Below are 263101 nucleotides of genomic sequence, written 5' to 3' on the forward strand. Positions count from 1 at the left end.
GAGCTTCCTGGTACCTACTCATCTGTATGTGCACCCACCTACTCCACCATCCATCATCCTGTCCAGAATTTACTCCCTTGTTTAACATCCCTCTAATTCATACTCAATCATCAGGCCAATTTCACAGCACTCCCAGCTCATGAATACTCCTCTGTCTCTTTCTGCACCCACACCTAGTCCGACCTGTTAGCTCCCTAATTGTTCTAAGCCTGTTTTTTCAGCATGATCTCTTTACCATGTATGCATTTTATGTGTAGTCTGTTTACACTGTGCCTGTTTTACACTGCTCCTCCTTCAGTACTTTCTTGCTTTTTGCCATGTCCACTTTTCTCTCATCTGCGTGTTTTATCTGTGTGTGTGTGTGTTTGTGTGGGCTCAATGCTTCCTTCACTCATCTGTCTCCTGCATCTTCTTTTTTTCCCTCTCTGTCTACAAGGCTTCACAGGCAGTCTGACTGACCAGCTACCCTCTCTATGGGAATTACTCATCTGTTTCTCCATTAACTACTCATCTATTAACTCAGTTATTGCTCTCCTACTATCCATCTTCCCTCTGCCCACATTCCCCACAACCGATGCCCTATTCACCCTATCAGTCCATGTTTTCTGCCTGTATTAGTCACACATTTATTCCATCATTCCAGCTACCTTTCCATCTCTCTGCCCAAACAATTCTGTCTGCTGTAAACCTGCCTGTCTCAATCTAATCTCTTTCTCTTTTGGCCTTTAATTTATTAATCTGCTCTCTGCGTGTTTATCTGGTCAATCTTTCTGGCCCATGAAAGCTCAGTTAGTAATCTCTTTATTCTTTACCCATCTATCCATCCTTCCATCCAATTTTTTTGCAGCTGACCTAGCCTCAGACTGTTCTCAGTATTTAAAGGGGATCATCTTTTTGCCCACAATTCAGTTCCCGCGTTACATCTATTTGGGTCTCTGCTGCTCATGTCACTTTTATTTAATTTAGCCGAGAACATCTTTACATCTCTTTACCTTAACATATTAATTGATACATCTATCAGTTCATGCCTCCATTTCTTCCACGTCCCCACTCAGTTTTCTATTCTATCCCTGCTTATCTTCCTGCTGCCTATTATAGCTGTGTACACGTAACACCTACCTACTTGCAGAAGCGCATGTTCCTTTATTTATTCTGTCCACATTGCTCCTGCTTTGCCTAACTTCCCAGCCATCCACTAGTTACCTACCCAGCCTAGCTTTGTCTCTTCCACATTTATCTAGCTCACGCCTGTTGAACAAGCTGATATGAAGTATACAGACACCTATTTGCTCATTTTAACACAGCAATCAGGCTTTAGTATACTGCAATCCATCCCATGCATGTTTATCTGTCTAGCTAACTTCTGCCTTCTTCTAAGCCATACTGTGTTTAATCTATGCTATATAAGTGGTCTTTTTTTCTCTGTTTTTTCCCTCTACAGTTCTCCCACACCGAACTCTACATTTTAAAATATTTTTACGACAGATACATCCAGTGCCTCTTCTGGCTGCATGTCCAGCCCAGAGATGTGCAAAGCAGCCCGTCAGCCCTCTCTGACCTCACTTCTCTATCTAGCTATCCACCCAGCTCCTATCCAAACTTTCCACCCACCCACATGGGACTTGCTTTAACACAACCTATCCTGCATCCAGATACTCTGTTATTCAGTGATGCAGAGTCACCAGACCAAACCCCTGGCTAGGCTGTCTGCTCCGTGCCAAATACACTCATTTTCTTTCCATCATTGCTTTATTTGCATTAATATGAAATTGTCCACCCTCTGCATAGACACTATGTGTCTATACAACTATGTCCTTTACTGTAGCTCATCCATCCTCCACATACTCTTCTGTATACCTTTACCCATTTATTCCCATACTGTTATTTGATTTGTCCATCAGTTACATCATAGCATCCAGAAGCCAACCCAAGTGGCCACTCAGCCCATGCGCCCAACACGTTTTTCCCTCGTTATACAAGAGGCAATTCTGCTCAAAGTAACCCTTAGCAGTAACGTTCTTATCACTCTCAGTGACCCAGCCTTGCATCAGACAGATACGAACAGGGGTCTGGAGAGCAAGGACAGGTATTATTTGAGTAAAACATCATGCAGCTCCATACACCTCCTAGCAGAAATGCACCAGCTGCACGCAAGTAGAAGTAAGTTTGCTCCTTGCAGAGTGTGGGGGGTCAAGAATGCTACGCCGATAAGCTGGAGAAAAGTGGATGTTAGAAAAGACAAAATAATCCTCTCTGTGAAATCCACATCTGTGGATATATGTGATTTCCGTGACATGGGACTCACTTTGCCTGTTTTACGTGCTCACACGGTGTGGGAGCTGCATGGGTGTTCTGTAGGTGCATCGTCTGTCATCGTATCTATCAGGATGAGAAAAGGGATATCAAAGATTTTCACGTGTGCCTTTCATTCTCTCCTTACAAATTCGATTTCCTAGTTTCTACTGCTGCTCCAAATCTTCTCCTGACCTTGTGAATCTACACCTGTTCCACGTGGAGTTCTGCACTGCGAAATAGACACCACCACCCCCTTCTAACCATCGATTCCCTCCTGCTAAACCCTGGATCCCTACCTGGGTCCAAACGAGAGCCTCCCAGGGTGAACCTTTGTGCATAAGGGGGTGAAAACCTTTGAACCTCTGCGTTTGGAAGTGTTCAGACCCAGGAATTTGAGTTATCAGGATGCTGAGCCACGCAATTTGGCTTTGAGTGCATTGCTGTTAATTTATCTATTCTAAATTACCCTCCAAAATGCAAACTGTATCACTTTGTGCCAAAAAACGTTGGGATCAGGGAACCACCAGGCAGCAAAGGGAGACAGAGTGAGTGCCGAAGTGCACCCAGGTGCTGCGGAGAGCCTGGCTGTGTTTGCTGCACCCTTGCAAGGCACACACGGAGGGCAGGAGTCGGGAAACTCTTAGGAAAGTGTCATAAATACCTCCCGATATTCCTCGAGATAGCAGAGCCCGAACAGGCACTGTCGGCCGCAATCACAGCCCGGGTAAGAAATTGTTTGTCTTGGTCTTTGTATCGGTAAATGCCCAACCCGAACGCACTGATAAAAGCAGACACTAGGAAAAAAAAAAAAAGAAAAAAAGAAAAAGAAAAAACAATCCAGAGACAAGGTCTCCTCGGGCCCCCAATCAACAACAAAAAGGCAGCAACCAGACAGCCATTTAGTGAGCATCTCAAAGCTATCTCCCGTCTGCTGGAGGGGCTTTAAAGACATCAGATTTGTGTGTTTGGCTCAAGCCAAGCGAATTGTAGTCTAAAGCTTTTCCTTGAATTCAAGGCTGTGTTTACAGCAGTCAGGGCGAGGGAAGGAGGCAACCCCAAAGCCCTCCCTCCTCCTCTTCCCCCACCCTGCAAGCCCCAGGCTTGAAACTTGATTTAAAAAAAAAAATACAAGATTGAATTTCAGTTTGCAGGATTAGGGAGACGACTTTTAGGGGCTGCTTGTTGGAAAAAAAGCAAAGCAAAGCAGCTGGGAGGGATTAGGCTGAGCTGGCGTCTGCACTTTCAACTGATTCAATTTTGCTCCACAAGACATTGTATCTGAGCCTTTCTGGAGACTATTCAAAGCAAATCATTTTCATTTTACCATTTGGTAAGTGATCAGAGTCTATTTTTAGTGTCTTGGAAGCATCGGGATTTTTCTCTCTTTTTCTTTTCTTCCTTTCTTTCTGTATTTTTTTTTCCTCTCTCCCTTTTCTTCCACAAGTGAATATCTGCATTTGGGGTATCAAGAACAGGCATGCTTCGAGGGAATGTATACCCTAGCCAGCAGCAACTTCCATTTATCCAGAAAAAATGGCACCAGAGAGAGCTGGGGGCTGGCAGGTCTCTCTTTCCACTGTCAGACAACCCAGGCTCTGCAGCAGTTGGGGTTTTCCAGGTGATTCCTTGCAGTTTCAGCAGACAGAGCCCATTGCACTCAGGTCCCACAGAGCAGAGGTCCGGGTCACTGTGGGATGTGGGCTGCAAGCACAGGGGGTCCCTGCTGCCACTTGTCCAGCTGATCTTCCCCCCCACAGAGGTTCATCTGCTGACCCTGTAAGGGTTTGTACAATCTTTGTTGCCTTTGCCATGTTTGTCCTTGGGAAAAAAAACAAAACAAAGAAGAAACCAGAGAATCTTAAATATAAGGAATGGAAGGGGGGGGGGGGAAGGGGGGTGCGAGGAATGGAAGAAAAATATCTGTTAAATGCTTGGAGGAATGGGGGAGAGGAAATGCTTTTCCTTCCAGTTTAAGTGTGCGTTCCCACATTTTCCTTTTTTTACATTTCACTTCACTGAACACTGAATGTTTGCACAGTGCATTTTTTAATCATTTTTTCCTTCTTTTCCTTCTTGGACCCGATGTTTTGGTACGTTGCTCCACAAAGCAGAGGGGTACACAATGAGGGTCCTGCAGCATCATCCTCCTGTCCTCACTTTGGGTGTCACCAAGATTACTGCCTGGCAAAGGCTCTGGTAAGCAATATTTGGATGCAGTTCTCTTGCTTCTCTTGCCACGGATTCACTGTGCATCTTTAGGGCAAGTTATTTACTCTCTTTGCATCCCTTCTATAAAATGCCTATAGCACGGAACAGAAGATTAAAAAACATTGGGCGTTTTCCTCCTTAGATTGGAAAATTTGCACTGAGAGAACCGAGTGCTTCCGCTGCTCCCTCACAGAGAGACAACTGGATGCAGTATCACTGCATCTCCACATCAAAACACCAACCTCTGGATAGAGTCCTCTAGGATGGATGATTTTCCTATTTGTCTTTTATTCCTCAGGAGGTGCTTTTCCTACTAGTGATGTCTATAAAGCACTGGATTTGTGCAGCAGCCAACAGACTGCATCCCAAGCAGAGCAGGTGAGTTTATTCAGTTTAATCTGTCTGCAAAATGGAATAAGCATTGTCCATCCTGATGAGCAGCAGGGTGGAAAGCACCAAATCACTGCATCTGTGCTGGGAGAGGGCAATGCAGCAAGTCCTGAAGGCACAGGATCCAAGGCTGTAGCAAGGGGTGCAGCTCTGCTGTAAGAAGGAGCCTTAGGTAAAATGGCAGAATGCACTTTTATTTAAAAATAGCAAAAAAAAAAAAGCCCTGTCCTGGCTGTGCTGGACTGAGTGTGCAGCCTGGCCAAAGCAGAGCCAGGCAGCAAGAGCTGCTAGGTATTGTAATAGCAACTATTATTTATTCACAAGCTGGAGCAAAGAGGAATCTGCAAGCAGGGGGAGAGAAGGGGGAGTAAAACACAACCTGATCTTGTAAAAAAGCGCCTTAAAAAGTACCACGCATGAAGGTCCTTGCACAAGCCTTTCATTTATCAGTCTGCAGTTGGAAGAGGAGAATGCAATAAGTGCATGGCACATGGGGTAGGAGGGTCTCGTAATAAAAAAGAATAGGTCTGAACAAAGAAAAAGGTTCTGCTAAACTGATGGTGGCAGATGGCATTGGTCCCACCATGTTCCCCTTCAGTTGCGGGAAAATATAGTAAAGCAATTTAATGAAAACGCTTAAATAAGCAAACAGTGCAGTTAATTGAACCCATATGCATTAGGAAGGAAATCTAAAGTATACTGATTCATTAAGTTTTATATAACTGTAAACCCCCAGAACCTAAGAAAGAGCAAGAAGCCATGATGAAGTGCCAACTAGAAGGAGACCTTCCACCAAACTCCGCTCCAATCTGTTTTGTTATGACAAGAACAAGTGGTTTTAACAAGTACGCCATAAATCAGGGGCGCGCGCTCCAGCCCGGAGTCTTCCAGGTACAAACTCACATTCCTTTTCTTCTGGTGGGGTTTTTAAGATTTATTTATTTTATTTTCCAAGACGGAAATAACTGGAATTTGGATGCTTCAAATAGGTAGCGGAGGGCTGATCCTTGAGGTCAGCATTAATAGTTTTGTTCAAGAAAACTCACAGCAGAATGCAGACCATGCTCTCTGAGTCATGTCTGAGTGAAGGCCCAGGGCACATCATATCTGGCTTTGCTCTGTAAGACAAAACCCTCCTTATCTGCATTGGCCGTGCCCCTCTAGCCATGACTTTTTGGGTTGCTGCAGATGGAAGGCCGGGGCTGGGAAAGGCAGGGCTGTTCTGTTCCAGAGTTTCTGCTGCACCCTCCATCTAATAGCTGTCCAGAAGTGCCTTGGGGAGAAAGAAAGGCTGGCACCACTGGAGTTGTTGGTATCAAAGGCTAAATTTCACCTACAGATATGTTCACCTACAGAAATTTCACTTTGGATATATTTGGTTCCGGGTTCTCTTCTTGTGGTTTGGGTCTGCAGGTGCCAGTGATGTTTCCCTCTCTTGCTGAGCTCTCATTGCCCCACAGAAACAGATTTGTTCAGTTTTCATGGCACCATCACTTGCTGCTAACAAAAACCTCCAAGCAGCTGTCAAAGATTTGCTCCCAAAGCACAGGGAGGAGGCAAGCTGGGAGTCAGGGCTTGCAGGGGTGCTGGTCTGCAGAGGCAGTGACCAGAAGGGGAAGCTCTCAGCCTCAGCTCACTGCAGCTGGAGGTGAAGGCGCCCTGCAGTGAAGCAGAGTCCCTTAGAGCACCCAGGCTGGTTCAGAAGGTCACCAGCACACCTTGAAGACATGAAGGCCTTTTCCATTCCTACCTGACTGCCCTTATGCACTAGTCAGTGAACAGGGGTTGTACCGAGAGCAAAAACTACGAAAGCAAAAACTGAAAACGTAAGTTTTCATGCAGTAGGGTCGGCTAAGGAGCCTAAATCATTGCACAGTGCAGCTCTTCGTGCCTAGGATTCAAACAAGCGACCTAATCATAAAGCACAAAGAGAACAAGCATCTTTAACAGACATATTTCTGAAAAATAGCTTGATTTAAAAATATATACGTTAAAAATAAAGGTAGGAACGTGTTCTTACAAGGGTGACGGTTTCTCCACATGGGCACTGCGGGACTCCAAGGGGAAAAGAAACACCAGTAGGTAAATACAGCAATCCCTGTTCGAATTTCCTGGATGTCAGGCACGGTTAATGTTAGGGAGACAGAGGGAGAGTTGAAGTATTGGCCCCAGTTCAACAAAGCACTTAAGCATGAGCTTAACTCTAAGTACGTACTTAAGTTCCTCCTTATATAGCAGAACATATGTTAACGCCCCACTGAAGCCCTCGGTAAGTGCATGCTTAAAGTTAAGTGTCTGCTTAAGAGCTTTGTTGAATCAAGGCTGGTGTTTACTTCTAACAATTGATGTCTCCTGGAATATCCACATTTCTGGTTGCAAACCTGACACATCTGTTTTCTCTTAGCGTTATTAATAGAGTCATTCTTTAAAAAAAAAAAACAACCCAACAACGCTACCCTTAAAAATCTGCCATCACTGCCCTAAGGAGAGCAAGTGGCCCACGAGTCCCAGGCGCTTCTGTGGGCATTCCTATGGGCTGCATTTCCTTTTTGTTTCAAGGAATTTAAGGAGAAGGAACGAGCTGCAAAATGATGTGAAGTCATCGAATGATCTGAAATTAGCTTGATCAGGAGAAACGTGATGAACAGTCAAAGATTGCTGGTGTGTGAACTCATGTTGTGGCTTGGGTTCGGGTTAGCTAAGGCTTGCCCCAGCTGAAGCTAAGACAAGTTGTAAACTGATGTTTGATTCGTAACATAAGCGAGTGTCAAATTAATGCATGCACGTAATATCATATATCTAAAATACTTCTCTTAAGTAGAATAGGTACCTCAGGAAATCCTGAGTAATGATAGATTCTTGGAATTTGGCTTAACACCACCACCAGGCTGTGGAAGAGGCATCATACAGACACGGAGATAATTCACAGCTTGGGTTCTTTTCAAAGCCATGTGCCCGCTGCCAAGAGGATCAGCCCCATGAAATCCCACTTGTTCAGTCCCGCTGCTGCGTGCCTACCGGGGCTGCTGAGCCAGGTAAGGCACAGAGCAGTGTTTTGTGGCTCTGCTCATCCATCATTTTATTTTTTCGTTCATTTTTTGAGTGGTTCTGGGTCATCTTTCCTGCATCCCGCTGCCCTTGGGAAGCAAGGCTCCATCCCTCCTTTGGTTGTGGATCCAAACCAGCCTTCCCAGCCCTGCCAGGCGGTTTCCCAGCGATGCTGGAGACTTAGACCACAATAGAAGGAAATCACTAAAGCTGAATTGCTCCAAGTAAGTCCTCAGCAGGGTTTGACTGGTAAATATTTAACAAGGAGAACTCCCTATCCTCTCCTGGTACGTATTAAACTAATACATTTATTTTAACAAGGGAAATGGTTTCCCCAAGCTCCTGCTCAATTTGAGCCCTTGACTTGTACAAAAGCCCAAGTAAGGTAGGCTTCCTGGGGCTCGGTAATTCACTGGGACTAAATGAGAGATGGCTCTGAGCCACGAACCAGGAACACGGAGGTGACAGGTCCTCCCCAGGGCTGAGAAGAGCTTGGTGCTGGGCTCCCATCCCACCCGTCTCCAGTCAGATCCCATCCCCACCTCGAGACATCCCTGCTGCCACCACCTTCCCACCACTTCAGCCATCCCATGGAGCAGGTTGGTCATGACCCACATGCAATCTCTTTGTGCTGGAAACGGTCCCACATCTGCAGGTGGGTTTGGGGGCTGATTTAGGGAGTGAGGCTGGGGGCAGGGATGTGATGCTGCCACGGCACGGAGCCAAGTACAGCAGCAGCCACGAGGACCCAAGGCTGCAGGAAGTTCTCGCTCGTCTTTTTCAGCCTTGCCCGCAAGGAAACAAAAAGCTCAGAAAAGCACCTCCCAGCTTTGCATCTATCTTTGCTCAGAGCCATCTCGTGGCTCCAGCACTTTCACTCTGACTCACGGGCAGGAGGGCAGGTTCCAACAGCTGTGGTCGCTTCTGCCAAAGCAATTACAGCTCCTGGCGTCACGGCACAAAACTCTATGGGAAACTTTCCCCATTTCAGCATGCCCTGCTTGCCATGCATGCATTCCCAGGATGGCAGCAGGCACTTGGTAGGTGGAGATGGCAAAGGCAAGTCCTTGCTGCTGCAGAAAGAGCAACCTGGTATCACCAAGCACCTTCTGCTGCAGACTGCAGAATATGGAAGTTGTCCCTGCATCCCCCTGTGTGCTTGTGTGCAAATGATGCCTTGAGCATAGAAACATCCAGCTTTGGTCTGATGCTTTTCTGCTGCTGTCATGGGCCAACATCATGTCCACCTTTCGTCGTCGCCAGAAACACATGAGGTGTGTCTCTTCCCCAGGTGTTGCAGTCTGCCTTCAGTCCTTCACAACATTTAATAAAGGTCTCCCTTGGACATGGAGCATCTTGCACGCATCTCCTCACCCTCCCAAGCGTGCTGAACCCCTGTTCCTGTCCCCAGCCCATCCCAGTTTGTAGGAGGTAGATGGGTCTCTCCTACTACCACCAATATCAGTAAGAAAATCCTTTCTGCTCTTTCTATTTTCCTGGGGCTGATTCAAACAAGTCTCTTAGCAGCTTGGCAGTACAGAAAATAAGAAACAGATTTCCAGTGTTTTGTTTTACCATTTTTTTCCTCGTAGCATCCAAGCACAGATTCTGAGGACGCATAAAGTTCTCTCTCTGTGTTGCAGAGCGGTGCCCACAGTTACTGTGAATGGACACAGTTTTCCAGGCAGCATCAGAGGAGAGCATGCTGCTTGGACCAGCAGCATACCAAATCAACACAACTGGGTGGACAAGCCTTCATCTGTGACCGATTTCTATGCAAGGTGGAAAACCAGATAGAAAACAAGGCCCCACGGATGGTAAACTATGAAATGTCCAACACAAGCACATGCCAAGGGCCAGGGCTGCAGCCAGTTTCTGTGCTGGACCGAGCATTTATATTGCTTCCCATTGCAATTGTTCCCAGTTATACTGCTCCCATGTGCTCTCAATACTTCTGAACAGTGATTTTGGGTCTCAGAACTCTGGGACTAACTCCTCTCATGCCGACATCAGTCCAGAACAACTCAACCAATTGGAATTATCCCTGGTGCACTGGCAGGTGAGAGAAACATGAACCAAATGATTCATATTTTTGGTAGGCAGTTATCTCTGTTATGACAGGACCCAATCCTCAGGCCTTTTCTTAGTCTCCATCTAGCCAGACTCCTCAGTCGCTGACTTTGGGGAGGCCCCACTGAGATCAGAACCCCCTGGGATGTTCTTACAGTGTGGGGAGGTGGTGGGGATGGTTCTTGGTCTCGTGACACTCATGTGCCAGGGAAGGATGCTAGCTGTGAGCTTGTATCAAATGCAGCATCCACCTGGAGACTGCCTCTTGTGCAGGACTCCACACAGCAGAGCACTTTTGGAAACAAGTTTGGAGACTTTCAAGGAAAATCCCTCTGGGATAGGGCCATATTGCCAACAAAAGGCTGATTCACAGATGAGATGACTAAGTACACAAAGCATTCCTCGGCCCCTGTGTTACTCACAGGTCTTTTATCTGACGCCACATCCCAGTGCAGCCAAAAGCCATGGTGCAGCAGTGACTGCGGAGGGGAGTGAAGGTGGGGGAGGCCCGGGGTCCTTCCCCTGCCACCCCATCACCCACAAATACTGAGGTCCCTTTCCTACTCACTGAGGCCCCTTCCATGCCCGCATCTCTCCAGCTTTGGAGACAGACCTGCCCTGAGACCTGGAGGCAGCCAACAGCAGTCTCTGGTATGTATGCAAAAGCCTCCAAATGTCTTTATCCTCATAAATGGATTTTTTTTTTCCTTTAAACGCAACATTTCACACATTGCAGATTAGTTTTTAGAATACATCAGAGTCGGTTAATGAGGCAGATTAATCTTACACTTGTTTCAGCTAGAGCCAGAAGTGGCAATAACAGCAGATCCAGCCTGTAACAGCAGCATGCCTCCAGGCACCCCTGGAATCTCTTGTGTAAGGCTGACTTGCAAAGTAGGCAGCTAAACCGTGTGCTTATGTGTTCTGTAATATTGGCACAAGGCTGTGTACTACACCACATGGTAATCCCTGAGGATCACAGAGGCAACACAGAGGCTGTATTTGGACGGGAGAGCTTCAAAGTAGAGACTTGAGGCTGCAGGAACTGGTGCTGGCATGGTCTTAGTTCCCAGATATTGCTTTCTCCTCTATTCCTGATGCTATTACAGCCATTAATTAACATTATATGTTAAATAGACAAAATCCTATTGGGTTATAATACAAAATCAACATCACCCTGCTTAGTAATTTAGGAAGTAATTAAGAGTTGTTTTATGGGTACAAGTTCCCACTGTGCAGTAGACCAGTAAAACTCTGTCTGAGACTTCTGATGGATCCGTGCAAGGATGTGTGTAACACGTGACCCATACCTGCTCATCCCGGTCAGAAAATGATTGGAGTGCTTCATACAGGACTGAAATCCCTGCTCATGCCCACACATGGCTCAGTCGAGGCTTTGCTGGGTAGGCTGGAGGCTTGTGTGCAGGGAGCAGTGCTCTGAGCACGGGGAAGCAAGAGTTATGCACTGGATTTTAACAGCTCAGTGTTATCATAATGGATGAGAGGTAACGGCCTTAAATTGCATCAGGAGAGGCTCAGGTTGGATAACTGCTGCCACGTAAACACGAGTGAATCAGAATCGTTTCTCCCATCCCTGTTTAAAATGGGCAATGTTTTCTCAAAATGGCCCCATGAGCACAAGGCAGAGGGCCCTCCTGCAGCCCAGCCAGCTCCCAGCAGCTCATGGTGTTTCACCTCGTCTCGGTCCGGGCAGAGGTTTCAGAGGCTCCGAACACAGACAGCTCTAGGTTAGCTGAGCCATGCTCTGACCAGCACTGAGCGTTGGAGACATAAACAGACCTCATTTGAACTGGGCTTAATGTAACTGGGTTTACAGATTCGCAGCCGAAGTCGACATACATCAGAGGTGTTGTGTATTTAGTGAGGCAGCGTGGTCCGGCGGTGCTTCGGACCCACGTCCCAGCCCCACTGCTGACCCCCTGCACCCCTCGGCAATCCCGGCCCGTCCTTTATCTGCAACGTGGGAAGAGCTGACCTACTTCACAGAGCCAACCTGGAATCAATTAATGTCTAGCCTGCATTTAGGAGAGGCAAAACGCTATATAAACATTATGTATCATTTAGCTTCTGACGAAAAGCCATTGCCTGACCAAAGGGGCCTCTCTTCTATATTACGGAGTCCAGTTCACACCGGTACAACCCTCCTGACTTCTTTGGCTTGCTCCCAATTTACACCAGGAGAAGCGTGCCCACATACACATCGTTTTCCCTCACTAATACAGAGGACCTCTTTGCTGAGCAACCCCGTTTCGTATTCTGCAGCTTGGAGGGCAGCACCACGCCGTGGGGTGGGCACCAGTGAGCCTCAGCCCTGGGCTCTGCTTTCTGATCAGCTCAGCAGAGAACCTGGGTCAGTCCTGGAAAGGAAGAGCTGTTTGCCCATCTCGGGGGGTTCATCCCCTCACCATACAGCACAGAGGAAGGGGAAACAGAGCTACAAGTCCCTCAAACTGCATCACGTCCCCAGCACTGGGTGCTGTCCTGCAATCTACATCTCTTCTACATTGTTCCCTTGGCCCATCTGAGCCCTTCCTATAACCACAGGGAGGCTAAGGCTTGATCTACGCATTACACAGAAGTTTTATCTTGCCATTAAAATAATGAGAACTGGGATTACCACCAGCCTGCATTCCAAGCTAGGGCTGCCACAGGTGACACCACAGCACTGTGACCCCAGCAGAGCCAGTGACACTGCTTTGCTGATGCCTCAGACTTACCCACCTTATAGGGATTTGGTAATTGAGATAAGTAAAGTTCCTTTAACCTTGGCATTATCAGCTCACAGGGCCCATCTCTAGGATGAGTGTTTGCTTCCCTGGTTTTCCCCTGTCCTTGAAGAGAGCACAGGAGCAAACCTACACATAGATGAAGTCCCGAGTGATGCACAGGGACGTGTACAGGCACAGACCTGGGTTACCCCTAGAGAAAGGGAGGAGAGCCATTTTTATGAGCAAGAGAATCCACCTGGATGCAAAGATGCACACGCAGTATTTCAGGAGGAGTGGATGGTGCAGGAAATCTGTAACTGCACTCCTCCATTTGTCCAGTCCCATGCAACAAATCCCATATAACTGTCAGAGGGAAGCAGGTTCTGATCTAGTCTCTCCCCCAAAATGGCCACATCGTGTACTACAGCACCACATGTGTTTCCATCATGCTGGGGAAGTTTTAGGAAGTATCCCTCATAAAACACAACATTATTACAAACGAGAACATGAAAAACAAATTGAGGAGGATCTGATGTCGGGGGTTTCTCTCCAGCCCTTTTACGAGGAGGTCCCATTGCAGCTCCAAGCTCCCAGCACCGTGCTACCAGCAGACAGTGCTTTGGCCAAGCAGAGCCGTGCAAGCTCAACCTCACTGCTGACCCTGGCTGCAGGGCACAGTGCCTCCCTCTCTGCCACCTTTGGAGTTCAGTCCCACCATCACAGTCACCATGCCCGGGCATGTGCTGAGGAGCTGTACCACAACCTGTACACCCTGTGCTGCATGGAGGTCTCCTCCTTCCTTCTCTGATTACGGAGTGAGTGGGTGTGCACTGAAAGAGCTGTGTGGGTTCCTCGAGGACACCAGTTGCTATCCGGCACAGAAAGGAGCTGCTTCACTCAGAGCCATTACGATCTGCTGCTGCAGCACAGCTCAGTCCCCTCTGACTCAGAGCAGCCCAGGGAAAGAGGATCTCCTCTGAATTGTCTGAATCGTAGATGTGAGTTAAATGAATGCTTGGAGGGATGGCTCCAGGTGGAGACACACCGAGCTTCATGTCCCCTTAGCAGAGATCTTCACTTTCCATCTCCAACTCATCCAGCAAATCTCTCTCTCAATACGTCAGAAAGTTAATGATAGAGGAGTTGCAACCTGCAGTGAGAGAAGGGCATGACAAAAACATCCTGACAGCAGCTGGATCTCTTCCAAACATCACGCAGAATGCCAGAGGATAAGGCAGATGGAGAACAGCACCCTCCTGTAAGCCCGTGGCAAGGAGGAATGACAAGATCCCACATATTCCACCTGAGTCCCTTTGCTCTGCAGATTTTCTCTTGCATCCTTCCTCCCACAGATCAAGATGCAAATAGCAGAAGTGCAGCCTGGGTCTGGGTCAGCAACACATGCACGTGCACAGCATGAGATCTTCACAAGTGCAGTTCATTGGGGTGAGGAGGCACTAAAGCTCCGGACAGGAACCTGAGTCGAGTGGGGAATGGGACGAAAGGGAATTTGGGCAGGAGCAGCCCTCTGAGCCCAGGGAAGCTGCACAGAGGCAGCTTCTCTCTCTTCCAGACCAGTCCTCGCTGTGAAAAGGCTGCAGGACTTCAGGCCAGACAGTGGCATTCTTAAACAATAGGTAGCAAGCTGTGACCATAGGCTTGCATTGCATTAAGGTGAACCCAAGACATGTAAAATCCAGCCGTCTCCATTTGGGGGATTTGTGGGAGGTTTTTCTGGTTCCATGGTTTAAGCTCACTGCTCGGGGTGAATCATTTCCCTCAACGGGATCCAGAGAAGTCCAGTGCTGAGGCCAAGCCCCAGCCAGACCTGGCTACTGCTGCTCCCCTCCCTCCTCCTGGAGCTGAGCAATGAGCAGGGACTTTACCAGCAGCACTCTGGTGACGGACCCAAGTCCTGCCCACTTACACCCCCAGTCCCTCCCTGGCATGTCTCTGCAGGCACTGGGAGGTGATGTCAGCCCTTCTGATGGACAAACCCCATCTCCAGTGCATGCTGTACAATGGGACCTTCCCAGGCTTTCAGCACTGCTCGCGAAGCGTTGTCCCTGGGGACTACAGCCTCAAAACCTCTCCCAGAGAAACAACACCGTGCGTCAATGGGGCATTGTTTTTGTAACTCTCCTACTCAGCAGCTCCACCATTACTGACCTCTTAAATTCGCGATCCTGTGTGTCCAAGGCCATCACACAGCTCAGCAAAGTGGATGCTGAAACAAAATTCCTCTGTAATGATGAATGAATCAGAGAGGCACGTCATCTTTTTGACATCTTCCACCAGCTCAAGGAACTCTTCCGACTGAGGGATTTTATGGTGTGAAAAAGAACAAGACCAGGATAAATAAATAAATAAATAAAGGCTGTTAGTAAGGAGGAGGTGACACCAGGGATTGGTGTCAGCACCCATTGTGGCTTTGCACCAGGACTGGGGCCACCTGCACCCCATTCCTGGATGCTGAGGGGAGCAGGCTGGCAGTCCTACAGCCCTGCAGCCATCCCAGCCTGCGGGGCAGCCGTCCATCCAGGCCCGGACCCAGCAGTTCTCTGGCCCAAAGAATGGCCCAGCCATCCTGAACTGATTATTTTCCAATTATATTTGCTAAAAGCAACAAAGAGCAGAAGAGTTGGGGGAAAGAGGGAGGCACGTCGCTCCAATCATTTACATTTCAGTGACAGCTTTATGCACTTCTTTCAAGCTGGCTTTGCAGAAGCCCTTTATCAAGCGGTGCAAAGCTCTCCTGTAGGCTCTGCTGCATGGATTTTGAGCCCGTGGTAATGTCTTGGATGCTGTGCTGTGCGACCTCCCTCGAGCAGAAAGCGAGTCCAAGCCACTCCTGGACAGAGCCCTTGGCTGGACGTGACCTGAAAGCATTCCTCCTTAACATCTCTTTGAAGCTAAACAAACTCAGACAATACACACTGAAATCGACTGGGAGTTCTCTGAGACCTTTGTGGAGCTTTAGCCCCCGATGTAGTGCGATGTAGTGCGTTCAGCTGCACATGCCATGAGCCGACCAAACAGGCACTGATCCTGCAGCCTACATGGGTGTAAAAAACTGGAGGGAGGGAAGAAAAAGGACTTATTCCTCCACAGAAAAGGGCTCATCCGCATCTCTCCCTATTACATCACTCCAAATATTTGCAACTGGGCCCAGAGAGCAGCCCACCTGCTGGCCTGTGTCTGTGCTCCCGTCCTTTCTCTGCTCTTTCTGGACCTCTTGTTTTCTGGCCCGGACAGCGACCGCCTGTGCTGCTCTGCAGCAGCTTTCGTCCTCGTGAGTGAAGCCCTGCCAATGCAAACCACGGGGGTGGATGAGCTTCTCCCACCCCCACCCCACTCCCATGTGCTTCCCTGACCTCGCTGAAGCTCAGGGTGAGTGCCATGAACGTACTGAAGAAGATGAAGCAGCCCAGAAGGATGGCTGTGACGTTGCACAGGGGGCTGTGCTTAAACCCACAGCCATCCATCTCCTCCTGTAACTGCATCCAACCACCGACCTGCAAATGCAGTTAAGCAGAGGATCACTTCCAAACCACAGCATAACTCACGAGTCATATGAAATATTTCTCTCCTTTTTCTGTCTTTTTGAAAATTGAACAGTTTCTCTGTTCCTCAGAGGCCTGGGTTGAAAGCAGCCAGCACAGACTTCGTTGCTGTCTGCTTGAGAGATTTTCCCCCTCTGAATTTGTAGGACTGGGTAGGGAAGCTTGTCTGTCAAAGCAAATTTTCCCAGGGATCAGGAATATGAAGAGTGGCTCATGCTGTCCCTGCTGCAGTCAATCATTGGTTACTGGGCTTCTCCAAAACCCAGAATTTGTAATTTGGCAGATACAGAATGGAAAATGCTGCAGCACTTATGGTCATTAAAGTGAAGGCTGGGAAGAAGGCAGAGGAAAACTGGAACAGGTCTGTAGCATCTCCAGATTTGGGATCTCCATACAAACCGTGTCCCAGCATGGCAAAAAAGGCATCAGAAAGAAGAGCAAGAATAGAGCATGCATCACTCTATGCAGCATCTGGATAAGGGACTTGATGAAAGACTGCGAGAGAACAAGGGGATGCTCTGTAGGCAAGGAAGGGGACGCACAGGTAGGGCAAGCAGGGATAAGGGCAGAGCAGCTGGGCTGGGGATGCAGGAGGTGACATGAGGGCTCCCATGTCCACCTCTGAACCAGATGAGTGCCAGCTTTGTGCAGAACCCACACGAACACCCCATTTCTCCTGCTGGTGTCCTCAGCAGCTGCTTCGCCCCTGTGCTTTGTCAGTCAAGAGCATGCAGCTTCCAAAACAGCGCTGCTGGACCCAGGAAGAGTGCCCGGCAGCTCTCAGCATCCCCATCATAGGTCTCTGTATGGTTTTTAACCCAATTTTGTGGCAGTGCTGGGGAACACCGGCACCAGTGATGCTCAACCAGAGGAGCCCCTGCCCACAGATGGGTGTTGGTGCTGCACCCTGAGAGCACAAAGCTCAGAGAGACGACGTGCCAGCAGCCCCAAGCACAGAGGAGGCGATGCTGGGCGCAACCAAGAGTCAACGTGGGCAGCACCCACCACGAAAATAACACACCCAACCAGGCTGCCCGAAGAAGCATCTCCAAAGCAAACCCACCACGCTGGCACAAGCTCCTGGCGGATGGCAGAGGGCTCCCAGCCCGGGGCAGCCCCCCTGGAGGGAGCTCGAGGGGAACAAAAGCCACTCAGCACCGCGAGCAGGCGACATTTTTGCCACGTTATGTCATAGCATCGGGCGGATCGGGGCTGGGGCACGTGGTCTGAAAGAAAAACAGCCACCCAGGGCCGAGGTGACGAGAGGGCCATAAAACGCTGTGCGGGACCGTCCCGACGTTCCCATCGCCAGGAGCCGCCCCCAACTCCTCTGAGCTTTTATTAATAAGGAGCTTTGTGGTTCACAGCCTGCACAGGTAGTAAAGCACCTCGGAATTAATCCCAAATATATTTTTTGAAAAAGCAGAAGAAGTCGATTTTTATTTTTATTTTTATTTTCTTTTTTTTTTTCTTTTTCTTTTTTCAAGAACAACTCGGCGTTTTTAAAAGTTTATTTTGAGATTGAAAGAAAGATGAATGGGGCCTACACTGGAAGAGGGATCGCAGCTAACAGAACGTCTCTGTATGGAATACAACAAGGAAATTATTTCCTCAAGGTGGAAATTTATTGCTCCGAGGTGGAAGGCAGAGTGTTTTAAAGAGGATTTTAATTAATAAAGGGAAACGTGCCAAGAATGTGTTGCATGTTTGAGCTCTCCGCATTAAATACTGCTAACCTGTTGAGGGCTAATTTAGACTTCAATTAATAAATTACTATACACACAGAGTATAAACAACCTCCCACACCTTCAGCAAAACGCATGGAGGCAGCCCTATTGCATTCTAAAACAAATTTCAAGCCAAGAGGTGTTGTCTCTTGGGATGCCAAATGCCCAGGGCTCTCCTCTCCAGGTCAGGACAGGGAGGCAGCGCCCAGTGCCCCCGGGTGGGACAGCACAGGGCATGCATAGTGCCTCTGGAACAGGAAGGGATTGGGAGAGCCCAAAGGATTTTCCCCTTTTTGCATTTTTTCCCCGAATGCTGCCACTGTAGGCATTCTCACCCATAGCAGGGGGTGATTTCCCAGTGGCCCGTGTCCCTCGGGTGCTAAGTCCCATCATCATCCATCAGAACTCGGATTTCCATGGGCCAGATCTTCAAAGGTGTTCAGGCCCTTAAACCCGGAGATTTGTGCCAAGTGGGATTTTTTTTTTTTTTCAAAGCATCTCAACATTTTAAGCATCTCAGGGGAGAACGGTGCCAAATCTCACCCTACAGATCTTACCCCTGGTCTCTCGATGCAGCATCTCAGGGTGGTGATAACCTCACATGAATGCGTGCCCCAGAGCTCACACACCTCCCCCCAGCACAAATATCTCCCATTCTGCCACTCACCCACACGTTCCCCTACAGTCTGGCAGCCCCAATAGGAACATCTGATCCACCACGCCAAACCTTTCCTTATTTTGTGCACTCCAGCACGCTGTCCCCTCTCCCAGCGACACAGAATAATTAACATATAAAAGCCTGGTGATAAGTGAAGTTTACGATCCAAACTAGAGGAATGAGGGCTCAGAAGTGAACGTTATAAGAGCCCTGTGCCCATAAACATCCCACTTCTGGTGGGCTACCCAGCCAATTAATCACACGCAGAAATGCTGGCCGAGCATTCATTGCCCACATAAGCTCCTTGCTGAAAAACAAACCTCCGGAGCTGTCAGGAGAACAGTAAGGAGGAGATGGCGTGCTGGAGAGAAAAATACACACAGAGCAAGAATAGGACGTGACCTGTGTTTTACAGGGCTTTTTTTGTGTGTCTGCTCTGCTGTAGTAAAAAAGAAAAATCCGTCTCCTCAATGGGGGAAGGAGAAACAGGGAAAATAAATGCTGGCTGAGTTACAGGCTTCTGAGAAACCCAGGAATTAGTCGTCCTTCATTTTAATTTCCGAGCTGCTGCAAACATCAGCCCCTCTCAGGGCAGCAGACTGCAGGGGAGCACCCAGTTGGTGGTACCAGATACAGCTCTGGGTTTTGTGGGGTCGACTTATGTAAGGAGACCCCAAAAGGAGGAGAAGGACCACAGTTTAACCAGTGAGCAGTGCTTTACCTTCATCCCCTTGCTGTACTTGAGGACCTTGAAGATGCCAACACTCCGGGCAGCCTTGGTCACCTCCTCCAGGTTGGAGCCCGTGTGGTGGGTGTATGGGTAGAAGGCAATGACGAGGATGGCAGCACCCAAAACACCATCTCCACTCTTCCTATAGCTTTATGGGGCCCACGTACAGTTCCATCAAGTGCTCGGTGGTACCAACAGAGAACACATCTGCCAGCTGCAGAGGGGATCTCCCAGCTTCACATTAAATATCACCTGCCTTCAAGGACCTCTTCAAACCCAGCCGAGTTCACTCCAGCACAGGGTCCTGGCCACATCCCCATGGGTTCCCCTCAACCCCTGCCCTGGGGATGTGCCCTGTGCTCCTACACTGGCAGCTGCTGGAGCTCTTGGAAACCTCCAGTGCTTATGACAGGGATTCCTGACGCTAGCCAGGCCTGGCTATATATTATGGGGATATATAATTAAGGCACGGAGGCTTGCACACAGTAGCTGGCTCGTGTGAGACAAGGAAATCAGGGTGTGTGACCAAGAGGGATTTTCATTGTGAACACTGAGTATTAAAAGGGTGCTTAAAACTGACTGTGCCAAACATGCGAGGGGGGAAGGGCTGCCACGGGGAGGACTGAACAATTGCATTGCAAGAACAATCATTATCGAATTAGCAAAGAGGTTTGAAGCTTCCCCCTGAAATGCATTCCCTGGCACAGTCCCATCATAGTGAGGCCTTGGGTTTCCACAAGCTTTGGGTGTGCCACTGCTGTGTGGCCGATGGGACTGGGCCCAGCTGGTGGCACATGAAACTCTGCAAAGGGGAAATCCTGGGGCAAGGTCCTGGACGAGCAGCTCCCACGGAAACAACATCTGGAGGATGAACCCAATCATTGCACTCACATGAGCTCCAGCCTACAAGGAGCTTTGCTCCGTGTGTATCCGAACTGGAAGATGTGAGTGGATATTTTAGCTGCATCATAGAGAGAATAGAAGGATTTCGTAAGAAAATTGGAGGTGGTTCGTCCTCCCTGTGAAAAGCCTGAGTGCTCCATGGCACCTCGTGACACAGCGGGTGCTGGAAGCTGTTGCTTGATGTCATTGCTCTGTGAGGTCACCTCCAGCTGAGGAAACCACGCTGCTCCAGGACAAACAAAAATCCTGCGCTACAACAACAGACACTGATGATTCTTAATTAATTGAGTTTGCATTGCTGAGCAGTTTAGGCAAACATCGCCTGTTTTGGCTGAAGATTTATGGAAATTATTGGCAAAACTGCTTTTAACTCAGCCCTGCACTGGGGGACCGATCCCAGAGGTACTGACAGCCCTCCCACGGGCTCTGCCTCCACTGCCCATGGCTGTACAAGTGCTTGAGCACTTCTCAGTGCCATCACATCTGCCTGAGCCCAAAGCAGGGCTGGTGTCAGCTCAATAGAGAGCACCATCGTGGCACGGAGCTTCCCCTTGCACGCTGCAGCCCCGTGTCCTGCAGCCCAGCCTGGCTCCAGCACAGCACTGCTGGCAGCCGTGCCTGGACTGCCTCCAAAGTCCGTTTGCAAGTGAGTTGTCAGTTCCTCACCGAAGGGTCCAACTCTGCAACAGATCTTCGGCACGAGCAGTGCTTACATAAACACGGCCTTTGATGTCAGCGGGGGAACTCGCGTCCATGCTTTGTGTTCTGCTTCATTTTCTTGGGGGATGAACAATTGCCAATTCATTTCAGTTTGTCAGCATCGCTGTGCCTGCTAGCCTGGCTGCTCTGCGAGAGCTCCTTCCAGGACACACATGTGTTTGGCTTATCCTGAGGTGCAGCTTTGCTCAAGCCACAAATATTTGTTGCTTGGTGCAAACAATGGTGAGAAACTGAACCTAGGATCTCATTAGCTTCTGTTAATCAGCAATTGGCTCATTAAGCTGAGGCTGAAAAGGCCAGAGGACGTGCACACACCTACCAGCAGCTGCAGAAAGCTCAGAGCTTTCTAAACTCTACGTTGCAGGCACATGAAGCAGGCTGGGAACAAGGAGGAGCCCTCGTGCAGGGGTGGGAGGCTGCATCCCTGCTGCACCCAGTGTGCATCCTGCAGCTCAGTGGGGAAAGGAAGGGAGAACGGGCTGGTCCTGTTCCTGAGCAGTCCTCAGGGCTGTCAGGATCCAAGCAGCAATCCCCAGCAAGGGGTGCACCGCAGGCATCCCTCATGCTCTGCTCTCCCAGCCCCGTGTGCTTGGTTTTTAATTTCCTGTGGCTGCAGAGCAGTGTTGTGGGGACTGTGCTTCCCAGCAGCTGCAGGATGGGTCGGTGGGGGACACAGCGAGGTGGGCTCAGCTGAGATGCACCGAAGTAGCTCTCAAGGAGAAAGCTGTTTCATGACAAATTATCCAAATACTTCAAGCCACAACAACCTTAAAGCAGAAAAAACCTCAAAGATTCCAGGGAATATTTAACCTGGTGGCTGCTGGCCACGGTCTGAGCCTCACAGGAAGCAGGGAAACGCAATTAGCAAGAGCAGAGGGTGTGATGCTGCTGCCATCAAACCTGCCTGAAGAAAAGCTGGATCAGTGGGGGAAGCTCTAGGCTGGGGGGAAGCTGTGGTTTGGGCAGTTGGTGGAGCCCACCTGCTGCAAGGCAACGGAGCAGAGCAGCTCCTGAGATGCCACCACCTGGAGAAGCCCCATGCTCACAGTCTGGCTGCTTTTGTTCAGAGCAGAGCCAGTGATGCTCTTTGCAGTGCAGCCTCAGGCTGCTTCCTGGCTGGGATCCCGTACCTGTCGTTGAACCCACACTATAAATTACCACAAAATTCCAGCTTGGTCAGGGAGAAGGTGCCCTGACCGGTGCCCCAGCATCCTGCACTCATCACCTTCACACGGGTGAAGGACAGCTGAGGGGATGTAGGATAAAGGAACAGGGTTGGGTGGCTCCACGTGGCTCCCAGTTCAGGGAGCCACAGGATGAAGGGGAGAGATGCAGCAGGGACAAGGAGCTCACTGGGGGTTCCCCACGCTATTGGGTTACAGTTCAGAAATGCCCCAGTAATTAACAGCTGAACAAGCACTGACCTGGAGACCACACTGCTGTGAGTGTTTCAAAGCCATGCTCCTCCTCTTGGGCTGGTTTTGCTCCTTCCCCAGGCTGGGAGCTGCAACGTACGGTGGCTGCACAGCTCTGTGCCATACGGACCGTGGTGCTCAAGAAGAAATCAGTTGGTGGGGATTTTTTCTTCTGAGTATGTAAATAAATATCAATACTCTAAACCAAAGACCACCCAGCGACTAAATATTATTTATCTTAAAACTAAACAGCTTTGTCACATATGTATAATAATAAAGAAACAAATTACAAAGGAGGAATTTGATTTTATTGGCTTGATGCAAGGCATTGGCATTCTGCATCAGTTTCTAACAGCAGAGTTTTCACTGTTCATTGCAGACACGGTCCAAACGTCGGGTGAGACTCCATTCACTCCCCCACAGTAACAGGAGACATCACAGCCCGACTGTTTTGTATTCATCCTTCATGACTGTGATCTGTTTGAAGCTGTCCCGGGGAAATCCACCACTTCAGTGGGGAGAGAACATTGGAGCACGTTGCTCAAATCTGGGTCTTTTTTAGGTTTTAATATCAATATCCCCAGTACAGTCAGCGCCAGTAAAGGCCAGCATCTCACATCTTGCTTCCTGCCACCAATTAGCACGTGACAGAGCACTTGCTAAGCATTAACAAAAATACCATTCCTATTTTACCGACAGGAGTATCCGTGTGTCAGCTACTGGCATTTTGCATCCCGAATATCTGAGAGACCACACACTCTGCACACGCACCCAGAATAGATTCTGGCAGCTGCTGCCCCTTGATGTGTGTCTCAGTCCTCAGCCGTGCCCTCGGCGGCCCCAAAGCCACAGCTGCAGGCATTTCAGTGGGGTCACTCTGCTGGTGCTGCACCCCAGGGGCTCAGAGGGCACACAGGGACTGTCAGCTACAAGGAGGGTGAGCATAGCTCTGGCTGAGCCCAGCTTAGCAAGAATCCTGCTAATACTGCTTCCCCTGCTGCCAGCACCCAGCCAGGCTCCCCCTCCCCTCCTGCAGGTGTGAGCAGAGCTAACTGTCCTGCAGTGTGCTGGGCACTGCCTGACCCAGCACCGCACCCAGACACACCGTGATTCATGACCTGCTCCAGGAGCTGGGCTTTAAAGGCAAACAAAGCTACGCCACTCATTACAGAATACCTTGTCCTTTTTTTTCTGGGGTGGGGTGGGGGGATGTGAAATCGGAGTTACAGTGAATGAGGGACATCATTCAGAATCAGAGAGATGGGCAGACAGTGCCTTATAGAAGGCCACGCAGCCACGTTACACGGAGGCAGCAGCTTTGTCAATGAACTGAGCCAGCTTCACGTCCCTCTTGGTCAGCCCGCCGCAGTCGTGGGAAATGAGGGTGATCTGAACCTGCCAGGAAGGAGCAGCAAGGTGTTACAAGGGCAGCGCTGAGTGCTGCAGCCAGGCTGGCTGGTGTCCCGTGGAGGAGCCGTGCCTGCCTACCAACAGCTCCTCCAGGTGTATCTATGGGACAGGCATGGATTTGCCAAATACTGCAACACAACACAGAAGTGCCAGCGAATCAAAATGATGGGAGAGCAGCAGTTTGCCCCCTAACACAGCACCTTTATTCCATGGGTTGCAGAATGCACTGTAACCTCTGTAACTGCAAGACCAGCAGCAGCCAGGCAATACTATAAACAAGTTTTATAAGCTGCTATGCTGAGACACAGAGGCCTAAGATGTTTAAGAAACCCAATCTAAGTTTAGGCTGCCAGGCTGCCATCCAGGTAACTGCATGCTGCACAGACAGAAACGAGAGCTGGTGAGTGCTCAGAGCTTCCAGCACAGCCACTCATGCAGGCTGCCTAGGGAAGAGGTTTAAAAGCTTCTGATCTGCAATCAGATCTCAGCCAGTGAGGCCAAGTGCCAGCCCCGAGCCACGCTGCTGACAGCCACAAACAGCTGGATGCCTGGTGCCAGTCACAGCATCTCCTTAAAGTCTCAGATCTCTAGAGAAAGACACATCATCTCTCCATTCCCTCTGCTCATCCACTGCACATAAAGCACAGGAAGGGCACAGAGGGTGCTCTGGTGCTTTGGTGTGTGTGTGTAATTCGGGCTGGTGGGCACGTTACCTTGCTGTAGACGTTGAACCATTCTGGGTGGTGATTCATCTTCTCTGCCTGTAGAGCAACTCGTGTCATAAATCCAAACGCCTAGGGGAGAAAGAACAGAGAGGAAAGCCTTCCTCCATCTGCCAGGACATAAGCAAGATTCACTCTGAAATCTCAGAACCTGCTGGAGAAGTTTTTGGTCCTTGAGCCACCCACGTGCTCCCTGACCTCACCAAAATCCTCTCCCTCAGGTCCTGGTGGATGACTGCTCAATGGTACTACTTCCAAGATTCAAAGCTGTTGCAAGGGAGCAATGATTTTACCCTTGGCACCTGAAAATGGTTTTAATCATCCATCTCAGCAGCCCTCACCCCTCACTACGCCTTTGCCAATGTGCTGTTTCTAACTAGGGCCCATGCCACAGTATTCCCACACTGGATAGGTACCATTTCCAGAAACACATCCTCTCACGTAACTACTTTGCTATTTATTTTACTTGGGGGGAGAAAGGAGGCAGGTGGCTTTGCCTCTCTGCTTTATGAGAAAATATTTTACCATAAGTAAGTTAAAATGGGTTTCCCAATCCTCTGCCCCTATATTCTGCGCAGCACTTTCCCCCAGGATGCAGGTTTTATCACGGGCTCAAGAAGAAAATAATAGCATGCCCTTGCCAAGATGCTTAAGAACAAATCACTGCGTTATAAAGAAAATGAGAACGTCCATGTAAATCAAGAATGCAATTATGCATTGGGGTCCAAAGGGCCTCAGTGCGTGTGCAGAACGCCTCCAAGTCAATGGGCTTTATTCAAGCTGTGCTCCATCCATCAGGGCTGGGACCTAAATTAACATGCAAAGCAGAAGTAACATCCACGTTATAGTCTGGTTCGTATTAGAATGCAACGATCTCAACAAAGACCTATCTGATCTAGGTAAGTTCCTAGCACTAATTTATGGAAGAGAATGCACACAGCCCACATTCCACCAAGCGATGGCCGCTTCAAACAAACATGTGGTCAATGAATAACATATAATGGCTGATAATAGTTTCAGCCTTTTTTCCTCTCACAAATTACAAAAACCTTTAAGGAAAAAAAAAAATGGCATCGGTGCCTGGATGAAGTATGACTTTGTTAGTCGCTCTGCCAGTCCAATGAATGCAAACGTTATAATCAGAGAAAATCATTCCAATGAGGCTTGTCATTTGGAAATCACCAAACTGTCAGCAATTAAAAAGATTTTTTCCTTGACCCAAGAGCATTCCAAAATTCGGGGAATCCAACTTCCCTTGAAGCTCTCGTTTGGTTTCATTTTCCTCGGAGCGAACAATTACGTTTAAGAGATGTGCCATGTTTCAGCAGCACGCTTTGAAGCGGAGAGCAGCACGACGTGCACCAGCGACAATTCGAGACACAGTGCACTGATAGTTCTGAAACACTTCACTCAGGCTCATAACAGGAATCCAATACGATTCCATCAGGATTGATGTCTTAAGGAACCCATTAGCGACCTATTCATTTCCACATCATGCAGAGAAAATTAAAGGCAGCACTGCAACTGCCAATACGCTGCCTTTGTACAAAGAGCAGCAGAAGAAAATCCAGATTAGACCTATGGAAAGCTCCACCAGGTCTGTGCGTCCCCCACCAGGGTCTGTGTGAGCATCCGAGCAGCTCTGATGAACAAACACGCCTGGGTTACTGGGAATGGGGCTGCCCAAATCCCACGAGGGATTCCCAAGCACACAGTGCACCCGTGCTCGCGTGCGTGCCTCGCTGTGAAAGCGAGGGGCTTCAGCTCATACACAAAATATAAGTATCTCCTGCTAAGAAAATGAGCTACAGTTTCACTGAGCAATTTCAGCAGCGCAATCTCCATTACGGTCCCAAATACTTCCTCTGCTAATTAAAGGAATTGGAATGCTATTGTTTGGGAATCGCCTTTATATTTGTAGAGCCGTAACCTCTCTTTGAGAAAATACAATTGGGTCTGCAAGGAAAAGATATTTAGGCTTGATTAGATATGAAAACACAAAATCAGTTCGGACATTTCTTCACGTCTTGAAACTCGATCGGTAATTTGGTGTAATTGGTGATCAAGGAAACTATCTTGTGATCAATTAAAGTAATTACCACATTCCGGCAACACAACCAACCTTAATTTGAGCAGGAGTCTGCACTTCTTCAACTTTAATTAAAAATAATGAAAATTATTAAGCAGTCTGCAGTGCAAGATCATTGTCAAGAGTGCAGCGGCAGGCGGGACCGATCAGACCTACACGCACTGCTCGGTGAGCTGGGACAGCGCTCAGCTTACAGCAACACAACGCCATCAGGACCTTCACGTAACAACAACAGCTCTGCAGCCCCTCCATCAGTGACATTTTCCAATCTTTCTTTGAAAAACAAAGAGGGGGGCAGGAAAGGATGCCTGCTTTTTCGGACTTCTTCATGGCTTCTAGAAAAGAGACTCTGCTGCGTTATGAACTATGAAGCATTCCGGTTTTTGGGAATGAGAGGAAGATATGTTTGATGTAAACCTTTTAGGACGTTTTGTCTGAAGTAACACCCGGACATGCAGGTTACTCTAAGCTAGATGCATCGCCCGAGTCCTGGAAGATCACAGAGCCCTGCATGAGTCAGGAACAGCACCAGGAAAGTGATGAGCGAAGCAACCCCGAGCAGACAGGGAGATCCTTGGGTGTGCCAGCACCCTCATGTCTTTTAAGATCATGAAAGAGCTAAAAACTAAGGGTGTCTCGGTTGCAATATCACTTCTAAAATGGTTTTTAAACTCCACCATGCCATAGCATGCCTCCACGAGATAAAAATCAGAGCTACTCTCAGAAGAACGCATTAACCTAATAAAGTTATTAAACAACAACAGAAAAAAAGTCAAGTCAGAAAGCTCTGAGAAGCGACAAAACACAAAACAAAACACAATGCTATCACCAAACAAAACCGAATGCGACTTCTGTTGCCAGAGAATGGGAAAAGCAGGGCCGGGTGCCGCTCACAAGCGGGAGGAAAGCTGAAATACCATCCACCGCTCAACAGCTTCGGGAGAACCGTGGGATCCCTGGGCTATTATCTGCTATTATTCTTCCTTTCACACTTGTTAAGCGAGGAATCCATTCATCTTAACGCTTTTTAAACACGCCGCTTTTTGCGGCGCTTGCCAACGTTATCTCGAGTTCCACATCAAAGCGGCGCGGGTCGAGATGTCGCGCTCATACATCACCGCATCCCGGTGATACATCACCGCAGCGCATCCCCTGAGCACGGCAGCTGACTCAGGAATGGAGAGACTCAAGAAAAACAGCCCAAAGGCCCAGCAACGTGACTATTTATTTGTTTTACAGCGCAAAAGTGAGTTAACAAAGGGAGTACTGAGGCTTCCTAACGCTCAGCCAAGGAAACCATATGCTAATCGCAAGTACACTAAGGGCTCTGCCTCCCATCTGTCATTATAATGCTGGAGGTAGCATTAACCTTGGCCCTGTGCAGTGCGAGGGCTACCTGTCTTCCCTTCCACACCCACCCGTGCTGCATCAGTACCATTTATCAGTGGGAAACGAAGCAGATCACGTTACAGTGAGGCTGTCACACACGGCACGAGATGATCGTGCTCAGCACGTTTGCTTTCCACCCACCCAAGGATGAACCCTCCCTGTGCACAGCATGGAACACGCGCTCTCCTTTGCAGTTTGGCACTGCTAACAGTGAACTCAAATCACTGCAGCCCGTGTCCAAACTGCAGCACCCAGCCTACATCACCAGCTTCCAGTGAGTGCCAGGCCAGCAGAGCAAAGGAGCAGCTCTCTGATGCTGAGCTATACCAAGCTGTGTGCAGCCAGTCATGAGGGTTTAACTCAATCTTGTGATATCTGGCGTTGTGCTCCCATGAAAAACCCACGGGCTTGTGTTATCATCATTCCTCTCATCCCACTAGGAAATACTCCCACCGTATATATATGCAAAAATAACCTCACAACGAAGAACGCAACTGATGTTTAAGAAGGTGAAAGGCAGCCCGTGAGGTCTGGCATTCATTCTGAAAGACACTTCCCCATGTCTGGGCTGCCCAAACTACCTCCAGGGAACCTGGGAAGCAGTGTGCCAAGGCCACGTGTCCCATCCCTCCATCCTCTAGTGGAAGTGTGGCTGTGGAGCACTACAGGCACGCTGGCATACACTGGGACACCACTGCTGTCTCCATAAAGAAATGCAAAGCTGTATAAAACAAAGCAAAACAGCTGAAAAAGCCTTCATTCAAAACTTCACTATGCTCCTCTTCATTTGTAGCTCCCATCCCATGTACTGAGCCGCACACATCCCTTGCACAAAGGTGAAACACTGCTTTGCTCCCTCACAAAAGTGCCCTCTTCATATGCAAACGCTGCCCTCTATTCCACACCCCCTGTGTGAAAACCTTTACACTGTGCTCCACAAAGAACGCCGTTTCTGTCTCCCAACACTTGTTTACAATTATGTCGGTGAAGAAACCAGCTAGCCAGCTCTATATCAAACATTTCTGACAGCAAAAGCACAAACACTGATCTATTCTAAGTAGTTTGCCACTCTATGTAATCTTGGAAAAGGCATTCCGGCCTTTGATTCTAAAAATGTTTATACTTCATACATTATGCAAATAGTTTTTATATATTAAGAAATAATGCAAGCAAAGCTCAAGTTAAATTAAATTCTTCAACAATAACCTTGCCAAAGCACTGATTTTCCTATAAAAAAAATTATTCCAATTTGTTGATCTTACATTGGATGAAACATACTGTAACAATCTTCATAATTTATGTCCTGTTGGGACACTATGATTTAAAGTAACATAATACAGACCAGCATCACTGCTAATCTAAACCACCTGACCAGATAAACAACAGTTTCCCCTTCTCTCTTCATTGAGGGTATTTCTGTTTATTGTCATATGATTTACCAATTTGAAGAACATGAAGAATAAATGGAGGCAATCAGAGCTGGAGCTCTGAGGCATGGCCTTTCTTCCAGGGGGCGTTTGCTCGTGCAGGTACCGTACAATGTCAAGCACTGCAGGAGATGACAGACAGTGATTCCAGGAATTCTGTCCACAGCAAGGCTGCTGGCTGCACAGGGAGGCTCACGTCCCCACGGTGTGACCCAGGTCAGGTGCTGCTGCAGGGGGATGTGATGCCACGTGGAGCCTTGACACGCCATGCCTTGCCATGCCATTGCACCAAGGCTGCATCCTCCATGCACGGCAGCCACCTCTGCGAGGACACAAAGCAGGAGCAGGCACAACCTGCCCCACCTGAGACCCAATGGGTCCAAAAAATACCACTTTTCTGTGGAGAGAAGGGGCTGGCAGGAAGGTGGAGCAGCACTGGCTTGCTCCTCCTGCTCCGGACTGACTCTTGCATCGCATCCACCACATGCACGAGACCTGCAACTCACTCCACAAATCCCAACCATATCTTTCCCAAGCTTGCTTATGTCAGCATTTCCATAACTGCTGAACTTGTTTTTCTCATATTGGTGATAATGTGATACAAAATGTTACATCTATTACCCTCTTCCCCATCGCATTTTTACTTTTCCAGCAGCACCAAAGATCATTTTTCCTATTCCCGTTTTTGTTACAGTAAGTGATTGCACCTGGGCTTCGTAACAGAAAGTGGATAATACTCACAGTGATTCAATGACCAGATTTCACGCTCAAATCAATCACCTAATCCACCAAAAAGATTTATAAGCCCCAACAGAGTTGAAGCGAGGTGCCCTAAAGCAGCATCCCAACTTCTCCCCAAAGTTGTTCTTTCTTAAACAAAAGGTTCAAAGCTATTTAAGACTTTGGGGATTCAACACGACTGTATCGCAAAGAGCACTCATTTGCCTGCAGGCACATAAAATTAACTGCAGTTGTCCACAATGTCTATTGCAAAACACACAGAAGCCCTACATTTCAAACCCCCTAGACAACGCAGTGACAAGGTCCCATCCCCACATGGCCAGGCTGCTCCCATCGCTCGCTCCCACGGCGCTGGGGACTCAGAGTCATCAAAATGAAGCAACAGAAGTGAACAAAGGCAAAGATTTAGTGGTGTGTTCCCAATTCACCAGTCACCAACAAACCCAAGTCAGCTAAAATCAGATGCCACCACAAGGGTTTTCCAACACGGCGTTTGCAGCCTGTCACTTTCTATAGAAGCATTCGCAATGAACGCTTTTTGTGTTCTTCTTTTTGTGCTCTTCTTTTTGTTTCTACAGTTCTGGTTCCTTCAGCACGCCATTACTTACTCAAAAATGAGACTGCAGAGGTCCTATGCAGCTCATCACTCGTCCTTTCCCTCACGCCGCTCCTTCTTGCTCAGGGACAGAAAGTAACCAGAAGTTTCACGACGGAATGAGAACGTGGAAGAAATCCTCCAGCTCCACCAAGGAACGTAAAGGTTGCACTTAGGAGGTTTACAGCAAATAAAAGGGCAATTTCACCAAACGTGACTTCTTAAAATGAGCTTTTTGCACCCAACCTCCAACCCTTAAACAGCACCACGAAGCCCCCCATTAACTGAGCACCTGCTAAAGCCATCAGGCACTTCAAATAGTATCTCTCCTAGCAGCGCGATTGAGAGAACAATGATAACTGTATTTCATGAAAGAAATGGTTGGCCCAGCATGAGGATGTGAGGAGCCAGCAGAATGGCCGCATAGTGCCCAACCTCAGCACCGTGCCCACCTCTGCAGAGCAAAGGGAAATCTGTCCTGCAATGTCTCAACTGTGCTGATGTGCCCAGATCTTCTTCTATGGAGCTTAGGTGCTTCATTACATGGAAAGCTTGTCCAAATTAGTGCAGAAGAAGAGGGGAGCTCATCATCCCATTGCTTCACGCTTTGGACGGAACACACCTGGCCACAGCAGAACTAAAATTTCCTTTTTTTCCTCCAAATGCTCCTAACTTGCACGCGAGGGAATGATTTCACTCTGCAGACACGGAGTTCTCATACCTACAGCTGATAACGTAAGGAGCACTCAGGCAAAGTTTCCCTTGGTCTTTCGGCCAAGATTACACACATTTCCAGTTTAATATACAAAATACCCTCTGCTGAATATCCAAGGGTAAGCATACCCCACCTCTGCTAATCCTCTAAATCTCTGCCCTTTATGATCCTGAGAAGACATCAAAGAGCGATAAGAAAGGCATTGCTTTGTGATGGATTAAGAGAAGCATCAGCCCATTTCGTGACTTTGTCATCCTTCCCCATTCTCTTACCACTGCACCGCAGCCTTTTTTAGAGTCCTGGACAACAACTGACATGTGCACCTTTTTGGTAGGACAGAGATTTCAGGTGAGCACACCAAACTCAGCGTGAGGCTGAACAAGAGTACTGCAGTCTACTCTCGTGTATGGCACCATAATATTCAACCATTATTTTGCATATAGGCATTTCAAGCCCAGAAGCGACAAAAGCCTTTGGAAGAAGAGCAGGAGCAGACATCTTCCCACGTTTCTCTTAGGGAATTCTCCCATCTTTTGAGAGGGGGGAGTTTTGAGATGGTCCGTGGGTTCGTGCTGGTTGCCTTGTTCTCAAGTGGTCCTTTCCAATATCAGTCATCCTTCATTCTGTAAGGGTTCCCACAGGCAACCCAACACATCTCCTGCTTTGCTGGGAACAGGCAGACATGTGCACGACAGCAGGCAGATACCACTTCCCAGTCCTCCACTGAACATCACACTTCCTTTAGGAGTTCACAAGAGCACACCATGAAGGGAAACACATTGTACAGCTCTATCTCCATATCAGACTGGGTGTTAAAAGATGCGTGCAGCAACACGACAACCTCAGCACACATCACACACCGTGGAACAAAGCCTCTCCCACCTTGGCCATCCAGAAATACGCATCGGAATGCCCACTGCTATTCTCATCCCAGCACATGGAAAAATCACACCTGCAGTGAATGAAGGCTCTGAACCTGAAAGAAAATCCCATTTTCCTACAGGGCAGTGACAGCGGGCGGTGTCCAGTCTGTGGTCCTCAATGCTTCAACCCAACGAAACTAAAGGAAGAGAACAGAGAGAGAAGAGGAGAGAGGGGAAGGAGGATGGGAAGCTCTCCCCCAAACCCATGTGAAGCTGGTTTACAGCTTCACGAAAGACGAATGAAAAATTACACACGCACCACACTGATAAACCGCGGGTCTGCCAGTGGCTTTTCAGAGCAGATGTAACGTTTTAGCAAACGTGATTGTTTGTGAAAGAAATAATTCTGATCAAAAACGAAATGGCAGCCAGGGCGAGCGCTGGGCTTCATCACCCTAATCCGCCCTGACAGGAAGCGGCGAGTGGAGATTCCTACTGTGAGAGCTGCAGATGTGAAAGGTCAGCGCCGGCCCGCGCCTTCCAACCCGTTAACGTGTCAAGCAGGGCCGTGAAAGGCCGAGTGGGACTGATGGGTTTTTGGCAAGCAATAGGTTAATTTTTAAGCAGGAGCGCTGCGGTTTTCTTGCAGTTGATTCTGCCAGGCAGAGTCCATTTTTAATTGCAATTGCAGAGGGTCACATCCCAAAGCGTGGCTTTGCTTCGTGCTCCTTTTTGGAGAAAGTGAGAAAAGCGCAGAGGGCGATTTGCAGCTTGGAAACGCAGCCAGGCACGAGCCCGAAAGCACGGGGATGCGAAAGGTTAAACAAGCAATGTGCAGAGATGTGCTTTTTGCACTTAATCAGCATCTTCTCAGCGCCCCCCATTAAATAAATCTTATTGTAATGAGGAATTACGAGACACGAGGATTCGTTAACTGACAGTAACCCAATGAGCAGCTTTGCCTTCCTTGCCTTCCCCCTGCAGAGGTGTGCAGTCGGACCCAGGGAGGTCTGCAGGGAGCAAGCACAACCTGCTCATGTCTGCTGCCTTTCCGTGCAACATTCGTTCCCTGTAATCCACACAGAGCGAGCAACCATGGCTGAGAAAAAACAGGGAAGCATTTCTTCTGCTCCCAGCCTATAGGAAGGCTTGTGGAGCCCAAAGGGCGTTTTGACACGTTATTTCTTCTCGCACTTTCAGCTTAATACCTGAAACAATGCTGCAATAATTCCTATTAAAGAGATAAGGAATTCATCTTCTTAAGGGAAGCACTTGTGCTGGAGGCAGCTGGAGAGCAGCCCAAAGGTCAGCTGGGCAGGTGGCAGCAGCATCCTGCTTACATCGAGACACGACACGCTCAGCACTGCAAACACAGTGATGGGAAACACAACAGACAGTTACAGACATCAAACCAAGGGTTCATTCTCTGGAGAACCACGACTCAGCTCATGCAGAACACGAGCATCTCTAATTGCACTTAGCTCCTGAGGACAGGGGACAGCATCAGGCAGCAACCTGCAGCTGCCATTGGGGCCAACACACAGCAGGCTCTACAGCAACACGGTTATCCCAGTGTGGAGGGAAAGGCTGAGCTGGGAAGGACTCTAAAAGACATAAGGCACATCAGTTGCCACTTAGGTAACTTTATTTAAAACATTGCCAAGAGCAAAACATGAGTCTGAAAATGTCCCAGAGCACAGGCTGAGAGTGCATATGTTTTTGTACCCTGCTAGCCTTGAGAAAAGAAATCCAGTACTTCCCAGCTTCCAGCACTGAGGATTTCCATTTCTGCCTAGATGCATACTTCCACCTGCTTTGCAGTACTGCTCATCTGGAGAAAACATGCTCACTGCTGGGTAGGTGGAAAGGTTACTGGCAGCAGGATGTGCTGACCATCACCACCTCTAATGCCGGGCATGGAGGATGTTAAGGTTGTAAATGACCTGGCTGCAGAGTGGGTAGATGGAGGAGTGGGTGGATGGAGTGGAAAGTGCATGGATGGATGGGTGGATGGAGGAGTGGATGGAGAAATGGAGGAGTGGATGGGGTACCAGAACCCCAGCTGGAGCCTGACCCTCCATCCTGAGGCACAGGTGCTGTGCACCAAGTCAGTGAGGAGCACAAAGCCCAGGAAGCTGTGTTATTGCAATAACACATGCTTACTTCACTCCGTTCCGACACTCACAGCACCTCACTCACACTACTTTAGCCCATACGTTAACCTTTGCCAGTCCCAAGAATTTCACTATCAGTTTCTAATAAAGGAGAATGTCAGCAGGCAGACATGCCAGAAAGTCATTATTTTCAGATACAAAGATTTTCTCAACTCTGTAAAGTCGCTTGTAAATAATCCTGATTTATTGCAAATCAGTTATTATGCTCATAAACGCAAGGAAGTTAGTGAACAACATAACTACCAAAAGAAATACTTTCATAACTTTGCAGGTGCACAAATCACGGCATATGGGAGAGGACTCAAAGGATAATGGAAAATGAAGCGGGTTAGGAAAGAGTATATGAAAAACAGCACCTATGTAGATGGATAACAAACAAGAAAACATTAAGTCTGCTCATTCAACAGGCAGCCTAGCACAAAACACTAGCACAGGGGGCAAGTGGACAATGTGACACTAAAAAAAAGCAAATTCTGCCCAACCAAATGGAAAGGAGCTCGTCTTTGGATTCCCAGTGCTGCCAAGGAGGGGCTGGGGCTCCTCCAGGCTAAGCAGGGCCGACACGAGCAGCACCTGAAACCAATCAGTGCCCGGGCTCCACGAAGATTCACACGCGAGGGCTGAATCTGTGGCAAATGGGGTTGGTTTCCGATCCTAATGCAGCCAACTTGCTTTATTCTGACCTCCATTTAACAAATCAACTTAATGGGCACTGGGAGTGCTATAAAACTTAACAATGGAGTGATTTTAACTTTTAAAATACAGTTATGAAGCAAAATGTTGGAGAGCTCCTTCAATACTGGAAATCAAATTAAATCTAGACATTTTTTAACAGTCTTGACAGATATAATCCTAGTTACCATGTAAATTTATGGTAAGCTGCTGTGATATTAGCCACAGGTGCTACTTTTAATATATGGCCCGCATCTGGCTGGGAATAACATTTCTCAGAGGACTGAAAATGACCTCACTATCAGACAATGGAGAAGGGGAAAAAAAAAGAAACAACACAAGACCACTGTGGCATATAAAAAGCTGGAGATGTGGCCCACAACCGAATATCTTACATAAAACTCATTTTAACTCTGCAGATTGTAGGTTAAAGGCTATTATGTTTTCAATACGCAGAAGGCGTGGACGTATTTCAGACAAACAGCCAAAAGATTATGTCCATAAAGCAGCAATGAAACCCACTGCCTAAATGCAAACGTTCCATCTTTGATCCACACAGAGGATGGAGCAATGTGCTGGAGGAGATGAGGGCAGGGCTGGCACGGACTGCAGCCAGAGCAGCAGCAGCAAGCTGCTATGCAGCTAGCACCAGGCATGCAAAATGAGGATATGTGCTACAGAACAGCTCTAGATTTCTTGCACATCTCTACGTAAGCTCTTACAAAAGAAGACTCCCCCAGTGCAGCGAACCACGCGTGCTTCCATTCCCCCCACACACTGCCCTCCACCTCAGGCTCATCCCTCACCTGTGTCTCACATCTCCAAAACAGAAAGCACATTTGAAAGTGCCTTCGAGTGTTTGATTTCCTGTCAGTTTACAAAATGACATTAGAGGTCTTACGGAGACTTCTGATGTGAGGTTCGAAGAAATAAACCCAACACACTTCATTGAAAGCTTACTCTGTCGAAGAGAGCAGCTGTAAATACTGAACCTGGCCAGCAGCAAGCACACCCACCTGTGGCATCTCCCAGTGGCATTTGCATCCTTGGTGTGATGACAAAGGAAGGCCACCACGCTGCCTGCTTCCCCCCCAGCCCCATCAGAGGAGACAGGTCTGGCAGAATGAACACGGCCCCAAGGAGCAGCAGAGAGGGAGCCAGGGGATGCTGAGGGAGTTGGGAGCAGGTTGCCCAGCCCTCAGGTTTCCCCAGATGCACCATGGCAGCAGAACCAGGCGTGCTCAGCACGACGCAGCGCTGTGTGGTCGGTGCCCGCAGGGCAGAGCCATCACAGAGCTCCCAGCCAGGGCTGCAGGCTGCTTTCCAGCTTCCCTTCAGAGAGCTGCATCTCCAAAGCCCATTTCCATGAAGATGTATCTTCAGACTAACAAACAGCATCAACAGTTTCAAGTTCCATGTCACAAAGTAATTCCCTAAGCCAGAAGTGTCATTAGCTTGTCAGCTGCTAAAAAGGCAGCTTGGCTCTGATGGCTTTTAACCAAGCTAATCTCGGCCTGAAAGCTTCAGGAATCCAAATAACTCTCGTTTCACAGAAGTTTCATTTCATCCTCATGCTGAAAATAATATACATAAACCAAGTTCATGTCTACACATTTGCACGACTTTATAATAAAAGTTGTGTTTATATTCTTAACATCTGTTGACATATACAGACTTTGTAAACCTGGCATCGATTTTAAAGCCACAGAACTTTCCATGCATCACGAACATTATCTGTAAGAAGTAATAAAAGAGGCAACGAAGCCATTAACCACACCAATATCATCTGCAAAACGTAAATCTGGAATACCTTTCACGTCAGCCCTGCTGCCCACAGACACACCTGACTCTGTGCCACGTGCTGAGGGCAGAGGGAAGGCTGCTGTGGAAATGGCACTTCTCAGTGCTCTGACTTCCACTGGACACTCACACTGTCAGGACTGCAAACAGAAAATGCCTTAACTGAAATAAAAGAATTTGTACCTAGAAGTTCTTTGTTCCTGAAGTCGTGACAAACACGGCATTTCTCAGCAGCTGTCAGAAACATGGGCACCAAGAACAGAGGTGCACCAGTTTGTTTCACTGAGTTATGGCAAACACTCCCCCTGCACCAGCAGGGCACGCCATGCCCCCACCAGTAACACAGACACCCTCTGCAGTCACAAATGGGGATATGTCACCCATCTTCCAGGACCTGAAGGGGACCTTCTGCCCTCAGACGTCCACGTCATCCCTCTCCCATGGACTGCCCCTGTGCTGTCTGCTGCAGCTCTGCTTGTCCCACATAACTCAGGACTGAGAGCAGGCAAGGAGAGCAGCGCCCAGGGCTTGGCATTCTCCATCCCCTCCACGTGCTTTGCTGTTTTCTGATGCTGTAAGAAAACTATCCCATCCCTAAAAAAGGAATGTTAACACGTTGTAACTCTCTGTGACTTTGCTCAGAAGCAGCAGTTGCTGGGATGCACAAAAGCAGTGATGAGGATTCAACTGAAGAACAAATCAGGTGCTGGTTTCCTGCTGGGAAGGTGAAAGCCATCCTGCTTTCCTCACCTTACCTCCCAAAAGTTTGTGTTCTTAAATTTACCCACATTTCTCATTGCCCCCCCACCCCAAAACAAATCCCGCTATCCAACAGTTGCAATTTTCTAGCACTAACTGAGGAGCATTAGTAATGAGAAAAAAAATAAATAGGATCCAGTATTATTTGTCTAATCCCATAAAACCGACCCTGACCTTGACTCTATTGTTATCATCAAGAAATCATAATATTAGAATAAATCTACTTAACAACTACAAAATGGATTTACTTTACCCCACCTAATGAGCTCAGAATCAGAGAACGATTCACTGAGGCAAAACCCCACAGGGTTTGGCCCTCCAAGGATACTCCCAAAGTTCCACCTACAAATGTTTTCCCATCGGGGCTGCATGGAAATGAGAGCAATTACATTTCCTCTGCGTTAAAAACAGGCTGCAGCGATAGTTACCTGATTGAAATTGTTGAAGTTGAACTCTTTGTAGATGGCATCTCTTTCGCCTGCCTCAGACCAGCCCGAAGCTTTGAGATCCAGTAAAACTTGGTTCCTTTCCTCTGCCGTCAGCCAGTGGGACTGGGAAGACTGTTGAGGGAAAAGCAGAGAGTGTCACCCCGAGATCAGCTGAACTCTTGTGACTGAGATCAGCCAGGAGTGCTGTTCTGTCGGGTCACTGAAGCTGGGATAGATGGCTCTGTGCAGAACGATGCACTGCTCCGTGGGATGGGCATGGAGAGCAGCACACCTGCACCCAACACGCCCACCTGAGCCGTCCAGATCACCTGGGTGAACTTCCAGCTATTCTGCTCTGCCGTGTGAGTAACAGATTATTTACATGGTACACTATTTACAGGCTGAAGGGGACAGCGGGGGAATAGCTGCTTTGGGAAAGGCAGACAGCAGCAGCAGATGGCATTGTGCATGGCTCGTGTCCTGCCACTCCTAGGGAAGAGGGGATGGATTTAAAAATAGCAAGCACGTGTCACCCCAGGAGCAACAGAGAGCTTCTCCACCTGCAGTGAAAAGGAACTTAAAATGACACCATGGTTACAAGGCACTGCTATAAAGCACCAGATCCTGCAAAGCACCTGCACTGAGATATGTCTTATTTCAATCAAAAAGTGTCTTCCCCTGAAGCCACCAGGGGCACAGACCCGGGAGAGAAGAAGCAACCAACGTGTGCTCGGGAACGGCCTAAGAACACCTACAAAGCGTGCGGGCGATGGATGTGACTCTACATCTGAACAGCCCGGTCTCAAACACGCGCTACGAACTCAATGCTTCGAGGGGAAGCCCTGTCCCACTCGGATCCTTTCACACACGCGCTCATCTCGCCGAGGAGCGGGGGGGGGTCCGCCCGCAGCCCGCGTCCCTCCCCGCCGCCGCCGCCAGGTGGCGCTCTCCGGCCGAGCAGCGGACGGCCCCGCCCGCTCCTCCCCGGCGCACGCAGACACCGCCGCCGTTAAAAGAGAACCGTACGATCAGTCAGGCTGGGAGAGGAGAGCCCTCAGCACAGCCCACCGTGCCCGCAATCGCACCCGCAGCACCCCCACCCCCCGCTCACCATGGCGGCGCGGCTCCCCCCGCACCGCCCCGCTCCCAGCAGCGCCCGGCGCAGCGCGGCCCCTCCGCCCGGCATGGCCCCGGCACGGCCCCGCCTCGGGAGGAGCGGGGGAGGGACCGGGGGCGGGGTACGGAGGGATCCCGGGCCGGAGCTGCGGGGGTATGAGGTTCTCGTCTCCGGTCCGCTCGGGTGGGTTTGGCTGCGCCCTCTCCGGGCAGCTCGTGCCCGGCTCTGCCACCTTCACAGCGGACGGGTTAGTTCTGCTCGTGGCAGCACGCCCTGTGCTCCAGTCAGCGCCCGCTGCCCCTTGCTGTGTCTCCTGGGCCCCTCAGATAGACCAACACCGATCGGATGAAGACGTTTCTATTTGTCGATAAGCAAGGAGGTGATTAGCAGGGAGGGCGCGGCCCTCTGCCTGCCCAGCAGACAGAAGAGCTCTCCACCTCATTGCTCTCATCCATCCTTATTAGCTACATACTGACTCCCTCAATCTTCATAGATTTACAGATACGTAAGGTTGGAAAGGACCTACAAGATCATCTAGTCCAACCATCCTCCTGTCACCATCCCTACCCACTAAACTACTAAATCAAATCCCTCAGCAGCAGTTTTACCCGTGCAGCTTTCTCTTAACACAGGAATACAGGATCTGACCTTCCCCAAGAGGTGAGGAATTTCTTCCCAGCTCAATTTGCACTCTACATCTCCCTCCAGTGAGTCAAAATTCATCGAGCACAGCGAGCAAGACAACCCATATCTAACCTCAGCACCAAAGGTGGAAAACAGTCACCCTGCAGAGAGCTGTACAACAAATGCCTGCATTTTTATAACTGCTGGGATTACACTGCCCCAAAGCATAAAGCCAACACTTAACACAAAAACCTCTCCACATAACAGAATAATTGAAATGGACTGAGCTGGTTTTCAAAGCATACTTTCCTTGTCCATAGTTCATTTCACTGACAAACTGGTTTAGTCCCACCACCATTCCCTGGAAAACTTCATTATTTCAGGGATCCATCAGCCAAAAACACATCCATGTTGACCACATCGTCTGTGTAGAAGCACCACCTCATACATCTGTAGGTTTGTCCAAGATTCCCAGATCTCCCCAGGACAGAAGCAGCCCTGCTCTCCAGCCAAGCACTGCCACGAACGTGCTGCAGAGATCTCACCAGATCTACAGTGCTCAGAGATCTCTTCAGAAAAGCGAAGCAGAATGGTACCACATATTTACATTAAGGTCAGAGCACTTTAATAAATACTTTTTAGTTCATGTTTCTCCACATTAGTTTACTCACCGCTCCATTTACCTCAGTTTGTTTTGTAAAGACTCAGTAGGTGGTAAACAAAGCTGATTTCCCATCAACAATCTAAATGACAACCAACAAATTCAACAGTTCATCCTTAAGTAGTTCCAGTCCACGCAAATCCTGCGTCGCACATGGGAAATCGTGTCCCTGCTTCAGCACCTTCAATCACTCTTGGTGTTCATGCTCTTGCCCTGGGATGAGCCACCGAATGCTCTCAGTCCTCACGGTAGCATACAGGATGAAGCTAGCCAGAAAGAGCACAGAGAACAGGAGCAGCCAGTCCACTCCTTTTGTCAGAACACTGGGCAGAGGCCCCTTCCAGTCTTCCTCTGTCACAGTCACATCATTTTTAGCTTCTATACCTGGAAAAGAATGTCCTCGATCAACACCAGTAATGATCATTAAATGCAGAGAAGTTCTCTGTATTTGCAGCTCTGTTCCTCTCCTCAAAGTAAGGCACACGTGTGGACAGAGCTAAATGTTTGTTGAGACAGTGCTTAGACTTCAGCACGTCTCCCTGCATGGCACTGGCAATGTTCTCAAGGTTCCCTTACTCCCAAATGAAAGATCTGGGCATGAAGATGTGCCTGATCCTTCTAACTTAAGCCCCACTGTTTCCCTCCACGTTGCAAAAGCAGCCCTGTCAGTTTGTGGTTTCACCATGCTCAAACCCCAGTTCACTACAGCCACTTCTGCCAGATCCTAGCAGGGATTTCATCAAATTCACATTAAATAAGAATATAAGAGGAATAAATAACAACAATAAGAGGAAAGCTGCATTTGGAGCTAAAAGCCGACTTGTTCTCCCTATTGACACTTCAGTGCTGATTTACACACCTGTTTGATTAAAAATGAAGTCTTTCAACGTTTCCAGGGTCCTGTCTGTATGATTGAATCTAGCCATAGGTTTAGCACCTTGGAAGAGGAGGATGTTGGGTACAGCTACGGTTCCAAACCGAGTCGACAAGCTGGAGAACACAAAGCACATAACAAGGCATGAAGGGACAGAAACAAAGGCAGCCACAATGCAGTGTCAGCTCCATTAATGAGGCACTTTATAAGAAAATAATAAGCAGCCTCTTCTTGCAGTACTGGGGATGTTTACTAATGCTTTATCAGTTACGTTTATAATACACTGTTCAGCAGTGGACGTTGCCTCTCTATACACATATCAAACAGCTTTGTTATCCAAGGATATGTATAAGGTGAATCAATATTCAGCACTGCTCAGAATTATGAAACCCAAAAGCCAGCTAGCAGAACATGCTTTCCAGGCCAAGGAAGCTACCACCAGAGAAGTATTTCCTTCCTATAAAGTTGTCAAGGGGAAGAAAACATGGAAAAAGGAAAAGGACACATAACTAGTTATAATAAATGGTTATAAAAGCACTGCTGTTTTTTAAAACACAGAACTTGCTATTGTAAATACACTGAGACCAGAGCATAGGAAGTGTAAATTACCTGCTATGCTGTGATGCATCCAGTGCCAGGAAATGAAGAGTGGGAAATGCTCGAGGTAAAGAGTTGAAGTGAGGTGCCAGGCTCACAGAAAAGCGGCACCACGGTGTATAGAACAGGACCAACGTGCAGTCACTGCTGTTTGGGTTTAAGAACTCCATCAGATCCTTACAGGAAGCATAACAGACAGACAAATATTTAATACGGTTGCTCTATGTAGGAACGCATCACTCCAGCAATGAATTGGACAGCTGACAATATTGATCAAATAGCCACATTTTTGCTTTACCTTTTTCAAAGAAATGGCAGTGTGCTTAACCCCCCCAAAAAACACCACCTCCATTACAAGAGACATTCCAGATACAGTAACTGGTATTGGCTGTAAGTGCCACGAAAAACCCCAGAGATATGGATCTACACAGCATTAAGGCTGACACCTCGCTGCAGGTGCACACGAAACACACGTTATTCGTGGGCTGAGCTGTCCCTCCATTTTTTCCAGCTCAGAACGATGCAAAGAGCATCCTTGCTCAAGCTTTCTCCGTTACACAAGGAAACCCACCAAGCCAAGCACTAAAGGACACAAATACACACACTGACCCAACACCTCCCATCCCTATACGCTCAGGGCTGCACGATGCCACGGGCCGCTCACCTGGGACACGTTGAGGATCTGCAGCGTGAAGTTGTTGATACCGGTAACGTTCCTCTCCTCGCAGCTCACCTTGGGGGTCTTCGCGCTCTCAGCAGTGCCGTTGGGCTCCTCGCCGGCGGGCAGCACGGTCTCCAGCGCTACAGCCGCGCTGGACGAAGCGGGAAGAGCCGCGGGGCCGCTGCCAGCGCCGCACCCCCCTCCGCCGGCCGCCGCCTCGCAAGTCTCCGCCGTCAACCCTTCCCTCCCCTCTCCCGGCACCGCCGAGAGCACCACGGGCGGCGGCTGGCCCGGCGGCTCGCTGCCCAGCACGGCGTCAGCCATCTCCGCCGTCCGGTACCGCACCGCTTCGCCGCTGATCGGCGCGGAACCGCCGGCGCTCGGCTCCGTTTCCGCCCCTGCGCCAGGAAGAAAAGGTCAGACGGAGGCCCCGCACCCAACTCCCGGTCCGGTCCTGTCCAGCCCCATCCTCACCGTCCGGGAGGGCCCGGCCGAGCCCGGCCAGCGCCAGCAGCACCCACCACCACATCCCCACACGGCGCTGCGTCTCCCCGGACAACGGCCACTTCCGCCGGAACTTCTCAGGCGCTTCCGCTTCCGGTGCAGTGCTTGCTTCCGTAGCGATGGGTGGGGCGGCGTGCCGCCATGTTGGCGTCGTCAGGCGAGGGGGAACGGCCCCGAGCTGCGGCTGCGTGCCCACGGGGCAGGGCGGGGCGGCCGGTGGAGCTCGGAGCCCGGGGAGACGTCCCGATAATAGTCCACCCCGAGCCCAGCCGCTGCCGAGTGCCACCTCCGACATCCCAGGCGCTGCTCGGACGTGTGACGCTCCTCGTACCGCAGCGCCGCTGCTAAGGAGTGTTGCTGTGACGCGAATTGACTGGCGGGAATTAACGGTGGGGCTTTGTACCTCAGTCACAACGACTGTACCGCCAGGTGCGCTGCACAGCTTACATTTCGCTGGTTTTAAATGCCAAGTGCTTTGTTTGCAGGAGAAAACATCTAGGGAAAAAAAAAAAAAACAACAATATAAGCACTAACATGAAAATCAGACTCCTGAGTTGGAAGGGATCCATGAGTCCTCGCCCCAAGCGTTGCTGACTGCCTGCTCAAACACCATGGAGACGTTGGAACAGCTGTTGGTTAAGGAAAGAGGAGGACTTGTGTGCAACAAAGGCTCATTTTACACACGGATAAACAGCAAAATGCCATTTGTGCACCGCGTGCTCTGGCAGCTGGATTTCACACATTGCCACAGCTTAGAGAGCAAGATCCTTCCCTGGCAACATAACGAGTGAAAGATGTCCCTGTTCCACTTCGTTCACACCAAGGTCTTCAGTTTTTGTGTATAATCCTCACACATCCACGCAGCTATGATTTTCTGTGTGTTCAGTAGCACAACGAGAAGAAAAAATAAGCATTCATGGCAGAACACAGGCTGAGGTTCCACCCTACCTTACACCCAATTTGGGATGCGTGGCTTTGATTCTGCTTTCTCTGAATATTTTAAAAAGATGACCCCTTAAAGCAGCAAAACCACTTTTTAGTATTACGCATAACTCAGAGGCCTGCTGTAAACAATCAAACTCACACTAATTGCTGCTGTGATATTTTTTTTTCACTATTAGAAACGAGTTCTGTGGTATGAAAAACACAACATGAAAGGCAGGAAGGTTTATCTGCCTCAGCTCATTTAAATACCACCTGACAATTCCACACCGCATTTCAGCTTCCAAGTAGTTCAAAGTTGTTTATGCTAATGACTCCTTCCAACAACCCTGCAAGATAAGCAGATATTTTTGCCACGTTTTCACTGTTGGGAAAAAGTGACATTGCTGTCCCTAGGCCATGCAGGGAACCTGGGTGCAAGCCAGCTGCAGAGCTCTGTAGTTTTGGGCTGCCAGTCCTGTATGGTCAGGCCACACCTCTCATAGAATCACAGAATCACCAAGGCTGGAAAATACCTACAAGATCATCCAGTCCAACCCTTAATATGCAATACACAGATCCACGGGCACAAACAGCATGCAGTGCCAGTCAGCAAGGCAGCCCCTTATGTTTAGGAGTTACAGCTTTACATGACTGTTAAGAACAGTTTTCATTTCTCTTGGTCCAAGAAGACACTTTGTTGAGCCATCACATGGAACAGTTGGTAGAAATGATATTGCTAATTCACACTGCTGAAAGAGATGCCACTGAGACAGGTACTCCACAGGAGCATTAGGATGCCAGTCCAGCTCCGAAGCACACCCTGGTGTCAAATCATACGCATAAATGGAATTATCAGAGATAAAGCCACCTTAGAGCTTCCTTTAGGAAGTCCCAACTTGCATAGCTGGCAAACAAACACTGCCAGTCTGTCCACGTGAACAAACTGTAAGCTGTGATAAATGCGAGCAGTAAAGCAACCTCCAAGGCTGCTGAAAACCCAAACAGTGTAATTTATGAATGTGCTCCAACTCTCACAAATTCTTCGTATGTTTTTAAGTCCACAGGAGCATGAACACACTCAGTCTGTGGCAGTCAGATTCACCCACACTTCAGGAGGCAAGGGACAAAACCCATCAACTGATCTGAAGCAAAATCTGTCCAAGTTGCACCACATTTTACCCTTACCTACAACTGAGACACTGGGAACACAATTCCCATCCACAACAGAGGCAGGTTAAAGCCATCAGTCTGATATGCTGGGAACAGCAATCTTAAGCCACAATCAAATATATATATATTAAAATACAGAGCACACAGGAAATAGTTGTTAGGTTTTAAAGTATTAACTTTATTAATAAATATACATCCATATGATGATGTAAATACAGATCATGAACACTACTCCATTCCCATACACATAATTGCACACGAGTAGCTCAAGTTCATGGACATAAAAACATACACAGTATCTAATCAGGCTTTTTACAGCAGAGGACAGGGTGCTGATACTAGATATTTAACAGATTACTGTTTCCCCAAAGTAAACCTGTGGAAAAGCAAACGATGAAAGGTTAAAGTATCAGAAAGTGGTTCAAACTTCAGAATACAGATTTTATCTATATGAAAAAAAAATCATAAAGAGAAAAGTCTAGTCTCTACTAAAGTCATAAATATATTTAAACAGTGTTAAAATATATGCATTAAAATAGAGAAGAATAAACTTCTTTTGTGGTCAGAAATTAAGTCTGCAGTTCAAAGTATTTATGATTGTTATCAATTGTTTTAACTGTCAACTCTAGGGATAGCGTGAAATGTTATCATACATAAGAAAGAACAGCAGAGTCTCAGCTAACGAAGCCAGCAGACAAATGACTTCATTTTGCTCTGCCTTTTAAAGCTCTTCAAAAAGGGGGAAGGGAGTTCAGTTCACGTCTGAATTGCTCTGTGTACTGTAGTTGCAAGTAATTCTTTTCATAGACACATCGCTTTTCACTGACAAGGCTTGGTTCTGCCCCGACCAAACTCTCAGATCTTTCAGATGAAATGAAAATATATTCCTTCAAAACAGAGATCCTCTCACCACACAGTTATTTTGATTAAACTAAATCCAGGATGTAAAGAAGGCTGCTTTAGCAGCAAGGCTAACAGCTGGTGTTAAAATTACTGCTTTCAGTTGCACAGCTAGCTTCTCCCGAGAGGATCTGGAGTTATCTGCCAAAACATGGTTCTAGCATCTCGAATGTGTCCAGTGCAAGACTTCATAGTAGCAAAACTATTTGGTTTTAAAGTTTAAGTAAAGTTAATCGGAAACTGAATAGTCGTTACTCTATGTATATCAAACAGTGAACTCGTATAGCATCATCAAGGAGTAATAGCAAGTGATTACATTTCATTCATGTATAAATAAGACGTTAGAAACTTGATAATTAAAAGAAATCATTAAGAATAATCAAACTTGACATGTAGATCTTCTGAACAGTGTTAACACACAACGGTGATCCTAGCTTATGAATAGCGGAATTATGATATAGGATATAAAATAAGCAGTTTACCTTACGAGTTATGTTCTCATACTATGGGGGGAAAAGTCCAGTTTTCCCACTGGTACTAGTGAAGTTTAGGCATTAACTAACATGCTGCTTCAGTGTTTATGTGGAAAGAAAAGTGTTGTTTGGTTGTTTGGTTTTTTTTAAAGCACAACGTCTTCTGTAGATTATACATAGGCAAAGCAGAAGTATGTGAAAAATCCATTCTCATTTCACTTTGAATGTCTTACTTCCTTTTTCTTCCCTTCGCAGCATGGCAGATCTAAATAAAGCAGGATGAGGAAATGCCCAGAAGGACACTTCTGGTCTCCGTGCTACCTCCCAGGTGCCACGCAGCCCTTTACAGACACTCTGAACACTTTCCTACTTTATGCTCCTCGTTTCACAACTGACAACGTTAATTGTCTGTTTTTACTGGGCTTACATTTCATTGGATGTAATTAGCGAACACTGCAATGAACAGAAATTGCTTAGATGATTTCATTATTTCATCAGCATACTCGATTAAAATTCATTATACTAGCAGAACAATAATACAGCTGCATTATCTCCTGACACAGCACAGCACCATCGAGTAGATGCACGAGTGGGAAATGGAGCAGGAGCAAACTGGATAAACAGAAGGAGGTAAGTGGAGCTTCTCCAAGGTACAGTGGTGACATGCAACACGTTCCTTGCCAGCGAGGTGTGACGCTCCTGCAGGTACTACATTCAGCTGAAGAGGACTGCTTTCCCAGCTGAGTTCAGGAAAGAACTTAAAGCAGTCTTTTGTTGAAAAATCATCTGATTAAAAACAGCCAATACAACACAGATCCTGAGGGTGAATTAACTCACGTTAGCGTTCTGCATGTGTCAGAAGTTACATCGCTCTGAGAGAGACCGCTAAGTTTCAGACTTGTGAGTTTGCTGAGGAACACAACGTATCACTGGATCTCATAGCTTCAGCATGAAGGAACTATTTCTAGTAGCAGTTTAGCTGCCGTTAATTCATATATCGACTAAGGAGCCATCCAGTACAGTTGAGGTTCATTGTCTTAGTTGCCAGTGCATACACAGTTCCCCAAAAACAATTCAACACACCTATCGTAAAGTACAGCATAAAGTCCAGCTCATTATGTGTTAGGCATCACTGGAACACCTGAAGGCTTGCTGCTTTTTTCCTGATAAAAAAGGTATGAAACATGACATCTGTTTCTTAAGTTGTCATCACTGAAATCAAGAGCTCTCATCAAAACGTCAGCAGGCCAGAACAGCATTTATGTTAACAAAAGTTATCAGTTCAGCATAAGCTCTAATTAACCCAATTTCTTTTGCTCCCCAGATTGCCAAGCTTTATATATCCACCCCCTCCCTGGATGCACGGACCTACAAATGTATGAGAAAGTCACATTCTGCTTCAAACGACTTAAATAGAAATTTTCTTCCAGGTGGGAAAAAATAAAAAGAGCTTGGATCCCAGTAAAAGTAAATTCAGGGCAAACAATGCAACATTGAGGACTGATTTTTTTTTTTTTTTTTGAAGTCTAGATTAAAGTATGTGCACACTGCACACACACACACACACACACTCTCACACACTTAAACACACCCAGTTGAAAAATGGAACATTTCTTTTGGAAAGAGGGAAGGCTTAACTTCAAGTCAAGAAAGGTATTTATAGTCAACCAACAACTCTTTTTTTCAGCTTGCATGCATAGATGAATTCCTGTGCATTACTTCATATCTGGGGTCTAGCAGTGCAGTAAACTGCATCCTGTTTGCATCAGCTATACAGTTTGCTTTTATAAATCATGAAAATGGTGTCCTTTGGTAGATAGAGAACTTAAATATAGCATAAGTGTCCAACAATGAAATAACTGTATTTCCAGGAATATCTGGCAAAACGAAGCCTGAAAACTTGGCAACAGCGTCTATTTAAAAAGTTTAATTTGTAAACATTATAGATTAATACTTTAAAAGCTATTAAACTGTCGCCACCTAAGCAGAGATTTTTAAAGGCAAAAACCAGTGTAAATAGCTATTTACAGATTAAGGACGTACTGTCAGACATTAACCAAGTGCGTTACCAGGATGAACAGTACTTAACTTCTTATAAAATATCTCAAAATGTAAAGAACTATTTGTGGTTTGGTAAATATACTAGGAGGCATTTCTAAATCACAGAGCAGAATCCTGTACCAGTGTAACACAAAGAACAGCTATCAGCTGAAGGCAGATCAGCTCGTGTTAGTCTGGCGCCGTGACGCTGCGGGAGCGCTCGGCTTTCGGGTGTGCTTTCAAAAATATTTTAGGAACATGAGCTGAAACTGAGTTAATGCTGCAACTCTGGAAACAAAAGCCCCCCCCCAGAATCAACACTGGGAAAAAAAAAAAAAAAAGGTTGGGTGTTTTTGTTTGGGTTTTTTTTGGTTTGTTTGTTAAGTTTCTAAGTATCTGTCTGAGGTCTGTAGAAGCTCCCGCAGAAGTGAAGAACGTAGCTTGCTCTCTATTCCTTTTAAGAAACACACAGGAACTCCGAATTTTGCTGTTTCTACTAGTTAAACAGTCCCAAATAGTTTCTTTATCGAGTAGGAACTCAACTGCTGCAGTTCCCTACGGTGCGACAGGCCACATCGTGAGCCAACAGCCAGCTAATTCTATCCTTCTTTCAATTACTTAATGCATAACCACAAAACTAGATTCACCTGAAACTGAATGTAAAACTAGGACCGTGGGTATTACTCAAGCGTAGACACCGTGGCATATGCTTCAGTTCAGATTTTCTTTTAAATTATGATTTAAGAAAAAACAACAAAAAAACCTTCTACCAGTGCCTTCTCGACACTGCTTTAAAAGTTACTGAACTGCACCCGTAGACTATGGCATTAACTGAGTAAAAATAAAATCTAGAAACTCAAAGCTATGCAAATGCAAGAAACATGCCAAAATCCAGAGGAAAGCAGGTTAGTAAGCAGTTACTAATTCCTTCCTTTCATTCATTAGGCTGCTTGAGTTTGCTGCTAGTCTCAGCAGCAGCATGTACTCCTCTGTTATGCACCATAGGATAAGGAAAAGCTGCACTGCCACAAGTATAACTTAGATTTGCAAACCGTGATTGAGCTTTAATGCTACCTGGAGGTCTGCCTGGGCTGACTTTGTATCCTGCTGCTTTAGTTGTGCCCAAGGGTCTGCCTGGACTTGTCTTAAATCCAGCTGCTTTGGTGGTCCCCAGGGGTCGACCCGTGCTGGTTCGGTACCCTGCTGATTTTGTGGTCCCTGACGGCCTCCCACGTTTACCGGATCGGTTGAGGTTTTTCTTTTTCTTCAGTTCATCTTTTGTTTCTATATTCCTGCCGCTCGTGGTCTGCAGGTGTGACTCATTCAGCGCATCTTGTCTCTGGCATGCCATCGGTTTGTGGCTGACTGCATGGCTGTATTTGGTTTGCTGCGTGGCATACAAGTCAAACTGGTCAGCAGCTCTCACGTTGTCTTCGTTAAGGCAAGAGCTCTTGCCGGTCCCACAGAAAGCTGCAGTACCGCTGGCAACAGGGTGCATCATTTTCTGTCGAAAATAAGAGAGACAAATCTGTATCAATAAAAAATACCGCACCATTCCACAAGAAAATCTTTCAAGATTTACCTCTACTTCCTAACACGAGCAATTTCCATTTTTACTGAACGCCACCAGTGCCTGTAAATTACCTTTTAACTGAAATTTCTTAATAAGTCTTCACTAGAAGGTTTGCATGGTAACCTTAAAAGCAACTATGAAAAGGACACACTACTGAGCAGCGTGTAATTGTGGAAGAGGAACATTGAGGAACAGCATGAGAGTGTTTCAGCAACAAGATGCAACATCTACTCCCCCCCCACGATTTCAAAACCCTTTTAACTGAATCTTATCCACCTTCCAGCTGTTCTAGCTGCAAGATCAGCCTGCATCTGTGAGCAAGGATCTCCTGATTCAACAGATACAGGCTCACGGAGATCGTGCCGTCCTTTCAACCACAGCAAATTAATACAACACTAATTGGTTTTGCTGCCTCTGTTTACAATTATGTAAGAAACACAGAAGTGGGTAAGACACACAGCAAAGACAACAGTGCCACAGTCGGGAATGCAGAGCTGCACGAGGAATCTGTTACAAAGCAGAAACTTCAGGATGCTACAAAAGACGACTCCTATGCATGCTGCCCCACTCCAGCAGACAGAAACATCCAGCAGGGAGGGACAGAAGCAGCCAACCAGGAGCTCAAAACCTAACAGGATGACATCTGCACCCACTGGGCCTGTGTAACATTTAACCATGCTGAAGACAAGATTAACACAACCAGTATCTGGTCCTTCCATGCAGTTCTGTGCCCTACAGTCACACGTGGAAGACAACTCCTAGGTAAGGTCCTGAACATTGATGTTATTTTGCCTGCAGTAGATAATACAGAGTATCACTGATGGCAAACAAATCTACACTGAACCACTGATTACTGAATGTATCCCTCAACTGCCAGGGCTTCCTCCCAGCCAGAATGCCAGAAGCAGTCTGTTTACCCAGGAGAAAACTCCCCTGCATGTCCTTTTCTTCTGATTACTCCCTGCTCAAACTCCCATTTACCTTGGCTCCACAAATGCATCTTACAGTGTATACATTACTCTTGTGCAAATATATGAACGTGGTTTTGTGACCAATAGTTGAACTGTGATAGCAGTACAGTTCAAATAGTAGATGGTTCTAGCAAGGTTATCCACATGCTACAATTCCGAATGCAGAAACGGTGGAACAAACCACTGTTACTGCAGATGTTGAGTGGCAAGTGAAAAAGAATAATTAGCAAGCCTGCCTTCAGCTGAGAACAAAAGGTAAGCTACAGGTCGAGAGAACAGCCCCTTCTTGTGCATTACATAAAAACAAAGCTCAATGCTTTTTATGGTTAGCAGTCAAAAAATGTTACCTTCCTCTAACCCCGCAACAGCCCACAGAATCATGGCAAATACCTGAGATTTTTCATGATGCATAATTGCAAACATATGGGCACTGAGAGAACGGGGTTCTTGCTGAGCACTGAGCAGAGGACATTCACCTGTTGGGTGACCACTGGGAGCAGAGAGCAGTGCTTCAGCCCAAAGAGCTGCTGCACAACAGTGGGGTGGGGTCAGCACACAGCACCCAGGGCAATAGCCCTCTGCAAACACTACCTTCAGGTGGAAAACATGCCTGATGCTACTTCTGCACGTGCTCACAGCCTGTGTCACTGCTTATTATTAAATGCATTAAGTGTTTATTATTTGTTACAAGAGCAGGAAGCTTAAAAACATAAAATAAGAAAGCAATCTTGGTGAAAACCAGGAAACCAGGATTCGTTTTAATGCTTCTTTTTCTGTGTTGTTTTCCATTAAATCATGAAAATGTCAAGTAGTACCCAAAGCTCATTTTCTATTTTTTTTTCTTTTTTCTATTTTCTCAATTTGAGACATTTTAATGAAAAGTTTTCTTTTGAAAAGAACTCTCCAGTCTACCGTAGCTGCTCAGGCACAGACAGCCTCATTTCCAGCCTCATTTTTCTGTACTCACATTTCAGTAGGGAATGAAAGAATGAAGTAGGCACAGTGCATGAGTCATGTGCAGAGTGGAAGCAGTTTACTGGAGGGGGATATGTGGTATAAATTGAGGAAAGAATGGTATAAAATCCAAAGCAATGCCAGCTTCAAAATCCCACCCCAGCTAAACTGTACGAGCAAAAGCACACAACTTTGTGCCCAAGCACTCTCAAGCAAAACCAGCCTGGAAAGCTCCCACTGAAACAGAACAGGCTTGTTTCAAACCTGTATGTAAATATGTAAATAGAAATGTGAAACCTTGTTTGAATCAGTCTTAAGTCTTGCTGAGTGTCTCAACGTTAACAGTTCACACCAGGCACCGTAGTAAACTCATTTAGTGGCATTTTGAGAAAATTTTTCCTGGAGGCTGAACAGTTTTCTGTTTGGATCCTTCTCTATCTAGTCACCTATTTTCATTCAGATGCTTTTCACCTATTTTCATTCAGATTCCTTTCAGAGGAAAGGATGAGACAGCTGGATCAACCAGCTCTGGAAAGAGGCAGCACAAGAGCTCCCCACACAACGAAGCACAGAAGATGCACTGCTGCTAGAAACGAGGACAGGAACAGGACCACTTATGTGGGACCTGCAAGTTTTGTTGCTGGGGGCTGAGACTATCAGCATACTGCTGCCTTACCATGCTTCTGAGTGCCCACAGAGCTGACCTGGCTCAGCACTACTGAGGTGAGCATGAGGTCTGGTTTGGCTCATGGCACTGATCTGTCAATGAGGCTGCCACTAAGCATCTTGTATTCCACCATCAAGCTTGACATTCTTTGCTCTTTTCTGCTGGGAGATAAATAGAAATCTTATTAAAGGCAATAAAGACACAGTAGAAACTTAAGAAGTTTCACCTAATTCCTGTGATATTATGACTCTTTTGTTAGGTAGAAACTGTGCCTCCCCTTACCCCAAATGCAGCACTTCCCTAGCTTAAAGCTGCTGAAACATGCCTGGAATCAGAGCCTTTGAACATCAGAAGCTCAAGAACAGCTTTTCAAACTACACCAGGAAAGGTAAATTCCTACTGCCAGCAGGGAGAATTCTGCTTAATGATGATATATAAAACCCACTCGTTTTCCCTGCAATGGCTTCAACAGTACACACAGTACTGTAGGAGACTATCGTACATCTTCACCACCACCCAATCCCACTCAGAGCAAACATACAAAGTCTATGACAGCACTTAGAAACACAAGCATTATTTCTGCGCTAGTACCCAGAACGTCACTTCTCTCAATTAGAATAGCTGGAATGAAGCACAGGAGCAACTCTGTTCAAGCTCCCTGCATAAAGAAGGCTCTATGCCATGTCCAGCAGCACAGGGGCTGCAGGCTCTGGGAACACCAAAGGGCTCCATTCGTTGCAGAGGGCAGTGTGAGAAGCAGGAACATGGGTATTTTGCCTTTAAAGAGTGCTGAAGTGATACAGTACTGGCTTTGCTCTTCTTTCTTAGGACAGCAGGTAGGAGAAATACTTCCATCAATAATTCAGGGATCCATTATACATTTTTCAAGTGCCTCTTTTCGTGCCAGCTCCTTTTCTAACCCTTGGTAAACAAGAGCATGTTAACTCTTACTGATTGCTTGTTTTGAAAACGTTGTACCTTGAGAATTCCAATTAAAAAAGTCAGTGGCACAACATCCACAACACTTTGAGTCTACATCTGACACATAACCTACCCTGAAAACAGTCATCCAGTGATGAAAGGTGAAAGCTGCTTTTGCTTGCTGTAATACAAACTCAAAATTCACAGTATCTAACAAGGGAACGAGACTTAGACACTCGGGGAGAAACCATTCCCTGTGGAGCCTGAACACCGTCTGCTTTTGTATCCGCACCCAGCAGAGCACGATGTGACTGCACAGCCCAGCAAACAGGGAACTGCCAGGCTCTCCACCCCAACACAGGTCCATCCCACCCAAGGACAGAGTTTCAGCAGATAGCAGCACCAGCAAGAATGTCAGCTGGCTTTTTCTCACAGAAATGAAGATCATATAACCACAAAGGGATGATGAGAAAGAGGACGCTTAAACATTAGGACAGCTTGATGAAATTGAGGACCATGTCAGTGATCTAATTAACCACACCTCCAATTACACGGACACAACAGTTTGGCTTCACCATCAGCAGAAACCACTCCAAACCCACATTTTTTCTGAGCAGGTCGATCTTGCTGCTTCCTCTTCTCATACACTCCCAATCCTTGTACCAGTGCTAACTGTTGTGCAAGGGCAGGGCAAGCCAACATCCAGGAGAAAACTGATGCAATGAGAAAACACAGCAGTTGGTTGGCACTGGGGCAAGAGAAGCACAGGAACATGCTTTCCTCAGCACAGATGGACCGAAGCTCTTGGTTAGCCAACACCACGTCACCTCACTGCCACCAACCACTCTCACTCCTCCATGACCCCACTTAAGCACAACACCTCACAAAGATGACTTTTTGGCCACTCAGTGAACCCAGGAGACCTGCACAGAAGGGTCTGACAGATCCCGAATGCAGCACGGAGAGCAGAGGATGGGGAAAAAGCAAAGATGGTTGGGGGCTGGGCAGCACAGGACCGTGGCAGCCACTGGGCCAGGCTGTGCCTGAGAAAGTGTGGTTGTGAAACTGCGCCCTGATCATTCTGCGGTTCTGTAATTACCAAATTTCAAAGCAAGCCAAATATGCATATGAATGACAGAGCAGGTGGAGGTGCATGTTTATAAAGAAAGTATCATTAGTGCTTGTAAAGCTGTCTCCTCCTCTGAAGGAGCTGTTCCCAAGTAAAAGGGAGGAGATCTCAGCCTAGAGATGGTTATTCATCTCCGCGGGTGTTCTCGCCCACCTCTCCTCTCCCCAGGGAACAGCTGAGAGGCACGAGGTGCTCATTCATCTCCGTGGGTGTTCTCACCTTCCCCAGCCTCCTCCTACACAAGGACTCTAAAGCTTAAGGAGGGATCAAGCACCCCCTTGTCCCACCACTGAGCTCTCCAGGTATGCTTCCGTGAGGTTTCTCTGCAGTAGGATTAGCACAGGAGGCTCTGACAGCTACCAACAGACCCAGACCCAGCGTGCTGAGCCAACATCCATCCACCTGCTGGAGCTGTGCCACAGTGGGCAAAGGCGCAGCACCGCTCTGGGTGAGGTGCGTGTAACAATGAAGGGTAACGACACAGACAAAAAAGAAAAGCGGCATAAGAAAAAGTCCGGTACTTAAATACTGCCACGGGAATAAACCGCTAATTAAATAACGTACTGACCAAGTGTTCCTCGTATCTTGATCAAAACAACAACAAGAACGTGGATCAAATAACTGCTGCTTTCTGAGTGACGCCCAGAGAGAAAAACAAACAAACCAAAGGGGCAACCACCTATTGATGAATTACCCTGGAAGAAATAAGGCGGCGCCGGGCTATTTACGTGAACGCAGCAGGCACACGCGTTAGTGTCCCAACACCCGGGGCGGGGGGGAAGCGACAGAGCGCTCGGAAGCCCCGAAGCGGACGCGGGCAGGACGCGCACCGCCCGCACACCTCGACGAAACGCACGTCCGTCCCAGCTGCAATCCCACCCGGCAGCGGGAACGCCAAACCCCAGCGCCTCCAGCACCATCCGCGGCCCCGCAGCCGGGCTGGGGCGAGACGCGAAGGCCGCAGGACGGGCCGCTGCCCGCCGCCTCAGGGCCCTCCCCGCCCCAGGGCCCGGCCGGCCCGCGCCGAGGGAGGCCCCGCGGGAAGAGGGCGGCCGACGCCGAGCGGGCCCCTCCGCCCGGCCCCGAGCGGCGGGAGGACCTCGGGGCCGGCTGCGCACCGCTCCCCTCCCCCGCCGTCTCCATCTTGCCCTCCCGCCGCGAGAAGGGCCCCGGCTCGCACCTACCTGCGGGGATCGGCGCGGCCTGCGGCGCTTTGCGAGCCTGGGGAGCGGCGCGGGGCGGCGGGCGGGAGCGAGCGGCCGCCTCCCCACACCCCGCCGGGCGGCTGCAGGGAGCGGCGCTGCGGCGGCGGGCGGGCGCGGGCGGGAGGGCGGCGGGAGCGCGCTCCCGAGCGGGGCCGCGCCGCGAGACTGCGCGGGGCGGGGCGGGGCGGGGCGGGAGGGAGGAGGCGGCCTCGGGGGCGCCCGGAGGCGCCGCCGCCATTTTCTCCGTGAGAGGGCAGGGTATTGCTCTTGGTGAGGGGATTAGGCAGTCACACTGCACGTCGCCAGCCCTCAGACACCGTGCACATCCTCCAGCCCCGCGATACTCCACTCTTACACAGTGCAGAAGGCGATGGCCGCTCTGCGCTCTGCCCTGGGCAAACCAATTCCAACTGAGTCACCTCCAGAGCCCACAGTGCTCTAATATTAATCTGCTAGCAGTGCGGTCCGGTTTCCTCATCTGCACGCCGCTAATTAGAACAGCAAGCAAAAGACAAACGTGTCTTTTGTCTTCTCCTCCTCTGGGTCTCTCTGACCGATCCACATTTTCAAGTTGAGCACAAGTTGCTCCTGTTGCCAGCACAGGCTGACAGGAGCTCAGCGCTGTCCTCAGCTCCACGGAATGCTGAGCAAGCTGTGAGAACTTAGCGTTGCCCATGGCAGTTACAGCCCTCAACAAGTTACTGGAGCTAAAAATTCATTTGTTTGCTAACATACACGGGCAGAGGAAATGTATATTTTAGTTTTAAGGATTTTCCTGAAGTGTTACGTTTCCCTTGCTAAGCAGTTAGTTTCAGAGCAATTGCTCAGAGCTATCTGTTCTGAGAAACGTTTTTGTGACAATGAACATCGTACTTAGAATGGTCCAAGTATAAAATAATTTAATAATCATACATTCACCCCAGAGTAGGTTATTAATAATTGTTTAGCTCACCACAACTACTAATTTCTGAGAATTAATTTACCTCTGCCCATGCTGATTAGCTGAACAATTTTCTCTCTCTGTTTGGATAAAGAAAACTATTTAAATCTGTTTCAGATGAGAAGTCTCAAGAGCAGCAATGTTTGGGTGGCGATCACTCAGCAATAGTCATTTATTTAAAAAACAATTGTTTCCACTGTTGCTAAAGATATTAAAACAAATCTTCCTGTACACCATCGTATAAACATAGTACAAAATGTACATTTTGGGACAAACAGGAGTCCAGCTGGGCACCTTTTATCTTTACATTTTTAGGTTGCTCTCCGCCTCCACTCCCCCCATGCTGCCACGGTTAGCTGGGAGCCAGAATTTCTTCTGCAAACGCCCAGGCTCTAAGAATACAAACTTGTTTAAGCTGAGACCATATTTGGAAGTGATCTGGGTCAAGAAAAATAATCAAAAGGAAAGTGCATTCCTCGGGCATCACGTGAGGTCAGCGTGCGCGCACACACGTCCTGCTCCTGTTCCCCTTCCTGAAGGGACCGTGCACGACGCTCACGAGTAACTCACTGCAATTACACTTGTGGCAAGGGCTGGTTTTACACCAGCACTGACATGCTGAGCTCCTCCATTCATCCCCAGTCTACTTGCAGGGCATTCAGGCCAACTCAGAAAATGCTTCAGTAAACTGTACAGCAACACAGCGCTGAGAGTGTGTGCCCACGACAGGTAATTAAAAATGAATTCTGGCGACCTCCACAGGCTCCATTCTTACAAATAAACATATTTGTGTCTTTAACCACGGCAGTAGTTCTGAAATAACAGCAGTTTCTCATGAATGTAAGCAAAAACTTGTCCATGACCCAGAACCAAATATTTCTTTACTTACCCGCCCAAAATACCACTCCCTGTTTACTCAAGCACTGCAAGCACTAGGGTGACTTAGAAAGCTGGGAACATTTCACCTTGGGTAGGTAACTAAACACATAAGCAGAGCTTGTTCTAACAAACAAATACCAGTACAGCACTCCTGTGCTCTTCCAGCAGCTGGGGACAGGAATCCGCCCAGCTCAGGTTCCCTGGAGAGCAGTGAAACAGAGATGTTTACAAAGCTCGGGTCTACATCCCTGTACACATATGGAAATAACTAAGTGCACCCTTTTTCCATACTTAATTCTCAATTCTCCCAGTTTTTATTCTCACCTCCGCTATTATTGTTTTTTTTTACCTTGAATGCTTGGTAATTTGAGAGCTTCCTTCTTCTGGCTTATATGCATTTGGTTCCTGTTTCCACGTTTTCAGACACCTTTCCTGCAACTTTCCTCCCAGCAGCAGCACCAATAACCGAGTCTGATCAGCATCTCACTGCATTCCCAGCAGAAAATAACAACTGATAGTTACTACACGTATTTTCCTACTCCAAACAGTGTAAGACTAACTCAGGGGGAATGGAGAAGTAAGGTAAGTGCATAGAATAGTTATTCAAAAAGACTGTTTCTGAGAAATATACATGGAAATTATTTTTTATTTTTGCTGGAATTTAAAAAACATAGGAATATTGACATTGCATTTAAAAACCCCAGGAAGTTTAAGGATTAGACACTGAAATCCAACAGAGCAACGCTGGAGATCACAAGAATGGTTCCATCATGCCTCTCTGTTTGTTTGTTTTTAGGAGATACCTGTATATATACGAACATTTTCAAACAAGATTTTTAAAGAAATGTCCAACTGCCCAAACTTGAAAGTGCTCTTCATTAAACACATCAAAATCTGTTACTCTTCTTGGGGGACAGCGTCAGAAAGTGAAACAGTTCCACAAAGAAGTTGTATTCATCAACACCCAAATTATAACAGAAAGAAACCCAATGTGTTTAAAGGGAACCATCATTTTTTTTAGCTTGGGATTTCTGTTGTTAATTTTGAAATGCATTATTGTGTGCTTCTCTTTGTTCTTTACTGGATTAACACTGACAAGGATTGCATTACGGGTGTTTTTATAGTGAATGTATGCTGGGAATATGATCATAGCTTCCCTTTCCTGCTCTGAAAGATACGGATGTGAAAATAAGACAATTGTAAGCAAACAGAAATGGCCATTTAAATTACCTGAAAATTGGAAACCGAAGTTGTACAGCTATACAGCCATGATGCAGATGGTACGATTTGTCTTCAGAGTCAAAGCAGTATATACACAGCTACTTTAAAATGACACATTTCTTCTCAATGTGTCAGGTAAGAAAAGCTTTCTACAAAAGTCCTTTTGAAAGTCATCATCTCAAAAGTCTTGCAGCTGCTAGAACAAGGCGGGTCAACTGGGGCTGTTCATGCTGCAGATAAGTAGAGTCAGGAAAGCTAAACGATTGGACTAAGGAGTCCCATCACAAATACTAATGATTATGTGAATGGGACCTCAAAAACAAAGAAAGGTCTTGCCTGTCCCAGCAATGTGATAGCTTACTGACTGCAATGACAGTCAACATCTGTGGATCCCATTCATAAATATAGTTACCAATTTTGACTTAAAGCCATGTCTTAACAGTAATAAAGACAACAACCCCGAGTACAATCACATTAAATGTATATATAAGAACACTGTAAAAAATGTGACAGTCATATATTCATTACAAAAGAGGCTTCTCTCTTTTTTCTCTCTGAGCATTCCTTTTTAAATGAATCAGGCTTTCATTCTTATGTCAGAGAATGAGAAAAAAAATCAAATCCTAAAATTATGATTAGAAAAAAAAACCCATGGAAACTATTTTCATACTACAAAACATTTCACTTTACAAAAAAAAAAAAAAAAAAGAAGAAGAAGAAAGAAAAAAAAGAGCACTAAAGAGTTCTTCTGTTACCTGGATCACAAAGACAAAATGGGAGACAAACAGGATGAGAAGATTTTAAAACTAGAGCTCTGGATAAAATTCTCTCTGACATTAGAGGGACATTTGTACAGGGAATTTATGTGTGGAACCAGTCAGAGAGATGCTATGGATCAATCAGGAGAAAATCCTGCCTTTATTTTGGTGTTTTATCATGATTCCAGTATAAACTGATACGGTGTGAATCCTCCCACAGAATGAAGCAGGTGCACTCTAACAATTTCCAACACAAATCCCAACACTGTTCCATTCACTTAACAGTATACTCTGTCATGAAAATTAAAATCATTTTATTTTATATTCTTTATGGTGTAAAGTATATAAACTGCACTTTTAAATTAAGTCATGCTTTGCCAAACCTGGTCTGCTTTAGGACTGCTAACCTTAGTGGAAAGAATTCAGATGTCTCAGCAAGGATCAATTTTCTGTTAAAAAATGTCCGCGAAACAAAATTAAAAAAAAATTATCTTAATTTACAATAAGCAATGTAAACAGCAAAAACAACAGAAGCCACAAAGTCTCACACACCAGCCACCAGCACAGATTGCTCCAAGTACTCATAGAACTTTGTATCTTCCTTTGTTGGTTGGTTGGTATGAATTTTGCTGCAAGTAAAGGAGAGAATAAATCACAGTTAAAAGCAAAAATGGAGAAATCAATTGCAATAAAAGCTCACTCACAGCAAACCCAGGTTACTTGTAAATAAGCAGCCCATTAGCCATCTCCTGCCTCTGGAAAACATCTGTATGCAGATGTCAACGATTTTAAGAAAAAAGTCAATCTATAAAGGCTCCCCCAAAAGGAAAATACCAAAGGCACTAATGTAACACAGTCACACTCGGGTTATTTCAGAGGAAGCCATTGTTTCCTCAGCCACAGAACTCATGCAACTATTTGTCAAGACAGTATCTTACTGGAGAAAAAAAAGATGAACACAGCTGATTATCAGCTGGGTATGCTGTAATGCTAAGGCAAGCAAATCTCTCAGGACACAGAAAGGATTAAATAGGGGAAGAATTCTCCTCCCCACTGCTTGATGGTGCCGAAATTAGGAAAATAATTAGGAGTTGAATATATAAGGAGTGTTTAGTCAAATAGCTCTGTTAAGACATTAACTCCATCTGGTGGCTGGATAGCAGCCATATGTCCATAGCAGATAGAACAAAGTAATGTATTTTCTGGGCTGGTCATTGATTATTTCTTTTAAACACCAACAGGTTCCAGTCCCTGCTATTAATATAAATGTATGCCGGAGTACCAACATTTGTAGAGATCAATTTGATAAAGCATAAGTGGAAGCACTTTTTCTCTGCATCCTGAACATTTCACTCACCAATCTAATAAGCTCCTCTTTTATAAGTCGTGTGATTTCTGCCTTTGCTTTCTGTACAGCCAGTTCATTGGCACCTGAAGACAAAGAAATAAACAATGTTGGCTCTTTTCACAAACACTGTAAAGCCAAATATCCTCAACTATTTGTTGAGAAACACATTGGTATTGTATAGACTGCCACAGCTACTGGCAGTCTGTTTTAAGGAAAATACTTCAACAGACCGTTGTAAATTACAATATTCATAAAGAAATGCAGTATTTCTTTAAGAAAGATTCTACTCCACCACCACTAAGTTTGCAAAGTTTCTGTTGTAGTAGCTGATGTAATTTCTTATTCTTTCAACAGTCAAAACCCATAAATTCAATTTTTCTCGTTATTTCAGATGGGCACAAACAACATCTTTGTGCTTACTTCTCCCACAAACTGATCCCATAAATGTTTGCTACTGTCTTAGCAGGTCAGCCTTCTCAGGAGTAGCATCTCTGTGCTCCCCATGGATCATCTGACAAAGGGTACTGAGACAAACGAATGTTTTCTTAGTTGGCAGATGAATGTAATTACTAACGACAGCAAGTCTGTAACTGAGCACCCAAACACTTTGACTATTATAGAGTTTCCATGACTAATAACAAAACTAGAATAGAATATTTACTTGAAATATTTAAAGAAAGAACGCTTACTCTCTATAGCCAAATAAATCTTTCGCTCTCCTTCCTTGGGTTCTTTGCCTGGAGGGAAATAAGTTCCTCTGATTGTAATAGCAGCTTCAGAGTATTCACTGATTCTCTGTAGTGCTTCTTTGGAGGTAACTTTCCATCTGGCAGTCTGCAAGGGAAAGGATACTGGAGAATCAACAAGCAGCAAAGGACCATCACTACAGTATTTCAAAGCTTAGTTGACCTTTTAGACAAACAACAAGAACATCACACTGTGAGAACTGATCACAGCACTCAAAAACAACTGGCAAACATTTCAACCAACATTTTATTGGATTATATTTAAGCAGTTATTTTCATGCCAGCAAAATGAGGCTATGGTAGGAACAGAAGAGAATGGATGCACAGTACTACAGAAGCAAGGCCCCCTAAAAACCTTCCATTTAACTACAAGTTCAAAACCTGTAATTTTTGTTTTACAATTTTCTGGTACAGCACTGAAGTATTTCATTTGATACTTTTTGCAGGAAGAACAGACCTCAAGGGCAAATATTCTGTGTACTTCCATTTAACGAAAAGGAGCAGTGCTGGAGTCACAGATAGTGGTATGGCCTTTCAAATATAATGCTATAATGTGTCACAGGTTTGGATATGAGATAAGTCAGCAGCAGAGGGTAAAAACATTTTTGTACATTAAGGAACGCTTGTTTTGTGGATATTCTCTGTAATACATCCACAGCATTCACTGTCTATAAGCTGAAAAGTAACCAGAGATGTAGTGATTTCAACCAGAATAAGAAATAGAAACAAAACGTTATTGGAATAACCACTGTCCAAGCTCTATTTGTTAAATGGTCATTAGCAAAATGTTTACTTGCCTGTGGGAAGTCGTTGATCTCTAATTCTTCTTCATATCTCTTAAAGGATTCGTTTTGTCCTCCATCCTGTTTCTCTTCCTCCTGCTTCTCTATAGGTACGTAATTCAGCTTAGCATTGATTTTTTCTGCCAATTGCTCTGCAATGGTCTTAGCAGACACTGTAGGAGCTTGAATTGTGCCTCCTCTAAGGATAGCATTCGTAGCCTGCTGCATCACGTCCTGTAAAAACCAATCAAAAAAGAAACAGGTCTGTGTTGAAAACAATGTAGTCAAAAGGAGTTCTACACAAGCCAACATGGATTTAATTAAAGCTTCCTCCATTTTATAAATGCCCACAAAACAAATACATCCTCAGAACGTTCCTGAGTACAGAAGATCTTAATTGTTCTTTGTACCTTCAGCTTACAATACCTTTGGACATTCTAGTCCACATTAACCTAAGTCAAACTGTGCTTTAGGTGCCTCAGCAGATACTCTGCAACTCTGCTAAAGCTGACAAAACCAAATTCATTTATCATTACTGATAAAATTACACAATTTGCTATTAAAAAAAAACAACACAAAAGAGCTTTTGTGTTTGTAAAGAGCTTACCTTAAAATGGAAGGGGACAAACACTTGTGCCTCTGCTCCGAGATTCTTCTGGGCATTGATTCTCAGTGCCAATCTTTTAGCAATTTCCAGCTTTTCTGCATTACCAGCTGACGGCGTAGGAGCGTTGGATGATCCTGGTGTTCCCATGTCCTTCACTCTTTTCTTTGAATTGAACATGCTTTCAATTTGTTCGTCAATCTGAACAAAAGAAAAATTATTAAAGCACTGCACTGACCATGAAAAATCATCTTAAAGCAGAAAACACTAAGGACCATTTAGTTCACATGGTGTACATGTAAATCTTGCATAAATGACAGAAGCACGCTCAGAACTACAGAACAAACTGAACAGATCTACTAACCAGGAAGAAGTCTGAACATAGCATTTAGTTGCAAGTCCACAAAAAGGATCCAATATTTGGAAAGAGATCTAGTAAGGCTTTATAAACAGAAAAAGGCTACTGTGGATTTCTTTAAGACACTACAAGTAAAAAAAGCATTTGTAATTGAGGGCAATTGTTCCATTTCATCTACATAAGACTAATATCAGAAGGAAAATAAACTCTGTGACATTTACATCACTATATATTTTATGTACAAAAGACCAGTTGGTCAGGAACAGATTTTCAAGATCTTAACAGGAGAGCTATGCACCTTTTCTATCTAAGAATACATATGCATCTACCCATGGAATTTAATTCATTAAATCAGCAGTACAGGACTTGTAATAACAAAAACGCATGCACTCTGCAACATGCTCTGTAACCTACTGGGAAAAACAAAAAAAAACAAAAACCACACATTGGAAATCCTTAGAAATCAGGCACTCACATCAACAGCTGTATCTTCATCATCTGAATCTTGCAAGCCAAGAGCTGCTTTCTGTAGCTTCTTTCTTTCATTAGCCAAGGCCTGTTCTGTTTCATCGAATTTAAAGCCTTTGCCAGAGAATCCGCTGCTTTTTTTAATCAGCTTTCCCTCCTAAAATAAAAACAGTATGTTTTTATGTGTAAACGTTAGTTTTAAAATCTATTTCCGAAAGAAATAAGGTAACTATGGAAATAATAAAACTTATTTATTTAAAGAAGCAAACCCTAGCATGCTTAGAAAGCTCTTCAAATTTTAAATACTGTATTTTACAATAAAGTACAAGAAAAACAGCTGTGAGAATCCAGCAGACAGAAGCTATACACTATGACATTTTAAATGCTTTTCAGATGCCAAAGAAAAACAAAAGAAAAAAACAAAACAAAACCAAGCAGCAACAACAACAAAACCCCTTGAAACCTCAGCACACACGTGTGCTCTCAGTGCACTCAGTGATGTCTCACAACTGCATACAGTGTACAACTGGAGCCACACGAATACGCAGTAAACGCAGAGCAAAGCACACTCTGGAGTGAAGGATTACTCACAGCCTTCTGCTGTTCTTTGAAGTCAGCCCAGAGCTTCTCCAAATCAGCAGGAATTGGATTCCCAGATAATTCCAAAGCCTTAATGATATCACCAGCATACCGTGCCTGATCCTCGGTAATGAATGTATATGCAAATCCCTAGTCAAAATTAATTTAAAAGATGGTAAAGAACAATCTCTATGGAAACTTTATCTCTAACTTCACTGCCATGCCCTTGCACTGATGCTGTGGTTCTCGTCAATAAAAGTAACTGTGATATTCAGACTTCTTTTTTTTACTGGGATTGTAGAATGAATAATGTGATTTCCCAGGAAGTTAATACAGAGGTAATCAACCACAGATGGTGGAAATTGAACTCTTCCCTTTCAATCTTATCATGTTTGTAAGCTCAGAAAAGAAGACCTTAGAAACTTAGTGGGGCACACTTCCAGTGGTGAAAAACACCAAAGTTTAGGCCACAAATTTAGAAAGGCATCCATATGGCAGAAGAAAATACAAATTCCAACCTCCACAGCGCTAAAAGTCAGAATGCATTTTATGTATCTCTTCTCAAAAACCTTGAAGGCGTTCTAAAAGAAAACTTTCTTCACATCAATAACAAAACACTCCCTCTGCAGCTGCCCCTTGAGAACACCTTTATCAAGCAGTAAGGAAGGCCATTTTGTCAGTATTAACAGGCAAGTGATGACACTGACCTTATTACCAGCTCGGCCAGTTCGGCCTGCTCGGTGCACATAATCTTCATAATGGTTGGGACAGCTGTAATTGACCACTAGCATCAACTGCTTCACGTCCAAGCCCCTTGCTGCTACAGATGTGGCCACCAGAAGTTTGCAAGTTCCATTCTTGAAATCATTAATTATACTGTCCCTGTCATACTGATCAATGCCTGCAAGAAACCACACACGTTATGAGGCTCAGCCTTTATTCATTTTTATTAACTATTTCTGATTCTGACTCACAAGAATTTGTACATCACTCAAAATACTCTCCAACTTCCAGCAACCCAAACTCTATGGAAATGACATCTGTACACACTGAACACTCACAGGCAATAGGAATTCTCCAGAATAATATACCTCTTAGTCTATACTCTACAATAATGAAACCTTTAGTATTTTCACAACAAAATCCTAAATGTTTTGAAATGAGAAATTTATACTTTACTTCCTATTTCAACTCAGATCTCATCTGGAGGCTTTGTCTGTTCACTAAAGCAATGGAACACTCAATAAAAAATGAGCATGTTTTTTCCACTGCTGCATTACACAAACAGTGATTTTGTACTTATTGGTGTCTGTACCTTCAAGAGCACTATATATAAATACTCTGTGATGGACAATATAACTACAGAGATTTCCCCTTCTAATTGCTAAATTATTTCCATTATAATACTTCTTGATGGCAGAAAAGTGAGGCTATTATTGTGGGTTTTCAAACAAATGTCACATAATACTCCCTCAGCTGGTGTTCAGTGATCTTCAGTGATCCCTAAGAGGTGTTAACAGTTCACAACCCCATTGTACTGAGACACGATTTAGTATGTGATGACATCTCACAGGGAACAACAGAAAACCATCATTTCAAAATTAAGAACAAATATTTTTCCCCGATTATAAAGCAAAAGCTCCTTTAATTTGGTACTACCCAGGAACTGGGCAAGATGCTTTTCTTCCTAAGTATGAACATACTAGGTTGGTGATCTTGATGTGAGACCCTAAAATTGCAGATTACCTCCATGAAGAGACAGGCAGGGATAAGAAGCTCTCATTAAATCTTTCAGCAACCCATCAGCATGTTCCTGTTTATCCACAAATATGATAACTGATCCTTTCTCCTGATAGTGTCCCAGCAGCTCTAGTAGCTTTAAGAACTTATTCTCCTCTTCTATCACAATCTGGAAAAAAAAAAAAAGGATAAAGAAAAAAAGAAGAAAGTGAAAAGAATACGAATTACCACCATCAGTCATTAAACACAATCAGGATGAAAGGCATAAAAATAAAAATAAAAAAATCAGGAACAGGAGATTGCTTTTCCACGCTGCTTCCAATGCCAGTGACAGAACTACTGCTCGCCTTAGTGGTGTAGAAACAAGTTAAAAAAGAGCGATCACGCTGCATTTGCAAATTAAGTTGTGCTGCTTTTTGAGTCCGTGTGTAACAAACTCACTGAGCATGTACAAATAAAGCCTTTTCTAAACTGCTGAAAACCTGAAAGCAAAGCAGAAGATAAGCAAGGTAGACGTGTGGTACTTACAACATGCTGCTCCACATCAGAACAAACAACACTTCTGCCTCCAACCTGCACTTCTATAGGTTTACTTAGGATTCTCCGTGCTAACGCCTCCATAGCTCTGGGAAAAGTAGCAGAGAACATGACAGTCTGACGGTCAGGCCTGACGTTGTCTACAATGCGCATGACCTGGTTTAAGAGAACGTTTCCTGTTAGCACCCAAGTACTGCAGCTGAAATACATACACATACAGAGCTGTCTCAGTTAAAGTTAGGTAATACATGGATTACACCGAATACAAAATATTTCCTTACAGATCTCCTCTTGGGACCTAGGTGAGAGCACTGCAAGGGAGTGGAGTAACAGGAAGTTGAGTGGTAACGTGCTACCCCCCTCCCTCCAGCAGACCAAAGGAAAACCTAAGACACAGCAAAAACTCTATAGCTCAGGATACAAAGGAATGTTTTTAGTTTTGGAGAATAGTGAAGGAACCTGAAAGAGCCCTGGCTGCCCAAAGCTGCCAACAACTGTCTAACAAACGCACCTATATATAGACCAGAAAGAAATGATGTCCTAATTAAGAAATTATCAAACTAAAAAGGGAGGGTAATACAAAAATGAAAACATTAAATTGTCATCCATATACATGCTGTAATTGGTAATCTAATAATTGCATAGCATGGGATACTTCAAAACCCTTTAAGTGAAATGTAGCAGTTCGTGGCCATTTTCAGGCACGTCAAACATTACCTGAGGCTCAAAACCCATGTCAAACATTCTGTCTGCTTCATCAAGGACAACGTACGTGACTCTGCGGAGATTTGTCACCCGACCTGAGAAAGGAGAGGAAAAAGCACATGGGAAACAAAATCAAATGGAAATTTAGTTTCCCTCAGGAATTTATAAATATATATATATTTAAATGTTATGTATATTCTCACTATCTTCCAAGAAATGCATTAATTACTTTTAAAAAAAATTCACTAAAAGTGAATTTTAATGTTCTCGTTTTAATCTCAAACATTCTGGGAAACATGTAAAGTATGCACTAGGCCCTTTATTTTGTCAAACTCTTCTCTTGCATACCATCATAGGGCCAGAAGAACCTGTAAAATTCAGAAAACTGCCCTCGCCAAAACACATCATAAAACTAAGACTGAGATGAAGCAAGGAGCCACATCAGCCATAATCTGACAGCGCCACCTAGAAAAAAACATATTAGAGATTACAGCGCATGTGTGGAAGGCAAAGTCCAGTGCTAACTGCTGCAGCCTCAGAAAAGCTCTTTTCATACACATTATCTGTAACGCTTCCTTGGAGCTCGAAATAACTATTTGAGGATAATCAGTACTTCTAGTTAACTGCTAATAATAGGCATAAAACAGAGCAAGCAGTCTTTTCCAAATTAATATATATAAAGATTAAAACCTACCCAGTATCACTACCAGATTTAAAAACAAGAACCACCCCAAACTCTGGGACAGCTGGAAACAAAATAAGCAAGTTGTACATCTGTGAGCATTTGGAAGTGAGGATGAACAGGATAATTAACACCCTTCCCAAACAACTACCTAAGAGGTTCCCTTTCATCAAAAGGATTTAACTGAAGGATTTAAGAGTCATATTCTCAGTGTGGACATATTTACTTCTGAACAAGTGGCACTGTCGAGTGCTCTCAAAATGAAATATATTTTTCATATTGTCTACGACCAAGACTCAGGCTTCTGCCTATCAACTACAGCAGAATTTGGTCCTTTCAGCTTCAGCAAATTGTAGCTGAAGCTTCCAATTAATTTGTGGGGGTGATCTGGCGCTGCATTTTTTCAAAGGAATTCACACTTAAGTAACAAAACAAATATTTATTAAAATCTACATATCTATTTAACACTCTAACACTTTCATCCCCAAATAATAACTTCGTAAATTTACTTGGGAACAGCATTAATGTACCTACCTTTGACGATTTAAGTCTTGGAAGCCCAGTTCTATATCTCTTGAAGGTACTTTTTCCACAGAAGTTAAATAATGTCAACAGTTTAGTAGAGGTTTTGATGTGGAATAATTTAATCATAAAACTTTATCTAGCAAGCATGCAATGGTTACACTAGGACAAAACCTCTTAAAGCTGCAGTGTCTCAGTTTAAATCAACTTGAATACTTGATGCAAGGTCAGTTCTTTCACAGTTATGTAGGGAGGGCTCTTTTGTCTGGTGGTTTGGTTGTGTCCTTTTTTCCAACACATAAAAGCAGTCAGACACTCTTCAAGTAAAAGTAACTGCTGAGCTACACTACCAGCAGTGTCAGACCAATGGGCAGACACAGTAACTGTCAGATAACCTCTTCTCAAAACAGCATGAAGGTAAATTTGGAACACAATGTTTTACGTTTAACACACATTCTCAGAAACTCTTCAAGAATGCTACACTTCCTGTCCTCCCCCAGAAAAGTCAAGCCAATATATGACTACACCTATTATTAGTGCTGTACACTGTCAGCAGCTAGATAGTGCAGCCTGAAGAGATATAAGAGAATTCCATAAAACCATTATCAAAATACATCATCTTTTGAATTCGTTAGAATTACACAACAAATAGAAAAAATTCTCCGTAGGAAAAGGTTTTCTACTCACCATTGTTAGCTGCTAACATGTCAATCATACGTCCAGGTGTGCAAACAATAATTTCAGCACCTCTTTTGAGTTCAGCTATCTGATTTTAAAAGACAGTAAACTCAATTTAACAAACTATTTGTGTTGGTTTTTTAAAAAATACGTATGATTTCACAAAAAAGCTACATAAATTTTTAATTACTTTCATATAATTAAAGTAAATTGCTTATTTAAAAGATTTTACTTGGCAGTTCCCTTAAATCTTTGAATTTCTTTAAAGGTTTAAACCTGGCAAACCTAGTTACCTTCACGTGAGGAAGTTACAGTGGGGATAAGACTTTCACTACTCTGCAAAGCCTGTATGAAATACTGTGTTCATACAAGTACAAATGATGAATTCACATTTTTAAAAGCCATGTTCCAATACACACAGGCACCAAAAGATCACATTTTCAGAAATGTGGAGTAGAAAAATACTCTGGAAATTAAACTCCAAATTACTCCGACACTGCAATATTTGATAATGCAACAAACCAAAGCCAGCATTTCTGGCTCTTGTTTGACACAACTTCTGAGGGGAATACTCATGGGAATACAGCTTCTCACTCATTTTCTAACTACCACATCTCAAAAATAGTTCAATTACTGTTGTGCTCAACACATATATAAAAAGAAACAGCCTTAAATTTTAAAGACCGTGCTTAAGAATTTCCAAAAATCCCAGTATGTTTAAGTTATGTGCAAACATTTAAGCTTTTACATTACTGCTGTTCATACAGAGGAAGTTCAGAATCAATGTTGCAAACATACCAGATTCTATGGAAAAGAATTAACCATATTCACTTCAAAAGTAACATTATCCAATACAGTCCAAGAGTTATTTGACAAGTAAGGTATGTCTTTTGCACACCTGTTCACTTATTCCTGTTCCTCCATAAACACAGACAACTCGAAGTCCAAGGGTCTTAGAGAATTTCTTGCACTCCTTGGTAATCTGCAAGGCCAGCTCTCGAGTAGGTGTCATAATGACAGCTGAAATGCAGAGCATTTTCATCACACGTTGTAATATAAGAAATACTGTTACTTAAGCAATAAAAAATAAGCTTTTGTAATGAAGTTCAAAGCGTTTGTGTGAAGCATATGCAGCTTATTCCCAACTTACTAACATGCAGTATTTTAAAGATGTCATGTCAAGAAAGAGAACTATGAAGGATGAAAACCTTCTGAAGTGTATGACTGTGTTTTTGTTAACTTAAATAGCAATGCTGAAAATAAAAGCTTTGTACCTATGGGACCTTCTCCTTCTTCTAAAGCTCTCTGATCCATAATGTGTCTGAACATGGGCAACAGAAATGCGATAGTTTTTCCACTTCCTGTTTTAGCAATTCCAATCAAGTCACGACCATTCATGATTGCTGGGATAGCTTGGCTTTGAATGGGTGTGGGTTTCTCATAGCCGTGTCTTAAAGAGAGGGGAAAAATCATTAAAAAAAGATTATAAGAACAAAATATGATTGGACAGACACATACCACAGTCATGCTAGAAGAAGTGTGCATATTCGTATTTACATCTACGTATCCGTGTCATTCTAAAAACAACTTAAACATGAGCAGTAACATGATACAAGTGGCAGGACTGCAAAACATACTGATCCAATACACATACCATCTACAGACATGAACATGTTGCTTTATGCGATGTTTTTCTCACAGATATATGTACGATAGAACACAAAACAAAATCAAGCATAGCATGGCTTGTAAATTACTTGCTTACTTTTTAAGAGCAGTCAGAATCTTCATGGAAATACCACACTGTACCCAGGTCTTTATTGGCTTGGGGCAGCCTTTTCCCTTGACTGTTATTCCCTCCATCTCCAGTCGATACACGTTCACCTCTGAAACAGAGTGTGCATTAGAACAGAATCAAACCTGACATGTATTTGCTACCCTGAAGTGGTATATGAGGTTATTGCTAATAGGGATCTGATTCATTTTCATTCTGTTGCTCAAAAAGAATTCCTTCTCCCATCCAAATTCTCTTCAAAGTTACTCCGAAGTCTTCAACATTTTTTTGCTCCTTTCTTCAAGGACACTCCACACCGAAACAGAATTTGCTGTTTTCCTGCACATCAAAATGTGTTCTGCCCATGCTTGCACTTACCTTCTTGTGTCATTTTAGCTAGTTCAGGAACTTCAACATAGAAGTTTTTCCTAAAGGGTTCATATTCGATTTTTCCATGATCCACTGGTTCTAGCAGCTTCCTCTGCTTGGTCTGATAGCCAGTTAGGGCAGTCTGAAGGTCAACCTCCTCTTCTTCTGAGGAGTACTGTATAGATTATAACGAGTGTGTAAATTACTATGAGTGACACTCTGAGATGCTGATTTTTGTTTATACAGAAACTTGACTCAGAAGCAAGAGCTATTCCTTAGCCCATTAAAACCCCTCAGTTTCACTACTCACAGGTGAAATTAACACACGCTGCATGCGACATACACCAACCCCATCATAGTAAGAACTATTACAAAGTGGTGCACTCCTTCAGTTCTCATCTGTATAACACCACCTCTGAACAATCAAGTTGTGTAGAGGAAAAAAAAATAGTAGAAGTAACAAAAAACTGTGCAAGTTCAATATTCTTCTGATCGTGGCTCTTTGAATTAAGTAGGCCTATCTCACAGCAGATGAACAAAGTCCCAGGACAATCCTCATTCTCATGCCTCTATAAGAAGCACAGTGGCTTTTCATAGTAGAAATTTAAGACATCTCAGTTACCTCCATTGCATCTTGGTCATTCTCCATGAGCTCCCCTTTCTTCTTTTCTGTCTCTACCACTGCCTTTTTGGTTGTCACCACGGTTACTACTTTGGTAACAGTTGGTCCAGACTTCTGCAAAAAACAAAAGTTAATAGAAATTTTTGCATTATCACATAAAAGAAAATATATGCTGTATAAAATATACAGAACATCTGTACTTCTAAATGCATTACACTATTTTCATATGCTTCTTGCTATTAAATTTTATGAGGACAATGCTAGCAGCTTATGAAAAACATCAGAAAATTCAAGATAAGGCAAACAACCACGGAACAGATCTAAACTATTTCTTGCTTTTCTTTTTCCAAATCCATTTCCACATGGAAACACAAAGCCACTTTCAATCGACAAAAAGTTAAGTAATTTTACCTTTTCACTCCCACCTCCACCCTTCACACTTCTCATATTGAACTTCTTGACCTCTTCTTTTACTTCTTCCATATAAGCATCCAATGGATCTAACTCTTCATCTTCAACCTCACTGCCTTCTTTCTCTCCTTCTGCAGTTTCCTCATCATCATCTAATATGATCAAGAAAGATGGGAATAAAACAGAGAGGAAAAAGAGTTTATATGTGTTAAATTGTTAGCCTGCCCAAATAATTACAGTTCATTTTTATTACTGTATCATTTTTCTTCATAAAAAATCTCTCCAGTTAACCACAATAGTACCTTAAAATGTTTGAAACCATGACAAGATTTAGACTTTGCTATTTTATAGTTCACATTTTGAAAAGACATTACATGCTTTAAAGATAATAAAAAATATTATTAGGAACAAAGGTGTTTTAAATGTTACATATAAAAGTGAAATTACCATCATCATCTTCCAAACTCCATTTTTTCCCCTGTTTCATCTCCTCAATTTCTTTCTTCAGTTCTCCAATGTTTTCCATAGCCTTCTTGCGTTGTTCTTCCCTCCACTTCTCCACTCTTTCTTTCCGTTTTCTCATTTCTTCTTCAAGTTTGTTCTGATCAAAATTCTATGACAAGAAACAACCCAACAGTGAAAATTATTGGCCACTGGTACTTGTCTATACTCAGTCAAAATACCTTTCAAAACAAATGTAACTGAGCATGAAGATGATCAAATGGCAAACACAGACTTATCACTACAAGAGTAAGCAAAAAACACTAAAAGCAGCTATAATGCTTTAAAGTATGAAATTCAGCCATTTTATTTTTCACAATATCAGCACGTATACAGTTCTTAAAATAATAATGAATTAAAAAATTCCTTTATGAATAAAACTTTCCCCTTTTTTACTATAACAGGATATTGTATATCAGTGAGTTTCAACTCATTTTAGCCACAGACCTATAAAAGACTGAAGACCTATCTTGTTGCTCTCTACTTCCACAAGTCCTTCAGGAACAAAAATAAATGACTGATCTATGCCTAGGGAGCCCCAGCTGACAGCACATTAGAAACAGAACATTTCTAATGGCAAGAACTAAAAGCACACTGTGACAGGAGTCTGTACTCCAGAAGAGGGTGGTACTCTTTCACTCTGCAGAGATTCTGGCCAATCCTCTGAACAGTTTTTCTTTTGTTAATGCAGTAACCTGTGGCTGTCTTAACTCCTGGTTTACACATTTAAAAGATGAAAAATTATCCTAAAAGCTCCTACCTCTGTGGCCACAGTAGATGCACTAGCATCTTTGTCCTTCTCCTCTTCTTTGTCATCTTTCTCTTTTTTCTTTTCTTTGGAAACTTCCACACCTTCTGTCCTTTCTTTAGATCTTGATCTGAAAAGTAACAGCAAAGATTTCTTAAATCATTTGTTTTTTGTTTTTTTTTTCAGGGGAGGGAATAAATGTGTTGGATAGAAACAAAACTACGAACACCATAAACAGGGCTATGTTTTCAACTACCACATGAAGTGCACTTTGTCTCCTAGAGAATTTGCCTCTGTTTCATGGAAATATGCCCTACAATTGCCAGAAATGCACAACCTATTGCAATTCACCTCTGCTTCTGTTCTTATTTCTTTTCATGGCCAAGCTGCAGCACTCACTTCCAGAACACTTAGTACAGTCACCCCAGGGGTTCTGTGTTTATTCTACATCTCCTTGAAGAAATCAGTTTGAAAAGAGGTACCAAAAAGAAATGTCCTGTTCGTTCTATTTCTAGGAGAAGGTAAAGTGATCTGGCTCCTTGCCGTGGAAATTTGAAGGTCCCTCTGTGAATACATTACTGCCTGAAGGACATTACAACACCTCTCTCTTGGAAAGGCTACTTACAGAACTCAAACACAACGTGCAGACTTGGTTTAAAACAAAATCTATTTATCACAGATTTCATTATCATAACGTGCTTCCTATTAAAAAGACACAGCTTTATCAAATCAAATGTTTGCTAGCTCAGAAAAATGTAAAATTCACTTTAACCAATTAAATCCCCTCAAGATTACTTCACAGCCCACTGAATAACTCTAATGCCAACCACATGATTATCCTCAAAGACTCATTCCAGTCTTTTTCTCATGTCATGCTCATAACTTCTGGATCATTGTCACCCTGCTTGCTCTTTACACAGTCTGCTGTTAAAACTTAGGAACCTACCCACATTTTACAAAGATATTCTCACAACAAGCAGCATTAGAAATAATACGTGCACAGAGCAGCATTTACACACCTTCAAGTAAGGCATATTAAAATACTTAGTCCATCAAGGAACATTAAGTGATGGGAAAAGATCTTTACAGTACACTGCATACAAAAGCTTTGGTTGGTTTCGCCCAATGACTTTCCAATATATCAGTAAGGTTACAACAGTTAGTTACTGTCATATGGATGGCAGCTAGGGAACACAAATACCTGTTTTCTGTCTTCCTGTTCTTGCTTGGACTGGGGGATCGAGACCGTCTGCCTCTACTTCTGCTCCTGGAGCGCCTCCTCTCTCGGCTCCGTGATCTTCTTCTCTCCCGACTCCGTTCCCTTTCTCTACTTCTTGAACGCCTGCCCCAGAACAAAGCATACTTCCTTAGTGTGTGATAATGGTATAATTTTAGCCTGCTGCTAAGGAACAGGTTTAAAAGGAATCCAATAATCATCAAGACCACTCAGAGCATACCAACACCAGCATCCACAACAAGACAATAAGCAAAAGTATTAAGCACAGTAAGTTCTATCACGAACCACGACGAAGTCAGCAACTGCAACTGAGGAGCACCACTATTGGGACAACAAGCAGTGCCACAGAACTGTACCTCTGGCGCTTCCTGTCACGGGAACGAGACCTCCTCTTGTCCCTGCTGCGCGACCGCTCCCGTCTGCGGTCTCGATCTCTGCTCCTCGAGCGTCTCTCTTCACGTTTTCTTTTGTCAGATGGAGAACGACTTCTAGAACGGCTCCCAGAGCGTCCCCGCGACGCAGAGCGCTTCCGATAATGCCTGCGTGGTGCGTTCACAGAATAAACACGAGCACAACTCACGTGAGACCTCAAGACCTCAAGTCCCCCGTGTCCCCTCCCTTTTGTCACTGACATACAGAGCTGTATCACAGCAGCACTGACACTAAAAATAATAGTTTATTTCAGCACGTCGGTATATTTAGTTATCGTGTACATTTGGAAGCAGTGTGACGCCTGTATCCTGCCTACCAGCAGTACGACTGAACACGGAGAACATCTGTCACTGTCAGATATCTTTTATTTCTTCCAACCTCAGCCACAAAATGCCAGGAGAACTGCTCCCTATTCCCCCAAGATTTCTTTTTGTATTTTCCTCTACAACATGCAATAAATCTGGCTGTCTCATTCCAGCCTGATGAGCATTTCCCTACAGCAAGTCCAACAACTATCCTGTCCTCCTCCACCCACCACTCTCTCTCACATCTCCATTTCTTCTACTAAAGCGTTTTGAATGCTGTAAACCACATTAGACAATTAGGTTTTAAACCCTATTTTACTTTATTTTTATTAGTAAAACCCAGTTCACCGCACAGTTGTCACAAACAGAAAAACTTGTAGAAAGGGATGGGGCTTCTGAGAGGCCAAGGGACACAAGTGGGACCAGCAGGGGCTGCCTGTACAAGAATTATTCCCCAGAGAGCCATGGCCTGGTTTAACAACACATTCTGTGTGTGCCTTCTGCAAACTCTTCTGTTCAGTCCAATCCTGGAGCCCAATTAAAACCAAACGTTATCAGAATGGAAGCTGTGCAGCGATAAGTAAGGGAGCCCTGAGAGATCCAGAGCCAGCACCCGGAGCTGAGCTAACAGGAGATCTGTACGCTGCAGATTGTTACCAAGCTTTAAGTGTTAACACTGTTTCAGTGTTAAAATCTGATGTTAAACTAACCTAGTCGGTATAGATGCAACAAAAGCATCAGCAAGCAACAGAGCTGCTCTAAAGCCTGAAAGCTGTGAGCAGCTCCACGGCACCTGGCAGCACAGCCTGACTGAGACACAAAGAGTACATGATCACATTACTGCTGAATTAGTTAAAACACTGAACAAAGTGTTCGCATCAACAGTGCGAGGACAAAAGGTACATGATTACGGAGGAACTTTAAAGGGTTCATGCCACAAACACCTCATCCATAGGAAACAAGAAAAGCACAGCAGGCTGATGATAGCGTTGCTATTACTTCACACCAAGCCTGAAGAGACCACACGAGGCCCAGGTCCGGTGCCTAAGCCCCAGGAGCCGGCCCAGGCCCCCTACGGACCGCCACTCCCTGGGGGCCCCACGCCGGACAAAGCTCTCTCGGCCCCGGGCTGACACACCCCGACCACGCCGGCCCGGGGAGCCCCGAGTGCAGCCCCAAAACCCGGTCTCAAAGCCCGAGCCCAGCCCCGCGCCGGCCCTCAGCCGCTCGGGACGACGTTGGGCCGCGGGAGGGCCCACGCAGTGCCCGCAGGCCACCGCGGCCCTTTGTTCCCGCACGCAGTCATCCTCCAGCGCCTCCGGGCCTCTACCCGCGGCACCTGAGGGCCCCGGAGCGGGCCGGGCCGCCCCTGACCGCGGCCGTTCCCCCGCTGCCCTCACCTGGACTCCCGGCCCATGGCGGCGGTGCGGACCCTGCGCTAGGAGACGGCGGCCATTCGGCGCCCGCAGCACCCGGAACGACGAGGCGAGGCAGCAGCGCGGCAGGAAGCGGCCCCCGCCACTTCCTGTCCGCGGCGGGGCGGCAGCGCCCCCTGGCGGCCGGAGGGCACAGCGCCGCGTCACGATCCCAACCTTCTGCGACCAAACTGAACGGCGTCACCGCAGGGCTGCTAGGCACCGAGGTGCCGATGTGAAACGAAAACAAGGATTATAGCTATATATATATAGAGAGAGAGATACCAAAATGCCGACGCGCTCCTCTCAGCGCTAACGCGGCACTCATTTAACACACCACGACTCCTGGGCTGACAGACGACATCTGACCACGAAGGAAGGGGTAACAAATTTAATAGAAAACAATCGGTTCCGCAATATACATGAAACAGCGTAGACGAACAAAGATAAGTTAAAACGGAATGAAGGAGATTCATTTCTTGGCCTAAGATGATGAGTCCTCAGTGGAAGCCCCCCAGGCAACATCACACCCCACAAAAAGCCCTTGCCTTTTGCAGATGGCACCTCTGCCACTTATTTCTCTTACACTTGGGCACGTAGAGGCTGAGAACAACGGTAACTTTTAAGCAAACTCATTATAACATCATTTATTTTTCACATCAACTGATTTAATTTGGTGAAATTCCTGGCCACTTCAGAAGCTTTATTTATATCTGTGCTAACAGGCCTAAATCAGAAGCTTTTACAGCCCAGTCCTGGACACCTGTAATATAACATCCCCTGTAAAACAATCAGTAAAAAAAAAAACCCACAACCAACCAAACCATCAAAGCAATACACAAGCTGTCATGCCACAAATATATACAACTCAGAGTCTGAAGTTCAGTGCTGAAATCATCGCAGGAACCTTTAACAGGAAGGACTACACAGAAAGCAGGGCCACGTGCGTTAAATAAGGATAACAAAGCACTTCTGCTCCCTAAAAAAGCTCAGCAAACAGCAAGGTGCTTCCCCAAACTAAAAGAGACCATTAGCTCGGGTTACCCCAGTGTCTAGATTCTAATCAGGAAACTACAGAGCAAAAGTAATAGCAAGTTTACCTTCACTGTAAATTTTCACAATCACCAGCACCTAAGGTGATGTGGAATGACACCACCTTGCACTCACCAGAATCCTTATAATGGAAAACAAGAACATTCACTAGTCTGCTACTTCAGCCAGGATCTGCTTGTGTTTCTTCTCTTCAGCTACTTGGGCATCCACAGAAAAAATATGCTCTCTTTATACATAGATCTGTATGTGGGAGTCAATTAAAAGCAGCAGCTTATTTCTTATGTCACTGTCACGTGTAGTACATAGGATTTAAAATGGGACTAGCTAATACAATCTCACTGGGGCAACTTCCAAAACACTGAAGGGAACAGTGAGCGACTCAGTTGATACCCACAGATGTGCTGAATCAAAGCCCACGTACAGCACTGGGCTGTAGTAGTGTTGCACAGCAGAACTCCCAGGCAGTTATAACTGTTTACATGCAACTGGCTGAAAGCAAACGGTATCGAGACAATGAAGGAAACCAACTGTCCTAGGCAGCAATTTTCCCATGTAACAGCCCCAAATTTGCCATTGGTGGCTAGCCCATACAGCCTTCCCCTCCTGAGCTGCACTGGTTTCTGTTCATTTATTTAGAAAAAAGCACGGACCACTGAGCTATGTGAGCATGAGGCTGCTGGAAACTCACAAACAGATGAGATCAACGACTGCCAACAATTCCTTTTCTTCCTACTTTTTGCTGAATGACACCTGTAAACAACAGAAGGTTGGCTGATTTATTTATTTTTTGCTCAGCTGTTTTGCCCTATAACCATCGAATTAAATTCAACACAATCACAACCATGTACGTAAGGCAAGGTCTAGGACAACTGTGGCACGTTTTGCCAACGTTCTCCAGAAGCAGCTACTCAGTTTGACAATCTGAACTGGAACAACAGAACACAGGGATTTCTTTCATTAAGAGCTTTCTTTAAAAACAGAAGCAACATAAAAGGAGCAGTTCTGGTTAGCTATATTTGTACTATATATATATATATGGTTCTGCTGAAAGGAATTCTCTTTGCCCTCACCAGAAGGAACAAAGGCAGCTTTGCACATTTTTATCAAGAAGGTGAGAAGGACATCATCTCACAAAACAAGCCATCCAGCAACACCTGCATTCTTCACGTTTTTAGTGGGCAGACACAGTATTTAAATAAACCAAACTAATACAGCTGGCAGCCTGGGAGCTTGCTGTTCCATCTCCATAATGACTGGATTTAAGGCTCCTCTCAAGCATTCAGAAACAGGAAAGAACTCAAACTAAGGTTTAAACCTGTCAGATGTTAAAGGCATACAGACCAGAAAGCTTTAGTGTTAAGTACTGCCTGGAACAGCCATCATGGTACTTCAGAGCCGAAGAACAGAGTAAGTTCGTGGCAAAAGATAAAAGTAAAGAAATAGACACAGAGGTCTGTGAACACATCTCCCATTTTGCTGTAGGTGTCCATAGAGCGACTGATCACTTCGGCAGGGATTCCAGACAGTAAAAGAGCAGCAGTTAGCACTGTCGTTTTCACCTTCTTTTCACACTAAAAGGAGAAACAACAGTATGTTAGTTCTGCTACAGTCCATTTCTACTTAACATCCCAGTTGCACACACAGCTGGTTAAGAACTCTCCAGGATTCACAATGGCTCACTTATTCTAGCTGCAAATTGAAGCTGTGAAGGATCTGAGGAGCTGAACCAGAAGCTAGTTAACAGCAGAAGAACAGCATCATGGACATTATGCCCACTTCACACTGGCAATCCAATCAAGCTGTAAAATAGAGCTCTGGATTGAAGATGAGGACAAAGCTTCACTCTGTTTCATTTCTTTCTGTCACTCAAAGTGACACCACAAATGCAACACAGAGCCCTTAAAGCCAAAACACCATCTCAGTCTTTAATGACCACCCCTACAAATTCTGCCCAGGGACCACATCTGCCCAATGGCTGTTGACAGAGCTAACAGTAACCACAGAAGCACAGAACAGCAGAAGCTTCCCACAGATGTGAAAGATAAACTGGAATTTCCCAATCGGATTCTTTTAATTAGCTTACACGTAAATATGCTGCTAGCCCACATTTTCACAGCAACTTTAAAAAGGATTTGAACTAAATCTGAGCATACTAACAGCTAGCATTAGCTGTGAGCATTTGATAATTCTCCGTTCTACAGCTCAAAACAAAATAAAGAGTGCTTCCCATGTGACACCACAATCTAAGCACAAGTTTAAAACCTTCAAAATTAATCTGATTTTTTGAGAAATCGTTTTACCTTTGGAAAGTACTTGGAAAGTCCCATGTAAGCAAGTTGTAGAGTAAGAAACGGTGCAAATATTGACTGAAGGAACAGAAAAGAATATGTTAAAATACAGAAATAATAGATAAGAAAACAGAAACGTAATTAACACCACTATTTTTGAATACTACAAACGTAAGCAGATGAGCTGTGTCAGTACTGCTCTACCTTACTCACTTTCAGACTTAAAACCTGAAATTGCACAGCAGTGCAGTGTGTAAAAAGCAGCTCAGTGCTCCAGAAGGTGGCAGGCTGTGCCAGCCAGGCACTGCTGCAAGATGCACCCGCAGACACCTGCACTACAGCAGGTTGACAACTGAGTAGGCCCTGGGTATCCCAGTACAAATGTTGTAGTTTTCACTCCATTATTCTTTAGTAAAGGAAAACAGTTGTCTCAAAGTTGCATAGGACTTAGTAATAATTATTCCAACGTTGCTTCTCCTCAAAACACTATGGACCAAAAGCATGCAACTCTCAGCTGTAACTTAGGGGCTGTGATATATAATATAGATTCTGACATAGTTTTCATCTCAAGGAATGTCAGACTGTTTTGGTTGGTTTTTTTTTCTTGTTTTTTTTTTTAGCTTTTATACAGTTGTTGGAAACGTGAAGAGTGCCTGAAGTTCCCAACTCACTCAGCTCTAGATAAACAGCCTTCAACCCCGCACAAACAGTCCTTTACTGAGTCTTAAGTCTGCAGTTAAGTAGCAAAACAGAACAGGACCGCTCCCCTGAACTCACCAAGTACTTGCACACAAACGCCCTTACTGCAACAGCAAGCAGAGCACATCCCACTAGTCTAAAAACGCGGAAAGAATCAAACTCCTCCACCGCGTTCCCATTCTCTTGGCTTGGCTTCTCACTCATCAGCTGGTTCCTCAGCTTCAGAGCTTCATCAAATCTGGGTAAGTAGTGTTCTAATCCATGCCTGGGTGGCCGTGGCATGGCTTCGGATGGCAGTTCCCCTCTGTTTCGGTGACGGAGCTCGCTTGTGCCCTCACTGACAAGCTGTGGGGTTTTACTGAACAAGTCCTTATCCCCCCTGAGGTCTCCCACGCTGCCTGCATGGTCAGCTGTTCTGGACACGTTAGAGACAGAATCACCCAGCACGATTCGCTTAGAAGGAAGAGGAAGGGAATTTGATTTGTCTTGCTCATGCTGAAGTTTTGATTCTACGTGACTTGATTCATCATCTAAAGAAGAGAAACAAAAACACACAGTTACACGCACTGAGTACTCAGAACATTTCAGCTATACTGGACTGAGGTCCAGTGCTGATATCTCCGCTTCTACAGCAAAAATACACATTCATGATTAATAAATCATTGATTATAAAGCCACGTGAAATAGTTGAAGATGAGTAAGCCCGTTTTACAAAGAAACCGACTTGGAAGTCGAGCTGTTCAGGCAAGGTTTACAGCTGGGGGCTTAGGTTACAACACAGACCACGACGAAAGAGGAAGAGCACTGCACGAGCCCGACTGAAAGCACACGAGCTTCACCAAAAGGATGCTGCTGCGCGCTGCGGGGCACGTTTAGGAAACGGGGCCCGCGCCGGACAGGGCCACGCAGCACAGCTCAGAAGCTGAACCCGACAGCAGCAAAAAGCTCACCCTTGCCCGCCGCGGGCCGGTGGAAGCCCATGATGCGGTTGATCCGCTCCTCCGAGTTCATCAGCAGCTTCCTCCGCCGCAGCTCCGCCCGCCGCTGGGACGCCGAGAGCCCCGCGGGGGTCCCCGGGGCCGCCGCTCCCGCCCCGCCGCCGTCCTCCATCCCCGCCACGAGAGGCCGCGCCGCAGCCTCAGCGCCGCACAAAAAGGGGCTGCGCCGCCTCAACGCGCAGGCGCCAACGCCGCGCTCTTCCGGGGGCCGAAGCCCGCGCCGCCACCTTGTGTAAGGGCAAAGAGAACGGGGGGAGCCCGCCTCTCGGCTCGCCGTGACGGGAACGCGCCGAGCGCTCTGCCCTCAACAAAGATGGCCGCACCAGAATCGGAAGTGACGTCACGGGGGAAGGAAAGATGAGGGTGGAGGGGTGAGGCGGGAGCTTAACGCGCCTCGCCTTCCGAGGGGAGCGTCTGCTTAACGCTGCAGCGCGAAAACTTACACGAGGGTAACGCATTCCGTGTGGTAAAAACACGTAACGACGCCACAGTGCGTACGGACCGCCTCTAACCGAGGAAGCGCTTCCCTGACCCGGGAACAGGAAACGAAACACAGCCCAGCTGCGGCACGGCTCCTTGCCAAGGTCACTCAGGAGCACGGTGCCCGGCTTCGGGCCCGCCCGGCACTTCCATTTTGCAGGGAAAACTGACCTTTCAACCCCCCCCTCCCCATCTCTGCAGGCTGAGGGCACAGCTCTGCTGCTTTCTGAGATGTCCCTGCTGGGAACGCCTCGAGTAGTGCCACGTACCTGAATTTACAAAGGAGCTGTGCTGCCCTGGGGCTGCGTCACCTTACAGTAAGCAAGGAAAGCGTATGCTCTCTGTTGGAGCACCGGGAAACAAGTGTTGATGCTTACATGAAAGGAATACACCGTAGGAAAACCCCACGTGGAGAGTGCCAGGCAGCATCCCTCATCTGCAACACTGGGCAAAGCTGTGTAGTACCACTGCACTGTGGTGAACACTGTAGAAGCTGAAAGGATTCAATGCACACAATAGCACGCACACAGAACCACAGAGCTCCCTGGTGTTACAGAATTACTGTAAGATTATAAAGCACAGAGCAAGAGCACAGAGCATCCTCAGTTCCTCCTGTAAGATTTTAGAGCACAGAGCATCCTCAGTTCTCCCCAGCCAGGCACAATTGGTATCATATTCCCATTTAGGTATGGAAGTACATCACAACTCTGCTTTGTGTGACAAACAGTGGTAAAAGTGGGTGACAGTACCTTCCCTGAGCTGAATGTGCAGCGTTGTGACAGTACCTGAGAGCCAAACCAGATAAAGGTAGCGGCATGGATTCTTCTCATCAACACAACCCTCTGCACTGCAGGACTTACACTCCCTAAGTCAGAGCACAGTGCAGGCACTTCCACCAGAAGCAGGACTTGGCCTTGAGATAAGGCATGTGTACTCCCCAGGGGCAGCACTGGGAGGGCTGCACAGCTGGAGCACTGAATTCAGCAGCAAATTGCTACAAGCAGAGAGAAAACATAGTGCTGACAAGTCCAATCAGTAATATTTCTAAGGTGATTTAGAGAATAATGGGGTTCTGTAAGCCAAACCTGTGAAATACAGAGTACCACGCTCACACATAACTCATATATGATGGAACCAGAAGCAGCAATGAGAGCCCATAAAAAAAACTGGCAAGCCTAAGATGGAATGCATTTTACAATAAAAAAAAAAAAAGAGGCATTGAAAGAGTAGATTGTTACACAAAGATATAGAATTACCTACAGTAAAATTGATCACTATCCTGGGAGCACTGCTGGTGAAGGGAGGCTACATTCCACCTGTCAGCATCCCTGGCTTAAAACCAATTTTAGACAGCAGGGTACCACATGGTGCAGTACAGCACCAGCGTGGGCTTATGAGAGCAACAAACCCCAAGCTAGGGCTAAATAGTAATGCTGAATGACAAGGGCCAAAAATATGCCACTGACAAATTCCAAATCAACTGGAACTGCCTTTCCTCAAAGTCCCCTCTCCTTTTGAATCACTAATAGGAAACTTCTAGCTAAAAGTTGAATTTATCACTTCCTACTACATGCTATTTATCTTCACTGATCAAATATGGTAGCTTACTTTCATTAATAAGAAAGGAGTGACGGACTTGCATGAATTCTTTCAATTAATTTTATTGAGTAGCCAAATCTGATAAATTAGCACAGATAAAATAAGCATTTGCATGTGTTACAAATGACTTTTTACAGGAATAAAAGAGTGAAAATTACAAACTGTAAAAAGGAGGACAAGTAAATCCTGTCTCAAATTCAGAAGGGGGAAGATTTGTAAGTTCATACTGATGATCAAATGTCCAAGTTCAGAAATGAAAGATTTAATAATACAATATTATACACTACTTTACAAAATTAAATTTACTATAAGGATGACATCAATAATAGTAACAGAAGCTTAAAATCACATTTAATGGTCCCTTATTTAACAGCCATTTTGTATCTTTTATTAAATACTGTTAAGAAATTAAATCTAAATAAAAGTGATTCACTCTAGTTATTGCAAAACAATCTATGTGGACTTAGACTCAAATATATTAAATTAAAAACAATGAAAGCAAAGTAAAATGGATGGTAACAACGTTGGCTGAACACTAACGTGTCAAATACAGAAATAAGTTTAAAAAAATTCCTCAACTAGAAAAATAGAGTACATCTGCAGGGATAGAGTTGTGATGAGATCTAAGTACCAGAGCCACTCTTGCCTGTTTTTACAGTTCATCATCAGAGTCCTCGTTTTGCAGTGGGAGGTGAAAGTGATGCATCATGGACAGCTGCATTCACGTGTCCTCTGCTGACCTCACAGCACAGCACAGCTCAGCACAGCAGGCTTTTCCCACTGTGAGGGAATAAACTTGCAAGTTCAATACAAAATTTCATCCAAGGTGAAAATCCAAGGTGGAAAAAGGCATGTTCTGCTCCGAGAGGGTCTGTCTGAGTCTTGCCTGTATGTTTAGTCTTGTAAAACTTAGGAGACTCTAAAAGTTAATTGCCACATAGACTGACATCCTTAGCTGTTAGTCTGGTGTACACTGAACAACAAATTAATCTGCAAAGTTTATTAAAAAAAGGGGGGGCTAAAATACAGTCATTGTTAAGAAGCAGATTTGGGGTGGGCTGTTAGATGCAATGACAGCTTTCAGCATCTGAGTGATAATATACCCAAAATACAAGTTTTAAGTGATAACCTGTGCAAGTGCATAGCTTCCTTTAAATGGAGAGTCTCCTTTCTCTGGGAAAACAATATCTGACTGTCCAAACTTAACAAACCTTATGCACTCTGACTAGAAACTGTGCCATTTTCTAAAAAGCTGTTCAAGTAAATATACTCCTGTTTGCCACAGAGACAGCAGACAGGGAAGCTTAAATAGGTTATATTATAAGTCTTTTCATTCTATTTCAGACATTGCTCTAACTTTACCTTCTTGTGCTCAAGCAAAAAGACAATTTCTCCAAAGAAACTCCTCCCCTGAAGTAAGGCAACTCCTCCTGACAATCAAGTGTAGCTACAGCCTGCAATGGTAGCAAATGATTCCCCTATGATGTCCTCTCACATTTGTATCACGAGGTGGCAGCCTACTAGTCTAGTCACAGTACGTGCTTGACCACTTATTCATAAATATTTAAACTGTTCATGTTACTTGCTCCAGAAAGTAGATTTTGCAAGACCTCTACGTTTACCATCATTTAACACACACACAAAAGGTTTTTCCATAAGAATGTCTTCCATTTGTCACATCCCACCCTTGACACCATAGGTGTACAGACAGTAACTTAAATATTCTTTATGTTGCTAGCTATCACTGATCTCTAAAAGAGATTAATAATGCTTTTATAAAATGTTTTTTTTTTTTTTTACATAAATGTTCACTTCAAGTCCAAAGTCAACTTCCATCTGTAGCTCTGGCAGGGATCTGAGAGTACATTTAAAGCTTTCATTTGGTGTGTGCTGGCTTTGGATCTAGGCTCATTAAGCAGCTGCAGTAAAGAAACTGTGGAAACTTCAAGTGCGTCTCAAGCCATAAACAGATCTTAAAATACAGTTTTGTCTTTGGAAAAAAAAATTCTTTTCCAATTTTAGTGTCAGAATATTGAACGTGACATCAAAACATTATGTTCCAAGTGCCACGATACAAACATTTCAGAAGCACGCTAACTTTGAGGGGCCTCACATTCAGTTCATGTAAACAGGAGCACAAAGCATACTAAATGAAAAATCTGAGATAGCCTTACTTGCCCTTCCTCTCCCACACCATTCACAAACTGAAAGTAAAACTGTTCGTTTTACTCAAGAAAAACAAAGCTACATAAGTCTACTTTTGGTGCTCAGTCAAGTCAGACTTGAACGCATCTCATATTAGGAGAGTTTGCTCCTCCACACTTTTCTTTCTTAATTTGAATACTGACTTACTAAAAGCTTCCTTAAGTTAAGCCATCTTGGCCAGGTTAAGCTTACCTTGAGTCCTATCAGCCATAATCCATTCCAAACACTGCATTCTAAGTTTCATAAAGTATTTGTTCGTTTCACAATGAACAGCTGCTTCATTGCTACTTTAAGCATTTCTAAGCTGAACACGGAGACACTCTGTGATCACTGGATGCACTCAAAGAATTTCCCTGCAAATCATGATCAGTATTGTGAGGTTCTATATCTAGCAGCAAAAAAAAAAAAAAAAAAAAAGAAAAGAGTTACAGAAATATACATTTTGAACAACAAAGAACTCTTTATTTTACAAAATGTATTTCACCTTTCAGTATTGCCTTTGTGGATGTACTTCATGCTGCAACTACTTACAGTAAAAACATGATTTGCAGCAAATTAAAGGTGCTCAACCAGTTCCAATAGTTTGATTTTTGATTTTTTTTAAGGTACAATATGTAGTTGCACATTTGATTTTCAGATGTGGTCCTTTATTTGCTTTAGTTCGTTGAAATCACAGTGAGAACCTCTCATTGACTGCCTCAGGCCACAGATCTCATGAAGATATTACAAGCACAAGTGTCCTTCACTGCAAAATCTTTCCTTAAAGTGAGCCAAAGGCTAGTGTTTCATTTATTCACTTGCTGCTGTATGTGAAGGAGGAACTCATAGTACGATAAGGCTGATTCAGTTCTGTCTTCAATCATATTTTGCAGAAAACTTGATTTCAATGGGCTGTCATCCCTTCAAAATAAAAATAAGTGTTTGGGTGAAATAAATATCATCAAAATCTTCAGTGCAATACATTCCTAATGTTACAGATCAAGTGCAAGGTATTTCCAGAGCTCAAGAACATATGAAAGAGGATCAAGTAGCCCTTGTGATTAACCCCAACAAGTACACTTATCAGAATTCACTTTGTTCATCTGACAAACTCAAGATTTTTTCAATGACATTTAGTATTTCTTAATCTGTGGAAATTCTAAATCAAGGACAATTCATACCAAGTCACATCTGCTGTCAAGACTGTTAGGCACAGCACTTAACACTGATAAAACTTGCATTAAGAAAGTGCAGTATATGCAACATCCAACTATGTATAGCAAAAGGTCCCAAAGACTCTTAAGAATACTTACTTTATTACATATAATATAGGAAAGAAAGGTCTCTGTTCCCGCAGCCAAGAAATAAAAGCTGTTGTTCTGATGGACTCTGCAGTTTCAAGCTCTGGGAGGTGAGTCTAAGATACAAAGAGTATCGTTAAAACTTAATCATTGCCAATCTGTACTTAATGCTGTTTCCTGGAGAGATCTAGATTGAAGTTCTTGTCTGGAGAAACTCCAAGAGGTAACAAATTATTATGTTTTTTTCCGGATCTGATTTATAGCAACTACTAACTAGAGGGCTAATATTTAAATACAGCATTCTTATGCTTGTGCAGACAGTATTCTGGCTGCACAGTGCAGTTAGCATATAACACAACTAGCACGTACCATGTTCTGTGGTATTGAGCCGTAATTCGGAACTCCGAGGACTTGGCTGATAAAGCTCTGCCCACAGCTCTTCCCAATCCACAGAAACATCACCTGAAAGCAGTAACAGTCACCTAATGTGAAACTACACCCCAGCACGTTTTGAGTTCTCAGCAGGAACATCACATCAGTATAAATCAGAACACTTCTTAAAATCACCACCAGCATGCAACTTACAGAGCCAGCATCCATAAGGTAGGCACCCTCCCTGCTCAATTTCTCCACTGAAAGCTGGAGAATGGGTGGCTGAGGTATCGTTCTGTCATTTATGTTGAGAGCTCCCTAAAGAAAAAAACAGTTCACACCTTGGTGCATCAAAACAGGCACAAGAACAGGTTAAATAAGAAAAGGATATACTATACTGAATATTGAAGTTAGACTGTACAGTTCCAATTACACTTCAAGTACCTAACTTAGTACTAAACTTAACATTTAGAGAGGCGCACTTCCTGCTTATCTTCATCATGCAACAACTAGGAAAATGTGAAACAACAAATTTAAGCTGCTTAGCTTAAATGGGGAAGGCTTGTGCGAATAGAATTTTCTTTCAACTTCACATAATTCAAAAGCCTACGGGACCAGACACAAACAGGCTACGTAACAGTGCAAGTGCTCACCTCATCTGTGAGGTTATCAACTCTGTACAAACTGGGGTGAGTCATAAGCATGAGGTAAACAAGAGGCTGGTTTTTCACTTGACACATGCTGAAGATGCGTTCATCCAGACGTGCATTCGTCCCAGTTTGAAATGCTTTCTGCAAACAACCAGACATTTAATTTGACCACTGAAGACCATAACAGACTCCAAGGGAAAGATACCATCTGTCAGAGTATATGTTATCTACTCCAGCAGGCTTTGTTCTGCACTGATCATTCTAGTCACCAAGTTCTGGGGAGCAAAGTGAAAAATTGAACTGTTTCTTGAGAGAATTTCATTCGTACAAGAATATTCACAAATCTCTAAAGGTATCTCAATATTCTAACAGAAATATCAAAAAGACTGGTGTTATTAAGCAATCAAAATCAAAAAACTTCTCGATTTTGAGTCCTATGAAAATGCTGGAAGCAGATACATGCTATTCTGTGCATCAAGGACATGCTCTTTCACCTCAGGTTGACACGCCGAGCATAGAGCATTATCCTCCTCTGGGACAGCCTCCTTTTAAATCTTACCTGTTTTAAGAGTGCCAGTACATAAAGTGGGAAGAGCCGTAGTGAACTGGGGGCCATGAGACCAGGCTGCTGAATGCTCAGCACTGATGATCGGTAAGCAGATAAAGAATCAATCACTGCATTGACCAAGGCATCTCGAGCATCACTCAAGGTAGCAGAAACTGATCGATCCACAGCTAAAAAAAAAAATAAAATTTTTGTTTGTTCTGTTTGTTTTAAAGACTTCCCACCGTGACCATAATACACCAGACTACATCCAGGTGATTACATTCAACTGTCCTGATACCTTACTTAAGCCAAGCATTAAAAACAGAGAGAATCACTCCTGTTAACGTTACCATCCAGAGGATTACAGATTATTATCCTTTAAGGATATCATCCATGTATATCCAAACAAGCTCTTATCGTGCTTACCCATATTGGCTAACAGCCCAGTGATAGCCTGTACATCTGCCCCCAGGTAGACATCACTCAGCGCTGTTACAACAGGTAAGCACATGGTGTGGACACGAATTCTCCTCTCACCTGTAAGGAAAGAAAAAAAAAAACCTATAGGGTCCAAATACAACTTCTGTTTATTGAACTAAAGAAATGCTACTCTTTACTCAGGGACTCTCACTGCACTTACATACTTGAATTACTTGGATAATTTCCCCATCAGCACTACTAGCTGATATGTGTTTGACCAAACAGGCAAAAAAAAAATTAATTCAATCCTATTTACCATGCAAACAGTGAAACAGATTGTTTTCAGTAGCTTTTATAAAGTGTTAGTTGTCAGTTTCCAGGATTAAGCCTACCTATACACAAACCAGGGTAAGTTTCTCAGGAGAATATTTGGTTTGGAAGAATCAACATGCAAGAACACATCACAACTGTGATCTTAACATAGATTAAACAACTTGTGTTACTGCAAATGAATTACAGCTTATGACTAATCAAGATGACTTAACTGAATATTGTATCTGAATACAACTAGTTTCAGCTAACATCTTACCTTTGCTAGATGTGTACAGGAGAGCTGACTGAAAAGACACAACCTGCATATCAGTAAGACTTTCTTCTACTGACATTTGCACAGCATATCCTGCATCTGGGTTTACATTGGGTAAGGACAACAAGTCCGTAGATCGTACAAAGAAGTTCCCGTGGAAGGTATGAATGGAAAGACCTACAAGGTAAGTGTTAGGTTGAACCAATGTTATTCACAGTCGGATGTAAAATACAGACAACATTCACAAATCCAACACTGTTAGATGGCTCTGTATCAGAACGTTACGATTCTTTTTGGTAAAATAAAGTGGAAAGTATCCCACACAGATGATTAATCCACAAAATCCACAATGCTTAGCAGGAGCCAGGAATTCAGAAATCAAATCCATGCAGAAAAACAACAAGTCTTCACACTATAAAAGCAGTCCCTTGTTGAAATAGCAACCTGCCAAAACGTCCAGTATTAACCATCATAACATGCAATATCTTCAACTGCTAAGTTACAAATAGTGTCTTCAAAATGGTTCAGTTCCTGGTACTGGAGTTTACTTTTCTACCTAATAGCAATTTAAGTTTATATTAGGTCAAAACACCAATCAATCATTCCCAAACAACAGCCTGCTCCTCCCCCCTGCCATTTGATCCTGCCCCCAAAAAACCACATTCAAACCTTTGGTGCATCTTATCCTCATGACAGCCTCAAATCCAATCTTCCGAGTTAAATATCGTTTCAGCTCCTTTTGCAATTTCTCCACCTGGACAGGGTTATGTTTATGATGATAAGATTGGTAGTAATAGACACTACCTGCAGAATATCTTGATATACAACCTGAAACAAAAAAGAGACCGTGTCAGAGCATCTACAGCTGCTGCTATGTTGTTGGTTTTTTTTTTTAATAGACCAGAGGAATGGGATATTCCCTCTCATTACTACATTGTTCATGTCTGAAAAAAAACCTGTTAGTCAGAGACATCACACAGAGATTCAACAACCATATAGTCAATGACATATTATAGGTCTGAAATTACAGACACCCTGTCACTTCAAAGTTTGGTTAAATGGAGAAGAAAAGTTGTTAAAACCCTACACTAACAGTAGTCTTAAACCAGAGGCAGAGTGCAGAAAAGGGACATTCTAACCAGCATCACAAAAATCAATCAGGGACAATGTGAGAACAGACACTAAATCAGGAAGACTGAAATACTGCAGTCTGCTCATCAAGGATGAATTTGCATCTTGACACACAAGGCTTCTTCAGATCAGGTTTAAATGCTAAATGCTAATCGTTTGGTCAAATACACAGAATTTTTATTACGTCACAAAAAACCTTCATACAACTTACCTAGAGAAGCCAAGTCAGAATACTGTCCACTAAGAAGAAACAAATCCACTGCAACCTGTTGCCCAGAGCAGTCCAAGGCTAACTTCTTGTAAAAATCAGTTGATGGTGTCAGGTGTATGTCCTATTAACACAAGGGAGCATTACAATATTCAAAGGAAATATAAGATTCACATATTTACTGCTTATTTTCAGGGGCACTAATAATCGATTCTTCATCACTGATTTCAATAACATATTTAAAAACAGGCAATTCAAGAGCCACACGTAGGTACAGAACAGGGCTGTCACTTCTCTTAACCTTTTTTGCTTTCCTAACCTTTGCAGTTGATCTTTGGTTTGGCTCTTCTCGTGACTTCAGTGCTCCCATTCCCACAGATGGAAGCTGTGTCTGGAAGACAGAGATTCTACCTCCAGTAGGGGACATCAGTTTAAAAGCAGCCTGTAATGCAGGCCCAAGAGCACTGTGAGTTTCCAGGGACTTGGTAAACATCTGCGGCAAGCTCTTCAATAGATCTTGAATTAACTGCAAATTAGAAAATAAAATTAAGACTGAAGTCTAAGGAGTTTTGTTCTTTATAGTGCTTATTACCAACGATACATCAGTATGTATTAAAACTTCCAACATTACAGCAGTAAATAAATCCCAGCAAAAGTAAAGTATTGTCTTGTTTTAGGTTGCTAAATGTTTAAAGTCAAGCAGAAGTTAAAAGACTTTTCCCACTTCAAACTTGACATTTAAACTGCAGATATGAAAAAGCACTAAGTAAAACTGTACACTATCAAGTATATATCTCATTAAATAAATGTTGTTTGTCACCTAATGTAGTTCTTACCTCTTTATTTTCATTTAAATTTACTAATAAGTTCTCTGGCATTGGTATAAATACATCTGGAAGAAAAAAAAAGGTGTTAATTTTTGTTTTTTAATGAAACAGAACAAGCTTTCCCAAATTCTATTTCCCAACTCAAAAAAAAAAGAAAACAAGAAACCCTGTATCACTGCATACATTGATTCAAACACTGACCTTTCTCCCCTGATAAGCATACCTGTGGCTAGACTGCCACTTTAGAATAACAGCCAGAAGTGCTAAGGGTAGCAAAATCTCCTCAATAAAAATGCACAGGAAGATTTTCAAGAATATATTCTACTCCACTTTTTAGCCTAAGTGAAAAGCGTCTTGAAAATCTCAGCAGATCATCACTAAATATCAATCTAACAATTTATAACAACTTACCAAGCATCATTATTTCAATTTTGATCATAACAGAAATTTAGGCAGCTATACAGACAAAACTAGATGTTAGGAAGGCTGTGTTCATGTTTTAAGTCATGAACAGCCACAACTTGCTCTGACATTCAGAGCTTCATAAAGGAACCTACTTCCACAGCTGTTACTAGAGAGGATAATGATCTCATCTACCAACTCCCACCATATATATGCTTTTTTAGGAGGGCTATCAAAAGCAACAGTCATTACTACATACTAAAGAGAAGCTATTACTGCATACCTTCAATATCTGAAACTATAAGCATCTGGGGCTGAGAGAGACCTTCCTGAAGACTGTAGAAATGGATTGTGCTGTCAAATGTTATGAAGCCTATTTTTGTTCTAGTGTTCCCAGGGAGCCTAAAAAAGTCAGACATACAGTGTTCAGCAAGATGAAATTTCATTTCTGCAAGCTTTTTTTTTTTTTTAAATACATTTACTGCACCTGTCTAAGGGTGCTAGCAAAAAGCCAGCTTAACTGCTGCACTGCAAACACTTAAGCCATTTTGGAGAAAAAAGAGGAGCTCATGGCAGAATCACCTAGTAGACATTCAAGAATTTTTTTTTTAAGAGTAATAAAAACAGATTAATGACATTTAGAAGAAGTAAAGGTCTCCAGACACAGCAATAAGTGCTTGTATTTTCTTTTATTAAAACCTTATCCTAGAATCTAGCATTTTAGAAGAGAAGCAGCAAGAGCACACTGTACTATGACAACAATAGTCTGACTTAGCATTGGACATCAAAGACTTAAACTGTAGCTCCCTTTAGAAGTTCAATATGGCAATCCTTGCAGAAAAGAATGACACCTGAGTTGTTTGGAGTTAGCTTCCAGTATTTTCCAGTGCTAGTCAAGTAGAAAGATGGATACCTACCCACATCTCAGCTTTTACAAAATACAGTTCAAAAGACACTATTACTATGTGTACTCCTTTTTAGGACTGACAAAGCAGATAGGAAAGGGTCAGACTAAGAAATGAACTCCAAAGTTGCTTTATATACTGATGCAGCTGTGAGAGGAACAAAACAACTGCTTTTCACTATACTCCCATACTGCACTGCCCATTGTTGGTCAATTGTAGGAAGCTGCTAGGCAGAAAGCAGTGTCATGTTAATGTCTGTCAAGTTCCACGAGGAAAAGAGGGCATGAAGGACAAAAATACTTACAAGTCAAGATTGTCTAACAAGGTCTTGCAGACTGTATTCAAGTATCCTGTCTCTATTGCATTATGAGAGACATCAAATACAAAGAGGTACACAGGTGGCTGAGGTGGACGAAGCTGAATAAGGAAAAGATTACCTTCAATTTTCAAGGTGACATTATTAGATTGTGATAATTGCAATGCAAGTACAAATGATGCCAAAGCTTCGAAATACATTTCACTTATATGTTAACTCTGTAATTGTGGTTTCCTCTCAAAAAGCCCACAAACACCTACATATTCTAAAAAGAGAACACTGAGATCATAAATGCTTATAAATGACAACTTATTTGAAGTAATACCCAAGGCTTCTCAAATGTTACTGCTTCAAGGGATGCTACTGTGCTAGAATGGAAAGCAGACTTCCCTGTGGAAGTAAAACAAAGGGAGAGAATAAGTAAAAGTAAAACCTCACCATGTATTCAGATGGAGCCATAAATTCAATGGTAGCATTCTGGACTTCAGGTCTTTTGTGAGGCTCTCCATAAACTCTTGTCACAGGATTATACATGAATTCTTCAGGAACTGTGCAGATAAATTAATATATTACTACTCCACAACAGTATTAGTTGTGCAACCTTTTAAAATGTCAACACTGTTGGGCAATGCTTCTAGTAGAACTATTATTGTAGAACTATATTAGGTGTAGCAGCAACTTTGTCAGCTGCAAAGGTACCATACAAGACCATGTCAGACTGCGTGTCATCAGCAACACTGCTGCCTCTGCTCATGGAGAACACTTCTCATGTCCACAGAGCACAACAGATGCTGATTTGGCCAAAAACAGGACCATATCAAAGGATGAGGTGTGAAAGGTTAAACACAGCAGTATAAAACAGTACATTTAAAACCTACCATCATTCACTCTATAGCACAAGTTGCATTTCCATCTCCTTTGGTCTAGAAAGCTGACAAAGGGATTAATGTATGTCCGGCAGGAGCGACATCTCACAATAGTACTTGAAGTAACCACTGGCAATTGCTGGAAAAGAAAAGCTTCCTATTTTAAAACATCAACACTACAGCCATTCACCCCTGATAATAACCTACACTGTGGCTCCTGGCTACTCAAAGCCCATTTCTGCATCCACATAGCACCCTTATAAGACTCCTTAATAATAATACTGGTCAGGACCTAGCTCTAATATTTTTGGCTGCATACTCTCTCCCTTCAAGCCTCTACAGTCTTGGGTTCTATGTTGATGGTGTAAGATCATGATCTATGGCAAATACAGAGCACATATAAGAAAAAACAACCATATTAGGAAAAATCCCTTCAGTTGTGGAAAACAACATTTAAACGATGCATTCAAAGTCTTCAGAGCATCTGAGGACAGTCAAACCCCTTTAACTGTGTTAATGCTTAACTACAGAAAATCAATTAACCACAACTTTTACCTGACAAAATACAGCCAACTAGGAGTGACATTTACATATATTGTTATGTATTTACAAGTGTTTTCTTCTGTCACAGACTGCCTGGAATGCTGCCTCTAAGCTTTTGTTTTTCTCTTGAGGTTTGAGATTTTTGTTGTTTTTGTTACAAAGTGAGGCTTGAAGGTTTAAAAATTGTAGGGAGAAAAGTCTCAGATAAATGACAGTTTTCTATGCCAAGATTAGCCAACACTGTTGCCCTTCTTTTGCAATTTGTTCTCCAACTATAATGATATTTCAGCACTTGAAGTTTTAAATATTTGTCATACCGATAAGTCTTTGAAAGGATGAAGCAGGAGTCCCAGAGGAAGTTTGGCTTTGTTCAGTAAGGCCTGAGTTTGAGGAATGTTAGTCAGGGTACAGCGGAACAACCTACACAGAGGACAGAGTTATTTGCAACGACCTTCAGATAATAAAATGATTATTTCAGTAGAACATAATGTCCTTCATACTTTCTAGAGCTGGTGATGGTGAACATCCACTTCCAGATAAATCACGTTCTCCAACTCTGTCATGTTTGGTTTTAGTCCAAGCTTGACCCACAGCACATATTTTGAGTTCTTACTTTACATTGTGTGCACACTCTTCACGCAGCACTGGTGCCCCTTCAGTGGTTCGAATCGAAGGTTAACCCAGCAATGCTCAAAGCTGCATCTGATCTTTACACACAAAGCAGAACGTTGAACACCTTTCTGAAGTGGTCTTATATACTGATCTGAACCAGCCAAGTTTAAAACAACCACACAGCTGAAACTTCAGAGCTTGGTGGTTTTCACAAAGTGCAGGTGTGCACAAATGGTTTGTGCGAGCCACTTCTCAAAGCTGCTACTTCCTTTACCTCTCAGAGAAGGCTTGCAAATCAGGAGTGCCTGGTTGCACGTGGTTTGCTCAGTGAGATTACTCAGACTACCAACCAACAGTCTCTTGTTTGACATTCCATTTACTCCATTGTTTCAAATGGTTACTTTCACTACAGACAATCTGTTTCTGCATTCGCAAACTTCTTGATACACTCACTTCAGAACTTCACCCACTCACCGCCTTTATTTTAACACACTGAAGCCCATTTTCAATGTTTTCTACTCACAAAGTTAAAAATATTCTATGAAGCTGTATTTGCAACTAGTAATTTATTTCTTTTGACGAATTACAGTAAATGGATAATCTTACTCTGGGTTACAATTGAGCTTCTGGATGTCTTCATGCAAGTTTGGGACAGGAGCCTGGAGGAGGGTTGTAGGAAGAATATTTCTCTCTTGAAGAAGATTCACAGGTCTTAAACCTTCTTGTTGTAAGCTCAGGCTACCCATAGACGCATTTAAGTGATTAGTGCCTAGGGGAGGCTGAAGTCAAAATTACACAAATTAACACTGATCATTTGGATGAAACAGTTCCCCTAAAAAGCAAACATTTATCTTACATATTTTGTGTTTATTGTCACTGTATTATGTTTAGAAATGCTACTTAAGTTTATAACACAATGAGGTTAAAATTAGCATACGCTTGCCACTAAACTCTTGAAATACAGAGGCCTGGCTGGCAAAAATAGTGGTCACTTTGGTTTGAAAGTACAGGAAAAAACATTTCAGCTAACAACACTGATGTGAGGGATGAAAAACATGCCTGAAGGATGTTTGAGAAAACTAATGATTTTTAAAAACTGATGTTCTAAGCAGATTTAAGAATAAGACACTTCAGAAAGAGCTGGCACAGTTTTTCCAGACTGCTATCAATGTGACAAAAAAAGCGTAAGTTTCTGGCTACATCTGTCATCTTGAGCAAACTACACACCAAACAGTGAACCATAACCCCACAGATACACAGCACAGATTGCTACACTCTTCTTTATTCAAGTGAATTGGCTTAGTAATACGAAACAAATAAAACAAAAATGTCACCTGGTGGAAATGTTTTGATCCATCTGGATACTGCAAAGCAGATGCCTGCATTCCTGGTGCTCCAGGTGAAGTATTTTGGTAGCCAGGTGGCAACGCAGGATAAGAATAGCCAACATTTCTATTCATCTTAAGATTTGCAGGTGTAGAAGGATGTGGGGTTGCTAGAAGCAGAAAAGACATACCTAACATGAATTGTTGAACTGCAGCTTGGTCAACTCATCACAGAAATTAAACAATAAAAAATCCTTCTAAGTGTAAACAACTGACAAGTGCCATCAATTTTGCATGATAGTAACTGCATTACCATTCTTACAATAAGACAGGCTATCAACGCCTGAAATAATCATACTGAGTTTCAAGTCAGACATTAGTTTAAGTATGTGCCTGTTCCTAAATACCTAAACTTCCATCTTTTCTAAACTCTTAAAAAAATTACTCAATGGCAAATATTTTTAATTACCCATGAGGCCACCTCCTTCTATTGCATCATAGCTGTTTTGGACCACAGATCCATCGCCAGCAGCAGATGTAGCATCACCTATTAAGAAAGACAGCCCAAGGAAAAATTTTAACAAGTTACTAACAAGTTGAAACAAGCTAAATGAGAGGCAATTCTCTTCACTGAAACTACATGTAGATTAGCATAGTTTTGATCTACCTTCAACTTGGGGCAAAATTTGATTAAGTATACATCTTGTCCTACTTCTCACATGCACTTCCCCTGCTGACATGACCTCAAAGGACATGTGAAAGTCTACATTCCTGGCTGAATAATCTGCTAAGATTACCTTTAATTAGGTATTCTTCATAAATTCCAAGCTAATAGACAACAAAACATCAGGGCACTTCTCATTCTCATTGAAGGAAGGCTCATACTCCAGTATGTTGGCTACAGTTTTCAAATACTCTTTGAATTTAGGTACCAAGTTCCCCAAACTACTTTTTCCACTGATAGTGCACGGAAACCTCAAATTCCCTTCACTTTTTTACACTTAGTCCAGTACTGTTTACAAAACATCAACAGTTCTGATATGGTCACACATATTCCACTTGAGATAAAAACCTTCAAACTGAGAGAGTGCTCTCAAAGGAGAACAGGGCTGGTTGTCACCAATTAACTAAACCAGGCTGTCCTGGGCTCCACACAACCTGGTCTTGAACACCCACAGGGATGGGGCACATCTGCCAAGTCCAAATTCAACAAAAATGAGCCCAAAAGAGCAAATTGTTTCTTACCTTCTTGATTTGTAGCTGAATGCAGCAAAGGCTGTGTATTAGATGGTCCTGCTGTCATTGTAGATGGCCTAATTAGAGGTGGACCACCAACTGGAGGAGGTCCTAAGGGTGGCCTCGAGGGAGGGTGCAGAGGCGTTAAAGGCTGAGTCACTGGTGGAGGTACAGATCCTGTAAAGAGGTTAATTTGTAGTTTTAACCCAACTGAAGAAGACAGAAGACTTAAGAAAACACACAGACTGAACTCAAGATACTTCTCTTATTTACATGATAAACAGCACAAGATACATAAATCTTAACATGCAGGTAGAAAGTTTTACAACTTCAGATCATTCCCTGTCATACTCCTGACATACTGTGTTCTTCTAGCAGTTAACTATGATCCTTTCTGGTTCTATTTTGTCCTTTGTTTTTTTTTTTTACAATTCTTATTAAGAATTTTAAGAGGTACAGAAAGCATCCCAATTTCAATTACTAAGTCTGAACATCGTAAAGTTTAGTACAGCCCCAAATTAGACAGAATATAACAAACTAGAAGAGAATAAAGCAGATTGCTTCTGACAGGAAGCTCACCTTCCACTTCAATAATCTGATGCAAAACAGCAACGTACAGACTCTTGTGTCTGTAAGAGGCTGCCAAAGGCTGGGCATGCAGGCAGGCAGCTGGCAGACCTTTGTTCTAAGGATAAGCTTGATCAGCAGAACAAGCTTAATTCATTTTAAAAATGATTACCATTCCACAGAACCACTACCAGGGAAATTGCTCAGAAAGATCCACCATTCAATGGAGATAGGATTCTCATCTCACAAGCCATTTTCCAAGATCTCTCATAACTTAACCATTTTCATCACTAACTCTGAAATACTGTTTAGTGCAATAAACTGTCAGAGAATTAGCTAGGCACGTATCAAGAAATCAGCATCAAGAAAAACACTTAATGAAGCTAAAAAGCATTTCATAACATTCACTTTAGCATTTAAAATATTTCTATGCTTAGTTACTGTTATCATGCCCAAAAAGTTGATTAAAAATACTCTGTAATAGCAAACAACAGTTTGGCAAAGTGAAACTTGAGTTTTAAGGTCGATTTCCCACAGTAATTACAAGTTATATTAAGTTAGTATTAGCAAAACTTTATGCTCCTGCACACAAGAGGCTAAAACAGAAGGCAGGCTGCAAATTGACCAACTTTTGGCATCTTGCACTTCCACAACTATTTCTAAAGACTGACAATTCTTATTCAATTGTAAAAATCCAAAGTTGGGATGAAGGAAATTTCTCTTTCAACTGGCCTCCATTTCAACAATACAGAATACTTCCCAGTTTTCTTTCTAGGCTGTGTCCAAGTTGTTTGTCTCATCCTTACTGAAGCCATTGTGAAATACCAGAATCAGTCCATGAACAGAAAAGATAGCTAGATTTTAAACTGCGGAAGACCTCACTTACTAAATGCAATCACAGTTTTCATCTGGGAAGTCCAGAAGCCCTCACCTGACTGAAGCATGTAAGTACTCCAACTCTCCAAAGGAAAAACAAAGGCAACAGAAACAGCCTTACCCACACACAGCTTCCCAAAACAGAAATTATCTGCTTTAGACACTCAAGCAAAATGAAATTTGGCACACAGAAATTCAATTTCTCATCTATAGAAGCCACCCCAACACTTAAGATATGCATTTCTTCAAGAGTTTTGAATACCCAGTTCCACAAGCAAAAGGCCACAAAGAGTATTTTATTAAAAAAAAAAAAAGATACAGAAGTGGGCACTGGCAGTCAGTTACAGAACAGTATCAAGAAGTTATGTTACCTGGCTTCATATAGCTGTTCTGAAGTGAAGGACCTCCTAGAGGAGCTGCATACTGATAACTTCCCGGAGGATTTGTATTTCCTGCTAACAGTGGTGGTGGCTGAGCGGGCCCTGTCCCTGCCACATGTGCTGGATGGCTTGGTTGCACTGCAGCTGGATGGCTTACAGGAGCCTGGCTGTACTGCCAGTTGGGAAGCATTGGTGGGCTAGCTCCAGGAGGAAAGCCACCAGCAGATGATACAGCAGCTGAGTTTTGCAATGCAGGTGGCAGCACCTGTGGTACAGAACCTGCCTGTTGTACTGGTGACCCGGATGGAGGTGCTGCCGGTGGTCTATTGAGAGTCTGCCCAGGTCCTTGATAACTATTGAACTGAGAAACATTCTGAGAGCCACTGTAGTTATACTGTCCAGAAGATGGATGTGGAGGAACCTTTGACGGCGTCTGATGTGAGTACGGTCCTGGAACTGATGGGCTATATCCCTGGGCATCTGATGAATGCATCATTTGATTTTGAACAGGACCTAGAAAGAAAAAACCTTTAAAAGTCACTGCAGCACATCACTTCTGAAAATAAGACCCCCCTTGGAGTTTTTTTAGTCTCCAGATCATTAAAGAGACACAAGTACTACCACAGGATTTTGATAGCATTTTGCTATCAACACTTAGATCTTTTAATCTCCTATCATTATTTATTTATTTTTACAGTAACTTCACAACCGTGCAGCTCACAGAACAAGCAGCTGAGCAAAATCCATGCTCTTTGCAATCCACACACAGGGCTATTTCCATCTCCAGAAGCACCCAGAAGGCCGCCAGCCCTGGAGGTGCACGCCTGCACACAGCTGGCAGGGGCAAGAGGGAGCAGTGGCAGCAGGACCTGTCCTCACATCCCAGCTTGAGGGCTGACACCGACTTAAACCTCAGCTAATGGCAAAGATGCAAACAGCCAAGTTGAGCTCAAGTCCCCATGCTGTTTCTCAAGTGACAGGGCTAATCCACAAAAGGTTCTGCAGCTATTTTTAGTAAGAGAACTCCTCATACACATACAGCTCACATAACCAGCTGGTCAGGAACACGGAGTGAAGGATAATTTATCATAGAATAATTCACCCATCGAGAAAATAAAACTTGAGAGGCTAACAGTGCTTCTTATCTACTGCGTGGTACAGCTGAACCAAGCTGTAATCACTTCAAGAAAAAAATGGAAAGGATTAAGTCAAAACAGCAAACAGCACTGGCAGAGCATCACCAGATCTTTTAACACAGGAACAAACAGCACTGTGAGCTTTCACAGAATCACAGAACTGTGGGGGTTGGAAGTAAGATCTCCATCAAGAAGGATGCTAGTCCAGGCTGTTCATACTGTTGCCACAAAAAGAGTACCCCGAGGGGAGACGATTCCAAGTGAAATCCTTCCAGGAAAACACACCAGATAATCCACGGCACAGCTCAACACAACGTACACAGAGCATTAAGGCACCTTCCAAGGCCATGTCATTTATGTCAGCCAGTCACACTGGTGTGCTCCACCCCTAAGCACAGTCTGAATGTTGGAGACATTCCACATACACAGCTACGTGCCTGAAATCTAAAGAGATCCTCATCGTGATTTTGGTGTGCAATTCTCTTCTTTGCAGCCTTGTACTGCTTCCATAATTACTTTTTGGGGAAAAAAAAGAGCCTAGAAAACGTAAGTATTTGGTTTCCAGACCAGAAACCACTGCAAAATTCAGCACATTTTCGAAAGCATGCTACAAAGATAAGCATGTGTGTTTGTATTTTGCATACAGGTACTGGAAACAGCTGCCACCCGAATGACATCAGAGTTCCATTTAATGCCAGAATATCATCACAGTGGTTTCTTAGCCATCTTTGCATACTGGAACATTCCAGTTACATTTCAAGATGGGAAGAAGTTCACATTCCCAAATTAAAATAACTATGAACTTGGGCACACATGACAGTAAAATAAGCTCAGCACAGAACACATGGAAATATCTGAGTTAGGAGAAATACTGTGACTGCCACGCAGCTCATCATTCCCTGTACAGCCTTAGGATACAGTTCAGACAGCAGTCACTTCCCTGAACACTGTACCTCTGTGCTAACTGCACAGCCAAGGTTCTACTACAGTGCTGGTGACCTCATCCTCACTCTGCCTGTTACTTGTGCATAAGCAGCACATACATATTATTCTCTAGCCATTAATCTCAATACGCTATCTGCCATTCAGTTGGGAAATCCAGTTATAGCTCACTGTCCTTATAACACTGCTCATAAATCTTATTAATTACTAATGCTCTAAAATCAATGGTGTCTAAACAGAAAGCTTGCAAACATAAGAATTCCCACAGTTATGACTCACCTTAGAAAATTACCCTGCAGCATATCAGATGGATTTTCAAAAACCGATTTACAAAATGAATTGTAAATTTAACTTGCTAGCTGTAAAAACGATTAAGGTTTCTTATGTAATGCCAGGTCCCCGACCATACTATTTATACTGATATAATTCTGCAGTATAAAAGATAAAATGAAATAGTATTTGTTCTATATAAGTTGATTATTCACCTTAGGGCACAACTCTGTAGCCTGGTCAGGAATCACGGTATTTTGCTCTGTTTTTTTTTTCTGTTTGAGGGATAAGACTGAGGATAAAGCAGTGACAGTGAGGTGAAACCCAAAAACAGATGACCTGATGTTTCTGTGGCACTTTGTGATTAGACTTTGAAACTTTTCCTTTTTGAAGACAGAAGCACATCAATAACTCACACCAGTAGAACTCCCCTTAGGCTGCTTCGAGGTGAACCACGAGTAGGCCAAAACCAAAAGCTTCTGAAGCTTCACATGACCTCAAAGCACTGTGCCAGGATATCAAACTAAGCATTAAATCCTGAACGAATTTCTCCATCTTGCTTACATTTCAGACCTATTAGCTGCAGACTGCTAATCTGCTTTTCAGTTAAGTGAAGGCAGAATACTGATCCAACAGAAAAAACAAGTGAAGTGGAGGAAGTCTGTTACTAAGCAACCTGATGCTCACTGCTAAACAATTTCCAGGTCAGCACAGGGCACTGCTGCTACAGCCATTCACTGCTGGGCCCAGCGCAAGAGCTCACGGAGTTACCTGCAAACAGGAAGGTGAGCAACAGGTTGAGAGGAAGAGCTGACACCCATGTTCCAGTTTGTCATTCTGCTGGCATCCTTCTTTCCTCACACACCATTGTGAATAGTGTAACAGCACTCTCAGCACAGCCTAGGTTGTTTTTACAGAACGTTACTTTTTCCCGAGGTAGCCTAGGATCACAGCACCTTCAACATATTTTAAACAATGATAAAAACAAGCCATGGTTGAAAATTCTAATTTATTCAGCAACCCAAACCCTATCTGTATAATGTAACTGCTGATTAACTTTATTACCTTGTGCTTGCACAACGTTAGATTTCAGCTCTTTAGTTTACATACACCTGTAGCCAGAAATTTCTTTTCCTACTGCTACTACTTTGCAAGATCTTCCACTGTGTGCTGGGCCCGACTACATATCAAATATAAAACGATGCCAACATATAAATCATCCCACTTGTTTACTCCATTAGCTAACATTCTTTCTGTACGTTCTCTGCTTAGACCATGAACTCTCCAGAACAGAGGCTCTCTTTTCAGATTTATGTATCCACTTCCCACACTGCTGACCCTCTGAGCAGCTATACAGTTGTTTGTAAGATGCTATTTTGTGGATGACTTTTAGAAGTTATAAGCAGGGGGGTGACAAGTCAAACCATTTAATTACTCAGCCATAAAGCGGAAAAATCAAAATACCTTGTTATAACTTAATTGTCTTCATGCAGCATAACCACTGAAACATATAACTACCTAATTAAGGAATGAAGTAGAGAAGATGCTGTAAGTTAATATGAAATCAGAAAACACTTTCCAACAACACAGATTTCCACACATGCAAAGCAAACATGATAGAGACAAGGCTGGCTTTGTGCTTCCTTCTAACTAGCTATTTGGTTTCACCTTCAGCATCTGGCTTCAAAAAGAAGTATATTTTGAGTAGAAGAAAGCAGTCAAGGCTTTACTGGATCACAGTGTACAGAACAAGATAATATTGGCTTTACATGACAGACAAGATAAAACACAGTGAGCGAGCAGCTGCCTGAGCTCAGCAGGGTCCTCCTCTGGGCAATAACCAGTGCCACATGTACAGCTCGGTTCCAAAGGGCCACACTCGCTCGGCCATCGCAGTGTTATCACAACTGGGGACATGGCCTAAAGTAACGACTAATGCAAACCATTTAGACCAGAACATTTCGAGCTAGAAGAGACCCAAAAGAATCACTAAACCCAACCCCTGTCCCCATACAGGACCACCAAATAATTCAAACCCTATGGCTGTAAGTGGCATCCAAATGCTTCTTGAATTCCAGCAGCTCAGGGCTGTGCCCACTTTCCCGGGCAGGCAGCCGGATCTGTGCCCAGCGTCTCCGGTGCAGGACCTGTCCCTATCCCCAGCTGACCCTCCCCTGCCACAGCTCCATGCCGTACCCCCGGGCGCTGTCGCCGTCCCCATACAGCAGAGCTCAGCGCTGCCCCTTTACTCCCAGTGAGGAGCTACAGACAGGCAACACGCAGCAGTTTCACCTCGCTAACACACAGATTTTTCCGAAGGGCGCTCCCGTCAGTTCACCAGGATGTGAAGAGGATCACTTTGCCCAAAGAACAACCCGTAGGGACACCTGAAGCAGCGCACGCCGCAACATTCCGCCCCGTGCCCCCCGACCCGAGGCCGCTGCGCGATGTGCCGGGCAGGGGGCGGCCCCTTCCTTCCCCACTTCCCTCCGGGGCACAACGGGGCCCGGGCCGCCCCCCACCAGCGCCCCCGGGGACGTGGCAGCGCGAAGGGAGGCGCCGGGAGCCCGAAGGCCTCGAGGCGGAAGCCGCACCCCCCCACCCCCCGCCTCAGCTTCTCGGCCCCCTCCCAAGCCCCACGTCCCGCCTCACCGTTGCTATAGGGCTGCTGGCCTGCGCCGTTCTGGCTACGATAAGCGGCGGGGGACCGGGCTGGCTGAGCCATGGCGCCGCTGAGCTGTGCTGAGCCAGGCCGGGCCGGGCCAAGCGGGGTTGGGCTGAGGCTCAGCGAAGCCGCCCGAGTGGCGGCGCCCGGCCCAGCGCTGCGAGAAGGGGCGGGACTCCTCCACAGCGGAACTACCGGGCTGCGCGCGCATGCGCACTACGTACACGTGGCACTTCCGGAAGCGGCGGCTCTGCGGCAAGTGGGCGGGGCGAGGAGTCTTAAAGGGACAGGGGCGGGGTGGAGCAGGTCGGGCCGTGGGAGGGATTCGTTCGGGTGGGGCTGCAGTGTAGGAACGCCCAGCGCCCACGGTCCGTGGGGTGCGTGGCGTGTCCGGGCAGTCCGTCACCTGTGAGGGCAGGGAGCGAGCTTGCGTGTGTAATACAGTGTCACTGGTGCAGCAGCGTGCGAGAAATGGCTTAAATGTCCGCGCTGTGAGGGCGCTATTGGTGGGGCGGCGGTGTTCGGTGAGAGCCGGCGGTCACTGCGCGGCGCCGCGGCGTGGGAGCCCAGAGTCACCCACGGAGGGAATTCTCCACGCTGCCGGGCGCTGTCTGCGTGCTGGGGCGTGGTGCGGTGTCACGGCACCGCTGGAGCTGCCGCGAGGCTGAGCGGGGCGCTGCGTGGGTGAGCCCTGCCCGCGCGATCGCGGATTTCCCACTGTGCTCTGTCCCAGTCCAACGCAGCAGCTGCGGAGAAAAGGTGCAAAACGCGAGGACGGCCCGCGGACCTTCCGCCCAACGCGGTGGAGCCGCGTCCGCCGATGGCGGTGGGGGGGAGCGGCGGGCGGAGCTCCGCGCTGTGCGTGGTGCCACACGGCCGGGCCGGGCCCGGAAGGCGCCGCGTGGGGGCGGAGCGGGGCTCGGCGGCGGGGTCGGGGTCGGTGCCGGCGGAGCGCCCGGAGCTGCGGCTCGGCGGCGGTGAGCGGGAGGACGGGGAGCGGGTGAGGCCTCAGTGCCGGCTGCCCCACGGCGCGATGCGGGCGGTGGCGAGGCCGCGGCCTGCCCCGGGCCCCCGCTGCTCGGCTCCGGCCTACATCGGCTGCGGGGCGGCCGGGCCCGGGGCCTCGGGCTCCGCGGGGACGGCCCTTCGGCGCGGCCGCGGTAGAGCCGGTGGGAGCGGAGCTTGGAGCCCCTCCCGTCAGCTCGGTGTCTCCTTCCTCGCTATAAAAACGCTCCTTGCTGTTCTCGCGTGGGAAAACCGTCGAGTTTCGCGTTTCTGCTCGGTGCTGCTGTTAGTTTTCTCCTCGCGCTCCTCGCAAAAGGGAGATCTATTGTTCTCTGGTCAGTGATGCTGAGGGCTAGCAGCTGTGAAGGCTGCGGTGTGTTGCGGTATGTTTTCTTCGGGCAGCCGCGGCTGTGTCAGGCTGCTTTGGGTGCGTTTACCACTGAGTTTTCATCTGGATTTGTGTGCTGAAGGGAGAGCAGCCCACAGCCCTCCCGCTTGTAGATTGAATTTGAATTGGTTTCCACGCCATGTGAAACAGCCTATTGCTTCTGAACACTGAATCAAAACCCCTTATCTTCCCTCACCTGCCTGACTGCATGCACTTGTTTCAGTTTCTTTATTTCTTTCCTGTTTAATTTCTTCCTATTTTTGCTCATTCTGTGCAGAGCCCCTATGGGAGCTTCCCCCCCCCCCGTGGAGGGCTCTGCAGACTCTGATCTCTGGTTGCTGAGATAACCAGCCCCTGTGCCTGCTGTCTGCTGCATGAATCTTTGATGATTATTTGGCAGTTTCTTTTTAGTCTCATCTCAGATTTCCCTTTGGTGTTTGTGATTTCAAAAAGTGTATTGTAATACGATGTACTCATCCACAAATGCCTTACAACTTCATCATCTGGTTGTTGGGCATGTTGTAATGATCTGTCAAGGTTTGTTCTGAGCATCATTGCTTCAAAAGCAGATCAAGACAGATCACCTGTAAGATCAAAAATAATTTTATATTCATGCTCCAATATGTTTTTTTGATGGTTTGTTTTTAAAGTAAGTGTAGGAACTGCTGCAGTGGGCCCTACTTTGAGACTGTAATCTGGGAGCAAGTTCTGTGAGCTGGACTGCAACTGAAGCACTTACTCAGCTGCTTTTAGGGCCTCATGTGCCTGTTGTGGGGCTGTCTTGACAGATAAACTGTTTACTTTGCAGTTTCAGATGTGCTTAGGATCAGTGCTAACTTCAGATATGTTGTCTCAAAATAAAAGATGCATTAGAGCTAAGCGTATGTCATGCAGTACATAATCTTTGTTTTTCAGCCTATTTAGTAGCAGCACCCCGTGATCGCTCCTTCTGAAATCTCAGAGATGACTTGCTATCAAAAAACTGATTAAAATATCCAAAGAAAATCTGTGCTGTTGGCTTGTTTTCAAACTGTGCTGCTTTCCTCAAGCATAAATTAGATTGAGACAGCAAGTTGTCATTCTACTCACTGGATTTATTACGGATTTTGATTTTTGTTGCGTGCAGTAATAATTTAGACTAAGGTGATCTTACTTAAAATGGTGATACTTCTTTTATTGCTATTTAAGTAAACGTGCCCATTATCGTGGATTTTAAGCACTGGTCTGCAAATTGTTCTCAGTAGAGTGTGTTCTCAGAGCGTGGCTTGGGGAGCAGATTGGGGTTCCTTTGGTAGCTCTTGGTGCCAGTGCAGTGCAGTGACTTCCAGCTACTGCACGAGGTGTGACTGGGTGTGATTGGCTGCTGCCTCTTAATTATTCTGTGCAGGGATTGAAAGCCGTCCTTACAAGGCTGCTGTCCTTCCTCTCTTATCCAGAGGTTTGCAGGTCTTAGAAGCGTTAATTCTGTTTCTGCAGTGTAGTAATTAACTTTTAGCTGGGAAAATTCGTAACCAGGGTAGGGTGAAAAATCCCTGCTTTTCATAGATGGAAAAAAAAAAAAGCCACGGAACAACTGTGAGCAAGTTTGCTGGCTGGTCTTCCCTCAGCAGTGGATGGGCTGGAGGTGCTTCCTGCTTGCAGGGCTCCCCAGGAGGCATAAGTGACACTTTGCTTGTGCAATAACGTTAGCCAGGGTTGTTAGATGTGTTTGGAGTTGGTAACCATCTGTTGTTGATGCTAGGAAATGGTTCTTGTATTTCTGAGGATCCACGAATGGGTAAGCTGGTGTCTGAACAGTCGGTACCCGCAGGTTCTTAGGTGTCCATTCCAGTTTCTCCTTAAGCCTGGGTGTTCCCAACACATTACTTTCAAGGGAAACCTTTAAATAGCCCTACAAAAAGGTTTCCACTGCTCTGCATCACCAGGGGCTGAAATGTTGGAGTCGCTGTGTGTGGCCCAGCCATGCTGCAGGTTATCATGCCTCAGGGTGACAGTGTCCTGAGCACTGTGTATTTTTTCTGTGTGATAAGAGTAGATTGAATATCTCTGTTCAAATAGCTCTAGTTTGCCTTTACAATTTGCTGTCAATTTTTTTCCCATTTGAAAGTAGCATTTCCCTTTAAGGGCTGCTGGCTGATATCGAGGTGGGTTCTGGTGTGGTTGGGATCTTGCCTTGTTAGAGGTTTTCAGCAGCGGGTGAAGATTTCCTTCTTTCATCCATAAGCTTCATAGAAGGAAGTGGTTAATACAACTGAACTCTGTGAAGTTATTCTCACCTCAGTAATCTGAGCACTGCTCTTACATCACGCTGTTTGCACTGATTTGCAAGTTATTTGAGCAGATCATTTTTCTAAGCCTCACAGAGGCTTTTCTCGGTGGGTGTTTTGTTCAAGCAATAAATAAATCTGCTGACGTGTCCGTCCTGCCATATTTGCTTATTCCTGACCTTTGCTTTTTAGACATGTAAGTGACAGTTTCAGGCATGACGTTGTGTAACTGGGTGTTTATGCATTGACATGCTTATTTGTTTCTTAAAATTTGCAACTGTTCCAGTTGGTCAGCTGTGGGAGGTAGGGAAGGGTTTCAGGGTTAGTCACAGAGAAGCCTAATGCTTTGTCATCTTCAGTCAGGGAAGGCAAGTATGGGCTGAACAGATTTTGTTCCTTCGTGAGCAGATGTAAATGATATCTCACCCCCATTCGATGTTGCTGTCACGTTCCTCTTGCTGCGTGGTGGAAAACCTCTGTGTGTTCTCATGAGTGCGATCATTAGGACACATAGATGGATTTGGGTCTGGTGCTGACCTGTGGTTTGTCTGCTTTGTGTTAATCTGCAGGTTCACACCTGTCCTAAAGCCATCCTGCAAGCCCCAGGACATGAATGCTGTGCTGGCACGCAGGGCATGCTGCCCTCTGCTCAAAGACCTGGTCGCAGAGTTCCCTGTCAGTTAGCAGGAATTAAGTGCTGCAGCAGGGTTAGCTGGCTAATGCTCCTAAGGAAGCTGCCCTTTGGTCTTTGAGAAGATTTTTCTGCTAGGTGCTAATGTACTGTGTCAAACTGGTGCTCTCAGTGTGACTATCCTCACTTCAGATAATGAGGAAATGAAGATGGAGGTTAAGAAATCACTGCAGCCGTGAGCAGTTAAACCTAGTGACAGCATTGTCACAGCTGAAGGCATAGCTTCAGAAGAGGTGCACTTGATAGTGTTGTTGATGGCTGGATTTGGTGATCCTAAGGGTCTTCTCCAACTGAATGACTCTGTGAGATCCTGGTCCTTCTCCATCCGTGCTGTGTGTGTTCTTAAACTTCTGAGAGGTGTGATGTCCCTCAGAGGCTGCTGCTGTGGCTGGCTGTGTGCTGCAGGTCCAGCTGGCCACTTGCTGCCCTCGGGGACTGGAATAGTGTTACTTTTACCATCCTAGAAAGATCAGGATCTTGCAAAGTCGCGGGGTACATTCTGCTGTCAGAGGGCATCTGCCCGCAGCTGGTGGCACTCTGACCCTCCTTACCTCTACCCTCTGTTCCTGAGCCTCATCCAAAAGAAACTGGTGAGGAACATGGTGTTCCAGAGTTCTGCTTTGAGATAAGCTTAAGGTGTAGGTGGTAGAAGTCTGTACGAGGCAGTGCTGGGGGGTCGCAGCCCTAAGCAGTGGATCTGGTGCTGAGGGCCCTTTGCAAAGCAAGCAGACAGGAGGTGTGCAGCAGCAGTGACTTAGCTGTCATAGAACCTCCCAGGGCTCAACGTGAGTAGGCACCTTACGATGTCTGATGTGCTGTTCTAACAGAGCATCCTATTTTCTGTTTATTTCAGACTAAAAGATTCAGATATGTCCTTCATATTCGATTGGATTTACAGTGGTTTCAGTAGTGTATTACAGTTTTTAGGTAAGTTTGTGTTTACTTTTGCCTGCTGTTTTTGTATAGCATATCTATTAAAATATTCTGTATTCAAACAGAGAGACTGGTTAAATAACAACATTTGTTTTAGTGTATATTCAGTATTACTTAAAAAACATTTCACTTCTCAACACTGAGTATTTCCATAATGTGTTCTCCACTCAATCTTACATTAATCCTTTAACCTCTTGAAAATTAGTTTTTCTTTCATGAGCATAATAGGCTTGATTTTTTTTTTTTAATTACTACATTTAGTCTGGTTCAGTTTGTTTTTATAGAGCTTCCCCTGATTTTTCTTTTCTTGCTTTAAAGAACCAGACTTAATTAATTACTTTAATTGAATTCTACTGAACGTAGGATCCAGGGTGAAATATTGGCTTTTATAAAACAGAAGAAAAATGGCACAAGAGGAAAGGGAATGTTGCAGGACTTAGAAGAGGAACAGAAGTTGCAGATAACATAGATAAAAAGGGCAGTTTACAAGTTACAGGGATTCAATTAAAGTAAACAAAAAGCATTTGAGATTAATTGGTCATAGCAGTCTGGGCCACCTGTATTTTATCAGTTGAAAGTTTAAACTTAATGTTAGACCCTTGGCCTGCTGTTGAAATATTAGCCAGTAAAACTTTAACTGAGTTAACTAATCTTTCTTATCTCTTATAGCCAAGCAGTGATTGCTGCACGCTAGCTCACTTTCCTATACCTGCTCATACAAAGTCTAATTCTAGTGAGAGATACTGAAGTCTGCAGTAGAAGAGAGAATTGCCCTTTACATGTCCCTCTTATTCTAAAAAAGCCACTTTTCATTCTCATGTCCAGTATAAGAGTGGCAAAAGTGCTGCTGTTTTACTGTAGTTTAGTAGTGTTTCATTTAACCTGTAAGGTAAGTGTAAATGAGTTTCTTCTGTGCTGTAAGTTATGCTTGTTCACTTTTCTCCGTGTAAACATCAGTACTTTCACCTCTGTCCACCTCTGTAGTTTAATAGTTAATGATATTTGGGAATATGAGAAGGTGGGCTGGGAAATAAGAGCTGTACTTGTGAAAGAACTGTGAAAACGCTCTGCATTCTTGTAGTAAAAAATGTTATTAATGAAATAAGCTGAGGAATATGAAAGAATATTCTTCTGTGCAGGTTGTAAAACATGCCATGGTGGAATGCAATTCCAGAGATCAGCTCATTTGTGGGGGGGGGAAAGGTGAGCAAACAGCAGTAGTGTAAAGGTCAGGCAGATAGAGGCACATGTGATTGTGGATTGCTGCAGTGTCCACGGGGGTGGCTGAGGAGCTCCCTGTGTAACAGTGCTATTTAAAATCTGACAAAAATAAAATATGTGCAGGGATAGCAGATTTGATAAGAAGTCACCGCCACTTTTGCCCTCATCAGACTTAAACTGCAAAGGACCTTTCTCATCAGAAGTTTTCCTCACTAGGCTAAGTGCAGCATTTGTACTTTTTAATCAATACTGTAAACAGTACAGAAACTGGACTCGTGGCTCTTTAGCAGTTCAGATTTGGCTGCCAAACAGACAAGGCTGTGTGACTGTGGGGAGATGCAGTGGAGCAGAGGTCTCAGGGTGATCTGCTCCTCTGGAAAGGAATAAGGGCTCCAGAAACACTGCTGCTGGGTCATCAGGTACAGAGCAGGACACTGCTCGTGATGTGACCTTCAAATGGCTCCAGGGCTCTTGTTCCTGTGGCACTTGGCACAGTGGTGGCATTGGCCAGGATTCTGGCATCTAGTTTGCAGGTCAGAGGAGTTCATGGGTCTTGAGGGAAAACGTGTGGTTAACTTCCGTGGTAAAGTAGACCTCACAAAGTATTTCTGTGTTATCACAACAGCTGTAAAATAAGGCTTTCTTCAGTGTATGCCGCAATACTTTGACATTATCTAGGATTTATTTATTTATATGTCAAAACAGGGGGGGAATTGAACAAAACATGCTCTTTTCCAGATCCAGGACTGTTGATACTGTTAACACTGTATCTTAGAAGGACTCAGACTGGAGGGGACCTTCTTTTGGTCGCTTGTCATTTGGTAGGGCAGAGCAAGCTACCCTGGCAAGATTTAGTTGAGTTTTCTTTTAGCTTTGTTCAGATAAGGTAAATGCAATTATGTGTGACACGTTTACATCAGTCATGTGCCTCTCTCCCCAGATGCCACTCAGCATCACATAAGCTGTGTGTAACAAGTACAGCTGTGATAAGCACATGAGCCAGTATGAATGTGGCTTGTACAAGTAGGAGAGCACTTGCTGATAGAGTCGATAAAGTGCACTGTGGAGCTTGACAGGTCTGTATTTTGTGCCATGACTGTACAACTTTTCTCCTGGGAGAAAAGTCATCTCTAGTGTCAGAAACAGTGACTGCACGTGGCCACTTTAATTAGTGATCAGACACTCTTCCTTTCTCTAGTGACTGTCAGAGCTGTGCCAACAGAAATCTGTAGGACATACGTGTAGGAAGGTGTCTTGGTCCTGCTGATTAGCAGACCACACAGGATTTGAGAGAAGCTTATGCTGAAATATGCCATTGCTGTCACTCTGAATGTTCGTGTCTTATATATATGTACATGATGTGAGCTCCTGATGGTCAGTGCTCCTTGGATAATACTTCCACTCATAGAACTGATTATTAAGTATGTTATTCTTTGTTACAGGACTGTACAAGAAATCAGGCAAACTAGTTTTTCTTGGACTGGACAATGCTGGAAAAACTACACTGCTCCACATGCTCAAAGATGACAGACTGGGACAGCATGTCCCCACACTACACCCCAGTAAGTTGACATTCCTAGTTCCTTGCTAGAAAGTATTGTGAGAAAAGCAGTATGCCTGATTATACATCACAAGTAATTGGGGAGAGACAAAGGAATTTCTGGGATCACAGTCCATAGTTATTCAAGTACTTAAAAATGCTTCAGGATAGTTCAGTGTCATTTATTTAAAATTAAGGAGCCAGTTAGAAGCAGAGTAGTGGAATTGGGAAATTCTGAATTAGATACTCTGGGAGAGTTTGAATCTGGAAATATTTGAGAGCAGCTTCTCTGGATTGTTGGAAGGTTAGCATTTACGTACGCTGTTTTGGTGCTCTCTGGTTGTGGCAGCCTTGCAGGAGGAAGAGTTCAACAGAGTTTAAAAATATGGACTGGTGAAGTCCAAGGAGGAAGTGAGCAATTAAACAAGGACATGACAAGGAGAGACCTCTGACTGTATTGCATGTGAAGTTCCATCTGTGTGGCAAACCAGCTGCCAGAGCCACCTGTTGTCTTTATAATGGGTAGGGATAAGTCATGTGCAGTCAGACATGCTCTGCTATTCTCTTAACACTTGCTGAGATTTGTTTTAATCACATCTTGTTACACAAATGTTACTGATTTTGAAAGAAATTGTATTGCTCTGCTATGTTTCTTGAGAAACAAAATACTGAAAGTAATGAGAGAAAGCAAAATGTGTGTCCTGGATAGTCAGGCTATTACGTGTAGTAGATTACTGCATAGTATGTATATAATGATAATATAACCTTCACAGAGAAAATAATTCTGTGTACTTGTAGCTTCAGAAGAGCTGACAATTGCTGGTATGACTTTCACTACTTTTGATCTGGGCGGACATGCTCAAGGTAAGAGAATGTGTTGACTCATTAAACTGCAGTGAATTTAGAGTTGTTTACAGTCAGTTTGTCTAGGATCAGAAATACGACCATACTGCAGAGATCAGCTTCCCACACTCTCTTTGATAGTGTTAAAAACATTCACTGCTCTGTTCCTGTCTCTGCCACGTACTGTGCTCCCAAATGCAATTTGGCAAGAGCTGCAGTAGAGCAGGATTTGCTGAATGGTGGCAAGTATTTTGAGGGGGATTAGATAGTTTTTGTTTCAGTACATTGAATTTCTTATATATACCTTTCACCTCTGTGCTTCCAACTAACATTTGTTGATGTAATTCTTGGGGAAACGCAAAAAGGTTCAGTACATCAGGGTGTGCATGTCACATAGAGTGGTGATAACAGTAGAGGAAATTATGCATTAGCTCCATTATCTCCAGCTTTATAAAACATGAGATTGCATCCCGAAGACTTGACAATATAAGCGAAGACTTAAAAAATACATGTGGCTTTTTAACTACTGAGGTGCATGGCTCTAAGCTGAGGGACCATTTCCATTGGTTTTAATTCACATCTTCCTTGTAGCTCGCAGAGTATGGAAAAACTATCTGCCTGCTATTAATGGCATCGTGTTCTTGGTGGACTGTGCAGATCATGACAGACTGCTTGAATCGAAAGAAGAGCTCGATGTAAGTTGAACTGTGTTTTTGAAAGTTTGGATTCTAACTTCTGAGAAATAAGCTCAAGTTCTCCATGTTTGACAGAGCTCTCCTGTCCTGCTGGTAATGAGTTCTAGCAATTTCACCTGTTGCATCTTCATTCCCATCTACCTGTATTCTGGTTCTGTCACCCTCTTCTTCCTATTTATTACTGTGTGAACACATCATTCTGCCACTTGAATCAGTATTATGCCATTTATGATGTTTTGTATGTTGTGATTGAGTAATGTAATTTCGTTTATCCCAAGCACAACTCCCATCAGATTAGACAACTCCCATCAGTTATTTTCATTGCACCAAGTAACAGTGAATTTTGCTGCCCTTACTTCTCAGAAAGGCCAAGTTTCACCTACTGACTTAATTCCATTGTTAACATTTTATCTTGATGTAAAGCCCTAAATCAAACATTATCCTAAAAAAAAAAAAAAGCCTTAAATCAGACTGTCTCCTAAAATAATCTTTCTCCTTTACTTTGTAGTCACTAATGACAGATGAAACTATTGCTAATGTGCCTATCCTAATCCTTGGTAACAAGATTGACAGACCTGAAGCCATCAGTGAAGAGAGGTTACGAGAGATGTTTGGTCTGTATGGCCAGACAACAGGAAAGGTAATGCTCCTTTTTTGTTTGTTATGTTTTTGTTAGAGATCTCATGTTTGCCTTACTGGTCTGTGTTGATTCTGGTCCACTCAGCTACACGAAATAAATGTTTTTTTAGTTTATTAATATATTTAGTACTTAATAGGTTTCTATGAAGTGAATGCTGTACATGTTAGAAGTGTCTCTTCTGCAGCTTCTGTTTGTCATTTCCTATACCACATTTTTCCAGGGAAAATGTAATTGGTTTTAGTATAGCTTTCAGTACTTGAACTACTTCTGTGCAGTACTTTTAAAAGGTGAGCATGTTTTCAGAGGCTACAGTTCTAGTGGGGACTATGAGAGAAACCTTGATAAAGTCTTCCTGCGAGTGACTTTTCTCATTTAAAGTGTGGATTTAATACATTTTATTGCTGAACGTGTTCAGCTGAAATGTAGAAACAGAATTATACTACTGCAGAAATCTGAGTTCATAGGTTGTGGAAAAACATTCCTACTAGCAGATTTATATTACCCATCTTTGTGATGATTTGGCTCTCTTTGAAGTAAACACAGTGTACTACTTGTAATGGAGTTTTGGGTACAAGGAATTAAAAAGAAATTGCATAGAAACAAGAATTGTGTGGGTTAGTTTTAGAATAGGTGTAATGGAATATAAGCAGTTATTATTCGTTTCTTTTTATCATTTTGTTTTGTATCTTGCTCTGTATTTTACAACACTGCATGCAGTCTGTGAAGTAAGAATCCTGTGGTGAGCCTCCAGTTGAGCAATAGCTTTATCACACTGTGCTGCTCTTGGCAAGCAAGCAGCTTGCACTCTGACTGCAGTCAGTCCTACAGTTGGTAGCAAATGCTCTTTTTATCTGCTTGGAAAGCTGTTAGAGCAGGGAACTGCTTCTGATAACAGAGTCTCAGCTCTCCAGTTCTCTGTGCACATGCTTGCTTTTGCACTCAGGTGCCATGCTCTCCAGACGTGACTGTGCATGAGAATGTGCTCAGGGACTCCAATCCTAGGGATGTGTGCAGAACTTTGAGAGCCATTTTTCTCAAAAACTCTGACCATAATTAAAAGAATGACATTGTATAGAGACAAGTGTCGGTGCAAAGCAGCTGTCTTTTTGTACAGATGCTGTAATTTGGAATACTTCTGTCTCTTTGCAGGGCAGTATACCATTGAAAGAACTGAATGCAAGGCCACTAGAAGTGTTCATGTGCAGCGTGCTAAAGAGACAAGGCTATGGAGAAGGATTTCGTTGGATGGCACAGTACATTGATTAATGCCAAGACCACATTAGTACATCCTGTCCCGTGTCTGAATATTAAATCTGCTCCTTGTTTGATCACTCAGTGTACACAACTTGGAATTCGTTTGACTGTTCAGTTCTAAAAGCATACATTTTTACATAATTGTATCTCCTATGCTAAATTCTAAGTGTGAGGATTGAGAAATTCTTTCAAGCAAGTTTCTAAGTTTAAGTACCACGGCGTTAGCTTTCTAATCCCATACAACGTTCTTTTGCAACTTTTAATTTAACAAGTCTCCAGCACCGTTTTTGGACAGAGCAACTTTCCAGTACAGTATGTTTGAATGCACTTTTTAACAGCTAAAAACTGCAAACATGTGAAAAATATTTAATGCTTATCATGTTAAATTTTTTTATGTACTTTTTTGAAACTGGTTTTATAACTTTAGAGTATATAACCATCTTTCAAGGAATAATAAATAATTAGCTGATGGATAATTGCATGATGCCTTACAGTTTTCAATAATATACTTTCTTATGCAACGTCATGCAATAAATTTAAATCCACTTTTTGGCAACTTTAATGGAAAATGTTTCATTTTAATGTGTCTTAACTAGTGAGGCTGCCTGATGATCTGAATATGGGGGATGTTTTCTGGAGCACAGAAGGCCACAGTACTTTCCTTGTCTATTAAAGAGTAAGGTGTTTCCCTCAGACTAACAAATTGCATTTCCTTTAGAATTTTACATTTATAGAAGAGAACTCTAATCTGATGCCCTTACAAACACCTCCTTTAAAAAGTACAAGTCACAGGCATCAGTTGTGCCAATGTAGATCTTGAACTAATATAAAAAGTGGTCTTACTCTACTGGTAGCTTGACTTGTACCCCTGAAATGACACCAAAATTAAGATTAGTACTACAGTAAATAACTGTTCTTGGTTTAATTAGACTTGGATTCTGCCAGAAGATTTGCCTGTGACATTGCCAGAAAAAAGAAAACAATTGCTGCTGTTGCTTGTGAAAATTTGTCAGCCCACATCTAATAGGACAGTTTTATTTTTGGCGTTCTGAGTTGGAGCAAGGTGGATTGCTTTCTGCAGTTTTGCCCTGAAGCGTAGTCAGAATGGCAGTTGTTGTGTGCCCAAGTGGCTTGTTTCTGGGGTAAAATTGCATTATCTTCAGTGCTTGTTTCCAGACTTTGGACTGTTTTTTCCCCATCTCCCAGTGCATTAGCTCCCTGAGCAGGTTGTTTTCTAAGAAGGAGTGGTGACGCACGTAAATTCATCGACTTCTTGTTGACAGTAGCTGACATTGCCATGGAGCTGTGATTTGTGTTTCTGTGTGCAGCAGGATGCTTTCTTCTGTGATGTAACTGATGAAGGTACAGCTTCAGCCCTGGAGTTGTTTCCTTGCAGTGGATTTGGGTTTCACTGTGTAGTGTGTTTCAGCCTTGTGCTTTCACTTTTCACGAGGGTGAAAAGTATGAACCACTGCAGATGTTCTTACAGAAACCCAGGGCAGGGACTACTTCTACTCACTGTTGTAGGTCTCTGAAATGCTTTTGGCCCTGTTTCTTCAAAATCCATAGCAACAAACAAATTTCTGTCTCCTTTGGTTTCATAAATAATTTTTGCTCTTGTCCTACTGAGTTTGAATCTCAGATTTAAAGCCTACAGATGTTAAATGTGAGCCTATAGTCTCTAAACAGGCACATGGCCAATAAATGAGGTGTACTCCTTGCCCAGATCAGGGCTTGTGTGATTAAATAATGATGATGGTTCTCCTCAGTCCAAGGTTGTGCAATCTGAATAAGATGAATAATCCATAACCTAACTAATAGAGATGATAGCTGGCAGTAGTTACAGCATAAGCTTGCAAAGTGCTAAGCCTAGTTTGTGCGTGGTACAAAAAGTACAGAAGTGAGGCTGTCAGGCAGACTGACCTGCATGAGTTAACTCTGCGTTTAAACCAGTGCTGTGCTGCAGAGCAGTGCCTCCGTGTTGCACAAGTCAAACTGCAGCTAAGAATTGTCATCTTACAGTTGCATGGACAACACATGAGTCTGTGCTCCTTGCAGCAGTTACGTTTAGGGAATGTGCTTCTTTTCCCCCCACTAGATTTTTCTGGCAACACTTATAATGTGACAGTGTAAAGTCTTGCAGTCACGTAGCAGTGTTGAAGGGGGAGACTTGGGACCGTGCTGCCTGTGTGGATGGAAATGAAGCTGGAAGTGGAGATGTGCTCCTCCCTGGAGTGGGGAGTGCCTGCAGACTGCTTCCATAGGCTGAGCCATTCCGGGCATTGGGTGAAAGATGGGTCCTCTTCAGCTGCCATTCAACCAACTGTGAATAACGTGAGCTGTAAGGAGAGGGGTGATAGTCTTAAGAGCTAAAATAGAAGAGCGGTGATGCTGCTTTAAAAGTGTGTGTGTGTGAAGGGTAATTCTTAGTGTTACAGAAATACTCAGATTTTGTGTTTCATACCATGAGATGCTAGTTTAAATGTGGTTGTGATAAGGGCATGAAGAAACTCGGCCCTCTTGTTTTCTGTCTGGGTATTGTAATGGTTCCCATTGTGGGAATGGCTGAACAGCAGTCAAACACACCAGTAATCTCACTGTTCATTCAGGAGAGGAAATGTTTCCTCTGTAGTTTACATTCTGTTGTGCACATGAATGTGAATGGGTGTTGTGTGTCTTTGTGTGAAGACTTTATTAATAGAAAAATAAACTTGTGGGAGTTTTTCTGGTGGCTTTTGTCCCCATCATCCCTACATCTCCTGTACCTTTATTTCTGGAGGTTGCTTATTCCTCTGATTGTGACCAGTCTTACTTACAAAAGCAGCAACGTTCACATCTGGGTCTGACTCCTGTGAATTACTTTTGCACTCTTGACTATGCAGATTTCAATTAAGCATCACTTTAAAGAATGTGAAAAAGAAAGCTCATTAGTAAATATGTTATTTGTGGAGAGTCTCAAATTTGCTTTTACACGACAACTTTAAGATAAATGAGTGCAGATTTCTAAGGTACCAGTAACTGCTACAGGCAGAACAGCCCGTGTTTCATTGCAGTGACCCCATATGGTAGCATCTGTGAGTTGAATAAGATTTATTTTGCTTGGATTTAATTAGATGTTGGTTTTAATGTGTACTGTGTAACTGAGGGGTGTTGATATATTTCAGTCTTGGTTTAATAAATTATTTTAGCAACGGTTATTGGCATTAGAGGTGGGAAAGATCTTTGACTGCTCTCATTTATCCTCGTCCAGACCAAGACTATCTCATGAAGTGTATTATCTAATGCTGTATTCAGTGTTCAGGTACTGTCTATGATGTGCCAAAGATGACCTATGGCATTCACTGGAATATAATACCTGCATGTGTGTGAGCTTTGTGTTTTAATAACTGGGATTCAGCAGCAAATAGAGCGTTTGACATCTGCTTATTTGTAACTCAGATCAACTCAGAAAAACGGTGTTGTTGCTCTTCAGTCCCAGTGAGTTCCCAGGTCTGCTCCAAGTAGAGCTGCTCCCTCTGGTTTGTACTGTCACCATATTTGGTTGTCAGCAACCCAAGTCCAGTATTTCCATCGACTACAACGTGCTCAAACTCAGTGTAATTAATGTGATCATTAGTTATGGACTGATGAGATGCATTACCAGCAGCCCAATCCTCTGGCTGTCGGTGGGGGCGTGTCATTTATTTGCACTTAGATGAACCACTTTTGCACTAGTATCTCAGCGTGGAACTAAACGTTTTCTGTTATGAAATGTGAGTGCTCTCGATGTTGAAAAGCATAATTTATATAATAAACTGCAGAAGAAAAACTAAAGATGAAAGTGGTCTTAAACATGTTCTTAATGTGGCGTTTGTTACTATGTTATCGCATCCCAGGCTTGAGATTTAAATATCAGGAATAGAAAATAAAGTTCTGCCTTGGAATTTGAAGAAAAGGAGTTCTAAGCAGGTAATTCTTCACAAATAATCACGTTGTCCTTGAACAAGAAGTGGTGTTCTGGCATAGCACACATCCTGGTGGTGACTGGGGGTTTCCTCAGCTGGGTGTAATAGCAGCTCATCCTGGTCCATCAGCATCTAGTTATGTCTGCATGGAAGCAGGTCCTTAACGCCGAAAGCATCACAAAAAGATGATGCTAACTTTGTTGTGATACTGAAATGAGAAAGAAGGATCCAGGTTTATGGACAAATGATACCTGTCTTTACAGCCTTTGGTGCAATTTTCATTCCAGGATCTCAGAGCTTTTTACTTGCTTACGCTGCCTCGCCATCCTTGTGCTGCAGAGGGCTCTTGTCCTTGATTAACTGTGAGGAAAATGAGGTCCAGAAGGAGCATGTCATACCTGGTCCCTGCCTGAGATAAAGGGAGCACTCAGAACCACCTGCAGCAGTCTGAAGTGGAGCGGTGCCTCAGTGAACCTGCACACCACTTGTCTGTGCCCTAGAGAGGAGGAAACGCTTGGATCCTGCCTGCTCTTAGTGATGTAACTGCTCGAGCACCCAAACCTGGGAGTCCTGCTGGCAGCAGGATCAGTCTGACCATTGCAGAGCTGTGTCCCGGTGGGGAAGCTGAGCTGTCAGGGCATCAGCTCCCTGGCAGCTCATGGCTGGGGACAGCTGTGGGATGGAGGAAGGGAGAAATTACCTGGGTTGAGGTATGGCTCCTTGTCAGGGAGCAGAAAGGGGTAACAGTTCTCAGAAGCCCCAGTGGAGAGTCCCAAGGACGGGGCTGGGAGCATCACCTCCAGGCTTCTGAGCAGAGATAAGTGAGAGCTGGAGAATGCTGGAGTGGATTTGGGGCTCTCATGGCTCCTGCCACTTCTGAGCTTTGAGCTCAGCAGATGTTTGGTTCCAGCCCAGGGCTTGGATGCCATTTCCTCACTGCTTTCTTGGAGCAGAATCCTGGGTTGGGTTCGACTCCATTGAAACTGTGAAAGGAAGGCTCCTGGATGTGCCACCACTCTTCTGTTCCTTGCTCTGCTGGTGCATATAAGGCATGAACAATGTGTAAATAGATATGTATGCATGCATACAAAAGGAAGTCTAAATAAGCCTTTTTGAAGCATTGCTACTGAGATGCATTAGCATGAGATTGCAGAGGACATTCAGTGCAAGTGCTCAGTGGGTTCTAAAGGAAAAAAAAAAGCAACAGAAGGAATTCGCAGGGGAGGGAAAAATCTTTTATTTCACTGTGAGTAAATACTTGGAGGAGAAGCTGAGATGTGTGGCCACAGCAGGAGAGCAGCTGCAGCTCTGGGTGCTGCTGGGGCACAGTGGTAGAGCTAATGGCACCACTGGGCTTTTTTAGAGCTTATGCTTTGTTGTGGGTATCTGAGATGCTTCTAGAGCAGGTCTAAGGACGATGGGTGTCCCTGCAAAACCAGCCACCTGTTGACCAGCTCCCACCCACAGCTCTCCATGCTGTTCAGGACACATCTCTGGGAGAAGGAGCAGTGATTTGATGGCTGTGCCTGGAAGCGTCTGCACCGAGAGCACAGGTCTGATTTACACTTCTTTAATTGTACTCCTCCTCTAGTCCTGCCATCTGCTATTACTGCTTCTCTAATGCCATTTTGTTTCCTCATCTCTAGCTTGAATTGTCTCTCCAGCTTAGAAAGCAGTATGACTTTTTTCTTATATTTTTTCCCCCCAGGCTGTTTTTGAGGAGCTTTCATTTCTCAAGCGATTGATGCTTGAAATCCCAGGGAAGAAATCAGCAAGGGGCACCTCTGCCAAAGCAGGAGTTCTGCTTGTGTTCTCCTTGCCACTGTCAGACAGCACACGGGAGAGAACCAGGGGAAGATTTACACCGTGTTCGCTGAATTCTGGGAGAAGCAAAGGAAAACCAGAAAGCTGCACAGTCACCACGGTCAGCTGAAGTTTGCTGAGGTTTTGCAAGTTTGTCTGACGGCAGCAAGGAATGCGTAACGGATCCGTATGACTGCTGGATGAATTCTATTTATGTCTCTGTAAACATGAAATTATGAAATGAGCTCCACGCGGTGGTGCTGGTGCCGTCCCTGTGTGACCTGCTCAGCTGTCCCCGGGGCTTGCATGGGTTTAGCTTGTTGTCAAACATGGTGCTGCTGGAAGGTAGTCAAGCAATGGGGCACAGGAAGCACCAGTGTGAATCACAGAACCAGTAGGGCTGGAAAAGACCTGGGATTACCAAGTCCAACCCATTCCTACTGTCCGTGTCTCCACGTGTCACATCTCCACTGGAACAGCTCAGGACGGTGTCCCCACCACTCCCTGTGCAGCCTGTGCCCATGTCCAACTGCTCCTTGGAGAAGGAATGTTTCCTGTACCCAGCTCCATTAGCAGATAAGAGAGAAGGCATTGTGAAGTGGACAATTTGGATGGTGTCCTTTCCCCAGTGATTCCTGTCCGTTTGGTATGTCTTAGTTGGAAGCAATGAGGTTTTCAGATGGAATGCTGGTTTCTGGGAGCTCAGCAGTCCTGGCTGTTTCAGCAGTAGGTACGTGTCCCACCTCACAGCTTTCCCTGCTCCAGCAGCAGGTGGCCTGTCATTACAACACACTTTCTTCATGAAGAAAGCCCGTGAAGCAGGAGCCCACAGCACAGGTCCGGGCTGGCAGGGATGAACCAGAGTGCAGTGAGTGCCTGCAGCCTGGGACGTGGGGCTGGCAGCCACTGCCTGCATGGAGCCCCCAGGGGCACGGCAGCTGGTGATGCAAACTGATGAATCACCTTTAAAACAACAGTTTCGTGCAGGGTGACTCAGGGTAAAAGAAGAACAGGTTTTTCAATAAGCTGAACCATGTGAGATTGCAACAAGGAGTAAAGCAGGGGGACGTCTTTAACCCTGTGCTGAAAGGATGGCATCTTTCCCTAAAGGAGGGGGTGTTGGTGCAGGGCTGTGTGCATCACCTCTGCAGAATGCCCAGCCTGGTGTGTCTGCAGTCCAGCACATGCAGGTGTGTGTGCAGAGCAAACATCTCCCATGGTCCAGCAGCACCACTGCAGCGGAGCTGTGAAATAATAACAGAAAACTGGGGCTGCTCCAACGAGAGCAGGGTGTGCCCCCTCTGCACATCCTACAATTGCCTTTGTGGTGCAGTTCTAGTGCAGAAATGATCAGCGGAGTGATCTGAGTGCAAACCTGAGATGGATTTAAGTACATCAGGACAGCAAGGCGTGAAGGGGTGGATAAGCTACGGGCTGTCAACGAAAGCGATGCAGCCAAATTAACCAAGCAAGCCCCCAGCCAAGGTCGATGCCCTTTCCTGTGCTCTTAGCACGGGGACAGCATCCTCCCTCGGCCCCTCCTTGCGGCGGTGGGTGCGGGCAGGCCGGGCTGCTCCCGCTGCTCTCCATCCATAGATGGCAGCAGTCCTTACATCTGTCACCTCGCAGCCACGGGTTTTTTCTGCAATCGTTTCCAGAGCCTGGGTGCGCGGTGCTGCCGCAAGAGGAATTGTTTCCGAGGAACGAAGCATCCTTGGAGCTGTTCGCTTGTTTTCCTATGAGGACGAACAGCAGGGATTCAAACCGGATGGTAACTGGAGAGTTTTGTTCCAACGCGCCTTTGTGGCCTCTTGCTCCCAGGTAACGGCGATAGGATGGGAGGTAATGGCCTCACATTTTGCCAGGGGAGGGTTCGTGTTGGGTGTTAGGGAAGTCCAAAGAGTGATGATGTGTGGGCACACGGTGCCCGGGGAGTGGGGGAGTCCCCCTCCATGGAGGTGTTCCTGAACCACGGGGATATGGCACTCAGGGATGATCAGTGGTGGAGATGGGCTGGGGTTGGGCTTGGGATCTTGGAGGTCTTTAATGGTTCTATGATACCGGTCAATAAGTTATCAAAGAAAAATTATATTGGTGGCATTGATGAGGAGGAGCTCAACGCTCCACCTGCTGCACGCAGGATGGGAAGGCCAGCAGGATGCAGGGCAGGAGAGCACTGCTGCAGGAGGCAGTGGGTCGCTGGCTGCAGCACTGGGGGATGTAATGGAGAACACCATAAGCACTGAGGTCTGGTGAGAATGGAGAGCAGTGAGTGTGGGGCAGGATGGGGCTGATTCCCTAATTTGGGGGAGCAGGGGTGATTGCTCCAGTGTTGCTCCAATTCCTCAATTTTACCTGCAAAATTGAATCCTTTCTTTAATTGAATCAGGTATTCCTCTCCACCCTGTGAGTGCTGGGCTCGTCACATGGGAAACAATCCATTATCTTTTCTCTCCACAATCCCAAGTGCTCAGTGCGTGTTTGACCATGTGCACATCCCATGTGTACACGGTGACATTTCTCATCCTTCTGATATTACAGATGCTGCGAAGGCAATAACCCTGAAATGTCACAGCTGCAGATCCGTACCACGCAGATGAGGTGGGGCAGTTAAATAAGGAATCACTCAATACTTAAATTATTGGCTACAAGGCAGCAAAACCTGCAGGAAGAGAACCTCGCAGCACACAGCACCTGCACGCTCCACATTGCTGCTCCACCTGAGGAGTGCTGATGGACAAATGAATGGGATTTCACTGGAAAGTTTGGGAAAGTGGTTAGACAGGCTGTCCCAGTGATGCATAGCATTCAGCATTTCCCCAGCTGTAGACTGAGATATTCAGCACACTTCACACCTCCTGCCAGGCACGGCCCAGGAGCCCTTTGCTGTGGATGTGTTATTTGGCTTTTTGCTCTGCCTTTCTCTCCCTGTTTCATTGATAAGACCATTCCAATCCCACCGCAGGGCTGCTAAGGTCTGTGCTGCACCAGAGGTACTTCAGCCTCTGTTTTCTCCCAACGTTCTCCATCAGCTTTATAAAGTGCCACTTAACATACGCGTGTGGTCCATTATCTTAATCTCCATTGCAGCTGAAGGTGCAGCAGCAGCTCCTGCACTGAACCACGTGTGCGATGCTCAGTGGAGTGCAGTGATTCATGCAGGGCAGCCTGACCCCGAGGAGAAGCAGTCAGTTCCCCCAGGACACCGCTGCCATCTGCTCTGCCCCCCTGGGCTCGGTGAGGCTGCATCGAAACCATCCTCATCCCACGTGTGAGTATTCTGGCTGTTCCCTTAGGAGTGGGGAAGATGTTTGGAGCACAGCAGCCGCCTCCAGGAGCGCTTTTGGGACAGCAGCTCGCAGCCAGCTCCTTGGGACGATGCCACACACTTCCCTCGTTTCGTGGTAAGTTGGAAGTTTATTTATTTTTTTAAGAGCTTTTTATTATTCATCTGTTGCAATCACAGCAAACGCCATCATTTCGCAGCCCTACATGGGAATCCAAAGGCAAGGAACTATTTTTAGAGCACTAAATGCCTCCCCTCGGCATGTTAACTTGGGGAGAATAAATATTAAAGGCGCTCTTGTCACATCTGAGGCAGTTACACAGCAGAGGGAAGAGAGAGCACCGTTGTGCCACCACCCAACACAACGGAGATCACACCACGATCCTTCCAGGGGAAGCTGAGGGGAAATTCATTCACTTCCACATCCATTGCTGTGGATTTATGGCCACGAAGGAATCTCTGCCCCGCTGCTGTTTCACAGTCACAGAACAGAGCTCTCAGATCCCCAGTCCACCCCCGCTGTAACCACGTCCCCGTGTGCCGCAGCTCTGTGGTTCAGGAGTGCCTCTGAGCGCTGATGTCCAGCGATGGAAATCCAGTGCAGAGCCTTTGGGAGGGGGCACAGCACAACTCCCCAGGACAGAGCACGCCGACACGCACGCACACGTAAAACACTGCTTTATTGACTGCATTTGCCAACACATTGAGGAATGCAAAGGTTTCGTTTTGTTGTTTTGTTTTTCTCCCGTAAGCGATGGGCCATGGTCCCAATGTGTATTAAAGCATACACTGTACCTGAACAGGATGAAAATAATGGCAGACAGAGCTATTCCAAGGCAACACAAAGAGCATGCATAATACAGTCTCACACAGAACGAGTTTGATAACATTATATTGCTTTAAGGATTAACTAACATGGAAAATGTACAAAAAGGAGAAATAGGTTTTTGCATTAATGAAAAATACATTTTTTTCTCTACAAAGGAATTTCTAATACAAGAAAATAAATATTGCAACATAAGCCAAAAATAATTTAAAATTGCTCTTTTCAATATATTTTCAATATTTCTCTTTTATATTAACAAATGGCACATCACGTTCTTTGAAACAAAGAAAACAGAAGGTTTTCCTCCTCCTGCGACATTCATATCGTTTCCTGTGACTGACGTGGAGTGGGTCTGGGCTGTGTGCAGATGGAGCAAACCAGGGTGACCCAGTGGAACCAGCAGTGCTGCTAAGAGAGGGGCAAAGGGTTTGGGAGCTGTGTCCCAGCACTGTGTTGGTGCCGGGCTGCCGAGGCGACGGGCGCTCTTACAGTGCAAACATCCATTCCTGCAGTTTATACACTCGAGGAGATGGTAAATATATATATATATATATATTTATTATTGTTTTTCTTCTCTAACAAAATAAACCCTTGGATTCTTTCTGTTTCATCTCAAAATACATTTTACAGTATCATCAAAAATATGGCCCTCGTGCCTTGCTCTCTCACGCAGCTCCTCCCGACCCGGCCGTGGCTGTTCCACAGGGTCCCCCCCCTTTTGCTTTCCTGTACTGAGGAGACAAGGAGTGCAGAAGCTGATGAGTGGAGCTGTGTACAGTGAAAAGTTGTGGATTGCTTCTGTTTAACCATAACTGAGTGAAGCACACGGAAGCAAGATTCATTAAAAGGCAGCGTATTGATTATTGGTATGACTCTTATACTAGGATACTGTAGCTAAAGCTAGCAAGCCTGATAAGATAAACTAAGTCCTATTTACTGTATTTAACATTATCTGAACATACTGAGCCTTAATTAATGAGCAGATTTTCATTCCCAACCTCAGTGGGTGACACGAATTTCTAACAGAGGCGGTTCTGTCCCCCTGGGGCAGCCAGGCCACGGCCTGACCGCTGCGCGGGACTCTGAAGGCTGATAACGATGATCTACTCTAAAACACCGGGCAGTCGGTTCGAGGAGTCTCAGAGTTTCAGAAGAGAGCTCACAGTGAAATGAGCAAAAAGCACTGGAAATCAAAACGGAGGGGCGTGGGATCAGCACCCCTTCAGCAAGCTTGGAACCTAACGCCGCAGCAGTGTGCATGAGTGTGGCTTTAGTCCTTGGGTGCTAATAACTCCCAGCTGTCCCTAGTGACAAGTTTCCGGTTTCTGGCTGTGCTGCTCGACTGTCAACGTATTCTTTGGCATCCACAAAAAAGATTTGACTGCTCTGTTGGACAACTGTAGGGTTTTCTGTTTGAAGTGATGGGTTTAACCAGTTGCAGAAGTGTCCCAGGTTAGTTAGTTGCTTGGTTTTCTGTTTTTTTTTTTTTCTTTTTTTTTTTCCTTAACATTTTTTATTCTTAAAAAAACAACAACAACAACAGTTTCAGTGAATTCCTTTTTTTTTTTTTGTTTTGTTTTGTTCCCTGAGCTCACACTGGGGTCACTCCAATAAAACACGTAGCACGACTTCACTGTGACCTTTGAAGCCAAAACCAAAGTAATGGTGCAATTAAGTGCAAACACGGAAATCCGCCTGACTCGTCGCTGACATGGGCTCTGAACAACATTTAAGGCTTTACCGGGGACGTTTTATGCATTAAATTATTGTCGTATTTATAATGTCAGCTTCTGTGAATCGCCCTCCCGCAAGGAGTCAACAGCTCGTAACCAGGATTTAAGGAATTTAAAAATAACAAACGAAGAAAGGACGGGGAGGAGTAAATTCACCACTTCCACTGTGGCGTTCTGGTGGAAAAACGGAGGGCTGGGGGCACAGTGCACCCCCTCCCTCCGTCAGTCCCCGCTGCGGTTTGCCGATTAGGGGTCGAGGAGACCCCGCTCCTGGGGTCTGGGGTCAAGGTGGCACCTTGGGGACAGGGACAAGGCCGGATGGGTTCTGAGCAGAGGAGAAAAAAGCCATGATTGAGGTTACTGGAACACAAACGTAACGTGGCTCTTCCCCCCCCCCCCCCCAACTCTCATTGTGCTTTTGTTGTCACGCCCTTTCTTCCCTCGTCGCCGCACGTGCCCATGGCTGCTCTCCCTGCTCAGCTCCTCTGCCCTCACCCCGATCCAGCCCACGGGGGAAGATCGGCCCCAATGGAATAATGCCCATTGCGTGGCCAGCCCTGCAGGGAGCGGGGCGGCCGGAGGGGACAACTACTGTCACGGCAATCTACGTCGGTGAAGCTGAAGCTGTATCTCAGGCAAAAAGAGAAGAGAAAGACAACGGTGCCGAATTTCCAACTATATATACAGATTAAAAATCCCCCTCTCGCTGCGATGCTAGGCAGAAATCGGACATGGCAGTTATGATGGGAGGAGCAGGGCGGCCGCGTGCCGTTAGGAAGCCAGGATGCTCATCCTCACGATCTCCTCGCCGCCCGGCTCCAGCTGGCCCCGCTGCGCCCGGCCGCCCCGCGGCTCCCCGTCCGAGTCGCTCATCTCAGCATCGGAGAAGTAGCCGTCCGTGTCGGCCTCGAAGCGGCGCAGGGGGGGCCCTCCAGCGCCGTCGGTCTTGGAGGGCTGTGAGCGCCGAGTCCCTCGGCTCTCCTTTGGTAATTTGAACCGCACGACGGTTTTCGGGTTACCCACGGGGTCAGGCACTTGAGCCGCGGGGTTGGGCTCGGGCCGAGCGCCGTTGGCCGCCACCACCACCTCCTCCTCCCCAGCACAGCCCCTGGGAGCTGGCAGGTCACTGCCTTTGGGGCCGGGGCCCTTCCTCGCTGCCCTTTTAGCCTCCCCCGATGCCCTGCGGTCCGTGGCCCTCGCCGCCCCTTTCTCCGACCTGCCGGGCCGCGACTCCTGGGCGCAGGGCTTGGCAGCGTCGTCTGACAGGTCGCTGGCGTGGTTAGTCCACCGCTCCGAGCCCTCCTGCTGGCTCCTGAACACGGCGCTCAGGCCGCTCCGGGGCAGCTTTTTCTTAGTGTTCGTTCTCGTTTTGCTTTTCACCTTCTTGGCGGCTTCGCTCTGTTTGAAGGGGGACCTGAGGGAGTGGTCCATCATGAAGCTGAGCAGCGTCTCCTCGTCCTGGAGCAGCTCCTCGGACAGGCCGGGCGTGCTGTCCTCGTGGTGCGCGTTGTTCAGGGACCACTCGCTCATGGCCATGTTCTCAGCCGTGATCTGCACCGACTGCGCCAGCCAGCTGTTGAAGAAGGTCCCGTCGATGGGGAAGGAAGTCGACAAGCCTGGGAAAACACAAGTGGAGAGCTGGGCTCAGGAACCAGAAGTGACAGATCGGAGCAGAGCATCTTCCTGCAGCACTGAAATGCAGCCTGGACCCACAGTACTGTGCAGGGGCAGCAGCACAGGGAGCACAGCAGCACACATCATCCTCTCCTGAGGAGCTGACACAGTCCTGCCCATGGACACATCCTGTCTGACCCCCACTGCTGCCCCCCTGCCTGCAGCACTAGCCAGCCCAGCTCCCCAGCACACTCCTAACAGGCAGCAAACCCTAACGCAGCACAGCTTGGGTGAGATGGGAAGAGGGTCTGGGGGCTCACTCCAAGCACTTGGAAGCACGAGAACTGAAGAGCAGCAGCAAGAAGACAAGCTGGAATGGAAAAAGCTGAAAAGCATCCTAATAATTCTGTCTGAGAGCGAGAGTGAGCATGATGGGCTGGGACGTGGTGAATCGGCAGACCGAGAAGCAATGCCAACGGCACACATGCTTAACAAACTTCAATCCCTGCAACAGAAACCCATCGTTCTGACAGCACAGCTGGCTTCAGGGCTCAGGGAAAGATGAGACCTGACTTTTGCTGTAAGGTGAGTGCTCGCCTGTCAAAGCAGCAGCACAGGGATGAAGCAGCAGCACCGTGACTCACAGCATGATGAACTCATCACCCCCATGGTGCATGACCCAGTGCTGCATGGGCAAGCACCCCAGGGGTTGCTAACTGGCATGGAGCTGCAATGAGCCCAGGCTGGGGGCTGTCACCCTGAGGAAATCCCAGTGTGTCCCTGTGGTCCTTCTGCAGGACAGCCCTGATGGTGCTGCAGGGCAGGCAGCACAGGGATGATGAGCTCAGGGCACCCCAAAGTTGTGTTCCACATCACAGCAGCCTCAAGTGATGCCTCGAGATCCTTGTAAAAGAGCACACTGCAAGGCCCTGGGGAAGCTTTGCAAGACCTTTGCTCCTCTTCTCTGCTGCCTGGCTTTCCAGACTGACTGAATGGCAGCTTCCTTCCACATCCCTGTAGCTTCCACTCAATACAACACAGTTTGCCCCAAAAAACTCCCCCTGCTCTGCTGGTGGGGTTGCAGCAGGTGGCAAGAGAAGCATCTGCTGGAATGGCACTGATGGTGCTGGAGGTGCATGCAAGCAAAACAGAGCAGAAGATGTATGGGATCCGCCCTGCTTTGAAGTGGGTAAGTCTGATTTTATCACCAAGTGCAATTGCAGCTTTTCTTGCACATTGTGCAACCCCGAGGCTGTTTTACACCCTGGACCCAGCAGGGTGAGGTCTCTGCTGCAGCACCGTGGCTGTGGGGTGCTGGGGCTGATCCCACATGGGATGGGCTGGCGGCTGCACCACGCTCCTCAACGCTGCTCCCAAAAAACAGGAGCTTCTGGAGAGCTGCCAGCCCACGAGAAGCTCTGTGCCCATAAAATCAGACTTACCCAGTTGTCCCAATACAGTTTCGTTGACTGTTTTCCTTTTTTCTTTCTTCTCAGGGCTATTTTTTCTACCATCTCTTCCTTTCCTTCTCGGGTCACTTTTCTTACCCTTTGTCTTCTTCCCAGTTTGCTCTGGCATTTTTTAGAGAAAAAGGAAAACTCTGTGTGAGACGAGGCACCAGGACAAGCCAGCTCCCCCAGGCACACCGTGCAGGGATGAAGGCTGTGCCACTTCTTGGCCAACAGTAGGCTCACGTCTCTATAGGTTAAGGAAACGTGACTCTTGTAGGCTATGTAGGAGAGGTTTGGGCTGTGGGTATGAGCTGGGCACAGCCACAGGAGCAGTGCCACCAAAGGCAGCAGACTCGTGAGAAATTGTGCAGCCACCAAAACACCCTCCTGGAATGAGGTCTGGGGGCTGCAGGGAGAAGCAGAGGGGATACCCAAAAAACTCCGCACTGAAACCTTCCAGGAGATGAGAAACAACCCCAAACTCTGCTCAGGAAACTTCATGAAGACCAGGCCCAGGCCCAAGCCCTGCTGTAAACGACGAGAACGAGAAATAACCCCAAGCTCCATTCAGGAACCCTCCAGAAGAGCAGCAACACACTCAAACTCTGTTCTGAAGCCCTCTAGGACATCAGGGACCCTCCAAACCTGCTGGCACATCATGGAAAGTGCCTATGCACACTCCAGGCTGGCTGTGGACACAGCTTCAGGAGGGCCTGAGCTGCAAAGCGCGTGGCACCAGCAGCATTTTACAGCAGACCTTGGTGTGATTTTACCTTTCAGCCATGGTAACTGCTTACACTCATACCAGGCAGTGGTGGAAAAAAAACAAAGCTATAAAACTGGTGTATTGAACACAGCTAAACAGAGGAGGAAAGATGAGCAGCATCGCCTATGGAAAGCCAGGAATGTAATTGCAAGCTATGCAAGCATTCAGCTAAAAAATCAATGTTTCCTAAATGGTTTCGAATTTCTACTGGATTTATTCCTCTTGGGTAAACAGGACAAATACATACCCCATAAAAGTACAACTTGTATTGCCAAGCGCAATACTCCAAAGGTTTTCAGTTACTCTCCCAGGCCCTGAGAAGTCCGTGCTAAAACATCCACATTGATTTTTGAAGGAGGAAGGACACTGCTCTTCCACCAGCATTCGGGCAGCTGATGGAGGTGAGCCATGCAGGTCGTCAGCCCGTCCAGCAGCTCAGACCTGCATGAGCTGTGCAGCTATTGGAGCAATGATGTTAAGAGCTGGATGCTGCTCCCGATGCAAGTGCATCAGTTTGTTGTGTGGGATGGGAGCAGCCCAGACAGCAGCCCCTCTCCTTCCAGCTGGGCTGGAAGCACACGGGGTGAGCAGAGGAGGGCATCTGCACAGCACCTGCATGCACAGGGGATTTACAGTCCCAGGGCCGCCCATCCAGAACCCCACACAAGCACAGGGCTCACCACAAGAAAGAAAAGCCAAAGCAAAATGGATAGTTGTTGCATTCCTGCCGAATAGCAGGAGAAACAGATACATTTTTCAGTTTGCTTGCAAAATAAAAACATAACTTTGTCTGGACAGCACAATGGATCTGAAGAGAAAAGTGAAAATTACCTTTTGAAGAGGAACCTGTCAAAATAGCAGGCATGTTTCAAAGCCACACAGCATTTACTTTCTGCTTCACGCAATAAAACTAAGGGAGAGGGAGGTGAGTTCACCTTGCATGGGCAGTTTTCACTGATTTTATTAAAAAACTCCTGCTGAAATTATCATTTATCAGCGAGAAAAATAAAACCCTCAAGAATGGAGCTTTATATGGGAGTCATTCCAAAACCAGCCTGAGCTAAAACCACCTCTGGGATATCCCCAGCAGGTTTTAGTTATAGCTACAATGAAAGCAGTTAAAAAGCAGCCTTGTCCAGACAAAATAATGCAGATTTCTTTCTTTCTCAGATGAAACTGCAGGTGTGCAGAGCAATGTGGGCAAGAGCAGGGCAGAGGGATTGCTGCAGGGACCATTCCACACTGACTCCAATTCTCTCAGCCACTGAATCACTTTCCACCTTTAGCTCTAAGTCAGCTGGAAGTGAGGAAACCCAGCAAAACACGTGGGTGCTGAGAGCACTGTATGGATGTAGGTGGCAGAGGTGGGATGAGGGCCATGGGGATAGCAGCAGTGTGCAGGGTTTGGAAGAAGGATGGCCCAAGGGGTGAGACATGCTACCCCACAGCAGGGAGCTGTGCCATCAACTGGAAATAAACACCAAAATGCTCTTTGACCCATGGAAAGAGCAGAAGGGAGGCCACCCAGAAGGTGAACAGCAGCTTGGCTCAGCCAGTTCAGAGCAAAAAGTTAATGGGCACATGCAACGCGTTTGAGGCCATGTGAAAATAACACCTGCATCAAAACGCAATTACAAAGCCTGCATGGTGATGTGCCACAGGAATCACCCCATAACTACAGTCCTGTCTCTGATCAACCGCCTCCAGGCACAACAAACACTATAACCACAGGTGCCCCAGCTCCCCCAGTGCTCACCTATCGCTGCTGGGAGCTCTCACCTCTCTCAGTCCTCTGCTAGAAGGTGAGTTCCCACCCTGCCAAAAACCTTTCTGGAAAAGGACTGAGCTGCAAATGAAAAACTGGGTTCAGCCAGCTTCCCCAAACAGCCAACGTGCCAGCAGGCCGTGCTCCTGAAGCCGTCCTTTTGGTGAAGCCTGTCAGGCAGGGCAGCAGCGACCTGTCCCTGCCATCAGCCCGTGTCCTCAGTGCACACCCCAGGCCCTGTGCTGCCCAGCTGCGGCCACACAGAGCAACCTGCACAGGATCCAAGCCCCACACGTCTCAACACGCACACAACTCGGCCTCCAAAACTTCACTCAAAGGAAACTTTTGTAAAGGAAAGCTCAGCCCAGACAGTTCCTGAAGAAACCCCAAACATGTGATGGCTTCAAATGCAACTCCAAAGCCACAAACACAACAAGCGTTGGATGCGTTTGCCAAAGCTCCAGATGCTGCTCCTGGAAAAACTGTTCTGCAGCCACAGAGCTCGGTCCTGAGCTGCCACTGAAAAAAGGAGGAGGGATGCAGGGCTGTGGGTCCGGGCACTGCTCATTAAAAAGGAAAAAAAGACAAAAGGAGAGCAACTTTATTTCAGTTCCTTAATGAAGAGGTGCCAAAGGCTTCGTACATGTGTCATTCCCACTAACCAGCACACGGAGCAGGAAGAACTACAGAGCTGAAGGAGGTAAAAGCCATCCCACCCACAGCTTAACTTCTGACACAACCAGAGAGAACCCAACAGATCCCAGAGCTGCTGCATTGAGCCAGACAGATGCTATGGAGAAGCCCCGTGCTCAGGACTTGCTTTCAAAATGAGGAACGGAACCAAGTGCTCCTGCAGCAGCACCTGCATGTGAGCCCTGGGATTCTGTTTTAACACCAGCACCTAAGAGCATCCCCATCTGAGTGAGAATGGGGAGCTTTGTGTGACAGCAAGGACTGCTGGCACCACTGTCACCCAGGGTAAGGTGTTACTGCATGCTTTGGAACAAAGCTGTAAGTGTTTGATGAGAGAACATAGGAACTGCTGGAAGCACCCTGCAGGGCAGGGGCAGCTCTGCCTTCCTCTGCTGGGGGCCTGAGGTTCAGAGGATGGCACCAACAGTGGCTGCAAGAACAGCTCCTGCAAGCAGTACTGACCTGGGTAAAGATCCTTCTCAATGAGTATCATCTGCAGGTGGAAGATCTGCTCCTGGAGTTTACAAATGGTGTGTTTCATTTTCTCCCGTCTCGTCACCATGTAACAGAGATTTCTAACCTACAGAAACACAAGAAACAGCATCCAGTTTAGCAGGGCAGAAACTGAGTTGCATCACTGCTCTGCCGTCCAGGGACAGCTCTGTGCCTGGTGCCCCCCCCCCCATCCCAGGAACACCAACACCAAGTTAGTCTGTAACCTCTCCTTCACAGGCTGAACTCACAAGCAGGATTCACACTTCTGCACCCATGCTTTCAAGGGCATCAAGTCAGCCTGACTAACACAGCTCTCAGGCAGGGAAACAGGGCCAGGGCACAGCCCTGAGCAGTCAGGATTAACGTGCAGTGCATCCTTCAATCTGTGCTGGTGATAAATGTCAATGCATAAAGAGAATAGAGCCAAGAGAACCCCACGTACCTTACCAGAAATCATTCACCAGTCAGTGGGCAGAGCCAGGCCCAGAAGTGTGGGGGAGCAGCACAGCCTGCACGAGCCATGCAGGACTGCCCACTGCCCCGCAGCAGATGCTGATGGTGCACAAATACAGCAGAACACGCAGCTGACACCAGACAGTGCCAGGGACCACGTGCAGGTGTGGCTGCCCTAACCCACACCTTCCCCTCCACACACTGATTCCTGTTTGCCCCACATGTACCTGCCGTCTCGCTTCAGTTTGCACTACAGCTCACAACATTTTACCAACTGAGAGAGAAGCTCCAAGTGCAGACCACCAAGCACAAGAAATGAGCTCTTCCCTAGCAAAAATGCACTTCCCGCTCCCTTCTCCAGCTGCAGCCCCTCCCCAAGGCAAACTCCTACCAGCAGAGCATCCATCGGGGGCAGGATGTGTCCCCCAGTGCCTGCAGCTCTCATGCAAAGCAGTAAAATCACAGCTGCTTCTCACGGGCATGCAGCTGCAGACAGCTGTGGTGCCAGCACAATGCCACAGCTTGGTGCCACTGTGTGCAGCACGGATGGGGGCAGCACAGCTCTGCCACCACAGCTGCAGCCATGCAGTGCTTCCCCAGGACACAGCTGGTTTCAGTGGGGTTAGGAGAGCTGTGAGCTCACACATGGGTGCAGTGAGCAGCACGGGGCCTCGCTGCCACCTGGGGACAGTCTGAGAGCACTCAGGTGTACAGGAGAGAAAAGGTTTTTCCTCCCCCACTACCCTCCCATCTCCTAGCTGTAAATATGAAGAAGCAAGCTATATGCTGTATATTTTACTACGTTCTCTTTTCTGTTCTGTATGGAAGAAAACATCAAACTAAGATTTCTTTATGAGGAAAACAACTGCCTCTGGCAAGCAGTATATCAAAGTGTTTGGCAGTATCTCCTCTCTGCAATTTTATACTCCTGGAAGAAAACATCACTTGCACTCTTGCTTTGAGACTGCTGGTATTTACACACACTCAGACAGTTAAACACCACCCGCACTGCTTCCCCCAGCCAAGATGAGATGCTGGGAGGAAAGCCTGGGAACCGTATAGCTTTTTGTTACAGCTAATTTAAGCAGCCAGCTCTTGGTAAAGGCTTTAAAGCAAAAAGGGCCAAGAAGAAAAGAAAAAAAAAAAGTGGGGAGGACCACATCAGGATTCCCAGGAAATGGGACTGGCACATTTGCAGAGCTAAACCTCAACTCTTGGCTCATTTCTAAATATTGCCTGGATTGTTGCTGGGGACTGCCATCACCCCAAGCCCACCCTGGACAGGTGAGAGCCACACAGGACAGCTCAGCGCAGCAGTCTGTACAGGGATGCACACCAGCACCCCAAGCACCCACATTTTCTCATGCCCTCTTTCAGGGGTTTTCTATACCTTCAGGAGCTCCCAGCTGCAGCCCTGCAGAGGCACTGGGACAGCTCAGACCCCACAGGCTGTTCTCTGCTTTTGAGCTCACAGCTGAGACTGACACAAACTTAGCTCACCAAGAGAAGCATTTTGGCAGCTCTGGCACACTGCAGACTAGCCCGGTCTGTGTGACTGCTGGCCCATCCCATTTTGAAAGGGGGAAAAATAAGCAAGATGAGTGTGTGCCCCTCACCTTCTGAATACCACATCAGATGAAGGGGAGCCATTGGTAAGATAGACAAACCTGGGCAGCAGGGATCAGGTCAGTCTACAGGCACCCACACCCATTGAAGCAGCTGTGGCAGAGCTCCCAGGCTTGCCATGACAGGGAAAGCCATACTCACCCTCTCCAGGTCCTGCCTGAGGTGTGTGAAAAGCTTCAAGCGTCGGTAGAGAACATCCTGCTCCTGCTGAGCCAAGTTGTCCACTTCATCCGTTTTTGGTGTCAGCAGTGGTTTGTTGGAGTTTGCTTTCCTCTTCAGCTTCCAGTACTGATAGACAAAATCCACCAGCGACTCACTTAAATCGAGGTTCTCCGCCACCTCTGAAGGCTTCACGAGTTCATAGAAATCCTCCTCCAGCTGCTGGAGCTTTTGCTTTCGCAGCGTCACCTTCTCCAGGTCCAGCTGGGCTTGGTCAGGCTCTGTCCGCGCCTCCTCGGGCAGTTTGGTGGCACCAGTGCTGTGCTCCAGGCAGAAGGACTTAAACTTCACTTCATCATTGTCTGCTAAAATAGTCCGCATGTCGAGGTTGTGGTCAAAGGCGCAGGTGACGTGGAATGCGGTGACACAGGCGGGCATGGAGCACTGCAGGGAGAAGGACAGGGCTGATGGTGAGGGCACAACGGGACCACAAGACACTGCTTCCCAAGAGGAGTGACACCCTCAGGGTGGCAGCACCCAACCCACAGCGACGGATGCTCCGTGACACTCACTGCCTGGGCTGCACTGCCCAAATCCTACACACCAATGAGGGTGGAGGCCAAAATCCCAAGCAGGAGGAACCCAGGGCTCACCACGCACCTTCCCACCTAACCTGCCCTTGTTCTCTGTGACAAGCTCTGCTGTCCTTCACCTCCTGCCAACGTGAGATTCAGACGGTTCTTCCAGCATCACATGGCCAACAGGATGCCCAAAGACTGCCAGCTGACTTATCTTCATTTCACCCTGTTCCCTATACTCCACGTCTAAATAGAATATGCCTTTGTCAGTGACACCTACAGATGTTAAGGTCTCGGAGTGAACGGGGTATGTCAGAAGCAGCCAATGCTCCCAGATCACAGTGCCTTTTTCTTCTGGAAATCACAGAGACTCTAATTAGCTCCATTAAAAAAAAAATAGAAACAAAAAGTGAAATTCACCATCTATACAGCAAACATGCTCCGTATGTTCATGAAATGAGCTTTCAGAGCTGGCTCAGTGATGAGACTTCTCAAGTGTGCACCAGATGAAGTTTGTAACAACTTCCCTAACCTACCTTACACTTCACTTTCTTGAATCTCACGAACAGCAGTACAGAAGAACCCCAAACCTGGTTCCCTACAGACAAAAAGCAACCCACAGCCAGCACAGCCCCCACACCCACCTCAGCGCCCTCCTCTGTTCATTAACCATTTTTTTAACAGCTCAGAATGTCAGGTAATTGCTTCAGCCATAACCCGTAAGAAATCAGTCTCCTCCAGCTGCTAATGAGCAGTTAAACTGCAATAATGAGGTATTTTAAGAGAGCTATTACTGTAGGCACAGCATTTCAGCATCACAGAGGGGCTGCTTTTGCAGGGCAGCAGGCTTGGCCACAAACCTCCCGGTGCATGGAAGACAAAGCAGCAGGATGCTGCAGGGCTCCACTGGGGAATAAAAAAGAAATGCTGGTAGTATCTGAGGACCAGAAGTTGGATTGTGGAGCATTAGTATGCCCCAGGGGCAGATGCCAGGCACCAGCTCTCCCAGCAGTGACATGCTGCTGGTGAAGCTGGCAGTGGCACCTAGCTGCCACCAGGGCTGGGACTTGGCTTCCACCATAGCTGCCTCGTCCACCCATGATCACATCCCCAGATGCTGATATGAAGGCAAGCAGCTCAACTCCCACCTCCGCTCACTCCATTCAAATACATCCTCTTGTTCCTAATTTCAGCCCAGAATTGCTTGTGAAGGAGGCTGCCAGCTTTTGGAGGAGTCAATATATCATGTGCAGGCTTTTAAAGTGCACCCACTGGCTCCTGCAGTCACGGAGAGAGATTTACTACAAGGAGGAGACGCAGTGTCATTTGATGGAGTCCCTCTTCCTCTCCTTAATGGCACATTAAGGTTGGAGGCCTTTGCCAGCTGTAAGTTCCCTTGATTGAGTTTTCTTGTCTTCTAGCCAAGATGGTAATCTTACTGCACAGAGATATATAACCACCGACATACTCCCATACTCCATTGTGTCTATTTTGGTGTAACAGCTGGGGGTGCTTCAGACTAAATCACTGGGAAGATCCTTTCATGTTGCAAGGCACATAAATACCTACAGAGACAGGGACACAGCTACCTGTGGTGGGGGGAGCTGGGCTGGGGACAGCCCAAAGCAGTGTGATGGCCCTGTCAGCACGATGGGCTCACAGGGACAGCACCAGGGGCTATCACACCTCAGGAATAAAGCAACGTGAATGATATCCATCCCGGATTCCTCATCCAGCAGATGGCAAGCAGCAGTTGTCAAAAACTGTGCCCAGAACGCAAACAGAAATCAATGAGGCTGCTCAAACAACAGGGCAACAAAGGAAATACCTGGTCAGCAGCAGCTCTCAGTGACCTTGCCTGAGCCAACAGTAAAGCACACACCGATCCATCCCAGTTATGGTGAGCACAGAGTGGTGCTGGGATGGACTGCCACATGGAACAGCCTGGGCATACAGAGCAGGCACTCCCTGACCCACTCTGCATCCAACCCTGCTCCTTGTCCCACGGTGCCTCTAGCTCCAGGATTTCAGAACGTCTGCAAATCCACTCCCAAACACAATTCTGAGATGATGAAAACAGCACCAGAGATGGATGTGGGCTGTTATTTAGTCCACAAACCAATCTTGGTGGGCAGAAGCTGAGGGATGACTTCATTTGCTCATGAAATTCAAACACTGCTAACCATGAAACCCAGCAGACGTCTAACAGTTTCCAACGGTGCTGCGCTGCAGTTTGGGGGCAGCAGTGGAAGGAAGTGGCTACTCCAAGTGAACTGCAAGAGAAATTTAGGAAGGAAAAAGCAATTACCAGTGCTGGACCCCAGCCAAGCCATCAGACACAACACTTCTGCACCCTCACAAGAACTACCATGTGATTTTTAGTGACCACAGACGGATTGGCTCCTGGTGGCTCTGCTCAGACAAAACAGACAACTTCAGCCCTGCGGTGTCCTTAGATGATGATAGGGCCCCTCCTCACACTGGGGCTCAGGATGTTGGTGAGCACCCACACTGCTCTTCCCCCGCTCCCAAGTCTGAAGCTTTTGCATGATGTCAACAAAAGACGATGCCCTTTGCAGAAGACTGCAACCAGCTAACAGAGATGCAGCACTTCGGGCTGTCCTGAAAGGCTGTGGTAAGTTCCTCTAGAAGAGACAGTTGCTGTTCCCAGAGAGGAAGGTATTGGGTTCCTCGTCCATGAGCGTGTTGAGACGTGGGCTGCACAGATCCTGGCTCGTGGCACTCTCTTTTGCAGTTCAGCAATGCAAACAAGAAAATTCCTGCTGGATACCAAGTACTCCTTGGCGTCTCCTGATGTCTGACCACAAGAACCACCATAAACTCATGACTTCCCTTAAGAGAGGATGGGAAAAGTGTTTTCAGGGCTGTATCGCTTCTGTCCAGCACAAGGGAGCACTGGATTGACTACAGCATGCTTACAGCTCTCTACCAGAAAAAAAAGAGAAATAACAACGTGCAATCAGCAACATCAGAGGCAGGGAGAGCTGCAGAGGGCAGAAGGTGTGCTTCCCTCTTGGCGGTCAAAGCTGGATGGGAAGAAATACCTCAACTCAAAGCCTTGGAAATGCCTCACATTGGTCTCTGACAGCAGTGGAGGTTTCTGAAGCTGTGGTTCTCTCTGTGGGCTGGAGACAACATGCTCCTGCTCTCCAGCTCCCTTCCAGGGATACTGCCTCTTGCTCCAGCCACTGGGATAAGCCTGCCCTGGAAGCAGAGAGGACCTTCTGCAGCCTGTGGGCACCTGGAGCATCAGCTCCTGCTGCCAGGAGTGAAAACTGAGTGCTTTCACAGCAAACAACCCTCTCCTTTCAGAGCTGTGTCATAAACCTAAAACGCTGACAAAGGTAGTTAGATTACACCTGTATAAACAGGCACTAATCAAAAATATGCTCCATAAACATCAGCTCTCAAAACAGAGCTCTCTACCTCCGATGCATACAGAACGTGTTTATTTATCTATGAGTGAGCTTGCTGATTTACTCCATAAATCCTTGAACGAAGGCACTGCTTTGCTTCTTTCTCCTCTTTTTCCCTGAAGCAAAATCACCCTGAGAGCATCCAGGTGGCATCAGCAGACATCCTGGTGACACCCTCATGAAGACTCATCGGGCAGTAAAGCTCCTGTTCCATTTCAGGTGACATTTAATGCAAATCCATTCAGTCCCAGGGACTGCATCACTAACACGCAATGCCGGCGCTGAGAGGATGAAGCCCCGGAGGAGCTGAATTTTCTTTGATGCTGCCAAGCCTGTTTGCCTCCTCTCCCTGCCCTTCCGTTCTTTGAAAGCAGTTGCTGCTATGACACAGTATCTCCATCTGGCAGGGTGAATAAGCAGATCCACCCAGAACCATCAAAAAAAAAAAAGAAGTGAGTCAACACTAGAGATTTAAAGAAGCATTGTGAGGTTTCATTTCAAGCTAAGGGGATTGCTTTCAAATAGCTCCCTTTAAAACATTAAACCTGAGGCAGTCACACCAACGCAGCGGAGCCTGCAGCCCTGCTCCATCACCCTCCTGCCATCAGCCAGCTGCTCTGCTCTCCAGTACTCACTGCCATACGCATCCACCTCCGCGATGCAGCTCCCAGTGCTGTACAGGAGCTGATTAGCTGGGATTGGGACACATCCAAACCTTTCTCCCTATTTTTCAAAGCTTAATGGCTATTCCATGCCCCTGCTGCATGCCAAGACTGCTTCCACGTCTGCTCTGCCAAGGAAAGCACGAGCACCGGCACCGTACAGCTGCAGATCCCAGCCCATCCCCAGGGACTGCCAGGGTGAAGCCTGATGCAACCGACCCAGCAAAGCTCCAGCACTGAGAGCACAGCCCTGAAGCTCTGTCCCACTTTTGCGAGAGTCCTGAGCTGCTGTTTTTAGTTGAAGGCCTCGCCACCTCGTCAGCACACCGCTGCTGCTGCGGGAAGAGCAGGAAATCGGACGTCTACGGTGCTCTGCTTAGGTGCAGCAAAACAGGAGAACATCTGGGAATGTAATACACAGTAAATATTCTATTTTGCAAGCCAGCAGGCTGGGAGGGGGGGCACTGCCTGATCCTGAGGCTTCCTGCTGTCCCCCTCGAGAAAGACTTCACATCCAACCCCACAGCTTGTGAAATGCTCAGGCTTTAAATCCCATGAGAACTGCACTTCCTGGCAGCCACACCAAGCCCTTCCGCTGGGGGCTCCTGATCTCCAACCAAGGTCATCTGCAGTCCTGGTAATTAGTGTCACCACAGCAACATCACCACGATATGCAGAAGAAAGTTAATCTAGATTCCTAGCACTCTGTACATTAAAAGATTACAAACAACAACAGCTGATGATGCCTGGTTGGTGCTCATGCTCCCTGTCAGGTGTGCTCCAGGGATTCAGACCAGGAATGAACCCAGGCTGGATCTTCCTCACCAACAGCTTGAGAATCTCTGGTGGCTGCTACTGGCACAACCACGGGGTCTGAATCTCCTGACTGCTGATTCACATACCTGAATGCAGGTCCCAGTGCACTCCTTGCAGAGGCTGCAGGACAAAGCCCATCTGCTTGCTGGGATATGTGAGATCTTTGTAATGGGTTCCATTTTTTCAGGACATCCAATGCTAACCTGGTCACAAAACAGAAGACACCATCAATACCTGTTACTATCCCAAATCTCTCACAGGGGATAACTGAGGCAGCCAGAACGAAGGATGGATATTTCATTTCTTATTTTTCAGGTCACTCATAACTTGGGTAATAAACAAATAAAAACAACACAAACCCCAGAAACAAACACAGACGATGCTCTGGCCTTCCTTTTACATCCATCTGCCTGCCAGTCTGAGCTTGTGTTTCATCTTTATTATTCCAAACGCTGGTATGCCCTTGCCTCTCTAGCTCTCTTCTAGAGAGGATGACAAACTGTTCCAACATCACCCCCTCCTCAGGGAGTGGGGGGGGGCTTCCTACAAGCAGGGCAGCAGCTTACACACCCCCAGTGTCCTCTTTAATGAGGAGCTGCTTGGCTACTGATTAAACACTCAGCTTGGTGCCCAATGGGCACCGTGGCTCCAACCTCAGCAGGGCTTGATTAGCCCAACTAGAACTGCTGTTGATAGACACCTGAGCTCAGCCCTGGTGCAATGCTATAACATGATGGAAAGTACAGCAACAATAGCAGGATGGCAAAGTCCAAGGCTGCAGCAAATAAGGACAAGCCCAAACACAGCAGCCATGGAAGCAGAAACGAAGGAAGAAAACCTGCTAACCTTTGGAAGGCCTCAGGCAGGCAAGGATCTCCAGAGAGATTCCCTTGCTGCCACTGCCAACCCTTAAATGGGGTCTAGGAAAGGGTGGATCCTGGCTCCAGCCCTTCGGGTCACTCAGGTGCATTGTTTGCACCTGGGCTCCCCTGGTTTGGTCCTGCCTTCCCACCAGGTGCTCCATCACTGCTTCAAGCCATGACTTCGCATTTCCACTACACCTGGAAATCGTGTCCATGCCATATTTCAAGAAAAGGCTGGAAAGCATCCTACTTACTTCAGGTATCCATAAGGCACAGCTAACGTGGACCCATTTCGTTCCGCTCCGAGTGGGTTTCAGTGCTCCCCCTCTCTTCGGGCACAGCAAACACTTGGGCTGGACACCAAGGGCACAGGTCCGGCACAGCCAGCTGCCGATGGGGACCTTCAGGATGCCATAGCATGCCTGTGAGATGAGAGGAAGGTTTGTTAACCTGGCTGCCCCACAGTGAGCATCCTCCTGCAGCATGGCATGCTGGCTTATCACCACAGCATCTGGGCGTCCTCGTAAAGAACAGCAGACACAAAGCTGCTCCGCAACTAAAGCAGCTAGTTTGAGTTCTACCTTCCTTGCCACATTCCTGGTTCTCACTGGATACTCATATCAGTATGTCCTGGGTTTTAACTAAAAGCTGAGTGTACAATGTGCTTTATATCCTGCAAACGAGAGCAAAAACATGGAAGGCAGCTCCAATTCTGACATCTGCCCACTCATTATGTGGGCACTTCTGAACCACACCAAAATCACAGTGACTCACAGTCCTGCCAGCCTGCGTGCGACCCGGTCTGGCGACCCAGAGATGTGGGGTTTGCATCAGCAGCTCTCTGTGTGCACAGGGTGGGCAGTGAGAAGGTAAAACCAGCACGGGGGGGAACACAAACACACCTTGAGCTGACCCATCCCACGAGGAATGGGGCAGTGAGTGCTGTGCAGAGAAAACCTCGAGGGTAGATGAGGGCTGTGAAGCCACAACCTCACGATTGGGTAAGATGGCCACAATGGTTAAACACCCAGCACACACCAAAGGGGAAGCGAAAATAACTGCATACAAGCAAAAAGGGGAAACTGACAGTAATGAATATAAATCAGAAGGGAGGAGCCACAATCGGGAGGAGTGATAAACCCAAAGGACACGAAGACATATCTGTGGCCAAGACAGTGGGAAGCAGAAGAGAACAAAAGGACTCTGCAGACCCTGGCTGCCTGCAGAGCCAGCAGACCTGCTGTGATAACGCACGGCACAGACAAGCCAAAGGGCTCAATAAATATTTCTCTTCCGTACTTGGGGAAGAGCCAACTGATAAGCTGTATCATATAATAATGATAAAATACTTTCCGCTTCGGCAGTAACTTATGATTGTATTAAAGAGCTACCACTAAAACTGGGCAGTCTGCAACCAGCACGCCTCCATAACTTGCACTTAAAACGTGTTCTTTTAAAGAGTGGCAGACAACTGCCTTGGCCACTGACAGGAGGATGCACGAAGTCTCACAGCACTGAGGGTTTCTGAGAAGTGCAGAGAAGCAGTGGAGAAGCTTGTGCCTGTGCCATTATGTTAGGAGAGAGGATTAATAACAGGTAATCACATGAACGTGGTACATGAGCATGGGAAGAGGGGATGCTCGGCCCTCATGGCCAGGAAGAGATTTTGTAGCACAGTTTTAGGTTGCCCCAAACCATAAACGCACTCTGAGAGTAGTAATTTCCTTGGAGAAAAAGCCACTTTATGAACATACTATTGGGAAAATAAAGTATCCAAGGAAGTAGTATGATTGCTGCAGGTCTACATGGTACACGGAGACTTAATTGTGCTTCACAGCACCTCCAAATTGGACAGATAAATCATTTCTGTATGAGATTTTTATAAAACACCTCATCTGGTATTAGACAAAACCAAATACACAATGCCAGCATGCAAATCTGAGCACAGCTCTTCCTCTGCTTGGAAGCTCTGGTCTTGGTTGCTATGTGAATAGGGTCAAAAAATGGGATCCCCAGAAGCTTCCAGGTGGGTGCTGGGTTTCAGACACGAGTATGTACCCCAAAAATAAGATAACACCTCCAATTTCTTTCAACAGCTTTTAAATCCAACCCCCAGCATCTCCTGCAACATCAGGCTGCTCTCAGCACTGAGGCTGCTGCCAAGTCCGTCTGTCCATCCTGACAGAGCCTGGCACCCACACTGCTGCACAATGGGTACACGTCAGCCTCCATGGCCAGAAATTTCTACTTGGGTTGACTAAAAAAGAAACACCAAAAAAGAGAAAAAACTAACACCAAACCATCCCCGAATCATCCTGATATTTTGTGGAATCTGATTCACGGATGGAAACCATTCAAAACACCCACCTCTCTCAACTATACATATCTCCAGCATTCTCCCACCTCCGGGAAATGCTGATGGAAAAGCTGCCCAAAAGATGAGAAAATGGAGAAAAAAAAAAGCCAGCAAAACACCCTTCTCAGAATGGAGACTGAAAAGGGGTTCTGCTTTGGACTCCCCAGGCCCTGGGACTGATGCTGACACCCAAGGGCCCCACTCCTGCACTTCCCATTGGTGCCCACCCAGCAAAGTGTCCCTGGATCCCCTGCAGCAGGGATGGATGCTCAGCAGCAGCAGCACGTGGCCGAGCACTTCCCTGCTCCCAGCACATATGCACAGGAGCCCACAGATACCACTGCTCTTTCTTCTTCCCTCTAGCAAGGGCCTGAAGCCTTTACACTCAACTCTGAAAACGTTTTCCTCCAGGCAGTGAAATAAAATGAAATCATACACTCATAAAGTAGGGAAGCTGGGACAGAAGCCCCGTGATGTGTGACAAAGCTGGTGGAGCTGGAAGATCCTAATAGCCCCGACACAATGTGCAGACTGAAGGGAAGCCAGCACCCATGCTGCTTGTCCCTAGGTGCTAAGCATCCCACAGCTTGGCAAGGACAAGAAACAACGAGCACATTAACGGAAGAGGATGAATGAAAGGTCACAGGGTGGAAGGAAAAAGGAGCAGGAGCACAACAAGCTTGGGGAAGTGGCTCTCGGGCTGCTGCTCACCTGGTGCACGCAGACGTTGCACTTGTCACAGAACACCATCTCGTTGCCATCCTCCCCCTCTGGCGAGCGGCACACGTCGCACACCACGTCCTCATCGTACTCGATGCCCAGGCCCTCCTCTGTTTCAATGGCAATGTTCATGTTCTCATAGCACATCGTCTCCAGCTCCTCCAGCACTCTCTCCAGGGTGATCTCATCCAGTTCGGGCTTTTCTGCAGGGCACAAGGCAGAGATGGGGACATGGCACCCTGTGACCGCCCGCAGCGTTATGCAAGGGGGGGAGCGCTTGAGAGACTTCAGCTCAAACCAAAACTCAGAAAACTGCTGCTTCTAACTCAGGATATAGTTTATGTTTCATAGACAGTAACAAAATATTGCTGCTGGCTGAGAGGAGAGAAATCCATTCAGCTGAACCAATGCGGATAATTAGGTCTGACAGCTTAAACGTTCAAGGAGACAAGTTCTGCAAAGATGCTTTCTGCAGTGAGGGCTCAGACAAGCTTTGGCAACACAAAGTCAATGCTTTAATTGCTAAGACTGTGAAAATTGTCCCTTTTAAGGCCAATTAAATGGAACTGTAAAACGGAAGCCAGAGGTTGGAACTGGGGACAAACAAGTGTTTTTAACTGGCTGGATCCAGGGACACAGGGTCAGACCTGGGGTGGGGGCTGTGACCTGCTGTGCTGCCTGCTATCCCACCATACCAGCACCTTTACTGCTGGAGATGTGGACCTTCTTCTGGCTGCAGGGCAACAGGAGACGATATCTCCTTTATAAACAGGGGAGAAAAGTAGTGAGGAAGTAGTGCTGTGTGGTTATTTATTGAGAGTTCAAGGAAATATTCATTATGCTGGGCTTCTGCTGGGCTGCACGGTGCAGTCTGTGTGCTGGGACAAGCTCTGCAGCGGGATGAGGCTGCTGAGCTGCTCCTTTCCCCCACCAATCTGCCAAAAAATCTGAGTCAAGGGGCAAAGGAGACCCGCAGGCAAGACCAGGAAGCAAACGCACCATTGTCTGCCTTTTCAAGATCTTCCCCAATGTTTCGCCTTGGCACGGTTTCCCCTGGCTTGACATGTCTCTGCAAACACCCAGCCTGGCACTGCACACGTCTGCGTTGAGGCGGAGATCCCATCGCCGCAGCCAGCGCTGTTCCCTATCGCTCCCTGCCAAGAGCTCGGCGGCCGTGCTCAGCACACAGCCAGTCAGGCCTGTTCTGGGAGCCACGAGCCCCAGCAATGAGCTCTGTGGGGCCTACGGAGCCCCAGCCCCACACGCTTTTTCCCTCAACAGTGGCCCTTATGAACACACCACCCCGATGCCCTTGCTGTAGGAACAAACACAGGTCGTCGTTGCCATAGAATCATAGGATGGTTTGGGTTGGAAGGGAGACCTAAAAGACAACCTAGGGACCGTGCTGTGGGCTGGCTGCCCTCCACCAGCCCAGGGCCCCATCCATGGCCTTGGGCACCTCCAGGGATGGGGCACCCACCGCTCTCAAGGCAGCCTGTACTACACGCAAATATACCAAATGTACTACTTCAAATCCCATTCCTCCCCACATTTCAGGCTCCAGCAGAAAACAAGAGCAGGAGGTCGGCATCCACCATCCCCCTGTCAGCTCCCGTCCCACACTGAGCGGAAGGGGCTGCATCCCAGCACCACGTGAAATCATCACCCACAGCAGAAGGGGTTTTCTCATCGCCTTACAGCAACGTATTCGTTGCACTGTCACACCAAAAAACACAGATCTCTCCCTCCCTCCCTCCCTCCCTCCCGCGCACACGCGCTCTCGCACTCCGTTTAGATGTAATTACATTAGGAATTCGTTTGCCAAGCACCATTCAGAATACCTCGGAGCTTATTGAATTGACAATTGCACTTGATGGGGATGAAGCGATTAATCGCTTATGAAACACTAAACAATGGGGCCTGAGGGTGAAGTTCTTCTTCCATTTGCGCTCCATTTATCTGCTTCTGCATCATCTGAAGCTACTGCGACTAAACTCCATTCATAAAATTGTCATTTTTTTGGCTGAGAAAACGCTATCTGTATCGATCACGGCCAGACAGAAAGCAAAACCAAAAAACTCTCCACCAAAACAGTCCCTGTGCAGCGTGCAGTACCGCTGTGACCTGCTCCAGCCCCTGGTGTGGATCCACTCGGATATGCAGCGGGTGACTCCAGGTGAACAAGTGCAAGCAGTAAGCCCCAGCTCACAACACCACAGCTCTGTACCTGCAGAATCCTCAAGCTCATCAACATGCTCTGGCATGTTTTGTAGAAACGATGATCATTTCTGGATGTGGCTCTGAACCCTCACCAAACCTGAGGGTCTTCCCAGCTCCCCTCGCTCCCAGCCATGAGTGGCTCCCACAGCAGGGGGACAGGACACCCCCAGCACAGGCAGCAGCCAGGTTAACAGCAGGAGATGAAGCTCCTGGAAGGTACTTCATATGGACATGTGGCTCTTAGGCTCTATAGGGCACGAGGCACAGAAATGGGAATTTGCTCATTATCCTGCATACTCAGCCATGAGGCTTTCCTATCCTTTTCCCTAGAAAGCGATGCTCCCTCCTGGCTCCCACAGTTCCAGGGACTCAATATCATCCCCAGGAGGAGCTCCCACACCCACAAGGAGCACTGGCACCACTTCATCCAGAACAGGATCCCCACTGGGGCGAAGCCTCCCCCATCCTTGCCCCAGAGCTGGGTTCTCGTGGGCAGCCACCCTGAGCATCCCAACACTTCCTCTGCGCACTATCATTATTTCTGCAACACCACAATTTATGTGGCATGAAGGAGCAATATTCTGCTACATGAATTCTCAGCTACTCCTTATCCTGGTTTGAGCCTATTCACTGTGCAGGGAGGAAAAATAGCTGGAGTGCCACCTCTCACAAAACAGAGACCTATTTCTGACTAAACTGCACTCTGCTGAAATCAATTTGCCGAAACAATAAATCCTTTTAGCCTGTGTAGTGTACCTGGAGATGAAACAGCTCACGAACAAAGGCTCATCAGGGCTGCAGGCTGGGCCATTAGTCGACCCACAAGCCATAAACCTCACAGTCTCTTTTTCAGTAAAAAAAGAAATGCATAAACAAAACTACTGTTCCTTCTTCAAGAAAAAAAAAACAAAATAAACAAAAAAAACCAACCCAACAACCACTTGTGTGATGGTGTCTTTGAAACACTGGGGGCAGAAAGGATGCAGCCCCTGCTCCCCCCACCCCAGGGCTGTGTCCCAGGGATCCCACACGAGGGCAGGCGGGGATGCAGACCCCAATGCAAACCATCTGCAGCCCTGCTCTGCCTGCCTGCCCCACACATCTGCAGCCCAACAGCCTCAGCCCACGCTGCATCTGGAAGATGCATGGGGTTCCCATTCATCTTGTACTGAGCTTATTTACCAACAGACCCAAAAGCACCGAAGCACACACACGGCAACGCGCAGCCGGCGTGAGCTCAACGCAGGCAGTGAAACTTCCAGATATTCTGTTACCAACACAGCCTGCTAATGCACTTAAAAGATTTACAGGAACCAATTATCACCCTTTATGCCACCCACCGACATCAATTATTGCTCAAATTTAAGACGATGACAAAATGTTTTAGAAGCCACTTCATAATCTGCTGTCTCTCTCCGGTAATGCTGCGCACTGACAGAGCTGTCCTGGAGCACTCTGATTAAAGCCTCTTCACTCCAGCCAGCAGCACACGCCGAGGATTGCTGGGAACTGCTGCAATTACTGCAAGGAATGTATGGAAATAGCAAAACAAGGCTTGACATAGAAACTGGGCTGAGGAACGTGAAGGCAATGTGAGTGGTGGAGGGCTCAGCGAAGCCTCTGTACATCAGCTGCTCCTCCTGCTTGTGGGATGTGGGGAGACACTTGAAAGGGGAAAGCTGGGCTGTTGAGTAAAGGAAATGGATCCCACTACAAAAGGGACAGAGCTGTGCACATCCTCCTGTGAGATGAGCTTGGCCCCCTGGGGACAGGCAGCCCCTTGATGCTCCAGAGGCCCCATCACAGCGGTCCCATAAGAGCAGTCCCAACACATTGGTCCCACTGCAGTAGTTCCATCACAGTGGTCCCATCATGGCAGTCCTACTGCAGCACTTCCATCCCAGTATCCTGTCTGGATGCACCAGTGTGACACTGGGTTCCTCCACGGCAGGGAATAGTGTCCCAAATCTTAAAAACACCGAAACATCTTCCAATGACAGATCGTGGGGTGGCTGTGCACAGTGATGGGCACGGCTGCGCTGGGATGCTGCTGGAGATGTCCCACCTGCAGCCCAGCCCTGCAGATCCAACACAATGCTTCGGGGAAAATGGGTCCCACATCCCAAAAGGACAGGGCAGCCCCGGGCAGGGCAGCCCTGCTCTCTGCAGTACTTTCAGTGGCAGTCTCTGCTCAAGAGAGCGTGTGTTCCCTGCAGCTCCTCTGCTGACCCGGGTTTATTGCACATCTACTTGACCAAGCTCACCTCCACGGAGGGAGGTATGATCTAATTAGTACACAGACATATCTCAAGTATGCAGCGATGAATTCCCCCTGGAGCTTCAAAAGCAATAAATGTGACCTTTGCGTGTTCCTGCCATAAAATAACAGGAACACCTCCAGCTCCCAAGATAGAAACTGTGGTGGGCACATGTGAGCAGCATACACCATATGGATTAAGTCAAGGGAATACTTAGAAACTTCTATTCTGCTTTCAGCAAAATCGATTCCGGCAACGTTTTTAGCAATTTCTTTAGGATTTTCCACATGTTTTTATGAAGTGCTGATCACTGCAAAGGGATCTTTCAGCCCAGGTCTTTGAAGTCTCTCTGGCCCCACTCTTACCATAGCTTTGTATTTAACAGAGATCGCAACATACTGCATAAAACCTTAATGAAAAAAAAAAACAACAAAGGATAAGGGCATGGTTTCACCCTGGAAGGACAGCCCTGCACTGCCAGCAGTGGCATATGCATAAATTGGTTCAGGGTTTCATACACACAACCTCAAGACCCCCTTCTTCTGCTGTCTCCTATTGCAGCAGTAACAAATAAAACATTCAGGCTTGCTTAAATATCGATTTTACCTCTTGCACCCACAGAAGTCCTTTAAACAGTGCATTTCCACTGAGCACAGCCCCAGCTACTGAATCACCTTACTGGTGGGGGTGGTTTAGGAGTCCTTCAAACCACTGCCCACCCAATTCAGAGCGGAGCAGCAGTGGCAGATAGCTGCAGCTATCTGGGGGTTTATCTGATCCCAGAGATAAAATTCCATCTCAGAGGTGACCTAAAAAGGACTGGAAAAGGCATGTGCTATGAGCTCGGTGATCAGTGCAGGGATGAGCTAATAGGTGTTTTCCAGCTCTCCTCCCCACTGCTGCTCAGGAGCCAGTCAGAGATCACGCTCCTTCTTTGTCATTAAATACTTCGTGGATGACACATTGTGCCCATGAACTGCCCAATGACAGCAGCTCAGCTAAACACCCAGGAGGAATTTCAACTTCTGCATATCTCTTCAGGCTGGGAGATAACTTCTGACTTCTCTGAATTGGGGGAGAGGCTGCAACTCTCCAGTTAAGTCACGTCAATGATCTCAGAGATTAGCAAAGCTGGTTTGGAAATCTCAGCATGTCATTAATGTCGAGGGCTTCCAGGAGAAAGCACTGCTTACCCCCAGACCACCCTACACACTGCAGCCCTATGGGTGAGCTGGCAAAGGCCACAAAAGCTCCACATCTCACCAAGATGAGCACCCCACACCCCCAGCCCTGTAGGAAGCAGAGGCTGAGCCATGCAGGACCACAGACCTGTGCCCCACATGCTTGGGGCACCAACAAGAAATGCACTGGAGCCAGTCCTGATGTGCGAGTGGGAGAGCTGGGGATGGGGTGAGATTGTACACAGCTTTGGGCTGCAGCCACATTTGCAGCAGATTTCACACTGCAAACACTGTTTTCCCAAGCTGCCAGCATATTTCAGGCTCACACAGTAATTACAGAGTTCTTTTAGCAACAGGAATGGACTGAAGAATCAGTTGATGGGCAGTGAGTCTCTTCACATTACCACTGCTGCAATCCCCAGGGCTCATTATTACCATCCATAGTTGTTATTACAGAGGGCCCCCTAGTTACTGCGGTCCCTGCTCTGTACAGATACCCCCACAGGACTGCTCTTGTGAAAGCTTACTGCCTGATAAATGATAGAGCTGCAGGAACAAAACGCAGCCAGCTCAGAACTGCAGAGAGCATCACTGGCAACTCACTGGCTGCATCCTTACATCACATCCAGGTGCATCTGTCTGGGTGCTGTGTGTCCTGCTGCGTGCGTGGTGCCAGCCCAGCAGGCAGCCTGCACAGAGCTGGGTGCAGAGCTGGGTTGGTACCCACGCTGCATACATGGGAAGGATGCATCCAATGCACATCTGGCTCTGCTGAGCATCCCTGTCCTGGCTCAGCCTTCAAGTGATCCATCAGCCAGGGAGCTCCACATCTGAAAACCATTTCAGGCATTGTGTTTGTAACCAAATACTTTGAAGAAATAAAGGGAGCCAAGTTTAACCCAACCGAGCTGAACAAGGCAGTTCCCTGCCTGCTGCCTTCCTCAGGCTTAAGGAGTGTGTGCAAGGGGAAGTGGAAGTAGAGACAGAGCCCTGTCCTGGAGCCCAGAGACATCCTGACTGCCACCCAGCCTCGGTGATGGGGAGACCCACAGACACTCCACAGGGACAGTGGAGTGGTACAGGAGCACCTGGCTCTATCCTGGAGCATCAATTGCTCTGTGCAGCCTGAGGGCACAGCCTGAGCTGCAGTGAACCAAAGTGAGGCATGCGGAGCTGAGGCTGCTAACAGCGGCCCAGTTAATGAGGACAGCACTGATTGCCATCTGCCAGTGACACAAGCTCCACAACACCAGGTCTGTCCTCCTCAGCAATGCATCAGGTCTGCTCAACCACTTGATAATGTGCTTCGTCCCTCCCTTGAAGACTGTTGGAATTGGGAGCAACGGGCAGGCACACTGCAGCCTTCAATGCACTCAAAAAGTGAATGTTTTATTGTTTTGTTATTCTTACCCGTGTGGCAGCAACCACACCACAGCAGCCCTTATCAAACAAGGACTGGAAAATCCCTCCACTCCCGGGCAGGACTACACACCCAAAGCCCGTGCCAACAGACCATACAGAGCAAAGTGCCAGTGGTCAAATTCCCAGTCTAGCTGCATGCACTCAACCAAAATGTGCTGACGATTACCTGGTGTAGGGAACCTGCTTTGGCAGGGGGGTTGGACTCAATGATCTCTAGAGGTCCCTTCCAACCCCTGCGATTCTGTGATTCCTTTAAAAGACCTAATGCCTGCTCAGCAGGCAGCCCTGCAGGACTCACCCATCTCCTTGAGCTCCATGTTCACCAGCTCCAACCAGCAGGCATCCAGCTCATCCAGGTCGTAGCGGCTCATGCCCTGCAGGTACGTCCTCGTGGCTTCCGAAATCTCCGAGCCCGGCAGGCTGCTGGGGGACACTGGGGAAGGCAGGTTCTCCAGCTGGGGTATGATTCTGTAAGGGAGGAATGAAAAGTGGAGAGACAGCCACAAAGCATCCTGCTGGGAGCCCAGGGGCCACATCTGGCCATGAAGGCGAACTTATGGCACTGATAGCCTGACTCTAGGAATAGGAGCACAGCTCGAGGCAGAAGAGAGACAAAGTACTGCTGAAAAGGAGAAAGGAATTGGCAGTGAGAAACTTGAAGCGTTCACTGCTAGCTCCTGAGGAAGGAGGGGACCTGAAGGGCTGGGGCTGCTTCCATCAGCAAGAAAACAGCTCAGGCTGCTGGGAATGGGGCTGTGTGGCTGCCATCACATCTGAAAGCTGTGTGCCAGTGTAAACGGGACACAGAACCAAAACAAACGGCTCAGTCTCATTTTGTCATGAACAGATTTGAGGTCATCAGAGAGGAAAAAAAAAACACGACCATGTAAAACCAGAAAAATATCCACTTTTGACTTTGATATACAGCCTGTTCCCACAGGCAGGGAGTTTGCCCTTCTCCTGCCTGCTCTGACCGCACAAAACCGTGCCAGCTGTGATGACAATGAGGGACACACACAAAAAGTGCCCCTATATAGGCTTAAATAATGACAGCTCATACAGAGAATTTGCTTTTACTGATCTGGGAATGAGGCTCGTTCCACTGGCTCATGCCTCCATATGCCTCAGCCTCTTATCAATCAGCCTCATCACACTGATCACTGCAGAAACAATGCTGGCACTGCTGCCACATTCAGGCTTTAACATCGTGCCCCACTCCTCCTAAAGCTGCCTGGATGCTTTTCAATGCAAACCAATCTCTCCTGCTCCCCACACTGCCCCACAGATCACAGCCAGGATCAGTGGCTGGGAAGCTTTGTGTCGGGGTCTCTGCAGGAACCCTCTTATTTTTCAGGAGTTACACGATTTCCCTTCACGCCGTGAGAAATTAAGCCACTTTTACACTTTGCAGGGATCCTTGCTCCCTCTCCGCCTCACGAGTGCTGCTGCACGCCTGCTGCCAGCAGCCTCCCACATGCATGCTCCAGTGCCAAATGAGCTAACGTGCCCATCCCAGTGAGCTGAAGGTTTGCTCTCTGCCCCCTCCCCTGCACCATGCAGGCAGTCAGGGCTGGGCTGGAAACACCAGCTGCCTGCCCAGGGAGCCAGCCCTGGTGCTCATACAGCACCAAAAGCACCCGCACCATGCAGCACTGAGAGCACAACTCGGCCACCCATGGGAGAAGTGCCCTAAAAGGTCACTTTCCTTTGCCCTTCCAAATGATATCCATTATGAGCAGCTTTCCCCATGGCAATAGTTCTCCCATTACTGCTCAATGAATGCAGCACAGTAGGATGCTGGTGCTGGGCTGCAGGGACGAGATGCTTGAGGGCAGCCCTGCCTGCTCTGTGCATCCAGCTTCTAGTCGTGCCCTGGTTTATGATACCTGCAGCCCCAAGCCTGGCCACGCAGGTGTCCCACATCCACGTCCCACATCAGTGCTGCTCAGAGCCCATTGCTCAGCCAGCACACTGCAGCAGCACTGGCTGCAGGCTTCCTGCCCAGCACTCCCTGTCACTTCGCCTGCGCTTCTTGGCAAGTCGGCAGCAACACGGATGACACTTGCCATGCACACGTCAACAGTGTCACGCGTAATGACATGCAAGCAGAGGACGAGCTGGAAATGAGAAGCAGCCTGTGGTGCCAGATGACAGATCTCCGCAAAGTTGGGAGCAGGAGCTTGCTGCAGTGTTTGTACAGCTCACGTTTCTGCCCCAAAACAGCACCTCCCAGCCAGATGTCAACACACAGAAATGCTGCAAAGAAACACAGCAAACAGCAACGCCGTCCCTCCCCAGCTGCTGCTCAAGAGCCCGGGGCTCTGACTCTCCTGCAGCACCAGCATCGGGTTCTGTAACTTTTCAGCCCTCGCTGAGATGCTCAGCTGAGCACCCAGCCCCCTTTGCCATCCTTTCCCCATCAGCGGATTGAAAATAACGATACGCCTCAACACCCCGAGGACAGCTCCTCCAAATCTCAGCTGAGGATCTCAAAGTAAAGCCATGAAAGCACAGCTCTGCGAGTCTCCAGATTTTAAAATGAGCTTGCTGTAATCTAGGACAGGGCTTGGGGATTCAGCAAAGTCTGTATTTAATGTATTTAATGCAGACAGCAGTAATAACACTGAAACTACGTGTGCTCCCCATGAGCTTCAGGACTGTCCTCCAAGGAGCTCCCAGCCCCATTAAATACCCCAGAGCAGCGTGCTCCCAGCAGAGCTGTAACTCTCTGTCCCATGAGCCATGATCAGGGCGGTCTGCACAGCACCAGGTCTTGGGCTGAGCAGCAGCAGGCTCAGCACGGGGGCTTGGAGTCAAAAAGCTCTGAGTAGTGGGAGAAAAGTCACCCAGAAGCACTGAGTGCTCCTTCAGAGCTGTGCCTCCTGACCTCCTTAATCCCCGTTACACAAGCTGCTGGTGGCACAGCCCTGCAGCAGGTACTCGAGGCATGCTGCTCACTCTGTGCCTGGCTTTGCAAAGAGCTCACTCATGCAATCACAAAAGCTTCACGTAGGGACTGATGCAAACAGCACTGCTGCCAAGCATGCCTGGAGTGTGGCTTCTCCCAGCACTGCAAAGTGAAAAGGGTTTTCTACTCACTGTGCATTGCAACTTACATAGCTGCTCTCTGCCTCTCATTAAGACCAAGCTAATGAAGGCACAAAGACCTAAAGGTGCTTGCTGAGCAGCAGTGTCTGAAACATACCTGCAACAGCAATGCCAAGCACCTCCCAGACCTGGAGAACAGGTCCTGGGGAGCTTGCAGTCAAAGGCCACATCCACCACTCATTATAGGCTCCATAGCAGCGAACACCATCCATGGGCATGAACACAGCAAGAACCTGAGGGGCAGAGGCTCTGTGATGTGCAGAGGATGCTGAGAGAAGAGAGCACGGAGCGTGACCCCAGGTTGGAGATGGGAAGTACCACGGGAGCCCCCATGACTCATAGCCAGAGCCAGAGTGCACCAAAATGGGAGGATGGGCAGGGGGTGCACGACAGCAAAGCAGCAAACAAAAACGAAAGCAGGAGCAGGAGATTATGCCTTTATTTAGCAAGGCAGCATTTAAAAGTATCTGTATCAATCAAGAGCTTATTTAAACGGAGGACTGAAAATTGGGATCAGACAGAAATGCACAACAAACCTGAGGCCATTAGTTTGCAAGTGGGTCTCAAGGGCACTTGAGTGAAAGGAATAAGTGGACCCCAACACTCTCGAGGATTGCATCTATCCTGGGAGAAGATTATGTGGTAATAAAACACACTCAGCCAATTCCCATGGTTAATCATCTCTGTAAACTGAATGCTTCAGTTTGGCTGAAGGCTTTTTTTTTTTTCCTATATTCTCCCTTTTAATACACCAGATAGAAATAATAAATAACCCCGCACAGTGCTTCCCTTCCAAAAATACTTTGCTTTATGACAATGAAGGCTTCAGCCACTCATCTTCTCACTACCTACATTCCAGTCTAAATTAGTCCTGTCCAGTGTCCATAAATAAATCAGCTTAGGAAAGTCAGTGGAAAGATAATTCTGCCAGCAACCTTCAGAGGATGCTGATCCTGCTATGCTGCCAGCTCTGCTCGCGGGGGAATTCTCCCGCAGCACACTCCAACTTTAAAAAGGCATTCTACAATTTAAAAGGATGATTTTCATTTTCTGTTTATTAAAATAGTATCCAGGAGGCAGTCAGACCAGACACCCAAGCTTCTTACCAACTTAAGCAAACGGATTGTATAAGCCCTACTGCTTCCAAATAGAGGGGCAGAGTAAAAGGTGTGAGAAAAGGAGCACGATGGCTCAGGGACGATGGTGAGTGGGTGGCAGGACTGGGGGCTGCACCACAAACAGCTCTCTGTGACCCTCTGTGTTTGAGCCCTGATTTATTGACGGTTGTTATGCCAACTTATCCCACCCCTTCAGCTCCCATGAAAGTCTGTAAAACCGTAAGCCGAAAGTGACAGTCCCAAAGCTCAGTGCAAAGGAGAAAAAGGGAAAGCCAGGGAGATATTACAGCTGTCAGGCTCTATGTGAACTGGCCCGATGCTGAAAGCAGCATGCAGGCGGGGGTGGGGGAGGACATCTCTAGGATGTGGGTGCTGGACCCAGTGGGTGGCTGAGGATGCTGGGGACACTGCCAGGCTGCCCCAGCAGCAGCATACTGTTAGCAGTGCTCCCAGCCAACTCCCACCCCAGACAACTCAAGATTTGGCATCTGTCTTTGCAAACACACACAAACATGTGACAGAGAGAATCAGCCCAGGGGGTGAAGGTGGGAGATATGGTGGGAGATATGAACCCTCAGCCGTGGTTCCCTCTGCTTTGAGGCCAGCCAGGTGCCAGCACCTTACTGAGCACGTTTCCAGCAAAAAATCCCTTCTGCAGGCAACAGCCCACAGAGCCCTGCCTGGTACACCTACATGGCAGCGAGCAGCCCCCCCATAACAGCACAGCTTGTCACTGCTGCTGCTGGGCTGCACCGCTGTGTACCTTCAGACCCAGCCCTGCGGTCCCCAGCTGACCAAAATCTGCACTGCAACTGAGGACTGCAGTATTTTTCCTTTTAGCCTCCCTCCTGCTTGGTATAACCCAAACCTTCAGTAAAGCACTTGTTCTAAATACCTGGGCACAGTTAAATGTGTGGCTCAGCCCTGAAGCTCCTGCCTGGCTTCCTGCTGCTGTTTTGGGGGAACAAAGCAGCTGGATTTAGCCCTGACAGGATGCACCAAGCTCTTGGAACAGCAGCTCTGCGCCCAAAAGCCCCCCCCCCTTCACGACTGCACCAACACCAGTGGCTATCTTTCAGCACAGCCACAGTCCCTTTGTGCTGCCCAGGCTGCTCAGGAAGGGTTAACACTGCCTGAAGCATCAGCCTGCCCTTCGGTATGGCAGCCAGTGAGCGCGGCTGCGGGTGACGTAATGCCCGGCTGGCTGCGGGATGCGCATCGTGTCCTGCATCATGGCATCCTGTCCTGCATCCCATCCTGCTGGGGGGCAGCCAGGGACCCCACTGCGCCAGGCAGCTCTGTGTCCCCAGCCAGGCAAGTGCCAGCCCAGGCTCTTCCCAGCTGAACTCGCAGCGCTCTCCAAGCGGAGGTTGCTATGAATGAGCATTACCAGCTCTGAAAGCATCTGCAAGTTTACAGCCATCGCCACCGCACCGCTCTGCGGGTGCACCCTGCACAGCTTCTCCTCTTGCAGCTGCTGGCACAGTGCATGTCCTGGCTGCAATATTCCTTGGTTTGGCTCCGTGCCTCAGGCTGCTCAGGTCTGCAAACCCCTCTCCAAGAACCCCATTTGGGCACAGATGTTGGGGAGGTGGTTGGGCAGCCCCTCGGATGCAGGCACACTGCACACAGGTTCTGAAGCTTGTCCTGGAATCTCCACATTACAGTTAATGGGGATCACCAGGAAAACACTCCCTTTTGCCTTCTGCATCTCCAATCTCCTCTGGTAGCAGCCTGCGAGCAGAGTAGGTCCTTCCAGCCCTCTGGAGTCACACAGTCCTATATGGAGAAAGCAATTCACTCCTCTTTGATGTGTTAAAACGAGGAAAACAAGTGAGCAGGAGGCACCAAACAGCCATTTTGTCAAGCTCAGACAGCCCTTCCAATTTTGTTTTGGGGCTGTTTATCACCATATAAAAGCCTGATACCCAGCAGACAAGATGAAGACCAGAGTGCTGATGTTCCTGTCTCTCTCACAGTTATATTCCAAGCTAAATCTCCCTGAGATTCAGCTCAACAGATGAATTATTCAGGTCTCAGCACCGATTCCAGCAACAGAGCACAGCTGCTTTTCTGCTTGACCAGAGCACGGCAGCGTCTGTGTTGGAAGCAAAGTAATACAGCTCAGGCTGCTACCAATCAAGGCAGGGAGACTTATACATACATTTGCTGGATACAAAATAGACAAAAAAACGTTGCTTCTTCATGTAACTTCAGCCAAGCTGCTAACACTGAAGCATCTGGAATTAATTGTCACAGGCAGATAATGCTCCCACAATTATTTTGATAATGCAAATAGCCTGATTTTTATTTCTATCCGCCTACTAATGGAGAGCAGAAGAAGATGCTGTGAGTGACAGTAGCAATCCTGCAACTGCTGTTCTGCAGTCAGGAGCTTCCTTGTCCCAAATCCCAAACCCACCCCAGGGGACCACCAAGGGAGTGCAGCTGAAGCTCACCCCAAAGCTGGGGCAAAGGGATGAGTGATCCCACGGTTAGCACGGTGTGGGCACACGGGTCTCCTCTGTGCACAAACCCACCCAAGTGGAAGCAGGGCTTTGAGCAACCCGAATGGGCAGCAGCCAGACTCTGCAATGCACTTCAAATCACTGCCTTAACACTGAACCCCGAACACAGGAGGACTGTTCCAGCTCTGAGTCATCAGAGGCAACAGGCGGCCAGGAGGAACCCTCTGCCTTCCCACCACCTCACTGCTGCAAAGCAGCATGTGCCGTGGTGAGTCCTCCAGGTATTCTTTGAATGCAGTGCAAAAACTCCAACCCAACATCAGCTCTCTCCCAGCTCAGCCAGGTGCCAGGGCACGGTCCCACAGGCTCAGCTCAGCTCACAGAAGCACATCTCTCACCTCCATCCCATGGGATTACCCACAGCAGCACTGGACACAGAGCAGCTGATCCCTCTCACATTTCCAAGGAGCATTTGAGAGTTTCTCATCTTATTCAGCAGGGATGCACAGTGCACTAATCCACAGTGAGGGTTTGTAATTACTGCAGCAGAGGGTGAGGAAGAGGATGGAGATGGGAGGTGATGGAACGAGATGTGGAAGCTCCACGAAGTTCCCATCAAGGGCAGTGGACACCAGCCCACTCCTTCCACATTTACTGCTGGGATGTGCTGTGTGCCAGATCCAGAAAAAAGCACAGACATCCACAGGGAGAACGAGCAAACACTCTGAACAGAAGTGGCACAGCCCTAAGTAAGAATGTGCCGGATTAACACATTTCCCATAGCAATAAAGGTGAGGACTCACTGAAAGCATACCCAAGGATTTGTCACACAGGCTGTAAAGCAGAAATGATTCGAAGTAACAGAGGAAGGCAATCATGTTCATCCCCTCTCCAAGCCCTGGATCAGGACTGAGCCCCAGCCCATGCTGATGCTCCTGTGCTTTTCTCCCACGGTGGGCATCCCAAAACCTAACATCCCCACTGGGGCTGCAGCTCCCAAGAGAGGAACCCACTCACATGGACCTGATGGAGCCCTGAGCTCACACAATTTCACCACAAGCTGGAAGTGCGTGGGAAAAACAAACAACCCCCCCAAAAAAACAACCCAACCCAGGCATCTTCATGTTAAAACAACAGCGCAGCTCCAAGAGATACTGAGTGCTGCAGAATCTTGCCTGCCCCTTCTGCAGCAAAGCCCGAGGGGAAGCTGCTGATGAGTCAACAGGCAGCAGGGAGAGAGGGAGGGATGGGAGGAAGGAGGGAAGGAAGCACAGCTCCGGCTGGGATGCAATGTGCTGGCTCCACGCTCCAACAGAGCTGCAGGAGATGCTGGGGTACCTCCTGGGTTCGACAGCTGGCAGCCCCACAGGGCTCCCACAGCAGCACCACGCAAGCACAGCCAGAGCTCAGCTCCACCTGCAGCTGTGCTCCTGGAGGAGACGGGACAGACGGGACCGAGGGGACAGGCACATCACTGCCCGGATGGTGTAGCAGCCGTTCCTCCCCTCCCTCTGACCCCCCCACCCCCACGACTTGTGCCTTCCTGTTGCCACAGTGCTTTCTGTTTTCTGTTCAAGCAGGGCCACGGCAACGATGCAAGGAGAGATCAGTGACGCCGAGAATATCTGGGAACCCTGCCAGCAAGAAGCAGCCTTCCTGCTCGTCCTCCCGCTGTGTGCGCATTCACAGGATGCGGGGTGTACAGCACACACTGATGTGAGCTCCCGGAGCTGCCTCGAGGTCCTGCCCACATCCCTGTCAGCTGGGGAAGGGAGATGTTAAGCAGTTCAGGGGATAAGGAACTGAAGGCTTACAGGTGCACAGCACCAGGGCTAGGTGCCAGTGCTGAACCAGGATGAGGGTCAGGCTCTGTACCCACTGAGTGATGTGCTCTGTGGGCCCGTATAAGCAACCCTGCAAAGAGCATCTTCCTCTGGAGCTCACCACAGCCTAACTGTGGGAGTTCATAAAATCATGGAATCACTGAGGTTGGAAAAGACCTCTAAGATCCCCAAGTCCAACCCCAGACCACCCCCACCATGCCCACTGATCCCATTGGTAACTTAAGGGTCCCCACACTCCAGTGCTCACAGACAATCAGGGTAACTGCATTCAGTGCTGTTCCCTTTACTTGCTTACCCTTAACCTCAAGCTGCGATGGTCCCACTCTGCATCCAGCACACTGGAAATGTCTGTTCCACCCTCTGTGAACCCATCCTGGGGCTGCACGGCTCAGCCCTGCTACTGGGCAGCCCAGGGCAATTCCTGGCTATGGGACCCACAGGGATGGGAAGTACCTCTGCTGGGAGAAACTGACCTCATTCTCCCTGCTCTCATTTGCCTTCCAATGGCTTCTAGAGCCAAGCCTTGCCCTTCAGGCTGCAAGCAATTCCCAAGCAAGCTGCTGCATAAAATGATCCTCCTTTTAAGTTCTGATGAGTCAGAATTGTGGAGAGGAAGCACACGATGTCCCACACTGCCCAAGAGCCCTGCTGTGCAGGCAGCACCACATGGCCAGTGGCATCCAGTCCTGGGCACCAGAGTGGGGCCAAAGGATGCTCTTCCTCCACGGTTCACAGCAGTCTGCAAAGGACCCCATGTTAAGGTGGCTCTCAGCAAGGGCATTTCCAGGCAGCTGCTTTCTGGGGAAAGCACGCCTTAAAAGAAAGCACCTTCCTCCTCCTTCACCCACAGCGTTGACATTTTAGAGCTCCAGCAAAATAAAACGTTTCCAAATCTCATTTTCAGCTTTGGATTCACACAACCTAGAGGCGAAGCACGAGGAGGAAGAGCTCATTTCCGAGCGCCCAGGCAAGAGATTAAAAGAGCAGAGGCTGCGTGCGATGCACCTTTCAGTGCCTTCCTCCCCATTTCTAAGGGCAATGCTCCACTCTGAGATGTGGTACAAAGCAAAACGCTGCCCCTGGCAGTGCTGTACCCGGGGCTGTGTCACCTCATGCCCTGGAGGAGCAGCAGCCATTGGGTTCTGAGCTTCCAGCCTGCAAAAAGCTCAGTGCACCACCAGCCCACAGCACTGATATGGGATTCAGAGCACTGATGCCATCAGAGGGACACAGTCCCCCACACCATGCGTGCTGCCCTGCCAGAAAAGGCATCTGCGCAGCCACGAGCTCATCACCTCACTGCCATGCAGAACATGGGGCTGTACTCCGGGCAGGGACCCAGACAGAAACAGCAACACATGCAGAAGGCCTCTGTGATTCTGGTCTGTAAAGAAACCCTACAGAAGAGGGACGGAGCTGCCAGTGCTTGGGACCCCTGGAAAGAAGGGGAAAGAAGCAGACAGAGGTGTGATCTGCACGCAGAGCTCACGGTGGGCTGCCCAGGGGCAGGCACAGTGCTGCCTGCAGATGCTGCTGGGGTCAGCTGCAGGAGGGCACCTCCAGCCAGGCACTGCCAAGCTATCACTCCTCGGCTGGAAGCAGCCCTGGCTGATCCTCAGCTGGGAAGCAGAGTGCTCATGAGTGCAGACTGCGGTTAGCTATCAAAGACAACTAAAAAAAGACACTCCACGCTTTTTGTTGTTGTTGTTTTTCCTTCTTTTTTTTTCCCCCTCCTTAAGGATTAAATCAACTCAACAGCCCCCTTTTCCAACTTCCCTTTTGATGTGTTCAGGCTCATTAAAGCTTCATTTCTTTCTCTATTTTCCCTTGGGGAGAGCTGGGGGGAACTAGGGGCATACACAAAAGTTTGCATCAGACCCTGGGCTGGCAGCTGCAGGAGCAGCTGCAGACAAACCAAGCCTCGATGGGACCAGTGCTGCCTCAAACCCCTCATGGTGGGCAGCATACAGCCCCAGCCCACCCCACAGCAGCACAATGCCTGTGCCATGGCTCCCCGTGCTCCCTACACAGTATTCTCAGACACTGCTGTGACAGGGCAGTCGCTCACCCACATTTCTTTTGTGCCTCAGCAGCTGTTTCAGTGTCGCCTTTAAACACAGTTCCCAATTTTAAAATAGCTAAGGAGGCACCGATCTGGGCCAATACGAAGTCCTGCAGATGCCTGGCTAATGCTGGGCTCCTGTTCCCAGTCCTCCAATCTCTGCATCCCCATCACATTTTCAACACATCAGAGCAGCCCACAGAAGTTTTTAATTTAGAGGACAACTTCTGCACCCCCACACCACGACATACAGCTCCAGCACAGCCATACAATGGGGCTGGGTTGGAAGGGGCCTCACAGCCTCCCCAGCTTCACCCTGCATGGGCTGGCTGCTCCCAGCTCAGGCTGCCCAGGGCTCATCCATGACTGTGGGCACCTCCAGGGATGGGGCATCCACAGTTGTGTGCCTCACCACCGCTGGGTAAAGAATGTCCACCTCTCTTCTAGTTTAAAGCCACCCCTACTTGTCCTATCACTATCTGTCCATGTAAGAAGTCACTCTCCCCTTGTCTACAAACACCCCTCAAGTTCCAAAAGCTGCAGAGCAAGGCCTCCCCTCACCTCCAGGCCGAACACCCTCAGCCTTTCTCCACACCTCTGAGCCCTGAATCATAGAACCATTACGGTTGGGAAAGACCTCTAAGATCCCCAAGTCCAACCCCAATCCATCCTACCGTGCCCACTGACCACGTGCACAAGTGCCACATCTCCATGCTTCCAGAACACCTCCACCCGTTCCAATGCCTGACCATTCTTCCTGAGAAAAAACTAGCCCTAATATCCAACACAATATCACCTTCACGATCCCCCTCCAGTTTTCCCAGCTCAGAACCCCCAGCCACAGGGATGCTGCTTACCTGACCACGGGCTGAGGGATGGCCTCGGTGCTGGCTGGGACCTGCACGCCCTTCTCCCACTCCTGGCGCCAGGGGTCTGCCAGCACGTAGTACTCCTCAGGGCTGAGCTGGAAGGAGTCAGGGATCTTCATGGCCGTTATCAGGTCCGTCCGGAAAACCTGCACCAGGAAAACACCAGCAGTGGGTGGAGGGCAGGAGCTGGGGCATGGCCATGGGTGACAGAGCAGAAGGAGTGCCACGTTGGCCTGGCACCACGATGGGCTGTGTTCTGTTGGGTGATCAGTGTTCACAGTGATGGGCTTTCTACCATTTCCACTGGGGCAGGTGATGCTCCTCTTATTCTTGACATGATGAGCAGCTTTTGCACACCCGTGGGCATGCAAGCACAGCCCAACTCGCTGGGTGACCCTGCCCCAGTTTTGGCACTGCCCACCAGCAGATAGCTCCAGATGTCACTGGGGTCAGTAGAAGGCATTTTTGGGGATTTATGTGGGAATAGCTGACAGCAGACCCAACTCCATCTCCAGAACTGCTGCAGTGGAGAGCATCAGCATCAGAGCATCCCCACCACAAACCCACAGCTCTGCTGCTGCAACCACAGCTGGAGCCATGGCCATGGAAAGCTGGACAGGCTGGGTTTGGCTTTGGGTGAGGAGTTTGGAGCTGGTGTGTTAAGACAAGCTGCTGGGGCCTGATGGGTCGGTGGAAACACAAAGGCATCGCTGAGCTGTAACGCCATTTCACATGCTCACTGTCTCCCTCATACCCGAGGGCAAAGCTGAGTTTACAGTCTTGGAAAAAAACTGTTTGCTTAGTGAACAGGAAAATCTCTGGCTAAATGGTGATACAGATGCCCGTGTCCATGCCCACAGCCAAACACGTGGAGGTTTCTCCTGACCCACTAAACCTGCTTGGAGACAGAAGAGGAGCCCTCCCTGTGACAACCTGCACCCCTGGGCAGGGAACGGGCTCACTCCCATCTCATGTTCAGCCCTGCAGTGCTTTCCCCCAGCACTGCGATGAGAAAAGCATCCCAAAAAAACCCCACTGCAGTAAATAAGGCTTTCCTTGCAGGGGACTGCCTGGCAGCAACAACGCGAGCAACCCTGTCTCTTGCAGGGTAAAAATAAATCGTAAATGAAAATGGATGGTTTCTCCTCTCTACCATCTGCTATTAGCTGCAGTGATGACAGCGATGCCAGCAGCCAGACTGGGACACCACCAGGCTCCAAGCACTGCTCCTTCTGCAGAGCTGGGACGGACCAGGTGTTCCCTTCAGCACTGCTTCTGTTTGCAATGTTGGCCTCAGATCGAGGACTGCTTTGTGAGAGCCACAGTAAATGCCACAGGATGGCTTTACACTTCCAATACAATGATAACACTCTTTGGAGAGTGTTTTGGAAACTAAATCAGCTAAGATGCAGGAAACTAGACATTAACTAAGACCACTGAGACCAGGATTTAGGTCAGTTTGTTTAATCCCCAGAGCCTCAGCTGATAACCCAATTAGAGTTAAATACAATAAAGGACCTTTTCTATGTTGGGACCTCCTGGAACTGCACTGGTACCTCCTTGCTGTTGCATCTGCCTGGAGACATCACTGCCCCACATCCCTACAAAGTGGTCCTGAGCTGCCCAGGCACAGTCCCACCAACAAACACAACCAACAGCCTCCATGCTGCAGCCAGACAGAACAGGGCTGCATGTCAGCAAGATCAAATTCCTCTCGGTGCAACAAACTCCCTGCTACGAGCACCACGGTAACGTTTTGCTACGCTGGCAGCACGAGCCATAAAAAAAAAATAATAAAAATGATTAAGATCAATGCTAATTAAGCACAAGGAGTATGCAAGAAGTCATAATCCTCGCAGAGCCGCACGTCCACATAACAGGCAGGGAGAAATAAACAAGGTCAGCGTGCTGCAGCTCCCTGCTACGCAGCCACGCTCTGCTCACGACACAGCGTGCACACCTCGCTGCCTGCACTGCCCTCCTACAGCTCCTTCCCCCCACACAGCACAGCCTCACTGCTTCCAGCATTCGGCCATCCCCAAATCCACCCCTTCTGGATCTCCAGCTCACATCAGCGAAGAAGCCGGGTTTTAATTTTAAGCCAAATAAGCACGATTGCATCTACTTCCCCCAAGATGATAAGGCGCATCGCGGGCTGGATGTGCAATCTTACCACTTCATTTATTTAGTCCTTCTTGGAAAACAGATAAGCTCGTGCTTCCAAAGGCAGCGAGCACGCCAGCACTTTATCACAGCGATGCCTCTGTCTCTTCGTGAAGAACTGGAAATGCTCAAATTATTAACTATCAAAGCAGAACACTTTAGAAATGATAGAACGCCAGAGAAATTGTAAAGGAAAGCAGATCAGTTGTCTGGAAATCTCCCAGCAGCTAATACACTCAAATTGTAATCTAAATGTCTTTTTGTTTTGAATTGTCTGGGATTAGGGTTGGGAAAAGACTCAATTATTCTACTCAAACTCTTCTGAATTATTTATGAAAACTAAATAAAGGACAAATTGGGCACTGATGAACTGAGGACCTGGCGGTGAAGAGAAAGTTGTGTACCAGAAAACAAGCAATTTTCCCTCAATAGCACTGTTTACTGTTTCCTCCCTCCCACAGGAACCCAGTTTGTCTCGGCAGCCTGGCTGCCACCTGCCCTGTGCCACGGCCAAGCTGCAGGGACTGGTGGGTGCTCACCTTGGTGGCACCTGGGCCCGATGGCAGCACCAAAAGGGACAGAGCAGCCAGCCACCATACACCACATGGAACCAGCAGTCAAACATTACAGATGTGAATTGCTTCCCTTTGCTGCCAAGTGCTGCACGATTCCAACAGCCAGCAGAGCTCTTGCACCCAGAAACACCTGATCAATGTGACCACTGGGTTACAGGCTGCTTCAGCTCTCAAAGTCCTGCCTAGGTCCTGCCACACACATCCCATGGATCCCACACGGATCTTCAGGAACACAGATATCTCTGGATGATGCTCCTCTGAAGAATGTGAAAAAGCCAGCATCTGCAGCTGCCTCCTCCCATGTGCTGCCAAGAGCTGCCCGAGCAACATGACAGCTTCTCCAGGTAAGAATCCCATTGCAGAGACCTTCATCCATCCTGGCAGCCCATCCCAGAGGTCCAGAAACATGAGAAGTCAATGTCACACAAGAACCATCGCATTACCCAAGGACATATCCATCTTGGTTGTTATTTTTGTAGTTTGCTGTTGTGAAGCAAAAACCATATTGATCTTCCCTCAATATGGTTTCAGTTGATTTCAACTAAAACCAAACCCTACATTAATGAGAAACAATGCAACTTCTGATTCTGACATCCCAGTTTCTCACTCTGCCCGGCTCCAGAAGGGTATTCCTGTGGCTGTGCAAGCAACCCAAATGTGCCCTCCTGTGACCTGGAGACACAGCTGGGGCTCTGCTCAATGTGGGGCTATGCTGCTGCTCAGTTACCACAACAGCATCCTCCTCCTGTTCTGCACTTCAGATCTCTGCCCATCAGCCCTGCCCTTGTGCCCCTCTCAGATCCCCACATCGATTTCAAGGCTCTTTCACTCACCTACAAACCCCCTCAGTACAGCAATGCGCTGTGCTCAGCACTGCTCAGCTCCACTTAACACGAGGACTGTGCTCTTCGAGGGAGCACGCAGCAGGGCTGAAGCTGCCACTAACCCCACCAGCCCCTCACGCTGACCCGAGAACGTCGGATCCACATCCCTTACTGCTTTTCACTTGTATGAGATCAGCTGCTGGGCAGGAGCCAAAGAGCTGAATCTGTTTTGGTCTTTAAATCTAAACTAAAGAAACACTCGTCTAGTGCTGCTTTTCATTAGCTCTGAGAAGTACAGCGAGCCCAGGGACCGTGCCTGGCCCTGCGTGGTGGCAGCAGCCCTTGCACAGGTTCATGTTCTTGCACACTGATGTCTGCATCCCCCAGAGGCTTTGCAAAATTGAACCACTCCGAAGTGCTCCACGCTGCAGAGCATGGCCCTGTCTGACATCCAGCACCTACAGCAGCATGCCCACAGGATCCGGAGCACCACTGGGAGCAACGGGCACCGATTCTTCTGTGCTTCTGTAGCGATGGTTCCCAGCATGAAGAGGTTCTGGAAGCTCAGACAAAACGTTTTCTTTGGGTTTTGGTTCAACACCACTCCTCCATCACCACCCATTCTGCAGCAGCAGCCCCGCAGGTCTCTCCTCCCAGGGCTCTCTCCTCCCGTCAGCGATCCAATGAGCCCTTCATTATTTCAAGCAGAAAATTGTTTGCTGTAGCTCATGAGTCACAAGGATTTTGAGAGAAAGAGAAAACAACGAGAACAATGGGAGCCCTGGGAATATCTTTTGGTTGGACAAACTGTCTTCGTATCAGCTGGAGCTGGCACCTCTGCGGGTCCAGCCCTTGGCCGCCCACCCGGCTCCCTCCCCATCTCATTTCCCAGGCATTTTGTCACACTCTTCTGGCCTGATCAGAAGGAGCTGAGCAGCAATGTGCAGTAGCTGGGCTCAGAAACGTGGCAATGCCTGGTGCATGTCTGTAAGCCGCGATATTATCTGCCTGTGGGGAGAGAAATACTTACTCTCGTGTTCGTTTGGGATCCAGGCCGCTATCTCTTAATCTATTCTTGTTTCCTCTCGAAATGCTGAATGTGAAAGATCCAATGAACAACAGAATTTAAAATAGGAACTAGAAGCATTTTTGTCCTGCCCTTCTCAGCATTCAAAAGACAATGGCATTAATCTGTTAGAACCATGCTGGCTCGGGAAAAGCGACAAAGGCACTGCAGTCCAACCTTTCAGCAGCAGCATATCTCCTCTTAATCCAGCACAGTAGAAGTATATCTAGCCCTGCCTGGCCATATGGCCTCTTACAAATGTCTTTCTTAAAGCGTGGAAAGCCCAGGGACTAAATCCACAGCACCCTGTAGCAGTATGTACCTACTGCAGAGGGAAAAAATATCAACACAGAGAGAACCGGTGCAACAACTGCGGCTTTCTAGGAGGTAAACGACATAAAAATGAGGATGTTTAAAAAGGGTTAAGTGCTCATAAAGGGATGGAAAAAGACATCTTGCCCAAGACGGAAGTCATATCTGAAGGAGGAAAGCAGAAAATAATGTAAATTGTATAAATCCACAGTTTCCCCCTCATCCTGAAGACAGCGTGCAGCTGCAGCCCCGCGATCCCCAGCGGGATGGGTTGGAGTGAGAGGGGCAGCAGCTGCACGGGGAGAGCTGGGAATGCAGGGCCATGCCAGGTATGCAGGGTGACCCGGAGCAGCAGGTACTTCTGCCCCCACAAAGCACTCCAGCAGCACAGATCGTGGCAGTGCTCTGGATCCCGAATAGTTCAGAAGCTAATGACTAACATCCTGGCTTAACGCAGTGACTCAGATGTAGCATCCAAGAGAGTCCCCAGGCCGCTGCCGGCTGGGAGCTGCAGGATGTAACTGGTAAGCATCATTACACACTTGCCTTGTTCTTATATCCTCTGCTTAGACACTGACAACTGTTCCCTGTCGGAACAGGATAGAGGGCTGACAACTGCCATCAAACCCGGCGAGGCTTACGCTCACATCCCTGTAGCTGGGGGCAGGACTGCACTAACGTGCCTGCACCAGAAGCACAAATCCATACTTCAGGCACACCTCATCCCTGCTACAGATTCAGCATCAAGGAGAGGGAGGAGCTGAGCACACATTCTGCACCCTGCTCCCACCAGCAGCATCCCTGCACCTCACAGAACTGCCTGGGGCAGCAGCACTTGGGGTTACAGGACCCCTTGCACCCTCCAGGCCAAGCCCAGGGATGAAAGAGCCCTAATGAGATAAATGCAATCAGGAGATTAACACAATCAGGAGCTGTGGATGCAAGGAGCTGCCTGACTCCATCCTCAGCCCTGAGGCCATCCTGCCAGCAGTCTGGTGGGCACGGGGACAGCTGCCACCTTTGTGAGTTTTCACAGAGCCCGATGTCTGGGACACACTGGGAGAGCCCAGGCAGAGCCCCGTGACACACACAGATAATCACCCTCCCTGGCAGTGGCCCCCATCGCGGATGTTTACCAACAGCTCAGTACTTTTCCATGTTAAGAAGCTTGTTTTTCCAGATGCCTCGTATCGGGTGGTTTTTAATGTGCATAGTTAATCCCTTCTCACAGAGTCTTTCATAATAAACATCACCCCCTGACCCAGCTAATAACTATGTAACGCTAATGCTTCTGATTTTTCATCTCCTATGCACGTCGCCAGGGGAATGCAGATGGCAGCTCAGTCTTCATCCCTCTTGCAGGGAAACAGGGACACAACTTTGGAAGGGACAGCAGAGGCTGGGGGTGGTCCTGCACCCCGAGCTGTGCCTGAGCTGCCCACACTGGGGATGACCGCAGCAGGAGACAAGGCAGCTGGAGATGGTTTGGAAGATGCTGTTACAAGGGAAATCCACAAACCAATGCTCATTGGGCGGACCTCCACACACTGCTGTGTGCCACGGGCTGTACTGATGATGCTCACAGCTGGCATTGCACCCAGCAGTCACGAGGAAGATACAGGATGGGGGACTCCAGCCGAGATGTGGACCGCTCGCACCTGCTCAGGCTCCCACTGAACTCTTGGTTGGTTTGATAGCTGAGTGTCCCGGCCAAACTCCAGTGTGAGGCACTGCACATTGCCATCCCGAGGTCCCCTGCAGTTCCAATTCCGATGTGCTGCTGCGGATCACTCTGCCCCAGCTGTTACATGAACCCAGAATACTTCTTCAGCGACGCAATGCCAAGCTTTGCTCCACTTCACCTGCTCCAGATCTGAGTCCTCTGGAATGTGCCCTGAACCCAGTCCTGGTCCTCACAGGCCCCAGTGTTGCACAGTGTGTTCCAGGCACAGCCCCGTGGTGTCCCCAGAGTGCACACCCAGCTCACCCTGCATCCTTAATGTCATTTAATGGAGGGGTGAGGGTGTCCCAGACGGAGGAGACGCCCCACACACTGTCTCTGTACATGGGGCTCAGCTCACAAAACCCCCATCACTCATTTTGAGAGACACTGACAACTACAAAGGGACATTCCTGGCCCTGGCACACACCCACCCCTGGCATACACCCACCCAGCAGTGCTGTCAGCAGGCAGTGACACCTGTATCTGGGTTCTCTGGAGAGTTCCCAAGTACCTCAGCAGTCACAGCAGCTCCTCAGCCCTGAAGGCACAAGCAACCTGGGCTTTTTAAGCTTCTGTCCCCTGCCAGCACATGGGATACATCAATGTAAATCTGTCACAGTGATAGGGACTAAGCACAGCTGTAACTCAGGCAGTGACCACAAGAAAACCTCAAAATCTCTGCTCAGCACAAAGGGGGATGTTACAAAGGTCTGTGCTCATGAGGCCACAGCCCCAGGAGCAGCAGAGCACGGCGGCTCGAGTTGGGATTTACAGCTGCATTCAGGGAGGCTGCAGGCCTGCCAGCTCCACCTTCAGCTAAACTTAGCTCTGTTTGGACACTGGTCCGGATGGCAATGTGTGAGCAATGTCACTCTGGCTTTGCTCACACTGCTCTGGAAATGACGATGACCGCCGCTAAACAGTGCAGTTGCTACAACAACAGCTCACACTTGGTATAGTTTCCACATCCACTGGAAACAGAGCTGAGAGCCACACAGGGGCAGCAGGGCATGGCCAAAGGACACCAGGTGGGCACTGAGCCTGGAACAGCAGCACGGGGCCACCTCCAAACCCCACCTGCATGAACAAGGACCCCTCTGAGATCCAGGAGCGCGGGTCCTGGGCAGCGCCTCGCACCGCATACCTCAGAGGGCTTCTTCTCCTTCTGCCGGGACCAGCTGGATTTGGTGTTGGGGATTTTGGAGCATCTGGACGCGGATGTGGTGTGACCTGCAAGGAGGCAGAAGAAATGTTACCGGACAAAATGACCAAGTTCTGTCCATGTCTGTGTCACTGACACAGCCTCAACCTAACTCTGGTCAATGCTAGGAGGTGATAAACCCCCGCACAGCATTACTGCTGTGCACATCAGGGTGCTTCACCAGAACAGATTCACATCTCTTTCCTGACACTACAGAGGATGAAACAGAGCCCCTTAAACTTAAGAAAACTGTTCTCAAGAGGAGACATCAGAACTGTTTGAAGCCATAAGAGCAACCAGCTGCCATGAGAGAGTAAGCCAGGGCTTAACGCTCCTGAAATCAGGGATCAGTAACTTCCATGCTGTGTGCAGCTCAGCCCCCTCTGCACACAGCAGTACATGTCAATAGTAGGAGAGTATGTGCTGTGGGATTTGAGATCGCTCTACTCTGGGATTATTATGATCAGGCTCTCACTGTCCTGACTCACACAGTACTACCACGGACAATACCACCTCCACGAGGCAACGGCTGCTAAGACTGAATTGCAATGGGAGCACTGTTGTGAACTACTATTTCCAGCTCACCTGTATTATTATCACTACTACCGACAATGCCAAGAAAAAAGCTGTCTGCATTTGGTGATGAACTAACTACTACTTGCATCTTCCGTACAACTGGATCCCCCCCAGATGCATAAATATATTTTGGGAGCACACCCAATTGGCTGTCCATAGGCCTACTGAGCTCTGCTTCTACTGCTCGAGGGCTGAACCACACCATGCCAATAAGCCAGTGGCAAACCAGTGCTGCGTGGCACTGCAATTACACAGGCACAGATCACCACCACCACTGTGCCTCCAGGGCAAAGGCACAGCAAAGAGGTCATCCTGCTGTTTACAGTTATCCTGCAGGAGAGCACTTGTCAACAGCTTCAGTATCACCCGCAGCACAAGTACCAAAGTCCAACAGAGATAAGGGCACAATGTTTAATGCCATCATTAAAGATGCCTCAACCCTGAACGTGGTTCAGCAAGCTGCTGCCTATCTAGGGATTAGGAGATGGGAAGTTCAGAGCACAGCCCCTAACCTGACCCCATGGCACAGGTTTCAAGTTGTGCACGTGAAGCTCCTGTCCCACACAGCCACTGCTGCAGCTACAGCTGAGGGAAGCACAGCCAACTCCGCAGGATCCCCTCCATCACATCATCATCTCCCCATTATTTCATCAAGACCTGGCTTGGAGCAGAGGGCCTTTATCTCTGCTCCCAGCACATCCTGCACTGGTGTGGAGAACAAGTTCCCAGCACGGCCTGGCTGTCACTGCTGTGACATTCATAAGGAACCAAGAGCAGCTCCCAGGAAGTGACAGCAAGCACTGGGACTGCACTGCACCCAGGGGCACTGCACGGCACAGCACTGCGGTGCTGCTGCAGCGGGCAAAGCCCTGCCGTAGGTGGGAGAGGAAAGCACTCTATTTATAGCCAAAATTCAGCACATTTGCACATGTTTATTGTTGAGCACATGCTCCTGTGCTCCACCAAATGAGGATGAAGGTATGCGCCTGAAAGCGAGCGTGGGCTTGCAAGCTTTGCAGGCTTGAGCCCTGTCCCTTTTCTCACATCCCTCCTCAGCTCACAGGAAGGTTTGGGCTTCACCCTGACCTCAGCAGAAGTCTCCCTCTGTCCCCCAGCTCAACTGGGAGCTGATGGGGCACAGGGCACAGCACAGCACCTTGCTCAGCTCACTGCACAAGTAGGGGCCTTCCAGCAGGATGAGAAGCCCATAGCCCAGCGTCTCCTCTGCTATCAGCTTCTGTTGTACATCAGTGCTGCATTTCTGACAAACCCAACCCTGTGTACAATTCACTGTGAAGCAAACCTCCAGCAAATGCAGCGAACACAGCTTCCTCAGCTCTTTACAAAGTAATTATTCCAATGCTTTCCCTGCTGGAAGTGAACCACTTCAGTTATCTCGCCCAAAGCCTCAAATTAAAGGTCTTACTGTCAGTGGTGTCTGAGTTATCACTGCTGATCGAGTACTTCCGTCGTTTCTCTTCCATCTGCAACAAAAACAAACAGCACATTACAGCCCACATCCAGACCCCCCACTCTGCACCCCCTCACACCCAGTGCTGCCCCCCAAGAAGGCACCCAGGGCTCCAAAAAGGACATGAAGAATCCCCACTGGGTTTTCATCTGTCAGCACGTGGCAGTGCTTCTCCCCCAGCTCTCCCTGCTCCCAGACAGTACAGTGAACACACAGCCCCAGGCCCCACGCAGCCCCACACCGTGCCATGCCCCACATGGCTGCACCCAGCACCTCTGGGCTGCGGTTGTGGTAAGTGCACAGCTACAGGAATGGAAACTCTGTGCACTCTTCATATGTCTGTGGGGGAAGTCCATGCAGTGCTGAGTTCAAGAGGACCCCTGTGTGCAACCAGCCCGGGGTTTTACCCTCTGAGTCATCTTCCCACTCGGGCTGCATCGACTTCTAAGAGCTGTGATGTATCCTCAGCCTGAAGCATGCTTCCCGCAGCCCGGACCTCCTCCAGCACTGCTGGGCAGTCCCCGGCTGCTGCCACTGCACCCTCACCTCCTGGGGAAGATGGGCACAGGGCACCCAGTGCAGGGCAGGAGGAGGGCAGTGGGATGCTGGGGGGGCTCAGAACAAAGCAGGAGTGTCTGAGAGCAGCACTCCCTGCACCCAGGAACTGAGCAAGCAGAGCTGAAGGGGGAAGCACCTGTGATAGCAGGTGCTTGGAAAAAAAAAAGGAAAAAAAAAAAAAGAAAGCAGAGGTTTTCACTTGAGAAGAGCTTGGTTTCTCAGGGTTCAGCAGCTGGTGATCAGCACGGCCCCACCTCCAGGGCTCTGGTAGAGCACTATGCATGGACCACACTACTGAGAGCCACTGGCACCTGCAGGAAGCAGCACCAACACCACGGACACCTCCATGGTGCCCTCTGTGAGATCACTGTGTATGAACCTGGGGCACAAAGACTCCATGCTCCTGGGAAAGCACACAACTGTGCAGTTCTGGGGGGTTCGGCAGCAGCACGCTGCGATTAAAAACGTTCCTTGAGAATATGGCAATGTTCATACATTCCTCCAGCGATTCCCAGGGAAGCAGCTGTTATTAAACCAGCTGTGTTTCAAGGAGCTGTTAGGTTTTGCTTGGGAAAGAAGATACTGAAGGTAGATTTACCTGCAGTTTGCTTTCTTTCAGCGGAAATCCTACCTGAGGGTTTGGCTCCCACTGGCTGGCTCTGGGAGCACAGTGATGGAGCTGTGCATCACCGACCCCATAAACCAACACCAACAGGGAAAGGAACCTCCTGATCTGGAGCACAGGAACACTACTGGGGCCCAGAGACGTTTTCAGTTCTCCCACCTTTGGCTTTACAGTAAGACAATACCATTGACATCACTGTCCCACCACAGGAAAATAGAAGATGCATCCTCAGCACCCAGCACAGGGGTCAGGGCTGGGGCTGCTTGTGGCTATGGGGTATCTGTGGGATGAGTCTGTATTCACACGCAGAAGTGGTTCAACACCACAGGTAAACTGTGGCTCTATTTCATCAAATCATTTCTGCCCCAACATGACAGGAACCAAGAGAGCATCCTCTGAACGAAACTGCATTTCAATTGCTCCGAATGAAAGCCCTGACAGAGCAAAGCATGGGCCTCTCTGAACACAGCAGCACCCAAAGGCAGCCCCCACCCGGCAGGGGACGGCACAAACCAGCACAAACCACCTGCAGGAAGGGAAACGCGGGCCAAAACCCAAAGCTCAGGCAGACCTTTCAGCAAGTAACTTCCAGGACGCAGTTTCCTGAAGGACTCATCTTCCAGAGCCCACCAAACAGTAGTAAACTGCAGGGTACTTAACGGAGGAATTTACTGTAGAAAAAGGGTAATTGGGCAATTTCCCCACCTGGAGCTCAGGGCTATAAAGTCTGATGGTGGCTGGGCACCCTGCTGGCACCCCTCCAGCCCCATTCCCTGCATCCCTATACCCCCACATCCCTGGAGCTCTCTGTGCCCATTCCTCCCCCCTCCCACCCTCCAGCTCCGTTCAGTTCAGCCGGTGTGTTACAGAGCCATTCAAAGTCTCCACAAAATACAGTGCACGCTCCCAAAATTAATCCTCTGTTTACATTAGGGGCTAATTTCACCTTTAAGTGACCCGTTCCCCACATGGCATCATTATTAAAGTCATAAACAAATACCAAAAAAATTTGTAATACTTTGAAAAGGTCGCTCTTAGGTCAAACTTGGCCCAAAATCTGGCTTTTACAGAGCCAGAAACCAGGAGAAAGGTTTCTATGTGTGCTCGCTTAAAGGATTCAAATAGAAACAGATGTGGGTTTCTTTTATAAACAAATGAACATCCCCCTGAAGTGTCTGCAACTGAACCGGACTGCGCCAATGCCTGGAAACCCAAAAACCGGACTGACTGCGAACTAACACATGTTCAGCGTCGCCTTTGTTCCAGCTGAAAAAGGCAAATAAATGCAAAACCGAGGAACGCGACGGCTAACCATCAGCCTAAACAAATTTAAATCGCCAGGACCTGGGGCGAATCCGCCGCGGGATGGGCGGCAGAGGGGGGGTGGGCGGTGGATGGGGACACTGCCTCGCCCCGAGCATCCCTGCTGGAGCTCTGAGCATCCCCATCACCGCTACGGGACCGGGACGAGCTCACGGGGATGCGGTTGTGCCCGGTCCACGTGAAGAAGCAGAGGCAGACCTGAAATAAACCCTGAGCTCCCGTCCTGCCGGTCCCCAGGTCCCATGAGCCAAGAAAAGGCTCGGGTCGCCTCCTCGCCCTCTGCCAGCCCCTGTCCTCGGGAATTCCCGTCGGCACCGCGCGCTGTGGCCCTCTGGGTCACCGAGGGAACGGATCCGAACTGGGGCAAGAGAGATCCACGCGACTTGGCCGCTTTTCCAGCACAGAAACCCGCACGAACGATAGAAAAGCCGGGGATGGCGGCAGCGCTCCGGGACGCGCCGCGACCTCCGCTCGGTGACAGTTGAGCAACAGCGGCTGAGATATGCGCCGTGTTTGCGAGCTGCAATGAGACTGCAGAAAACCACTTCCCTGTTTGTTCCTCCGGCACAGAAATAGGAACACAAACAGAAAATAGTGCCCCCAGCGGCACGCGCACCCGCCCGGCCCCGGACCGCCGCGTCCCGGCGCATCCCGGTGCGTCCCGGCGTGGGGGTGGGCACGGAGCCGTGGGGCGGCCCCCGGCGCTCCCCCCGCGTTAACCATTTCCCGGCTCTGTCTAGGAAAGCAGCCCGTTGTTAGAAAGCTGCTCACGGAGGGGGGAAGGGGGGGTAAGCTCCCATCCCCGCTCCGCTGTCCCGACGGCGCTGCCTTTTCCCATCACTGACCGGGTCGCTCCGGGCTGCCCCGCTTCCCCGACGGCACGACGAGCTTCCCAAGCGGGGATGCTCCCGCACCGTGCCCGCAGCCCCGGGGCGGGGGGAGCAGCGCTGCTCCATCCCGAGCCCTCCGGGGAGAGCAGCCCGGAGCCGGCAGCGGCGAGCGTTGGGTCGGGAGGTGCGGGTTTAGGGCTCCCGGTACAGCCCCGTGCCCAAGCGGAGCCGCCCCTCGCTCCAGCTGCGCTGCTGTCTCGGTTCCTGGGGGCACCATTTAATCTCATTTAAATTTAAAACAAAACAAGCCTTCGTTTACTTCCTGTGCTTTGCCTTCCCCCCCCCCCCCCAAATCTAGCAGGGGATTTTCTTTTTTTTTTTTTCCCTCTAACTTTATTACTCACATTTCTAACTTTCCTTTTCTGAGTTTGTTACCCTCCCATTATCCGTTCTGCCATCAGCCGGGCCATCCCCATCCCGCAGCTCCGGAGCACCGCACGGGGCTGAACCCCACGGGAGCTCCACGCACCGAATCCCGCAAGCAGTGCCCCGCCGGCCCTGTGCCCGCCTCGCTGCGGGGCCACCTGCCCGGCTTTCCGAACTCGTTGCCCGAACCCCATCAAGCAACCACATGAATTTCATCTCCTCGCTTAGAAATCTCGCATATCCCCTACCCACTCCGTGCTCCAAGCCTTCATTTTAAGAGATCAGCCTCAATTTTCCTAAGGAAAACAAACGTAACCTTTGATGTAACCTTTCTGCGAGCTATTTTTGCTCCTATCTCGAGCTTATTTTAACCTCGGTAGCCAATAAACGCTTAAAGGTCAAATCCCGTTCCTACGATCTCCTCTCACCCCCGGGGGGATGCCAGAGCTCGTTGATTTTTCCCAAGCAAACCCGCCCCCCTCTCCCGACCATCCCAGCACCCCTAACTCAACACCGCGGTGCGGGGAGGGGGGGGACGAGCAGAGGGTTTTCCCTCCGGATGCCTTCAGCCCCTTCCCCACCCCGCAAGCTCTCGGGGTTTACAGGTATGAGGGTTATTCCCACCCCCTCCCCCCCACGATGGCGGCAGGTGGGGAAGGGGCCGGGCGGTCCCGGGGGCGGCGAAGGGATGGGGCGGGGGGGGGCAGGAGGCGGCCGCCACGCCCCCGGGTCCCCGCACCGCCGGGCACAGCCCCTGCGGCCCCCCCAGAGCACCCCCCCACCCCCGGTACCACGCAGAGCCCCGGGGAAACGCGGAGCGCGGTTCGCCCTCACAGCCGCTGCCGCAGTCATTAATTTCGGGGGAATACAAGGGGAGGGAGGATGCGGGGGGAGAGGGGAAGGGGGGGGATGAGAAAGAAAAAAAGGAAAAAAAAAGAAAAAGGAGAAAGCTGCGGGGCGAACCTGGAAAAGTTCGTGTTTACATCCCTGCCGCTCTCGCCTCGCGCACTTTAAAACCGGGGAAGGGACCAACATGCGCAATCCGCCCCCTGGAAATGCCGCACATCCCCCAGCCGGGAGCAGGGAGGCAAGCCAATAAATAAATAAATAAATAAATAAATAGAGGAGATAGGGAAATAAATAATTAAAAAAACTAAAAAAAAAAATAAATAAAATAAAAAAGCGAAGCGCCGCGAAATGTCTCCCCCCCCCCTTTCCACCAATCCCCCCCATCCCCCCCTCTTCCCATCCGCCCCCCCCCCACTCCCCCCCCCGCGCAGCCTCACCTTTGCCGGAGGAGCGTCCGCGGAGAGTTGCGCCTGGCAGCGGGGGGCGGCGGGGAGGGGCGGGGCGGGTGGGATGGGATGGGGACGGGGACGGGATGGGGACGGGGATGCGCAGAGCCCCTCACGCCGCTGTCATCGCCGCCGTCCCGGCCCCGCTCAGGGGCGGCCGCCCGGGAACTCCATGGCTGCTCCCAGCCGAGATGGCCGCTCGCAGCGCGGCCCGCCGAGCCCTGCCCGCCCGCCGCGGGTGCTCTCTGTTGGGTTGGTTTTTTTTTCACCCCGCACTTCCTCAGGATCTCCTCGCCCCGGCTCCGGGAGGAGGGAGGCGGAGAAGCCACTTTCGGAGCGGGGCCGGATAATGGTGGTGCCGCTCCCCCCCCCCCCTCCCTCCCGTACCCACCCTCCCCTCCCGCCCCAAATCTTCCCCCCTTAATTTCTTCCCCCCCCCCCCCCTCCGGGGCTATTGCGGGGCCAGGTGCCGCCGCTCCCCGCTCAGCCCCCGCCGGGCCGCGGGGGCCCCATGGCTGCGGCCGGAGCCCCGCACCGCCCCGCGTCCCGCTGGCGGCCGCCCCGCACACACCCCCCGCTCACTCTTTACCTCCTCTCTTCCCCCCCCCCCCCCCACCCCCCCCGTCCCCGCTCCGCTCCCCCTTTCCCGGTTACGCACAGGCGTACACGCGGGGCTGCGGCTGCAACCTTAAAAAAAAAAAAAAAAAAAAAAGGCTTATACTTAAAAAAAAAAAAAAAAAACCCTTTTGGCGCCATATTAATGACGTACTTAAAATTTGCCATTTCTCCTGCGTCAAAAAGACGGTTCTTGCCCGGCTCGGAGCGGGAGGGGGCGGCAGTGCGGAGCCGCTCCCCCCCCCTCCCCACACACACACACACACACCTCCCAGCTCTTCCCCACGCGCGGCCGAGTTCCGCGGGTGCGGAGCGGGGCTGGGGGGGGGGAGGGCTGCGGCACGGCCACCCCGCGGTGTCCCCTGCGGTGCGGAGCGGTGAGCCCCGCTGTGGGCTCCGGGGGGGGGGGGTCCTGGGGGCTCGGGCTGCAGCCCTGCGGGGGGGTGGTGGGGTGGAAACGGGGAGCGCGGATGGAGCGGTCCGAGCGCGGTGCGGGGGGGTCCGGCAGTGCTGTGCAGTAGGAAAATTCGGCTCCCCGTCCGCGAGCATCTCTGCGGAGAGCTGCGCGGCCCCGAGCAGCCCGCGGGGGCAGCGGTGCGACCGAGCATCCCTGCGCCGGGTACCCGAATTTCCCAAACTTCCATTCATTGGGAATCCCGTTCTCTCTCGGGGACCCGCGATGGGCGCTCTCTGATCGCTGGAAGCCCAGTGGATGCTCCAAGGATGAAGACGTTAGAGATGAAGAGCGCTGCGTTGGTCGCAGCTGGGCTTGGCTGTGTTTCGTTCCCGTCTTTTGGGGGTTGTAGCTCTGCGTGGCACCACGAGGCAGCCTTGTTTGGTCCTTCAGATGAAGCCTCCCAAACTGGTGGTGCTGGTGGTCTCTGAAAAGAGCAGCTCGCAGTGCGTGGTGTGAGCACGCCCGATTCTGGCTGCCCAGAAGCTGCTCTTGGTGGGGGGGGGGGGGGCTTTGCAGCCCCAGACACCCCAGATTGGGATGAGGAGCAGGGGGTGGATGGAGAGGAGGGAGTGAATAGCAAAAAGGGGGGGGAGCACGAGGCCTAGGGGAGGCTGGGGGTGGTGGGGATGGCCACGAGGCATGGAGCAGGAAGATCGGGGGAACAAGGGAGGTTTCCCTGTTCCCCAGAGATGGAGCAGCACTCTGCTCATTTCTGATTTGGAAAGATGTCATCTCTGGGGAACCACCGTGCTGGGATGCGGCCCCAGAGAAGAATGGCACTGGTTAGGAAAAGCCTTTCCTAGCAGCAGGGAGCAGAGGGATGTCAGCAGGCTCCCAGCACTCGACACCCCACTGCTGTCCTTGTGAAGCGTGAAGTCACCGTGCCATGCAGCCAGAACACTGGGAATGCCCAAATTGAGGCATCCTGTATCGAGTTCCTTGGTTGTTTCATTTCCTTCTCATCATCCTCATGCAGTTCTTCATTGCGTTGTCGCAATCTCTTCCATACAACGCCTGTACGTGCTGGATCTGCTCTGTAGACAAATCAGAAAGGAGACCTACAGCCTCTGGATCCCATCTTGTTGGCAGAGCCAAAAGCTGCCCTGGGAGCAAGGTGAGATCTGCAGGACTGCCCCAAAGAGCAGGGCTCTCCTTGCCCTTGCCACAGGCAGTGCTAACAAAGTCATTAAAACAAATGTGGAGGTGCTGAGGGTTGCGTAGCTTGAAACCTTCAGCCTGAACTGCTGACACCCGCCGTAGTGCAGCTGGAAGCAGTGGGTGCTGTGCTTGCATGTCTCAAGTGCCAGAGCACGCTCAGCGCTCTGGGAACGCAGACACTGCTGCTCAGGAGTGCCCTGAATTAGTCAAAACTGACCTTAATCCATCCACGTGTCATCCAGAGCCATCTCCAGAGCCGTGCCTGGGGAGGATGAGCGGAGTGCTGCAGCACTGGTGCAGAGTGGAGGAAAGCACCGTAGGAGAAGCAGTGGGAAAATTAATGATTCTGTCTTCAGGGCAGCCTGCTGGCTTCCCTGCACAGCCCCACTGCCCCCCCACCCCCCATTGGCCATTTCTTTAGGAATTATGGACAAAACCCCTAAAGGATGTCCCAGTATGTCAAAGCGCAGAGCTGCTTGCACACTGTGCTCCTAGGCTCAGCCTCAGTGCAAACTATGGGAGCTCAGAGTCATTAAGGTTGGAAAACACCACTAGGGTCACCTAGTCCAAGCACTGGCCCCTCACCCCCGTGCCCAGTAAGCCACCTCCCTGGCCAAAAGATGATGTTCTGGCTCTAAAACTGCCCGCTGTGATGCTGGAGCTGTGTTTTCTGTTGCTGTGAGTGCTGCAACGTGCTGAGCTACAGCCTGGGACCACATGCAGAGCAGTCACAAATGCTGAGTCCCTCACTGCCCATCCCACCTGAGCCAGAGGCACGAAAGGATTCCTGCAATGAGTCCTCTGCTTCCACAGAGCTGCACCAGCACCGAGAATTCTGACGCTTCTTATTTTGGAGTGTTCAATCCCTTTCCACGTTTTGGCCGCTGTAGGTGTGCATCGATACCAAATTTGTATACAAACACATGTATGTAAAGAGTAATCACAGAGCTTATACCCAGTGGGTGGTTCTACCTCAGAAAGGTCACACTCATCACTTCTGTGACGCTCTGTTTCATAGCGTGTGTGCCACGCTGTGGCCAGTGAGAAGGGCTCTACACAGTGCTGTCAGTGCTTGCTGAGAGAAGAGAGAAATCTAATCATAAAAACAACCAAAAAAGCATTTTGGGAGAAATAATACTGCACAAATCCTCAAAAAGGACGGAATTGTCTCCACAACAAAGGCTCAGCTGATGGATGCTAAAATAAGCAGTTATCCAACAAGTACGAAATACGATCTCCGGGGAAGGAGCCAGCAACCTTTTCCTTTCATCTTTGCTCTCCAGTGCTTATTTTTGCATACCTGAGAGAAAAAAAATGCAGACAACCTTTCAGCAGCGAGCACCTATGTTGACTTATCAGATGTGTAAGTGAAGGAACCCGCGGGGCTCGGTGCTGTCCCTACATGAGTCCCCCGAAGCACCACAGTGCTGCTGCTTCCATCGCCTCGGGGCTGCTGCTGGGATGTGGGTGGGAGCAGAGTGTGGCACAACCTGTGGGAGATGCTTTGATTTTGAGAGTGAGTGGGTTTACCGTACAGCTGTGATCACAGAACTGCTCAAACTACCAAAAAACAGCTGTGCCGTGGGATCACAGAATGGCTGAGCACGGAGGGACTGTACCGATCTCATAGTCCCAATGTGCTCACTGCCCTGGGCTGGGTGCCCCCAAAGCTTGGGCTGCCCAGCGCCCATCCACGGCCTTCAGGAGCTCTGGGGATGGGGCATCCTGTGTAAGAGCTCATCCCAGAACATTTGTGCTTGGTAAAACTTGTCAGGAGGTCTCGAGAGCCCCGAAAACTCCTATGCAGATGGGAGAGGAGTGCCTCGCTGCCATCACACTGTGCTTCTGCAGTATCTGCTAGGCCAGCCAGCTCTGAGGGAGTGTGAGAGGTCCCCAGATAGAGTGAAAACTCACTATTGTTTTGGAGACCTCTGGAAACAATCTATTTATCCCCATGTTAGCTAGTGGGTAGGTGCTGGGAAAGCCCTGCTCCTCACCTGCTGCATCCACCTGGAGCACTGGAGGACCAGCTCTGGTGACAAAGAGCTCATGGAGACCCTCGGAAGCACATGGCTGCTCACTTACTCCCCTAGATATCCTCTTCCAGTAGCCAGGAGAATGCAGAGTGACCTCTTGGCCACTTCAGCTCCTGCCAAGGAGCAGAGCAGCACGTGGCCGTTCTGGAGGGAGCACAGAGGTGTGCACATCGTGCTGCATCCATACCCCAGGTGGGGCTCCTGTACCCCAGCTGTAATCAGGATATCTAGATTTAATTCCAATATGTGTTACTCTGGAGAACAGCAAGCTCTGTTCTAAATTATAATAATAATCGCTCCCATCTTCAAGAACTAACTACTACAAGAAGATCAAGGGCGAGATGGCTGCTATGGTCATTACACAAACGAATCCTTTTGCTTTGTCAGTCATTCTGCATAATCCTTTCTCTCTCTGAAGCTGAGGAAAAACACCGTTCTTACAGGAGAAGAGAATTTGATTTGGCAGATCAGTGGATAGAGAGATTTGGTTTGCAGTCTCAATTACCTCCACTAGCTGGAAATATGGCATCTAAATAAACTGTAAACAAATAAAAACAAACAAACAAACAAATACAAACATTACAAAGTCCATCTCTTGATGGATAGCTCAACGTTCGCTATGTTCCAGCAGCAGCTGCTTTAATATCCTCTGGAGAAATGGCAGACTCTCTCTGCCCGGAGGGATTGCCTTTAAGCAATGCCTCCATAAGTGGTTTTGTGTAAAGATGCTCATGTTCTTGGGCGCTGAATTTCTTCTGCCAGATACCAGGATTCCCTTCCCATTGGTTTCTCTGCTTTCTGTAGGTTCTGTTCTGTGAAGTGTGGCACGCTCTTCCTGCGGACCCCAGGATGGGAGAAGCATGGCTGAAGAGGGCCCTCGAGGGTAGAGTACATTTGGAGAGACAGCATTGGTGACAGAGTGGTTGGGTTGGAAGGGACCTTTGGAGATCCTCTTGTGCACCCAAAGCGTCCGCTAGAGAGGAAGAAGCCCTGGTGGGTTTGGGGTACCTCCATGGAAGGAGACTCACTGCCTGTCAGGGCAGTAGTGCCACAGCTCTGCCATCTTCAGCACAGCAGTTCTCCCTGACGTCCCGGGCTGTGCCTGATGCCCCACGTCCTATCACCCCTCCTTCCCCCACCCCTCAGCACTCAGCACTGCCCAGAACCCCCCAGGCTTATCCCTTCTGCAGTCACATCCTGCTCCAGGCACCGTGGGCAGCCCTTACCTGCAGGTCCCACCGCCCCAAAGAACACACAGTTACCCCCAGTTAAAGAAAAAACACAACAAACCAGAAAAGATTAAAGATAACGAGTCACAATTCAATGTGCCATTTGAGCACAGGGTACATGCTGAGCAATACATGCACTGAGACTGCAATTACTCCACGCCGTACGTGGGTTCCCTCCGGACGCTCGCTTTATGACCAAGTTAGCTGTTCCACTGTATTTCTCTGGAGTTGGAGGGTGCGAAAAAAAGACATTTCCATTTCATTGACTAAGTTCCCAAGGGGGGAGTTTGTGAAAGTGCAAGTGCATAATTTACTGCCTGACAGGATAAAGATGGTATCTGGTTCTTAAAAAAATAGTGTACCCTGAAAAACAGAATCGCTCCGACAGACATTTGTTTTCCATAAGTGCCGTATTTGAGAAGCATTTAATTTAGCTTAGAAGCGCTGTAAAAAAATATATGCATTGTAAATTGCAGCTGCATAACACGATATTTATCAGGTAATGTCACTGAACGGTTTCCTGTTGCAATATAAATGCCAAGGCACTTATGGAAAATAAATGTTGAAGGAGAGAGCTTTCTTTTCAAAGTGGAAAACCATTATCTGATCCCAAGTTCATAAATAAGGAGCCGAGGGGCTGCGTGCTGTGGGTGCTCAGCTCAGTGCAGTGCTGGGCAGGGGCAGTGATGGGCAGCAAAGGAAGGAATGCGAAGCGAGATGGTTCGTGAGACATCCAACTTCATACATTATTTATTTTGGAGAAAACTGATCAGGTCTGGCTATAGGACGTGGTCTGAGTGAGCTGGCTCATGAAGCCATGCTTTGTCACACAAGTGCAGGATCTGGTTTTCAAAGCCAGGCAGCTCCCAGTGATCTCTCCAGGGCCTGGATCCACATGTGCGTGTGCAGCACTGTATATGAGGACAGGGTACAAGGGGTGGTCAGTGAGGTCTCAGATCCAGGATCTCCAGCTCGGGCTGCTGATCCTGTCTGCTCAGCTTGTGCCCAACCCAGAACGACCCGAGCTGAGAGCTCAGGCACTGCTCTTCTGAAAGAAGGAGTGAGATTCCTGTACTGCTGTCATGAATGCATCCTTCTGAGGCTCTGCTCCTCTCCTAGCTGTGCTCTGTGGTGCATTGTCTGCTGGCTTCTCTCCCTTGTCTGTTTTCTCCCTCTGCTGCTCTCTGTGTTTCCTTTTGGACAATCTAACTCTCTGGTCCTCTGCAGCAGCCACATTCACAGCAAATTGCTGTTTATTCCCTCCACTCCCCTCCCTCCATTGGAAAGCACACTGCAGCCTGCCCCTGTCACATCGCATCGCCGGCGGCGCGTCAGAATCTCACAGTGGATGTTTTGAGCTGAGCTGAATTATTGGCTTTTCTCCTCAAACTTCTCTGTGTCCACTGCTGCCGTCAGAGCAGCGATGCACACCGGGGATCTTTTGCCAAAAGCATTTTCAGTGATGAATGTGAGCCACACTGGGAGTACACAACTCTGCAGGCTGGGTGGCTGAACCAAGAGGCAGGACTGCTTCCAGGGCTGCACCAGAACCATGGAATCAAGGATGGTTGAGTTGGAAGGGACCTGACAGCCCATCCTGAACCGACCCAGGGAAGGATGTCACCCCAAGCACTGCCATCCTGCAAGCACACGGGACCTTGGAGTAGCATGACACATTTGTAAAATGGCACAGCAAGGACGGGATGAAAACTCCTTAAGTCAGCTGTCCTGTAGGATAGGATTACAGCCCCTTTGCTGCCATTGATTTAAATTTACCTTTGCTCTTAGGAAATATGCTGCTACTCAGCACCACTGGGCTGCTGAGCCCTTTTCTGGTGAGCTCCAAGGCTGACTGACAACCATCAAGGCAACAACTGCATGCCAGCACTTTTAACAATTGCACGTGCAGTGCGTTCCCCTTTTACAGTGGTTATAATCTTCGAATCATTTGGAGCCAGCAATGGAAGTTTAACATTAATGACTTTCTTATTGCAGATGGAAAAACCTTTCGGAGCTAATGAGCAGAAACTGGAGAGCTTGGCTCCTACCTGGGGAGGTGACTCCACGGTCACCACCGGTGCCAGGAGCAGGGCTGTGCCAACGGATGTGCTGGGAGCTGGTGTGCAGGCTGCTGTGGATGTGCCTGGTTGCAGAAAGGGCTGCGAGGATCTCAGGGAGAAAGGAGCCCATCCTGCAGCCACCTGCCAGGTGCAACGCCTCTCCTGCAGTAAGCGTTCCTGGGAGCAGCCTCCAGACAGGGACAGCTGTCAAGGTGGGAAAGAGGGGGGCTTCAGTTTTAATCTTGACAGCCAGGAGAAAGCAGAGCCCAGCAAGCTTCATGTTTCATTTTCAAGCATGTCCCATGGGCACACAGAAGAAGGTGATCCCGGGGATGGAGTGTGCCCTTGAGGTGCTGGCATCTGCTGGGCACACCTCGGGCACACAGTGCCTCGCTGCCGAGCAAAAATAAACAAATGCAGCGAACCACAAAACAGAGCAGCATATGATGGGGACAGTTACTTATGCAAATAGCTGTTAACACTCAGCCAGACAGAGCTGATAAGCTCCCGGGCCAGCTGGAGGCTCCCACAGCCCTCTGAAGGGGGAGGAGGAGGAGGACAGCTTTAGGATGACAATAGGAAACCTAAAAGCAGGAGTGAGGCAGAGCTGGGAAGGCTGCACGGGGCTGCATCACTTCCTTACTGATCGCTGCAGCCCGGCTTGGCCATCCCCCCGCTCCCAGAAGCATCCCCCGTGCCGATGCCCGCTGGGGTCAGCAGTGCCATCCCCCCACACACCCATGGCAGTGAGGAAGAAACCCTCTGTCTTGCGAGAATGGAGCACGAGGAGCACATTGGGCCCCCCCGAGGCTCACACAGTCCCCGCAGCACTGTCCAAGCCCCCCAGGAGCACAACTGAGGCAAATCCTCCTGCGATGCTGCTGGGGATCCCCCAGGAAGCAGCATCTCTGCCGTGACTGGGCTGCTGGTAATCAGATAGAAGGGGTTTAAAATAATCACGTCTAAGCAGCTGAAATCCACATTGGAATAGGTAATGGGGTCAGAAGACGAGCGGTGCAGCCGGAGGAGATGGGCAGCACCGGGTTGGGACGTGGAGCCAGGAGCTCAGCATCCCTCTCCTCCAGCACTGTGCAGCTGGAAACCTGCATGGAAGACTCCTCATGTCCTGGGGTCTTGCTCTTGGAAAGATCTGAAAAGGAAGAAGGCGGAGGGGAGGACAACACACACTGAGCCAGGGAACCCCCAGGGCTGGGCTGCTGCTTCTCTCCCCATCACATCCTGAGCTGGGCAGGATCCTGCTGGCCCAGAGCTCTGCTGCTCCCAGGGCTCCATCCCAGCAGCTCCTGCAGCATCACTGTGCACGGGGGCCCCGGACCCGGCCCACATGGGGCTCTCTGCATCCCCCCACTGCTTCAAGGAGAGGGGAAAGGAGCAGGAAGGAAAGGAGGGCACTACTGCTAAGCGTAGGGAATATTTGCTTTGCAGATTTCCAGCTGGGGTTAGTGCCATAACGCTGCGATGCTGAGGCTGAAGTTGGGCCTTCCTGTGGTATTCCCCTAGGAACAAAATATTGCTGCGATGTAAAACTGAAAATTGAAACAGCCTGGTGATTCACCAGAGAAAATGCCTCTCCCTTTTCCCTATTCAGTGAGACAGAGACGAATGTTGTGAGGATTGAAAGGAAAACTGAGAAAGCCTTTAATGAATCCCTGGAGGCGAAATGATGCCAGATATGGACAGCAATTCCTCCTGTGGAGCGGGGATCTGCTGCTCCGGCTGCAGCCCGGGGCTGGGGGGGCTGAGACCTCTCCCAAGAGAGGACAGCGCTCACAGGGACTTTTGGAGCTGTTACCTGCCCCGGGGAAACCTTCCAAGTTCAAGGTCAGCTTTGTTTGTCTTCCACCCTAACAGACACCAAATGTTTTGCAATATTCAGGAAGTCCCTTTTATCAGCTTCCATTCAATTTATAAGATTAAGAGCATGGAAAAACAAACACTGCTCCTGGATGGAAAGTGCTGGCAGTGGCCCGGCCAGTGCTGTGTTTGTGAGAGGACTGTTAATAGGGCATCTCCTGCTTGCCCCAGCCAGGAGGGGTTGGCTGCAAAGTGTGCTGCTTCTTGTAGGAGGGCTGTGCTGGGGATAACGGCTCTGCTCACTAAAACCCGATGTGCAAAACGATGAGTAAAACACAGAGCACTGCAGCTGAGCTCCGTGCTCAGAAAGCACACTGGAGAAGAGGAGACAACTTGTAGAGGGAGGACAGCACCCCTTCTTTCCCAACCATGGCCCTTACAAAGTTTGTGTTCACCTCTATTACAGCTGATACAGAAAATAAAGGAAAATCCATTTCCAGCAGCATGAAGCTGCCTTCACTCAGCACCACGCACATAAAGAGAAATTGAATTCAGACAGTTACAATGCAGTAACAAGGAGCTCTGGAGCTCAGTGACTGCTGGGGGTGACCTGGAGGCCTGGTGGGGGGCTCAGCAACAGCAGAGCTGTGAGTCCAGCTGTGGGAGGGAGCACAAAGCCTGGGCACGTGCCATGCACACACCTTCCTTTTACCGACTGCTTTGTGGAGAGCTGCATTTCTCCTTGAAGCTCGGAGCTGCAGATTGCACTGGATTCTGATAACAGAGTAGCGGTAATTAAACCTCGGGAGCATTAAGTTACCATTTTAACAGAACGCCCGGATTTTTATCATGATGTGAAATTGGGAGTGAGATTCAGATCTTCGCAGCAACTCAAAGCTGTCGGCTGTTCCGCAGATAACTTATTTCCTCAGCTCATGTGTGAGAAAACCCTCCTGCAGTTTGCTGTCCCCTCGTGCACCTTCCTCGAGGAGGAACACACCGCCAGCCCCGCACGAAGACAGCCTTTGTCACCTGCTCTTCGGCCAAGGACTGGTGGTGTGACCTCCACGCACGAAGCACGCAGCAGGGAGCAGCAGGACGCTGCTGGAGCCAGGGTTGGATTCTGGGCAGCTGAGCAGGAGGCAGTGAGGCTGCAGGCTGCGCCCGCTCCGCTTCTTGCAGGCTCGGTGAGATCAGTTGTTCTGATAATAACACAGCTGCTCGTACAGGAGATTGGGCTCCGTCGCTTTCAAAGGACAGATGTTGCCACACAGGCTTTCATCGTTGGCTTTCTGAGCAAAGCACGTCCTCCCAGCAACAGGTTTACCGCAGAATCCTTCCAGCTCTCGCCTGCAGAGCAGGTATTACTCACCCTGTTGCCTTCTCATGCAAACTGTGCTGGCAGCGGGATCGCGGGATGAACCGCCTGAACGCAGTGCTGCCGGAGATGGCCATCCCTCTGCGGCACCTGCGGAGAGCAGCCGCGGGGCCGTGGGGCTGTGCTCCACGCACACTTGCCCTGCTGGAGCACCGGGAGCTTCAGTGGGACCTGGGGTTGTGTCCCTTCGCTTTCATCACCCTCACTTCACCCCCAGCCATGTGCTGAGCGGTGGCAGCTGCCGTCATACAGACCCACTGCTCCCTGCCAACATCCACTGCCCGCCCGCTGCAGCAGAGCGCTCCGACAGAACCCTGAGAGCTGCCTCCCAGCGCTCCCATTGGCATTCCCAAACCTCAGCAGCACGTGCACTTGTGGTAGATACTCCAGGTGGAGGGTTTGGGAGGAGCGGGAGGAGACAGTGCATTGCTCCTCAGTGTCTGTCCTGTCTGCGTGGAAACACACGCCAACCCAAACCCAAAGCTGTGACGCAGGGCTGTCTGCAGGCAGAGCTGCTGCTGGGGTGGGTGAGAGTGACAGTGTGGTGATGGCTTTCGGTTTGAAGAGAATCAGAAAGAAGGAGCTGCTCTGTAGACATCTGCGTTTGGTCCTGAAAGAAGCTGAGATATGATTCTATTACACCAAACGAAACCTGAAGGAGGCACTGACGCCGACTCCTCTGCACCCAGGGTCTCACACCTCCTTCGCATCCCACCGCGCTGTGACTGTGTGCATACACGGACCCAACTCCCCCTGTGCACCCAACATCACATCTTTGATCTCTCATGTGAAAGAAGTTGATGTCAAAGGAGAATTTTCCCAAACCACGCAAAGAAATGAAGGCAGACGAGAGCTCCTCTCAGCATTTGTAGATGTGGGGTGGGGGAGAGGCCAGCTGATCTCCGTCTGCATTTGACAGGACAAGCATAACAATCTTGGAAAACCCAATGTAGGCATTATTCTGGGACATTATTCATAAGGACAACGTTCCTGGATGGCGTCTTCTCTCAGGAATGGGCAAACCAGTGTGGTGGTTTGGAAAAATACAAGCAAGCATCTATTTTTTTTAATTATTACTCTTTTTTCCACAGAACACTGCCGTTTCTGATTTGGGCGATGGCCAGAGGCAGAAAGGATCAACCACCACAAGATGAGGCTTTCTCCCAGCGTGCTTCTGCAACTGTCAGGAGAGGCCTCATCTGTGTGGAGTCAGATGACAAAGCATTTGGCAGAGCGAAAAGCCGGGGTGCCACCCACGCTGCGCGATGGCAAGGTACTGTGATTGGCAATGACACAGAGGTAAACACACATTAATCAAAATATAAGTGGGAAAAGTACTCCAATATCCCCCAAAGACTCCAACGGAGCTGCAGAGCAGCCCAGATCTCTGCTGCCACCCTTCCTGGGCTCCCGGTGCTGGGCCTGGTGGTGCTCCGGGGCTGTGTGGAGGAGGAGCGCAGTGTGGGGGCATGGATCAGCTGCCCCTGTCTACAGAGGGGTTTTGTGCCCCCCAAGCTGCACAGTGCTGCCCTTCCTGTGAGCGGGTGATGGATGGGCTGATCCTCTCCTTCCTGCTCTCCTCGTTCCCTCTCTCTGCTCTCAGCGAAGCATGACCCAAGGAAGGACCTCACCCTCTGTCCCTTTATATCTCAGTCCCCACACGTATGAGTGCCTGCAGAATGAAGGGCTCGGGCAGGGGCTGTCCTTCTGTCTGCTTTCAGGGAGCACCTGCAGCTCAGCACCAAGCATGGCTCTCCTGCCCGCACACCGCTGCACTCCGGCCCCTCGCGTCTCAGAAATCTCTCCCTGTACTTAAAGCAAACTTTGTTTTCAGCAGAAACCGCTCCTTTCAGCCTTCATTTCCAAACCAAGCCCGTGTAAGGTGGCTGAAATGTCCCAGCTAGGTTAGAGGAGGAAGCAGAGCACAGAGCTGTGAAGATGTGCATCTGCTGCTGAAGGAACGCGGCAGCGCTCGGGCGGTTGGGCCAGCCCTGGATTACATGCTGGAGTGCAAACTTCCCCTGTGGTCACAAAAAAAGAAAAGCTTTAAAAACACCATTTTAAATGGTGCCCAGGGGTATATTTAAAGAATAGCCAGCCAAATTCCACACTGCTTCGGGCGCTGGAACGCCGCCGGGCTGCGGCGCGGCTGCAAAGCAGATAAGAAAGCGCAGCACTCGGCCAATTAGTTTTAACCATCATTATATAATATTGATGTCATATTGAATATACATATATATTCTGGCACAGCGGCTGAAATTAAATTGATTTATGAAGTTGATACCGCGCGCCGATGCCAAGCTACCAGGTCATTGATCAGCTGCCTCGAATGAACTCCAACGTGTAATTTCCAGCGCAATTTGACTGATCAGCAATACCATAATTGGTTGCAAATGTCCTTCCTTCTATTTGTTTTGTTAAGTGGCTTTTTCATTAATGCAGCGGAGCCAAGTAAATAAATATGACTTTACTATTGGGCTGAAAGCAGACAATAGCTGAGAAATGGATCCAAAGCGGGACAGGGCTGTGCGATGCTGCACAGCCAGCCCTGGATTTTTATGTTTTCCCAGTTTTGCTGCTTTTTGTGTTTGCTTTAGAATATAATTCCTTCTAGCAAAAGGGACTTGGCTGACACTGCGTTACACAGAACGTGGATCTATTGGATTTATGCCCCCAAATGCCTTAAGTCGGCAGGTTCGTTACGAAGCCAAGCTTAGCTCGTGGCCCTCAGATGTCCCTGCAGAGAGAGCACAGCGAGTCAGGTCCTGAGGAAGGGGCAGCTCGGCAGGCAGCACGCAGACAGCCCTGCTATCATACAGACTGAGCAGTGCCTGGGTGGTCTATTGCAATAGGAAGGTGAAAGCACGCTGCAGCAGCCACAGCTGTCCCATCAAATACAGCTTGACTCACTCATGTCATTCCCAGTTTCCAGAATGTGCCCAGAACATCGCTTTCCTTGTGTGTAATTCCCCCATACACGCACTGCAATGCTTCCCCTGGTGCTTACTTTTATCCCCTCCTATTGATTACGGCCCATTCCTGGCTGTGTTCTGAGCACCTGTAACCGTGTGAGCCTGGGCGATGAATTGTGGCTATCTGGTGACTTCCCAGCAGTGAAACATTATTGCAGACCTTTCACTGAGTCACCACAACACATTACAGGAGCACGGGCAATAAAAAATCATGTCTGAAAGAATAAAGGCATTGAGTCAGGAGAGAAGAACGAATCCGTTATTTCCAACTGCTCTCAGCAGTTCAGGACTTTATATCTTTGCCTCTTTTTGTCCACCAGACCCTGCCAAGCAGGATCATTGTTTTACTTCTGGTAGCTCCTTGAAAATATCCAACAAAGGCTTGTTCCAATGTGAATGAAACGGAGGGCTAAGCTTCTTACTCAGTGGGTGTTCTCTGACCGTCCCATTTGGACCTCCAACACGTGTTGCAAAGAGGCATGCTTCATTAGTGAGCCTCACACCTACCCACAGAAGAACCTGGGATGAAGTTGGTTGGGATCTGTTATCCCTCTCCTTTTGCTTGTTGCTGAGGTCCAGACAGCAGCTCCTCAGCACAGCGAGGTGTGAGCAAGGAGAAGGGGAGCAGCTGTCCCGCTGGAGCCACGCGGGGCTGAGGTCGGGGATCTTGTGTTTGCTCTATGAAGAGCTCAACACAGCCATTCCTCAGCAAATAACAGCAAGAAACATGTTTGTAATTGGTTTGTTCAGACTGCAGTCAGTTATTAGCATCCACTACGGTCTCGTGTATGTAAAACCCGGGATGAGCACCATCATGTAAGGGCCTGTCCTGCAGCATCTGCTCTGGATATGAGCTCGGCTGAGCAGGGTCACAGACAGCAGCTTCTTCCAAAACTCAAATTCAGCTCCACTGGCACACAGCCTAAACCCAGGGCAGAGCTCCTGGTGAAGCATGCAGCTGAATGAAAGCTGCTGGGCTGCCGAGGCACGGCGGAGCATCCCTCCCTTGCAGCATAGCACTGGTGCCAGTGACTAAGCAGTTTCCATAAATCAAGCTGCAGCAGAGTTCAGAAGCCTAATAATAATACAAAGATGTAGAAATAATAATGATATGGCGGTTTTAATGTTAAAAGGGTCACAGATAAGTGTAATAGGCACTCTGATGTTGAGACTTGCAGCTTGGTCTCGAGTAATTTTAACACTATTTGATGTCTCGGGGAGTTAAAAACTGGAATTCAACAGTGCAATTAAAACGCAGCCCAGATGTAATCGGAGCCTCTTTCTACTGCTACCCTTGCTGCTTCACCTTTTCCTCCTTTGCCTCCTGCAGGTCAGAAGTACTGGTGCTGCCCTGCAGGGCCCCACTGTGCCCAGGGGTTTCCCCAGCCTGGCAGACCCAGCTCCCTGAGTGCAGCCCAGCACCTCCATCCCCATGTGCCCAGCACATCTGAAGCTCTGCAGCTGCCATGGAAAGAGCACTGCTTATTGCATTTATTGCAACAGTCTCGTTATTACTTTGCTTATATCAATATAACTTAATCCAGCTGATCACGAAACGGAGCACATTAAGGCCCTGGCCATGGAGAAGTGTTGCACTGCACTGAATGTCATCCTTAAAGGGTCCTGCATTCATACCTCCCCATTTTCTAAGCTCCCATCTGCACAGCACACCTCCGCCGAAGGCCTCACAGACCTTTGATGTACATGTGCTGGAGCACGGTGCCACAGAGCAGGCACAGCTTTGGGCTGCTGGAGCAGGCACACAGCCACGTGTGTGTCCTGCACCAGCAGGATGAGATGCAGGGGCTGCGAGCTGCAGCACTAATGGAAAAATTAATGCACCACAGCTTTGGTTGTATTCAGTGACCCATCTTCCCAGAGCTCCCAACCCAACCCAGAAGTGTGAGCTCCATTCCCACTGGCAAGTTATTCTGTCAGTAGGGGATAATGCTGAAGAATTTAATTCATACGCTGCAGCATAACATCACCACATCATAATGCAAAAGAGCATCGTGCTGATTGCACCATCAGGGTGCAAGAAATAATGTTACCAGAAAGTAATTCTGCTTTATATCAATCAGTGTGCTGGTTGACCTGTTACAGCACACCCTTTGAGGATGGGGAAACTGAGGCACAGAGCAAGGGCTCTCACAGCATCGTGGGGCTGCTCTGGGTTATGGGAAATCCAGCAGAAATGGCTGCATCTGTGCGCTCTAATTCCACATCCGTGGAAAGGGGATAACAGTGCACTCTGTTGTGAGGTGCTGAGCCACAAAAGCTATTATGGGAGCCGTGTAAGTTGCTATAAATACCTGAAGAACGAGGACATTCGGTGTTACACTAATAGAATACAAAGTCTATATGAGCCTTTGCATTTGGAGATGAAGGTTTGAGATAACTCCCGAAATCTCTCCTGGCCCTTCCCTCACAGCACTGCTGTTCTCCTGAGGGCTGAGATGCTTGCTCAGGAGGGGGGAGGACTGCCCCTGTCCCTTAGAGATTCGTATCTCAAGAGCTTTCAGGCTGCTCCTGGCTGAATTAACTTTTTCAGGGAGGAGGTCACTGCTCGAGCAGTGAGCAGCAGGGCTTCAGAGCTCCCTTTCAAGCTCCAGTCAGGCCAGCATGGAGAGGTCATGGACCATTTTACCCCTCCTGGCTTTCTCCTGAAGTCGGGTTGCTTCAAGGGCCTTTCACATCACTGGAGCATCCCAGAGGTTTCCCCCCCTTCCCCCCCCCCAACCAACTCTGGCTTTTTTTTTCACAGCAAAAGATGCTCAGCCCCTGCAAAGCTGTGACCTCCACTCCAGAGGCTTTCCTGCAAGATCCAGCAGATGCAGACAAAGCAAAGGTGTAAACCTTAATGTGAGGGGAGGAGAAAGACCTGCCCTGCACGGGAAGTGCAGCAATGTTCTCATGGAGCAGTGCATCTCCCCTTGGGTGAAAGCATTTGTTCCTGCAGTCCCCAGCACCTCCCAAAACGCAGCAGGTGGGCTTCCCACTGCTCCCTTTCCCTCCCTAGGAAGGAACCCAGGGACACCTCTGCACTCACTGCACACAGAAAGGCCCCTGGAGAAGAGCAGGACTCCTGCAGGATCAGAAGGATTTAAGGGCTAATCCCCACCCTCCTGCGGGGCAATCCCCAGCCCCGTGTGGGTTAACTGAGCAAAGAGCCAGCAAAGGAGCTCCATGTTCTGCTGTTCCCCATGCTGTGCAGTGGCTGTGATGAGAGGGAAGGAATAAAGAAGTGGGAAAGCTGTCAGTAATCCCATCTCTCTGCTACTGCTCGTGGACAGATGATGTATTATGTTGACAGCAAAAGGGGGGTGCCTCGGGCTAAAAAGTACCACAGAGAGTGTTTTGCCACCCATGGCCTCCTCAGAACGTTTGTTCCTGGGCAGATGTTCCATTCCTGATTCATCTGTTTCCAACAAATGGATCCACACCTTTTGCTGAGGATCCGTGCAGGTGAAAAACTGGCAGAGCTGCGGCAAAACTGTGCTCAGACGTGTTTGTTGAGCCATACGGGTGAGAACTCCGTGCCATGAGGTGCAGGGCCTGACTGCAGGGTGGTCCCCTGCCCACATCACCCAACGGAGCTGGGGAACCACCACGCTGCACCTGACATCTTATCTGAAACCACAGCCACTTCCACCCTGGCACCTGCTCCCAGGCACTGTTTGGCCACATCCTCAGCCCTTCTGGGAACGCCCTGCTGCTCTCTACTCACTGCTTGTCCCAGTGCATGGCATTGGAAGGGGACGTTCATGCGGTGCTGACCCACTTGTGCACACGTAACAGCGGGGCAGTCACTCCTGTGGACAGCCTTCAAGCAGCATCCTGAGCCAGGCTGAACACAGAGTGTGCCTTGCAAACGACATCCAGCAACTACAGGCACAAATAGCAAAGGATTCGTCAGTGCTTTCACACACAGGGGACATCTCTCAGTTTTCCTCAGAAGGAACAGCCCTGCTCCATGGCACAGCTTCTCCCACACTACACAGGGCTGTAACTACACTGCATTTTCCTGGAGCTTCGTGAAACCATTGCAAAGATACGGTGAAGATTTCTTCATCATTCCTCTGGGCTTAATTCTTCCCAATTCGAGTGTATGACTATGTAAAGGATAATTTCACTAACACTGATTAATTAATTAATCAATCAGTGTTCATTAAGGTGAAGAGACAAACTCAGAACTGATACAAAGTGCTGTTGGATTTGCTAGGAGCGGTCGCTGCTGCCCACAAATCCACAGCAGCCAAGGAGAGAGTGGAGCCCTGTCCGGGTCAGCGCGTCCATGCCCCCATGGGCAGCAAGTCAGATTTAGACAAGACCCTAAATATTAGAGCAACATATCCAGGGAAAACCCAAGGGAAGAGACTTCTGCACTCGTGCTGCCACAGCACATCTCCTGCACTCGCTGCCATGGCCTGGAGCTGGAGGAGGAGAGCAGAGCTGGCTGGGAGCACGGTGCCTCTGACTGTGCAAAGCTCTGACCCAAAGCAGTGCTCCCCAGCATCCCACTCATTTTTGTGACACCTCGTCCCACCCGGCACCAATGCCAAGCTTTTTGAGAAGCAGACACAGAAACCTCTTGGTTTTGGTGTTAGCCAACATTTTCTGGGGAACAGTTCACAGGAGCCTAGAATTTTCCCAGACTGACATCTTCCAGCACCACGGTTGGCATTGTATTAAAGCTTCACACAGTTCCCATTGCAAAGCCACGGATCCAACCCAAATCCCTTTCTGCTCCCTCATCTCAGAGCATTGCAGTGCTCCCAGCACACTCTCATTCAGTCCTGGCCACTTCCTAGCACCCACAGCCACGCTGAATCCCACCCGGCCTCCCCACGTGCATTTTGAAGCCTCCAGCATGTGCTCCTTTCCTTTCATTTCATCAAAGCCTTGCATTTCTTTTTGGTGACACAATTTGTCAACACATTCAGTTCGTAACATTAAAAAAAAAAAAGGCTGATCAAAGAATAGCAGGTAACTCTTATTTACCGTGTGATAGCAAACCAAATTGCTGCTATAGCTCTGCATCAGCAGCTCTGTGTTCTGTGCCTTCTTCAGCACTTCAGCTGCAACACACTCTTCAACTCAGGGCAATTTAATCACCAGAAGGGAGGGCTCCTTCCCCCTCAGTGTGGGATGAGCTGTGCAGCCATGCTACAACGTAGTAAGTTCGGGATGCTTATGGTGCTGCTTCTAGGGTAAGGAGCTGGGGAGGCAGGGCTGCCTATAGTAAGGAAAGCAGTGCCTGGCAGTGTTTGTTGAAATTTAGATTCAAATTTCAATTTGCAATAAGCCCCATGTTACTGAGATTCAGTGCTTTGTCCAAGTTGGGATTTGAATGGCATTGTTTCTGCCCCAAGGGCCCAACATCTCTCGTGCTGTGCTATTCCTATGGTGTAGGCATTCCTATCACTTATTTAATCTTCATTTCCTGCAGGTCTCATAACTGCCCCAAGCACTGAGCTCCCCATGGCCACAGCTGCAGCTCCTCCCAGCAGCCTGGAGCCCCAGGAGCACACATCACACCCCACACTGCTCTTCTTCCCATTCCAAGGAGATCTGCTCCAAGCAGCCCCCAGAAGCAGCCATTCCAGGGCCAGAAGTGCCCCCTTGTGCCCTCACCTGACCCTTGAACTTGTTAAAGTGAAAAGTCTCCCTTCCCTTAACAGCAGAGTAGATATGACAGTACACACACCGTGCTTCAAATTACAACAAACCCGACCTGGTCAGGATTAGCAGCGCTTTGTAAGGCTCTGCTTCTCATTTTGTGTATGAGCTGTAAATAAGGCAGTGGGGCAGGTACCTGGGAGGGAGCAGAGCCATCGCTGCACTGCAGCATGCAGCCACCTCCTCGCTCACCACTACATCAAAGGCAGAGCCCTGCCTTCAAAGGCAGGCAGAAGGCTTTTTTCTGGAGAAATCCACACCCCAGCTCCTAAGCATATGTGGAAGGGAGGGTTTTCAGCTTGTCACTTAAGTGACTTGAAACAAATCAGATGTTGAACCATATGGCTCTGGGGGCTTTGTTAGGCTGTACACTTTTTTCAGTACAGATGAAGCCAGTGGTCCCCCCCTGGGACAAGCACTGCACGCAGGTGGAGCTGGGCAGAGGCACAAGGACTGCTGGTTACACTGCTAAAGGTGATGGGGTGATCTTCCTACTTCCATAGTGCATCACCTCCTGTTTTACAAACCAGACCACCATCCTAAGGGTGTGTGGCGACAGGGCAAGGGGAAATAGCTTTAAACTGGGAGAGGGGAGAGGTGGACTAGATATTAGGAAGAGATTTGCTGCTGTTAGGGTGGTGAGACTGGAACAGGTTGCCCAGCGAGGCTGTGGATGCTCACACCCCGCAGGTGTTCAAGGCCAGGCTGGGTGAGGCTGAGTAACCTGGTCTGCTGGGAGGTGTCCCTGCCTACAGCAGGAGGAAGGAACTGGATGGCTTTAATGGTCCCTTCCAACACAAACCAGTCTATGAGTCTATGATCTTCCGTTTGCCACTCACACCGACGAAGTCCAGGGGTCCCCATGAGGGGGGATCAGAACAGGGCAGCCAGGAGCCACGTGTGCCTACAGCTGGCTGTGTGCCTGCACCTCAGCTGGCAGCATCCGATGCAACAGCACGAACCCAAGTGAGCAACTGGAGGAACCCACGTGCAAAGGAGGGTTTGAAGGGGGACATGCTGCTGATCTCCAACCAGCAGAGTAGAACTGCACCAACAAGAAACCGCTCCGAGCAGCAGAGGGAAATTTTCAGCTTTCCTTCCCTCTAGAATTAAGGCAGAAGTCTTTCTGCTCTGGAGGACCGACAGGAAACTACCTCCCTACTAACTGCAGAGAAAATTTATGATATGGGAACATCATAAAGCAGAATAAAAAGTGATTGCTGTAATTAAGCATGACCAGAAGTTGGCTGTTAAGGAGAAAAATGTCCCTGATGAGTGTTCCAGCGCTGCTGACGTGCGGATGCAATGCGGCACGAGTTTGACTTCTCATGGTTTTCTTGGGAGTGTGAAGGTGTGCAGCAGGACACTTCCATCACACCCAGAGACAAAGGTTGTGAGTTACAGATGGCATTTTGTTCACATCCCATACCTGTAGCCCGGTTAAGGAGCGACAGAAGCAAACCAAAGGGATCCTTGAATTGTGGTCTTCTCTGTATTCTGCATTCATCATTTCCACTGCTTCTCCAACAAACGCAGCAGAAATCCGCCCCTTAATGCCCATCAGCTCTGCCAGCCCCACTGGGTCACAGCTAATGCCCACATGGTGTGTTACACTGAATCTGCCCCTCCTTTCAGCAGAGGAATCAGACATACGAAAGCCGTACTGTAAATATCTGAAGAAGCACAAGGTGCAAGTGTAGTTAATAGCACTTTGGTAATACCTCATCCCATAGTCTGTATCGTATTGGCAACACAATAATGATTCATAACTGAGACAAATAAACCCAACCCTTTCTAAAAAGGGCCATATATTACAAACCAAACAGGTTTGAAATCCAGCACCGAATGCCCCACGTGTAGGTGACTGAGGTGTATGACTGAGAGAAGTTACGAACACGGATCCGTATGGAGGGCTTCAACTTGGACATATTATCCCCATCCATCAGTGTTATGTCATGAGCCTCGTGAAGAAATTAACTAATTCTTAACATCCCGACCTCAGCCGAGCCAGGAAAGCAGCACGGGGGAGCCCACCTCTTTGGCAGACATTGTTCTTCAGCGCAGCCCATTATGTTACAGCCCATCCCAGCACGGAGAGCTGTTGGGTGGGTATTCATTCAGAACAGGATCCCTCGTGCCTCACTTTACCTGCCCAGGCACCAGCCAGCCCACATCTGCTGGAGAGAGGACAACCAGCAGCACAGCTGAGACCCCACCTTACGAGGGCAGGTACTGCTCAGCCCTCCAGCACCACGGGGTGACCTCCACCAGGGAATATTCTGACAACACCTGAAAACAAAAGGCTCCTGGGATGTGTTTTTCTCCAAGCACAGCACTCCTCCCTGACTCCTCCATCTGCTCCGTGTCACACCGTGGGCTGGCCGGCTGCTGTCCTCCACAGCAGAGGTTACAGCATCCCGGCTGCTGGATGCACCAGGAGGAAAATTGCTGTGCAGCTGTGAAATATGATTACTGATGTCACGTCTTCATTTCGTTCCCTTGATTCCTTTCTTCCAGACAGATGAAGCGATGCAGAGGAAGGTGGTGCTTGCTGAGGCAGGCTTGTTCAGCATCCTGCTGTGGGAACAATTGTGCCGCGCTCTCCAGGAAGGTTGATGAAATGCAAAGTGTTTGATTTGTTCTGCTGCCTGCTGCAGGAAGGGCTGGGCCACGAGTGGCTGCGTGCAGCACAGCACTGCCAGGGTGAAGAAGGAGCAGGGAGAGCTGCCCTGGGCAGATGTGCTGCTTGGCACTGCCCACTGCAAGCTCTGGGGAGACAGCTTCGGTTGTAGGCATCTCTGTGATGGTAGATGTCTTTGTAGAGGGTATAAGCGGATGGGAAATGGCAACCTTAGCACCACTGCCAAACCTGAGCACCACTTTTGGTGTGGGCTGCGCAGCCTCAGGGTCCCTGGCAATGAAGAAGACAATCCATCACTTCCAGGCAGTGTCTGTGGATTTCAGCTCCTGCCTCGAGGGTCAAGCACTGCTGCAGGTGGGTCTGCAGTGGGAAGGTGCTGTACGGCTTGCCCCGTTCCCTGTGTTCATTGACTGCAAAGACACAAATACCTCACCACCTAAGAGGAGATCTGAGCTGCCAGGTTAGCTCTTGAGAGGCATGGAAGGGCCTGCCATGGCACCCTTCACAAACTCCAAGGCTTGCCTTGAGCTTTGGGCATCACACTGGGTCATTAGGCTCAAAAGGATGCTTTAAATTGGGTAATGTTCAATTTTAATTTTCCCCTAGATTATCTTTCTAAAAACATACAAAAGAAAGGAAAATGCTGCAGGGGGACAAAACCAAAATATCAGCAGGGTCAAATGCCTGGCAGAAGTCAATATATTTGACATCTACTGCTTTCCTTCTATCCACACGGTCTGTTAGTTTTTAAACTGGAATTAGAGTGCTCTGACATGATTTGTTCTTGGCGAATCTGTATTGGCTGTTGCTCATCTTATTTTCTGCGGTGGTGATTATTTGTTGCAGCATTTTTCTGGATTTTCTGGGTGAGCCAACTGTCGTGCAATCCTCCTGCTCCTTCTCCCCTCACCTCTCCACCTTTCGGAGATAAGCAATACATCAGTTTTCTGCTATCACCCCAGCCCTCCCGTGAATTCAGAGATACTGTTAACAGTTCTGAGATTACTAAAGCCAGTTCTTCCAGTACTGTAGGATTAAGGCAGCCCCAGCTAATTTAAAAACCTCTGACTTATCTAAGTGCTCTTTAATCTGTCTTTCCCCCAGACTAGGCTGATTTTGTATGTGTGTGTGTGTGTAATGTTAATTGTGGCAGATGCTTATTCACCATTTACTTTTTATTGGAGACTGGGACAAAAGAGAACATAAACTCTTCTTGTTTTCACTGACAGGGAGCTTTTCCCCTCACTGAAGTAACAGGCAAATCTTTAATTTGCTCTTCCTCCTGTTATCAGTGGGTTCAAGAGCCATGTGTTGTTACCCCCGAAGTCTTGCTGGCTACATTGGATTTTCTTCATTTATGCTTTTCCCTCACAGATTTGAGCTATTTCTTTATGATCATCTGCAGTAATCTTACAGACTAACCGGTTTCCATAGTTCTTTCCTCTCGTGCCACAATAAGGAATTTGATTCAGGAGACCAGCTGCATTTCCTGTATTTTCTCTGCGTTGGAATAGTTGTCATTTCAGCCTTTTCTTGTCCATGGGAAGCCATCAGTTCCCTGAGCCCAGCTTCCCTTTCCTCCTATGGACCACGAACGATGAGTTCCATTGGCAGCGTCACCAAACTGTCTTCCACTTTCAGATTTTCATCTCCTTGCTTCTCACTATATGAAGCACCCAAGAGCTTCGCCCTCAACACTTCTGTTCATCTTTTATATCCAAAAATTGCCTGCAAGTCCCAGAGAAGGCTCCTCCATCAGCATCTCCAGGCTCTTGTCCAGGCCGCTGAGGGTCACCGCTTCCATAGTGCCTCTGATTATGTTTGGGTTGGTTGTTGTTTTGGGTTTTGTTTTTTTTTTTTTTTTGTAGTATCAGCTTCATTTGTGCAGAGCAGCTCAAGATGCAGAGCTCAGCAGCCAGAGCTGCCCTGGCACAGCAAGCAGGCAGACAGCAGCTCCCAAAGCGGCGGAGATGGGCAGAGCGGCCACGCGGTGTTCTGCACATCACACCCCACAGCTACGGCAGTGGAATGGCCCACGGTGCAAGGTGAGAGCTTCAGGACTGGGCCATCACTCCAAATGGCTGAGACTCCTATAAGTGCTCGTGTTGAGAGAGGTTGGTCTGAATCCACAGCTCCCTGGCTATCCATCATTTTTTTCCAAGGGTCGTGAAGAAGATATCATTGAGCTGGCAGCGCTGATCCGAGGACACACCAGGGATTTCTCTATAGCAGGAACTCGGCTATAAGTCTGCTTTACACATCTGGAGCAATGGAAATAGCCTTAATTGAGGCTATAAAGCAGCTCACAATGACATTTTCTGCCAGTTCTGTGTATCACAGAGGATATCCGTGCACTGAAAAGCCTTAAATCATTTCTGGGCTGGAACATAAAATCGATCTACTTAAATATGTTGTTTAAGACTAAAGGGTTCACTGAATACTGCCTTCACTTCCACAAGCAGGGTCTCAATGGTGCATATAGATTTATCCTCTGCAAAGTGTTTTCCTCCCAGGTTTTGCTTTGGCCATCTCAGTGTCCAAGCTCGGAGTGCCCAGTTCCCCTCACTGCATGCTTTCCAGCGCCGCTGTCAGCAGTGAGTTGGAGGCAGGCTGCACATCAAAGGCTTTGATCTCCATTCATCTCCACTTAAGTAGAAGGAAGCCACATCTGGAGAATTTATCTCGTTCTGCAAGCTATAAATATGTATGGTTTGGGTACGGTGTAATTAATCAAAAGGCTTAAACAGAATACATGTGGTAACCTGCAAAGATGGTGGACTGCAAACTATGGAACTGATGAAATATCTTCTGACACACATTTCTAGGTACATCCAAACCACGCGGTGTTTCAGCACCTTATCTTTGGTTAATGTCAGCTCAGTACCGAGGACACGTGCCTTCTTGAGGCCTTAAGAGTTAAGGCAGTCATTTCTTTGATGGCTTTACATAAAGCATGCTAGCAAATAGCAGTTTCCTACACAGGAACACCAAAGAGCACTGACTTGCAGGATTTGGAATCAGAACATGGAGCTAGGTCTGGTTTTCAGTCTGAATTTTGCACTCTCAAAATCTGGACCAGCTTACGTGTCTGGATCCCACCTCTGATTTTTCTCATTTACCCCAAATCAGCCATAAATGGCACGAAGTTTAACCTAATCAGGCAGCACTTTTTAAAAAGGTAATCAGGCCCCAGAGGTGACTAGCTACTTTATCCCACTAAATACAGCTGATTCGATACCCAGACAATCGGAACTCCTGATTAGCTGAATCCGCCACTTGTGATTATTCTGAAGCTCACGTACTTTTGATGCATTTCTTTCTTTCCTTTTGCTGCTTCTCTTTCATGACTACGTGGTCGCTTTCCTTCAAGGCCATACCTAGAAGCTGTGGAAAGCATGCAGCTGTGGAGCTGGATGAAACACATGCCTGCAGAATGGCCGAGGTCTATGCTGGGAAATGGATGGGTTGGCAGATGTGTCCTCTGCTTGGGAACCGGTCCCAACAGTTCTGAAGACAGGCTGGAAAAATGAGTGATGAGGATCACTCCAAAGATGCTCCCAAAACAAACCAGCAATGATGCAACGTGCTCTGCCACTGCCTGCCAGCTGTGGCTCCCACCAGACTATTGCTTACAAGCCTCCGTGTGGCCTCCAAATGGCAAGAAAATGAAGCTCAAGGAAAAGGCTTTGTAGTCATGACTGTCAATGAAATAATTACTCCCTTTTAAAATTCATTTTCCACAAGGTGGGGGGGAAATAACTGTAATGAGAGGCAAATACCAAGAAGCAGGCTGGGGCAGCTCTCAGTATCCAAGCAACACAGATACTCTCATCATTATTATTATGATTTCACCTTTTAAAGAAACTCCTGTCTATGGCTAACTTTCCATAATGGGCCCTATTAATATTAATTAAACTTCACAGCTCCTGAGTGATGCAGCTAAGGCCTCCGGCTTTGAGGCGAGAACCAGAAAAGTTACAAGACTGAAAAAGACACAAAGACAGCGAGGGACTCAGAAGCAATCCACCCTCCTGACGACCCAGTGCTCAGGAGCAGGTGAACATGAAGCTGCTGGGACGGCTGCTGCTGCTGCTCATGTTTTCACAATGAGTGGGTAAGGTTTCACCAGCACCACTAACCATCTGCAACCACGCTGCATCCAAAGCTGAGGACGTGGAGGGAACAGAAACACTGCAAGTCCAGCACCAAGAATCACTCTATAGTTGATTGTTAAGCTCCCTTCCAACCTAAGCCAACCACTGATCATTCTTCCAAATTCTCGAAGATTCTCCTTGATTTCCAGAGAGGTTCTAGAGCAAGATCAACGAGACCCATTTACAAAGCAGATCGCTTTTCCTCCCATCTTCAGAGGACACTTGAGCAAAGCCCTGCTCACTGTTTTACCCACGCCAAATCCTTGCTACAGGCTCTGACTAGGTTCCTTGACCTCGTTTATCTGATGGCATGCTCTGAAGTATGTGTTTCTTGGGAGAAAGGAAAAAAAAAGCCAAGGACTGAGTCGTGCTTACTCATTAAACAGCCTCCTGGGAAAGCATCTCCTAGCCCCGTTGCCATATTTAAAGCAGGCTACTTGCAGATCTCGAATTGATATTCTGTTGACTCAGTGTTTTCCTCCGTTCACACCCATCGCTGGGTAATGGAAATTTGATTACTGACAGTTTGCACCACAACATAATGCTTTCAAACGATATGCGCACACAGAGTCCATCCGTAGCACTTTTTTCAACACCTGGTTTAGGGTAATTCATCACTATGAAGCGTGGTGTGCTGAGTTCAGGCAGCCACTGTGAGCAGAAGAGAACTCTGGGTGGTGAAAGCCACACATCAGAGCTGCACGCTGGGGCTGGCTTCACCAGATTTTGCATGCTTGGCTGACCAAGTCTGCAGTACAAAAACCCAGGGGCAACGCAGAAAGTTTAGCTCTACAGTGATTTGAAAACAAAACAAAACAAATCTGATATTCTAAAATTCTCCCCGGGGTTGCAAAGAAAAAAAATATTTTCTTTGTATTGGATGTTTAATAATGACTAATAAACAGCGACTGTAGGATCACCCCATTGGTAATGAGCATCCTGCACAAGGGAAAGCAAGTGTGATGAAAGGACTGACTGCAGAGGTCCCTCACAAATGGACTTCCTTTACAGTGCAGTTGCCAGACTGAAGACAAAAAACAAAACAAAAACAAGGCAGTCAAAAATAGAGAAAACTGATCCATCTGCATGGGTGTGTGGGTGAACGCAGTCTCAGAGCAGTAACTCTTCAAGCTAGGGGGGTAACTGCACTGAAAAGCCCAGAAGGAAAAGGCAAAGCATCCTCTCACTGGATACCATCTGAGAGTCAGCTTTTAGAGATACATCTGTCTTGAGATGGTGCTGATGTCTGACGGGTCTAACTTCAGGCGTAACCGCAGCTGCACTTGGCTTCCCCAGCCTCCTGCACCAGGAAGCACAGCTTCCCTCCTCATTTAATTACTGCCTGCAGGAGCTGTGGAGCTGGAGGGAAGAGCTGCTTTCATCTCCCATCCGTGATTTCACTCAAAGTCATTCTGCTGTTCCAGGGGGGACCCAAGGCTGCCGGTAACGTGCCTTCTCCACACACACAACAAGCCCTGCCTGGGACTGAACCCCAGCAGCAAGAAGACAGCTTGTCCTTCCCATAGGGAAATACTGAGACCAGCAGGAGCACAGCCACCCGCCCCGTGCAGCCAGCAGGGAAGCAGCCCAGCAACCCACCCAGGCTCTCGTGTCAGGCACAAAGCACCCTTGCTAGGTCTTGCACCGTGTCCATCAGCAGAAAATGCCCAAAGGAGGCTTCTGCTGCTGGGAGCTCCTCATGGCCTCACGGGGCCATGACTCCAACCTGCTTGGGAGAGTCTGGGACCCCATGCCCACCACCAGGGACGCCCAACCAAAAGGAGACACCAGGCGAGTGGCTTTGGTAGAAGCTGAAGCTAAGAACAGAGGTCTGTGTTTCACTTGTACGTGCTCATCCGTAGGAAGAACCGTACAAATCATCAAAGCAGCACAGCCAGCAGCCAGCCATCATATAACCACTCATTCCGGAGCACTGCTCCCAGCAAACGGAAAATCCGAGCAGCGGTGACATCCACGTGGCTTTTTTATCCAGCACTCAAACACCACTTCTCACTTTACACAGGCGCCTGCCCTCAGACCAACCCCGATCCAGACGGAGTCATGCCCACAGAACGGGGCCGTTGTGATCGGCCCCTGCGGGTGCTCAGGAACCACCCTCACTTGAGCTCTGCACTTCAGGGTCCTTCAGTTTATAGTTTAACCCTTGAGGAATGATGAGCAAAGCAGCACACTACACACAGTGCTCTCGGGGGAAGCCAGGAGAATCACAAAGGCATCTACTCAGAGATAAGCCAAGCGCACGCACAGATTCAAGCAGAGCATTAAACAAAACCTTCACTTCTTATTTCCATGACGTGGTGCGCAGTGCTCCGGTGGCTCCATCTGCTCCTCAGCACTGTTTGGAGTCTGCAATGTGACCACACAGCACTTCACAGCACTTGTGTGAAACACCCTGCAAAGTTTTCAGGCACGGTAAGTCATCTACACACCTTCCCATAAGCATGCATGTGTACACCAATGCACTGCTGTTAATTGAGCAGCCACTCTGGAGCATTTCGGTCCTGATTTAGGCAATGCCTTATAGTAACAACTAGGAAATGTCTCACACAGCTGCAGAGATGTGTAGGGTGGAGGGGAGCTGGGAAGGTGGATCCATCGAGGTGAGACAGAAGGAAACCCTTCCCCTGAGGATGAGAGAGACCGGGAGCAAATGGAAATACTGATTCTGGGGAGTAAATAGCAGCGACTCCTGTTAGAAGGACTGCTTTACCCAGAGCACAGCGAGGAGATGAAAAATTGCCATCCGAATGGAAAGTGCTACAAGCAGCAGAAATGCACGCAATGAAAGCTTTGCAATTGGGTAGGAGAAAAGAGGGGAAAAAAACACTGCAAAATCTTCACTCTCAGCAGAAATTTAGGGAAAAACCCAACAGACTCTGTTTAAAGAAACTGTTTACAGTGATTTTCTTTAGTCCTAAGCTATAGCGTGTGCTCCCATTCCGGCTGAACGAGGCGGCCTGTTTGGTGATGCACAGCACGTCTCACGAGTTCATTTTTGGCACAATGCACAGAGAATTAGGTGCACAATTCCTGCTAACAAGGATGGAGATTGCACACGTCTCCTTCCTTCCCGCACATCACGGAGTAAATAACCACAAGTGTGGGGCAGGGAACCTCACACAGATAACTCTGCTTCGGTTACGGGGAGTGGCAAGGCCCCGCAAAGGATCCATGCTAAACCAGAGGAAACATTCCTCTGCTGTAGCTGTTCCTCCTATCTACCATTTACAAGACTGATGACCAGCCTCAATATGCAGCAGTTGAATACAAATCAGCCTGCTGGCTTTGTGTCGTGCAAAACCAGGACAAATAAACGCCAGAATTTCACCTTCTTGGGAAATAATGCAAACACCAACACAGCCACACGCCCAGCTCCGGGTATGGTCTCAATCAGGGCACACTTCAGCTCTGCCAGGCTTTTGTAAATAAGAAGCTGTCTCTTCTGGTGTGGACTTCAGCACAGCCCCATCACCTCTGATCTCCACCTGACTCTGCAGTGCTGAGCTCCTGCAGCACCCAGGAACTCGTGGGGTTAGGAACAGGCATGCCTGCAGAGCTGGGCATCCCTGCATCCCACTGCAGCATCCCTGTGAGCAGCACAGCTTGGAGGTGGCTGGTTGGACATGGCTGGATGCAGTGAGCACTGACATCCCGTGCCAAGAGGACGATGCTTTAGGGAAGCCCTGCAACTCCAGTTTCAGAATCACAAAAATCAACCAGGCCAAATGATGAAAAGATGCACAGCAGAGAGCAGGCAGAATTCAGCACTCTGTACTGCTGAAATGGGCCACGCTTCAGCTCTCACCAAATGCTGCCCTTGTGGCACATCCACGTGTTTGCACAATCATGGCACCAGGGCGCTGTGCCAGCTCCCAGCTCTGAGGGGAACCATTTCCCCAGTGCTGACCACATCCCTGCCTGGAGCTCTGCTCAGCCCCTCGTGTGGCTGCAGGCAGTGAGCCCTGTGCTCACCTCGCCCAGCTCACCGCACCACGCTTCCCTCCGCTGCCTTCCCAGCTCTTAAAGCTGTCACCATGACTCAGATTTCCCCTATCAGATTCTCCATGCGGGGAGATTCCAATACGTTATATGGCATCGTGAAGCTATTAAGCTACTTAGGTTGATATCACCTAAGCTGCTTAGGTTGATATCAGCAGAAGCGATATGCTTTTGAAGATCTCGACACGTGAAGCATGGCAATTACAGGAGAAGGACTCAGAGATCCCAACCACTGAAGTTAACAGAGAGGGTCTCTATCACCTCGATCAATCCGCTCCCCATGCCCTCCACTCAACCAGGAAAATACTGTTGACACCTCAAAGCAAAATGCTCTGTTGTTCTTTGGTTAAACGATGCAACGATGAAGAAGGACGTCAATCAGATGTCAGTTTCTCTGCCAGCATCTGCTTTAATAGGTTGCTAAATATCAGGCTTTGTTGTAATTGCTGAAGTGATTCGGAACTCCAGCACCAGCCTGATCTTGCTTTCCAACCCCTCTAATGGCATTACTCATGTATTCATCAAAGCACGGGATGTTTGTACCAGAAATCTGCAGATAACCTGCTCGCTTGGAGCTGCCACACAGAGCTGTCAGGCCCTAATAACTCATTTCCTGAATAAATCCTTCAGAGACTCCGTACTCTGAACGTGAAGGGAGTAAAATATTCTTTTGATCATTGGTCTGAAATATTTTCTTCATCCTTTAAAAACGAACGTAGCAGAACGCAGCCAGCAGGAAGACAGTTAAGTCAGACAAACTGATACACAGACATTTAATGACGTGCTGCATGCTTTGAGGTGATGTAAACTGAAGGAGTTCCCCTCTCCTCCTGCACACACCTGAGCTCAATGTCACTGGGTTTAGAGCTGAAATGTCCCTGCAGGCGTTGTCCAGGCTTCCCACCAGTCTTGGTGCCAAGTCTTGCGGCCAGCACGGGGGGTCCATCCTTCAGAAGAGACCAGAACATCCTTTGTTTGTGGAGTTAATGCACAGGGTCACCACGCACACAAAACATCGTGGCAAAGACTTCTGAGTCCATCCTTCTCTAAGTGGATGTGCAGACTCCTTTAGAGGCAGAGAGCTGGTGTGAGAGCCAGGCTGTGTGCATGCTGATCCTCCAGCACTTGTACCCGCATGCTATGAAAACACAGCTTCTAAGAAAGGACAAAAACATGCAGCTGTTTAGTTCCCAGCACTCCAAATGCTTCAGAGAACCCTTTTAAAATCACAGAACAGTACAGAAATAGAGGTGGAAGGGAGATCCCCCGTTCTAGGAAAACTGCACTGTGTAGCTTGTTTCTGGAGCTGAAATGCACATACTGAGGGCAGTCCAGGTTCGTTCTTGAGGTGTGCTGCAATTATGGTGTTTGTTTTACAAAGTGCCTGCATTGCCAAGCATAAAAAAAACACAGAGCTCACAAACATTAAAAACTGGGACAGCTGATGAGGAACAGGGAGGCCACTGTCCTCCTTAGCAGTCCTTATCAACCAGTGCACATCCAAAGCCCTCCATCATTCCAACGCTGTATGCTAAAAGAATCCAACGTCACACACTGAGAACATCTTCCCCTTGCTTTATGACACCAACGCACAATTTTTCCCTGTGGTGTTGCTTATATTGATATGTATTTTTATCAAGGGAGCCAGGAGCAACTAGTAGAACTCTGAGATGGTTAAAGCTTGCTTCAAATTCATTTCAAATAATGCGCTCTCTCTGTAGACTCATACATCTTCACAAAGAAAATGGCAAGCAATCCAGAACATGCAAAGCATAATGATGTTCAGATGTGTATAGACATAAATAGCAACTTCTAAACCAAGAATTTGCCTCTGGAGCCTTTTCGGTAAGCTGTCAAACAGAAAATATTTAAAGGGAGGCTATGATAGTGTAATTTCTCTTTGTTTGAGGCAAGGATGGAGTGAATGTGTCATACAGCACTAAGAAAGAACAAGAGAAATTCTCAGCAATCCAAAGTGAAAGGACTTCATTGTAGAGGAAATCTTCAATCCGTTTAAATCAACCACACATCTGTTGGCCTCAGTAGTTCTCGATCTCATGACGGTCCCAACAACAAAGAAACAAATAAAAATACAGTGAATTTCAGCACCAAAAAGCACAGATTTAGTCCTTAATCATCTCACTGTGCAGGAATCCCTGGGGTCTGCACCCACAGAGCTGCAGGAGCTGGCCACGGGCTGGCAGCAGCACACGGGCACACCGTGCCCACCACTCACTCCTGGCAGCTACTGAGCTAGAGCCCAACCCTCCAGAGTGGAAGAACTCTCTCTAAATGTGATTATATTTGAGTTTTCTTTGTAAACAGTTGGGATCTCACTGCTAACAAGTTGGAGCAGTTTAACAAACTGAGGCTCAAGGTGCCCCTAGGAACACGTGGTGCACGGCCTCGCTGTGCCCGGCTGCAGTCCTGCTGACCTCCTCCTTACAGAAGCAGTGTCTGAGACACTCCCCTGGCATCCAGATGGCAGAGAAAGGCACCAGCAAGGGGTGAAACAGAGCTGCCCTCGCCTGCTGGGCTACTGCTTCGTGACCACAAACACGGCCTTATCTCCAAACGCAGCAAGGACAAAGCAGATGAATCACAGCACAAATATCTGTCATTTCTTCTGGTTTGTTTCGTGCTACAGAAAGGCAAGCGAAACCAGCAAAAACAAATTGAGCTCTCCAGTCTACTTCTTATCCCACTTAATAAAGGGTATGCTTTGCTACCACTTAATTCAATGGAAAAATTCCTTCAGGTCTCCATGGGAACGACATTGGGCCTATAATACTTAACCATAAGTACCAAATTCTATAAGCTTTGGCTGCAACTTTTAAGTGTCCTTTTAAAGATCTCTGAGGATAAAGAACGTGAGGCTCTGGAGTCAATAAAGTCAACGAAGCAGCTTTCACAGGCACCAAAAGTTCACTTCCCAACTTTTCTACAAAATAGTTACTGGAATTTGGGGAAAGTGAGCACAAAGAAAACACTGTAATAACTAACACAATGACCCTTTTAACAAGTAAAGCGAGCGGGCTCATTAATGAAATTGGACTCAAAGTGCATTTGGACCAGACAGTGAAAGGAAATCTCTCCGCAGCACATCACAAGGCAAACAACGTGTAAGCAGATAACAGCAAGAGCTGTGTGGTTCATAATTAATTCAGGAGAGATGGCAGCTCTGCCTCCTTGCTGGCTCTGGTCACTCACTGAAGACAATCCGCCTCAGTCTGGGTGAAGTGTGCTATTTCAGAACAGAATTCCTTCCTTCCTCTCTCATCACAGCAGCAGTGACACCACGGATGAACAGCAGCAACAGTTAGGTTTGTGCGGCAGAGCTCTGGACACAATCCTGATCCCAACCTTCTCTCACCGAGGACTGAATGAACAGCAGTGTGAGTGCAGGAATAAACGGTGATGGCAGTAACGAAAAGTTATTCACAATCTGATGCTGAACAGTTCAAAGTTCAGCTCAGGCCTCGCTCAGAGATCTGTAAGCTTTGGTTTATCTCGGTCACAACCCAACGTGGGGCTCAGAGCCCGGGCTGACCTCGCTGTGGCACAGAGGGCCCCGTCCACATGTGCTCAGGTCCTCCCATGCCCGGTGTGCAGCGTGCAGTGCCTCGCTGGGGCTGCAGAACTCCTTCCAGCGCTGCAGCTCCGCCCGTGGCATGTGTACCGAATTGGCAGCTGTCAAAATGACTCAGCCTGGAAATTCATCAGACACGGCGGTTAATGAGCCAGATTTAAAAAGCAAGGCAAGAAACACAAGATCTTTTCAGTGGTACGGGCTGGGGACGGACCGCGCCGTGCTACAGGTGGAGGCTCAGGGAGGCTGAGCCCGTCCACCTCCAACGCTGACGGCCTCCGCCGCGCGGCCCCAATAAATCACTCAGCACCACCATCCCATAATGCCGCCTTTATGCAGGGGTTTGACCCAGCCCTGGCACACGTTTAAGGGCAAAAATAATCTATGACATCACCGAATTCCTGCTTGAAACGTTCTCATAGTGGGATTTCAGAATACACTTCCATGGGCTAACGTTTTCGCTAGCTCAGAAAATCCCACGCTACGTGCTCTGACCACATCATAAAGGAAAAGGCTTCATCCTGGATGCTGAGCAACGCGCGGTGTTTAAGAGCACGCTGTTTACTTCTGGCAGGATACAGCTTTCACACAGACCAGCTCAGAAACATGACACTGATATAGGCATTAAGAATGGATTAACGCTGCCACGGAGGCTGCAATACTACCACTAGTGGGACAGTACCAAGCACAGCATGTATCCTGGTTGAAAATCTTTGCAGAAACATGAGAGAATGACAAGAAACCTTTAGGGAATACTGCAATTTCCTCAGCCTTGTGATGCTAATTACAGTCATTATCGGAGTCTAAAAAGTTCTGCATATTTTTTGTTCTGTGCTCACGGCAGCTGTGAAATGAGACAAACTCAAGGTGCAATAACAATGCTGCACCAAAGAAAAGATAAAGCCCCGAGTCCCACCTAACTTCAATATTACTGCCTAATACATTTTTTTTTTAAGATTCTAACATAATCCACTCAAAAAGCTTTCTCCTCTCCTACGTACACACACACACACATAATCCAGGGTGTATTATATTCTAAAATGACAACTTCAGTCCTTCGAATTCACAGCCACCTGAGAAGCAGAAAAGCCTGTGGTTTTATAACAGGCTTTCTCCTTTGGCTCTTTTTCTTAATTATTTATTTTTATTTAGCTCCTTTTCCTACTGTTCTTTAAGCCATTTGTCTTTCAACACCAAGGCAATGTATTTGTGTATTTGTTTCCTTGTTTCAGCAAGAGGAGATAGGAAAACAGAACATGAGTGTCTAGAGATTAACCGTAAAGAAGGCTTACGTTGAACAGAACTCCCCACATACAGTGACACACAACTCTGTCACGCTCCTATTTCTGGCTGTTTCTATCCCCAAAGCTTTTATGAAATAAAAACCCTAAACCACCCAGCTGACAGGACTTCCTCGTGGCCCGAGGGCTCGATCCCAGCTGGCTTTACAGCAGTGAGAGGTGCAACGCTCAGGCTTACACCCTGAAATGCAGATAACTGCTTTATGCAATAGCTTAAACAGAGAGCAAAGCTGAGCTCTGGAGCAGAGACCTGAGCTGAGGCTCCATACACACAGACGCCTGAGCCATGGATCTGCAGACTGGAGGTCACTGCTTTCTCAGTGGCACAGAATGTGTCTTTCATCCTTTCCTGCACTGCAGAGCACCTCAGAAGGAGATGTGGAGAACGTGTCCTCGCCAACCCGCACGAGATAGCAGATCATCTGTTGGTTATATCCTTCCTCCTCCAAAAGACAAACAAACACAGCATGAGCACGATACGCACCTGGGAGTGTACACAAGCAGAGAAATGGTCAAATAAAAACGCTACGTGGGGAGGTCTGAAGAGATGGTAATGCTCTTCCTCTCCTCTCTGGATATACATCAACAGTATCCTCACAGCAGCTTCACATACAACACAGAAACATTCCTCTGTTTGCCTATATCCTCCTATACTATATTGAGTAACCAAACACCAGTGTAACCAGCAGGGAACCTTCCCTCCTCCCGTGATTTCTGCACTACGGAGCTCCCCATCCCTAAGCACTGGGAGGTGTTTGTCTGACACGTGTTAACTATTCACACAGACCCCCCCCAGTCGAAGCACCCCGAGCTGCGCTGTCACTTCTCGCGCCCTGCAGTTACACACCTCCCTCTGCACCGCAGCGCAGAGTCCCAATGGGGACACGGTGATGTAAGGCGACCGTATCTGCGATATCGGTTCGGGACTGCATTTTGGACACCCCAGAATCACTGCACGGCTGAACTGGAAGGGCCTCACAGCCCCATCCCGCCCTGCACGGCTGGCTGCCCCAGCTCGGGACCCACCCACGGCCGCGGGGACCTTCAGGTCTGCGGCAGCGCGGCCCTCCAACCCGCTCCGCCCGGGCGCGGCAGTGCGCCTGCGCGGCAGCCACTCCGCTCCTCCAGGGCAGACGAGGCGCGGCGCAGAGCGGCCGCGCGCAGGAGGAGGCCTTCCGGTTCCGGCGAGACCACTTCCGGCAGCAGCAGGGCTCGGGCTCCCGGTACCGCCGGGCGCCGTCTGCCGCTCCTCTGGCGCCGCGTAACTTTTAACCCCACATCGGACGCCTCGGTAAACGGCCCCGGAGATCTCCGCGAGCCGCCTGGAACGGCCCCATGCAGCGGGGACAGCGATCTCCAGGTCGTCCTGCGGTCCGCCTCCTCCTCCGCTACCGTCACACATCGCACACAGCAGCGGTACCGCTCCGAACAGCGCGGGCATCTGCATTCGGACACATCCACAACGATCTGAGCGTAACCGACCCGTCACTGAGCCAGGCTGTTCAGCAACAGCCAAAGTAACGTTCCCTGCATCGAAGGGCAAATCTCATCTCATGCAGCAAAGCAACAGAAGTACTGAAGTTTGAGATTAAAGGAGAAAAACATTCAGAATCCACATTGATTCTTAGAACAGGAACTCTGTCAGTATCACATTCATAAACACCTTTGCAGTGATGCTGCCTTCCTAGCCCCGTCCTGAAAAGGGGAATTGGGTCCTTGGGGTTTCTGAATGAGCAGCTGATGCTCATGTTACAGTGGTACCTGTAGATTAACATTTACTAATGACTACTGCAAATAAGTATTTTCCAGATGAAACCAACTTCTGTTGCTTCTGAGGCAACGCTGAGCTGCATGTTCTATATGGGATTTGAGGGTTTTAATATGTATGTCATGCTGGCTGGAACTACAACAGAGGCAGCTGCTGGAAGGAAAAAAATAAGTCCTAATTCTTTACTATAAACATCCACTGTGATTTTAAAATCCAGGAAAAAAATCAGAACGTCCACATTTACAAAGACAAAACCATGCTTCTTTACAGCTTAAGGATATTTAGAACTTCTGTGAAACAGACACAAGGAGAGGTGCCACAGAGCTCCCCTAAATCCACAGTCACATTCTCCTCTGTGATTGATTACTTCCCTACCCAAAGGGAAACTAATGGAATACCTGTTTAATTCTTAAAAGACATTCAGGACTATATTACAGTATCAATATATGAATGTAAGACAGATTTAGTTGACAATATTCTACAGTTTGGTAAAATACAATCTCCCTAGAAAACAAAAGTTAACACACTATTACGGAAGCCTGGTGATCCAGCTCCTGTTTGCAACTCTGCCAATGGTTTGTAGCAGAACTTTAAGCCAAATAGTTCTGTTTCCCCATTTACAAAGTGGCAGCTACCAACACTCCTCTTCCTCATACAACTGAGGAACACAAATTAAAGCCTGCTGCAGCTGCAGAGATATCCACAGAGAAGACAGTTATATAATGGATTAACTTTTCTGTTTTGAAAAGTGCATGGTATAATGGGCATGTAGCAAAGGGGAAACCAGATAAAAATGGACCTTTTAAAAGAGATACAGAATGAGAGAAGAGTGTCTTGCACTGAGGTTATGTATTTAACAGTTTTACATGAAATATTTATATATAAAAACTTTGTTAAGTGCTTTTCTCCAATTTAAAAATCTAAAGAATTCAAAAATAAGGCATTCAATATTTGAAAAAGTACAGATTTACAAAATGTGTATATTCTGTCATGAAAACTCCACACCAACATTATACACTTGGAAAAAAAATACAAACAGGATATATTACAAATTTATGTAGCAATAACTTAGTTCATACCATGCAATAAGAAGTACGTTAATCAAGATACACAAGCTTTTAAGTTTCCTAAACTGGAGGGCTTAATTCTGTTTGCAAATGAGTTTTTATGCAAATTCTTAGAGCTGTGGCACTTGAAATTCTCGGTAGCCTTTCTATTGAGAGTTAAATTGTACATAATGATTACGAGGATGGACAGTAACAAAGCAGCTGTTACGAATCATTCCAACTTTGTTCGACAATAGCTGAAACTCTTTTCTCATATTCACGCTTGTTCTCCTGATAAAGCTGTGCTGCCTGACTGTTTGCTGGACTGTTGGGATTAGGTTCATCGAGCAGAGACTGGAAAAAGGCAAAAACAGAAAGTGAGACAGACCAACAACTTGTAAAACAATGGAAAATGTCATCTTCCACATCAAATGCTTCAGGAAGCAAGCATGACACAAAAGAGCCCACTTGAAAAACAGAACTCAATAAAACAAGTTAAAGCTAAGATTAGGCACCCCTGATAGAGCTGCTGAGCTCTCAATTATCCATTTTATGTGCAGTAATACTGTACACATTTTTTGGCTCCTTATCTCCTTACAAACCTAACAGGTACACAGCCATTGGTGCCAGTTTGCAGCATGACACCAAGAGACTGTGGGGCAATTACACCACTAATGCCATCCAGGGCTAAAGGTGTAAGCAACTTCTAAGAAACGCCACTCCAGAAATATAAAAGCATTCACACAGGAGAAGAAAATGTGTTGATCTTCAGTGTGCCACATCATTTCTACTTATTCCAAGTAAAGCAGATTCCTGCAGCACTTGAAGTGACAGATCAAGGCTTTGTGAAATGGTTTCTAATGTCACATTATACAAATGTTACACCTTGCTGCCCATCTTGACTAAAAAAATAGATAAAAAGGAAGCCAAGCCACTAACTTTTCTTGTGGAAATTGTCCAGTGGCCATCTGGTAGCTCAAAATCAGAAATTACATAGGTCAGCACTTTGATTTTATTTGATCTAAAAAGTTACTGCTTCACCTGCAGGAATTTGAAGTTTCCTGATAGAAGTTACCTGCCAGTTTTGTCACCGAGCTGTGTACTCTCCAAAAGAGTCTCCACAACAAAACAGAACAGTCTCCAAAACAAACAACATACTTAACTGCTAAAACAGATGACAGGTTACCTGAATTGAAGTTAAAATAGAGGAAACATCGTACGTCGGACTCCACCGATTCTGAAGGATATCTAAACATATGCTGCCATCTGCATAAACTGTGGGTACAGCACACACACCATTTACAGTCCATCATTTATCTCACACCTTGTTCATTAAATGCAGATCAAGCAAGAATTACTACATCAATTTGGCCTGTATTTAACAAACGCGTTGGGAAAGATCCTAGCAGCTATGGCTGACTACATATATATAATTTGATACCTGCTATTTTGAAGGAGGTGCATTACTCTGGAAGTAACAAAACACCTACAAGGAAATGAAGAAAGGTCCCAAAATTATGGCAATAGTACGGGAACTGGTAGACCCAGACTGAGCTGCTTGCTCCTCCTGTGTGCCTGGCCCAGACTCACAACATAATGCCTCTCAGCAGCAGAGACATTTGCTGCAGGCATGGGATGCACTGTGCCAGCTGAGGACCTGTCACCATGCACTGCACGGGGAAACTCTGCACTGTGTGTTCTCACACCAGGAAAGACACGAAGGCAGACAACAGAAAATACTGAAGTGTGCCTGAAATACAACTTCTGAATGCAAGAGCCTGTACGAAACTGAGATTTGTCATGCAAACTTGTACATGCTGTTTTTCTATCTTGTTCATCCCAGTAACAAAATATAATAAAACCAAAACAGTCAGAAGCATATTGGCTTGCTTGTTATGTGACAGATAAACATTTAGAGAGCGTTGCCTAAGAATACTGTCTAAGAAGCCACAGAAATGTAGTTAAAGCCAGCCTGTGTTCAAGGAGGGCCAAGCTACAGGAAATACTGACATTGGTTTATGCTTCAACTCTCAAATTGAATCTATAACCCTTTGTAACAGAGGGGACTGGAAAACAGAAAGGCATGGTTTATGTTTTCTGCATCCAGCAACTGGATAAAAGCTATGGAGAGCTGGAGTGAGGAGCACAGCACTCCACAGCTGCACTCCCACTGAGCTGGGGCAGCCCCTTCCCCTCTGCTTTTTCTGCACTTTCTCAGCTGCCTCCTGCTGTCAGTGCTGCTTAGCACAGGGAACCCCATGCAGGTTGGCTTGCCCGAGCTCTCACCAGACAGAAATAAGGAACGTTTGCTTGGATTCATGGTATGTCCACATGGACAGAAGTGCTGTTCAATGAAGGGGGCAGGAATCTGAAGCAGAATTGCCCCTTTAGGCCAACTTCAGTGCAGCTGTAGCTGAAAACACTTATAGATTTTGCTGCCATATTGATTGGAAAGAGACAGATAGCTGCTACTTAACAGCACCACAACTCTTAGTTCTTCCATGAAGCAGTTACTGCCTGAGACAACTGCTCAGCAGGCAGCAGTGCAGAGAGAGCAAACTGTTAAACACTGGAGCTGTGCAGAATACATGACCACACCATAATAGTTAGTAAGAATTACAGCTAAATAAAAATGATTTACTCACCATTCGGATGGAACATTTTTGATAAAAACCTAACAGTTGGAGGTTTGTTTGGATATTCTTCTGAAAATTCTATTACTAGTTTAAAAGTACCTGTCCAAACAAACATAAACACAGTCAGATGACCACCAACAAATACTGCCCCAGGAACAAGCAAGGTAAGTTAGTTCATGTGCTCCATAATCAATATTTCTTCCCACCATTATGCAAACAATCCACATTAAGTCTGCTTCCTTTTCACATATTTCAAGTGGCAACAGAACTACAGAACTAATAATTACTAATAGCAGTAAAAAGAGCAGCAGGAAGGTCCAAGATGGAGACTGACTGCACACTGGGGAAAGCAGCTAGATCCAGCATGGATCATCCCACTGCCTTCCTCCCTTTTCCTGTGACCAAACACGTCTGTTTTATGACTTCAGTGACTTTGAGGTGTTTCATTAGGAAGGCCTTGTGCTGCCAGCGAGAAAAAGGGGAATTTCATCAGCAGCAATCTCAGTCTTTGGAGCTCATGACTGATTCACTGAAAACCTTTATTACGGATCAGTGAATAACTTACTGTACTCCTCCAACCCAACACAGAAAAAAAAAAAACATCTGCTGCTGATTACTGCAATAACGCTATAATTATTAAGCTCATTATTCCTCATATGCCTAGGGGAGATTCATTACACATCAGCTTTCATGTTTATGTACAGATTTGGTATTCCCCCCCTCTCACTGTGTTCTATATTCAGAACAACTCAAGATTTTTCACCTGCTCTTAGTTAGAAGAACAGAGATGAATCAAATGTGCCACAAAGATAAAACCAGAAAAGCATCTTGCTGAGCATAGCTGCACAGCAGTGAAAACATCTGGCAGCAGCACACTAACTTCCCCCACTAAAAGCTGCAGTGTCCTGTGTCTAAACAAGCCTTGCTATAAGCACTGCTCCACAGCCTTACAACTATCAACCACTACAGTGAGACCCTGCTTACACAGAAATGCAGTATTTTCATAGCTAACTGGGCCTCACTCCCCTCACTTTTTGCTTGTTCGGACTGTTCCAACTTACATAATATCAGAGCAGAATGACATTAATACTGACAATATTCACAGGAATGACAGAAGTTAGCTGCTTACCATCTTCAAAAGGCGTCCCCTCTGGCCTGAAAGGTTTAAGAAACAAATTCCAGTTAACAATGACCATTACCTCTAAATGTTCACTTACTCTTTTCAAGACAGACATAGAGACAATCACACAAACATTTAGGGAAGCATCCAAAGGCAACCTCGGGGAGCTTTGTCACGTTCAGCAGACTTCTCCACAGTCCATCTGTCAGTCAGAATACCTGCTCCATTATCATCCCAAGCAATGTGCCACATTTCAAACTCGAGCTGAACTAATGAGGAGATTGCCAGTAAGCTGACTTCAGGTTTATGAAAGGCCACTGCCACAGCTCCTCTTCTGGAGGATACATAATGTAACTTCCTAGACAGAACCTGTATGTCATTCCAGCAGGAATCAATCCAAACACTGCCAATGCATCTGGATTCGATGGCCCAGAACATGTGGTGCTCTTATGTACCTTTAAAGAGCTAGCCTGCTTTTTCATAACCCAGCTACTATAAAACCTATTCTGTTTATTAAGCCACATGCAAACAGCATTAAAAAAAAGAATATATATTTTTTTCCCTAGACATTCTTTATTACCCCTGAAAACAGATTTTTTACTGTGACTGCACACTTGGCCATTTCTGTAAATTTCCAGACTCCACATTCACACACACACAAGGGATGTTACATACATTAAAAAAAGAACATTTCCCCTTCTCTTCCCCATAAAAAAGAAAGGGACTTCATACTGAGCAAAAACTCTTACCCAAATATAACTGCATTCCACTGCATTATATTATTCTCAGACGGTGCACCACTGACACCCACAGGAGGGTCTTCTTGCAATCTAGAAATTACAAATATAGAACAGTAAGCCTTACGTAAGTGAAATGCTTCCACCTGCAAGTGTGACTCAACAGTAAGACCCACTATTTTTAAAAATCTTTTCTCATTCTACATCAGTGAACAGATGAAGCACTAGGTGCAGATGAGCAGTATTCCACAAGGCAAACTACGAGGTAACACAGCCAGATTTGCTCTGGCATCGCACCAACGTGCTGTGACAGCACAGCAGGTTGAGGCAGGCACGTGGGGAGCACAGCACCGTAAGCAACGATGCTGGAAAGCACACAGCTGGGATTTGTAGTACCACCCAGATGGCTGTGAAGGAGCAGAGTGAGTAACTGCTGCTGGCTGTCAGAGAAAGAGAATGAGCCACAGATAGAAAGAGGAGCTGAGCACAGCACGACGATACTTACAGGACATACTTACCAGAACTAAGGGCACAGAACTGTCAGCTGAGCTTTTCCTGCATCCCTAAGTCTGTGCACAATGCAGCTAAATTTGGTGTAAGCCTGTTTTGGCTGGTGAGCTGACTGCTTCAGAAGGGAAGAGGGAGCAAGGGGAAACCTTTGTACTGTTCCCTGATACCAGCTCAACAAATGTAAATATTTGTCTGCAAAGCAATAGTGGAAGCATTTAAAATTCTTTTTAGTTCCTTAATCCTCAGACTAGGGAAAAGCACATGCTTACTGAAAGCTGCCAGACAAATACATACTCTAACTAAATAACAGGACCCACATTCCCTCTTTCTGCCCATTCTGGGTGTTTCTGCCACAGGATCACGTAAGACCCTGGAACATAAAACAGTAACTTCCCACACGACTGGGGACTGCCCAGGCAGATCCTCCTGTGACAGCTGCCATCCACTGCACACACCTGAATCATGCAAGAATACAGAAAGTGAAGTAACTGCCCTTGCTTCGAAGCAGTTGCTTACTGTTAACATGAGATCTGACCATGCAGCAGTATCATGTTAAGAGCAAACTCTCACTGAAAGCCCTACAGACCGAGGGACAAACTCTAACTCAACTCCAGTGCCTATGTGCATACTGACTTAGGGCTGAGCCACACACTGCAGTGATGCCTGCACGTCTGCCCCCGACACAGTGAGCTACAGCTGCTCGTGTACACGGACACCAGCAGTGACACTGCCCGCAGAGCCAGGCTGGCAGCTGGGCTCTGCCTGCTTGCAATCCAGATCCCCCGCCGACTGTGTTTACATCCTTGCTCTCTGAGCACATGCAGTCCAGACAGCTTAATTTGAACAGCATAAACCACCTACTATTTTGGTCAGGGAGAGCAGGAATGTGATTTCTTCCATGCCAGACTGCACGCTGGTAATAATGCCTGAGCACTTTGCCTGATAAACATTATCAGGAGGATGGCTTTGGGTTTTAGAGCAACTTCAAAAGCTCATGTGCACCCTACTGCCAAAACATCCAACGACATACAAGCTGTGGCAAGGGCTGCACACCAGGCTGCTCCAAACAGGGCCTGGAAGTCACTAAGAATTAGGGAAGATATAGTAAAGTAAGCCCTTTCCTAACAGTACTTACACGGAGGAAAAGTAACGTTGGTCTGTTGGTTTCATTAGATGATACAACTCACTGCTCCCTCCCCACTACCCCTGGTAACTATAATATGCAAAAGGAGTTTATATTTAACCACGTGAATCAGAGCTCACAGCACTGCCTGCTTTTTCAGCGTGAGGTAAACACAAGGCTAAACAAAAATGTAACTGGGGGGGAAGGAGGAAAGGAAAAAAACGACGTGAGAAAGTTGTCTATGTTCTGGGGTATTAAAGCAGTGCAATAGCTGATAAACAGAAGGGAGCGGGTGCCACGTTTCGCTCTGCTCGCTCTTCCGTGACTTCAAAGAACTCTCCGCCTCCAATTTCAGGCTTATCAAGCCAGTCCCTCCGAGATTACAAAATCACAACAAGAAACCACCGTCTCATCGCTGTCTAGAAACACTGCTCAGCGCTTCACCCCGAGCAAACCGCTCACTTTTGGGCACCCGCACAGCCCAATAAAATAAAGCAAGTCCGCCGCAGGACCGCGGCAGCACAGCCCGCCGGGCACGGCTCCGGGCGCTGGGCACGGCAGCCGCTCCCCGCTGCGCTTTCGGGTGTGGGTACAACAGCTCGGCTGTGAGCCCCGACCCGAGCTGACTCACCTCCAGCCGAGGAGGAAATCACAGCCAACTGCGACGTTTAAGAGAGGTAACAACAAAGCCCCGCACCCAATCGCGACCGCGTTCACGCGTGGGTCTGGGGGTCCCGGAGCCCACGGCTCGGCACTCGGAAGCCGTTCCCACGGCACTTCGCGTCCGCGACACAGCACCGCTCTGGATGGACGAGCTCGGGCAGAACCGCATGCGCACAGAAACATTAAAAGGGCATTTCGTTTTGCTTACATGCGGAGAACGAAGCGCCCGCTAATTGCGGCACTCCATAATTAGAACCCCCCCCCTCCCCCCCGTGTTTGCGCTCGCCCCGCACGGGGTCCGCCCGAAGTGCAGCGCAGCCGCGGCTTTCACCTCAGGCGCCCTCGGGGGGGGATGGGAGGAAACGGGCCCGAGCACAGCGGCCCCGGGGAGCTCCGCACCGCGCCCGGTAAAGCTCTGCGCCGCCCCGCGGAGCGCCTCGGACCGCCGGGACCGCGGGAGCGGACGCCCGGAGGCGCCGGGGGAGGGGCACGCGGAGGCCCCGACGGTCCGGAGCGGCAGCGAGGCCGTCCCAGCGCTGCCCTCGGAGCGGCCCCGGCCCCGCACCGCCGCTCACCTCTTGAAGTCGCGCATCAGCCTGCGCCGCGCCGGGGTAGACATGATCGCGGCGGAGCACCGTGCCCCGGCCGCAGCACCGCCTCCCGCACAAACAACCCGCAATGGCGTCTCCCTCCGCGCCGGGCGGGGCCGGCAGACGTCGAGAGGCGGGGAGAAGCGGGGAGGGAGGGAACGCTCGGCACGGCACGGCCCGCCCCTCCGCGGCCGGGGGTGGTCCGCGACGCTGCACGGTCGGAGGGGGAGCGGTCGAGGGACGGAGCGCGGCGCGGGCACTCGCCCCGCAATGAGGGCTTGGTACTGCGCCGTGAGCTCCCGTCGTTGTTGTGGGGTGGTTTGTTGTTTTAGAGGTGTCTGTAAGGGGTCTGTGACCATCACGAGATTTATCGCGGAGAGCGTCAGTCAGCCCCGCTCTCCCTCTCTGTGCAGGTCAACGCTGCCTGGAAATCCCATCAGCCCATTCTGAAACCCCACATGGCTCAGGAATTGTTGCAGCAAAACCAACAGCATTTTCCCTCTGCTAACACTGGGGGTGAGCAAAAGGAACAAAAAGGTCACAACAACTTCCTCAAAGCTTTTCTCCTCCACCGCTTTACTGAATGCAGGCACCAGCCAAGCCCTTACTACCAAGTCCTTCCTCTTCAATTTCTCGGGAAGAAACCTGCTGCAGGATGCTCTGAGCTGACTGTGTGCAGGCATCCGGTGCTCACTGCAGGGAACACTGATGCTCAGCCCTCTGCCAGGCAGCACAGCAGGCTCAGACACAGTCACGGCCCTCAGGACAGCCTCACACACGTTGGCATTATCTGACTCCAAGCTTTCTCATCAGTCCCACCTGGTAGTCAAGCAGGTGTGGCTGGTTACTTCCAGGAAATTGAAAGCCTCCATTTCCCCCCTCTGAAGAACCAGCTTATTTCTGTTCTGCTGATTGTATGGCAATTGGGTTTTAAGATCCTATTAACTATAACCCAAACTGTTTTCAAAAACCTGGCTCAGCTGTAACAACAAGGGCTCTACCCTTGGTGGATTAATGCATCTCAAAACAAAACCTGTGGTAAATAAAAACTTCAGATGTACATCTGAAGTTTATTATTACCTGTATTTCCCCACTTAATGAATTTAAACGCATTGCCACCGTTACTGTTAAACTGAAAATGTTTGAACTAAAACAACTGAAATCAGTACTGAAGTCAGTACGGTACTTGTAACTCAACAGATTTCAAAGCCAGATGGAAACAGCTTCAGATGTGACCTTCTCACGCAGTGCCTGGAGGGCACACAGCCATCAGTTATCCACTGGGACAGCTCTTCAGACAACTGGAAAAAAAACCTTGCAGCATTCAGTCTAGAACATGAGTAACACCTTCATGTCATAAACCTCTTAAGTAGTCCATTAATAGTTGAAAAAAGCCTCTCATCAGAAGCTTCTTTCTAGTTGTTGGCGATTCCTTTTTTAACAGGAAGAGAATATTTGATAAAGGATTACACTAAACAGGAAGGCAGCACTTTGCAGCAGTCATTCTATTTTAATCTTCAGCAAACTGAAGCAGTTCTCAAGTACCTTGGTCCCTTCATCAAAGGAAGAGCTTGGGAAGTAGGAACGAAGCAAGCTGCCTGCTTTGGTGTTGGTGGGAGCGCTCCATGCTCCCAGGAACTTCATGATCACTTCCAGGTCACCCTCCTTCACACTCCCCCATCCCCCAGGAGCAGCTGCCCGGGTTCCCATCAGCCAAACCAGGACTCCCAGAGCAGATGGGTAAGCCAGGCCACCGGCTGGATGCTGCTCGCGTTGTCTGTGCAGCAGCAGCTGCCAGGAGGCCGCAGCCATCTCCTTTCACCAAAGCACTCACGAACACGGGTGAGCACGGTGCGGGCACTGCCCCAACCCTGCAAAGAAACAGCGCGTGGAGCTCCTCAACCCGTTTTGCTATTCTGACAGCAAACCACTGACCTCAATTACCGAACCCAATTACTCTTTAAATGAACTCCAGTAAACCGCGCACTCTGTTACCCGAGGGCACACCACCGACCCGAGAAGGGAACCCCGAGCCCGAACCTTCCTCCTCCTCCTCCTCGGGCTCAGCGCTCCCGCACGTTCCGCTCTGTGCCCGCACGGCGGCGCCGCTCCTGTTGAGCACGGACCGCCCCGACGCAGCCGCGCCGTCGCAGGGCGCGCCGCCCGTTGCCATGGCAGCGCCGCCCGCCTCGCTCCCTGCCGTCCTTCCTTCCTTCCTTCCCTCCTTCCCTCCTTCCTTCCGCTTAGAAGTGGTGTTTAGTGATGGCACTGCAGGCGTGCGTGAGTGCTGGCTCCTGGCTGTCATGGTCTGTGCTCAGAGCTGAGTTGACAGCCCCGGGCTGCGGAGACCTTTGGGGCAGTGCAGTGAGGGCAGCCCTGGGGCGTTATTCCTCTTAATACATCCATCTGTGTATAACTACATGCTTACAGAACTGTTCGTGCCTCAAAAGCACTGTCCTCCTACGAGCAGCGGGATGTCACGGGCCAGGCGTGGGAGAGCAAGCACAAGGACAGGATTCGGGAAATTAGAAAAAGCTCTTATCAGCCTTAGTTAGAGAAATAGCATTTCTACAGCTTCTGATTTCTTTTTGCTTTTCCTTTTTTGTTAAAGGGAAAGGGCTCAGAAATCAGAGCTGCACCACGAGCACAGTACCTGGCAACTCACGGGCTGCTCTGCACGAAGCAGCCTGAGCGATTTGTTCTATATACGTTGGTGCCAAATGAAAACGGAAACCTAAAGCAAGTTTCAAATCTGGGGAGAAAGTTTGGGTGTGGACAAAAACAGTCCGTGCTTAAAGCAAACAGTGGAAGAACACACGTCAGTTTTTGCCCATTACCAACCACCCTGGCCATGGGCTGCTGCCACGGTGCACACTGCTGTCCCACAGCACTTCCCCGCGTGGCACACGCGAGCTGTGTGTGCTCCCTGGCTGTGCCATGCAGTGGAGGAAAGCAGGGCTGGCTGAAAGGCCGCCTCTCGTTCTCCTTTACTCCAGAGGTCGGCCCTGCTGCCCCAGGCAGCCCCAGTCAGCTGTGGCTGACATCACTTGGCTTTGGCTCACTTCCCAGGATACTCAGTGCACATTGGCCACAAAAGGGGTGGTGTATTTGTCATACCAGTGCTGTGCTGTCCTCAAACAGATGAGGGATTATCTACGAGCAGCTCCTTGCAGAGATATTTCAGCACTACACACCACAGAATCACACTGAATCACAGGACTGTGTGTGCTGGGAGGAGCTCTGCAGCTCCACCAGACCAGCCCCCTTGGAGCAGGCTTTGTGCAGCAGGTTGCACAGGAAAGCACCCAGCCAGGTTGGGATCCCTGCACAGAAGGAGCCTCCACCACCCCTCCTGGCAGCTCACAGCAGCATGCTGCCACCCTCAGAGTGAACTTCTCTCTTGTGATGGTGCAGTGAGCTCTCCCTTCTGAGTTCAGTGGGAACATTTGAGCTTAGACATATTTCCACGGATTTTCTTCAAGAACTTTGGTCTGGGCATGTACCACATTGGAATTTCCCCAAGCCACAGAAACCATCTCTAAATTAACTGAACTCCTGCAAAGTAGGAGACGTAGAACAGTAAGGTGTCATTAGGCTGCTGGCTTATCCATTCAGCCTCTGTGCTGTGTGCCCAGCCTACATCCCCACTATGTAGTAATGGGATGCAGTGTCTCTCCCTGAGCTTTGCTCCAGGAGTTACCTGGAGACATGCAGGAGGATGAATTTCATTCTGTTATGTTTACATGGGCAGGGAGATTTGGGGTACAAGAAATGTATACATTCAGGAGCACCTGATTGAGATTTCATGGCTGGTGCTAATTTTGTAACACACTGAACGTGACCAGAAGACAACAGTTTAGTTTTTCACAATGCATTATTTTTTCCTATTAGCAGAGCTGAAGGTGTGAATGCTTTTTTGTGCAGTACTCTGATTAATCTGCTAAATGGCACTTCCTACGAGAAATGCCATTCTGTTACAGCCCATATGAGTAGTTCAGCCAGCTTAATTGGGAATGTCCACACATATGGCACATCAGAGATGGATAATTAGAGAAGCTGGGATTTTCAGAAGTGCCAAAGAGATTCGGGAGCATAAGTGCCAGTCCACTGTGTCATAAGCATTTCAGTCAGTTAATTGACATTCACTGATGTTATAATTACCACATTCACTGAAATGCAGTTAGAGATGCTAATGGTTTGAAAAAAAATGTTCTGTTCAGACACTGAATCGTTTCCCCTGGTGTCAGTGGGAACAGAAATAGATTTGGGTTTTGCCATATCCATTAAGAAAAATAAAAAATCCAATGGGCAATTTCCTGTCATAAAAAGATTTGAGAGAGAGCAGATGGAGGAAGATTAATGCAATTGTGATGCACTTTCTCTTTTTACTAGCTTGTTCTTTTCACTTTTATGAGCACATCTAAAGTGTACTCTTCCACATAGAAAGTTTATTCATTAGGTCTTAAAATAAATGATAAAGATCTCATCCTCAGATCCATAGTGCTAGTGGTGATACTAGGCATCACTATTAACCTGTTAAAGCCACAAAACCTTGAACAAAAAATACAAAGTACTTGTTTAGTACATACCAGCAAAGCCTTCACCAGCAGGCTTTTCTGATGCACTCTTTCACTGACCATAGCAAGGGCTGCTGCTTCAGAGAAATGAAGGACCTCATTCATTCATGGGGTCAGGGGAAATTAAAGACTGGCAGCCAAGATTTCCTTCAGTGCTGAACTGCAGCACTTGCAGAAAGGCTGCTGTGCTGCTCAGAGGGGAGGGCACAACAGTTTGATTCTGTCTGTTCTCTTGTGCCCTTTAAAATCCCTCATATCCCAGTGAGAAATCCATCTGAGCTCTGAAGTCATTTCTCTTGTTGGTGCTACATTGACTGAGTTGCAGATACATTTTGAGAAGGTGTCAAGTTGGAACAATTGTGCTTTTTACTTGAAATGTAGGTTTGAACTGAACTGTATGAGAGAGAGAAAAAACGCTATTATGCTGTGTGGATTCCCCAGAAGTCTTTTTAACCCTTCAAAATCCTGTCACAAACATTTAGAGAACTTTTTGCAGGACTGATATTTTGTCTTAGTTGTGTTTATTTGGGTTTCTTTTAGGAGAAATGACACACAGCATGAAGGGACACTACAAGGTGACTCACTTCAGAACTGGCTGCCATTAGAAAGCTGTAGCAGCTGAAAACAAAAATGGAAATTGATGGACAGAGAATAGTCTCTCAGAATTATGACAAGATTCTTTTGGTTCTGGAAGCTAATCGGGTACTAACCCATCTATTTAAGCCACTTGATTTATTTTAAGTTAGAAGAGCCTGTTTTTCATCTGAATGGTGAAGGGAAAGAAGCAGAGACTCTCAGAAAATGCTTCAGATCATTCTACTTAAGCAAGAACTGAACACTTAAATCAGACGTTCTGAATTGCTGAAGGATGAATGCCTCTGCTGGTATAGGGCTCCTACCCTTCTCACCTGCACCTTTTCATTTAATAAGCACCACTGTGGGAACTTCAGTCTTTTCTTGTGCGTGTGAAGCTTAAAAGGAAGAGCAGCATAAATAAATGCAATCTGGAAATTGAGATGTTGGGACAATTGGCTCTAGAGAGAAAGGGGCAGCTGAAGAAATCTTGAGTCGAAGTATCATTGTCACAGCTGCTCTGATAGTCCATTCACAACCCATCTAACAAAGTAGAAGAGTATTTTGGGATAGTCTGCAGCCAGCAGACTGCTCCAAAAGGGAATATTTTCTCCAGCATAATTAAGTAAAGCTCTGGGGCCCTTACCTACCCTAGAACTGGGAACTAAAATAACAAGTCACCTTCCATCAGCACCCTGTACCAATTCAGTAAGATGTGCCAAAAAAGAGTGAACTAGGTTACGTAGCAATAGGAGAAGCTCAGACATCCCAGATGGAAATCTGAGTGGAAAGGCAAAATAAATAAATAAATAAATAAAAATTAAGCAGAGAACAGAAACTGAACAGCACTAGATGAAAATTCCTTATAACCTAGCAATGTGAACTTTTGAAATGAACAGATATAAGTCCATAACTATGCACACATTTATAAACGAGTGACTCCTATGGACAGCAAACCGATGTTGGTTTGTTTCTGTAGGTGGTAACACACAGCATTGCTCACATGAAGGCATACTGTCTGTAAAATTACCTTCCCGACATTTAATGGCTCACTAGGACCCGCACTGCCCCGTGCTCAGCCGGCCAGCAGGTGTGGCTATAGAGCCTGCTCCTGCCCCTGAAACAGCGCGGTGTCTTTTGGCAGGCAGTGAATAGATGAGGACGTAATCACTGTGAACATTATAAGGATATAATAATACTACAAGCTTACTTTCAGCATCAGAAACCCCAAGGCATGTTCAGAAGCCATAGCTGTAAACACAACTGCTACATATGTGGGAGTCCTTCCTACTTGTAATAGCACTCAGTAAATAAGTGGGCTCGTAGAAATTTCCTGAACTGGAACAGCCAAAATGATTATTTTTAGTTCAGGTTTAATGTCTTATCGTTTTAAGGGAAACCAGTTGCCACGTGAAAAATATTACATACAGCTTGAACAGAAGTAATTTTCTTCTGTGCAAGACATCAAACCTGTTTTTACAGATAATGGTTCCACAGCAATTTCTGCTTTTTAGGTTTTCCAGCCTCAGCATCATTAACAAAAGTAAAAGGTAATGTACAAAAAAAGTTAGAAGGAATATCTTAACTAAAAGCTATGTTCAGCATACTTCAAAATTCCTGTGAGAAAATGCTAGTTAGTAATCCACCACTGCCCATGAAACACCTTTTCTCCTAAAAAATAATTGTAAGCTGTACCCTGGTGAGCAGGATGACAGACATGAAAGATTTAACAACATTTATTTAGCATTATTTATTATTAAATATCTAGTATTCAAATATTCACTGTGTATTACCTATTTAGAATTCACAGAGTCTAATTCTGTGTATGTTTATTCTGTATAATTAGAAGCCACTTCTAGCTTTGGCTGTAGCCTTTTATCCTAAAAACTAAACACGTTTCATCTACAAGAGTTCTGTAACTTTATTTGAAAGCTGTTTGAAAACAAATATTCCTTACAGGTTGATTAATGTCTTGATGGTTTTTTGTTGTTGTTTGGTTGGGGGTTTTTTGGTTTGTTTTTCTTGTGTGCAGTGCTGATGCATGCAGCTCAAAGTCATGTTGTTTGCTTCCAGTCCCACATCTTTCCCTAAGCTGTGCTGGTGGAACAGTATGTGGGACTGCACAGTGAACCCGGTCAAGGACTTGATCTTGACTAAAATAACCTGACCAAAGATGGGTATTTTGAACTTGGATCCTCTTCCTGCACAACAGCCTCACAAAGGCTTGGTATGGGTCCAAAAGTAGCCTACAAAGGGAAAAGGGGCACAGGGAAAAGAGCATCTGCTGAAACCAGGACAGTGTACTCATAAAACTGCAGTTGTGTCTTCACACAATGAAACACCAATGACTTTGGCTTGTTCACTATCTAGTGGGGAAAAAAAACAAGTGGTTTCACAGCAATAATACTGCACTCATGTTCTAATTAAGTTTCTCCAATATTTATGTCTGAATTAATTCAATGCACTGTGACCTAATGACATATTACAGAAATCAGTATACATACATAACATATGAGGAATCTGAACAGTAGTGAAAGATCTGCATACAAGTGTGCACTAGCTATTTAAATTCAGTAATTGCAATACAAAATCTTGAAATCTGGGCAGAATTTTACATAACATTGAAATGGAACAAAAAAAGTCATACCATTAAAGTTAGGGCACATCATAATTTCTTCTTATTTAATCTCACATTTCGTGTTATATTAAAATATAAGAATTGTGTTGGTTTTGCTCTCTGGCCTGACTTGCTGCCAGCCTGTCTGTGCAGGAGCAATGCCCACACTGTGGCAGGATTAATGAAGAGCAAACTGACAGAAACAAACAGGAACCACTCTGAGTTATCTAGGATTCACTGTATGCAGCACACACACAGGTGTGAGAAAAACCATACTGTCCCTCTGAAGAAAGCAGTTTTACTGTAGTTAAACCTTACATGACATCACCCATGTGTAATAAACAGTTAGGATGCTTCACAAATTTGTATTTATGAAGTGTATATGCAGCATATAGCTATTCCTTACCAGCACTAAGCTAGTTTTTCACCATGCCTTGAGCTCAAATTCTGGGACAATTATAAGAGATTAAATTGAGATTTAGATGCTAGGCTATTTTTAAAATCTCTTATTCTACTAATGCGTTTTCCCATATAATCCTATCTAAAAATTATTTTGAGGGCTCAGAATAAGTAGGGAAATGGGGGCTTAACATGACCAAATCCATAAAAAGCCTAGATGAGCTACAGGTTTGAGTTGGAACTGAGAAAAGCAGATTTCATTCACTGCATCTCAGCTTGGAAGGTGGGACAGAATTCCTGGAAGATCTCAGAAAGAAAAGCATTACCTCTGAGGCTCCAAGATAAGATGAGAAATGCAGACAGAGCTAGCAAATTCTTCGAGAACAAAAAATAAAATAGATTTTATTTAAAGTGGCAAACTGGATCTGACAGTAGCCTAGAAGACATCTGGATCATGTTCCTTCCTTGCTGTGCTGTTGGCTGAAGTGATTTGGGATGAATGAAGTAATCCTACTGCTGAACATGTCAGAGACCTCATCTGTGAAATGGCACTGACTTCTGGAAAGCCTGCTGAGAGCTACTGATGGGAAATGCTAGCTAGGATTGGTATTAAAATGTGATGTTTTCCCCACAAAAGAATATTTGAATTCTTTTAGAACCACACAGAAAAAGAAAGTTTTAAAAGGGTAGTCAGAGAAGAGATGATAATCAAATGACCTCTGCTGTTAAATGCTACACAAGAGATTCTTGCACACACGGACCAACCATGCAGCACTTTTGTTTTTGTCATTAGTTCCTGTGATTTTTGTTTGCTTGTTTTTCTGCAGAAGAGAAAATAACAGAAAGATTGCATATAAATGATTGTTTAAAGGCATGCCATGGTTGCTCAACTTCTGAGATATTTCTTCCATGTGAAAGGACTGATTTTAAGAAACAGAGGCTGAGTTAGACAAAGAGTACCTTACATCAAGCATTATTCTGCAGTGCTGCAAAGAGATTTCCTCCCATACTGGTTTATTTTCCATTCTTCATTTGCAAACACTGTACCAGGAAGCTTCATCACGTTCAAGAGTATATTTAGTATTTGAATGATGAAAATTTGAAAAGCTGTGATCTCAGTAAAGGCTCAACATGTGCACTTAACAATTGCATTATTATTTCAGTAAGTCTTAGAAGCAAATGCAGCATTACTGAAGATGGAAACAATTTTGTTGATATCATTGGTGTTGAACACACGTAAACCAGAATGAAACATAAATGTCCACATAATCCCCTGTGACCTCTCAGTTATCTGCACACAGCACAACAGTGATTTCACAGATTACAGTGAAGAGAAGAATAACTCCATGGCATGTGTGCTCGTCCCTTTAACTTTCTTATTCAGTAATCACTGAGATAGATTAATTTGCAGTGTACTTTAGTGGCAGTAAGAGTTGAAGCAGAAATACCTTCGCCCATTGTGAGTCCACGTGTTCTTGGCAGTGCTGCTTTCCGTGGGCATTTCATCCCTGCCATAGTGTTTGATTAACAGAGGAAAAGTCAGTGCATGCAGAAGGTGATGTATTGGGTGCTAACCATGGCAGAGTTGTACAGGACATACTTTGTATCTAAAGCTGGAGCTTGCTAGAACAAAGAATGACTAGTACAAAACAATTGCTGCAACTTTCCATGGATTAGAAGACATTTCAGTAATAATACACAAGATCCCAAAAATGTAGCGAAAAATATTCACTCAAATATTTATATCTGAGTATAAATATTTTTTTAGATTTAGGAAAGCTTAGCACTGTCCACTGTTGCTTAGCCTCTGCTCAGACTTTGCCTATCTTAATCTCAGTAACTAGAAATAATGAAATGAAAAATTCTCTTGTCTGAATGTTTGAAACTGGTTGCCATCCAGAGAGTAGCGACTTGATTCCTGAATCTGACAAAACATTCCCTGATTTCTAAGAGCATCGATGTTTGATCTGCTTTAACTGCTTTAACTCTACCACATCAAACCCAACTCTATTTCTTAACGCCAGGCCAGCTGTTAATATCTACTCTTTTCTAAACGTATGCAATCAGGGCACAGTGTGCCCCTTTGGTGTTACATAAAACCCACAGGTGTACTGTCAAAAAAGGGTTCACTGTAGGGTGGCATTGGAAACACGCTGGCATGAAGAAACACCCTCTTTAACTGAGCTGGTCATATGATTGGTATTTGGCAGAGACTCATGGCATGACTCAGTGAAATCTTTTAACAGTGAAGCTTCTCATATAGTAAACATTCCCAAGCACTAGGCTCTATAGTTTTATTTCACTGAAGCAAAATCCTATTATATTAAAGTATAATGTGGAAACATTCTCTGTTTTAGTTTAATGAATACAGCTCTTTAAGTCTGTGCCATCTGTTCCACCCTTTAATTACAAAAACAAAAAAGAACATTCACAATCTCATCACAGAAAGAAGACTAGAAGTGATTTGGATACACAGGTAAGTATTATACCCTGACTGCTAGCACCTGCTACATACACAGTTTCACTTGATAGTAAAGCTGTGCTTTGCTTTTATCATCCCTGTTTTAAGTACAGGCACTGGTAGTTTCAAGTGAACACATGGTTATTCATTCCTTCACCTGAAAATCTTACTGTCCTGTGTAGTGGTTTTCATTTTAGAGATAACTGCTTTTCAGGATAAGTGAATTTATCTTTGTGCTTGCAAGCCATTGCACACTTACAGCCTTCTGGGGCAAAAGATGGTAGAGAAGAACCATCAGTAAAAAGACATGTTACACTACTCTTTGCCAGCAGCTGTTTGTTGGTGGGTTTTTTTACGTCATAGGCTCTCCTTTCTAGAAGGAATATAGACATGCATTTCTTCTGGATGATCACGTAGAAAACATTTACATTTAAAACATAGGAACAAAAGGTAAGCATATGCATTCAGCGGTGCTGCCCAAACATTTGTTCATTTGTATCATTTATAGACATAAGAAAATAATGTTTGTTCACCAAGTAGTCACAAATTTCCTCTTATGGATAATTTACACTTCCAAGAAAGTGCATTTCAGTTTAAGAAAAACAAAAACTAATAAACAAAACCAATCAGCAAAATCTGTAATAGTTTCTGTAAGACCTCACAGAAGGGGAAGTGAGAATTGATACGAGAGACATCTTCTGTCTCCTGATCCACCAGCCCACAGTGCCTCCTGCTATACTGGTTTCATAGTACAGAGTAAGAGCAAGAGTTATTTTCTGGAGCACAGAAGCGTATTAAGTAGTCACATGAAACCAGAAGAACTTGTTGTGAAAGAAGTCAGCCCTATCTCAAGGCTACTGTAACGTACACAATTTTATTGTGGAAATTCTTTCACTTGGTATATTACCTACACATGAATAATTCTTGTTCTATTTCGGTACGTTTGCCTGCTGCAAACACTGGACACTGTCAAAAAATCAGAACAGTAGCAGCTGAACCAGTTAAGTTGTTTGGACTGCTAGATGTACAAATATGAATCACCTTCCTTTGTAATAGATGCCATTTTTTAAGGGAGGTGTAACTATACCCAGGACACAGAGAGCCCTGTATGCAAAGGTACAGTGAGGGGCAGTATCTAGAAACAGCTGCAACACGAGATGATAGATTACACACAGTTATGCTGCTGAGACTGGTTTATATTATAATTTTGGTGACCTGGATCTCTGTGTATCACAGTAGCAAGTAAGGCTATTACTAGCTTCTGCTTTCAAACATGAAACTGACAGCTTTTGGATGAACTTACTGCCTATGAAGAAACTCAGAAATTCAGCTAACACAGCTCAAGAGCAGCACGAACTTGGGAAGACCAGGCCTGGAAGCTTCCAGGATTTGTTGGCTTGGATGTCCACCAGCTGCATGTTTGCAGCACCTGTACAACAGACATGCAACAAAATGTAATAGACACGTGTACTCTGAGGTTAACAAGAGGAGGGTGCCTATTTCATTACTGAACATACTCGACAGTTACCTCTAACAGTGTATCTATCAAAGCCAAAATGAGATGTTTGGTCACTAAGATTCCAATTCCAGACAAAATGAGGAGAGTTCTGGTGTTATCAGCTACAAGTTGTACCAGAGATTAACAAGACAGTTCACAGTCAATTCTTGTTCTTTGGTTAGATGAGAGAATTTTATTTAGCCAAATTTCTAACAGTGTATTTGTTACCCACATTATACACAGCTTTAGAGAGAAAAGCTTCTGAAGTTAGAATGGCGTTCCCAGATCTTATGAGGTGTTGTGGAGATCACTAAATCCCACAGACCAAGGATGAAAAAGGGGAAGAAAGGAAGTGATGCACGGGAAAAAGGATAAAGGAGAAGAGCAGCAATCAGGAAGAAAAATGCTGACTTCGATGGAATATAAATACGTCAATTAAGGATGGAGGTTACAACAAGCAAAGAAATAGGAGATTAAGTAAAATGTATTACCTAAAAAGAAGAGATCATGGTTTGCTGTTAAAGTTATCACTGGGGGAACTGGGAAATCTGGTGCACATGAAGGGAGATATCTTGTGTTCTCAGGATTGAAAACTGCACTTTACAGTCATTTTTTACCTTTCCCAAGTCATGGGAATTTGATGGAGATGGTGATGAGGTAAGGTGAAGGAAGGTGGCCCACCTCAGGGCTGCAAGGGTAAACACTTCTAGCTAGGAAAACTGGAAACAGTACTTCATGTAAGAACACAGAGCTAGTAATGAAGAAACTCAGGTTTATCAAGTGTAGCTTCATCTACCTGGGGATATTCCCTATCCAAGTGATTTACCATTGTTATTTCATTTTGCATGTTTATATATTTACCCTTATTGCACACACAAATATTTTGACTGGCAGCGAGATGGCATGACTAGGAGTTTCTGCTTGGGCAATATAGGATTATGAAGAATGCTTATGCTAAGGACTAAGAGGTGCTGACAACACATGATTTTACAGTGCCAAACCTGAGTCAGTCTGTGCACGTTTGTTTTCATGAATATTAAACTGGTTCTCAAAATTTCTTTGAAAAAGAAGATATATTCTATCCATGCTTTGCATAACGCAGCTACAGTAGTGCAAATAATTTCAGGTTACTGTAGTATGTTCTTCAACCCAACCCTTAAAATAAGGCTTTTGGTAAGAACATAGTTATGTAAGGCTGCAACAAGATTTGGAATTATAATTATTATCCATTTGTCACCTATTTTTAACATCTAAAATGGAAGGCACAGAAATTCTTAATGATAATATTCAAAGAGTGAAGCACAGCAGTGAATCTATCACAATGAAATCTGATTCAGCATTAGGTTAAAATAAGCTCAGGTTATTATTTGTAACTAGCTATCACTAATAATACACTTGTTAACCCCAGTGAAACAATATCAGGGTCTAAGAATAAATGTTCCAATGCTGTGAATATAACACAGTTCTCCCTTGTCCTTTAGCACATACACAAATAGATTTCAAAAGAAATTTTCCCTCCTCTGTCTCTCTCTTCAAAGCAAGTATTTAAAGCAGCAGCCAGGACACTGCGCTGCTGAGAACTGACGCTGAGCTGAGTGGCAAGGTGGTAGTTTAGCAAGGCACCTTCAGCACACTGTGTGTGCCTGTTTTGTCACGCAAGACACCTGTGGTATCTTCAAAACCACACAGATATAATATTAATGTGCTTCTGGAAGTCATGGGTACAATTCTCCCCAGCTGGGTTCATGCTTCCTACACTACAGCGCAATGGCAGTGCTGTGAAAAAGACATATACTTACTTACCTGGAAGGAAAGAGGGGGAGGAATAGCTCACATTTTCTTGCTCCGATCCTTTCTGCAGTTGTTACAGTTTAATTCTCCAGTTGCTTGAGCCAGATGAAGGTCAGTAGGGTAGTCACTGTTACGTAGCATTAACTGAAGAGTAAAAATCTGAGAGATGAAGAAAAGAAGAAAGAAGAATTGGCTGTAATGCAGAGAATCTCTCTTGTTCACTCAAATAAATAGGCTACAAAATGACTGTACTGGGTAGGTTTGCCTGTCTCAAATGTAACTGGTGGACAGAAAAAGAATCACAGGATAAAGAGTCCTTTCTGCTCACTGAACTGCATTGTGTGCTTCTTCCCCATTATCACAGTACTTTGCAAGAGCACAGTTAAAGAGCAGAAATGTTACGACAGGCACAAGTAAGACGTCTCAGAGAGTTTAAGCTTAACATTCTCAGATCTGCAGGTCGGGTACTCAGCTCTCCTGGATTCCAAAGGCATTTAGGAGAATTGTAGCCTCATTCCAAAAAAAACCAATCCTCGTTACAAACCTGAGGACTCCTGAACTACATTAGCTATTAAGTGCCTTCTTTTGGATTAGTTTCCACATTTTTCCATAAGTCTATGCACCAAGATGAGGAGAGAAAACACATCCTGCAGAGGCTTTATTACTAATTCAGTCGTCACATCGTGTGTGAGATCTCACAGAAACAAGCAGAGCAATCTACGATGTTGCAACTTGTGGAAAAAAAACAACACAAACACCTCTTACAAGTCCTACATTTTTTGGATTCCTAAAGCCAATCATTTAATAGGCAGATACTGTAGTTGCTCCACAGTATCCTGGCACAAGAAGCAAAGATACAACAATAAAAAGCTTGATTCACACTATCCCCATGACAACTGATTGCATGTATTAATAACGTGTTGTGTCCCTGAGTGCTTAAACATAGTTCATGGAAATAAAAGACTCAGGAGAAGGACATCTTTCCCAAACAAAGGACTTGCGATGTGAGCTGATCTGAGCACCACAGGAGCATCACAACGCCTCAAGTCTTCCGGGAGAAACTTAGCAGGGCACTTCACAGATGTTTACATTATTGGTTTCAAAGGAAGGAGTTGGGCACGTGCCCAGCTATCTACTGAACTTGATTCTAAATGCTTCAGTCACGTTTGGCAGCTCAGTTAACTACTGTCCCCTCGCGGGGCTGAAACTGTGCCTTTGTCTATCTGGCAACAATCGCGAAGTGTCTGTCCCAGCAGCGGTAGTATTTGCAAAGTGCTCGAAAGATTTCAGCACATTACGATGACGTGCGGCGTTTTCAGAAGCGAGGAAGAGCAGCAGATGTGGCTTCAGTAGTGGAAACACAGCGGAAAGCATGCAAAGCTCCGGAACTTCTTCAGCTTTGCAAAATATTAAACATCTAGTATTCATGAATTGGCAACCTTTCCCTAAGTCTTGTGACTATGAACTATCTGTATTTATTGATTTGAAAGTGTAATTTTCAGTTGCTCTGTAACTTTTTCTTCTAATAAGACCATACACACTTTCTGTGCACCAGAGAGAACTCTCAACTAGCAAATTTCAAGTAATACGTTTTGTGATATGAGATGATGAGCATTTCTCTCTTTACAGAAACCATTTAATGGAAGTCTTAAATTTAAGGGTGGTACTAGTGATTTTGTCATGTACTATTTGGGCTCTGCACTGAGTCAAACATAAGGAAGTCCTATTTGCTCATGCTGACGTAACAAATATCTGACATAAACAGATATAAACTTTTATCTGCTTCTCATCTTTTGTGACCATTCTGCTAAGAATCACAAAGCTTATCTCACAGAAGGGGACTAACAAGACAAAGAATGAACCGTATTTTGTCTTGGGAAGAGACAAAATGTCTGAACACAAGATGTGTATTTCTGGCCTAATCTGATCAGGAAAGCCCCCAGAGGCAGATGACTTCTACAGTGAAGCATCAACTTCTACATTCTTCGGTGACAAAACCATACCCATTAACCCAAGAAGTTAACCCTAGATTATAACCAAGAGATACCACCTTTAGATAATCTAGCATAGTATTCTAATTCTGCATTTAACACTGAAACACCATAGCAACAGACCCTTCAGATATGCACGGGCAGGTAATTTAGATCTAGTCAAATATTCACATAGAGATAAATATGAAGAAACCTAATTTACATGTTGCTTACTCTACAATGGCCAATTGAAACTATGTCCCATTTGTTGTATGATGCCTCGCAATATAAATCCGTGTAGTTCAAACACTAACTGATGACTTTTACTGTGAAGGACATGTTGATGTTCCTGCAGTAACTGACAAAGTGATTGCAACTGTTAACATACGTGTGAATGAATCTGAGGCTCATTTCAGACTGTCACAGTATTAGTTCACACTATTATAGATGGTTCTGCAAAAAAAAAAAACCCAAAAAGTTGAATACTCTACCAACCTGATGTGTGTGAGCACAGGTGCAGCCAGTTTCAGTAGTAAACCCATCTGAAAAATGCCACAGGCATGACACACTCGGCAGTGACCCAAGAGCTAGGACTGCACAGGGCAGTACGGACAATCCTTGACTCATGGCAGCAGCCACACCCAGCAGATCTCCCTAGTGACAAACCATGCACACACAGCAGCCTGGCACACACCTAAACACTAAATCCGCAGTGTTATTCCTACCAGTTTAATCTTGCCGCGTGTCCGAAGGACTGCCAAACCCCCAACTTATGCAATGTGGCAGGTATTCCTTCATTATTTCCCCTTCCTTTGAAGATTCTGATAACTATCTGGGAGAGAAGCAACCACAATTCACTGAGCTATTGATGATGACTCTCAAGAAGGCGGAAGAGATCTGACTTCTGATCCAAACACAGTTTATAGGCTGAGACAACGCAAGGATAAAGAATAGAGCTAGTTGTTTGAGATGAAACCCTCATGTTTTCCATTCTGCTTGAGCACTCAGATAACTGGATCCAAAATATTGCTGTGCCAGTTCTCTTCTGTCAATAGCATGGCTTCAGCTGCAAGCTGAATGATGCTGAGTCCCCTACCTCTTCAAGCAGTGCTTACACTGATAACTAAGGGCTATGACTGTCTTTTCAAACAAGAAAGGAACCTCTTCATAGCAAAGCACTCTTACACCAGGCTCATGTGAAGTTACGGCAGGTTTGGGAGCTGTTGTGTTTGCTTTAAAGACAGCAGTGGTCACTACTGCGATCTGTAAGGAGCACTGATGCACATTACCCATGTTTTCTCTGCACGTATCAGATAAAACGTCACAGGACTTCGGTTGCAGTTTCATAAGCAAGTAAGTTATGATTTCCCTGCTGCTGAGAAGGCTTTATTTCTCCTCTTCAGCTTTTTTGATCACTCACTTCTGCCAGCAACTGCAGTAGCTGGTTGCAGAAGTGAGACTGTGACCAGCTACAGCCCCAAGTGGCTACCTACAACTGGGAATTCCTTGCTCTGATCACCTCTGCAAGGTGCTGAAGCACTCATTCCTCTTGAGACCAAGGCACAGAGTACTAAAATTGCATTGAATGTTGTGGAAAGTAAATTAAAAAATAAAAATTAAAAAGAAGCAGCAATGATTATCTTTTTGCAGTCAGGGGCATAACTAACACTGACATCAGAAAGTTGCAAATCTGAGTTTCACCACAAACTCCGCTATCTATGAAAACACAAAGCTAAATATGGTCTTTAAACATCTTAGTATTCCAGAAGAACAGCAATTAATAGAGAAAATAAGCTTTAACTTGGCTAGTTAAATAAGAAATGATGTTATTGCTTCATGTTCTTTCCATTTATTTGTTCAAGATTATTTGGGAGGTATTGAGGAAGCAGTGCCACAAAGCAAATTCTTGCAATTTTTCAACGAATGATACTTTCTCTTCTACAGCTTTAAGGGAGAAAACTACAGGCATCTGAAGATGCAAACCTATGGAAAGGATGCCAAGAAAAAAACAACACCTGAGGAAAGGCACTCAAAAAGAATGCACATCTTACTGGGAGAACGTGACATCAAGAAACTGAGACTGGTCTGTGAGAGCAAACATTCCTTCCCCTTTGCTCACTACTTAGAGTGACACAGAATTTAACCCTTTCCATTCAGTGTTAGGCCAACCCTGCTGGAGATGACAGCCACCCGCTAACTGGGAAGCCCTGGCTGAGTGGGAGATCCACAAAGGGCACTGTGTCCAAACTCTGGCCCACTTGGCTGATTTATTTTCACTGATCATTTCACACATTTTGGACCCTACTGTAGGGGAATGCCGCACCAACCAGCACCTCTGTAATTTAAGAAGAAACCCACTAAAATACGTAATGTGCTACAGACCACAGATCCGCGTTTCCTTTGCTCCTTTTCACCACACCCCATGCCTCACCTCTTGACCCCCCGCTTCCCCCGCGCATGCGCAAGAACTCCCTCACAGCGCGCAAGCCCCGAGCCCCCTCAGCTATCACGCGCCGCGCGGAGTTGCGCATGCGCAGCCTCGAGCGCCGTCTTGCCGGCTGGGCCTGCCCTGCTTGCGGCGCGCAGGCGCAGTCCTTCGCTGCTACCGCGCAGGCGCCGTCACCTCCCATGGCGGCTCCCTCCCCTCGGCGCAGCGGAGTTGGGGCTGTGACGTCAACAGCGGCGGCCATTACACGGGCAGTGCGAGCGAGGGAGCGGCAGAGCTGCTGTGCGCAGGGCGTCGTTTCGCCCGCTGCTCCCGTACCTTCTGCCGTGTTGTAGCCGCCGGGAGCGCGTCGTTGGGGATTCCGGGGGGAGCGGCAGCGGCTGGTGAGGAGGAGGAGGAGGAGGAGGGGGCGAGCGAGCGGGTGCGTGCGGGATGGAGGAGAAGGTGTTCACCAAGGAGCTCGATCAGTGGGTGGAGCAGCTCAACGAGTGCAAGCAGCTGTCCGAGGGGCAGGTGAAGAGCCTCTGCGAGAAGGTGAGCGGCGGGCTGCAGGGGAAGGGCGGTGCGGGGCAGGGCAGCACCGGGACAGCGCGGGGCGGCTGCGAGGAGAGCGGCCTGGAGCGGTGCCGGGGCCGCGGGGCGGCTCCGCGGGGCTCTTCCCGCGCTGCGCGGGGTCGGCTGAGCCGCGGACCCCTCTCGGCGGGCAGCGCCGCGGCCTGGCCCCGCCCCCTCCTCTTCATCGCCTCCTAAAATGGCGCCGCCGCCGCCGGGTTCCGCGGCCCGAGAGCGCTCCTCGGGCGCAGCGCTGCGCGTGGAGGCGGCTGCGGGGCGCGGGGACCCGTGTGGGAGCGTGACAGTGTGCGCAGCGCTGAGCGGGGCCGAGCTGCTGCGAGCACCGCCGGGTTTCTTTCTTCTTTCTCATGAGGATAACAGCGTGCTTCGTTATGACTGAAGTGGAAGGCTACATCGGCTCGGGGAGGCGGTTTTTTTGGAGTAAAATGGCGCTTTGTGGAAGAAAGCTCGTGTCGCTGTTTATTTGTGCCTTTGTAGCCCCGGGTAGGCTGTCCCCCGGACGTTAAAGGCAGCGATAGCTGTCACAGTACCCGCTTGCGTTGTCCAATTGCAGCTTAATCCCGAATGGAATGAAATCCTCAGCTATCGAGGTTTATTATTCTTTCTCCAGTCAGTGGAGGTTTTATTTTCATGCACCCTTAGGTTGGAGGGACCTCCCTTTTGGGGGGAGTCTAGAAACCAAGGCCTGTGGAAGCTACCGACGTGCTTGTTTCTAAAGAAGGCTGTGTTCGTACTGCAGGAAGAAGTGGGGGTATTTCAAGTTTGGCACCGTGCCTTCAAATACTACAGCACGTTGTTTTAGAAGCAGATTGTTTCCAGGGGACTGCACGTGAACTTAGAATTGACTTGCAGTGCATTTAGCCAGACAGGTTCTCACTGCATCCAAATTTCAGCTGATGGATATTGCAGCAAGTTGAAATCGTAACCATTAGGGATGTTTTGTGTATTTAACATTGTGTTGCAAGCAAGTAGCAGTTTAGGGGTTGTTTTTCACGCATGCCTCGAGTAACAGTAGTCCAGCTTCTTTGTGTTGTGCTGCTAAGGAGGTTGAGTATCCCATTTGCCATCGTGGATATGCTGGTATGGGATCTGAATCCAGGGTGGGTATTTCTTGTAATCTGTTAAAACCTGAGGAATAAGCAAAATGCTTTCAGTTTGCTGGATGTTCTGGCTAGGTGAGGAGTAGGCATAGTCGTGTTTGTGACTGTGCCAGGATGGAGGTGTGTTCATTTTTTCCTAATGAAGAATTGAATTCATTTCTGGATGAGCGCGTAATGTTCATTACCAAAATAGATCCCTGATACTAAGAACAATTTCTTTCCTTCCAACTTGAAGTGTTTCTGGTAGGTTCCAGGCAAGGGTTCAGGAGGCAGGTAGACTTTGTAGGAGCAGTGAACTCTTGTGGTGAGGCTGAAGGAATGATAGTGATGAGCTGTGGGAATTGTGTATTTTTGATAAAGGAATTAGGTTACACAAAGCTGTCTGTCCAATTGCTGTATTTTGAGTTGAAAGACTGCAAAAATCGGGGAGAGACCGGTGTGAAAATGACTGAGCAGCAAGCAGGCTTTGCCTCAAGTTGGGCACGTTGGAGCCAGCTCCAGACCAAAGGTGGGATTTTTTTGGTCATTGTGACATTGTGCTTGAGATGAAGCTCCCTCTCCCTTACTGGGTTGTGGTCAGCACTCTGTGAGGTGCAGCTGGGCTCTTTGTGTTAAGGATGATGACTCCTGGCAGATTTACTGGGGCTTCCTGCTAGTGGTAGGTAAGGTGCTGTGCCACTGCCAGTGCAAGCAATTGGAAGCAGTCCCCAGAGGCCCAAGCTTTGCATTGTCCTCCCATCCCCCCTGTGGGTGGCTGTGTTCACAGGAGCAGGGCTCTAGTTGATTTAGTGCCTGCCTGCTGAGGGTCTGCAGTTACCCTGTTTCTAAGCTTCTAGCGCAGGCTCTCAGCAGTGCTGAATTATGCATCATGTTTTGATTATTGTCAGTAGTTGCATGCATGCAATCACACCCAAAGGTTATGTTTTTCCATAAGGAGCTCGTGCTAAGGAGGGTGTCAAGTCTACTTACTGTTCCAGATGATGGCTGAAGATCCTATCAGAGGCTGTCATTCCTCACTGCACTGAGCTGTAGCTAAATGGGAAAAAGTAATCGTTCTTGTGAGGGCTTTTCCCCTTAACGCAGTGTTTGGTGAGGTGATCTTCCTGACTGGTATGTCTGGATCTTCTGGGGCTTTGTGTGTGAAGACTGGTGCCTGTCTAGTAGGATGAAGCCTGAGGGCTCTGTTGTGTTTCAGAATTGATACCAAAAGAACATATCAGCTATTTGCAGACACAGTGCAGTGCAGCACAGTAACTAAATGTGGCCATTCATGCATTGCAGTTTCTCTCTTGGTGCATCATGTGTTGTCCCTCGTTACCTTGGTGATGGTAACTGGTAGAAATATCTTCTACCACTTCTTCTGGAATAATTTGTAGCCACGAGTAATATCAGCTTTCATGGATTTGGAAAAAAGTCTTGAGTGACAATTAAATTATTCTGATGTTAATATTTTCTATCAATTTTGCTACTCCAATGACAGATTTTTATGTGCTTTAAGTGTTCTTTAAGTGCTAGCTTTGAAGAATGGGTACAAACACGTGCCTTGTTGTAAACGTCATGCTTGGGTAGCAGCCACATTTGTCCTGCTGAGGCTGAATTGTATATTGACTGCTGTCTGTGTACAGAGGAGAAAGGAAGTCCTTTATGGCCAGGTGAGGTTTTTTTCTGCTGCCTATTTAGAACAGTGCTGCTGTTCTTTTCCATCCTTTGTGGGAAATGGTCTTGATGGGACTGTTGTGATGAGTAGCTCAGGAAATATGGGATGGCAGTCCAGAACTGAGCACATGATTTGTGGATGCAATCCCTATTAGTTTTGTCAGAACATATCTCCCTCCAGGTGGAGATGATGCCTGGGAGTCTCTCAGTGAGAAGTGCTGGGCTGTGGGTGGGTTTGAACATGGCACCCAGTTTCTTGAAGAAGACGAGCTGGTTGTGTGCTGTGTAGGACTGTCAGGGTTCTCTGCAGTTCCCGTGTTTCTGTGTTAGATAGCACCAGCCATGCAGTTACCACTGAATATTTCTTAATTGAATGAAGTTCTGATATTGCCGAAGCCTTTTCCAGAAGCCTTAATTGGTGCCTTTTCTCTGTAGTGTTTGATCTGTAATGAAGTTTGTGATCACATTCACTATTTGGTCTGTCACCATTGTTAACTTTCCTTGTATAAGTGTTTCAGGCCCTGGGCTGTGCTGATTTCTGCTGTGTGGCTTGTCACTGGTGGCCTTTTTTTCCCCGATATCTGCCACCTTCAACACATCTTCCATGTTTTTCCTGACACTAATTACCACCAAGAACAAGCTGAACACGCATGTACTTCAGCTGTACTCACTGCTTGAACTCCTTGAGCTTTCTTTAAGCACTGTAGTTCGAGCAGGGCAGTATGTTACTGATGCAGCTCCTTTTGGGGTCAAAAGAAAAACGTGTGGTCAAAGTTCACTTCCTCTGTAGCACAAGACAGGCAAGTCTTGTGAAGCAGGCTCTGCTTGAAGCCCTGACATCTCTGCCCTGCTTCTTCAGAGGCATTGTTCTTTTGTCTCCTCTGTATTGGCTTTGTGCAGGACACACTGTGTGTCCCTGCACCCCTGGCAGAGGGATGACTGTGGAAGGCACAGCGATTCAAGACCTATTTGCTGCTACGTTGGCTTAGGGAGTCAGTAAAAGAGAAACTGCTGATGGCAGGAGGGCCCTCTTCAGTTGTTTCTAGGGCCTATGTGAGACCAAGAGCCAAGAGACTCCGATGTTACTGCCTGTTGACTATAGCTGGGGATGGAGCAGCTAATGCTTTATCTCTGGAGAATTACAGGTGAGAAGCTTTTTGTGACATCCTGATAACTGCTTTAGGTCATTGTGGAACACTGTCACGAAGAAAGACCCTTTCACTCCCTGTGTTCTTACAATGGCTTTAATACAAAATGGGAAGTGTTCCCTTGCACAGGAGATGTTTGCAGTCAGCCCTGCCAGCCTTCTCACCTACTTCTGATCACAACGCTTTGGTTGTGTGTATGAGAAATTTGTCTTGTAGCACCATAAGCTTTCTGTTTGGTATTCTGTGAAAGTGAGCTGTGCTGGTGTTACTACTTTCTTTTAATTAGTTTTTACTCACTGCATTCATTGTAATCAGATGGAGTGAAAGATATTCCAGTGTTGTCATTTTGGGCATAGCTTAAAATAACAGAAGTGAGCGTTTGTAAGTCAGAGCAAGTTTGTACTTGAGTTTCTACAGCGTAAGGATAACAACATGGACGAGGCTGTAGATTGATGTCCTTTCCAGATCTACCTCTGGTGAAACTGTTGTCTCCCCAGATCAGATGACAGTGCTGCTCTGTGATTGCTCCCAGGCTGTGCTCAGTTAGTCATCTGGGTTGCCTTAAACAGCGTAATAACCTTACCTGTCTGGCTTTGGCATGAGTTACGGAGGGCTTGTACAGATGGCTCTGCTGAGGGACCCGAAGGAGCAATGATAAAATTTCCCTTCTCACTTAGGGACCCTTAAACACTACACCAGCATTCAGGAATGCAGTTGTTGCTGCAATTCAGGCAATATGTTAAGCTGGAAAAAGCAGGTAGTTTATTCTGGAATAAATACCAGAGCCCAGCTGCTCAGCTGAGCAGCTCTCTGATATTTCTGCAGGGTATGTAGGAAGTACCTTCTGATATTGGCATTGAATCCTTGCTCACTGGTTTTGAAGAACATATCTTCAGTTGGACATGTGCCTGCTCGGCCTTCCTGCTGATACCTGTCTGCATTTAGCATCACCGTGCCTAGCTGTGGTTGGAGTTACTTGAACAAAATAGAAAACTTTGGAATTTACCATCAGCCATTTATCAGACACACTAGTTTGGGAGTAGCTTCAGTTTCTTTCTTTTTAATTGCTTGAGTGGTGAAAAATGAATTCAGCTTGCTCCCGTGGACAGAACCGAAGATGGTTTCTGTAAGTGATTGGCTTCATGCATTATTACTGTTACTCTGTTACTTGGATCTCCAATGTAGAGAGGCAGGCATCTGGTTTTCCTGAGTTATTTGGCTTCTTGTACATTCTCAAAGATTTTTTTTCTCCTAAATTTTTTTTAAATTCAAAGCTAAGGGCACAAAGATATCTTGACTATTGTGAAATAATGACATTGAATTCTTTTGGGGATGCCCCTTCCTGTCCTGTTTTTCTCTCTGATTCACTATTGTTACTTAAATAACACTTCCCCTTTTCTCCTAACTCCTTCTCCAAGGGAAGTAGCATTCTTTTCAGTTACTATTAGATGTGTAAGGCTGATGGTGATTTTTGCAAATTGGGGTTGAGGGGAATATCAGGGCTGTAGAAAGCATTGCTCATTGCTTTGCAATACAAAGGAATGGAGTTAGCTGGCAAAAGTTTACTATCTGTCCTCATTCTTATAGACCCAATGTAGAGGAGAAATGAGATGATTCTCATTTAACCTTACATGTGGTGCTGGCGTTAGGATTAAGCTCTTGGTTGGCTGGTGTCTTGTTTATATAGTTACTCCTCTAAGCAAATGAAAATTGCTGAAAGAGTAAGGCAGCAGTTGTTGCTCAGCTGTAGAGTGGCAAACCGAGGTGCTCAGCTGTGTGCTGTGAAATACTAAGCTGGTTTGTATTAAACTGTTTGGGTTAGCTGTCTGTGGTTTGCCTACATGGTCATTGAGATAGAGGCTGCTATTCGTTTGTACTCTTTGAGCTTAAATACAACTTCTGAGTCCATTTGTTCTGTTTGCCCAGCCCTCAGAGTAGTAAGGGCCAAAACGTGCAGTGAGTGCGTGGTGATGCACGTGTCCAGGAGCTGTGCTGTGCCTGAGCAGGCGTGCTGCTTCTTCACCCCGTCCCAAACCTCCAGGATGGCCTGTGGTGGATGACATCAGTGATGGTGGCACAGGTGCTGCTCACCAAGCTGGAGTAGATAGGATGCTCTTTGTTTCAGTCATGGAAGAACATTTTGCTGCTGTTGGTACTTCAGTGTTGGATGGGAATTGTTTTTAGTTGCTGCGGAGTACTGAACAGTTAAATGTTAACTGAGAGCTTTGAATTTTATTTTTATTCCTATGTCCACAATCACCTTGAACTCCTTAGTGGATTCTGAAGTTCAGAATAAAGCAGGTGTGCCATGTAGTCTGACTGCTGTCTAACATCCATCACAGAAGGATGGTATCAGCAGCCTGATTTCTCTACTTCTGTTTAAAAAGTTAGGCTGTAAAAGAAAACCCCTTTTGTTCTAAAACCAGCCCACATTTGATCTGAACACCTTTCCTCTGCAGCTGGGGGCTGGGCAACACTTGAAGGAAACAGGAATGCATTTGTTTTGTAGATCTGCTGACTCTGCACAGAACTGGGATCCCTTCCAGGTGGTGATGTTGGCTGGCTAAAACCGGCCTTCATCCCAATGAGCTGATCATTGTGGCTTTAGTCACATCCTGTGCATCTTGACGACAGGAAACTATGGGTGTGGCTGAAGTCTTCGATCTCAACAAAATATGGTAACTAGAGATGCATGGCTTTGTCTTGGTTACAGCGGATGCCTTTCCATACAAGCTTTGCTGGGCAGCATGGTGGCTTACAGGTGGAAGTTTTGGTCTTCATGCATCACAGATTTCCACTGTGACTGCAGAGCTGTGCTGCCTCATTACAGTGATGATTATATTTCCTTTACTGAGTTAGTATTACTCTTTGATAAGTGCTTTATCGCACTGATTCAGCATGGCACAGCAGTTTCAAACATTGCTTTCACAGCTCAGTGAACCCACAGTAATGCTTCCTGCTTTTTATTTTTATTTTTTGTGTGATATATCCCGCAGAGTAGGAACTTGGTTTGAGCTGTCAGAGCTTCTGCTGGAAGGTAATGATCTGAGGAGGGGTAGGCATGAAAAAGAAATACATTGCATGCTCTGGAAACAAGAGGGAAGTGTACTGGTGAACTGAAGCCATTTTTCAGGAATGGAGCAGTTCAGATGTGTTTCATGAGCTAAGGTGGGTGTTGTGTCCTGCTTATGAAGTGAATGTGCTTTCAGCATAGAGTGGGTGAGCAGCTGGGTTGCAGCCCTCAGGGTGCTTGGCCCTGAGCTGTGATCTCATTTGTTGGGCAGAAAACGAAGGAAACAGGAGATACCCAGTGGTGTGGGCAGCTCCTGCCTTTCATTAAGTAAAATCCTGCAGCTTGAAGAGCTAATCCTAGTACCTTTAATAGTCATACATCGTTTTTGATTTTTTTTGCACCCCTGGCTGCTAGAAAATGCTCTGCTTGCTTGAATCTTGCAGTTTTAAAACAAGAAAACTAATTTCTGTATTTTAAGAACAGGTTCATTGTCATTGCTTGATTTTTTGGCATACCAAGATGGGGCTTTGTCAACAAGAAAAATACAGTGCTTTACTGTTCACTCTTCAGTTCGGAAGATGTGCAGCAATTCAGGAAGGTTTGGGTCCTTAAATTGTAGGCTTTTCTTCCATCTGGTAATGCTGGTGTTAATACGAAGTGAGAATTTGTTTTTGGAGCCTTCAGACTAGTGTTAGTTTGAGCCCTGCACTCCTGGGTTTGTGCAAGTTGCTTTTTCCCCAGAAGAAGGGTTGAGTAAGCAGATAGTGCAGATAACAAGAAGTGAACTCCGTCACCGTGGCTGAAGTGTGTTTGATATGTGCTTCTTGTTGGAACTCTGAGATTGCTTGAAGGGTGGCACATGACTTTCTGTATCAGGAACTGCTGTGGAGGACAGATTTTACTGAGTGCTGGTGCTTTTTTCCTTGTCTTACGGCTGCGTGCAGGGACTTGTCATCGCTGTGTGGTGTGCTGCTGACATCCAGCTTTTACTTAAGTGTATTGACTGTCCTAGAATGTAGAGTACAAGTTAAACTTCTCTGGTGTGGAGTCATGAACTGAAGATTTGCGGCAGCTCAGAGCTCCCTTAATGTTAAGGACTGTTAAGAAATGATAAATGTCAAAGGCACAGGAGCACTGAGAGCTCAAGAAAAGCCTTGAGTTTCGGAATTGCGTAACTGTTTATGTAGTGCTAGGCAGTGAAACCTGGGTGTTTCAAAACTTTAGTGTCAAAATACTGTCAAGTGTTGCGCTGCCATCCTTGGCAGTAGGTCATGGGGATCAGGTGTGCCTGTCACTTCCCTGCCTCTCCCTCCCTAGTAGCCTGACTGATCAGTGCTGTGCTTCCCTGCTGGAAGGAGGCTCGGTGCCTGCTGTGGGCACCTCTGTTTTGGGGAGGGAGCTAAAGAATGTGACTGAGCTAAGAGCACCATCCTGGGTCTTGGGGAAGGGGTGGATCAGTGAGGAGTGAAACCAAATAGATTGCATGGGCTGCTGTGTGGTCCTATACAAAGCTGGAGTCACCTGTGCTTAAGTAATATCAGTAACAGCTTGACTTTATCATCGTGTGAAATTGTATTACATATACTCTTGGCTGCTTGTGTTCTTGTAATGTCACAGTATATATTCCAATAGTTGTGACTTCACTCTTTTCATAGGAACTGATACAGAAACAGGATACAGCTGATGGTTTTTCAGTGCTGTTTTCCATTTCCAACTTGCTTGAAGCTCTTTTTTAGAGATGAATGTACTGCTTAAACAGTTCACTGCGTGCCACTGCTGATGCTGTGGGACATAAGACAGTAACTAGGCTAAGCAGCTCATAAGATGGTATTTCTTTACACTTTGTTTCAAGAACATGAAAATATTTAGATGACTACACCAGCATCCTTTTGCTGCAGGATTTACTTGGAGATTGCTGTTTTGCAAGTTGACCTGGAACCGTCTTTTTCTATCAGAGTAGCTGTCTGACTTACCTATGTGCTTGGTCGTATGCATATCTGAGTGATTTAATATTTCAGAAACTGAGGAAGTGACAACTCTGGCACAGAGAACGATGCCATTTTAATCTCGGCCAGCATAAAAGTTGCATACCTTTGATGAAAAATGAATGTAGTGTTCCTTGCGGGATGCCTCAGTGCGTTACATTCCAATTAAAGAATGCTATTTTATATTGAAGTGCTGTGAGGCTCTGTAACTTTCTCTGTCAAAAGCAGAACTAGGATGGGTAATGCTTGTGACTGTGGTGGTGTATTAGAGGAGGCTCAGGCTGTTCCACCACCTCCAGAACGTCCGGTGAGTGTCACTGCATTAACATGAACTTAAGTCAGACTCTCTTAAAATAAATTGAAGTTTTTAGCATCCACCACAAGCCACCAGTGACCTATCTTTAGTACTAGGCACAACATGAGTGGAAACTCATATGAGCTTGACTTGTTGTAAATAGGCTGCAATTGAACTGTTACTCATGGTTTTTAATATCCGAAGCTGAGTGTTGTGCAGGGTACTTAACTGCATTTTGCATTTCTTCCTAGTGTTGAATGAAGTCTTTGCATCTCCAGCATTACAATGCATGTTGCTGGCACATGGTGTTTGAAGTGGTTGCTGGGCTGGGTAGCTTGGATAGTGCTCAGGAGCAGTGAGACCATTTCTGGAGGTGTCTGCTGCTGTCCAGTTGATGGCTCCACAGCCGGAGTGGAAATAGGTACAGAGCAGCATGTTCCTTAATAAGCCTGGTTCTTGTTGGGACCAGGTATTTAATCTCTTACTTAGCTTTTAATTTCAGATACTTTTTCCTAACCTTCCAGGTCTTTTGCTCTTCAAATCATGTTGGTTTTTTTTTTTCCTGCAATGTCTCAAAATACTTCTCTGCTTCGCAGAAAGCCTCCAAAACAAGTATGCAGCTTCAGTTGTCAGGTTAGGTCTGAGAAAGCGGTGAGAGAAATGACCCTAAAATGAACGTGGCTTTGCTCTTCCACCCATGCTTTGTGGTGTTTGGGGTTCAGTGTGGCCTGTGTGTAGGTGGCATTCAGTGCTGTTACTGTGAGTTTTGTGGGCACCCTGGTGATGGCATAGAATGCAGCTTTCAAATGAGGTTATAAATATCCTTTTTGAATAGGAGCACTGGTGCTTGAAAGGCGTAAGCCTTCATAGATGGTAACTTGTAAACTCGTTACTCTTTATATTTCTAATGCCTCCAATACTCCCTTGATTTAGAAAATCACTGTGGCATGTATTTATAGCTTGTTCTCAGAGCACTCCCCAACAACTGGCATTGTGATAAGATTGAGGAATTCTGGCAGTAGTTCAAAATTACCTTTTTGATGCTATAATTACCTTGGACTGTTTTGTGTCAATTACCCTTGTCAGCAACTTCTGTGCACAGAACTCTGTGGGGATGAAAGTGAAGAGAACAGAAATCTGCTTTTTTTACTTCAGCTCACGAAGGGCACCTTTGTGCATACTTAGTACGCACAGTCACTGTGCAGTTGTGATAGCTCTGAATGTTGGCTGAGCTCTTGCTTCTGCTTCAGGTAGGATTCTCTACTGTATTCTGAGAGATGCACACACGGGTAGCAAACTGTCACCTCGCTTCTGAAGCGAGACATCTGAAGTGTGGAGCACTGCTGGAGCTTTGGCTGGTTGACACAGCCACGTCCACCTCCCTGAGGGGTTCTCAGATTTGGCTGTATCTGAGTTCAGGCTTTTGAAGGGTTGAAAATAAGTGATCTGCATGATTGCAGGCTTACTACAGACTTCACAGTTCCAGGGATGGTGGTCATTGGTCTGAAGGCAGATGTGCTACCTTTCTTGGAGCTGCTTTAAGGAACATATCCAGTTTTTCTAAGCTGGAAACTATTTCTGAAATAACTATTTGATGCTGGGTGAGCTGAAAAGAGCATCTCTTAAAAAAAATCTATAGCATACAGCAGAATCTTTTACAGCTAGATCCTTCAAGTGAAGATAAGCTCCCACTCCATGTGCTTCACACCAGGACAAGGGTTCATAAAGAGGGCACCTAGCATTGTAATCTTGCAGATGGTAGAGCATACTGTAAAAGCTGTTCACAGACTTTTGTTTTCATCTCACAACTTCTTTGTTTTTGTTTGGTAGGCTAAAGAAATTTTGACAAAAGAATCTAACGTGCAGGAAGTGCGATGTCCAGTCACCGTCTGCGGGGACGTCCATGGGCAGTTCCACGACCTCATGGAGCTCTTCAGAATTGGAGGCAAATCACCAGACACAAATTATTTGTTTATGGGGGACTATGTTGACAGAGGCTATTACTCAGTTGAAACAGTCACGTTGCTTGTAGCTCTTAAGGTAACTTTTCTTCTGTACAGTCCAGTATACAATGTGTGATTACTGTCCTGACTGTTTGATATCAGTTATGAATGTACTGCAAAGGTTTGTAAGTATGAAAACGGAAATGTTGGCTGTGTTGTCAAAATTCTGACAAACTTATGGGCTTTTCAGAAATACTACATTATATATAATTTCTTCTAAAGGGAGTGCTGTGTTGATTTCTATTTTATTCACCAGTGACAGTGGATAAAACCTGTGCTTCATCTCAAAGCATCTGGAAACAGAAGGCTGACATCAGTTAGCTGTCGTTTTTTTTTTTTTCCTTTAAGGCTGTAATTTATTTTTTTTTCTTATTGCTTAATTGGGATATTATGGGGAGGGGAAGAGAAGCACACTGTGGTTTTGGAAGTGCATATTGTCATGCCCCTAAAATGTCTTCAACTCCTCTGCTTAGGTCCGTTACCGTGAACGTATCACAATTCTCCGAGGGAACCATGAAAGCAGGCAGATCACACAAGTATATGGTTTCTATGATGAATGTTTAAGGAAATATGGGAATGCAAATGTTTGGAAGTACTTTACAGACCTTTTTGATTACCTTCCTCTAACCGCCTTGGTGGATGGCCAGGTAGGTTGAACCTGGGAAAAGTGAAATGCTGCTGGTTGTAGGAGGGGCTCTTCACACTGTGTTCAGTGAGTTCACAGCTTGAAAGTATCCTCTTAAATTTCTTAATTGTTTATACAAATAAACATTTTTTGCACTGTGTCACTCTTTCAGATTTTCTGCCTCCACGGTGGCCTCTCTCCATCAATAGATACTCTGGATCACATCAGAGCACTTGATCGCTTGCAGGAAGTTCCCCACGAGGTATAATGCTGAAAATTAACTCACGGTGGGATTCATGACTCAGCATATGTTGGGTATTTTAATATATAGGAAGGCAGAAAATCGGGTTCAAAAAGATGTAACAATTTGAATCAAATGCCTGTCCTCCCTTACCAGTCTTCTGAAGGAAAATTAGGGACACGTTATTGCCTAAAGTTACGAAGCGTATTTTAGCCTCTCAGAGGTGAGAGCTACTTCTGTGAAAGTTGTCCATTAAAATGAACTTCCTGATAGTATTTCAAGCTTTAACTATGCTAATTGTAGCTGATGGGTGGGGTTTTTCTTGCATTTTCTTTAAGAGATGCTGCAGTAAGCTGTGCAGGGCATGGCTGTGCAGGTTGGTTTTTGTTTTTGCTTTTTCTTTTAACTTCAATTTATGAAGTACTTTCCAAATCTCTTACAGGGTCCAATGTGTGACTTGCTATGGTCAGATCCAGATGATCGTGGCGGCTGGGGAATTTCTCCTCGAGGTGCAGGTTATACATTTGGACAGGATATTTCAGAAACCTTTAACCATGCTAATGGCCTTACGTTGGTTTCAAGAGCTCATCAGTTGGTAATGGAGGTAAGCAGCACAGGCTTTGTTTAAGCTGCTGATAGCATAGTTAGTTGTTGTGGTGTCTGAGATGTACATTTCACCTTGCCTTTGGATTTGTGTGGTTTTCTTCTTATTCTCTGGTTGTCCCTGGAAGTTAACCTCTAATCATCAAAACCAGAACCCAGACCTAGGTTGAATAAGATTGTGTAATTTGCAAAATTTGTTGAAATTCAGTTTAGTATTCGTTCTATGGGGTGCAACAAATGAGTATGGTTTTCCTAAACAGTTTCTTTTCCTCTCCAGGGGTACAACTGGTGCCATGATCGGAATGTAGTAACAATTTTCAGTGCTCCAAACTATTGTTACCGTTGTGGCAACCAGGCTGCAATTATGGAACTTGATGATACTTTAAAATACTCCTTGTAAGTATGCTTAAAAATGAGATCCGTGTTGCACATGATGTTAAGATTTGATAAGTGTATCTTGCTACAGTAACTGCTGTTTGGAGATACGATTTTTTTACCCTGTGCACTTTCAGGAGGTGAAGTGAAGGTGGAGTTGTTGGGCTAGTCGTATCTAAAAGTCTTATGGTTAGATATTGGGAACTGTTAGATATTGGGACTGTCCAGATGTCAACAATCAAGTTCATTGTGTAAAGTCAAGAGTTTAATGAAGTCCTACAGAGGTAAGTAATATGGAAGTCAGTACTGTCATTCCTGAGCTAGTTATGCCCACCTGTAAGTCTAGAGCAAGAGACGTGAGATCTAGTTAGGACATTGTCTTTATGAAGCTGCTATAGCAGTTCTTCTAATAAATGAGGAGTTGTATAAAGCACATCAAAGATTCTCTCTTCGATAATTACTGGAGACTTTCAGTGTTTAGATGCATAGTGATACCTGACCAGTTCGAGTCGTAAAGCCAAGATTTGCTTCTTTCACACCCACAGAAGTAATCCTAAGATGAGTTTAAAATAATTCAGAGAAAATACCTGAACATAAAGTGAATGCTTTCGTTAATACGTGTGCTTCTCAGTTTGCAGTTCGACCCAGCGCCGCGCAGAGGTGAGCCGCACGTCACTCGTCGCACCCCGGACTACTTCCTGTAAAGAGATCATAGACCTGTACAGTACTGCCACGATCCGTACGCTGACCTAGAGAAAACGGGAAGAGCAACAGTAACTCCAAAGTGTCAGAGAATATTTAACATTCAAACTTGTTTTCACATGGACCAAAAGACGTGCCATATTCAAATACAAAGCCTCTTGTCGTCAACAACTGTGACCACTTTAGAATGAACCAGTTCATTGCATGCTGAAGCAACATTGTTGGTCAAGAAACCAGTTTCTGGCATAGCTCTATTTGTAGTTACTTTTGCTTTCTCTGAGAGACTGCAAATAATAAGATGTAGACATTAACACCTCGTGAATACATTTAACTTTCCATTTAGCTATAGCTTTATTCAGCATGACTGTAGATAAGGATAGCAGCAAACAATCATTGAAGCTTAAAGAACATTTTTAAAATAAGTACCAAGGCTTCATATTTGTTCTGAAACTGTTTGTTTGTTTTTATTTTCAGGGAATACTGTTTAATTTAATTGTATTGATTTTTTTTGTCTGCACTCAGTTCCCTTTTCCACTCTTTGCCCAACCATATTGTCCCCTGTAATTGTCTGAGCATAGTGAATTACTTTGAACATGAACAGAACTGTTTTTTTTTTCTGTAAAACAATGTTAACTGCAGGACAGAGCTGCAGTGTTTTTCATAATAAACTTGTGAACTAAGTATGGAAAAATGTCAAATTCTAATTGCATCTCAGGTCAGCTCTGGTTTAATAAACTTAACGTGCAGCTGGATAGGTTTTATAAACCTGCATGGAAGTTTCCACCATAAATAATGAAAAAAATGAGGTGATCAAAGTGTGCTGGAAAACTCTGACCTTCTGTGATGTCCCAGGGAGATGTGTGCTCCTGTGATCCCGTGTAGCTGGGAACAGAGCTCACTTATTACTGAAATGTTGCTCTCTTTTTTTTTTCCTTCTTGCTGCTCTGTGGAAGGTTGAAAAGTAGAAGAATAAGGATAAACTAACTGATCGAGCATGGCTTTTTTTCATGTGTAAATCCGAGTTATTTCCATTGTAGGTGCTAATACTTCAAAAAATCTGAAAAACTGAGAATAAAACCAGTTTTCTAAATATTAAAGGAATAACTTGAAATTCAGTACTATGTGTATTGCCCAAGCTTCCATTGTGAAAATAAGTGTGATTTGTGTTAACTTCTGTTTAAAAACACTCCACTAATCTGAATTCTGATTTGATGACGATTTTGTTCAAAGCACATTTCAATGTTTTGCATTAAGCTCATGCTTGAAACTTGTTATTGGACACACCTGAAGAAGCTGGCTGTTCTCACAGGGGGCCCTTGCTGTCCATACTGTTTCAAAGTTTTTTGGGTACAGCGTAGTAGCAGACTGTGTGACAAAACAGAGGGATTTTCTTATACAGAGGTGTTGTGCTTTCACACGCTCTTTTGGACTTCCTTGCTTTTCTGAGGCTTTCTGTTGGAGGGCTGATTAATTCCCAGACGGGAAGGACATTTCACAGTTCATTACTCCACACCTTTTCTGAAAGGTCTGAGTGGTTGCTTCTTCTTTAACAAAAATTCCCTTCAGGTGGAGCTCTGAACTGTTTCTGGAAAGCTCAGTCCTCCTGAAGTGTGTTTTAAAACCAGGCTCAGCTAGAGTTGTTCCTTTTGTTGTTTCCCTGTAGGCACTGGGAGCTTTTGCTTTGATGGCTACCAAAAATGTTCCTCTGCTTCAGAGAGCAGTTCATTAAGTCCCCTTTCCTCTTGCTTTACCATTCTGCATTTGTGCTCTTGCAGGCAGAACTTTGTACCTTCACTAACACCATTCCAGCACGAGGGATGATGTCCCCTGCTGCAGGGGGAAGCAGTTGTTCGTTTGTTCTGTTTCAGCATGCAAATACCAGCAGTTGATAGAGTCCATGGGCTGTGCTGTACATTACTCTGGTTTTTGCACTTTCCCATAATGATGCTGTGGCCATTTGTAGACTTTTTTTTACTATCACATTGTAAACAAGAAATGGTTATTCTGCAGGGGATTAGCAGTGCTGTTTGTCAGCCAGCTAGAAGTCTTTGCAGGATTCAAGAGAAGGGAGAGGAGTTGAAATACTGTCCCATGTTTTCAGCAGCTGGCTGCCAGCAGTTCAGCTGAGCAGAGCTCCACTTCAGACTGTGATGCTCCTGGCTGCACACACACAGGATTTGTTTGTTTCACAGGTCAGTACTGACCCTCTGCACTGCAGAGGCTGGCAGGCTCCTTGGGAAGGTGAGGGACAAATAGCTCAGAGTCTCCTGTCTTCATCGTTCAGTGATGTTTTCTCCCCGGGTTTGTGTATCATGTGGAAGTAAATGCCTCTTATTTGTAGAGGTCTGTTCTTTGCACTCGGGAATTAAGTCAGAAACAAAGTGTGTGCACCCACACACAGGGAAACTTCGGGTGATTATCATTTTGAAGGGAAATGATGGAAGAACTTGGAACATACAGGCCTGCAGGTTTCCTTCATTCTTACCCTTCTCTGCCTGCCCCCACCTGAGGGCTGTCCTGTGGCATCCCAGAGCCCTACGGCTGCAGCCACCCTTGGCTCCAGGGTAATTCAACACTTGTGCTTGTAGGCTCGGGCTGAAGCCAGAGTTTCCAGCTGCTCACATTTGCATCTGAGCTCAGTGTCACCACTCTGCTGTTCCAGATCTGACAATATCCCGGAAGGTTTCTCGATGCACAGCCAAGTGAGGATGGACAGAACTAGTTACCTTGTTCTTTGTGTGTCTGGGTGACACTTCTGCCTTGGAAAAGAGGTGGTGAGTGTACGTATTGCTGATGGGAGCTCTGACGTTTCTGTCTGATGGTGCTCCAGTCTGGTTAGTGTCAAAGGTAGGCCTGGATTTTTTCTGTAGTTGGCTGAAAGTCACACTGATAAAATAGCTGCGTGTGAGGGCCTGGGGCAGAGCCTTTCCTCTGGGGATTGGAGAATTTGGTCTGAATCCTAAAGGCCATCTGGACGTTTTCTCAGTACAATGATGGAAGTGCTCAGTTTATTTTTTGCACCTCCATCGTAGTTCAGTACTTACATCACTGTGTTCTGCCCTTCTTACCCCTTCATTCCCTACTGGTAACACCACAAGTTCCTGCTGTAGGAGGAGCTGTGACGTAGAGCAGCACAGGGCTGAAGGAGAAATGCACTATCTGTTCTGGAAAGGTGGTGTGGTCTGTAAGGAGAAACAACCAAATAACTCCACATTGAGCAGTGCTTCACGTTGGCTCAGCTGAAGGTGTGGTTCCACTCATCTCCTTGTATACCTGCCGTACACTTTTAATTGCTTCTTTCTTTACCTACATGCTGGGAACTCGTGGTAAGTTAGGATATGTTTTATTTTCTTGCAGTCTGTACAACTTGTGAGTTGCCATCCCTTGGTCATTGCAGGTGTCTTTGCCCACACCTACAGCCTGACTGCTCCGCTGTGGTTGGACAGTGATGCCTGCACTGTGTCAGTTGTCTGCAAGTTCCACCAAGATAGTTTGGAAGCAAAAATTACATTGGACTACATAGAAATCTGTCAGGACACACGAACGCAGCACAAGGCCCTGCAGAGTGAGCAGCTGAGTCAGCTTACTGTGGTTTTTAACAATTTTGGTGCTCTAATTCACTTGGCTGTGCTCCTTCTGGATGAGAATAAAGACAAATTGTTCTCCTGAGCAAGGGCCTAGAGTTCTTTGGCATATGTACAGGAAAAAAAGGCTGAAACAACACTTCAGGTTTTAAATTAAGCAGGGCAACGTGTTTCAGCCTTCTAAAACCTGTGCTGCAGCTTGTAAAGCACTATTCCTTAAGGTGAGCTGAGAGCTGCAGTGCCTGATCTCAATTACTGTATGGAAAGCAACTGCTTATAGGTGAAAATGAAACTGATTGCTTCTAGGATATAAAACACGGCTTGCTGGTAGTATTTAAATGCATATATAATGCCAACATGCAGAAAACATAAAAGCATTACTTCTAGAGAAGGAGGGTACTGTGCTGCTGGAAAGGATGAACTAGAGAGGCTCCAGAACATCTCTTCTTGGAAGGTTACAGGACTAGACTAGAAAAACACAGCTGAGCTGCTGCTGGTGCTAGTGCTGCTTCACAGACCATTGCAGCCTATGTTTTTGTTTAAAGCAACACCTGGCTGAGCTGTGGCAGGGGGATCCA

General features: G+C 47.1%; 10 protein-coding genes and 1 long non-coding RNA gene across 20 annotated transcripts; 3 read left to right on the plus strand and 8 right to left on the minus strand.

Annotated features, from left to right (window-relative positions):
• Positions 1-23755: 23755 nt before the first annotated feature.
• On the minus strand, positions 23756-39434 carry PCBD2 (pterin-4 alpha-carbinolamine dehydratase 2). Its single transcript, XM_065734893.1, has 4 exons — positions 39352-39434; positions 38241-38372; positions 24580-24660; positions 23756-23851 (listed from the first exon to the last, which is right to left on the minus strand). Exons 1-4 carry the CDS (start codon positions 39424-39426, stop codon positions 23756-23758), a joined length of 384 nt encoding a protein of 127 aa, XP_065590965.1. The 5' UTR covers positions 39427-39434.
• Positions 39435-40234: 800 nt separating this feature from the next.
• On the minus strand, positions 40235-43573 carry TXNDC15 (thioredoxin domain containing 15). Its single transcript, XM_065735076.1, has 5 exons — positions 43249-43573; positions 42778-43172; positions 42126-42289; positions 41502-41632; positions 40235-41026 (listed from the first exon to the last, which is right to left on the minus strand). The coding sequence occupies exons 1-5, from the start codon at positions 43571-43573 to the stop codon at positions 40830-40832; spliced, it is 1212 nt and encodes a 403-aa protein (XP_065591148.1). The 3' UTR covers positions 40235-40829.
• A 1953-nt stretch (positions 43574-45526) lies between these two features.
• On the minus strand, positions 45527-56320 carry CUNH5orf24 (chromosome unknown C5orf24 homolog). Of its 3 annotated transcripts, XM_065734889.1 has the most exons (3): positions 56185-56316; positions 49860-50289; positions 45527-47908 (listed from the first exon to the last, which is right to left on the minus strand). In XM_065734889.1, exons 2-3 carry the CDS (start codon positions 50284-50286, stop codon positions 47868-47870), a joined length of 468 nt encoding a protein of 155 aa, XP_065590961.1. In that variant the 5' UTR covers positions 50287-50289; positions 56185-56316; the 3' UTR covers positions 45527-47867. The 3 variants fall into 3 exon arrangements, with proteins under 3 accessions (XP_065590961.1, XP_065590959.1, XP_065590960.1); XM_065734887.1 differs by lacking the exon at positions 45527-47908 and having other exon boundaries at positions 49537-50289; positions 56185-56320; XM_065734888.1 differs by lacking the exons at positions 45527-47908; positions 56185-56316 and adding an exon at positions 55220-55366 and having other exon boundaries at positions 49537-50289.
• Positions 56321-58650: 2330 nt separating this feature from the next.
• DDX46 (DEAD-box helicase 46) lies at positions 58651-179149 on the minus strand. Of its 2 annotated transcripts, XM_065734862.1 has the most exons (24): positions 179139-179149; positions 77552-77607; positions 75771-75953; positions 75379-75519; positions 74190-74307; positions 73376-73541; positions 72929-73080; positions 72518-72631; positions 71905-72070; positions 71518-71638; positions 71027-71202; positions 70651-70772; positions 69762-69840; positions 67883-67965; positions 67157-67321; positions 66635-66797; positions 65596-65789; positions 64901-65038; positions 64317-64466; positions 63487-63684; positions 62895-63113; positions 62041-62185; positions 61361-61434; positions 58651-60632 (listed from the first exon to the last, which is right to left on the minus strand). In XM_065734862.1, the coding sequence occupies exons 2-24, from the start codon at positions 77566-77568 to the stop codon at positions 60585-60587; spliced, it is 3132 nt and encodes a 1043-aa protein (XP_065590934.1). In that variant the 5' UTR covers positions 77569-77607; positions 179139-179149; the 3' UTR covers positions 58651-60584. The 2 variants fall into 2 exon arrangements, with proteins under 2 accessions (XP_065590934.1, XP_065590933.1); XM_065734861.1 differs by lacking the exon at positions 179139-179149 and having other exon boundaries at positions 77552-77623.
• On the minus strand, positions 79218-82716 carry CAMLG (calcium modulating ligand). The gene is made up of 4 exons (XM_065734894.1): positions 82557-82716; positions 81685-82136; positions 80920-80985; positions 79218-80190 (listed from the first exon to the last, which is right to left on the minus strand). Exons 1-4 carry the CDS (start codon positions 82714-82716, stop codon positions 79999-80001), a joined length of 870 nt encoding a protein of 289 aa, XP_065590966.1. The 3' UTR covers positions 79218-79998.
• SEC24A (SEC24 homolog A, COPII coat complex component) lies at positions 84726-106070 on the minus strand. Its single transcript, XM_065734837.1, has 23 exons — positions 105938-106070; positions 100929-101450; positions 99124-99291; positions 98348-98425; positions 97888-98048; positions 97160-97332; positions 96259-96361; positions 95411-95537; positions 94971-95080; positions 94521-94633; positions 93595-93713; positions 92919-92974; positions 92402-92608; positions 92086-92206; positions 91413-91571; positions 90747-90920; positions 90164-90274; positions 89750-89925; positions 89194-89331; positions 88754-88858; positions 88538-88630; positions 88181-88284; positions 84726-87788 (listed from the first exon to the last, which is right to left on the minus strand). The coding sequence occupies exons 1-23, from the start codon at positions 106008-106010 to the stop codon at positions 87674-87676; spliced, it is 3306 nt and encodes a 1101-aa protein (XP_065590909.1). The 5' UTR covers positions 106011-106070; the 3' UTR covers positions 84726-87673.
• Positions 106388-117989, plus strand: SAR1B (secretion associated Ras related GTPase 1B). 3 transcript variants are annotated; one of them, XM_065734839.1, is made up of 7 exons: positions 106388-106474; positions 111155-111228; positions 113898-114017; positions 114794-114859; positions 115430-115533; positions 116042-116173; positions 117323-117989. In XM_065734839.1, exons 2-7 carry the CDS (start codon positions 111171-111173, stop codon positions 117437-117439), a joined length of 597 nt encoding a protein of 198 aa, XP_065590911.1. In that variant the 5' UTR covers positions 106388-106474; positions 111155-111170; the 3' UTR covers positions 117440-117989. The 3 variants fall into 3 exon arrangements, with proteins under 3 accessions (XP_065590911.1, XP_065590910.1, XP_065590912.1); XM_065734838.1 differs by lacking the exon at positions 106388-106474 and adding an exon at positions 106828-106927; XM_065734840.1 differs by lacking the exon at positions 106388-106474 and adding an exon at positions 106841-106950.
• Positions 129477-181374, minus strand: JADE2 (jade family PHD finger 2). Of its 3 annotated transcripts, none has more exons than XM_065734863.1 (12): positions 180660-180832; positions 175890-175947; positions 173831-173916; positions 166012-166169; positions 154853-155022; positions 147465-147676; positions 144652-144819; positions 143621-143737; positions 138024-138485; positions 135771-135888; positions 132076-132204; positions 129479-130635 (listed from the first exon to the last, which is right to left on the minus strand). In XM_065734863.1, exons 1-12 carry the CDS (start codon positions 180729-180731, stop codon positions 129791-129793), a joined length of 2595 nt encoding a protein of 864 aa, XP_065590935.1. In that variant the 5' UTR covers positions 180732-180832; the 3' UTR covers positions 129479-129790. The 3 variants fall into 3 exon arrangements, with proteins under 3 accessions (XP_065590937.1, XP_065590935.1, XP_065590936.1); XM_065734864.1 differs by lacking the exon at positions 180660-180832 and adding an exon at positions 180983-181374 and having other exon boundaries at positions 129480-130635; XM_065734865.1 differs by lacking the exon at positions 132076-132204 and having other exon boundaries at positions 129477-130635; positions 180660-180834.
• A 37651-nt stretch (positions 181375-219025) lies between these two features.
• UBE2B (ubiquitin conjugating enzyme E2 B) lies at positions 219026-226395 on the minus strand. Its single transcript, XM_065734892.1, has 6 exons — positions 226274-226395; positions 223415-223495; positions 222675-222700; positions 221555-221644; positions 220096-220184; positions 219026-219263 (listed from the first exon to the last, which is right to left on the minus strand). The coding sequence occupies exons 1-6, from the start codon at positions 226315-226317 to the stop codon at positions 219135-219137; spliced, it is 459 nt and encodes a 152-aa protein (XP_065590964.1). The 5' UTR covers positions 226318-226395; the 3' UTR covers positions 219026-219134.
• On the plus strand, positions 225652-241754 carry LOC136047622 (uncharacterized). Of its 3 annotated transcripts, none has more exons than XR_010622108.1 (3): positions 225652-225712; positions 236812-236930; positions 238657-239943. It is a non-coding gene; the product is annotated as an uncharacterized LOC136047622 (long non-coding RNA). The 3 variants fall into 3 exon arrangements; XR_010622106.1 differs by lacking the exon at positions 225652-225712 and adding an exon at positions 240569-241754 and having other exon boundaries at positions 235562-236930; positions 238657-238890; XR_010622107.1 differs by lacking the exon at positions 225652-225712 and adding an exon at positions 239952-240499 and having other exon boundaries at positions 235562-236930; positions 238657-238890.
• Positions 241755-244864: 3110 nt separating this feature from the next.
• On the plus strand, positions 244865-259691 carry PPP2CA (protein phosphatase 2 catalytic subunit alpha). Its single transcript, XM_065734841.1, has 7 exons — positions 244865-245154; positions 256221-256430; positions 256867-257040; positions 257191-257280; positions 257702-257863; positions 258140-258258; positions 258869-259691. The coding sequence occupies exons 1-7, from the start codon at positions 245053-245055 to the stop codon at positions 258939-258941; spliced, it is 930 nt and encodes a 309-aa protein (XP_065590913.1). The 5' UTR covers positions 244865-245052; the 3' UTR covers positions 258942-259691.
• Positions 259692-263101: the final 3410 nt, after the last annotated feature.

This window comes from Cyrtonyx montezumae, unplaced genomic scaffold (assembly GCF_038088225.1).
Source record: "Cyrtonyx montezumae isolate F1298 unplaced genomic scaffold, pur_monq_1.0 scaffold_18, whole genome shotgun sequence".
NCBI lineage: Eukaryota > Metazoa > Chordata > Aves > Galliformes > Odontophoridae > Cyrtonyx > Cyrtonyx montezumae.

Coding starts and splice junctions, on each gene's coding strand:
- JADE2 (XM_065734863.1), bottom strand. CDS start 180,731: ATGTTGGTCCCTTCCCCGGTTTTAAAGTGCGCGAGGCGAGAGCGGCAG. Junction 175,948..180,659: donor GTAAACACGAACTTTTCCAG/GTTCGCCCCGCA, acceptor TTTTTGTTGCAG/ATGGAAGAGAAACGACGGAA. Junction 147,677..154,852: donor CATGGAGCTCAAGGAGATGG/GTGAGTCCTGCA, acceptor TGTGCCCTGCAG/AAAAGCCCGAACTGGATGAG.
- SAR1B (XM_065734839.1), top strand. CDS start 111,171: ATGTCCTTCATATTCGATTGGATTTACAGTGGTTTCAGTAGTGTATTA. Junction 111,229..113,897: donor TAGTGTATTACAGTTTTTAG/GTAAGTTTGTGT, acceptor TCTTTGTTACAG/GACTGTACAAGAAATCAGGC. Junction 115,534..116,041: donor AATCGAAAGAAGAGCTCGAT/GTAAGTTGAACT, acceptor TTTACTTTGTAG/TCACTAATGACAGATGAAAC.
- SEC24A (XM_065734837.1), bottom strand. CDS start 106,010: ATGGCTCAGCCAGCCCGGTCCCCCGCCGCTTATCGTAGCCAGAACGGC. Junction 98,426..99,123: donor TTCAGCTACAAATCAAGAAG/GTAAGAAACAAT, acceptor CTTTCTTAATAG/GTGATGCTACATCTGCTGCT. Junction 94,634..94,970: donor TGGCTCCATCTGAATACATG/GTGAGGTTTTAC, acceptor TTCCTTATTCAG/CTTCGTCCACCTCAGCCACC.
- PPP2CA (XM_065734841.1), top strand. CDS start 245,053: ATGGAGGAGAAGGTGTTCACCAAGGAGCTCGATCAGTGGGTGGAGCAG. Junction 245,155..256,220: donor TGAAGAGCCTCTGCGAGAAG/GTGAGCGGCGGG, acceptor TTTGTTTGGTAG/GCTAAAGAAATTTTGACAAA. Junction 257,281..257,701: donor TGCAGGAAGTTCCCCACGAG/GTATAATGCTGA, acceptor AATCTCTTACAG/GGTCCAATGTGTGACTTGCT.
- UBE2B (XM_065734892.1), bottom strand. CDS start 226,317: ATGTCTACCCCGGCGCGGCGCAGGCTGATGCGCGACTTCAAGAG. Junction 223,496..226,273: donor CTGATGCGCGACTTCAAGAG/GTGAGCGGCGGT, acceptor TGTAATTTCTAG/ATTGCAAGAAGACCCTCCTG. Junction 219,264..220,095: donor CTATTTTAACTTCAATTCAG/GTAACCTGTCAT, acceptor GCCTTTTTCCAG/TCTCTGCTCGATGAACCTAA.
- TXNDC15 (XM_065735076.1), bottom strand. CDS start 43,573: ATGTCGGAGGTGGCACTCGGCAGCGGCTGGGCTCGGGGTGGACTATTA. Junction 43,173..43,248: donor CGGCCGGGCCCTCCCGGACG/GTGAGGATGGGG, acceptor TTCCTGGCGCAG/GGGCGGAAACGGAGCCGAGC. Junction 41,027..41,501: donor CTTCATTTTTAATCAAACAG/GTGTGTAAATCA, acceptor ATTCTTTTCCAG/GTATAGAAGCTAAAAATGAT.
- CUNH5orf24 (XM_065734887.1), bottom strand. CDS start 50,286: ATGATGCACCCTGTTGCCAGCGGTACTGCAGCTTTCTGTGGGACCGGC.
- CAMLG (XM_065734894.1), bottom strand. CDS start 82,716: ATGGAGGACGGCGGCGGGGCGGGAGCGGCGGCCCCGGGGACCCCCGCG. Junction 82,137..82,556: donor CCGGCCCGCGGCGGGCAAGG/GTGAGCTTTTTG, acceptor TCTCTTCTTTAG/ATGATGAATCAAGTCACGTA. Junction 80,191..80,919: donor TTTCCAAGTACTTTCCAAAG/GTAAAACGATTT, acceptor TTCTCCTTTTAG/TGTGAAAAGAAGGTGAAAAC.
- PCBD2 (XM_065734893.1), bottom strand. CDS start 39,426: ATGCCGGGCGGAGGGGCCGCGCTGCGCCGGGCGCTGCTGGGAGCGGGG. Junction 24,661..38,240: donor ACTTCAACAATTTCAATCAG/GTAACTATCGCT, acceptor TTTCTCCCCTAG/GCGTTTGGATTTATGACACG. Junction 23,852..24,579: donor GGTTCAACGTCTACAGCAAG/GTAACGTGCCCA, acceptor CCTTCCTGGCAG/GTTCAGATCACCCTCATTTC.
- DDX46 (XM_065734862.1), bottom strand. Junction 65,039..65,595: donor CTGGCCGAGCTGGTAATAAG/GTCAGTGTCATC, acceptor AATTTTGACTAG/GGATTTGCATATACATTCAT. Junction 61,435..62,040: donor GATTTATTTGGCTATAGAGA/GTAAGCGTTCTT, acceptor CTTTGTCTTCAG/GTGCCAATGAACTGGCTGTA.